The sequence below is a fragment of the Carex rostrata genome, chromosome 26 (genome assembly GCF_964058835.1).
Source record: "Carex rostrata chromosome 26, lpCarRost1.2, whole genome shotgun sequence".
Lineage (NCBI taxonomy): Eukaryota > Viridiplantae > Streptophyta > Magnoliopsida > Poales > Cyperaceae > Carex > Carex rostrata.
The window spans coordinates 5,096,284-5,330,858 of NC_135943.1; the positions used below are offsets into that span (position 1 = coordinate 5,096,284).

General features: G+C 33.8%; 15 protein-coding genes, 2 long non-coding RNA genes and 3 pseudogenes across 25 annotated transcripts; 10 read left to right on the plus strand and 10 right to left on the minus strand.

The window, feature by feature from the left end:
• The first annotated feature begins 36,580 nt into the window (after positions 1-36,580).
• On the plus strand, positions 36,581-40,736 carry LOC144544623 (soluble inorganic pyrophosphatase 1-like). Of its 2 annotated transcripts, XM_078293167.1 has the most exons (9): positions 36,581-36,628; positions 36,956-37,071; positions 37,433-37,461; positions 37,662-37,727; positions 37,910-38,017; positions 38,937-39,002; positions 39,105-39,225; positions 39,792-39,873; positions 40,014-40,736. In XM_078293167.1, exons 2-9 carry the CDS (start codon positions 36,960-36,962, stop codon positions 40,054-40,056), a joined length of 627 nt encoding a protein of 208 aa, XP_078149293.1. In that variant the 5' UTR covers positions 36,581-36,628; positions 36,956-36,959; the 3' UTR covers positions 40,057-40,736. The 2 variants fall into 2 exon arrangements, with proteins under 2 accessions (XP_078149293.1, XP_078149292.1); XM_078293166.1 differs by lacking the exon at positions 36,581-36,628 and having other exon boundaries at positions 36,936-37,071.
• LOC144544624 (uncharacterized) lies at positions 37,866-41,179 on the minus strand. The gene is made up of 3 exons (XR_013508270.1): positions 41,151-41,179; positions 40,730-40,814; positions 37,866-38,002 (listed from the first exon to the last, which is right to left on the minus strand). It is a non-coding gene; the product is annotated as an uncharacterized LOC144544624 (long non-coding RNA).
• A 2,916-nt stretch (positions 41,180-44,095) lies between these two features.
• On the plus strand, positions 44,096-49,274 carry LOC144544303 (ELKS/Rab6-interacting/CAST family protein). Of its 2 annotated transcripts, none has more exons than XM_078292763.1 (9): positions 44,096-44,239; positions 44,327-44,375; positions 44,712-44,874; positions 45,494-45,897; positions 46,686-46,859; positions 47,470-47,586; positions 47,885-48,064; positions 48,359-48,405; positions 48,764-49,274. In XM_078292763.1, exons 2-9 carry the CDS (start codon positions 44,328-44,330, stop codon positions 49,041-49,043), a joined length of 1,413 nt encoding a protein of 470 aa, XP_078148889.1. In that variant the 5' UTR covers positions 44,096-44,239; position 44,327; the 3' UTR covers positions 49,044-49,274. The 2 variants fall into 2 exon arrangements, with proteins under 2 accessions (XP_078148889.1, XP_078148890.1); XM_078292764.1 differs by having other exon boundaries at positions 44,181-44,375; positions 45,494-45,730; positions 45,770-45,897.
• Positions 49,275-68,947: 19,673 nt separating this feature from the next.
• Positions 68,948-70,719, plus strand: EDL3 (EID1-like 3). Its single transcript, XM_078293168.1, has 2 exons — positions 68,948-69,663; positions 69,945-70,719. The coding sequence occupies exons 1-2, from the start codon at positions 69,059-69,061 to the stop codon at positions 70,261-70,263; spliced, it is 924 nt and encodes a 307-aa protein (XP_078149294.1). The 5' UTR covers positions 68,948-69,058; the 3' UTR covers positions 70,264-70,719.
• An 11,926-nt stretch (positions 70,720-82,645) lies between these two features.
• Positions 82,646-85,664, minus strand: ROS3 (RNA-binding (RRM/RBD/RNP motifs) family protein). The gene is made up of 4 exons (XM_078293095.1): positions 85,347-85,664; positions 84,752-84,961; positions 83,767-84,204; positions 82,646-83,604 (listed from the first exon to the last, which is right to left on the minus strand). Exons 1-4 carry the CDS (start codon positions 85,572-85,574, stop codon positions 82,933-82,935), a joined length of 1,548 nt encoding a protein of 515 aa, XP_078149221.1. The 5' UTR covers positions 85,575-85,664; the 3' UTR covers positions 82,646-82,932.
• A 1,450-nt stretch (positions 85,665-87,114) lies between these two features.
• On the minus strand, positions 87,115-134,019 carry LOC144544599 (fe(2+) transport protein 1-like). The gene is made up of 3 exons (XM_078293132.1): positions 133,402-134,019; positions 120,117-120,266; positions 87,115-87,420 (listed from the first exon to the last, which is right to left on the minus strand). The coding sequence occupies exons 1-3, from the start codon at positions 134,017-134,019 to the stop codon at positions 87,115-87,117; spliced, it is 1,074 nt and encodes a 357-aa protein (XP_078149258.1).
• LOC144544407 (alanine aminotransferase 2-like) lies at positions 93,558-97,244 on the plus strand. 2 transcript variants are annotated; one of them, XM_078292918.1, is made up of 15 exons: positions 93,558-93,674; positions 93,777-93,827; positions 94,115-94,165; positions 94,277-94,342; positions 94,453-94,514; positions 94,821-94,899; positions 94,981-95,085; positions 95,165-95,275; positions 95,390-95,527; positions 95,634-95,708; positions 95,797-95,914; positions 96,000-96,154; positions 96,255-96,329; positions 96,556-96,759; positions 96,979-97,244. In XM_078292918.1, exons 1-15 carry the CDS (start codon positions 93,624-93,626, stop codon positions 97,093-97,095), a joined length of 1,458 nt encoding a protein of 485 aa, XP_078149044.1. In that variant the 5' UTR covers positions 93,558-93,623; the 3' UTR covers positions 97,096-97,244. The 2 variants fall into 2 exon arrangements, with proteins under 2 accessions (XP_078149044.1, XP_078149043.1); XM_078292917.1 differs by having other exon boundaries at positions 94,115-94,342.
• LOC144544643 (pentatricopeptide repeat-containing protein At5g48910 pseudogene) lies at positions 97,692-105,645 on the minus strand (annotated as a pseudogene). The gene is made up of 9 exons (XR_013508283.1): positions 105,436-105,645; positions 105,241-105,305; positions 104,747-104,812; positions 104,346-104,408; positions 103,504-103,572; positions 102,601-102,660; positions 102,187-102,247; positions 101,138-101,978; positions 97,692-100,584 (listed from the first exon to the last, which is right to left on the minus strand). The product of XR_013508283.1 is annotated as a pentatricopeptide repeat-containing protein At5g48910 pseudogene (transcript).
• On the plus strand, positions 113,840-117,849 carry LOC144544408 (cysteine-rich receptor-like protein kinase 10; annotated as a pseudogene). Its single transcript, XR_013508219.1, has 7 exons — positions 113,840-114,283; positions 115,469-115,573; positions 115,666-115,844; positions 116,020-116,230; positions 116,671-116,908; positions 117,116-117,266; positions 117,443-117,849. The product of XR_013508219.1 is annotated as a cysteine-rich receptor-like protein kinase 10 (transcript).
• A 5,537-nt stretch (positions 134,020-139,556) lies between the features above and the next one.
• Positions 139,557-143,239, plus strand: LOC144544435 (uncharacterized). Its single transcript, XM_078292945.1, has 6 exons — positions 139,557-139,806; positions 140,594-140,833; positions 141,303-141,414; positions 141,501-141,675; positions 142,103-142,343; positions 142,748-143,239. Exons 1-6 carry the CDS (start codon positions 139,623-139,625, stop codon positions 143,038-143,040), a joined length of 1,245 nt encoding a protein of 414 aa, XP_078149071.1. The 5' UTR covers positions 139,557-139,622; the 3' UTR covers positions 143,041-143,239.
• Positions 143,240-146,161: 2,922 nt separating this feature from the next.
• Positions 146,162-149,044, plus strand: LOC144544338 (putative 12-oxophytodienoate reductase 4). Its single transcript, XM_078292826.1, has 4 exons — positions 146,162-146,315; positions 146,900-147,171; positions 147,853-148,026; positions 148,366-149,044. Exons 1-4 carry the CDS (start codon positions 146,257-146,259, stop codon positions 148,956-148,958), a joined length of 1,098 nt encoding a protein of 365 aa, XP_078148952.1. The 5' UTR covers positions 146,162-146,256; the 3' UTR covers positions 148,959-149,044.
• A 6,147-nt stretch (positions 149,045-155,191) lies between these two features.
• Positions 155,192-157,621, plus strand: LOC144544339 (putative 12-oxophytodienoate reductase 11). The gene is made up of 4 exons (XM_078292827.1): positions 155,192-155,480; positions 155,609-155,880; positions 156,159-156,323; positions 156,872-157,621. Exons 1-4 carry the CDS (start codon positions 155,422-155,424, stop codon positions 157,462-157,464), a joined length of 1,089 nt encoding a protein of 362 aa, XP_078148953.1. The 5' UTR covers positions 155,192-155,421; the 3' UTR covers positions 157,465-157,621.
• A 1,503-nt stretch (positions 157,622-159,124) lies between these two features.
• Positions 159,125-161,598, minus strand: LOC144544563 (uncharacterized). The gene is made up of 3 exons (XR_013508259.1): positions 161,572-161,598; positions 161,111-161,328; positions 159,125-159,243 (listed from the first exon to the last, which is right to left on the minus strand). It is a non-coding gene; the product is annotated as an uncharacterized LOC144544563 (long non-coding RNA).
• A 768-nt stretch (positions 161,599-162,366) lies between these two features.
• On the minus strand, positions 162,367-167,275 carry LOC144544319 (endo-1,3;1,4-beta-D-glucanase-like). The gene is made up of 7 exons (XM_078292788.1): positions 167,078-167,275; positions 164,500-164,521; positions 164,149-164,275; positions 163,485-163,575; positions 163,185-163,274; positions 162,908-163,008; positions 162,367-162,717 (listed from the first exon to the last, which is right to left on the minus strand). The coding sequence occupies exons 1-7, from the start codon at positions 167,232-167,234 to the stop codon at positions 162,577-162,579; spliced, it is 729 nt and encodes a 242-aa protein (XP_078148914.1). The 5' UTR covers positions 167,235-167,275; the 3' UTR covers positions 162,367-162,576.
• A 7,182-nt stretch (positions 167,276-174,457) lies between these two features.
• LOC144544128 (endo-1,3;1,4-beta-D-glucanase-like) lies at positions 174,458-177,913 on the minus strand. Its single transcript, XM_078292533.1, has 7 exons — positions 177,908-177,913; positions 177,667-177,820; positions 176,784-176,805; positions 176,415-176,547; positions 175,798-175,887; positions 174,934-175,035; positions 174,458-174,757 (listed from the first exon to the last, which is right to left on the minus strand). The coding sequence occupies exons 1-7, from the start codon at positions 177,911-177,913 to the stop codon at positions 174,617-174,619; spliced, it is 648 nt and encodes a 215-aa protein (XP_078148659.1). The 3' UTR covers positions 174,458-174,616.
• A 9,933-nt stretch (positions 177,914-187,846) lies between these two features.
• LOC144544381 (endo-1,3;1,4-beta-D-glucanase-like) lies at positions 187,847-196,166 on the plus strand. Of its 3 annotated transcripts, none has more exons than XR_013508213.1 (8): positions 187,847-188,093; positions 189,066-189,087; positions 189,311-189,443; positions 190,163-190,253; positions 190,480-190,569; positions 190,744-190,844; positions 191,020-191,271; positions 196,133-196,166. XR_013508213.1 is itself a non-coding variant. In XM_078292885.1 (7 exons), exons 1-7 carry the CDS (start codon positions 187,937-187,939, stop codon positions 191,158-191,160), a joined length of 735 nt encoding a protein of 244 aa, XP_078149011.1. In that variant the 5' UTR covers positions 187,850-187,936; the 3' UTR covers positions 191,161-191,354. The 3 variants fall into 3 exon arrangements, 1 of the variants encoding a protein (XP_078149011.1); XR_013508212.1 differs by having other exon boundaries at positions 191,020-191,251; positions 196,115-196,166; XM_078292885.1 differs by lacking the exon at positions 196,133-196,166 and having other exon boundaries at positions 187,850-188,093; positions 191,020-191,354.
• Positions 193,439-196,166, plus strand: LOC144544383 (endo-1,3;1,4-beta-D-glucanase-like). Of its 2 annotated transcripts, XM_078292887.1 has the most exons (7): positions 193,440-193,668; positions 194,237-194,258; positions 194,502-194,634; positions 195,133-195,223; positions 195,414-195,503; positions 195,617-195,717; positions 195,878-196,166. In XM_078292887.1, the coding sequence occupies exons 1-7, from the start codon at positions 193,518-193,520 to the stop codon at positions 196,016-196,018; spliced, it is 729 nt and encodes a 242-aa protein (XP_078149013.1). In that variant the 5' UTR covers positions 193,440-193,517; the 3' UTR covers positions 196,019-196,166. The 2 variants fall into 2 exon arrangements, with proteins under 2 accessions (XP_078149014.1, XP_078149013.1); XM_078292888.1 differs by lacking the exon at positions 195,414-195,503 and having other exon boundaries at positions 193,439-193,668.
• A 4,570-nt stretch (positions 196,167-200,736) lies between these two features.
• Positions 200,737-204,466, minus strand: LOC144544604 (receptor kinase-like protein Xa21). The gene is made up of 2 exons (XM_078293145.1): positions 201,754-204,466; positions 200,737-201,407 (listed from the first exon to the last, which is right to left on the minus strand). Exons 1-2 carry the CDS (start codon positions 204,419-204,421, stop codon positions 201,052-201,054), a joined length of 3,024 nt encoding a protein of 1,007 aa, XP_078149271.1. The 5' UTR covers positions 204,422-204,466; the 3' UTR covers positions 200,737-201,051.
• An 8,927-nt stretch (positions 204,467-213,393) lies between these two features.
• LOC144544340 (polyprenal reductase 1-like) lies at positions 213,394-221,672 on the minus strand. The gene is made up of 9 exons (XM_078292828.1): positions 221,199-221,672; positions 220,767-220,828; positions 219,012-219,062; positions 218,347-218,589; positions 217,051-217,403; positions 216,032-216,266; positions 215,430-215,525; positions 213,785-213,856; positions 213,394-213,681 (listed from the first exon to the last, which is right to left on the minus strand). Exons 4-9 carry the CDS (start codon positions 218,497-218,499, stop codon positions 213,577-213,579), a joined length of 1,014 nt encoding a protein of 337 aa, XP_078148954.1. The 5' UTR covers positions 218,500-218,589; positions 219,012-219,062; positions 220,767-220,828; positions 221,199-221,672; the 3' UTR covers positions 213,394-213,576.
• A 1,550-nt stretch (positions 221,673-223,222) lies between these two features.
• Positions 223,223-227,704, minus strand: LOC144544129 (NAC domain-containing protein 37-like; annotated as a pseudogene).
• Between the last annotated feature and the right edge of the window lie 6,871 nt (positions 227,705-234,575).

The window sequence follows — 234,575 nt, forward strand, 5'->3', positions numbered from 1 at the left end:
CATTGCACTATAAATCACATATTTAAAGTCTAAACGACCGATCCGAACCGTTAGATATTTAATCCATATTGAAATGTGGTTGGAAACCAAATTTTACATTTTTTGGAATTTTTTTACTATTTATTAAGTATTTTTGAAAATTGCTGTTTTGCTGTGAACAGTAAAAAACAGTAAAATTTTCTGGACCATCAGATCAGCGACTTTAAAAATTGCTTAATAAATAGTAAAAAAATTCCAAAAAATGTAAAATTTGGTCCCCAAGCACATATTAATATGAAAAACAAGATGAACGGTTCGGATCGGTCATTTGGACTTTAAATCCATGATTTATAGTGCAATGCATGAGGGGGTTCATGCATTGCAATGCACCATAGCCCATCTATATATATATATATATATAGGCTGTGGCTAATTTGTTGCCGGTAGCATTTCTGCCGGCAGTGCTGCCGCTGTTTTTTTTATTTTGTGATATCAAAACAATAAATCCAAACCGTTAGATGTTTAATCTATATTAAAATCTACTTGGAGACCAAATTTTACATTTTTTGGAATTTTTTTACTATATATTAAGCTGGTTTGAAAACCGCTGATTTAAATGTTGCAGAAATTTACTGAAATCAGCGGTTTTCAAACCAGCTTAATATATAGTAAAAAAATTCCAAAAAATGTAAAATTTGGTCTCCAAGTAGATTATAATATAGATTAAACATCTAACGGTTTGGATTTGTTGTTTGGACATCACACGACTAAATATAGCCCCGGCAGCACCTCTGCTGAAATGCTGCCAGCAGCAATTTAGACAGACCCTATATATATATATATATATATATATATATATAAAGAGAGAGAGAGAGAGAGTAGGGTTAAAATGCACCATTGGTTTTGTGCCTCAACCAGACCCTATCTCCGTTTACAAAGTTCAAACAGTCGATCTAAACCGCTCAACATCATATACATATTAAAATGTGCTTAGAGACCAAATTTTATATTTTTTGGAATTTATTTACTATTTTTTTAGATAGGTACAAAATCACTGCATCTGGACCATCCAAAAACAGTGATTTTGTCCCTATCTAAAAAATATAAAATTTGGTCTCTAAGCACATTTTAATATGTATATCATGTTGAGAGGTTCAGATCGACTGTTTGAACTTTGTAAACGGAGATAGAGACATGGAGTATGGTTGGGGCACAAAACCAATAGTGCATTTTAACTCTACTCATATATATATATATATAGGCTGTGGCTAATTTGCTGCCGGCAGCATTTCTGCCGGCGGTGCTGCCACTGTTTTTTCTATTTTTTGTTGTTCAAACGACAAATCTAAACCGTTAGATGTTTAATCTATATTATAATCTACTTGGAGACCAAATTTTACATTTTTTTGAATTTTTTTACTATATATTAAGCTGGTTTGAAAACCGCTGATTTCAATGCTGCAGAAATTTACTGAAATCAGCGGTTTTCAAACCAGCTTAATATATAGTAAAAAAAATTCAAAAAAATGTAAAATTTGGTCTCCAAGTAGATTATAATATAGATTAAACATCTAACGGTTTGGATTTGTTTTTTGGACATCACACGGCTAACTATAGGCCCGGCAGCACCTCTGCCGAAATGCTGCCAGCAGCAATTTAGACAGACCCTATATATATATATATATAGGGCCCGGCTAAATTGCTGCCGGCAGTGCTGCCGGGCTTTTTTATATTTTCTGATATCCAAACAACAAATCTAAACCATCAGATGTTTAATCTATATTATAATCTACTTGGAGACCAAATTTTACATTTTTTGGAATTTTTTTACTATATATTAAGCTGGTTTGAAAACCGCTGATTTCAATGCTGCAGAAATTTACTGAAATCAGCGGGTTTCAAACCAGCTTAATATATAGTAAAAAAATTCCAAAAAATGTAAAATTTGGTCTCCAAGTAGATTATAATATAGGTTAAACATCTGACGGTTTAGATTTTTTGTTTGGATATCAGAAAATATAAAAAGCCCGGCAGCACTGCCGGCAGAAATGCTGCCGACAGCAATTTAGCCGGGCCCTATATATATATATATATATATATATATATATACAGAGAGAGAGTGTGTGACTAATGTGCATTCGTATGCATATGGCCCGATATGCATACGGTCCAAATTTGAAATTTCAAAATCCAAAACGTCGATTCTAACTGTTCATCTTGTTCTCCATATTAATATGTGCTTGGAGACCAAATTTTACATTTTTCTGAATTCTTTGTTACTATTTATTAAGCCACTTTGAAAATTGTTGATCCAACGGTGGCTTAACAAAACAGTAAAATCAGCAGCCACCGTTGGATCAACAATTTTCAAAGTGGCTTAATAAATAGTAACAAAAAATTCAGAAAAATGTAAAATTTGGTCTCCAAGCACATATTAATATGGAGAACAAGATGAACAGTTAGAATCGACGTTTTGGATTTTGAAATTTCAAATTTGGACCGTATGCATATCGGGCCATATGCATACGAATGCACATTAGTCAACTCTCTCTCTCTCTCTCTCTCTATATATATATATATATATATATATATAGGTTTTGGCTAATATGCTACGGGTAGCTAAGAGGCCTCCGTGCTACGGCTCGGATTTCGAGTTTTCAAAATCCTAACGGTCGATCCGAACCGTTCATCTTGTTCTCCATATTAATATGTGCTTGGAGACCAAATTTTACATTTTTCTGAATTTTTTTACTATTTATTAAGCCACTTTGAAAACCGCTGATCCAACGGTAGTTTCTGGTTTTACTGTTGGGTTAAGCCACCGTTGGATCAGGGGTTTTCAAAGTGGCTTAATAAATAGTAAAAAAATTCAGAAAAATGTAAAATTTGGTCTCCAAGCACATATTAATATGGAGAACAAGATGAACGGTTCGGATCGACCGTTAGAATTTTGAAAACTCGAAATCCGAGCCGTAACACGGAGGCCTCTTAGCTACCCATAACACCGTAGCCACGTCCTATATATATATATATATATATATTTTTTTTTTTGAACTAGAACCATAGTCTCACTCAAGAAAATTATACCACAAAAAGACAAACTGTCTAGAGATCGTAGGACTAGGATATTTTTAAATTAATCAAGTTCCTTCATTTGTGAACGTAATTTAAAAATCTATCAAATTAACTACTTTAAACGATTCATCTAAACTGTTATAACCAATATTCTACTTCACGAGCAATGCTTTTACTTGTCAACTTTATAAATGTTCGAACTAATTTAGTACAATTTATAAAGTGAAGCAATTAAAAAATTATGAAAAATGAACGCATTAAAATTTCACTTATAAACCATCTTTTTTTTACTACTGACTTTGAACTAAATTAGTTGAAATTTTTATAAAATTAACATATAAACGCATCATTCATGAAGTGGAATGATTGCAATAATTTGAATAAATCATTTAAAACCAATCCCATAGATTCTTGAGTTAAGTCCACAAAAATACTGTATAAACTTAAGAACACCTTAGTTCTACTCAACTGTCTGCTACAACATTATTGTGGTATATTTGTTTCCTTTTTTTTCTTTGAGGGTTACAACAAAAAAAATATCTTGTGTTTGAATCATCATCTTATCTTTTATTTTATTTTTTTTGGGCTTGTTCGACAAGGATGATATAGAGAAATAAAGTGGAAAAGATGTTTTATTTCCGTCGAACAAGAAAAAAAGCGAGTGGAATTGGAAACTTGACAAAAAAAGAAATTGGGTTTAAATTTTTGCAATAAAATCCTTATTTTTTATATTTTGATCCCTCCTATATTCACATATGAGTCAATTTTCTATTCTAATTTCTATGAGAAATTAATATAGAATAGAGGAATTAGTTTTTTTTTCAAGAGATGAATTTGACTCGTTTACTAATATTCCTCCACTTTCACTACTTCACTCTTTCAACATTAATCGAACACGATCAAAATAGTGAAGAATTGAAACATATTTCAAATTTCATTTCTTTATTTTTTTTATTCCAATAATTTACCGAACAAACTCAATTTATGAATAAGTGCGAAAGCTGTAATTGTAAACCACAATCTAATCTACAGAAGCATTAATTAAATTAGATGACTTGAGGAATAATTAGTCGTCAAGTTGCATTCATAACTTGGAATAATAACTAGGTCGAAAATGAGTCTAATTCTTAACCAAACCGTGTGGCATTTGGACAACTCTAGACCACGTAAAATTCAAAATAAAAGTGTGACCATAGAATTACTAATGAAAACTGACTAAAATTATTAAATACTAATTAAAACAAGCAGAATTTCCGCAGTTCTATTTTTTATTCAAAAAAAAAAAAAAAAGCAGACTTGGTGCATTCAATCTAAACCAACGTTCTAAATAGCACACTAAGACACTATAGTGTTTTTAGATCATAAAAACTATAGAACAATAGCAACACAATATGAACATAAAGCCATGCATTATTTTAGCCATTCTACTATGACGCAATAAACACTATTTAAACCTCTGATCTAAACACATACTAAAACATGCAAACTTTACCATTGGTTCAAATAATTTAATTTAAATTAGATATTAATATTTTATAGGAAATCAAATTTTAATAACTATTTTCATGATTTTTAAGATGGTTAAAGAAGTCATTTTAGAAAATCTAAACAATAGCAAACAGTAAACTAAAAAGAGTAAAATTTCGTTTTCCATAAATATGTGTGTTTGTGATAAAATAAAATTAAAAAAAAAACATATAGCATACCAGATCATTTAGTCATATAATTGCAAACAAGATTGGGGTAAAAAATAATATATAATTTTAGGGTAAAATTCGTTAGAGGTCACTAAACTTTGTCATTTATCATGAATTGGTTACTCAAATTTGATTTGTATGTCTATAGTCACTGAACTTTGAATTTATCTCAATTAAGATATCCTCTAACATTTTCATCCAAAATATTAACGGAATATGCTCATTCCATCAAAAATACTAACCAAATATGCTCATTCTATCCAAAATATTAACAGAATAAACTCATTTCATCCAAAATACTAATAGAAAAGTATATTTTATTAATCTTTTGGATGAAGAAGTTATAGGGTGACTTGATTGGAATAAATTCAAAGTTCAGTGGCTATAGAGGGACAAATCAAACTTGAGTGATCAATTTGTGACAAAGGACAAATTTACCGATAATTTTAAGATCAGAGATTTAAAACGTGATTAATGCTATATTTATATGAAGCATATAAAATTGATAGGATTTTGATGCAAATTTTACTGTTTATTAAATGACTTGATGCTTGCAATGGTTTATATTTAACAATATATGATTGATCATGAAATCAATATTACACCACACATGTGATACTACTATTGTCACACCCCAAATCCACCGGGTCTGACAGCCTGCCGCGTGTATAAATCAATCGTCACATATACACGCAAGGCAGTGGATCTTTTATATGCATTACGAATATCCTCATTTGCTGCGTCTGCGTAACGTACCTGAAAATAATCGGGGAGAGGGGGTGAGAATAAATTCTCAGTGCGAAATTTGCCACAGTTTAGATTATTGGACTTGCAATCAGACTCTATATTCAACAATGAAACCCAACAATAACAATGCAAACAGATATATATATAATCATAAAAACATAATACCAATGCTCGACAACAGTTAATCAACCTGAAACACAGTTCACGGAATTTTCAAGATGGGTTTCAAAACACAACATATATTTGGCTTAACTCGATTCATAACTCAGTTCATTTGGGCTTGTAGCAACTACAGATGTTCTTTCGAGCTGGACCGTTATCAAACCCACATCTGTAGGGTTACAGACGGCCAACCAAGCTGGACCCTTTATCTGACACCCATCTGTAGCTGTTTGGCTTAACCATTTCCTAAGGTCCGGTTACAAGTTACCAATACAGGTCAACTTGACAAATGCAATCACATGGAATCAAAGTTACCTATACAGGTCAACTTTGTTAAATCTCAAGCAAATATATCAAAGCCACACATACAGGTCAGTCTCGCAAAATCATAATAGGTCAACGCATAAGTCAGCAGCGTCACCTTATCCAGCCACCTAAACAGGTCGGTCTGGCAAATTCTAACAGGTCAACGCATAAGTCAGCAGCGTCACCTTAATCCAGCCACCTAAACAGGTCGGTCTGGCAAATTCTAACAGGTCAACGCATAAGTCAGCAGCGTCACCTTAATCCAGCCACCTAAACAGGTCGGTCTGGCAAATTCATAAACACAGGTCAACGGATAGGTCACCGTCACCTTATCCAGCCACCTAAACAGGTCGGCCTAGCAGATTCATTCACATCAAGAACAATTTATAGAACTAATCAAATAATAACCATACCAACATGCCAAGTAATCTTAACCAAACAATTCAAATCATTCTCAGTTATGCAATAATCAATCTACAGCATGAATTCCAAAATATGCAACAATTAATCATTCAACATGACAAACGAATAAACAGTTTAATTCCTGAAAATAAAGTATCAAACAAGTCCAAGAATCCCGCACCTTATTATGACGAGCGTACCGCTTAATTTAAAGATCAGGCGTCTCGAATTGCCTCGCGAAATCTGGCTCGACTGAGCCTACACCTATATTATACGATTACTTGGTTTAGTTCGGTTACATTCTCAAAACTTAAATTCCAAAAGCCGTCTTTCAATTCGTCAATTCTTTTATACCTTTCGACACATTTATAATCATTTTAATTCAAGTCCAATTCCAAATTTACATATATATATGGTCGGCCCTTTTGACGTATCAATTATTTTATTCCAATTCAATTTAATTAAAGGCCCATAATTTAGCAAGGGTTTATGTAGGGTTTTCGGATACCACTTTTGGGGTTTCGCGGTAACCAAAACCCTTTTAGGCTTAAGCTGCGGAAAGAACGTAAAACAAAAATTTTTACTTCTAACTCAAGCCGTGAATTAAAAGGGATATGCCGGAAAGACCAAAGCAGAGTTCCTTCTGAAGTCTTTCATTGCAAGGACCCTTTTAATCCTTTTTACAGATCTACTCCATGATTGATTTCTAAAACTTTAATCTACTTACAAATTAAATAGATTAATATAACATATTTATACCTTGTTTCCAAATCACAGTTGGAATGCAGACCGAGCGAGTAGAGCCTCACCAGGGAAGGAATCGACTCGGAGTATCACACGTGTGATACCTCTATCGGTTATCCACCAGGACTAACCGGAGAGCGGTTTATTTCTTCTGCCAGAAATACCGTAAACCGCGGAATTATGCAAAAACACTATTCATGGGAATAAGACGAAAACCCGTAATCACGAATTTTCGGTTGCTCAGTTTCATCAATATGCAAAACTGACATACCGCGAAATTCGGTAAAACACTATTCATCAATCCCGTAAATATTCTCCACAACAACCCGCAAGATTATACATCAACTACGTATAACTTTCTTTTCTCAACCGAAACACTATTTGGGAGAAAAACCGGGAAAGAGAGAAAATACCGATTCGTTTCTGCACGAAAAGATACATGTGAATGTGCATATGTATATATGTGAATATATCTTTCTCTCTCTACCCCTCCACCCCTATTTATAGTGTTTAGATTTGGTTGCAAAAGACCAAAATGCCCTCCAAGTTCGGCCTATTTACAAGACATGCCATTGACACCTCATCCTTTTTATATGTGAAATGACCAAAATACCCCTTCCACACTCTTCCACATCCTTCTCCATGCTTCTACACATGCAAGGTGGCATAGGTGTGAAATGACCATTTTGCCCTTGTGGATAGGATTGATGACATGTCATCTGGATAGGATCAATGACGTGTCATGCGGATAAGCTCGAATCTGAAAAGACCCGAATGCCCTCGGCCCGAACACAAATAATATTCGTATAATTATTCTAAACAATTATATATATATTTTTCTTTCGGTTATTTGTTTCGGTATCGATGACATGTCATCTGGATAGGATCGATGACGTGTCATGCGGATAAGGTCGAATCTGAAAAGACTCGAATGCCCTCGGCCCGAACACAAATAATATTCGTATAATTATTCTGAATAATTATATATATTTTTCTTGCGGTTGTTGTTTCGATAATTTATACAATGTGTCCTGCACATTTATAAATTAACCGGTCAACTTTTATATAACGTGTCACACACGTTTATAAATTAACCAATGTTTTTGCTTGTTATTTTTACATAACATTTATAATTTAATTATAACACGTATAATTAATTATAACCATCTTATCATTGATCATAACCAATTTATAATCAATCAAAATAAGATTCTCCGATTAACTCCTATATGGTGTGACCCAATAGGATCTGTGTTATGTTGGTAAATAGAGTTAAAACCGTTTTAACTTCTATAATCATGGGTGGCGTCTGGCAACACATCATGACCATCCAATTACACAGATGATGCTGTACTGTACAATATCACGATCCAGTAAACAATTTACTTGTGTCTGTTCCTCTGTCTCATAGCTATCAGATCAGTTTCAAGGTAGATGTGTGTCATCCTTGCTAACTGAATCTTTTCTTGATCTTGAGCATATTATCAAATATGATTACTCTTGTAATCATACCGCGCGCTGATAATCTTACTCTATCAATGGGCCCAGTGATGCTATAACTCGTATAGAGATACGAGGGACAAGTAGTATTCTTGGCAGACTATCACTTCCTCAGCTAAGCTATATATATCGAAATGCTACCGTTATGACTGCTTTTTACGGACAGTGTTAGATAACACTCACACATATATATTTCTTAGTGGGAACGATAAATACCTCATACTTTAGAACGTGACACTGAATGAGAAACATTAATGACACGAACACAATTCTATTTAATGTCTCATTCGGGGTCTGTCAAATACCATGTTCCTAGAACATGTATCTATGTGATTAAAATGACATCTCGTGTCAAATGGTTTGTAAAACTTAACCATCTTTTAATCCACATACTAACCTTATAGCGGTAATTAGTGTTCCTGCTAATTACCTTGGTTAGTGACCTTTTAAGATTAAGAGTATATATCATCTATATTATGGAGTTTCACAATTTCAGTCATGAACTCGAAATGATCCATAAATTCAATAATACTCAAGGCAACAAAATGATATTAATCATCCAATTCATGAACAAAGCTTTATGATAAATTATCGTATTATTGACTTCTAGATTATTACAAACTAACAATCTCCCACTTAAGCTAGGAGTCAATCATCATAGACCCTACTTATATACAAAACTCTATATTCTCTAAGATCTCGTAGATCCTGAGAAAATTTCACAGCCAATCTTTTATGTGTTCCAAACTCATAGAAGCATTAAGCATCTAATGCTTGGCTCGAGGAAGAGATTTTGTTAGTGGATCAGCTGTGTTGCTGACTGTGTCAACTCTACTTATCTTTACATCACCTTTATATTAATTATATCTTTTATAATTAATTATAGACATCTTATGATGTTTACGATCTTTCGTATTAGGTGATAACGTTGTAGACAAGAAACATATCCTTAGTTCTCCTCAAGAACTTAATGATATTCTTTACAGCATTCCAGTGCTTTATGCCTGGACTAGCCTGATATCTACTCGTCACGCTCAAAGCGTACGAGTCATCAGGGCGAGTGCACAACATGGCGTTTATGATAGAGCCAATAGCCGAAGCGTATGGTACTCTACTCATAGTGCTTTGCTCATCAGTTGTCGAAAGACACTGAGTCTTGCTAAGCAGTGCACCATGATTCATTGGCAGGAATTCTCTCTTAGAATCCTGCATGCTGAACCGATTCAGCACTTTGTCAATGTACGTGCTTTGACTTAATCCTATAAGTCTCTTTGATCTACCTCGGTAGATCTTTATGCCTAGTATATAGACATCATCGCCCAAGTCCTTCATAGAGAAAACTTTTCTTTAATGAAGACTTGGCTAATTGCAATAGAGGAATATCGTTTCCTATTAAGAGTATGTTATCTACATATAAGATTAAGAAAGGCGATGACACTCCCACTAGCTTTTCTGTACACATAAGATTCTTCTTCGCATCTGACGAAGTCAAGCTTTTGACTTCTTCGCCAAATCGAAGATTCCAACTCCATGATGCATGCTTCAATCCATAAATGGATTCAAGAAGCTTGCATACCTTCCCAGCATTCTCTAGATCTTCAAAACCCGTAGGCTGTGTCATGTACACATCCTCTTCTTAAATTTTCATTTAAGAATGCGGTTTTGACATTCATTTGCCATATTTCATCATCATGAAATGCGGCAATTGCTAGGAGTATCCGAATTGACTTAAACATAGCCACGGGTGGAAAAAGTTTCATCAATTCCCAGAATTTGTTTGAAACCTTTTCGCTACTAGACGTGCTTTGTAAATAGTCATATTGTCATCCATGTCTGTTTTCCTTTGAAAACCCACTTGTTAGCTATGGGCTTCACCCCATCAAGTGGTAGAACTAGGTTCCAAACCGTGTTGTCATACATGGACTGTATTTCGGATCTCATGGCCTCCAGCCATTTATCAGAGTTAGGCCTATCCATTGCTTCCGCATAGGTCAGAGGATCTTCAGTGTCAAAAACTGAGACCTCGTGCAGTCCTAAGTACCTCTCGGGTGCATGGACTGTTCTCATTGACCTACGTAGCACTTGTTCTTCAGGCTGTCGAACTTGATCCACAATTGTCTGCGGATCCAGTTCTTCTTCAACTTGCGTTGAAGCACTTGAGCTCAGGACTAGAACCTTATCCACAACTACTTGTGGACTTGGTACTTCCAGATGCTCATCAGCCAAAAAATCAAGAGGTGGGTTAATCTGATCTAGTTCAGATATTGTATTGTGTGATGTATCTTGAATTTCTTCAAGTATTACATTACTCCCACTACTTCCTTTTGCAAGAAACTTGTTCTCCAAAAGTATACCATGACGAGCAACAACTAATTTGTTCTCGGACTGGTAATAGAAGTAATATCCTTTCGTTTCCTTAGGATACTCTACGAAAAAACACTTGTCAGATTTGGGACCAAGTTTGTCAGACATCAGGTGTTTGACAAATACTTCGCAACCCCATTTTTAAGATAAGACATATTTGGGATTTCCCAAACCATAACTCGTATGGAGTCTTTTCAACTGACTTGGATGGAACCATATTTATCGTTAGTGCGGCAGTATCTAGTGCGTGTCTCCAAAATGATTTTGGAAGGGTGGCGTCACTCATCATGGAACGAATCATGTCCAGCATGGTTTGTTTCATTTTCTTGGCAACACCGTAACATTGCGGTGTCCCTAGAGGTGTGAGTTGTGAGACTATCTCACATTCCTTTAAGTACGTTTTGAAAACCATAACTCAAGTATTCGCCTCCACGGTCCTACCGTAATGCCTTAATACTTTTGTTCAGTTGATTTTCTACTTTAGTCTTAAATTCCTTGAACTCGTCAAAGGATTCAGACTTATGTCTCATGTAAGTCAATACTTTCATGAAACGTTTTGAGTCTTTTGTTATTGATGTTAAACACGTGGTTTTCCATTTCTAGCATATAAAGATCATTTAACAAGTAAGATGATCCATAATATGTCTCATTTTTATAAATAGAACATCTATTGTCCTTTATAACAAATGAGAAACCATTCATCTCTAAACACGAGATTGATATGATATTTCTAGAAATGGTAGGAACAAAATAAACATTTTCTAGTTCCAGAATAAACCCGCTAGGCAAGTACAATTTTATCCTACCGACTGTAGCGGCCGCAACTTGTGCTCCGTTACCAACTCGGAGTTGTACTTCCTTATTGCGTAACTTCCTCTTAGTGCGTGCATATTCGTGCAAATATGAGCACATGATCCAGTAGCCAGTACCCAATCATTAACAGAGGTCGCAACATTAATTTCAATAACATAAATACTTGAGACTGAGACTTTTGAGACATTCTCAAAATTCATATCTCCAAGATACTCCGGGCAGTTTCTCTTCCAGTGACATTTGCTATTGCTAAAATAGCAGTCAGAGTTAGCAGAAACATTTATCTTGGGAGAGTTCGTTCCTGGAACTAACTTCCCTTTGCCTTTGTACTTTAATCGCCGTTTTTCCCTTTTGCTTTCTTGATCTTCCTCCCACCTTCTTGGATCATGAGGACATGAGAGCTATTCTCAATGTCTTTATCAGTGATCCTCAGCATCCCTTGGAGCTCCTGCAAGCTCTTATCCAACTCTTGCTTATGGGAGTTCACAATGAACTCCGAATAGCTGGGAGGAAATGAGTTCAGGATAACTTCCGTGGCCAACTCGTGGCTCCACGGACAATTAAGCTTCTCCAGTTTCTCATCATCGCTTGTCATACGAAGCGTGTGAGTACTGACAGAGCTGCTCTCTACTATCTCCGCAGGGACCGGTGTATTTAGGATATTTTCATTTTTCTCACGCATGTCTACCTTTTTCGAGTAAGGAGCGTAAAGAGAAAGACGTTTCTTTAGCCATATTTCTACAACGTTTAAAGTAAAGATTTTAGCTTTGTTCATGTAATGTTTTATTCAATGAATAAAACTCCCACTGCAAATTTGTTCTATTCCCGTTTGCAGTAGGACCAAGATCCATGTTTTCACCAATAACCAAGGCAGTGTATGCATATCATGGCTATCAGTTATCTTAGGTAAGCAAACATGCTAATCACAACTCTTTGTGATTCTTAGTTTCGTTAAAACATCACGTGTATTTAACGAAGACTTTACCCCGAGCCTAAAACTCTTTTAGAAATCATCGGTAAGTAACCTCACTCTACTTTGTTTTGTTATGTCTCACATAACCCTCGACCACCAAAGGTAAAAGGCGATGCCTACTGAGTAGGTTTCAATCATCAACCAATGAACATTAGTGTGAGGAGGATAGAGTAGGAAGGGCATACTACTTAATAATTAATGGGTTGGTGTTTATGCTTAACAGTGCCAGCAATCTTCAAAGGGGTATGTCAGAAAGAACAACTAATGTGATTATATTCGTATCTTTATAGCGACCTCTTTCATATGCTTCATTAAGCAGTCGTGGAAAGGAAGTCTTGAATACGAAATGTGATCTCCATTTCCTTTCTTATCTTATGTTAGAAAGAACGATTAATGTGGTTCTATTCGTATCTTTATAGCGACCTCTTTCATATGCTTCATTAAGCAGTCGTGGAAAGGAAGTCTAAAATATCGAATATGATCCCCATTACTTTCTTCTCTCAGCATATGTAAGAATGACTAAATGTGATTCTATTCGTATCTTTATAACGACCTCTTTCATATGCTTCATTAAGCAGTCGTGGAAAGGAAGTCTTGAATACGAAATGTGATCTCCATTAGTTTATGTTCTTATTAGTACCTCTTTGATACGCTTAGCTTTGTTAAGCAGTCAGTTCTTGTAACTGACTTTGGACACGTGAAAGTCGTCTGCCAGAAAGACAACGGTGAGTTCCTTCACAAATCTTTCTTTGACATCACGTTCTTTCACTGTTCCTTTTAAAGGAATAAATCTAATTTATTCAATTCATATCAAAGCAGTAAATCTAATTTACTTATATACGGGAGCAAGTCAGGTATATTTCTTTCAGTTTTAAAGCAGTAAATCTAATTTACTCTAAGCTGTAAATCTAATTTACTTATATACGGGACCAAGTCGGGTATATAATCTATCAGTTACCAATTCTTTATTTTGCAGCTATGCTCAGTTCTTATTTATACCATTTAAAGCACATAAACAATTTATATGTTTTAAAATCAGATATTCTTTTCGGTCCATAAAGCAATTTGGTAACGTGACAAAGTTCCTTTTGGGCCAGCCATTAGGACACGTGAAAGGGGCTCCCAGGAAAGATCGGGGTCACAAGGACCGCTAAGACTCAATCTTTCCTAGACAGAACCATCTCTTTCTTGTGTGGAAATGACAGCTCTTACTCAGGTACTTTATTGCTTCATCACATTCTTCGATGAACTTTACTTATCCGAAGGTTTTCGAAAAGGCAAAAACTTACACTAAATTTTGCCATTTCAAAAGCATAGAGTAATTTGGTAACGTGACAAAGTCCCCTTTGGGCCAACTATCAGGACACGTAAACGAGGGTTAGACGAAAAGTCGAGACTTTTCTTGTCATTAACCTTGTCGTTTACGAGTGGAGATTAGCAGTTCTTACTTGGGTACTTTATTGCTTCATCACATTCTTAGATATACTCAAACGCAGTTGAAAGTTTTGAAAACGAAAACATAAAGAAAGCATAAAATCCTATTTTATCTTTCTTGGTCGGAAAACCGATCCAAGAAATGTAAAAGTTTACATTTCATAAGAAAGCATAAAGAAAGCTTAAATCTAATTTAACTTTCTTAGTCGGTAGAACCGATCCAAGAAAATCTCATTTCTAATCGGTTTTGGACTTAAGCTGCAAATGTAAGAATTAAACTGATATGCGGTATATGCACCTAATTTGCATAAGTTATAACTTTTAGAAAATCAATCAGCGGGAGAGCCTTGTGCTCTGATACCACTGTAGGGTTTTCGGATACCACTTTTGGGGTTTCGCGGTAACCAAAACCCTTTTAGGCTTAAGCTGCGGAAAGAACGTAAAACAAAAATTTTTACTTCTAACTCAAGCCGTGAATTAAAAGGGATATGCCGGAAAGACCAAAGCAGAGTTCCTTCTGAAGTCTTTCATTGCAAGGACCCTTTTAATCCTTTTTACAGATCTACTCCATGATTGATTTCTAAAACTTTAATCTACTTACAAATTAAATAGATTAATATAACATATTTATACCTTGTTTCCAAATCACAGTTGGAATGCAGACCGAGCGAGTAGAGCCTCACCAGGGAAGGAATCGACTCGGAGTATCACACGTGTGATACCTCTATCGGTTATCCACCAGGACTAACCGGAGAGCGGTTTATTTCTTCTGCCAGAAATACCGTAAACCGCGGAATTATGCAAAAACACTATTCACGGGAATAAGACGAAAACCCGTAATCACGAATTTTCGGTTGCTCAGTTTCATCAATATGCAAAACTGACATACCGCGAAATTCGGTAAAACACTATTCATCAATCCCGTAAATATTCTCCACAACAACCCGCAAGATTATACGTCAACTACGTATAACTTTCTTTTCTCAACCGAAACACTATTTGGGAGAAAAACCGGGAAAGAGAGAAAATACCGATTCGTTTCTGCACGAAAAGATACATGTGAATGTGCATATGTATATATGTGAATATATCTTTCTCTCTCTACCCCTCCACCCCTATTTATAGTGTTTAGATTTGGTTGCAAAAGACCAAAATGCCCTCCAAGTTCGGCCTATTTACAAGACATGCCATTGACACCTCATCCTTTTTATATGTGAAATGACCAAAATACCCCTTCCACACTCTTCCACATCCTTCTCCATGCTTCTACACATGCAAGGTGGCATAGGTGTGAAATGACCATTTTGCCCTTGTGGATAGGATTGATGACATGTCATCTGGATAGGATCAATGACGTGTCATGCGGATAAGCTCGAATCTGAAAAGACCCGAATGCCCTCGGCCCGAACACAAATAATATTCGTATAATTATTCTAAACAATTATATATATATTTTTCTTTCGGTTATTTGTTTCGGTATCGATGACATGTCATCTGGATAGGATCGATGACGTGTCATGCGGATAAGGTCGAATCTGAAAAGACTCGAATGCCCTCGGCCCGAACACAAATAATATTCGTATAATTATTCTGAATAATTATATATATTTTTCTTGCGGTTGTTGTTTCGATAATTTATACAATGTGTCCTGCACATTTATAAATTAACCGGTCAACTTTTATATAACGTGTCACACACGTTTATAAATTAACCAATGTTTTTGCTTGTTATTTTTACATAACATTTATAATTTAATTATAACACGTATAATTAATTATAACCATCTTATCATTGATCATAACCAATTTATAATCAATCAAAATAAGATTCTCCGATTAACTCCTATATGGTGTGACCCAATAGGATCTGTGTTATGTTGGTAAATAGAGTTAAAACCGTTTTAACTTCTATAATCATGGGTGGCGTCTGGCAACACATCATGACCATCCAATTACACAGATGATGCTGTACTGTACAATATCACGATCCAGTAAACAATTTACTTGTGTCTGTTCCTCTGTCTCATAGCTATCAGATCAGTTTCAAGGTAGATGTGTGTCATCCTTGCTAACTGAATCTTTTCTTGATCTTGAGCATATTATCAAATATGATTACTCTTGTAATCATACCGCGCGCTGATAATCTTACTCTATCAATGGGCCCAGTGATGCTATAACTCGTATAGAGATACGAGGGACAAGTAGTATTCTTGGCAGACTATCACTTCCTCAGCTAAGCTATATATATCGAAATGCTACCGTTATGACTGCTTTTTACGGACAGTGTTAGATAACACTCACACATATATATTTCTTAGTGGGAACGATAAATACCTCATACTTTAGAACGTGACACTGAATGAGAAACATTAATGACACGAACACAATTCTATTTAATGTCTCATTCGGGGTCTGTCAAATACCATGTTCCTAGAACATGTATCTATGTGATTAAAATGACATCTCGTGTCAAATGGTTTGTAAAACTTAACCATCTTTTAATCCACATACTAACCTTATAGCGGTAATTAGTGTTCCTGCTAATTACCTTGGTTAGTGACCTTTTAAGATTAAGAGTATATATCATCTATATTATGGAGTTTCACAATTTCAGTCATGAACTCGAAATGATCCATAAATTCAATAATACTCAAGGCAACAAAATGATATTAATCATCCAATTCATGAACAAAGCTTTATGATAAATTATCGTATTATTGACTTCTAGATTATTACAAACTAACAGTTTAAGCCGCTAATTAACAATTCATTTCAATTCGATTCAAGCATATCCCAACCGCAAAGTCATGGCTATCATTCATATAAATTCACATCTTTTTCATATTGGTCCTCAATTAATATAGTTTCACACAATGGTGTCTACTTTGAAATTCAACCCCTTTTTATTCCGCTTTATTACTTAGCATCTATCCAATTTCACATAAATACATATTTGGTCTTAATTTACACAATTTCACAAGTTTACTCCAAGTCCATTATTTTAATTCTCAAAGCCGAAATCCAATTCTATTTACACATACACCTCATGTCATATTCATTTTAATATTTTAGCCCCTTTAATTCATACAAATCACAATGGCTATACATTTTACAACTCCGACCATTAATAAAATCATTTTACAATATAACCCCTTATACTTAATTTATTCGAGCAATTCGTTCGAGTCGGGAAAATCAACAACCCGTACTCGAAAACTAACAATTTCACATCCTACGACATTAATCAATTCATCAATACACACAATTCACGAATTTTAGAAATTAACCGCAAGAGGAATGTCGAAAGAAAGTGGCATGTTCCGAGGGTTTCGCCGTGCCTTGTGGCCACCACAATCGAGCACTATCAAGCATCATAATAGCACCAATCACGCACCGAGACAGCACCAATCAAGCACCAGTGCAGCCCCAAACCACACCATCACGGCACCAAGCAAAAATCCACATTTCTAGGGTTTCCGAACTCGAAACTCAACGGCAATCGAACCCACGAGAGAGAGAGGTCAGTCGGGAGAGGGGTCCACGGTTTAGGGAGAGGAAGGGTTTTCTGGTGGGGCCGCGGGTCAGGGAGCATGGGCACGGGTTAGGGTTTTGACGGGTGGGGGAGAGAGGCGGGAAAAGAGAGAGAGAGGGGGCGGGTGGTGGTGGCGGGCTCGCCGGCGACGGGAGGGGAAGAGGGGGCGGAGCCCCTCTTGGTTTGGCGTAGAAGAGAAACAGAGGGGGGGCGCTGATTTGGGGGGCTGTTTCTGTCACGTAGAGGGAGAGGAGAGAAAGAGAGAAGGGAGGGTTAAATGGCTGCATCAAGATCCGTGCTGGTTCAGATGAATGGTTGTTAAAATTCCACAATTTAAGTTACAACATTTAAGATCCGTGTTAGATTAAATCCAAAGGTCCCAAAAAAATTCTGAATTTCAATAGGGTCATTTAATTGGTTTAAAAATCTGTTTCTACTATAATTCGAATCGAAAGTTCATAATATTTTTGTAACTATATTTGTACATAAAATTCGTATATTTATTTCTCAATTTAATATTCGAATAATTTGATTTCCTTTTATATAATTATGTATATTCAATTAATTATCTAAAAGTTCTAAATGAACGAGCTTTATAAATTCTATATTTTATTTGTACGAATATTTTCGTATAATTATAATTTTATTCCTAGTGCTATATTTTATTTTATTTCTAAATCTCTAAATTTTATTATACATTATTTTATACATTATTTATATTACGAAATTTTAGTTTCGTTTTAGTTAATTAAACTTTTTATTTAAGCCAAATGATTGATTTATCAATTTAAATCATGTTTTAAATTTCGGAATGTAACAACTATCATCGTCCTTTGCCGTTTAGTTAATTTGTATGTATGATATCAATTGTCTGTACTAAAATTGGATGATATTTGATACATAAATAGTTCATCAGTCCAACAACAAATGTATATATTTATTATTATTTTTATCTTTTTATAAAATTATTTCAAAATATATTGTCAAAATTATCAAAATATATATCTCTTTTTTATTGAATTCCAACTTAATTATATATTAAAGACCTAATCATTTTAGGGATCACTCAACAATTACTTATAAATTATAGTGTTATATATAGTTATTTCCTCTCTCTTTTTTCATGGTATACCCAAAAAAAAAAATTGAGAAACATATACCCTCAGAAATTTCTATACAATTTGTTTTCAAGGAAATTGAGAAACTTTCTGTAAGGAAATGTTTTAATTTAAAATATATGAATACAAGTTAAAGAGAGTAGGGACACATACACATTTATCCAAAATATGTAAAAATTCAAATTTATTGTGTCGATAATAAAATTTTTGGTTGTAATATCAGCACCCAAAATGAATAGGTGGTGCGGAAAGTTGTAATTGTAAACCACAATCGATCGTACATATATATGGAAGCATTAGATGACTTGAGGAATATATAGTGAAGTTGCCAATAATAGCTAGGTCAAAAATGACTTGAAATTACTCCCAAATCTTGGCCATTAACCCATGTGGCATTCAACGCGATTCTAGACAGTGTAGAATTCAAGGCGAAAATGTAACCAAAGAATTAGTAATTAAAGTTCAAACTAATAATTGATAGAGACGGATCGGGATTGGAATTTTTTTTATATACCATAATTAAGAAAATTGTTTTTATCAAACCAATATGATTACTTTTTTTTATAAAAACAACAAAGACCGAATTCCCTATTCGGTCCAGCATTTTTTTTGAGACCGAATTGGCTGTTCAGTCCCCAGCTGGGACCGAATTGACATTTCAGTCTCATGTATTTTTTTAAAATACTCTTTTTTTCCCTCCAAAAAAATATTAACATGCAAATCCAATTAATACTATATGCAAAGAGTTAAATTACTTACAAATTAAATAATTCTACAATTAATAGTTACACTACATAAACTTAAATTACACTAAAAAAACAAATCATTCAACAATTGATTTATACTATATGCAAAAAGCTAAATTACTCTACATGCAAACTAAAAAAATTCTACAATTAATAATTACACTACATAAACTTAAATTATACTAAAAAAATAAATTATTCAACAATTAATTTATACTACATGCAAAAAGCTAAATTAATCTATATTCAAACTAACAAATTCTACAATAAATAATTACACTACAAAAACCTAAATTACACTAAACAAAATACCGGTCGTTGTATGGCTATGATGACTCTAAATGAGACTACTAACTTTTAGTATATATAAAGTATATTCTTAGTTACCCTAATGCTACTCTGCCGATTTTTTTAAAAATACCCCAAAAAATAATTATTTTATTAATAATAACCAGGTTTTGGATGAAATTTTAAAAATAGCCAGGCCGCAGATTTTTTCTGCGCTCCGGAATTTTTATTCCGGGCCGCAGAAAAAATTTGCGTCCCGAAATTTTTTTTTTTTTTTTTCGAATTTTTTATTCCGAGCGCAGATTTTTTTTGCGGCCCGGATTTTTTTTTTTTTTTTTTTATTTAGAGTTCGGAGAAAAAAAAAATCCATTATGTATATGTATATGTATATGTATGTATGTGTATGTGTGTGTGTGTGTGTGTGTGTGTGTGTGTGTGTGTGTGTGTGTGTGTGTGTGTGTGTGTGTGTGTGTGTGTGTGTGTGTGTGTGTGTGTGTGTGTGTGTGTGTGTGTGTGTGTGTGTGTGTGTGTGTGTGTGTGTGTGTGTGTGTGTGTGTGTGTGTGTGTGTGTGTGTGTGTGTGTGTGTGTGTCTGTCTATGTGTATGTATATGTATATGTATATGTATATGTATATGTATATGTATATGTATATGTATATGTATATGTATATGTATATGTATATGTATATGTATATGTATATGTAGAGTAAAGCTAGCGTGTGACATGCTCACCAAGAAAGTTTGGTGAGCATAACTCCAAAAGTATATCGGATCGACGTTAAATGTCAAATCCAAACCGTTGAAATCCATGTACTTCATGAGTGATGCATATACATGCAAAATTTTGAAAGTTTCAAGTTTATTTGCTACACGGTCAAGTGGTCAAAGAAATGAACATTTTATTATAAGTTATTTTATATATTCAATTTTTATTATTTCTTTGACCACTTGACCGTGTAGCAAATAAACTTGAAACTTTCAAAATTTTGCATGTATATGCATCACTCATGAAGTACATGGATTTCAACGGTTTGGATTTGGCATTTGACGTCGATCCGATATACTTTTGGAGTTATGCTCACCAAATTTTCTTGGTGAGCATGTCACACGCTAGCTTTACTCGTATATGTATATGTATATGTATATGTATATGTATATGTATATGTATATGTATATGTATATGTATATGTATATGTATATGTATATGTATATGTATATGTATATGTATATGTATATGTATATGTATATGTATATGTATATGTATATGTATATGTATATGTATATGTATATGTATATGTATATGTATATGTATATGTATATGTATATGTATATGTATATGTATATGTATATGTATATGTATATGTATATGTATATGTATATGTATATGTATATGTATATGTATATGTATATGTATATGTATATGTATATGTATATACAAATATATAAATATACATATATATGTATATAATATTTATGTATATGTATATAATATTTATGTTTATGTATATGTATATGTATATGTATATGTATATGTATATGTATATGTATATGTATATGTATATGTATATGTATATGTATATGTATATGTATATGTATATGTATATGTATATGTATATGTATATGTATATAATATTTATGTGTATGTATATGTATACACATATATACACATATATACATATATTATATACACATATATACATATACATATATTATACACATATTATATTATATATACATACACATATATTATTAAAAAAAATCAGATCATGGATATTTTCTTTCTCCAAACTCTCAAAAAAAAAAAAAAAAATATACATATACATCTACATATACATAAACATAAATATTATATACATATACATAAACATAAATATTATATACATATACATATATATACATATACAAATACATATACATATACATATACATATACATATACATATACAGATACATATACATACATATACATATACATATACATACATATACATATACATATACATATACATATACATACATATACATATACATACACATACACATACATATACATACATATACATACACATACATATATATACATGATGGATTTTTTTTCTCCAAACTGTAAAAAAAAAAAAAAAAAAAAAAAAAAAAATCCGGGCCGCGGAAAAAATCTGCGCTCGGAATAAAAAATTCAAAAAAAAAAAAAAAAAAAAATTTCGGGGCGCAAATTTTTTCTGCGGCCTGGGTGTTTTTAAAATTTCATCCAAAACCTGGTTATTATTAATAAAATAATTATTTTTTGGGGTATTTTTAAAAAAATCGGCTACTCTGTCAGATTACAAGCGCATAATCCTACCGTGTAGTAGTGTCGGGTGTCGATCCACAGGGATAGATCTCAAGTAGTTTAATAATTTAGCACTAGTCTATGTTCTTCCGGTTTGTTTGGGTAGCATGTGTACTTATAAAATAAAATAAATAATAAAGGTACATTGTGATTTTATAGTTTTCTCTGGCAAGGGTATAGGTGGAGATGCTAATTGTTGTAAACCAAGTTTAGGGAACCTCTAGGGTTTTAGATGAAATCCTTCTAATTATCCCATAACAATACATATTTATGGTACTCATGTCTACCCGCATACGACCTTCTGTCACTGCCGCATATGGACCCGTATACGCTACTGTCACTACCACATACGGTATAGACCACCCCGCAGAGTAGAGCCACATTCCAATACTATTATTCCCTACGGATGCTTGGGTTCGGTTCTATGTGCATTTGAAAGGTTCTCCGACTCTAAGGTCGGCTTGTGGGGGGACAATTAAGATTATCATATAATATAATGTAATTAAACTACTCACACCAATCTAATTAATTGTATTCCTTAATCACTCGCTAAGTAATAACCCTAAACCCTATTCATTACAAGTAATAAATAAATTCCTAATTAAACTTTGAGATGATATCTAATCTATATCCTACCAAGGGAGCTCACTGGGTTCTGACCCTAGTCTTTGAACCGCTACCAAGTCTCGTTAGCCGAAGTGTTTATAGTACTTACTTGTATCTCCTCTCACACCGAGGTACAATGACTTAACACTTATTGGTATATGGAGGACATTGGCATATAGTAGACAGAACTATGTATGCAAGGACATATTTCAATGAGATTCAAAGTATAATAAAATCTCAAATAGACATAAAAGAAAAATAAATATTATAGTAAAGAGATAATATAGAATTCATTATATCCAAACCCTAGAGAGGAGGAGCTTAGCTATTCAAAACCATGACAAAATAAAAGAAGTAATAAAAGAAAGACATAACATAAAACCTAGAACACCTCTTCTTTAGATGACGTCTTCTTCTTCCGCCTTGGACTTCGAGCACCTCTTTTTCTCCAACTCCAGAAATTACATGCAATATTCTACTCTAAACTATAGAGTTACACAACTAAAACATGCACACTAATTCCTACTATATGAGGGGTTTATATAGTCTTCCTAAAGGCATGTAGTCATGGAGAACATGGGTGCCAAATATAGCCTCCCATGCCATATTTTGGAGCGCTAAATATAGACTTCCAATCATAGCAAGGCCTGCTACATCTAGAGATTTGTCCTTCTAAAAGGTTGCTGCTCAACGGCCGAGATTTCATCCAAACTAGACAGTCCACGGATTGGATCTGTGTGCCAATGCAGTACTGGGTTTATACCGCATGCGATATAGTTTATACCGTACGGCACTGTACTTAGCCGAATTTCAGTGAATTTCACCATGTTGCATGTTGTGCACTTCGTGTGAATTGTTTGCATACTCCATGTGATACCCTATTTTGACGCTTCCTTCATAATTGACCTAAATATGGCATTTTTGCTACGTTTTTGGCATAAATTCGCAACTTTCTCTAAAACCTGCCAAAATAGCCTAAAAACACGTTTGCGGTGAATAATTCGGTAAAATTGATACTTTGCATATATTTTTCTGCCATTTTCTGTACTAAAAAATAGTGATTTTCGCTATATAAATTGGCGTTATTAGTCTACCATTGATAGAAAACTTGAATTGAATTTTTGAGACACTAAACTGAATGAACTCATGATTTCTCACATAAAGACCATGTGCCTTTACCAATAAACTAAATATTGGTTTTTATAATGAATGATATTGTCGAAGAAAGTACAATTGTTGTGTCGATAATAAAAAAAAAATTGGTGGTAATATCAGGCACCCCAAAATAATAGGTGCGAAATTACGCTGTAATTGTAAACCACAGTCAGACTAAGAAAACATTAGATGACTTGAGGAATAAATAGTGAAGTTGCATAAGCATATCTTCCAATAATAGCTAGGTCAAAAATGACTTGAAATCACTCCCAATTAAATCTTGGCCATTAATCCGTGTGGCATTCAGCTATATTCTAGACAATGTAGAATATTCAGGCTGAAAATGTAACCAAAGAATTACTAATTAAAGTTCAAAACTAATAATTGATAGAGACAGATAGGGATTGATGGTTGATTTTGAAATTAAAGTCATTAGAGTGATTTTGAAAGCTTAACGGGCCTATAGCCCATAGGCCTTGCATGTATGGGTAGGTTTTCTAGTTCCTAGTTCCTACAAGCCCATTACGAATTTCTCTTCGAAAGGATCTTCCCAGGCGGACGTTTCAAAACAAAGTCCTATCCAAAACCCGATCAAAACCATCCAATTCGTGCCAAACTATGCACAGATGATTTAGATTTATCAGGGTTCTAAATAGCGCGCTATAGCGTTTTTGAACCATAAAAGCTATGGCGCTATTGGCGCTATAGCGCGCTATTCTGCGCTATAGCAGCGTTATTTGAAAATAGCGCTGTTTTTTCAGCCAGCACGCTATGACGCAATAAACGCTATTTAAACTTTTGAGATTTATGGAATCTTGGTCGATAATAAAAAGTTTGGTTGTAATATCAGCACCCAATTGAATAGGTGTGAAATTACGTTGTAATTGTAATCCACAATCAGACCTAAGGAAGCATTAGATGACTTGAGGAATAAATAGTGAAGTTACATATGCATATCTTCCAATAAATAGCTAGGTCAAAAATGACTTCAAATTACTCCCAAATCTTGGCCATTAACCCGTGTGGCATTCAACGATTCTAGACAATGTAGAATTCAAGCCGAAAATGTGACCAAAGAATTACTATAATAAGTTTAAACTAATAATAATTGATAATTTTGAAACCCATTAGTGCCTCATATTTTTTTGTTTTTACTATAATAGAACAAACGTTTTGATATTAGCCAACCTCTACACACACAGAGATAGATAGATAGATAGATAGATAGATAGATAGATAGATAGATAGATAGATAGATAGATAGATATAGAAGATGTGGTTCAACCAATTGGTTTTCCGATTTTCAAAGTCCCAGTTAAATGTGATCTCTATATTAAAATGTGCTTGGAGACCAAATTTTACTTTTTAAAAAAAAATTTACTATTTATTAAATCAATTTTAAAATTATTGATTTTAATAAACAGTAAACAATATATTTATGAATGATTAAAAATAGCGATTTTAAATCTGGCTTAATAAATAGTAAAAAAAATTCAAAAAAATATAAAAGTTAGTCTCCAAGCATATTTTATTATAGATTGAATGTTGCACGATTTAGATCGACTGTTTGGACTTTAAAAATATAAAAGATTAAAGTGTTTGTTTCACAACCTAGGAACAAACATTTTAATATTAGCAATGGTAATACCAAATGCATGAAAATATATTGTATTAAAAAAATGCACGAAAATATCTTGTATTAAAAAAAATGCACGGAAACATTATTGAAAATTAATCTATTCTATCGGGCCTAACCATTTTAGGGATCACTAAAAAAATTATTCTAACAAAAACAACCTGTCCGATACAATATTGTTGTGGCATATTTATTTCCTCCTTTTTATTTTCATGGGATATGAGAAAAAAATGATCTCAATTTATTGAATAAATGAGTTGAAGGTCAAGCTATCTATCACTTTTTTTTAACTTTTGTAATTATAACAAAATATTTCTTTCATTCAGATTTTGAACTTATAATCTTCAACGTCAAAAAACATGTGCCTTATCTTTTTTTTACAACAGAGGACATTGCCTTTGTCTTTGCCTTATCTTTTTTTAACTTTTGTAATTATAACAAAATATTTCTTTCATTCAAATTCTAAACTCTAATTACATTGTCTTAGAATTTACTATTTACAGTAACAAACTGAAATTAACTTCTAGTAACAAACTATTTATTACAAATCATTTGGAGATGTGGCTCCTCCTCTCCAGTAGCGCTAACAGCTCTGCAGTAATGCCAGTAGTTTCAGTGATGTTCTTTGGTCTAATATGATCATTTAAACAAAATTACAATTCACAACAGAATTAATTACGACTGGTACTGGTACTTAAGGTTTCAAAGAGAAGCCCATTTCAAACAAAATTAAATTCACAAAAAATGTCATGAAGCTTCTGACTAGGGACTATATAATCCGAAATTTTTAAATATACCATACTTTCAAAAAAAATAAACCAAACAACCACAATTTCTGAAAAATTCAATTTTTGACATGGTCGCATCCCCTAGGTGCAGCCACCTTTTTTTTGCATCTTTTTTGCATCTTTTTTATGTTTTCCGAAATTTTACTTCTTTTTTGCATCTGGAAAATTTTACTTTTGTTCGATTAATAAAGTTCATTATCATACGAACACTATAATGCATATTGACTTCGCAACAACCAAAATATAATCATAACAAAAGTAACTAACAAACTAGTGAACCAAAACTATCTAGACTAATGGGAGTAGGATTAATATATTAATGGGAGTAGGATTAATTAGGCCCCTTTTTACAAGAAGATTAAAAGGCGATCTAATTATTGTATTAATACTTACAAAACTATCTAGACTAAAAAATGAGAGAGGAAATTAATAGTAATTAAATATTTATAGTGACGATTTCAACTTCAAATATTCCTTTGCTAATATGTTGATTAAGTATCAATTGCCCGATCTGAAGTTCTAAATGTGATAATTATTACTTTTATGATCTTAACATAAGAATTAAAAATAAAATTAGTTTGTATATATGTCTATTTAAGCAATCAATTAAACAGTCCTCACACTCGCAGTATTTTTTTTTCCTCCAACCAATGGCATTATATAATACACACATAGTACATACGAGTAACGGGACAAATCAACGATTTGGCAGATAATCTAGCAAAAAAAAAATGAGAGAATGAATTGTTGGGACCATCTGGGACACACATTTCCCTGTTTCGACTTTTTTTTTTTTTTGTATTTGAAGCCCGTAGGCGTGCATTCCTTCAATTACTGTAACATTACATTTACTGGTACCATAGTACTCAGTACCAGTAACCTAAAAAACAATAATAAAACATTTGGGAAGAAATTAAACTAAGTACTTTAATGTAAATATAACCTAAGCCTGAGTTACAGTCTCTATTTCTGTCTCAAACTGAAAGAAACTCCTATTTAAATTCTGCTCAATTTCCAAATGGGATATGATGCATTGGATCGGTGTTCCTCTCTCAGCTCTTCCAGTTTTTGTTGCCCAGTTAGCCAAATTATGTGGTGTTTGCAGCGCTCTTCTCGTGACATATTGCAGGCTCATCAAATGGTGCCTCTGTCTGATTTTTCTAGCAGCACACATAATTGTTTCACCGAGGTCTTGGAACGATTCGTTAACACCCGATAGAAATATGCTTTATGTCTTCTTCAACGCTGTCGACCTTTCATAAGCCTCAGAAAGTTACCATACACTGGGTGGGGTACACTGTGGGGGCTGTTGGCCTCTCGGCGTGCTCGGTTTGGCTGCTGAAGCACAGCCAATGTTTGGAAAATTCAGATATCGACAACTGGATCAAAGATGCCAAGAAATCCATGTCCGGGTTTTGGAAAGAGCATGTGGAGATGCCCGGTTGGCGATTAAGGCGCGACCGTCTTCAGTCAGCAGCGTTGTTTTGTGCGGCCGAGCGTCTAGATAAAAATGTCTACCGTCTGGCCTTTTTTACTGATATCTCCTTCCTTGATTGCCTGCACCATAGTTTTGTTGTCTGAAAAGATAGTGAAATTTCCTGTGTTGCCATCTTCCTCCACATACCTTATTGCCATCATCACTGCATGAGCCTCTGCATGCAAGGGGTCTAGTGCCTGGATTTTTTTTAAACTGTGTGTACACAAGATCTCCACGCCTGTTGTAAATTACCATCCGTACCCCTGCCCTTCCTTGCACGTCCCATGACCCAACTCCCTATTTCAATAATTGCCGGTTTCACTGGTTCTGCAAATTGCACAGTAGGTGTAATCAAGCCATCTATTTCCAATTTCTTTACCTGTGCCAGCACCATCTGAGGAGTTGATTTTTTACCAGCGAATAATTCTTCATTTCGTGCCTTCCATAAACACACATTACAAAAATAGGGTATTTGGTCAGGTTGCAAGCATTATATAATAGCTATCAGAGCTTCAGGGAATGATAATGGGAGTGCTTGTACTCGTATTGCAAGTGACGAGATATACCAAGTTACCTGTGACAATGTGCAAAAGAAAAGTAGATGCATTGTAAACTCATTCTCTTGATCACATCGGATACACCTTGGGTTTACGGTTTGGATTCTTCTTGCCATTTCCATGGAAGTTGTCAGACCATCATGCAGTGCATGCCACACAAACATTCTTACCCTAGGGATAACATTTTTCCACTTACAGACCCGTTTGAGGGCCTTAAGTTTTTGTTCACTGTATACAGGGCGTACCTGGCTTACTGTTTCGACTTAAAAGTCTGATATATAACTGGTGCTGTAATGGGGTAGGCTGGGTGATACTTTGGTTTTGTCTCTGGAACTCACTCCCTGTTTGAGGATTGTAATTGATCTACAGGTTTTTTATAACAAAAAAAAAGGCAAGTTGTTAAATTGGGGAAGGTGTGTTGTTATATTGGAAGAAGACTAATAACAAAATAGAAAAGATATTCCAAATTGTATATAGTGCTAATTCATCCCTTACATATGTAAGTCCTGCTTCAACATTTGATTTCTCAAAGAAATAGACCATACATTACTTAGCCTGAAATACAGCCACTCGCATATTATGTCATGGCCTTTCTCAAATGCCTAATGTGCTTTTAAAGTCAGTAGCTTGAATTCGAGCACTGGTACACCTGATACATAAATATGACAAAAGCATAATCATTAAATTATAATGAAATCAGAAGTCTTGAATTTTCAAAGAAAAATGGCTACCACTAACTGGTATGGCTACAAAAATCATAGCGCTTTCTCAAATGGGTATTCATTGCTGTCTTTTACTGATTACCCCCACTTTTACATTCTTACCAGGAAAAAAAAAACAGAAACGCACTAAGACATGAAGCTATTATTACCAGAGAAAAGAAAAGGATAGCAATACTTCTATTAACACTAAAGATAACCTAAACAAAAAAAAAAGGAAAAACCTGTCAAGAAACCAGACCAGTATAAATAATCTAAACCAGACTATAAATGAACTCAAGATCCCAACAGAAACAACAGACTCCGAACACCAAGATTCCAATTCTTTATTGTTTACACTGATTTTTACATTAATACCAGAAAAAAAGATAAGCTCATTACGTTAACACTTAAGATAACCTAAACACACAAAAAACCTTATCTGAACCAGACTAAGAATGACTCCCAACACAAGATCGATTCTTTATTAATATTACTGATTTTTACATTATTACCAGAAAAGAAGACAAAAACCTTTACATTAACACCATCAGATAACCTAAACACACAATAAACCAAATCAAGAAACCAGATCCCAATAACTAATCCAACCAAACTATGAACATATCAGATCCTAGATCTGACGAGGTTAGAACTACGTGAATTGAACACGAACAGAGAACAATCAAACAATTTTATTGAAATTCAAAGGAAAATGGAGATAAACGGCACAAGGCCAAAGCATAGCTAGAACACTCAAAAATACTTGATAATTGTCTAATCTAACTGGTTATGCTTACTGCCTATTTATAGGCGAAACTTCTAAAAGAAGAACATATAAAATCTAATGAATGGATCTTGTTATTCACTGTCAGATTGACACATCAGCTCAGACCCGACCCGTTTATTCTCAACAGACTAAACTAAGTCCTAACTAACTCAATGCTGTCTACGTGTCCTTCCAAAGAGGCCCCACGCATCAGCGTCATATCCCTTTTAATATTGTTGCCCGAGATGCTGCCCCTCTTGCCCGCTCTTCCCTTCTTTTCGTAACATCCTCCTGGGTCAAAGACGACCCGTTTCGCCCTAATTCCACGCCAGGGATCTGACAATCCCTCCCCCTTCAGACCAATCTCGTCCTCGAGATTCAATTCCATTTGGTTTCGCATAATTTGCGGGCTCCTCTTTTCACTGGAATGTTCAATTTGAGGCGTAGACGTATGCAGCACATGATTCGACCTCTCATTCTTGACTGATGCTGCCATTCTTTGAATTCCTTTTTCTAGTTGACTTAATTCTCCAATTGCCCCCTCTGGCTTTGTTCTGGCCTTGTATACTTCACACCTTTGGTACAATTTGAAGCAATTTCTGCTGTCTTGCACCCACTCGAGGTAGGAGCCATGAATCTGCAAGTTGATTTCCTTTACGGCCTTAATCCCGAGCCTTTCTTTCCTCTTGCTATTCACAGGCTTCTTCCTTGTACCAGTCTTCATACCAGTACGAGCCTTGCTCCTTTTCTTATTGGATTTGCTCTTCAAACGAGGGGTCATCTTCTTTCTCCCATTCTTGATGCGCTTCAGTCTCGAATTGCCCTTCGGTTGAGATGGAGTTTTCTTCCTTCTTCTATTGGATTTGCGCTTCTCACGCTTGTGCACCACCTCCTCCAGCAGCTCTTGAGTATCTTCCCTCACTTCTTCCTCCTCTCGGTTGTGAATCATTTGTTGATCATTGTGCTTTAGGTTCAGCTTGACCGGCACCACTTCTTCATTGTTTCTGGAATTGGAGATGCTGCTCTCGTCGAATTCGATTCCCTTTGCAATCAAGAGGGCCCTGAGCATGTCCATGATCTTGTCCATTTTGCTATCTGATTGATCGAGTCTAGAGTCAATTTGATCGAATGTATCGACTTCAGTTGCCATCCTTCTCATTTTGCTGCACGGCTTCCTGGTATGCGGCACGGCTTGAGTTGGTTGGGCTGACTTGATCTGCAATTGAGCCAATTGATACTTGATGAAGCTCTCTGAAATCGCAATTGAATCGTAACCACGATTACTTGAACGAATTTCAAAGAAAATCACAAGAATTTCAAAGAACCGATAATGGTGATGGAGATGAACTCAAAAAATTGAAAAATTGCTTTCCCAGTGTTACTTCGAACGAGGCTCTGATACCAATTATCAGATCCTAGATCTGACGAGGTTAGAACTACGTGAATTGAACACGAACAGAGAACAATCAAACAATTTTATTGAAATTCAAAGGAAAATGGAGATAAACGGCACAAGGCCAAAGCATAGCTAGAACACTCAAAAATACTTGATAATTGTCTAATCTAACTGGTTATGCTTACTGCCTATTTATAGGCGAAACTTCTAAAAGAAGAACATATAAAATCTAATGAATGGATCTTGTTATTCACTGTCAGATTGACACATCAGCTCAGACCCGACCCGTTTATTCTCAACAGACTAAACTAAGTCCTAACTAACTCAATGCTGTCTACGTGTCCTTCCAAAGAGGCCCCACGCATCAGCGTCATATCCCTTTTAATATTGTTGCCCGAGATGCTACCCCTCTTGCCCGCTCTTCCCTTCTTTTCGTAACATCCTCCTGGGTCAAAGACGACCCGTTTCGCCCTAATTCCACGCCAGGGATCTGACAGAACACAAGATAATAACTAAAACAAGAGACTCTAAACCCCTAACCTGAACAATGAATACAAGAAACCAAGAAACAGACACGGACAACACAATTACCTACCCAGACGACATACTCTGCACCTAAATAAAATACATGACGCTAAACCTACATGAATCACTCAGGACCAAACCTAACATCCTACAGGTAGTAGTCCGTGTACCAGACTATGACCCAAACGCCATAATAATAGCTAAACCTCCACACCGGCACCCAGACAGGACAGTAAGGAGGTATGACTGGGCACCCCTTTTGGCCGGTGGTACTCTCGCAAGAGCTTACCGACTCTCGTATAGCCGGCTCAGCATTTTCCCTCCGGGAAACCTCAATTGGTAGCTCCCTCCGGCGAACCACCCTGCGGATCTCTGATCTCTCGGGGGTGCTTACCGACCGTCGATTGGTCGGCTCAGCATCTTCCCTCCTGGGAACCTCAATTCGTACCTCCCTCCGGTGGACCACCCCTCGGACCTCGGATTTCTCCCTGTGTCCCCTGCGTAGGCGGGCCATTCTTGATTAGCTTTTGGTTTCTTGGTTGGTGTTGGGAGAAAATTGGTGAGGCGGGAAGACGGAGAATTGACAAGTTTACATTTAAACCGAAGGGAATATTGGAGTCGATCCATGAACGGTGCAGATTGCATCCATCAAATGGGAGGGGCGCATCATGACGTGGCAATTTATTCATATTACGGATTTTCACGAATCCTGCTTCGTCAGATCCTTACAGATCCCAATCGCACGGATCTTTAGACGACACGGCACTCTCCTTTTTCCACATCATAATCCCAATTTCCAACTCGAAGTAGCAACGTCTCGATTTCGCCACAGGAGATCTGAAAGAAATTGCTCACCAGGGGCAGGGGGTGCGGATCCTCTGAGATAGCGCAGCGGTCAGAACGTATTTGAACGGTTGGGATTTTCCGAAAAGTCACGCAAAATATGTGATATCTCAGAGAATTCGAATTCGGGATTCATTCATACGTCATACGTGCGACGGAAATAAAGGAAAAGTCGTTTATTTTGCGAATATTTGCAGCTAATAAGAGAGGAAGATACCGACTGGTGGACCCCTTTGGTGAAGAAATAAACAGGGAAAGGTTCTTAGCGGGCTTCTAAGCTATCACTTATATTTTAATTCAATTATCTATTCCTTTCTGGGCTTGTGAGTTGGGCCCAAATAGTTTGTTCGAAAAGAAAAAAAAAAACGAACCCCACCTCTCTGTGGAGCTGTGTTCTTCTGTTACCTACTGGCTACTGTTCCATTGCGATTTCGGCTACATTTGTGTTATGAAATTTTATTTATTTTCTGTTGAAAAACTAAGATAGAATATAAAGAACTTGTAACTATATAAAATATTTACTTTTATAAAGCGATAACGCAAAGGACAAGAATAGGAGTAATGAAAGGAACTTTACATCGAAACACATCTTCTTTATTTAAAAATATGAATAACTCAACTACGTAAAATATATTTGTGTTGATTCGTCAATATAAAATTACGGATATTACTAAACTTTGATTTGTGTCACGAATTGGTCACTCAAGTTTAATTTGTCTCAATCAAATTACTAAACTTTTCATGTGTCACAATGAAGTCACTCTATAACTTTTTCATTTAAAATGTTAACAGAATATCCTCATTATGTTAGTAGTTTGGACAGAATATGCTCGTTTTGTTAGTATTTTGAATGAAATATGCACATTCTGATAGTATTTTGGACAAAATATGCTCATTCTGTTAGCATTTTTGATGAAATTAGCATATTCCGTTAGCATTTTCAAAACCCGTGCGGCACGCACAAACATCTGAATAGCGATTCTTCTTACTTGCAAATCTCAAAATCAGTCTATTAACAATTTGATCTTAATTTGCCTAAATTGTTGTACATATTTATGGATCACACTCTATTAAATATATAGATTGTCAAATATCTTAACATGTTAGATCACTTAATTAGAACAATCATATATGACAATATACAATTTATAATTATATTACATATATGTTCAACGTTTGATTATAATCTAATAAGATATATCGGTATAATGAAAAAAAAAAAGTTGAGCAATAAAATGTCATAACCAGGGGCAGTCATTCCTCCTGGATTTCGAGTTTTAGTGGTGATCTATTAGTACCGATCGACTTTGCTTCTTCCTGAAAAAAAATTTGCCCCACTCTGGATATTTGATTTGTAATTCGGGTTAAATTTATTGGTAAAATCAAAATAATTTTTTTGAATTATGATTGATAATTAGAATTATAAGTTAATGCATGAGAAATTATAAGACAGAACATTGGAAAATATAAGTTAAAACATTGATTTTTTATCGAGTACCCAATTAGTTAATGGGTTTAAATCCAATAAGCTATTTAAATCTAATTCGATATTTTTTTATCTCCCGACGAAAATTCTGAATCCGCCTCTGATCATAACTCATAAAGCGTAGTAGGTACGATGTACATTGCACCACTCCATTCTACATACCTCATGGTGTAATTAAAAATCCGCCGTTGTAGTTCACTATGGAAAAGTAATTGAAGTTAAGACAACCTAAACTTTATCAACAGAGAGATAAAGTTGATTTCATGGTTCTTATCAAGGGTCCCTATATTTGATATTTCATTTCATTGTGATATGGTTCAACATGGGAATGAATTAAAATTGTAGTCTACATGAGACTAGAGATCGCAACATACAACCAATTTGTGTGAAGCAAAATGCTACGAGTCTACGACCGAAGCAAGACAAACTAGGAAAATCCCAACCGTTCAAATACGATGACAATGGAAATAAATCTGCTACGATCCTAAAAGGGATTGTAGGGTCCTACGATTCCAAATCCAACCTTTTATTTATTTTGAGATTCGTGGATCAAAAACAACTTTTATGGAGATTCGTAATACATAAAAAATGAAAGGTTGGATTTGAAATCGTAGGACCCTACAATCCCTTAGGATCGTAGCAGATTTATTTCCAGTCACAAAAACCAACTGATACATCTGCGTAAGTGTGGATTACGTGATATGTCACAATTTAAATGAGCGTTTTATGTAAACTGTTTGAAAGAAAAATCATATTTATTTTCATAATTATTTTTTTTTGCATTGTTCATTAAATTATTCTCATAATTTTCATGTGAATTGTACAACCGATATGTGCACCCAAGTTATGAATACAAATGAATTGCATGTGAAAACTATTGTTTATATTAATTGCTAAAAAATGTTAAAATGTTGTTATATAATTTTTCATATAAGATATCAGAGTAAATTAAATATAAAATGATTTTTCAAATAAGATATCATATAATTTTATATAAAATGATTGTTGATTTTATTAAGAACGAAATCAAACAGATACGCAAACAACCGAAACTTTATATTAAAATTTAAGACAACCTAAGACATGAACACTGTATTCAAGAAAATCAAGAAACAGAATGGACAAAATAAGCAAAGACTCTGCATGGAAACATTATAATGCTAAACTTTTATGACTCCAGGCCATATCAGGCAACATGCTACACATAGTCGACACACCATACTATAAGCCAAATATCGTACTTGTAACTAAATCGCCACACTGGTACCTAGACAGGATAACCTCCAGTATGGTAGTATAGCATTACTACTAACACTAAGGCGGGTGTTAATCCCGACATTGGTTGTCGACGTTGCCGGCCAACAGATGTAGATGTTAGTTTATTACTTAATTAAGGTATTAGATTTAGGTATTATTACAATGCCGATAATTGTTGTTCAATGTTTCCAATATTTCTAAGTTATATCTATTAGAAAAATTCATGTCATGATCTAATTGTTGTTCAATGTTTTAATATTTCTGAGTTATATCTATTGATAATGTCATGACCTCAAAAATTTACTCTATTAGAAGATTCATGTCATGACCTCAGAAATTTACTGACCAAAATAACAACAAGCAAGACAATGAACTACCACCAGTGGGTGAAACATTTTGAGGATTATGTTGACATTCGCCCAGTGAAAAGTTTCCAAAACAAGTTTGCTAAATTTACTTTGGAAGCAATTAAAAGACCATAGTCATTTTATCATATGCCACTTTAAGGTAAAGTGACGCAAAGCGGTTCCGATACGATCTTGCCCGTTAAGCTCACGTACCGGTTTAGTAGTAAAGAGAAGAGTATAAACAGTAAAAACTCAAGTAACACACACAAACTAAACTTTTCATTCAAAACAACGCTGCCTCGTGAGAGGGATACATATTTAAAGTAAAGAAAAAATAAAAGCTCTCCTTGAAATTTGAAATGCTATTAATTGTAAATTTTAGTTGATCAACGGAAGTTCTAATATTGCTTTAACTCTCTAATAAAAATCATAGTCTCCCGTGCAGTCAACAAAAGTTATCACTCTTAATAAAATCCATTAACTCCTTGATGGGTCTGGATTTATTGTGGTCATCATGTGTATCCGAATCAAAGTCAGACATGTCTTCAATATGTACCGCGTCATAAAGGATACATGACAATGAAAACAAATCAATTTTGATATGTATTTGTAGAAACCAGTATGATCAGGTTCGAACTTTCTGATACCGGTAATTTGTATCCAGAAGAATATGCGAGCCGAATGAAGCATAAGCAAGGAAATCCAGCCTGTTCATTTTCTCTTTCTCAGTATTAGCTATTTTTGAAGAATTAGGTTGGTGTTCTCTCTCCAAATCTCTCTCTATATATAAGAATAGAAAAGTTCAGAATTGGATAACAAAAAACTAGATCCATCCAATTTTCTGCTACTCGTTGCTCCTCTTCTCGTGATATCAACAAGGTGGTTAGATCTAAATAGCCTTCTCTTTTCTTTTCTTTTTTCAATATACACTTCTTTGATGGAATTATACTTGCATGATTTAGAATAATTTGGTGAGATAGATTAAAATTCTTGTTGAATGTAGCGTTAATCTCATGGCCAATGCTCAGTCTTGTTTCCGGTTTCATATCTCGAAACGCACTTTCTATTAACAAGTCAATGACTGTAAGCTCAAAAATGTAATAACAGAGAAACCAGAACCTATCATCATGTAACTAAATCTATAATAATATAATTACATGAATATTCCACAAACTTGTTAGATAAAATGATCCTCTCGCTTTTCAGAAATATGTCAGAAGAAAATTCACCCCAAAGGAAGGTCCCACAGCTGAACCAAAGGATTCTCTCATCTCTTTCGCGCAGATCTGTTGCTGCTCATCCCTGGCATGACCTTGAGATTGGTACTGATGAAATTAAAATAGCTTTCTGTGAATTTTGCACTCTATGGTATTAGTATATGTTTTCACATCCTTTGATGCCCTTGCTAATCAATGGTAGAGAAAATTAAGTTTGAATAAATTACAGAACCAGGTCATCCTCACTGCAAATAGTTATAATAATAAAAAACACTACAATAAAAACATATTTCACCTATATTTCTTTTTCTTATTGTACAAGCTCTATAGGGATATATATGAGATTTAAAAAGAGTATATGGGTTCCATTCGCCTTTTGGTACTTGATGGATATCTTGAGATTATATGAGGATAATTTTCATACAATTGGAATTGGAAATAATCGTATATGCTATTTTACATGCAGGACCTGGAGCTCCAGCTATTTTCAATGTGGTAAGAACTAATTACCTCCCCATCAGTATCTCCATGAAAACTAAATAAAAAAGATCAAAATACTTTTATAACTGTAAAGACAAAATATTTTTATAATCAAAGTTGGCTAATATATTTACACTTGAGGTCATTGAGATTTATTTTCTCAAAAAAAAATACTCATTCCAATTTTGCCCATCCTACCATCCTATTCATCTCAGGTTGTGGAAATCACCAAAGGAAGCAAGGTCAAGTATGAGCTTGACAAGAAAACTGGCCTAATAATGGTTTGTCTTTTTTTCTTTTCTTTTTTAAAAAAAGGCAAAAAATGCCCATTTCATTGCTGAAATATAATAATTACAAAGACCATAATGGTTTGTCTCTTAATGATCTCTCTCAGCCAAAATTAGAGAAACTTACCTTCTGTAAGAATACTAACTGCACTCTGAAATGTAATTGGGAAAAATAGGTGGATAGAGTGCTTTACTCATCTGTAGTGTATCCTCACAACTATGGCTTCGTCCCACGCACGCTTTGCGAAGATGGTGATCCCATGGATGTTCTAGTTCTCATGCAGGTAAAAATAATGTTTAGAATCAAGTAACAATCAGCACATTTCTTTATAAGCATTTTATTCACGTAAGTACGTAATACAAATAATTCATATATTTTGAGAATTCGAGGAACAACGATAAAATCTGGCAATCTAATTTTTAGGTTTTATCTCCTTGCAATTTCACTGTTATATATATATATATATATATATAGAGAGAGAGAGAGAGAGAGATAGGCTAATATCAAAACGTTTGCACCAACCCCTCCCGTGCAACCGAGTCATTTTCCGATTTTTAAAGTCCAAACGACCGATCCGAACCGTTAGATGTTTAATCCATATTGAAATGTGCTTGGAGACCAAATTTTACATTTTTTGGAATTTTTTTGCTATTTATTAAGATGGTTTGAAAATCGCTGTTTTTATTAAAATTCTGCACCACTGAAAAACAGCGATTTCAAACCATCTTAATAAATAGCAAAAAAATTCCAAAAAATGTAAAATTTGGTCTCCAAGCACATTTCAATATGGATTAAACATCTAACGGTTCGGATCGGTCGTTTGGACTTTGCAAATTGGAGAACCGAACCGTTTGTTCCTGAGTCCAGGAATAAACGTTTTGATATTAGCCACTCTCTCTCTCTCTCTCTCTATATATATATATATATATATATATATATATATATTTGATAAAAAGGGACTAGTGCCCAGTTTCATTAGATCAAGGAAACCATTACACACAAAAGGGAAGTTGTTTGTAGGCTAATCCTTAGAAAGAAGGTATCACTTGACCTTCTCTCTCTGCTACGATGAAAACATTAATCACTGTTATATATTAGAAAAGATATTATTTGTTAGTAGTAATAGATTTAAATAAAAAGATAAGCATGAACTTATCAAATCTTCAATAAATCTTAGCTGAATTGTCAGTTTCTTTGGACAGGAACCTGTGATCCCTGGCTGCTTCCTTCGTGCAAAACCAATTGGCCTCATGCCTATGATTGATCAGGTTAAAGTCGCATTTCAAACCCTCAAGTTGTTGCTAATTATGTACTACTACACAACGTTAGTTTAACAAGTAAAAGTAACTCTCCTTGATATATGTTAACAGGGGGAGAAGGATGACAAGATCATCGCTGTCTGTGCTGACGATCCAGAATTCCGCCACATCAGCACCCTCAGCGAGCTCTCCCCACATCGTCTACAAGAGATCCGCCGCTTCTTTGAAGACTGTAAGTTACTTAAATTGAAATCAAATCCATGCATATCTTTTTAAAAAATTTCAAGTATCAACCCTAATTCAGAATAATGTCGGCTTTATTTCTCAAATGGCATTAGCAATGCCCAGAAGCAAGGGCGGACCCAGAGTAGAACAAGGGGTACCCCCCTGGATTTCGAGTTTTAGTGGTGATCTATCAGTACCGATCGACTTTGTCCCTCCCTGAAAATTGTTTTGCCCCCATATGGATGTTTGATTTGTAATTCGGGTTAAATTTAGTGTTAAAATCAAAATAAATTTCTTCAATTATGATTGTTAATTAGAATTATAAGTTAAAGCATAAGAAATTATAAGTCAGAGCATCGAAAAATATAAGTCAAAGCATAGTTTTTTTATCGAGTACCCAATTAGTTAATTGGTTTAAATCTGATAAGCTGTTTAAACCCGATTCGATATTTTTTGCCCTCCCCTGACGAAAATCCTGGGTTCGCCCCTACCAGAAGGGTGATGAATCATCATAGAAGGGTACTTGTCGCAATATTTCTAACATATTAATTCTACATTTTCCCACTTTCTTAGATAAGAAGAATGAAAACAAAGAGGTTGCAGTCAATGAGTTTTTGCCGGCTTCTGATGCTCAAGAGGCTATCCAAAAATCCATGTAAGAAATTTGCTAGATCACCAAAAACATTTTTCATACTTCATAACCATAGTTACTTCCATCTAATGTATATGTTATTCACTTCTATATAAATTTAATGCACCACTTAAAATGGTTGCTTTTTATGGTTTTCATTTTAGGGACATCTATGCTGAACATATTATGTACAACCTTAGGCGCTAGATAGAGACGCCTACGTGAAGCAAAAATATCTCGGTTTCCAGATAAGAAACTGCAGATTTACGAATATGTTATGTCAACGTGATATTTAAATCAAGGAGCTTATATCCTACAATTTTTCCTCTTTCCTGATTATTTATTTATTTATTTATTTAACTGCTAGGTATTTGTGCAGAGTTGCCAAATCCAGCAATTTTTTTGTTTTTACTTATCATTGAACAAATATATTGGAAACTAATTATCAGTAAGTTCTGTAAATTTTGTGTATTTGCAATTATGTGGAATTCTCTTTTCTACCAGTGCTATCCATTGTTTCCCATTTGGTACCGCAAGATATATAAATTTGTTGATTTAATATTTGTTTCCTGACAACTGTACCCATGCTAGAATTTAACCACATAAATCTAAGAGTAAGCATTTCTCTAAGCATATAACAGAATCCTTTGGACAACACTTGTACTGCAGGGACCAGTAACCTTTCTTCCCGAGTAAGGTTCATTTTTTTAATTTAGTCAGAATTTGAATCTCTGGTTTATGACCAAAAGGACAGGTTGTATTACTAAAAAGAAAATGCACAGAAGAAAACATAAAGAAATAGATAATTTCAGCCTCTTCAATTTTGATATTTCTAAGCACCTGCAGACTAAAGGAATAAAACAGGCTCATATATGCACACCTTAGAATTTGTATGGCTTTCATTTCACTTGTGTTGAAGCAGATTCAGGCATTGCCACCATAACAGTAATACTTCCATAGAAGAACTACAAACAAAAATTCAAAACAACAAAAAATTGAATTAAGTTAGACAGAAGCAATGAAAGGGCACTAGGGAAGAAGTCAGGTTTGGTTAGGATACAATTGAATAGTTTATCAGCATAATAAAATTAACCGTACCAAAGAACTTAGCAGTACAGTTTGGTATTGACAGTAAAAGTTTAAATTGCACTCCCGGCCTCATCTAGAGGACTTCCTAATCTGAACCAACGAAGTTAGTCGATTAGTTGAACGCACCCTTTACGTAACCTAACCAAAGCATAATGTATAAAATCTAAATTATTAGTTATAACATCAAAAGACTACACCTTTTGAAAAAGTACCTTTCTATTCATTTGCTCTCATGTTGGCATGAAAACCAGATGTATACAAAAATATTACATTGAAAGTAAACCAGCAAAGAGAATTATGACCTTTGATGAAAATTCATCACTGTCTTCTCTCCGAGTCCGCATCGTCTGCATTAACTCGAAAGAGCATCTTTGAGTTAATACATCTCAACCTCAACCGTCTGATTTAAAACGGAGCCAATCCGGTTCTCCGTCTATAACACAGGATCCCTTTAATATTAGTGCGGATCCAACTCACACGAATATTAAAGCGAATCGAACGGTTTAGATGTATTAACTCAAAAGATCCACTTTTGAGATGATGCAGATGGTACGAATTCCTTCTCTCCGGTTCCTAAATAAATTAAAGTTTTCGTTTGGATCCGTACCGTCCAATCAGAATCTGCACGAATATTAAAGAGTCCGTCAACTCTACCCGTCCAGATTAGATCCGGATTCTAATCCAACGGTCGATATCCAAATTTAACTTTTAAGTTACTTTTGGGATTCAATTGGGCTTGTCAGTTGCAAATTGTTTTCTTTATGGGCCTACTAGTTTAGAAATTTTGGGCCAGTAATAAATCTGGAAATGCCCACGGTTTCGGATCCTGTTGCGAGAGCCCGTTAATGCCGGGTCTACTTCGGTCAAAATATTGCTAATTCATACGGATTAGAATTATTCTGATGTAAAATAAATATATTTTTGTTGGACAGTAAAATCGGTGATTTTATTAATTTAAAGAGTTGTAAATCAGTTGTTACATATAATTAGATAAAAAATGTCTGAGAAAGTACACAGTTATAAACAAACTAAAAGCGCACAGTGGTATGTGCATCATGTAGACACAATTTTCATCATCTTGCTTGATGAAAATAATAGAAGTCTATTGATGATTTTTTCAGTGCGCATAGTTACCCTGCTGGCAGATTTCATTATAGAAGATACTGAATCAAACTAGACTGGAAACTAAAATCAACCGGATCAGAACAGCCACCACTCAGAAGTTCTAATGAAGACACTTAATAAAATCGAATCAGAAACTTAATCAACCAGACCGGAACAGTCACCGGTTAGAGGTTATAAAATATTGGTAAATTGCGTTGATAAAATATTATGCATTCTAATTCTAATTGCGGCTTTCACACTTGATGTTCTCCTACAAGAACCCTTTTCAGACTTTTTAATTAGGACTGTTTCTACTTTATAAACAACAATCCATATTGGTCAAAGAATTAACAAGTCTTCATTAGTTTTAAAATCTACTATTTTATCATTTTTAATATTAGACTCGTTTGGTTTGTAAAAAGATGAGACGAATATTTTGAAAACAAATTTCAATAAACCTAAAATGTGATACCGAGCATTTATTCATTAAAAATTTCATAATCATGATATATTGATAGTTTTTCATAATAAATGCAAAGTATTGGATAAATTATATTGGTTGTGAGCCTATGTGTCTTACTTTGTATGATATGATAATTTATAACTATTCATTGATTGTTGATGATTTTAATTGCTACCAAGAGGATGTCATTGGATTTATTGCAGTAAATTTTTTTTTAATTCGTAGAAGTTAGAAAGTCGTGAGAGAAATCGAATTATTCATTTTTAGATAACCAACAGTGTTAAGATTTTTTTTTTAATAAACTGTGTTATCTCTCTTTTCTCATAAATTCTACCATGTGAATGAAAAAATTTTACAAATAAATTAGGAATCAATGAATGAAACAACGCGAGACCTGAATTTTACTTTAAAAAAACATGTTCAGATTTTCCAAAAAGAAATTATAAATAAAATGCAACTGGCTCGAGGGTTTCATTGTTAGGGTCGGATTCATAATTTTTGTTAGGGAGTAAAAAAAGTATCAAATCAGGTTTAAATAGCTAATCGGAATTAAACCTATTAACTAACTGGGTACTCGATAAAAAAATAATATTTTGATTTATATTTTTCAATATTCTGACTTGTAATTTATGATGTTTTAACTTATAATTTTAATTATCAATCATAATTCAAAAAATTTATTTTAATTTTAACACTAAATTTAATCTAAAATACAAATCAAACATAATTAAAAAAAAAATTCAAAGAGCATAAAATCCATCAATACCGACGTATCACAACTAAAAATCAAAATCCAGTGTGAGGGTCCCCCGTAGTGCTGGGTCCCACCCTGTGACCATCGTTAAAATGGTTCCTTCGCGACTAAGAGTCTTCGTAAAATCCAACGGCTTGAATCCAGATCCAGTGCAATACCAGACCGCGTAATCTGAGATCTACGTCGTCCGTTTTACTCTGACACGTTTCTCAAAGCGAACCCCTCACCGACTTAATTTTGGGCCGACTGTGAGTATTTTACACGGTGAAGTACCTCAGAGACAAATAATTTTGATCCGTTGCCGATCACGTCTTCAAAGAAAGGTTCTTGCTATCGTGTTTCTGACCGTCTGATTTTGAGATAGGCGAAACTAATCTGCATCACAATTTACTTTGGTAAGGGGTTTTAATCAGGACCGTTCAAAGAATCTTTCATCCACACCGTTAGATCTAAATCGGACGGTTTGACGCTCTCTTGGTTGAAAAGCAGCGGAAGCGAACCAGTGGCAGTCGGCGATTCAGTCCGTCAGACCGACTATTTATTATGATACAAGTTAATGGACATCTCCAGTTACACCAAACTTGAGAGTATTTTATATGGATAAATTAATTATATCCTCCGAGGAACCTCCCAGGTACCTGACTCAACACAAATGAAATGGACGGTTCAGATTTAATTTCAGCCGGTGGGTGTTCGGATGGCGTTAGGGGACAATATAATTTGTGCTTTGAGATTCGTGCCGAGTTAAAAAATCCAATTTCAGACTGTCTGATTCAATTGTACTCAATCAGGTAACCTGAGGGGATGTGAATTCCCTCAGACCTCGGCTCCTCGCTCTTTTCCCACTTTGGAAACTGAGCAAAGAAATAATCGGGACTCGATGCGCGCCCCTTAAATTTTCACTGCCTCTCTATCGCGCGATCGGCCATCGATTTCGTATCTCCATCTTCCCTTCTATTCTATATTAACACTTCCATTAGGTTAGACACTTAAATTCCAATATTCCGAAACTAGGTCTTGAATTTCTATTTGCTTCTTGACTCAGTAAAAGCTTGTTGTTTCTCTAGGATGAGTTATACGGTGGTTTTCGAGTCTCTTCGGGAGCTTTTTCCTCAGGTAAGGTGACCCTTTTGGGTTATTTTCCCCTTAAATTTCCTTATATATGTGTTTTATTCATCAGTATTTACCAATCAGTGCTCAATTTGGGGAATAGAGGGAAGAAATTTTCTTTCTTGATGTAAAGTAAATTTCTTATTTTCTTTTATTAGGCGAATAGCCTTTTCTTTATGTAGATTTAAGCATGCGCCGCGCCCTTTTGTAAAGCTTGCGATACTGTGCCATGTAACAAACACCTAGTTTTCTTTATGTAGATTTAAGCATGCGCCATTTTGTACATCTTTTATTTACAAACTGAATAGTACCTATATCAATTTATTTTTGGGTTTATTGCAGATAGATAATCGTATACTGAAGGCAGCTTCAATTGAGCATGCCAGTAATCTTGAAGCAGCAGTTGACTTTATTCTCCAAGAAGTCATACCCTCTATTCCTGAGCCCATAAAAAGTTCTGAAAATGGTCGAGGTAAATCTAACTGGTATGGAGCCCCACCAGAAGGTAATTTTCATCTCTGTATTAGATTTTTTTTTTTTTTTTGGACTGGTATAATTCCAATTTAATAATTGTCACACCATTAGATCCAACTATAATCTGTATAGTTCTTGGGCATAACTTGTATGCAGAAATCTATTAACAATGTATACTATCTTGATGGAATAGAAATAGTTAAAAAATTGCTTAACTACACAGAAACATTTGAACATTTTACATGCCAAATATTTAAAAGTCATCCAAATTTGTAGTTAATAGAAGAAATGAAGAAAATATTAATTTTTATGAGCAGCCCATTGAAAGCTCAAATCTCATTTTTTTTTTCTGTATCAATATTGCTATTTGCAGTATTGAAAATGCTCATGGAAAACAGACTTCACTGTTAAATTGTTAAACTGTGGTATTAGAATCGGAGACCTCTTTGTTTTTATCTGTTGACATCTTTACCAAATCCATAATAAGGGTATTTTTAATTCTTTTTTTGTACCTTAATATCACCCTGAAGGAGTTGTTTATTTATGTATCTAGTTCTTATAAAAGAACTGAAAGGCAGGTGCCAGTAGCATTTCATCAATTTTCATTGCATTTTCCTTTTAGTTCTTACCAAAATGTCCAAATGTATCAGATGATGACAGCCAGAACCTCTACTACTCCATTGTCAACACTACCCCTCCCAAGAGAAATGTTTCTAACGAAGTGCCTGTCAATGAAGAAATGTCTCCGTCGTCTTCTTCAGAAAGGAGGAACTGGGATTTGTCAGTGCTGATAGCTAACAACAGAGCGTCAAGTCAAGCTCAGGATTTTGGTAATTTGTCAAATCAGACTAGAAAGAATGGTGGCCACGAAATTGGATTGAAAGAAGGTGAGGCGAATGGTGGCGACAAAATTAGATTCAAGGAAGGTGAGGCAGAGGGGTCAAACGGGTTGAGCAATCAACCTTTGTCTGAACCAGAGGTGATTACTCGATCTACCCATTCAGTTAATCCTGAGGTCCTTGAAGACATTGTATCTGATGCCAAGAGCAGTAAGGTATTGATATACTATTCTTCTTTATGTTCTTTTCTATATCGGTTCTGAAACTGTATATCTTGATCATGAATTGAAGTTTCAGTTAATCATGCTTACATTACTAATAATATATAGAATCCATTGATATACTATTCTTATTTATTTTTTTATTTTTTTCATCAATGTATTCTGGCATTATTTTGCTTATGGTTTCAATTTATTGTTAAATTATGGGGGAATTTCATGTGTACCCCTCAAAAACTTTGAAATTACCTATTTCCTCCTTTAAAATTCATAATATCATATTTACTCTTCTAAATTTAAAAAAATGACAAATTTATCCATTTTATTGTCTTTTCTATTAAAACTCATTTTAAATTTACAAAGTGCCCATTTTACCCTTTATAAAGAAAAATAAAAATATATATGCACATTTCAGAAAAATGTAACTGTGTATGCATCATAAGTAAATGAATGACCCACTTGCCATCTGACATTAAATGTTTTTGAGGGGCATATATGAAATTATCATTAAATGTAAATCTGACATGGTTAAGGCAACCAAAACACAAGGACTTTAAGAAATCCCGACCCATGGTAGACTCACCAACTTTGGAGGCTATCTGAAAGGTTTGGTCAGATCAGACCTGATAACTTGACATTTGATTGCCCTTGGTTTTTTGCCTTGACTAAAATTATGAAATGTCGAAACTAGTTAGTTGAGTAACTTCTTGAGCTGGTAACGTTATTCTGAGCTACTGATTTTTTTATTATTGCTGCTTTACCTATTAATTGATTGAACATTTCAGATGAACCTGTTAGCTTCAGTTGATAAGCTGACTACCATGATGAAAAACGTGGTCCACCTTGAGGAAAAGGCTAAAATCACAAAGGAAGAGGCCTCCACTGCTGGCCAGAATACTCTCAGCAAGGTTGAGGATCTCAGGGAGATGCTCTTACGTGCTAAAGAGACCAACAGCATGGTTTTTTTCAATTTCCCTTTACTTCTTTTTTAAATAAGTTGTCCTTTATTTGGCCAATTTCATCTGTTTCCCGTGCAAAATGGAAAGTGTTGCACATAGCTGCCCAACTCCCCCCTAATTCTCTCTTTTACATGAGAAATGTGGACCTTTTCTTCTTCACTTCTTAAAAAATTGCAAATATTGGGCTAGAAAATTGTAACTGGTCTATGTGATGTATGTGATGTATTAGACATGTCATGTGGCTCTTTGTTCTCTGTTTTAACTCAAAAACAGCTACTGTATTAGAGAAACCCTAGAAGATCCCTTTTTGTTTTTAAGGGACTAAATTACCTTTGTATATATGAAATTTGAGACATTAACATCGATGTTATTTCCTTTCTGTTTAAGGGTCCCAGTATAATCCCATTTCTCTCACACTTTGTCTATTAGAATGTGGATGTACTTGCTTTTTTGTTGAATATAATGGTGAGTGATGCTATGGGGGTTCTTTTACTCTCCTGTATTGCAATCAGGAGGCTTATTATTGCTATATGATCTACAATCTGTGATTTGTTTTTTTTCTTTTAATATGGTCTAATGTTCTAATGATAATTTTTATACTTTACAATAGCATGCTGGTGAGGTTTATGGCGAGAGATCAATTTTATCAACTGAGGCCCGAGAACTACAATCCCGCCTCCTCAGCTTAACAGATGAAAAGAATAAATCTCTAGAAATTATGGAGGAGGTATAGTTTTTTGCTCAAAATTGAACTAATGCTAACCAAATTTGATGACACAAAGGTTCTTTAGGCCAAAATGGTTCTTTAAACAAGAAAATTAGTCTCAATTGCTTAGTACTATACGATAAAGGTTCTGGCTAGATATTTTTTCCTGTATCATGGTTAGAGATGGCTTGATACTTCACCTTCTAGATGTGCTAACAATGTATCTTAAACACCATTTCCTAAGGCCTAGAGCACCTAGATAGTATCCTATACCGAGTAGTGGCAGTTTACTTGGTCTGAAACTTTTTTGTGCTTCTAGATACACCAAAGCCTTGAGACAAGGCTAGCAGCAGCTACAGATGAGATAGCAAGGGCTGAGAAGGTAAGGATTGAGAGGGAGGAATCGGCTCAGAGGGCCCTCAAAGAGCAAGAGGAGATGATGATTGCCATAGTAGAGGAGTCAAAGAAGTTGCAACAGGAAGCTGAAGAGAACACTAAGGTACTCTTGTTTTTTACCGTGTACTAACTGTAGAATCTATCTCTCTTCTTTTGATTTGAGGGACAAACAATGAATTTTTTGCAAGTGTTCAAAAATAAGTTTCAGCTTTTTGTAAGGGTAGAAGTGTGTTTTAATTGAAGTTGCTGGCCGAGTTACAGTTAAAGTGTGGTACATCATACATCTTGTTTCTGATCTTTCTATTGACTTGAGCATTAGTAAAATATGTTGAATGTTGTTTCTGATGAAGCAAGCTAGTGAAATGATATTTCTGATGTTGTTTTACTATTAATACAGCTGAGGGACTTCTTGGTGGAGCGTGGTCGTGCAGTTGATTCCTTGCAGTAAGTTTCCATCCCACTTCTATTTCATAGAGAGTTCTGGATAAGAAGAGTGTTAGTTGGAATTATGTTAGAGGGCCTGATAACTACCAAATTTGGGAATTTATTCAAAGGGGCTTATAACACCAAGTCTTATTTTTTTTTTTCCAGAAGGTATGTTATATTTTACAAAACCCTATGTCAAAATTAAAAAACATAAAGTCAAGAAAAAAGATATACTTTAATTGTTGGACATGCTTTGGTGATGCTCTTGTTGATTTATTCCTAAGCCCAGGTTAGTGTACGGTTGGTGAGCTCAAGAACACCCTACTTCTATTTAATTATTTTAAATGTTATTCTTTCTTCCTACCTCTCTTTACAGAGGTGAGATTGCAGTCTTATGTGAGGATATAACTCAGCTGAAAGAAATAGTAGAAGGGCGCCTACCAATGACGAAATCATTTGCATCTACAATCTCGAGCCTTTCTTCTACCTCTAGCGCATCACTCAACCAGAACCCAGCCTCCTTACTGAGTAATGCCACAATTGTCAATTCAGACGAGAAACTTATTATGACTGAGGGAGAGACCCGTGATGGAGATGGATCGAGTGCAACCGATGGGAGTGGTGCCTGGGTATTGTTTGAATCATTGAACCCATAATTTCATCTAGCTCCTTACATTTTGTTGTCATTCAAAGATGGCTTGTGTTTTTGAATGATTTGAAAGGATTGATGTCCTGTAGAAACGAGTTTTGGTGCATGATATATAGATTGGAATACTGATAGTAGCTATGGTTGGAAGTATTCGTAGTGTCTTATGCTATTTTCTTTTTGTAAATATGTTTACTGTGCGGATGACTACCGAGTTCACCGATTGAGATGGTTTTGTGCTTATTACTTGGAAAGAAAGTTCTCTTGTTTGGAGTTACAATCAAATATGTATTTTGGAATATTTCAATAATAGAGCAAATGCGCCATCTGATAAAAAGAGGCATTTTCTATTAAAAATAAATAGTAGAAGACCAAGAACATGCTGCTTTTTTGTGTGACTACTGTTTTGAACAATATGCATAATTTCTAAAATAAAGGATGTTACTTTAGAAAAGGAAATTTGAAATTCATGGAAAAAGTACAAAATAATGAGAGAGAGGGATCATTTCAAAAATGTTAAACGCTATGCTATGGCATTAAAATACGCTAATCGAGCTACGGCCGCTATAGTGCAAATAGCGCGTGCTATGCAACATGGATTTTTTTTTTTTTTGATAATTTATATGAACCTTAAATGAAGACCCAAACTGGGCTTTAACCATAATATATATTTTTTTTTTTGCAACTAATGTACTATGCTTTATATTAAACTATTAATTGTTAAATGATGAGAGATTTTCATTATATTAAACTATTAATTGTTAAATGATGAGAGATTTTCATTGGTAAATTAAAAAAGTTAAATAAAAGCCCAAACCGAATCAATTGAAAGCTTGTTGCTACAGATCTTTTGTTGTCGAAAAGGAAACCCTTATTGCTGAAATTGGGAAAATTTTATATTGGCGACCTTCCCACATGTATTAGTTATGTACTTATGTCATGATAATCATATTCATGATCCTTAAGATATTTTGAATAGAAAATAAATAAATTATGTCATGAATCATGATACTTAAGATATATTGAATAGAAAAAGATTGATAGTTTATGATATTACTATGGATATTTGAATCGCACTTTGAACTCTGTATTGGTTCAATATAAATATTATAACTTCTTAATCAGTTTGGTGTTATGTATTATTCTATGAGACTATAGATAATGTTGATATTTAGTACAAATATATAATATATTTTTTGTAAAAAGAAAAAAACGCTATGTAGCATAGCTTCCGCTATAGCTTTTTTTGTAGCCTTCCCGCGATGACGCTATGAACACTATTTAGAACCTTGAATATAACTAATGATTACCGAATTTAAAATTTAAATTCGATTTGACTGTATATTAATATACTCGCATGAAAAATAATAAAATTAAATGCAAATTTACCATTATATGAACATGTTAAATTTTTAAAGAGTTATATTGAATGAATTTTGATGAAATATTTTTTCATGACATTTAATAAATTAGCAATTCACAAGGTAAATATTATGTTTGTATGTTTTTCACATTTTAGTTTTTATAAGCAGACAGAAAATTCAGAATAAATAACAAATTAATAATCGTTATTTTTTAAAATTACTAAGAAACCCTTACAAATTTGCAATAACTTTTTAGTTTGAGCTGGGTGAGTTTTTTTTTTTTTTTTTGAAAAAAAATGTATTATTTTTAATGTAAAATTACACAAATATACTTGTATTCTGAAAATATGCCTGATGGATCCAAAGTAATAATGAGTCTACATTTTACAAAGGAAGGAATGTCATGCGTTACATCTTTACTTGAACTAATTTGATATTTCTGCCAAGATTTCAAAAAAACTAATTTGATATTTTAAACTATGTTTGCCTCATTTTGTGGACCATTGATCTTATGTAACCTGTAAACCTTTTCTCCTTCTCTTATATAATCATTATTTATTATTTTTTTTTTCTGATATCAGAGGAAAATAAAGTCGGTGCATTGAATGGTTCAATTTAAATTGAACAGTTCATTGGTTTATTTAAAAAAAAAAAATAGACTTATTCAGAACGTCCGATTAAAAAGGGTCAAAATTTTAGATAACAGAATCCTATGATCCTTTGAATAACAACATATTTATATCCCTGACAGGATAGAGTGTGAAGTTGCAATAAATTAGATCTTATTTTATTTTTTTAGGAAATAAATTATATTTTTCTAAGCTTTATTATTGATTCATGTCAGATTGATTTATCTTTTTTTTTAAAAAAAATCTTGACAGCGGCTGTCAAGTATAATTTTTCATTAAATAAAAATAAAATTATATCCATCACCGTAACATCGCAACATCATCACAATATCATCCAAATAACACAATACATATAAAACACACAACAACATCTAAAAAATTATAAACCCTAAACCACTAACAACATAACAATAACATCTAACGAATCAACTTCAAGCGATCGTCAATCTCCTCTCTCACCTTCTTGCTCTCCGCTGCACCAGTCGGCTAACAATACCAAAATAGAGGCATCTAGAAATTTGTTTTTAAAAGAAAAAGGAAAAAGGGGTGGTGGCAGGTCGAGGAGGCCGGCACTGGCTGCGACCTCCTCCGTCTCTAACTAGGATTCCGGTGTAGAGGTTTTAGATATCGAGAACAAGGTTAGAGTAACGGTTAGAAAAAGTGGTGGTTGGAGGAAGCGGAGTGAAGAGGCGGAGGAGCTACGCCTCCTCTCTCTCGCTTTCTCTTTGAGATCTAGACTTTAGTGGTGGAAAAGAATGAAGACTGGTAGCAGTCGGAGAAGACACTAACGGAGTAAAAAGATCGGAATCGACACTGAAGAGAAAGAAGAGAGAAATGGCAGCCAAACAAAATCCATACAAGTTGAAAAATAGTAGCGAGGACGGAGGGAAGAGGAAAGAGAGGAGGGGGGAGGGGGCTGGACAGCGGCTTCTAGGTTTTCGTATAAATTTATCTCATCGCTTGAATTGTCATATTCTTTGATTTCTCAGTAAAAATATGTCAGACTGATTTGTCAGAAATAGAATAAGAGATTAGGAGCTATATTATCATATTCCCAAATTAGAATAAATATCTTGGAAGACTCAAAATTTTGACAGTCAAAATTCATGATTGAAATAAAAAATTACTGATTGTATGAAAAACGGACATTAAAATATTTATGTATTTAGGTACTAGAGAGTAGGAGCTAGGGCCAGAGAGAATTCATAAATATGTTGAGTGCGTATCCTTTGAGATATCTCATATTTTGCGTGAATATTTTGAGTTAATGAATCTTGATTATCTAATTTATTTTAAGATTCATGCAGACTAAACCTACACTAATATTAAAGACCCTCATATATCATAAGCAGAAGTCAGATTATCTCCGTTTAAAATCAGACGGTTGAGATTCATTAACATTCCTTTTCAAATTAATGCAGAGGATGCGCATCCCCTGCATTGGTAATAGTTATTCCTTTACTGTTAAGGAAAGCCCATCTTCTATATTATTGTATTTTTTTTTCATAGAATTAAATAATAAATTAACTCTTTCATAAAATATTCAAAATTATTAAGATACTAATGTTATGGATTTTTTTTTAATATAACCAAACTTAATATTTTTAACAAAACAAATACTATTGATTTAAAATTTCAGATTCTACAAAACACAGTTGCACCTATCCGGATCGGTGAAGACACAAATACATTTACTCTACCAATCCGTTGGATCAATGGAACCATTTCATGATCCATACGCTGTATTAAATAATTGCTAGCTCTTTTAAAACTTTAACCCACAGAATCTCTTATTCCCCACAGAATTAAAAGGAGACAAAATCTCTTATTCCCCACAGAATAAGTCAGGTCCACAATATCCATCCATCATCCAGTAGCCTCCTTGTTTTGATGTCACTGTCTTTTCCCTTTCATGTTTTGACCTACTCCATGTTCACAGAGATGTCAGCAGATACGACAGGAGCAAGTGGAAATATATTTATACTCTTACTTAATGCAGTAATATTCGGTCTATTTCGCCGAATATTCTTATTCGGTTGCAATCAGAATAGGAAATTTATATTTGATCCGAATATGCAGTTTAGAGTATATTAACAGTGGTAAAAATATCGGTTTAGAGTATATTAACAGTAGTTTATACTATATATTACCAGTTTAGAGTTATATTAACGGTTTAGAGTATATTAACAGTTGTTTATAACAGATATTACCGTATACTTGTTTATATATACATGAATTCTCATTTAAAATCCGCATATATAAGTCCGCATATGCAGCCGCATACCGCATATAAACCGAATATTAAAACACTGCTCTTACTCAACTGTTGTAAGTAACGGTATGCGGTCGTCGGACGGATAGAGTACCACAAAGCGATTAATCAGAAATAACCGGGAATAATTTGTTATAATCGAAAATAATCGGTCGATTAATCGTATAAATTCATGACGGTTTGATTACCGTCAATGACTAATCGACCGATTAATCAGTCTAAACGAACATTTTTTACATCACTGCTCTTACCAGTCATATTAATAAAAATAATTCTATCTTTATTCGCACTTAACAAGTTATTAAAAATGAATCTTATCTGTAATCTTCTTATGGAATACAGTAAGAGTCAGATAAATAAGTAAAAAATGTTATTAAATAAATATGTATGAGGCATGAATAAAACAATACATATCATTCATTATCTGTATATAAGTATATATATTTATAGATATAGTTTAATTATTTTTTATAAATTAAATGTATTACCTAGAAGTGACTAGAAGGATGACAATATTTTTCTGTATTACCTAGAAGTGACTTTTGAACCGGGATCAATAACTCAGAATCCAAACATTTTTATTTTTATACAATAACACATAATGAAATATATTAATTTTTCTTACAGCCGTGAAAAGTCCGGCCTGAAAAATGTTGATCCAGGTTATTTGTTACAGTCTTTCTAATAAATCAAATTATATTTATTTCATCTATTTTCAAAGAAATATATTCAACATTTCTAATATTTCAATACAATAAATAAAAATTCTGTTTTGTAAAAAAAAAAAAAGCTTGGAATCGTGAAATTTTTTTCACGGTTTGGAATTAAAATTTCACAGTTTGAGTATTGAAAAAACTTTTCCTAAATCATGATTATTATTATTAAAATATTTTGTTAATTGGTTAAAAATAAAAATATCGGATGAATAGGTGTGTTTGTCTTTTTCTTTTTCTTTTTCTTTTTCTTTTTTAGTGGAAATGCCCTTAGGCTTTGGTGGGTTTGTCATTCATGAAATCTATTTGAAGCTCACTGACAGCTTTTAAGACTATTTTTTTTAATCTTATTTCCAAAAATAAACTATAATTGCTGATAATTATAATTTAAGTTGTGAACTTGAAGAACTATTATTAATTTAGCAATTTTATTATATTTGTATTTTTTTTAATTAAAGTATCCAATACACTTCAGTATCTTTAATATGCTATATTATCTAATTGAACTCGTGTCTCTTTGTAGAAAGACACAGGCTCGTGCTGGTACACTAAGTCCGCAATATTTTATATTATTAATTTTTGTAAAAGTGCGAAATCATTATTTGCAATATTTACAATGATCTTGATTAAAATTTTAAGAATTCAAAAGAATATATTGTAAAACATGTCAAGAAATATATTAAAATACTTAACATGGTTCACATATTAAAAGTATAATGCATTTTAAGGTTGAATGAACAACCTAACTTTTTTAATGTTGACAAGAAATTTGTCATTCGGATTTCGAACATGCGACCTCTTACACAGAAAGTATTTGCCTTTGTCACTAAATTAAATGCTAATTTACAATTACAAAATTGAAGATATTATAAAAATAAAAAAAATGAATCGAGTGGGTCGTTGACATTGAGATCTAAAAATAAAAAAACTTATTCGGTTGCGAAAATTTACTTAAAATTTTGCTGGTCGGGTTTGGATATAACTAAATTTTTTAGTTTGACATTTGCACGATCCGATCAGAATTCGAATCAATTATTCGCATAACTCATTAATTTTTGTGTCAATTCGAAACCCAAAATTCAAATTTAAATTCAAATTTTGAGTTAGTTTAAAGAATCTGAACTCGGCTTAGTAGAGACTAAAAAAATTAGAATAATTATAACAAACCCCCCACTCTCATCCCCCATTTTTCCCGCACTCTCTCTCTTCCTTAACTGCCATATATCCCCCACTAATTTCTCTAAAAGTTTCCTTTTATCCCCCCACTAATTATAAGAAACCCCCCACTCCCATCCCCGCATTAATTATGCATTCCTCTAATAACAATTCCCGCGTTAATTATTGCTTTAAAAAGAATCTGCGCATTAATTATATTGTTATCTAATAACAATCACCGTTAATAAATGCTTATCTGTTAATTGATGTTCAAAAAAGTATTTATCATTATTTCTGAGAAGTATTTACCCTTGTAACATAGAATATTTATCCATGTAACATAGAGTATTTATCATTATGTCTGAAAGTATTTATCATTGATGTTTTACTGTAAGTTGCAATTATGTCTGAGAAGTATTTATCTATGTAATACAAAGTATTTATCCATGTAACATAAAGTATTTATCATTATGCATGAGAGTATTTATCATTGATGTTTTACTGAAAGTTGCAAGTATGCCTGAGAAGTATTTATCCATGTAACATAAAGTATTTATCCATATAATGTACAGTATTTACCCATGTAACATAAAATATTTATCATTATGTCTCAGAGTATTTATTATCATTGGGTGAGTGGATTGTTTATTTAATGGTCTCCAGTTGTGCGTAGGGGTGTCAATGGGTACGGTACAGGTCGGGTGGAGACATTTTCATACCCATACCCATTAAAATTGACCTTACCCATACCCTACCCATACCCATTAAAAATTGATCTTACCCTACCCTACCCTTACCCGTTAATATTATCGGGTAACGAAACGGTAGCGGGTGAATAACGGATAATACTAGTATAATAATTAGTTTTATTATATTTTACAAATTAAACATTAAAAACTCATTCATTTTAACACATATATAATTGCATTTCTAATAAAAAAATAAAATAAATGTGCAATCAATTCTAACTAAATTATTTTTTTTATAAAGAATAAAAATTCAAAAACACGAATATACATTTAAGTGGGTTAGAAATTGAATTAAATATACATTTAAGTGGGTTGAAAATTGAATTGAATATATATTTGAATTTTATAATTACCCTATAGGGTAACGGGTACGAAATAGTCATTACCCATACCCTTACCCATTTATTTAATGAAAAAAAATTCTTACCCATACCCATACCCAATAAGCTAACGAAAAAAAAAACTTACCCATACCCGCCTTTGTTAGTTTGTAATAATCTAGAAGTCAATAATACGATAATTTATCATAAAGCTTTGTTCATGAATTGAATGTTTATTTATATAGCATTTTGTTGCCTTGAGTATTATTGAATTTATGGATCATTTCGAGTTCATGACTGAAATTGTGAAACTCCATAATATAGATGATATATATACTCTTAAAAGGTCACTGACCAAGGTAATTAGCAGGAACACTAATTACCGCGATAAGGTTAGTATGTGGATTAAAAGATGGTTAAGTTTTACAAACCACCTGACACGAGATGTCATTTTAATCACATAGATACATGTTTTAGAAACATGGTATTTGACAGACCCCGAATGAAACATTAAATAGAATTGTGTTCGTGTCATTTATGTTTTCATTCAGTGTCACGTTCTACAGTATGAGGTATTTATCGTTCCCACTGAGAAATATGTATGTGTGATTGTTATCCACCGCTGTCCGTAAAAAGCAGTCATAACGGTAGCTTTTCCATATGTATAGCTTAGCTGAGGAAGTGATAGTTTACCAAGAATACTATTTGTCCCTCGTATCTCTATACGAGCTATAGCATCACTGGGCCCCTTGATAGAGTAAGATTATCTGCTAGCAGTATAATTACAAGAGTAATTATATTTGATAATCTGCTCAAGATCAAGAAAAGATTAAGTTAGCAAGGATGACACACATCTACCTTGAAACTAATCTGATAGCTATGAGACAGAAGAACAGACACAAGTAAATTGTTTACTGGATCGTGATATTGTACAGTACAGCATCATCTGTGTAATTGGATGGTCATGATGTGTTGCCAGATGCCACCCATGACTAACAGAAGTTAAAACAGTTTTAACTCTGTTTACCAACATAACACAGATCCTATTGGGTCACACCATATAGGAGCTACTCGGAGAATCTTACTGATTAATTATAAATTAATTATAATTAATATTAAGATGGTTATAATTAATTATACGTGTTATAATTAAATTATAAATGTTATGTAAAAATAACAAGCAAAAACATTGGTTAATTTATAAACGTGTATGACACGTTGTATAAAAGTTAACCGGTTAATTTATAAATGTGCAGGACACATTGTATAAATTATCGAAACAACAAATAACCGCAAGAAAAATATATATAATTATTCAGAATAATTATACGAATATTATTTGTGTTCGGGCCGAGGGCATTCGAGTCTTTTCAGATTCGTCCTTATCCGCATGACACGTCATCGATCCTATCCAGATGACACGTCATCGATACCGAAACAAATAACCGAAAGAAAAATATATATATAATTGTTCAGAATAATTATACGAATATTATTTGTGTTCGGGCCGAGGGCATTCGGGTCTTTTCAGATTCGTGCTTATCCGCATGACACGTCATTGATCCTATCCAGATGACATGTCATCAATCCTATCCACAAGGGCAAAATGGTCATTTCACACCTATGCCACCTTGCATGTGTAGAAGCATGGAGAAGAATGTGGAAGGGTGTGGAAGGGGTATTTTGGTCATTTCACATATAAAAGGATGAGGTGTCAATGGCATATCTTGTAAATAGGCCGAACTTGGAGGGCATTTTGGTCTTTTGCAACCGAATCTAAACACTATAAATAGGGGTGGAGGGGTAGAGAGAGAAAGATATATTCACATATATACATATGCACATTCACATGTATCTTTTCGTGCAGAAACGAATCGGTATTTTCTCTCTTTCTCGGTTTCTCTCCTAAATAGTGTTTCGGTTGAGAAAATAAAGTTATACGTACTTGACGTATAATCTTGCGGGTTGTTGTGGAGTATATTTACGGGATCGATGAATAGTGTTTTACCGAATTTAGCGGTATGTCAGTTTTGCATATTGATGAAACTGAGCAACCGAAAATTCGTGTTTACGGGTTTTCGTCTTTTCCCCGTGAATAGTGTTTTTGCAGAATTCCGCGGTTTACGGTATTTCTGGCAGAAGAAATAAACCGCTCTCCGGTTAGTCCTGGTGGATAACCGATAGAGGTATCACACGTGTGATACTCCGAGTCGATTCCTTCCCTGGTGAGGCTCTACTCGCTCGGTCTGCATTCCAACTGTGATTTGGAAACAAGGTATAAATATGTTATATTAATCTATTTAATTTGTAAGTAGATTAAAGTTTTAGAAATCAATCATGGAGTAGATCTGTAAAAAGATTAAATTGGGTTTTGATGCCAAAGGAATACTGAAGGTGGACCGCCTTGGAAAGTTTCCTGACATACCCCGTTTAATCCTGAGCTTAAGTTGGCCGTAGAAATTTTTGTTCTACGGTCATTCCGCAACTTAAGCCTAAACGGGTTTCCGGTTAGCACACCGCGCAAAACCCCAACAGCCTTATCGAATACGATACGGGTCGGGTAAACGACTAAAAAGGTACCATTGACACCCCTAGTTGTGCGGGGACGATTCAAAAAAAAAAAGAAATTTTGTGCGGGAACAATTAATGGATTGATTTATTCTTTCATAAATAGATATCATTGCATAGGGTTTAATACCTGATAAATTCAAGTTAAATACTAACAGTTTTTTAAACGCTCATTAATGATTGAGCGGTCCCCCCATGTTTAATGGTCCCCAGTTGTGCTGGGACGATTCAAAAAAAAAGGAAATTTTGTGCGGGGACAATTAATGGATTGATTTATTCTTTCATAAATAGAGATCATTGCATAGGGTTTAATACCTGACAAATTCAAGGTAAATACTTTAATGTTTCAAGTTAAATACCCGCAGTTTTTTAAACGCTCATTAATGATTGAGCGGTCCCCCCATATTTTTTTTGACAGTATCTGCGGGGATAAACCTGCGGGGATTGTTATGACTGTCCAAAAAATTAATAGGCATGTCATGGAATCCATACCGGTATTTTTGTTCGATTCTTTTCCCACTAAAGAACTTAACAAGTAACAGGGTGCTGTTTGAGATCCCCCATCTGACACCTCTTTCATTGTTTTTTTTTATTTTTTTATTTCTGTTCAATTGAGAATTTGAGATGATATTATTAGAAACTAAAAAGATATTGTTACGTTATGAAATTTTTACAATTAAATTCGAATGATTTAAAAGAAAGAATCGATAAATCATGTTAATAAAATGGAAGTTTAAACCTTAATTAAGGTTCCCCTAAATAAGTAAGTTAATTGTGAATTGAAACCGCGTCGAAATTTCGAGATTTCGGAATTTTATAGCCCCAGTGCGGATTAGGTTGACCGCAGTGCGGGTGGAAGCCATCCGCAGTGGCTCAGGCTTTTTCTGGAATTTTGCCAAAAAAAATGACTAAGTAGTGAGTGCGGGTGAGGGATCCGCAGTGCGGATGAGTTTAGCCGCACTCATGAATTTCTGTATTGCACTAAATTTTCCTGAAATCGGCTAAGTAGTGAGTGCGGATGAGGGTGAACCGCAGTGCGGATCAGGTTCATCCGCAGTAGGCTCGGACTTTTCCTGGATTCGGCTGACAACCGACTAAGTCTCGAGTGCGGATTAGGTAACCCGCAGTGCGGATTGGCTAATCCGCATTCAGGGTAATTTTAACCCTAAAACCCAAATTAAACCTTCTCTCTCTCTCTCACTTCACCATTTCCCCATTTCTAAGTTATTTTCGTCCAAGAGAGAAGGAAAAGAGCCCGTGAGTTTCCGTTTCTTTCAGACTCCCGATTGTTGCGAGAAATCGAGTTTGGAACCGAGAAAGCAGCCGAGGATCTCTCCGAACCCTTCTATTTGGTATTTCTTTCTCTCCTTATTTCTTTCGAAAACTCGAATTTTCTCGATTTCTCAGATTCTCGTTTTAAACCCGAGATTTGTGTTCGAATTGCTCGAGGACTAGTTCCTCTACACTCCTTACTAGTTTGTTTGCCAATCTTTTTCCCGATTTCTTCCGATTTATGAAATCTGATTTCTAGGGTTTCGTTCCAAAATTGAAAGTTGGCATAATCGTGATTTGATTTGCTTAACCCGACCAATTAGACTTGTAATCGGTAGGGTTGCCTCCTGATCGTGAATTTTTAGAACATTTAACGGCTGATTTGAGGTTTTGACCAAATTAGGGTTAACCAAATGGTAAATTGAAATGAACCGAGAACCAAAGTAGTGAAACGGTGATTGATGGTCACCAAATGGAGAGTTGTATGGTCCAGAGGACCTAGATGAGATTTTGTGTAGTTTTAGAGGATTTTGGTAAGAAAGAAGGAACCGAAAAGAATTGATTTGGGACTGTACCAACCCTAAGTAAACGTATGGACCACTGAACCCGAATTAAACCAAGTAAACGTATAATATAGGTGTAGGCTCGGTCGAGCAAGAACTTGCTAGACAATACGAGACGTCCGATCCTTAAGCTAAGCGGTACGCTCGTCATAATAAGGTGCGGGATTCTTGGACTTGTTTGATACTTTATTTTCAGGAATTAAACTGTGTTTTCGTTTGTCATGTTGAATATCATTGATTGCATCACTGAATTGCGTAGAGCATTTGCATAGCCCAATTAAATTAAACTCGAATTGATCTGAATTGAATGATTTGCATGCTGGTATGGTTATAGGTTATGTTGATCTATTGTGATCTGATTTTGATTGAAAGTCACCACGAGCTGTGTATGTGAATGGATGTGAATGGATTTACGAAGTTAAGCACTTGGATTCAATGAATTTGCCAAGTCGGGCTGTATGCTGACTTGGATTCCCAGGATCCTAAATGGCCTTAGGTTAACGGCCCTCGATATTCCCAGTACCGATTGGGACGAGGGAGGGTGATTATGTTATGAGATGTGTGATTGGAAATCGTGGTTGACTTGTGTAACGTCTATGGCTCGGTAGCATTTTCCTACGTGTTAATGCATTTGAACGGTCGATTGAATATGACGAATATTGGAAACGATTCTAAAGTGGATTTTCTTTACATGATTTGAACCAGACCTTAATAAACTGTTAAGCCAAGCGGTTGCAGATGGGTGTCAGATAAAGGGTCCAGCGGTTGGCCATCTGTAGGTGTCAGTAACCCTACAGATGTGGGTTTGATAAAGGTTCAGCTCGAAAGAACATCTATAATTGCTACAAGCCCTACTGAACTGAGTTAGGAATCGAGTTAAGCCAAAATATATGTTGTGTTTGAGATTCATCTTGGAAATTCCGTAAACTGTGTTGCAGGTTGATTTAACTGTTGTCGTGCATTGGCATTCTGTTATTTATGTTTTCTTATATAACTGTTTGCATTGTTGTTGTTTGGGTTTCATTATTGAATATAGAGTTTGATTGCAAGTCCAATAATTCAAATGTGGCAAATTCGCACTGAGAATTTATTCTCACCCCCACCTTCCCCGTTATTTTACAGGTATTGGTGCGACTGATTCCGGAGAGGCACGAGAGTAGTAGGCCTTAGTAGCTTACCAGTATATGACCCTAGATATCTTTTGTTGTATAGATTTAGGGTAGGCCTCGTGGTTGGTATCCGGATGAGATACTTTTGTTGTATTATATGCTGACCAGACTGTGTACTCTGATATATATATATTAGAAACTTGTTTGAATTGCTTGTTGTTTGGTTTGAAATGTGAGTAGCCTTGTAAGCATACACGGCGTTGTATGCTTACGGCGGGGGACTGTTACGACCCGTGGCCGCGGGGTGTGACAGTTCTCTTCGCTTTCAACAATAGTAACAAATGAATTATTCGAGTTCGGTTCAGCGAGGTCAAAAATTCATGATTCGAGAATAATTCGGGTATAATTCGGGAATGATTCGGAATTATCCGAACCAAAAATCTGTCATATAAAAGAGCAAAAAATATATATATTATGGGAAAAATTCGCGAATAATTGATAAAATTCGTAAAATTCACGAATTATTCGGATTTAATTCGGTCAAAGTTCGATCAACTGAATAATTCAGCATACGGTTCGGGATCACCAAAAAAACGAATTATTCGGATTTAATTCGCGAATCTTGTAACTATATATACTTTCAACAACACATTGCGCAGGAGAGCAAATAAATCTTGTTTTAAATCTATAAAAAGATTCACAATCTCGGTTTTTATTTATTTATTGTTATTTTTAATAGAGATGACACGGTGATCTTTGCTTACTCACATGCTAGCGTGGTTGTCATGTGTCACACTTCAAATGGTCCAATATATATTTTACATAAATAATTATACAAAAATGGTGGATGCCAGATGGCATCACTAGAGATCCAACATGTGGTTAAAATATAAGGCGGGTAAATATTTTTATAAAAAATTTCAATTATTTTTAGTGAGTTGGCAAGCTTATGATAAAAAGTTCACTATATAAAATAAAAAATTATGTTCTTTTGCCCCTTGGAGATATTTTGAGATGCCACTTGGACATGGAAGTGGGTCCCCACAAATCTACTACAAAAGGGATTTTACTAATTAAAGAAAGCTCCATTGCAGTTGCTCCTCTTCATATATCATTTTCTATTCTTCCATCTTTATTTTTGGGAAGTTCTCCATGCAAAAATATCTATCAAGACACGTGTCCACTTGCTAATTATGAATATTTAATATTTTTAAATTATTTTTTTTTTCTTTGTTGAAACGAAGTTGCTGACTTGTACTTGTTGATAATTAATAATATTAGGATCATATTGTTATGATTGAGGTGGGGTAAGATGGTTTTAATTACAAAAGGGAGTTTTTATTTTATATTCATATTTATATTTTTTTTAAGTTTAAATAGACAGTTTGAACCGTTCAATGTGATGTTTATATTAAAATATACTTGTATACCAATTGTTATGTTTTATTTATTTATTTTATTATCTTTTAGATAGATAAAAAATTATTATTTCCGAATAGTCCAGAATTTTCAATGAATTTTCTAACTATCCAATTAAATAGTAAGAGAATTTTAAAAATATTAAACGTTGAGTTTAAATATATTTTTGTGGAGATCATATAGAACAGTTGAAAATGATAATATTATATCTAAATTGTCCGAGCAAATGCTAGTACTATTTTTTACCGATCCTATAAAAATTCTAACTACTTTCTGAATTTAAACAAATCTAGCTAGCAAATTTTTGTCATTTTACAACAAACTTGGCAAGTGAATTTTTTTTCATTCAAATATATATCTGTTTCTGTTTTTTTCTTTTCCAAAAGGAGGGGGGATATATAAACAAAAAACAAACAAACCAACAAAATTGTTAGGCAAGCTATCTGTAAAAGCGATTTATGGCCGCTTGTGTAAGGATTAGATAACCAAATTTCATTGTCGTACCGCACGACTTCATCAAATCATCTTAGGCCGACACGTGTCCTCTGCTCAATTGGAAAGCGACACGTAACTGGTGAGATATTTTCATGCAGAAAATCAGATATTTTCCTTTCTCGGAGGCTTTATGGACACGTGTCTTAGGTCCCATCTTACGCCCCCGACCCACGACGACCGTTTTTTATTGAAGTTGATTTAGTTTGCATCTCCAACGTTGTACCTCTAAATGATTTTACTCGTAATTATTATTTTTTATGCACTTCAATTTACCTCACAGGCTCACAATATGAAAATAAAATCACAACATTTAAAAACTGTACAATTTTATTATTCGTAAGTAAAATATAAAGGCCGATCAAATAGCAAGCATATAATTTACAAAGATAATATTTTATCATAAATTTCACATTTTATTTTTATTTTTTCCAAACTGAAGGGAATCATGTGATATTTTTATTTCCTGCTATCCTAATATAGGGAAAACATCCGATATATTTCTAATATTATGGCATACCTATTTAAAAAATAAAAGCGAACTAGATTTTGATATAGGAACTCAGATGATGTTTTTCTTGTAGGAGATCGCGCGCTGAAAATCCAACTAAAATATTTATATTGGATATTTAATGTATGGAGACCTGATCCCGTAAATATTTATCCAAAAATAGAAATAGAAATAAAAACACTAACTAATTCAGCAAGTTTCAAAATATTAATATTTCACTTTAATATAATAAAGTTTCGATCCAAATTAAGTCATCAAAATGCAATGATTACATTTAGAAAAAGCTAAGCTACAAACTGAATAATTTTGATAAACTGATAAATTATCAATTTGCCCCCTACAGTAAATGCTTTGATAAATAACATCTTCATAAAAAATGATTCTGACCTGCAGGGGCGGACCCAGGATTTTTGTCAGGGAGGGGCAAAAAAATATCGAATCGGATTTAAACCCATTAACTAATTGAGTACTCGATAAAAAAATAATGTTTTGACTTATTTTTTCAACATCTTGACTTATAATTTCTGATTCTATAACTTATAATTAATATTACCAATCATAATTCAAAAAAATTATTATGATTTTAACACTAAATTTAACCCGAATTACAACTCAAACACTCAAAGGGGGGCAAAAAAATTTCCAGGGAGGGGCAGAGTCGACCGGTACCAATAAATCACCACTAAAACTCGAAATCCAGGGAGGGGTGGCTGACCCCCCCCCCCCCCCCCCCCCCCCCCCCCCCCCCCTGTGCTACAGTAGATCCGCCCTGCTGACCTGGATAACAGTCAACAGACGGATTTTTGGGGTACAAACAGAGGCTCTCTAGTAATGAAAAATTCAAATTAGGAAACACGAAATCAGATGCTTACACGCGTCCTCCACTTTGGGAAATCCGCCACGCGTCAGATCAAAGCGCAATCCGAGGTACTCTCTACCAGTGTGGTTTGGATGGGGACACGTGGCTCAACGTTCCTTCTGAAAACTGACAGATGCCCGGTCTGGAATTTATTCTGTTGTCGTATTAAATTAATTAACCAAAACGGCGAACCGGGTTGGTTCATTTGGGAACCGGTCCTGTCTCAGACCGAATTTTATAGATACTGTTAACGAGGTTAGGACGGGGCAAATATATTAACAGCGTAGTTTTTGCTTCTTGCAGTAGACGGACAATGGAACGAAACCAGCGTTATGACTCCTGCGCTGCATGAAGTACAAACTGTTTTGTCAATATCTTTATCCGGATTTGGGTGGTCCATTTTCATCTGTTTCAATAATTTTATTTAAGTTTAAATTCGAATGACAACTTATTGATGTGAGTTTTGTTATAAGTAATAGCCTTTAATTTTTACAATCCAAGAAAAAGAAAAAAAATCTAAATGCATCCAATGACAATTTTATTTTGTTTTTCAAACCATTGTGTACCAATATTGTGGAATTAGTATCCTCTGCATTAACTCAAAAGAGAATCTTTTGAGTTAATGAATTTCAATCATTCTATTTGTCTTAAGATTTATGCGGACTAAATCTGCACTAATATTAAAAGGCCCGTATGTTATAAGCAGATACCGGATTGGCTCCGTTTAAAATCAGACAGTTCAGATTTATTAATTCAAAAGATTCCCTTTTGAGTTAATGCAAGCTTCTTCTTTTTTCTTAAAAAACAATTTTGTTAATGTCTGTATATGCCATCAAGTTTGTCAAGTAATTTCGTCACAAAATAAACCCACTGATTTTTCTTATATGTTTTCAAATAGTTTACATTTCTTGACTTCAACGCATGTAATGAGATATTTTTATCACCAATTCACCAACTTCTCACGTAATTCATAGCGTAAAGATTGGCAACGTTGATCTATATTTTAGCGTACACGACTCATTTGTGGTTAGAATAATAATTTGTTTTCAACTTATTAAAAGCAATAAAGTAATAAAAACAACAATATTAATTTGAAGAGAGGGTTCAAATGCCCCTATTTTTTGTGCCTCCATCATGCCTCCATTTTTAAAAACTTAAATAACTCAAAGTTTAAAACTTAAACGTCAAAATAAAACTGTTAGATGTAATCTATGTTATTTTCTCTATGTGCCCATAAAAAATTATCATATTTTGATTTTGCTTTTATATGAATCAATAAGTTGAAAAATCAACGTCTAGAAATTATCCACATTTGTATACATTTTTATTTTGACATTATTGGTATAGTTAGATTTAAAATCCAGCATTGTTGGTATAGTCACATTGAGCATATTACGCATATATAAAGATGAATTTTTTTTATAGTTAATCAAAATTTGTTGATTGTTTTGTAATTAATCAAATGATTTAAACGTTTCAATGATTTTGGTGTATCATCAAAACGACACTCAAATTGTATGAACCGTAATTGATATTTTTTATATATAATCAATAGCATACATATTAATTATAATTTTAAATTTTATTTCAATTGATTTGATATTATATATATATATATATATATATATATATATATATATATATATATATATAGAGGTAGTCTACGGTGAGTTGCGAAGTAAAACGCGTTTCTACTTCACGCTGTATTTTTATTTTGAAAGTCCAAATTACCGATCCGAACCGTTAGATATTTAATCCATATTGAAATGTGCTTGGAGACCAAATTTTACATTTTTTGGAATTTTTTTACTATTTATTAAGCACTTTTTAAAATTGTTGTTTTGCTGTGAACAGGAAAAAACAGTAAAATTTTCTGGACCATCAGATCAGCGACTTTCAAAATTGCTTAATAAATAGTAAAAGAATTCCAAAAAATGTAAAATTTGGTCTCCTAGCACATTTCAATATGAAGAACAAGATGAACGGTTCAGATCAACCTTTTGAACTTTAAAATCACAAAATATGAGCGTGAAGTAAAATAGTCGCTTTACTTCGCAACTCACCGTAGCCTAGCTCTCTCTCTCTCTCTATATATATATATATATATATATATATATATATATATATATATAATCAATAATAATTAAGCCATTGTTCATGTGATTTATCTAACTGAATTTGTATATTTTTAGCTCACACTTAAAATATCAATGGTTGAATGAGAACAAGCATACAAAAAGAATATGTCATTCCTCTAAAGTAACCTAAATTTTGAGTTTGGATCGGACCATGCGATCAAAATTCAGGCTATTTCTTTTCGAGATGGAATGCACGAGTCCTTTTAGCATTTGCATCAAAACATATCGCACAGTCCGAATCCAAATGCAAAATTTGAGTTACTTTAGGGAATCTATATTCCACAATCAAGAGATGTTGCCTTTTCAAATAAGGCTAGCTTGAACTATTCAAATAAGTAAGATAGCGTAATTAATTTATTCTCATAAAAAATAATTAACCTTAATGAGAAATCAGTTTTAACCTCCGTAAATTATACTATTAATTTTATTATGATCTCATATTCCAAATGAAATTCAATTTAAACCTTTGTTTTAAACTTAATTAATGTTCTTAATTAGATTTACACCTTGGCCAATTATGATCAAGTAAATACTTTCACATTCCAACCAAGATATGAAGATTATAAATAAAGCTAAACAGAATCATATAAAGGTCCTTCCAATTTTAGGAAAACAATAATTTAAAAAGAATAATTTTTAGCAAAGTGGCATCAAGGACAGTTCAATAAAACAGGGATTTTGGCGAGCTGTCAAAAGAGGGGTGTTAGAATTTAAAGACACACACATGATATGATACACCGGGATTTTGCATTTCTGGAAAGCAGCTGCAGGCGGCGGTTTGTCTGTTATAGGTTTTAATGATCTTCTGTTGCTATCTCTTTTGTTAAATTGGTGTTGTGTGTAACTGTCAAGATCATATGGCGCATATATTGATTTGTTCAATGATGGTGCTGATGTGTGTGTATCGTCTGCATTAACTCTTAATGCATCTAGACTATCCGATCCGCTTTAAAATTTGTGATGACTAGATATGTACTAATATTAAACGGCCCCAGTGTTAAAATTAGACGGTCAGATTAGTTATGTTTAAAATCAGACGAAATTCATTAACTCAAAAGATTTCTTTTTGAGTTAATACAGAGGATATGTGTTGGGGGGTTTTAAAATGTGTCCTTGATTTTCAAATATTTTGTGGGAGGTTGCAAATTCGATATATGAATCAGATATATGAATAAGAGATTCTTTATAGATATTAAACTATTGGATGGCTTGATCTCTGATTTTACTAAAAAAAAATAAAAACAATAAATTTATATAACAATTATTTGTAAAAGATAAAATAATATAAAGGGATAAATTTTATAACGCAATCCTAAAAAAAAAAAATGAAGGATAAAGTATGGTACTTTAATCATTAAATATCATCAAAGTTAAAAATGTAATAGAATCCATTTGCCTTCATAAATTTAAGGAACTTTAGTCAATTAATACCATCATAATTAAAGATAATTTAATTGGAAGGCACATGTTGTTTAGCCGGTGTTTGGTCCACTGCAACCAACCGCCCATCCAGATGTCTAACCGCCGTTAAAAGCTTCCTGGTCCCGGTGTATCTAATCATTATGTAGGAAAAAACCCACCCATATGTCAACGCCGCCTGAATTGCCTTTTGACCTCTGCTGTCGGATTTCTCACTGTCAAACCGACATACACACGACTTTAATCTGAACCAGACCAAACCGGATTTAACCAAAACCGAACCGGACATATCCACTTAAAAAGGACGAAAACGCTGGATTCAGAGCCCCAAACTGCTTTGAAGGTTGTACTTTTGTCCCTTCTTCCTTAATCCTTCCCATACTCCGACAGGCGACAACAATTCATCTCTCAATTCTCGCCACCAGTTCAAACTCTCTCCTAAACCTCTGCTTTGATTCACCAATCCTCTTCCAATGGCGGATCCAAATCAAGATCACTTCCCTTCTGCACTTCCATCCCCAATGATCATTTCCCCCAAACCCAAGCTCAGTCTTGGCCTCAACAACTGCCATACCGGAGAACGCCAGAAACTCTACGGCCACACAAACCCTAACGTCGGCATTTTCGATGAGCAAGTGCTCTCTCTAGTCTTCCGTCGTCTCAATTGGGACCCACAGACAGTCTGTTCTGCCGCATGTACCAGTCGCCGTATGAGAGCTGTGGCAGGTCGCATCCTCTTCTTCGAGCTCTGTCTTTCGCGAGCTCCACGGCTTGTCTCGTCCCTCCTGATCACACCCAATGGCTCACAGCCGGGTGGCGTTGCCGGTTCCTCGCCTCACGTACCCGGCGGATGGCGGGCTCTGGCGAAATTGTTGCTATTCTGCTGTGGGTGTGAACCATCGAGGTTCTTTGAGTCATTGGATAAGACACCGGGACATTTTGCTCCAGTGTCGAGGTTTTCGAAAACTTCTGGGAAGAGTTTTCTGGTACGCCGATGCTGGGGGGATGTGCTTTTTATCAGTGATCCTTGTGAGCATGCGAATACTGCCGGAGAAGAGGAGGATTTGGGGGTTTATAGGTACTTATTTTCTATTTCTTGCTTTTTGATCCAATTATTGTTTGAAATGGTATATTGTTGCTTAAATTGGTTTGACTTTTGTCTTTGGATGACAATTTCTTGTAATGGTGAAATTGAGAAGTTGCATTTTAAAAGTAAGGTTTCTGTTACAAAATTGTTTTTATCTTAGAATGATTGACATTGAATAGTTACACATTTTACTTGTTAAACAGGTTAATGCTATCAATTAATGCAATACTTAACCTGTACTGTTCCCTTTCTCAAGAGATTTCTCAATGCAGGGGAGTATTTCGAGGATTTATGCGGTCGCGCACTAGGGCATGCTTGATCGGGAAGAATATTCAACTGGAAGCACACAGCCGGTGCCCGTACTGTGGCGCACGTGTTTGGAGCATGACGGCAGCCGGGCTTGTCCCGAAAAGCGCTTCTAGAAGGCTAGGCACTCACGAGGATAGCCTGGAGTATTTCGTTTGCGTAAATGGGCATTTACACGGCAGCTGCTGGCTCGCTCGTCTCTCATCGAGTGATGCCGACGATGACGATGACGACGACAATAACCGTGAAGAAGATGGTGCTGCTGATGAAACAGTGGCATGGTGAAATTGACTGTTCTCAAAATTAGCTTCTAGATTTGGTTCCTTTTCAATCCTGGTGCACGGGTACCGGATTCAGTGCCTTGTTCCTAGAAAAGGCTGAGAGGGATTCTCTGCGGCGAAAGGTGTAGCAAGTTTCTGCAGCTGTACAGTCTCCCTATGATGATATATATCATCATAGACCTAGCATTTTAATTAGGATGGAGCCTTTATGCTTGTGCAACTCGCTATACAAAGCACTTTAGGGAGGTAAACACAGGGATTGGATTAGTTTGCTCTCGGTCTATGCTCACAGAATCTAATTCCGAGTGTTCGGGTATTTCTGTTTTTCTGTTATTTGTTTTTGTAATTTTCTTGTTTTGGGTGTGTTATGAGGTTTTCTGTAGACAGTTTTGGTACTGTTAGTTATAGGCAATCTGCAGGTTGTTTTTGGAGTTAATAAAAGAGCATTGGTTCTCTTGGTATAAGTGCACATTTTCTTTTGAGACCGTGCGGAGATGAATATTATTTTTTTATACGTCGATAAAATTGTCAGTATATAATTTTCAACATCGAAATTTTGAAAACATAAAACAAATAAATTTTGAAATCTTCGTAATGCATTAAAAAATAAATTATTACTTCGGAGAGTACTTCTAGAAATATTGTTATTAACAAGTTTCTGAGTGCAGTACAGATCTGTCATGAACTGAAAAGAATATTCATGAATAAATAATAAACCTGAGATTTTCGAGAAAAAAAAAACCAGGCCCAATATGTGTTGGGCTTGTTGGCCTGGCATTTTTTACGGGCCTTGGGCCTTGTGGGAGTATATTTTAGCTAGTTAGAATTTTATAATTAAATAATTTTCAACAGGAGGAACCCTGTCAGTCCTATCTAATTTGATTTTCATAATCCATGATTCTCAACAGACTTTTTTTATTTTTGGGCATTTATGTAAAATTTGACAATCACATTCATGATCAATGAAAAAATTAAATAGAAAGCAGTGTTGTAAAATGCGGTTTCTATGCGGTATGCGGAAGGCCACCGCATACCGCATATACGGTATGCGGCCGCATATGCGGTTTTTAATGCGGACGTATATATGCGTATTTTAAAATAAAAACATACAACAGTAACAGTTCACTTAACAAATTATGCAGCCTTATATAAATATTTAATATAGAAGCATGCATATTAAAAAAATTTAGTATAAAAGTCCAACGGCAAATCCATATTAAACGTCATGCCTTCTAAAATAAAACCTTATTTTTGTACATATGAGTCATATGCGGTCATATGCGGTCTTATGCGGCCATGTATGCGGTTATATGCCGCTATATATGAGGCAGCATATGTGGAACCGCATATTAAACCGCATATTGATTTTCTATGCGGTTCGGAACCGCATACGCATATGCGCCGCATATTACCTAATATTACTACACTGATAGAAAGGCAGAAATCATTTTTCATAATGCTAACACAGCATATTTTCAACAGGAAACCATGGCACCTTTGTAACAACTATTCTGTCTTAATTTAAAATATGCTCTAATATCTTTTACAATTTGTTATTATTATTTTTTAATAATATCGGGTTTATGAAACGTGCGGTAAAAAAATACTTGAAGGGAAAAGGCGGCGGTTTGGAGCTGAGTGAACCAGTTTATTATCCGGTTTGAGCTGATGAGACAGAAAAACATGTAAACTGTGGAATATAAATTAATCAGACCGGACTTGTCTGTTTGACTCGGCGGAGGTCAGAGACACGTGGACACGCGTCCATATCTAAAGCGATCTGTGCTCCCTAAAACCATAGATTGCGCTTTGATCTGACACGTGTATACTTCCTCTACTAGTGGACGCAGTCAAGTGGGGGAGCATCTAGAGTTGCTTTTCTTTCTGAGCTCACCATTGCTAACTTATTTGTAAAATTCGTAAAATTTACAAATAATTCGTAAAATTTTTGAAAAATTTATAAAATTTGCAAATTATTTGAATTTAATTCGATCAAAATTCGGTCAACCAAATAATTCAACGTTCGGTTCGACATCACAAAAAAAAAAAAAAACGAATTATTCAGATTTAATTCACGAATCTTGTAACTATGTTGCTAAGAGCACGTCTCATTGTATGAATTCGTATCCTCTGCATTATCAGAAAATGCATTAATAGACCTGAATCGTCCGATTGAAATCTGCACTTATATTAAAGGGCCCCGTAAGCCTTAGACATGAGCCAGATTGGCTCCGATCCATTAAGGTCAATTCATCTCTTTTCATGTCAATGTTTTAAGGTCAAATTAATTAGATTGCATAATATTTAATTTTTCTGATATAACGTCATTGTTGCCGAACTACATAATTAAGTTTTATAAATTGCGAAACTCGTAAAAAAATTTAGTCATTAGTTATAAGTTAAAAAGTTCCAAATCATTTACAATGTCATGAATGTTGAACATACAATCTTTCACTTAAAATATAATGTCTTAACGTTTTATATTCATTGTCTAGAAGAGTATCTTACATTATTTTTGTAAACAAAAAGCAAAAAATAAATATGAAAATCTATCATACTTTAAAATTTGATGTTTTAATGATGTTATCAACTTGTACATTACAATACTTATTGCTAATGCTTATTGTGAAGAGGTTCACTTGACATTTGAAAATTACAACATCTTACAATAATTTGATTTTGTGATTTTTAAAGTCCAAATAGTCGATCCAAACTGGTCAACATGATCTCTATATTAAAATGTGTTTGAAAATCAAATTTTACATTTTTTAATTTGTTTTACTATTTATTAAGAAATTTTCAAAAATGTTGTTTTTAGGCTATTCTGGACCACTGTAAAACATCAGTTTTGTAAAATACTTAATAAATAGCAAAAAAAAAATAGCAAAAAAATGTAAAATTTGATCTTCAAGCATATTTTAATACAAAGAACATGTTGAACGGTTTTGATTGACTGTTTGAACTTTGAAAATCACAAAACCAAATTGTTATAAGATGTTGTAACTTATAACAATTGGATCCCTTCTCATTTGTGAATGATGTTCCAAAAAGTATATATTTGTTACCAGTGTTGTAATAACGGTATGCGGTTATCGGACGGACAAAATACTGCCAAGCGACTAATCGAAAAAATCGGTGACGATTTAATTACCGCAAACAACTAATCAGACGATTAATCGACCTAAATATGCATTTTTTACAACATTGTTTGTTACCAGTGTTGTAAAAAACGTCTGTTTAGGTCGATTAATCGGTCGATTAGCCGTTGACGGTGATCGAACTGTCAAGAATTTTTTTAATTAACCGATCAATTATTTTCGATTATTCTCAATTAATCACTTACCAGTACTCTATCCGTCCGATGACAATGTACCGTTATTTACAACACTGTTTGTCACCACGAAAAACATTATTAATAAAGTACAGTGTTATTCCGATACACGTTGGTACTTCTTTTTTTTTTTCTAATACAGACATGTTGGAACTTGGTACGCAAAACAATTTGGGGTATCGACACGTTGGTACTGTTTTTTATGTTTTTTGTTTTTCTAATACAGACATGTTGGTACTTGGAACACAAACCAATTTGTGCTTCCTAAAAACAAACGGCTTTTATTTTAATTAGGCGTCAGGTGCCAAGGAAGGCGGACCGGTGACAGAAACGTGGCTTTTATTTTCATATGCCACAATATTACGCTTTTGAGGCTAAAAATATCCTATGGTGTTACGTGGCACTTTTCAAATGGATGAAATGACACGTGTCGAGTGGTGTTCAACAATTTTTTTTTTTTTTTAATAAAGCCCGTAGGCATGTGTTCAACAAAATTGGGTTTATTTGGTCATGAACCTAACTACAGCAATAATAAAGCAATAATATATTAATAAAGAAAAAAAAATTTAGTCCCCTTGTGTCAATTATGATAGCTATTAATTTTGTTTGTCATTTTTACGTTAGAATAGAGGAGGAATTCACTTTCAATTTAGAGAAAAGGTTCTTGTCCACTGTCATTTGTCCACCATTTGTCCACTGCCCCTTATCCAACTCCCGTTAACTGTCTTCCGGTCCCACTTCGTAACCGTCTCTCGTCTTCGTATTTAAAAAGGTTGGCGGACGAGCGTATCCTTCCTTTTTCGAATTTCCATATTTTCAAAACCGATCAGATTAGCTCCGCATTTGGCGATTTCTTTCTTCTTTTTTTGCGACGCAATATTCAGCCGATTAGTCACGGCTCTCTCCAGATAGCGATCTCTCTCTCTCCAGATAGCGATCTCTTTTTTTTTCAAATAGCGATTTCTTTCTTCTTTCAAATATTCAGGCGATTTCTTTCTTCTTTCAAATAGCGATCTCTCTCTTATCTTCTCCGATTAGTCACGGCTCTCTCCAGAATTCAGATTCATCGTTTCTTTGCTCGATCCTCCTTCGAGCGACACACAGTGACGGCAGCAACGGTCGCAACAGCTTCGATTAACCTGGTTCGATTTGCTTCAATCAAGCCCTTCGCTCTTCATTTGTCTCTGTCCTTCATTTGCTTCAATCAAGTACTGGTTCGATTTTGGCTCGCTACTCCGAACAGTGAATGCATTGTTTCAAGCTTTGGTAAGAAATATTGTAAATTTCTGATTCATTTTTCCTTTGCAATGTCGATTTTAATTGAGATTACTGACTCGATCTCGTTTTTTATACATAATCGCAATGGAACCTTCAATCATGGAGCGCGATCGAATAGAAGTTGTTTTTGTTGAAGAGCACGGCAAAATTCAAATCTAGTAAGTTATTTCTGTTGAATTTGTTGTTTTCGTTGTATGCAGTAACAGATCTAGCATTTCAAATGAAATCTGGAGGAAAAAGATGATAGAGATGCGATATGGAGTATTGATCTGTTAATTTTACTGTATTGTCTCGTTAATTTTACAGTATTCATCATGTCATTTTACAGTATTCATCTTGTGGAAATCTGAAGGAAATAGATGATAGAGAGGCGATATGGAGTATTAATTTATTAATTTTACAGTATTGCCTTGTTAATTTTACAATATTCATCTTGTCATTTTACAGTATTCATCTTGTGGAAATCTGAAAAAAAGAAATGATTTGTTAATTTTACAGTATTTATCTTGTAATTTTACAGTATTCATCTTGTAATTTTACAGTATTCATCTTGTGAAAATCTGAAGGAAAGTTATATCTTAAATCTTTCTGAAAGTCAGTAAGTTATATCTGAAAAAGGATTGGACCGATTGATCGTGGAGCGCGATCGAATAGAAGTTGTTTTTGTTGAAGAGCACGGCAAAATTCAAATCTAGTAAGTTATTTCTGTTGAATTTGTTGTTTTCGTTGTATGCAGTAACAGATCTAGCATTTCAAATGAAATCTAGAGGAAAGAGATGATTTTTTTTTTTTTTTTGAAATTTGTTGACAGTGGCTGTCAAACTGAATTACATCCTACTAAAGTAAACGAATTTAAACAGCAAACTTTAGCACAGCTTTTCCCATAACCTACTCTCTTGACATATTTTATCTCCTAGCACTTCGGGGGGGAACCAGTTCTCCTCTGAAGATTCTGACAGTGGGAGGAAAGAGATGATAGAGATGAGATATGGAGTATTGATCTGTTAATTTTACTGTATTGCCCCGTTAATTTTACAGTATTCATCTGTCATTTTACAGTATTCATCTTGTGGAAATCTGGAGGAAATAGATGATAGAGAGGCGATATGGAGTATTAATCTGTTAATTTTACAGTATTTCCTTGTTAATTTTACAGTATTCATCTTGTCATTTTACAGTATTCATCTTGTGGAAATCTGGAAGAAAGAGATGATAGAGAGGCGATATGGAGTATTGATCTGTTAATTTTATAGTATTGCCCCGTTAATTTTACAGTATTCATTTTGTCATTTTATAGTATTCATCTTGTGAAAATCTGGAGGAAAGAGATGATAGAAAGGCGATATGGAGTATTGATTTGTTAATTTTACAGTATTTATCTTGTAATTTTACAGTATTCATCTTGTAATTTTACAGTATTTCATCTTGTGAAAATCTGGAAGAAAAAGATGATATAAAGACTTCTTACTCATCCGAACAATATTCAATTGAAAATTCTACTGTATACAAGATTCAATTTTACAGTTCTGCTGATTCAATTTTACAGTATACAAGATTCAATTGTAAATTTTACTGTGTAGAAGATCCAATTTTACATTATACAAGATTCAATTTTACAGTATACAATATTCAATTTTACAGTATACAATATTCAATTTTACAGTATACAATTTTCTAATTTTACAGTATACAATATTCAATTTTACAGTATACAAGATTCAACCCAGTGTTAATAACCGCTAATAACTAACTCTAACTGTCAATAACTTCCTATAACTGTAATTTTCGAAAGTACAGTTTGAAAGTACATTTATTTTGTCATGTTGTGCAAGTTGCAATCTTTTTCTAACTATCATGGGACCACTTCAAATAGTTGTTGGATGTTTTGTGATTAAGTGATATATTTTATGTGATATATTGTATAATTATATAGCATGTAGAAGTAATTTTACAGTATTCGCGCAAGTCAAAGCTGTGGACAAATGGTGGACAAAAGGCTGTGGACAATTAGACGCTTCCTTCAATTTATTAAAAGCAGCATCTTCATAAGAGGAACTTTTTTTTTTCTAAGTATTTTATTATTTCTTTTCTTTTCTGCTTTTATGATGAATTGATTGTTAAGACAATTTTGATATTTTCTCGTTAAATATAAAAACTTACATACTATTTGAAAAAAAAAAAGAATGCTGGTATTTTGAATCATCACAATTATCGAGATTAAACTACAAAGTAGAGAGAAACTTTTATCTTGTAGCATTATTAATTTACATTCTATGTTTTTTTTTGTAATTTTCATAGGTTGTGAGTTCTTTTAGTTCAATTTTTATAAGTTGTTTTATTGAACATTTTTATTCTAATTTCTTCACTTTAGCAAACTTATTTATTTCTCATGCGAATTCACTTTAACCGAATAAGGTGATTAAAATTTCAGTTGTTTTGGTTCGGTCTATTGTTGGTTGGCACTTCTAATTAGTTTGTACGATTGTGATTTTAAAAAATCAAAGAAACTTTTAATTATTAATCATAAATTTAATTTGGACTGAACTGATTGGACACTCCTTTACGTGTGAATATCTAAGTTCGTCAGTGCGAATGAAGGAGTGGATGTAGTTAATATTTAATTCGATTTGAATCGAATCTTCATACACGTGTCAACATCTAACCTTCGAGTGTAATTTTACAACTAAACATGACTTTAATTGTTAATATTTAATTCACTTGAAACTGAATCGATGGATTAAACACTTCTACAGGTTGAGGGCCTGTTCGGCCTCCAATTGAGAATCGGCACAGGAATTGAACTGAAAAGTACTGTTTTCGTGGAAAAAGAAAAATTCAGTTCAACTGAATTTTATTTTTTTCACGAAAACAATAACACGACCGAACATGGCCTGAAAGTAAAAGTTTAGGTAAGAATGTAAGATATTCAAACTTAAGAGCTCTCGTAATAATTAATTATATGCATCTTTTCCACCACGTGCCTAGAAAGTATTAAAACATAAGAAGAGGTACCGACATCTCGGTACGCAAACCAATTTGTGTTTCCTAAAATCAAGCGGCTTTTATTTTAGGCGTCAGGTGCCTTTGAGAATCAAAATATCAATCTCATGGGACACGTGGCACTTTGCAGTTGGATCAAAGGACACGTGTCTAGAGGTGTTAAATTGTATTTGATTTATTATCTGATCTTCAATCTAATTATCTAATCAATGATAGATTAATAACTCTTTGAATGTTCGAGTGCCTCGTGAACATGTCCCAATTGAAAGATAAAAAAAAAATGTTTATTCCCCCTTTGTCATTTGTGATTATTTTTCTTATTTTGTTCGTCATTTTCACATTAAAATAACTAGAGGATAATTTTTATTTTCACAATTTACTAAAGGTAGCATTTTTATAAGAGTTTTTTTTTTCCTTTACTTATGCAACTTTTTTTTTTATTAAATACCCATAGGTAGGCACACCTTTTTTTTATTTTCTAAGTATTTCATTATGTTTTTCTCTCGTTGTTGTTCTGAAACAAAAAAAAAAATATATATTTGTAATGATTGATTGTAAAATAAAAACTTCAAATCTTTGATATTCGACTACAAAGTAGAGAGGAACCTTGATGTTGTGGCCTTATTAATTTACATTTTATGTTTTTGTAATATTTTTTTGTAATAAGGTTCATTGGTTGTGCGTTTTTTTGGTTAATATTTTTGTACGTTATTTTATTGAAATTTTTTATTCTTTCTTCACCTTAGCATTTTAATCTATTTTTTTGTCCTAAAAACTTGTCTTAAATCAAATAAAGTGGTTAAAATTCTAGTTTTTTAGGTTTGGTTTATTGTCTGGTTGGCACTTTTGATCAGTTGGTACGGTTATGGCTTTATAAAATTGAATAAAATTTAATTACTAATCTTCAATTTGATATGGCCCGAATTAATTGGACACTTCTATACGTGTGAACAACTAACACGTTGATACAATTTGATAGAGTGGATGTGATTAATATTTAATTCGATTTAAACCAAATCTTTCTATACGTGTCGACACCTAAACTTCAATATACATTTACAAAATTAAACAAAACTTTAGTTATTAATATCTAATTCAGTTTGAACCAAATCTTTCTACACGTGTCGACACCTGAACTTCAATATACATTTACAAAATTAAACAAAACTTTAGGTGTTATTATTTAATTCGGTTTGAATCAAATCTTTTTATATGTGTCGACACCTAAACTTCAATATATTACAAAATTAAACAAAACTTTAGTTGTTAGTATTTAATTCAATTTGAATTGAATCAATCGGTTAAACACTTCTACACATGTCGACATCTAACCTTTCTCCGCATTTTGATCGATAGACAATGTTGTCTAGAGAGGATTTATATTTATAACTCATCACAGCCTTACAAGTTACAAGTGTTTCCTATAAATTACCTACTAATTATTTTACATCGGACTATGTATAACAACTTTAAGGCACGCTTTTAAAAGTTGAAATTATTTATTGTCTTTTTTTTTTTTTTTTTTTTTTTGTGGTGAGTGCCACGCATTGGAGTTTGATTGGATGATTGGGAATCTCGTGGGGAAAATGATATCCGTATCAATTCAAAAATTTGACCGTCAAGGCTCTTAGACACGTGTCCATCTCTAAGATTGCGCTTTGATCTGCCACGTGTACACTTTGATCTCCAATTTGTGCTCCCTAAAAACAAACTGCTTTTTAGGCGTCAGGTGCCTTGGAAGTTGGAGGTTGACCGATAACAGAAACGTGGCAATTCGGAATATAGAAAATTTGACCTTTTAGGCTCGTCAAAATATTTTCATGGGGGTACGTGGCACTTTGCTTTTGGATTAAATGACACGTGTCTAGAGGGTTCAACTTTATTTTTTGAATCTTTGAGTTAATACTTAATCGTGAACAGGTCCCAAATAGAAAGGATAAAAAAAGAGAAAATTTCCAGTGTACTCATATAAATATTCAAAATAATCAATTTTTTTTTTATCAAAATATAATAATATTTAATATCTCCGTATAAACAAAACATTCTTTCTTCTATCTCTAATTATCTATTTAACATTTTATTTAACTATTTAAAATAAAATTGACAATTATACCCTCCTCTTTCTCTCTTCGTCATCGAAAAGGCTGAACTTAACTTCGCCTTTCTTTTGTCTCTTTCACATGATGCTGCCCTTCTACGATTGTTTGTTAGATTTAATTGGACAAAATTTTAATCAGATGAGCGCATTAAGCTTTTTGTTACTTTCAAACCCCTTTTATTTGTTTCTTTTTTGTTTTTCTTTTCTAACGACTGAGGTTGTTCGATCTCAGCAGATAAAAATAAAATTAAAAAGTAATCATCTATCTACAATAGCTGGTTTTTTTCATTTTCCTTATTTTGAGATTGTGATCTTAAAAGCTGCTGAGGCCTATATGTATCATTAATTACATATAACAGAAAAGTCCCTATATATGCTGGAGGCACAATAACAGTGAAGGATTATCTCATTAATTAATTGAGGTGGAGTTAGGAAATATGTACGCAATATGTGCTGTGCTCAAGGCACATTGACATTCTTCTGTTTAAAATTACAGTTTTTTATTTTTATAGGGACTTTTCTGCTTATTTTATGTACTTTCTTCTTCTTAGTTTCAGCTCAAATGTATTGGGCAGTTGAATTTTAATGCAGATACAAACTTTGTAACTACAAATTCATCAATCAAATGTGGGCAACATCCATAATTTGTTCTCAAAACAATTTCCCTTCTCTGTGTACTTTGTATTAGCATATATATTTACTAAGAGTCATTCTAGAAAATTTGAATAGACGTTTCGTTTTATTTGGGACTGAATTATATATCTTATTGGAGAAGGAGAGAGATGAGGGATCAAAATAGATTTCTTTTCATGTGGGAAGTTATTTTTTTTATTAATTATTTCTTTTGTTAACTTTGAATTAATTGAGATTGATAATGAAAAAAGAGAGAATAGAAGGGTACAATAGGTATTTGGTGAGAAAAAAATTCACTCATCGCTCAATATTATAAAAGCTTAGCTCAAAATAGCACTCTCCAATTATATAGGACTGGTTGCTTTGATAGCTTTCTAACTTGATAATTCTGATAACATTTTTTTTATAAATCAAATAATAAAGGTTTAGACAATAGAAAAAATTATAAACATGTAGTTTTTTCTTATAAATTTGTTGTGTTGTATATGATTTTAATTATTGAATGATATATCAAATGTTGTTAACGTTTTGTTACAATGTCAAGATTCTCGAACTAATTTGTTGTCAATGAATTACCATAGCAATTATATAAAGAATCTATTAGGGTATGTTATGTTATTTATTGTGTGCGTGAGGAAAAAACATTCACTCAGACTTCACGAAAATCAGTCCACATGCACAATATTTTGGCCATTCAAAAATTTCCATTTCCGTTCCCTTTAGACGGCCGAACATACCCTTATTGTAGGTATTTAATGGAGGAATATTCGGTGTGCATGTACAAAAGCATCTCCTTTGTATATTATTGAAAAACAAAATTAAAGAATAAACTTATAATCATTTAACAATAATGAGTTTTTAAAAAAGTGTATGAAACTAATTTCTAAAAATACTTTTAGATATTTTCTTGTCTTTGAATACTATTAAGTGAACCAATAGTAATTAATGTACACAATATTATAATATTTTCAGAGTTGTGGAAAATTAATTACAAATAATCTTTACATAATTTGATCATTGGTCGTGGTTTTGCACTAAACGGAAAGCTTCAAATCTTTGAGATTCAACTACAAAATAGAGAGGAAATTTGATCTTGTGGCTTTGTTAATTAATTTTACATTCTATGTTTTGGTAATAAGTATAATTGGTTGTGCATTCTTTTAGGAGTAAGGCTTGGGTGCTATAGATAGCATAGAGGGCTACGGTGCTATGACTCAATATTTGAGTTTTTAAAATTCTAATAGTCGATCCGAACCGTTCATCTTGTTCTTCATATTAATATGTGTTTGGAGACCAAATTTTATATTTTTTGAAAATTATTTACTATTTTTTAAATAGGTAGAAAATCACTTGATCTAAAAAATTATGCACCATTCAGATATTTGATTTTCTACCTATCTAAAAAAATTGTAAAAAATTTCAAAAAAATGTAAAATTTGGTCTCCAAACACATATTAATATAGAGAACAAGATGAACGGTTTGAATCGACCATTAGAATTTTAAAAACTCAAATATTGAGCCGTAGCACCGTAGCTCTCAGGTATTACGGATTCATCTAGAACTGGTCTCTTCCAGTCTTAGAGGTGAAAGAAGTGTATTCAGTTTAATCTGTTTCTCCAGCAGGAGAGATCTACACTTGTAGAGCTGGGACGAAGGGAATCCTTTGAAGTATAACATTTCTACGTGAATAAAACGCGAATTTTTTTTTTTGACTTCCGTGTGGTATCAAATCATTATCGAATTATTCCCGAATCACGAAAATTTAATCCCAACGAACTGAACGTGAACCCAAACTATTCATTTGTTATTCTGCATACAACCAAGGATTGGATTGGTAGTTTGGGATGGGTCCCAGATTTCAGCTTAGGATCTTCTATGTTGTCATTCACTAACTTGTCTGTGTATGTAACTTTTCATTGCTTTATATTTATATTTTCCTTTTTTTGAATTGAGTGGCAACATAGAATAAACATCCTTTGCTAGTGAAAGGAGAGGACAGCTCCGGACAAACAAAAAAGAAAAAAACCAAAAAAAAAAGAAAAAAAGAAAAAGAAAAACTGAAATACTGAAATACTGAAATACTGAATACAAAATGGTGATGCTCTGGCCCTTTGCATGTAACGGGTAATAATAGTATAATACAAATATTTAGAATAGAGAAGACTCTCCTTTCATCCAAATTCCATCTCTAAATTCACAAATAAGGATTTTTCCAAAATTGGACCAATACAGACCTAACCAGAGAACTCATGACTAAAACAAAATTTCAAAAAGACTTATGACTAACTCATGACATTAAGCCGAAAAATACAATTATCATACAAATAGGAGGTCATTTGATAGATCTTTGACCATGAAATCGAGCCCCCTTTCTCACGCCAGAACCGTTGCGATTCTCATCACTTTTCTTCTTCATGTAACCGGACAAAGCTGCCTTTGTATTGTTCCATTCCTTCTCTGACTCTGCACTTTTCATGAAGGAGCACACTTCACCCACTGTCACTTTTTGCACAACCCTTCTAACTTCTTGCTTAGCTTGTTTATTTTTCCCTTCTTCACCAATCTTAGCCTCAGGAGATTCTTTATTGGATGCCACTTTTCTCTTTCTTGATGTAATGGTAGAATCAATAATTTTATTTTCTGAATTAGGTTGGTTTGATAAAATTGAGCTGACACTTGGTTGTGTTGAGCTTGAGACACTGAAAAGGTTTTTGGCTGAATCTCCTACAAGGTCTCTCCAAGCTGATTTCTGAAACCATGTGTCGCTCTTCTTTCCTGATTTTTCGGTGTTTTTCTGATCACTAGGTTGGTTCTGGTTTTCTACAGATGAGTTGTCATTTCTGGGTAAAACCGAGGAGAATTCATCTACAGTAGTTTTTTCGGTGGTAACAGTGGAAGGTTTTTCTTCATCTTGTGTGGGTTCAAGAGCTATTGAAGGGGGCTTTTCTGCATTTCTCTTGGAAATATTTTCCGCTGACTGTTGATGCTTTCTCTCTTTCAATTCCTGCGAATCAGCAAAGGGTATTTATCATTAACATTCATATAAAATGTTTATACCGAAACAAAATGAATGCACCTGATATTTCAAATTAAACATTGACTTACCTTTGCAAGCAACAACAATTAACATGACACATATACAAGTTATCAGAAAAGTTAGCAGTACCTGATTAGGAGGCACGACCTCTGAAACCTTGAAATCAAATAGAGATTCATCAGATATATGACTAGAAATATTTATGAGAAGATCCTCATCTTCATCTGATTCTTCCTCTGCTATTTCTTCTAGCACTTCCTCTACTTTCTCATCTTCCCTCTCTTCAACAATATTTTCAACCAGTTCAACAACATCTGGATTTGCACCCAATTCTTCCACCTTCTCACCACTTTCTTTCAGAAGCTTATTCATGACAGAGTGCATTATACTGAGCTCTTTTTCATGTGCAGCCGAGTCAAGAGCAGAGAGGTAGGTTTGGTTGGCTGACTCGCTGGGGCCACAGTGCTCCTCACAGTCACAGAAATGGAGGGGAAGAGTCGAAGGCACTTCTACCCTCTGAAAGCTGTACTTGTGCTTTCCACTTCCCTTATAAGGCAACATCTTTACCTGTGTAAAAACCGATACTAGTAAGGTTGTATCAAATTAAAACAGTCAAGTACGGCTAAAATGGGATCTCAATTAATAATTCCTTTTTAAGTTATTCTTAGCTTTTATTTTTTAATTTTGAACAAGTACCGTTGCTGCCTGTTTCTTAGATTGGTTATGACCAACAAACTAACTTAATAAAGAAAAACAGAAAGGGCTGTCGAAATAAACTGATCAGTGAGACAGTAGCATATTCTATCAGTAAAGAGATTTTCATGTGCATTTCAAGATTTTCAACCAAGAGCTTTTGAAGGTTGGAACCACAATTGGCCAGTATGGTTCTGGTCAGGTTCTAGTACACTAATAAAGATAAGTAATCGTAACAGCTGAAGTGCAAAATTTATAACACAAGAGATTTAAAAGCTAACCTTTTTCAACCAAGAGCTTGTGAAGGTTGGAACCACAATTGGCCAGTATGGTTCTGGTCAGGTTCTAGTACACTAATAAAGAGAAGAAATCGTAACAGCTGAAGTACAAAATTTATAACACAAGAGATTTGGAGGCTAACCTTGTTCAACTTGGGGACAAAAATGCTAATTTTCATGGAAGCCAAGTCCAAATTCCTGGGCCTAATCTCTTCATTTTTTGTCTCAGTATCTTGGGTGACTGGTACAGAAGGTACAGCATCTGCTTCCCATTCGCGCCTCAATCGACTGAGATAGTGTTCCTTGGCCTTCTCCAACCGTAGCTTCCCTCCTTTCCACTTGCATCCATTGTACTGACAAAACAAAAAAAATTAGAGATTCTCTTAGCAATAGAGAAAAATCAAAGCTGTTTTGAAAAAATAATTTTCTATACTCCACTTTGTATGTCCCTAGAAACTAACCAACTACTGCTTTTATCTGACAAACTCATGCAGAGAAAAGTGGGATAGCCAGAAAATCTGACGATTGTGCCTAAATTATACCCTATTTGTGCAAATTTGCATTTTATCTCACTTATTCAAGCCTATTATTATGTGACATAAAACCCAAAAGCAAAAATATGTAAAAACCATCCAAAATATGAAGTTCGGTTTGATCCCAACTTCTACTAGGTCTGGTGTTGCCATACTTGAATCATCCAGGAAAAAGAAGTAAATAGGAAGGGCAAAGAATACTAACAGTGGAGAAGAGCTTGGCCAGAGACTTATCGGATTGGGGCTCAAAATCCATGTAACCAAAACTGCGCCCGTTAGTGCGAACAAGCTCCACACTGTGAATTCGACCGAGAGAGTGAAATATGTTCTCTACATCATCAGCCGTCACATTTGCACCTAAACCCCCGATATAAATCCTAATTGCAGATGTAGTGCCACTTGCAGCCGTTCCATCTTCCACTGTTTCTACCATTTCCAAATGTTCCTGCCGATATTTAGCGCGCTCTATTATCTGAGGTTATTCAGTAACCCGTCGGCTAGGGTTCCAGAAAGAAAGGAAGAAATCTCAAGCTGGGAAAGAGACGAGGGAAGAAGCAGCAGAGAGACTGAGAGAGGCTGGAGAAGTGCCCCTAAGTTGGGCTTGAGAATTTGCTATGAGATCCATTTTGGGCCGGGCCTTTATATGGATCGATAAGTTGAATTTTAGGAAAACGGGTTTTGTGGCTTTTGTGGCTTCGAACGTTGATTTAGAGTTGGGTCGGGTCAAGGCGGCGGATCACGTAATAGTCATTTTTCAGGTTCGGAAAATTCCTATACAATTGATATATGACGAGACATTTTGCTAAGTATATTATATATGAGGAGGGATTTAATTATATATATATTTTTTAATAACATCGTATTACATTCTATATTTTTAAAATTTAAATACTCTAGATTTTAAAATTGATATATAATCAGGCATTTTGCTAGTATAATATCTCAAGTTTGAAACCTTGTACATAAATTAATGGTTATAATTATAATATGACAACACGTAGTGTATAATATATTATAAGTGATCCAATTAATTTGTCAAAAGAATAGGGTCGTAGTAATGCCCGAAACTTTTATTCGTACTATCGCTTCTCCTCAGAATTCTAAAAATATCACCAACGTTAAATTATTCAGCGGTACGGTAAGACCCGCAAACTTATCCAGCGGACCAATTTTCAAACTTACCTAAAATAATTTATTAAACTGCAAATACATATTAATAATTTATTAGTAGTATTTATTTTTTTATATACCAATAATTTATTACTTGTATTTTTAGTCACATAGTATTGATATATGATCTTGAATTGATATATTCCGATGAACATATAACACTATGACTTAGTGATGACTATCGTTTTTATAAATGATATATGTTTGTAATCAAAAAATTTATTATAAAAAATATTAGTTCTAATTTATGAATGAAACAAATTATATTATATGTTATTCTTTGTTAAAATGCACATTAGTAATTTATTTTTAATTATCCGAATTATAATCGTATCTGTTTAATATTCAATCTGCATTCGTATCTGATACTATCTGTACGTATACGTATCTGTATCTGAAAAATTATCATAAATAAAGATAGTGATTGTTCACTATCCGATATGCATCGGACCGTTTACACCCCTACTCTAAATTATTTCAGCAGTTTAAATTTTCTACTGATTTGTGGGAGAGAGCAATCTGTCCTATAAAAACACAGAGAACTATATAAAAGGAAAAGATCACAAGAACACAGAACACCTTGGGATATTTAAGTTGGGCACAAGAACACATATAGTTGTATAAATAAATAAATAAACAAACAAAACCTCTGACCCTACCTACCAGTGACATCTTCAACCAATAAAAAAAAAAAAAAAACTTTTATCCACACTGAATACTGAATCATTCAACGGATCAACGGTCATGACATTTTTCGAATTATGACGAAAAAGATGGTATATAGATTATACGCATGGCACTTCTTAGGCCCATTTGGCCATGAGAGACATGCCGCCGGCACCTAAGAGCACAGCCGCGAATGCGACCATCTGAAGCCTAACGTTGCCCTGCAGCCTGGGCCCCAGGAAGTCAGCCGCCAACAAATCAACCAAGGCCGTGTAATTCAGAAGCCCAGCGGATGCGGCATTGAGAACTCCGACCACTATGAGTGCCATCGGGCTACCATCTCGGTAGATGTTGGAGAGTGCAATGCCAAGCGCTATGCTGAATGGTGTAGTGACTGAGAAGAAGAAGGCTAGGATTGACTTCATCTTCAGGTGGTACTCCGCCTAAGAAAAGAAAATTACATGGTATCTAATTATCTAGTACGTTTGGATGAAACAAGAAATAGAGCAAGAATAATACTAATATCAAATTTGAGAATAGTAGCTAACTCAACTTTTGATTGGATTAGTAAAATAGTGAACTAATCCATATAAGACACAAAAAATAGTGAATTAGTGCTATTCTTGTTTCATTCAAACATCGAATTAATAGCTCAAAAGAGTAATGCTATCGGAAAAACTTTATGAGCTATTTTAAAAGTTCTAATTCTTAATTGATATAGGCACTTGTACTTCTTTTGGTACTTTAAATATAGCTCATGAAGTTTTTTTTTTTTGCAAGTTAAACTTAGGTGCTTTTTTATACTGCAAAAAAAAAAAAAAAAATTAGTACTTCATAATTTAGTGCGGAAAGTTCCCTGTTTCTTAAATTTTCATTCACCTTTATTGACTCAAAACTTTAACTTGGGCTTAAAATTATTAAATTAACTCAAGAGTAAGTTGTTATATATTTGCATGAAAAAGAAAGAGTTCTTTGTCAATTGTTTTATTGTCTTGCTGACCTGGTCAAATTTAAGAATGACCAAATTGAGATGTTGGTAATGAATTAACATTCTTAGTTATTTTTCATAAACTCATTGATGGAGATGTTGATTACTGATACTTTGATTTAATGAGAAGTAACTATTTTTCTTGGTATATAGAACTATATATGAATATAATTTATTGTGTACATGTCCAACTATTTGTGAGATTGACAGGAAATATTCAAATTGTTGTCACTGGAGCTTCTTATCCTTTGAGAACTGAATATTCGTTTGTCAGTTTTAACTTAATTTTACTTGAAAATCCAAAGACAAACTTTCGACACATTCCTATTAATTTCTAAGGACTAAACTAGCGGAACACCCTGAGCTCCGTCTAGATGCAGCAAAACCGCCAAGGCAATTGCGAGCGATTGTCAAGCAAATTTTATATGAAAAGAGGGAGGATATATATACTATCATGCTTTTTTAAGTGCTGAGGCACAAACGATTTGAGGTGCTTTCTAATGCAAACTTGCAATTATATGAATCGAGGTGCTTTCTAATGCACTACTAAACATTGACAAAATCAACAAAATTTGTGCAAGTTTTACATAGTTGAATAACAGATATAACATGTAATCGAGAAATTAAGAGGCAAAGTTTAATCATACATTTTTTTTGACACATAATAGATCAGAGTATATTGTTTTGACGCACTAGTTTATATTGAAATACAACTTTCCAACATATTTGCTCCAATTGTGATCTAACTGATTTATTGGTGGTGCACCTCTACAACTTGTAACTGTGACCTTGTTAATTAGTACGTACGTAGATCTAGAGCCATAAGCACGGATCAATCTCTATTATATGTATTTTTCCATGACCAGGCGATTGCAGCCATTGAATATGTAGAGACATTAGCACAAATATGAATATACTGGGAAGAAATAATGTAATCTTTTTCATTTTGTATCTGTCAAAAAGAAACAAAATAAAGTTCTACTATTTGTCAAATTCAAGAAAAAAAAAATTCAAGGTAAATTTTTTTTATCTTCAAAGAGAACTCTGCTGCTTAGGAAAAAAACGGAGCTCGCGATCTGAGCTAATTTATTTCTTCTCCATGAAAATTGAAGTGGAAAAAATATCAGACCATGAAACACGTGCAAACGAAAAATACTTACAAATTAAGTCTTTTTACCCAGAAAAACTCATAAAAAATAGGATTGCCGAACAGGCCCTTCCTTAATGGAGTGCGAGAGAAGTATTGAGCTGAAAATATTTTAATGGCTCATCTCGTATTATTTTTCAAAAGAATTTGATTGCACGGATTTAGGTTCAAGTCGTCCGTATACCATGCTCATTCCTAGCTAAGTTATGTATATATCCGGAAAATTGCACATATTTGTCTTCAAACTTTTTTAAAATTAAATTAGTTTAATTTTTTTCCTTTTTACTATTAAATAAATTTTGGAACTTCTTTCAAAAATGAAGTTGAATTCTAAAATTTTATCGCACCCAATGAATTCTTTAACTTAGTTATTTCTTGGATATTTTTGAAACTAACCGAGTAGGTTATTTCATTTGTCATTTTAACTTATATTGGATAACAATTTAAGTACTAAATATAAATTAGCTTTTAAGGACTAACTCTATTGGTTTCTAAGCTCTAGCAAAATTAATGTGGTCCACATTAAATCCAAGGATTAAATTAAAACAGAAATTACTTCTTTTTTTTTTCAAATTAATTTTTATCTTTACTAAACAAACTTTGTCAACATTAGACGGATGAAAGGCAATGTATAGTTAGCTCAGCTTATACTCTCCTATGTAATGTAAAGACTAATTTGTTGAACTAGATACTGTATTCTTGAAGCAAAGATTTATTTACATCTTTTCGCTACGGTGACCCGCCGGTTCGCCACCCATGTGGCTATGTCCGGGGAAGACAGGGAACTCCTTCCTACCTAGCTTATTCTTGATTATTTTGTTCTTAATACTTGTACTAGAGATGGATAAAGATTGATTTCTACATACGGCTTTATATCTATTTTCCATTATTTTTTTATTTTCTTTTAGTAAAGATTAAAAGTCAAGCGACCCAACTATTTAATATTACAAAAAATATTCTACATCCATGTTTAATTCGAACCTGCAATTTTCCACATGGAGGACAATATTTTTGCTACTAGACCAAAAACTTATTCTATTTGTAAAGATTATCATCATTAAGAAAAATGTATCTTAATCTACTTTTTTTAAAGGATAATGTTGAATTTGCAGTCGGAGGGGATGGCTTCAAATTTGCATAAATCCTATTTCAATTATTTTCTTTCAATAAAAAAATTATTGGGACTTTTTGTGTGATTGTACCTATGTTCATAACCAGCACTCCAGCAGTATATGTCAAATAAAAATGAACTTCTATTAATTAATACAATCAAATTAAAAAAACACAAAGTATTTAATGAATTACCCAAAAGAACAAGTCTCACATACTTTTTCAAAAGATCATAAAAGCGCATTCATTTATCCACAATTAATATTTGTTGAGATGATTGTTGAAAACACTTCTATAACGGAGCTGAAACAGTATGCAGCTATCTAACAAGCGAAGGGAATGTGGTAGAGGCGAGTTTGAGAAGTAATAGCAATGCATTTGATGTCAAATTATAGTACAGAAGCATTTATTAGAATGATTGGTCTATAAGATTATAGTTGCTTATACTTGCAAAAATTTTGTGAGCTAATTTTAATAGTTCTGATTCTTAATATATGCACTGTGCTCTTTTGGTGTTTTTTCTTTAATCTGGTACCAGTGTTTGTACAGATTTTTGAAAATGTACTGTTCTCAAAACTGGAATAAAGGATGACCGGATGGCATGTACCTTCTGATACCAAGCTTTAAAATAAGTTGTTCAGTAGAATCATACAAACTCATTAAATATTTTTACTTGTAGCAAACGACTCAAACGTTACTAAATGAGAGACCACAGAAAAACACCATATGGACAATTTTGCAATGGAATTGCTTGTAAAGCACAGACCATTACCAGTAATGTGTCAATGGAACTTCATCCTCACAGCACAAACATCAATGTGTCAATGTATCCAATGTCCAATGTGCGATGTAATTGTATATGATCATGGATTCATAAATTCTATAATTTAAACAAGAAAATCTATAATTCATAGAAGCACAGATTTATAAAATGTACAAATAATTAATTATCACCTTTACCATAATGCCCCATAAATTATTATACTAAAATTAAATCTGTATTACTATACCAAAAGTAACCCTGCCCTTATCGACAATATCACACCTATGACCAAACTACCACCGCCAAATGGGGATATTTATATCTAAAGTAGAAAACAAATAGTTAACAGTACCAAGTTCTTTCCTCAGAATCATCCTTCTTTGGTAAATACCACAAATCATCTTTCTTCCATTTCATCTACCGTCAAATTGTCCATTTAATCAAACCATCAAATTATCAATTTATCTTCCATCTGCATGATATAAAAATGAAAGACTTTATTGATTCCTTAAGAGTAAAAACATGTAATACACAATTTACAACTATATTAGATATGGACTAGATATTAACATGACTCGAGTTATATATGGTATCATACTCACATCAACCTTTATAGTAGTGTCAGTTTCACTTCAAGAAGATCATTCAAGGCCTACAGGACTCTCCACAGTAAAGTTTCCTATGGGCCTTAACTCTATTTTTTGGTTTTTTATTTTTTTGGTCAGAAAAGTCGGTGGACAGCACTGGTGCAAAATTAGGAAAATGAAAAATTAATTGACAACACAATTTAAGGCTTTAATTATGCTCATCAAAAGAAATTAGAAATACCCAACTCTCCAATTACAGGGGATATCCCAATGATGGACAGCTAGCACTAATGATAAAACATGCCTTTGTTGCCAGAAACATACTAGTTGGAAATTCGTCTTAGGAGAGACCCGATTTGGAATTCCAGCAGAGCTGCTGGTGTTGACCGTGGATTTGGCAACACTGGTGCTGTGGGTACCTAATGCGGCTACTAGTGAAGTAGCGGGACTCAGATCCTCTGTGGCATACGCTGTACAGCGATGTTGTTGCTGACCTGACATATGTCTCATCAGGGTGGATCTGAACTTTTAATATCCTATTAGACAAATCAGAACTTGTTGGAATTATTAACCGACTAATTACTATGACCAACAAAAAGTTCGGGTTCGGTTTGGCGAGTTCAAAAATTCGTGATTCGAGTATAATTCGGAATTGATTTGGTACAATAAGGAAGCAAAAAAAAAAAAAATTCCAAAAAAAAAAAAAATTCACAAAAAAAAAAAAAAAATATTTTTTTATTTTTTTTCGCATTTTCTCTCGAATGATACCTGACTCACGTTTTATACGCCTTTTATTCACGAATAAAACATATTATATGTTTTTTTGCATTTTATTCTGAGTTCGGTTCGAAAACGTCAAAAAAATGTTTAATACACAAATTAAATGCGAATTATACCCGAATCTTGTCACTATTTGTATCTAACAAAAAGCATAAATATACAAGAGCGCCGTAGAGGATCAAGCTAGGCTGAATGAAGGGTTGACTCCTTTTTCATTTTTTTAAGAGAACTCACGGACACGGAATCGACATATGATGTGCTCATCAATTCAAAAAATGAAAAAGGAGTCAACTCTTCATTCAGCCTAACTTGATCCTCTACGGCGCTCTTGTATATTTATGCTTTTTGTTAGATACAAATAGTGACAAGATTCGGGTATAATTCGCATTTAATTTGTGTATTAAACATTTTTTTGACGTTTTCGAACCGAACTCAGAATAAAATGCAAAAAAACATATAATACGTTTTATTCGTGAATAAAAGGCGTATAAAACGTGAGTCAGGTATCATTCGAGAGAAAATGCGAAAAAAAATAAAAAAATATATTTTTTTTTTTTTTGTGAATTTTTTTTTTTTTGGAATTTTTTTTTTTTTTTGCTTCCTTATTGTACCAAATCAATTCCGAATTATACTCGAATCACGAATTTTTGAACTCGCCAAACCGAACCCGAACTTTTTGTTGGTCATAGTAATTAGTCGGTTAATAATTCCAACAAGTTCTGATTTGTCTAATAGGATATTAAAAGTTCAGATCCACCCTGATGAGACATATGTCAGGTCAGCAAGAACATCGCTGTACAGCGTATGCCACAGAGGATCTGAGTCCCGCTAATTCACTAGTAGCCGCATTAGGTACCCACAGCACCAGTGTTGCCAAATCCACAGTCAACACCAGCAGCTCTGCTGGAATTCCAAATCGGGTCTCTCCTAAGACGAATTCGTATCCCCTCAGGTTACCTGACTGAGTAGAATTGAATCGGACGGTCCGAAAATGAATTGGCACGCATCTCCAAGCACAATTAATCTTGCCCCTGTCATCCCGAATCCTGACCGGTTGAGAGTAAATCTGAGCCGTTCGTTTCAACTGTGTTGAGTCAGGTACCTGGGTGGATACGGATCCCTCCTAAGACTGATAACCCGTTATCTAGTTGTTGATCGTCCGATAAGGAAAAGGAAAAAGAAAAACAGAGGAAATAACACTTCTCTCTCGCTTCTTTATAAGCATTCAGTCACAACTCAATCTTCATTTTCATTTCTCTTTCTCTTTCTCCATGGGATCCGAGATGACTGATGCCGTTGCTATTCATTCCATTAACCCCAAGGTTTGAGCTTCATATTTCCTTTTTCTTTTTGCTCATAAATTAAATTTGCCCTAAAGACTGAACGCATGAGCAAAATTTCTTTCTTGTTGATATCATATCTAGGTTTTAAAATGCGAGTATGCTGTGCGTGGAGAGATTGATACTTACACTGAGGTAATTAACTTACTGTTCTTGTATTGTACCATGTCAAAGCACAACCATGTAATCCATTTTGAAATGGAGTGGTCCATTTCATTTCTTTAAATGGACAGATCCATTTCATTTTATGGGGGAGATTTCCATTTTTATCCATTTTGAAGAAATAATAAAAATGTAAAATTCTACATGTTGTAAGATTTTATGTTAATTTGAGGAATATTGAATTTTTTACAAGTTTTAATTAAAAACACTAAAATTAATTATATTTATTTGAAATTTGCAATTTGAAATATGTTATCCAGAACTTGGAACAAGAGCTGCAAAAGAACCCAGGCTCGCTCCCTTTCGATGAGGTTTACAGTTTTACAATATATATTTTTTTTTATTTTGGATTCTTTCTGATTGTTTATTTGCATTTTCAAATTTTTCTCTTTGTTGGTGAAAATTCAAATTGTTTGTTTCAGATAATTTATTGCAGTATTGGGAATCCTCAAGCACTTGGTCAACAGCCTATTACATTTTTTCGTGAGGTGAGTGTTCATCTTAGTTCCTTCTCAAAATATATACAACATACAAATGAATTATAATTGCATTTTTCTAAATTTAATTAAGTATTATTGCATGTTTGTGTAACTTTCAGGTACTTGCCTTGTGTGACCACCCTTCTCTTTTAGAAAAATCCGAGACTAACACTTCTTTTAGGTATCTTTTTTTTAATTATATAATTTGAATTAAAAAAATATTATAAAATATTATATAATCCGAGACAAAATAATTTTTTTATTGTCCACTTTTATTAAGATTATATGATAAAAACCTATTGTAAAAGTATAAACATCTGATTCAAAAGTATAAGACCTATGTTAGAAGTGTAATAATTGATAAAGGGTAAATTACAGTGGTATAATTATTAATTTCCATGATAAGCGATAAGCGCCTCCATTTATGAACTTTTACAGTGGTGATATTATTTTCTCATTGGTCCTTTCATTTTTAATTTTCTGGCAGCTCGGATTCTATTGTAAGAGCACACCAAATCCTGAGCTCATTCCCTGGCAAGGCTACAGGTGCCTACAGTAACAGCCAGGTAAAATCAAATCCTATTCAAATATTAATTATTTTCTGTTGATTTAGTTTTGACAATTTTTCTTTTCAAATTCAATTTCAGGGTGTTAAGGGATTGCGAGACTCAATTGCTGTAGGAATTGCAGCTCGTGACGGTTTCCCTGCCAGTTCTGATGACATTTTCCTCACTGATGGTGCTACCCCTGCGGTAAATATAATTTGCTTTAATTCCTCTACTTAATGTTCCTAAATTGTTTTAAAATTTGATTTTGCAATTTTTTTCTCAGGTGCACTACATTATGCAACTCTTGCTGAGATCAGAAGCAGATGGAATTCTCTGCCCCGCCCCTCAGTACCCTCTCTACACGGCCTCAATTACTCTCCATGGTGGCACTCATGTATGCTTCTCAAACCGAGAACTGTTTTTTTTTTTTGTTAAAAAGAAAAGATAACCTGTGTTTGCCGGTTTTAATTGTGCGTTGAAATATTTTATTGTAAATTATTGTCTTTAGGTGCCATATTACCTTGATGAAGCCAATGGATGGGCACTGGAGATCTCTGAGCTTAAGAAGCAACTGGAGAATGCCAGAACAAAGGGTATTATTGTCAGAGCTCTGGTTGTGATTAACCCTAATAATCCCACTGGCCAGGTAAAATTCAAAAAAGTTCTTCACTTTTCACCATTTCTCTCTTCTTTTTTTTCTTATATTCCTCTTTTTTCAAATTAATTCCTGATTGTTTTGACTACTGATTTAGGTTCTTACAGAGGAAAATCAAAAGCAAATTGCCGAGTTTTGCAAGAAGGAAGACCTTGTTCTTATTGCTGACGAGGTAACATCAATGTAACTGTCTGAATCTTAGCAAGCACAATTTAAAATCTACAATCTGACATTTGTCATTTTTTTTTAATATTTTACAGGTTTACCAAGATAATATTTTTGCAGAGGGCAAGATATTTAACTCCTTCAAAAAGATTTTTAGGTCAATGGGTTATGGCGAGGACATCCCCTTGGTCTCGTACCATTCCATCTCGAAAGGTATGCGTAATAAAAAAAAAAAATCGATCGACTATACTTTAAGGTTGCATCGGTAAATCTTTTTTGTTGTTTCAATATGCACCAGGGTATTATGGTGAATGTGGCAAGAGAGGTGGTTACATGGAGGTGACTGGTTTTAGTAAAAGTGTAAGAGAGCAAATTCACAAGGTTGTATCAGTAAATCTCTGCGCGAATATCTCTGGCCAGATTCTTACTAGCCTTGTCATGAACCCACCAAAGGTGTCAAAACTCAGAAACAATCTATCTGCTTTGAAATTTAGAAAAAGAAAAAAGCATGTTTATTTAAAAAAAATATAATTATTCTGAGTAACTGTTGCAGCCAGGGGATGCATCATACGAGTCATACGCGTCAGAGCGGGATGGCATTCTCAAGTCTCTTGCTCGCCGTGCAAAAGTAAGATCGGTATCAGGAGCTATATTTTTATCCCTTTTGGTTTCTCTAAAGAAATTAATGGTAAAAGAAAAACCGATCGATGACCATGTATATACTCTTTGATCAAATTTCATAACAAATGAACCTGTTATATGCACTTGGATTCAAACCCTGTTAGAAACACTATCAAAACTTAGAACAACAAAATTGAAAAAAATTAAAAAAAGAATGAACATTACTCATTTAGGCACTGGAGGATGCATTGAACAATTTGGAGGGAGTGACATGCAACAAGGCCGAGGGTTCTATGTTCCTCTTCCCACAAATTCACCTCTCAGAAAAGGCGATTAAAGCCGCCAAAGCATCCAAAATGGCACCTGATGCATTCTACGCACTTCGCCTCGTCGAATCTACTGGAATTGTCGTGTTGCCAGGATCCGGCTTTGGCCAGGTTTGTAATGACATTTAGATATCTCTAGTTCTGTGCAAATACATGTCAGATTTCCGAAGACAGGTTCCAAATTAGTTCCTCTGTCATGTAGAGATTTTCAGTAATTTGAAAAAAAAAAAAAAAAAAAATGATTGAACAGCAGTAGAGGTTCTACTCTCTTAATTAGTGTCTATGGTAATTACACTAATATTTGCTTTGTTTTCATTTTGTTAAATAAAGGTACCTGGAACATATCATTTTAGGTGCTCAATTCTGCCACAGGAGAATAAAATTCCGGCCATCGTCTCCCGTCTTGCGGCTTTTCACGAGTCGTTCATGAACCAGTACCGGGATTGAATGGCTGTTCCATGTACAACATCTCATTGATAAAGAGTGATCCATCTGTATTTCTGTTAGAATATAGAGAGAACATATGCTTTTCTGGTTAAATATATAAAAAGAATTATTAGTAAAATGAATTTTTTTATTCTAGATTTTGGTCTGTATATATTTTTTTTAATCGGGTTGAATTTGACTTCTAAAGTTTTTATTTACCGGATATTTTCTGATTTTGGTTAGAGATAGTGCAAGTGTCATACCAGTCTATGGAAAATAACCTGATGCAATACACCATCTTTTCATTTTTTTTATTTTCTTCCTTTTGTTTTTGCTTTTAGTAGCGTTTATTAGGTAGTTTATCTATTCAGGTTTCTATTAAGCTTATTGTTACAGACTTTCATTTGTTTTAATCAAGCATGCTTACGGTCATCCAGTGTAAAATATACTAGTTCTTTTTTTTATTTAAAAAAAAAAAAGAATGGAACAGCTGTTTTCTTAATTTCTTAACTTTTTTTTTTTTTTTTGATTAATTCATGCCCTTGGGCCTCCAATTACATTTCATTCCTATGACTCAAAATCAAGCTATACTGACTACGACTCTATATCAGATAGGATTAACAACATCCTTTTTCTTTCTTTGAAAACAAAAAACTAAGCAACATAATCAAACTATATATCAGATCGGATTAACAGCATCCTTTTTCTTTCTTTGAAAACAAAAACTAAGCATTGTAATAAAAGAGCCTATTTCAGAAATGTTGGATAAGTGAATCCCATATATGATTCTCCAGTCTTGGTACCTCTCCTTGCCAATTGGTCAGCAAGGCTATTGTCACTTCTTCCCACATGGTAGCAGTTGAAACCTGAATTTACCTTAAATTTCTTTCAGACTTCAAATATTTCCTTGTGAGCTCTCCAATCTACCTCCATAGGTGGTCCTTGTGCTGTGCAAGCCTCCGCCAAAGTCAAGTTGTCAGTGAGGAAAGTGCACTGTAGCAGGCCTTGAGAAATAACAAAATCCACTCCTTGCAACAAAGACATTGCTTCTGCCTGCAAAGGGCAGCATACCAGCACCCTTTCTGTTTTGTATGCTATTAGAGAGCCCTCTTGCTGCAATACAAATCCAATTCCTCCCATCCAGCCAACAATCCAAGACCCATCAACATTACATATAGTGGATTGATAGTTCAGTTGGGGTGAAGAAGTACCTGATTGTACCGTTTTGAGAGAAGCGTGAGAAGTAGCCAGTGTAATCTCGGATTGAATTAGAGAGGTGTAGGTATTGAAAGTTTTGAAGATCGGTGTTTTTGCTTGGAATACTAGGTCATTTCTGCAGCGCCAAATAGCCCATAAGGCCATTGCCACTTCCTGCCATAACTCAGTTGGTACCAATTCCATCATTGCTAACATTGTCTCCTTGATTGATGATTGGAATGCTCCTGTTCGGATTGCAAGAGAACCCGCTATGAACAATGTACAAGCTCTGATTTAGCAAAACCAGATTAATCACCAATAATCTTTGCAAGAGCACTCCCCGTTCCTGAAATGATGAAATCGGTTTCGATCCCTGACAATGATCTCGCGGTTAAAGACCCTCGATACAAACTTGCTCACCTCGTGACAGTCTCTACAGACCCTCAAGTTTTTTGCTATCCGTATTGTCTGCCCGGCCTCTGTGTGAATCAAACCAAAAGCTATGGCAAGCTTCTCGCTATGGTAGTACAATGCTTCTTCCTTTTCCTCCTCAGCTATGTCATGCGGGACCACACCCGCGTCGGCTACATAACCCTCTGCTTTTATCCTCTCCAGCATTTCACCGAGCATGGAGTAAATATCCTTAGCTTGAGGATGGGACCCACTTCCGCATATGAATTCGTTTACAACTCCGTTCATCTCGATTAACGAATGACCCGCTTCTTTATGTACCCCATTGTCACTCATCATTTTACGTACTTGTGCCACATCATCCCATTTGCCGGCGCCGGCAAACAAATTAGCCAACAGCACATACCGGCCACTATTCAAAGGATCTAGTTCTATGACCCTCTTACCAATCTCCCGACCCAAATTGACCACACCATGTATCTTACACGCACCGAGCAGCGCACCTAATATGTCGGCATCTGGTTCCATTGGCATCTGCTCTATGAGCTGTTTAGCCTCCTTTAAAAACCCGGCTCGACCAAGCATATCGACCATGCAACCATAGTGCTCCATTTTGGGCTCTATATTGTATTTTTGCACCATATAGTCAAAATAGTGCTTCCCCTCAGTGACCAAACCAGAGTGTGCACATGCACTTAGCAAATTTAAAAATGTGATGTCATCAGGAACCCCTCCCTCCCATTTCCATCTGTTTGAAAACTTGAATTGCATCCGTGCCTCGTCCATGAATCGCAAATCCACTGACCATGCAATTCCAAGTTGAGAGCCCCTTTCTTTTCAAACTGTTAAATACCTCAAATGCCTTCTCCAAGCAACCGCATTTGCAATACATGTCGATAATCGCTGTAGCCAGTTTTGAATCTACTTCAATTCCACTTGACTCAATTTGTCTATGAATCAACTTACCTTTTTCCAACAAACCTAAGCCAGTGCAAGCTGCTAATATACTAGCCCCAACATATTTATTCATCTCAATCCCCTCGGCTTGATCTGATCAAACAGCTCTAACGCCTCCCTAAATAGCCCACTTTTCACATACCCTGTAATCATCGCATTCCAAGAGACCAAATTCCTCTCAGGCATGTCATCGAACAATGCACGTGCATCATCTATCAGCCCTGCTTTTGACAAACCACTTACCATAGTAGTCCACGTGACAATAGTACGATTATTCGATACATCAAACACCTTCCATGCATCATAGGGGTAACCACATTCAAGATACATACACAACAAGTTATTTCTGGCAAAGGGATCAGAACTGAACCCGAACTTGTACATGAGAGTGTGCAGCTGTAGGCCGAAGGAGGGAGAACTTGGGTGAGATACAAATCGCAAGAGTGGAGGAAAAGTGAATTGATTGGGTAATACATACTGCTCTAGCATGTGCGAGAGGAGAAGACAAGGAGAGACAGGGGGGTTGTGATGGGAAGAGAGTGCGAGAAAGAGAGTGTTGTAAATGAAGGCGTCGGGGTGTGGGAGGTGGTGGAAGAGGCGGAGGGCGTAGGAGATGTCTCCGGAGGTGGAGAGTCCAGCGAACTTGATAAGGCGGCCCATAGCGTGGTTGTCAGAGGAGAGGCCGAGACAGACGAGCTGCGAGTGATGCTACCGGAGCTCCGACATGGTTGAGATGGTGGGGACATAATATGAGGTGGCGCGGCGATGGTCGGAGGAGGAGGGAGGGAGTGAGACGGGTGAGAGGAGAGTCATGGAGGCTCCGCAGTTCGGATATTTTCCAGAGCTGGTAAAGTTTAGGGGTAGGGTAGGAGACCTTAGAAATTGGGAAATGAAGTCGAGGGACAAGCTCCTATGCAGCAGCTGAGTTATGAGTCTTCTCATCAACTAATTGGTAAAAAATAGAATTTGCACTTAATTGGATGATTAGGTATATCAAATAAAAAAGAAAAAGAATAAAAGTTCTAACAAAGAAAGGAAAAATCGACTGATCTCCTTTAGTCATGCACCTCAATCAAACATGTAATAGAATGTATGATCAAATTAGTCTAGTGGTTCTGTGTGACCGTGTTACATGCAAAGTGCTTGATCGATCGACATTGCAAAGTGCTTGATCTAATTTGCAGTGTGAAAAACCATTACAATAAAATCGGGTAACCCTGTATTGTATGCATTTGTTTCCACTGTTATTATGGACTTGGATTGTACGACCGTGCTTTTCTACTGCCGACATCCAGCCTAAAACAGAAACATAAGTGCAATTTTCTGACATCATAAAAAACCCACTCTAACTGATGCCAACTTGTTGAACAGGGCTATTGGTTTTAGAACTAAAAGTGCAAACTGGAAAAGCAAGGACTTGATCCAGAATAACAACAGATGCAGACTTAGTACTTAGTGCATACATATTAAGATCAGTAAGATAAATCTATAATAATACCAGCATGCAGAAATAAGGCTTTTCTTCAGCGAGCTGACATGGCACCAAGCATTTGAATTGCTTCCGCATGTTCTCAAAAAGCATTTGTATATCTTTGGTGAGCTCCTTTATTACATCAAGTGTATCATAAAAGAAAATGATAGAAGACAAAATAAGAGAGGACCTGTAATGCCAATAGAAGGTAAAAACGATTCAAATTCTTCCATTTGAGAACATACATATTGGTAATTCTTGCCTGAAAGCATATAAGATCTGGTATATATAAGTGAATCAGTTCACTAAGGTTTGCATTTTCCCTGCTAATTCCAAATGTTCACGAAACCAACATTATAGCTGCAGACAACGATTTTGTTTTTATTTGAAGGATAACCGCTGTTTTCATCTGAATAAAGAAGAGAACAAATAATTGCAGTAAAAAATAGAGATTATTGCGATACTAATAGTTACCACAGTGAAGATTCTTGAAGTTTTAAATATCTCCTGAACAGTCTAACAATCCCATACTTGGATTATTAGACAGCCACAAAATATTATAAAAATAAGAGAAACCCTTCTCCTCTCCCACAAACCACAATAGGAACAAAAAGATTATTTATTTTGGTAAAAAGAAGATATTTCTTGGATAGTTTTTTGATAAAACAAATTCAAGATAACACATTAACACATGAAACTGAATACCTGAGTTTATCTGGTGATTGTGATGGCGTCTGACGCTTGTAAGCGGTACACTGCTGAAGTGGCAAAAACACTTTATTAATTGATGGGCCAGAGAGTTCATCTTGGTCGAGCTCGAAATCAAAAAACGAAGAATGTGGATTGATTGGTTTGGATTCTTTTATGGCTTCACAAATTTTGCAAGAGAGAGAAGAGAGTTTGTTGGAGAAGGTACACGCATGGCACACAAAATTACAAATAAAAAACTTCAGGAAGAGCAAAGATCTAATTTCAAATTTCCAATGAAAACACTGTTTCTCTACAAAAATTATTGGTAAGAATGCATGTATGTCATAATACGGTGGAAATTTTGAGAATTTGTTTAGTTTAGTTACCTCGAACAGCAGAAGTTGCAACTAAGGTGATAGCTTCCAATCAATGTCCTGGAGTCCAAATCTATGAAGTAATGCTCGTTAAAGAAAAAAAAGAAAGAAATTGGTATAAAATTCTGCCAAAATAAATTAAATTACCAGTAAACTTAGCTACTAAGATGTAAAGTGAGCTTAGGAATCTTTCAATTTTTCTAACTTAACAGAACAACCAAAAGAGGTTAGCAAACACAGGAAATTTTTTGTATTTTATATATAGAAGAGTTTGATTTCCAGCAAACAGAGTGTCGTAGCAACAAAACTGTTGAGAGAAACATGAGAAAAATGAATCATTTTGAACTTTGCCTTATCAAGTATATTCTTTGTATTTTTTACCTAGAACTATTGTCTAAATGTTTAATTAATAAATTAAAAAAATACCTTAAAAGGATGTACAACCAACATGATAGAAGTGTGTAACCTGTCGCATCAACTGAACTGCTGAAACCAAAATGAGAAAATATTAATTAAATTTAACTGTTACCTTTTATTTACTAAAAAATAGTGATGTAACATATTTGTAGAGGGCATTGTTGTGAGGTGTGCTTTTTGTATTGCAACTATTTTGATACTACACCTGTGCTTTCTGTATAAATATAAAATTTATATAAAAAGGAAGAAATATCAACATGTGTTACAAAGGGCAGCAACTATAAATGAGTATATTCTATTTTTTTTCATATTTATGTTGAAATTGATGTTTTAAAAGAAAGCTTAAAAAAAAGGAAAAGCAACACTCTCAGATTAGGTTTACAATCAGATTTATCCAACACGATTCTGACAAAATGAATCGTGCAAACTTACAAACACATGGTTGTTCTTTTTTATTTTTATTTTTACTTACCTTTTCATAAATTACTTGTTCATTTTATTCTTCATAAAAAGTGCAACTTGAAATGAAAGGTATATAAAATGTTATAATGCATTATTGTGATGAAAGTTATAGAAGGCAAATTAAAAAATGTCAATGCGACATGAGAAATGCAGCAGAAAACATAAAAATATGTCAAGTTTTTTTTTATTATTATAACAGAAAGTGTTAAATTTCCAAGTCTCATAAGTTTTTTTGTAAGAAGAAGTATTTTTTAGATGTAAAAATTCAGCATCAGATCAGATCCAGAGAAGAAGATGATGACAGAAAGAAGTGAAAAAATGTGAACTCCCCATGCTTATTTCTTTTGGAAAAGTTACCAAAATTATTTGTTCATCGAAGCAGCAAACACTTTTTATTTATTTAGACGTGATGCCTAAATGTCAAATTAATAAAACCAAAAAAGAAAATACCTCAAAGGATTGTACAAACCAATAGAAGTGTCTCTAATTCCCAGCAAGCAGATTATTGAAGCAAATAAACTGATGAAACAAATGTAAGAAAAAAAAAATGGCATCATGTTATGATTGTAGTTGTATATACAGAGTAGAGAAGTCAACATACTGATAGTTAGGAGTAGATGCTGATTTTGTTATGAATTCATATAAAAGGAAAATCAGGACTGTTTACCAATGCAACAATTCATATTTTTTTCAGCCAGGTGCATTATATAAATTTTTTTATCGATGAGGTGCATTATATAAATTTAAGAGAATGCTATAAAGAATTAGGCTTAACAAATAGATATAAAAGTGTTTTTGTCATTATTTAGTAACTAAATGTTGCTGGCACAACACCTTTGTTTTTCGAGAACGGAAAATCAAATTTACCAGTAAGCTTAAGATATGTTAGTAACACCTAAACCTAAACCTTAAAACAACTAATGACGGAACAATTATGTCAAAATCCTGCTTGATAAAATTGAAAGAGAATCATAAATCTCAAAAATCAGCCATATCTTCCTAACTATAAAGAAATTAAAGGTCAAACCACAATTGTGTACAAAAGGCTAACATATAAAAATAGAATATGCACACAGGTTTTACAAAGTGATGTAAGAATAAAGACTAATACTTCTGTGACTCTGTAAGATGTAAAGTGAGCTTAGGAATCTTTTAATTTTTCCAACTTAAAAAATCTAAAACAATGATTTCATATTTCCAATGGAAACACTGTTTCTCTACAAAAAATGTTGGTAAGAATACATGTGAGTCATAATACGGTAGAAAATTTGAGAATTTGTTTAGTTTATTACCTCAAACAGCAAAAGTTGCGGATAAAGTGACAGCTTCCCATCAATGTCCTGGAGTCCGAATCTCTGAAGTGGTCGTTAAAATTTAAAAACAAAAAAGAAAGAAATTAGTATAAAATTCTGCCAAAAGAATTACCAGTATACTTAACTACTAAGATGTAAAGTGAGCTTAGGAATCTTTTAATTTTTCCAACTTAACAGAACAACCAAAAGAGGTCAGCAAATATAGGAAATTCACTGGTACCAATTATCAGTTGACAGAACAACACCACCAACAACAGAGATCGGACAAGTAATCAAGGTCATACCAGTAAATAGAACCAAGACAGGTCAGACTGGTACCGGTTTATATATAAAAAAAATAACAGAATTACAACTACAAAATAGAAATAGATAGCTCACACCTTCTAGTTCTACTTGAGCTGTACCCCAAACTAATTCGCTGATAAGCAATTTCGTGAGTTCTGAATCTGTGAGAGGTCAAAGTTAGAAAATTTGAAGGTACTCCATATCCTAAAAAAGCAAGCTTACACCTTCTCCAGTTCCGAAGAGATCCATATATTAATCAATATATGTATACTGGCACTCCTATCTTTGATTTTCTAATCTATCTCTAAAAAGTTCAATTTAAGTAAGCAGTACAGTTTAACACTAACCAATGTCCTCATTTTCACAGTTTACCACAAAAAACATGGAAAAAATATTCTGCTGACCTAACAAACGAAAAGTTGTAACAAAGAACCAGTCAATTGTATTAGTTTGGAGAATTGCAATTTACAACCCAAATGCAAATATTTAGTCCTTATATCTATTGTTTTAATTACATTCTAGAAACCCAAAAACCCGACTCTATTAGCTGATTTTAGAGGACGGCAAGAATAGGTTTTAGAAACGATACCAACAGAGGAGAGGAAGGATTTTTTTTCAGTCACTGCCCTGTAGTCCCGATCCTGAAATAATGCTCTTCGAAGATCGGAAAAATTATATTAGCACAAAGTTACGGTGGAAGAATTACCATTACAAATCTACAAATGACAACTTTCAATCCTAAATTGGCAAAATCAGAATTAGAACTATAAAATAGAGAGCTCACATATTCTACGGTTCCGAAGAAATCCAGCGCCTGCTATCGACTCCTTCCAAAACCGTGTTGTCGGAGTCCAACTCGTTAGCAAAAACAGTGAAAGGCAGCGAAAATAGCGAGAGGAGAGAAGAAATCGGCAGAGAAAATACGAATGTGGGTGGGCGGAAGCTGAGAACGGAGAGGCGGTGGAGAGGTTTAGACAGAAACAAAGCGATAAAGGTTTCGTATAGGGTTGTCAATGGGTACGGTCCGGGAGAATACTAATTTTAAAATTGATCTTACCCATATCCTATTCATACTCATTAAAAATTGATTTTATTTTATTCTATCCTTACCCGTTAATATTATCGGGTAACGAAACGGTAGCGGATGAATAACGGATAATACTAGTATAATAATTAATTTTATTATATTTTACAAATTAAACATCAAAAACTCATTCATTTTAACACATACATAATTGCAGTTCTAATAAAAAATAAAATAAATGTGCAATCAATTCCAACTAAATTATTTTTTATAAATAATAAAAATTTAAAAACACGAATATACATTTAAGTGAGTTGAAAATTAAATTGAGTATACATTTAAGTGGGTTGAAAATTGAATTGAATATATATTTGGATTTTATAATTACCCTATAGGGTAACGGTACGAAATAGTCATTACACATACCCTTACCCATTTATTTAACGAAAAAAAATTCTTACCCATACCCAATAAGCTAACGAAAAAAAAAATTACCCATACCCGCCTTATCGAATACGATACGGGTCAGGTAAACGGCTAAAAAGATACCATTGACACCCCTAGTTTCGTACCGCACAGACAGGAGAGAGAAATTTAGATAGGTTTGGGACACACGTCAATAGAAATTTAGATAGGTTTTGGGCACGCGTCAATAAAAGGAGACAAAAGCAATTAGTCATTAGATCTCTATCTAACGGATGAAAATCGGAAATTTACTGTAGGTGAACAGTAACGGACATCCCAGATTATAACTATAAGATAGATGAGGACGGTTCAAATGCCTCCATCATGCCTCCATCTCTCTCCATCATTTTCAAAGTTCAAACAGTCGATCCGAACCGCTCAACCTAACCTCCATACTAAAATATGTTTGGAGACCAAATTTTATATTTTTAAGAATTTTTTTACTATTTTTTTAGATAGGTACAAAATCAGTAAATCTGAACCATCTAAAAACAGTATTTTTGTATCTATCTAAAAAAATAGTAAAAAAATTCCTAAAAATATAAAATTTGGTCTCCAAACATATTTTAGTACGGAGATTAGGTTTAGCGGTTCGGATCGACTGTTTGAACTTTGAAAATAATGGAGAGAGATGGAGGCATGATGGAGGCACAAAAATATGGAGGCATTTGAACCCTCCTCAAGATAGATATGCCGACCGAAGCTGCTAATTGAATGAAACACTGTATAGCGGGACCCATATGCGCATCTCCTGAAGTGGAGACGGAGGAGGCGAGTTGGTTGAATTGTTCGTTAGGAGATGGCAGCGCGAGATGGATTGGATTCGTGAGATTCGTTCCATAGACTTTTTCTTCTTTACCAACTTCGCCTTTATAAACAAAATGAATTATTTTAAAGGAATGCGAGAGAGAAATTGGGCCCAAAAGATTTTATTATTTTTCGAGAGAAATTGAGTGTGTAGATTTAGATTCAAGTCTCTATACGACTATACTTTATTATTACTAACTAAGGTTCCGTATCCGGAAGATTGCACAAATTGGTCTGCAATTTTTTTTTTCAAAAATTAAATTAGTTATGAATTTTGCTTTTTTACTATCAAATTATTTTGGAACTTTTTTTCAAAACTGAAGTTGAACTCTATAATTTTATTGCACACAATGAATTCTTGAACTTGGTTATTTCTTGGATATTTTTGAAATTAACCAAGTTAGTTATTTTCTTTGTCATTTAACTTATTTTACATAAAAATTTAAGTACTTAATATAATAAGCTTTTAAGGACTAACTCTATTATTTTCTTCAAGGTCTAGTATATTTATTTTTCAGTGGTTGCAAAATTAGTGTGGTCCAAATTAAATCCAAGGATTAAATTCATTTTTCTAAAGAAATTTACGAAACAAAAATTATTATTTTTCCAAATTAAATTTTATCTTTACTAAACAAATTTTGTCGACATTAGACGGATGAAAAGAAATGTATAGTTACCTCAGCTTATACTTTCCTGTGTAATGTAAAGATTAATTTGTTGAACCTTAAATTGTATTCTTGATTTGTGCTAAATACTTGTACTAGAGACTACTAAAGATTGATTTCTATATACGGCTTTATATCTATTCTCCTTTATTATTACACACACACACACACACACACACATATATATATATAGAGGTGGGCTACGGTGAGTTGCGAAGTAAAGCGACTATTTTACTTCACGCTCATATTTTGTGATTTTTAAGTTCAAAACGTCGATCCGAACCGTTCATCTTGTTCTCCATATTGAAATGTGCTTGGAGACCAAATTTTACATTTTTTGGAATTTTTTTACTATTTATTAAGCAATTTTGAAAGTCGCTGATCTGATGGTCCAGAAAATTTTACTGTTTTTTACTGTTCACAGCAAAACAGCAATTTTCAAAAATGCTTAATAAATAGTAAAAAAATTCCAAAAAATGTAAAATTTGGTCTCCAAGCACATTTCAATATGGATTAAACATTTAACGGTTCGGATCGGTCGTTTGGACTTTCAAAATAAAAATACGGCGTGAAGTAGAAACGCGTTTTACTTCGCAACTCACCGTAGCCCACCTCATATATATATATATATATATATATATATATATATATATATATATATATATATATATATATATATATATATATATTTTAGTAAAGGTTAGAAGTTAAGTGATCCAATTGTTTAATATATATAAAAAAATCTTACATCCATGTTTAATTTAAACGTGCAATTTTTCACATGGAGGACAATATATTTGTCACTAGACCAACACTTGAACCTATTCTCCTACTTTTTATTGTAGGGATTATATATATCATCATTAAGAAAAATGAATCTTAAATAAATATATATTTTTTTAACTAAAGGGTTCTGGTACACTCAGGCATCTTTTAAATGCTATTCTCGAGAATTGAATGTGCGGCCTCTCTGTAGAGAGACGAGATTCGTACCACTGCACTAAGTCCAAGTCCGCGGTTCTTGTTTCTTAAATTCTTAATTAATCTATTTTTTTTTTGTCAAAGAAGGTCGGAGCTAGCTAGGGGATGGCTTAAAATTTTGCATAAATCCTATTTCAATTATTTTCTTTCAGTAATAAATTATTGGGACATTTTTTGTGATTGTACCTATATATGTTCATAACCATACATGTAAAAATGCATGTGACGGCGAAATATATATAGCTAGAAATGAACTTCTGTCAATATAATAGCTAGAAATGCATGTGATGTCGAAATGGAAGCTTCTAATTGTCCACAGCCTTTTGTCCACCATTTATCTACAGCTTTGACTTGTGTGAATACTGTAAAATTACTTCTACATGCTGTATAATTATACAATATATCACATAAAATATATCAGTTAATCACAAAACATCCAGCAACTATTTGAAGTGGTCCCATGATAGTTAGAAAAAGATTGCAACTTGCACAACAGGACAAAATAAATGTACTTTCAAACTTCAGGATGGTGTGAGCTCTGCACCGGCTTGTTCCTATTCCTCTCTCGCCTTAACCATGGTCTCCCATCGGCCCCTGTGTGTGACCTCTATATTATATTTCACCAAAGCCGGTTCAGAACGCCGTAGAACAGGGACATGACCATAAGAGATGGTCCATTATTTTGACAAATAAAATGCCAGACGAATAAAAAGATTCCCAAACAAAGCGGTGGATTCCAACGCATGCATATATATATAAAAGCCAGACGAATAATAAAGCAATAACACTCACATCACATATTCAATTTCTAACCCCTGCATGCCTCAAAACACAAGGATGTAAAATATTTTTCCAATTTTTTTTTTGTTTTTTTGAAGGTCAGTGAGCGGACTCACGTGACAATTTCATTGATAAATAAAAAGAAATATTTACAAGGTCTTATTGACTATTTACATAAACAAGAAACTAAGCCACCATCACAAAACTGTGAAGTTAGCACTCAGCGAACACTCAATTTTTTTTGTTACCATCTTTTAAAAAATAATAACCACAATTCACATGATTTTTTTGAAAATTTTCATTTTTCTTCGATACGCAGCTAACAATGCAGGGACAGCTAATAAATGTGCACCTATTGGCTGTAGAAGGTATTGCGAGACAACAAGAAACATAGTTATTATTTGCAATTGTCAATACGAGATATTTTATTGATTAGTCTGACTTTTATACTTTAATAATTTATACACTAGTTGTAGCATTAGCATTTTTATTTGCAAATCCTTCTGTTTAATTTTAGCAATATATAGTTCAAAAAAATAAGTTACTTAGATCGTCTTATCATTTCGGATATATGCGCAAATTAGGTGTACGTGTCCCTCTTTGAGAATTTTTTTTCCGTTCATAAAATTAAACTTGAACCCATTGGATTCATGTGGATTCCACATGTGCACGCATTCGGATCCTCTCAGGGACCTGACGGGTACTGTTCAGTAAAATTAGTGAATTTGGACCGTTTTTTTAAACCATGCCTGAATATTAAACAGAATCCCTACATCTTTATAAGCATTGCATTGAGTTTAATCCGACTGAGAATAGATTAATATTGACTGGAAAAGTTGTGGGCCCCACTTTATGGTACCTGAGAAAGATTCTCATTAAATATTTGACTGCAGAAGTTGTGGGCCCCACTTACCTGAGAAAGATTCTCATTCCCTTCGCACATATATAGTCCAAAATATAAGAAGTATGGACCATTTGGTTCATGTGGTCCCACACAAGGGCGGATCACATTGAACCTCTGAAATTTTTTTTGTACTCTTCTGAAATTATTATTTGTAATTTAAGTTAAATTTAGAGTTTAAATTAAAATAAATTTATTAAATTATGATTAATAATTAAAATTATAATTCAGAGAATTATAAATTACGAATAAAAACATTAAAGTTATAAATTAAAACATTATTTTATATTTAGTATCTGATTAGTTAATAAATTTATATCCAATTAGTTATTTAATTAAATCTGATTCGCTATTATTTTAATTCTAGAAAAAGCTTGAATCCTCGCATTGTGATGGTGCACATGCGCACATAACATGAATTATTGTAAGGAGTATGGTCCCACTAGTGGGGTTAATTAAATAAATAAAATAAGTAAAACGTGCGCACATAACAAGTATGGGTCCCAGTTAAACGAAAATTCTCATCCACTTTTAAACGGAAAAAAAAAAAAAAAATCAAACACGTATCTAGTTAATGGACGTTCTACTGTTATTTCTCAAAGATAGGTACACAATTCTATCTGAGTGAGTCTATGGTTATATGCATATCACGGGTTGTTACCGTGCTATGGCTCTATATTTAAGTTTTTAAATCCTAACGGTCGATCCGAACCGTTCATCTTGTTCTCCATATTAATATGTGTTTGGAGACCAAATTTTATATTTTTTGAAATTTTTTTACTATTTTTTTAGATATTTAGAAAATCACTTGATCTGAAAATTCTGGACCATCCAAAAACAGTGATTTTCAATAAATCTAAAAAAATAGTAAAAAAATTTCAAAAAATGTAAAATTTGGTCTCCAAACACATATTAATATGGAAAACAAGATGAACGGTTCGGATCGACCGTTAGGATTTGAAAACTCGAATATAGAGCCGTAGCACGGTGCCAAATCGTGATATGCATATTACCATAGACTCACTCATTCTATCTCTAGGGTGCAAATGGATCGGATACGGATTGAACAGTGGTAAAACTATATCGGTATTCGTTTTTATTTTTGAGATACATATATGAATCAAATATTAGATAAATATATATATATACAGATCAAATATTAAACAGATACAGATATGAATATCCGTTTTTTATAACACTAAATTATATATTTTTCATAATATATATTCAACTATATTATATATATCTACTATTCAAATATGAATAATTAATATTTAAAATCATATTTGTATTCGTATCTGCACGGATATTCAGATATTGAATATCCACTATCTACAATTTTGTGTTGGATCCATGCGAAGCTAATATATAGCTACACACCGAATAAAAATAAAAAATTTCAAGAATCCATATTAATTATGTTTATCATTTTTTTAAAAGATGATAACTAAAGGAAGTCGGAAAATTTTGAGCTCTTTTTTAATTTGTTTGTGGTTGTTTCAGTCATTTTTAAAATCATATCCGTATTTATATTCGCATAGATATTCGGATATATCGGATATTCTTATATCAATTTAAAATAATTTAAAATAGATTTTGATGTTTAATTTTATTGACACCAATTTACACCAAAACCGTTGGCATATTTCCCTCATCTAGAAAAATGGTCATCCAATATCACAATCTCTCTCTTTTTATTTATATTAAAAATTTTGAAATTTATATATCAAATCCAAAATGTTGATTTTTGTTCATTTTTAATGAGAGATGCATCCACATAGAATTTCATGATTTTTTTAGTTAATTTTATACTAGATTCAAGTGATTATAAAAATGAACAAATCCAATAAAATATGATAGATTAATTTGAATTAGTCCATTTTTCAACCACTTGATCTAGTAAAAAATATATTTTAAAAATTACAAAATTTTACTTAAGACGCATCTCTCACGTGTAATGTCAAAATATGAAAATAATTCGGCAAGGTCTAGAATTCGTGATTTGAATATAATACAGATGTAATTTGAGAATGGTTCATTGTTTTATAATTCAAATAATACATCATAATATTGATATTTGTATAAATAATTATTTGGATTTTATCTCATGTTGTTCATCAAATTAAAGAATAATTCGGAGAGATTTAAAAAAAATAGCTTGGGAATAATACCAACATTATTATTCGGAAAAATTAATATTACTATGTTTTCATGAAAGTTAACAAGATCAACAGTTTGGATTCAATTTAAAATTTAAATAAAAATATCAAAGTTGTGGTATTTTGTGGCATGCATTGTATTAAAACCCTCCAAACGTACATATAGAAAAAACATTAAAACAAAAATCTAACTAATAACACCCTCCAATTTACACCATTTTATCCGTTTACCCGATCTGTACCGTATCCGAAAAGACGGATAATAGTAAGATTTTTTTTCCCGTTTGTTTATCAGATATGGGTAACAATTTTTTTCGTTATCTTTACCCATTATCCTATAAGATAATTTTTAAAAGTAAAATTATATATATAAAGTTATGTATTTTACTAAACTTTTATAGTACAAATTAGTTGTATTCATTATTATTTTTTTTTTCTTATTTTGAAAAATATTTTATCGAAATCACAAATCGAGATGTTAATGACACTATTTTATCTGTTTATCCGATCTGTACCGTATTCGAAAAGACGAGTAAGGTTAAAGTTTTTTTTAATATTATAATGGGTACGGATATGAAATGCCTTCACCCGACCCGTATCGTACCCGTTGACACCTCTAGCTGCGCATGTCTGGCAATGCTAATCATCGAGCAAGTTAGTCTGTATACACCTCAAGGCTCCTCTCACTATCGTCTAGCTGTATCATATTATCCAGATGCATTTAGCATAGTTTTGATCCTTCGCGTGTAGTTGCTGTCAATGTTTTGTCAGTAAAAGAAAAATTATAATTCCTCTAGCGCATCATCATTTTGTTCCTTGCCCAACAGAGCAATGCAGAACATTACTCCCTGCCTTTTTGCTCTCTTCCTCACAAATCTCTGCTTACATCTAGCATCTGCTTACAAAGTATGCCTCCCATTACGCGGCAACACCGGCAACTACACCGTAAATAGTGCATATAGTACCAACCTCGAGACACTCTCCTCCTCCTTTTTCACAGAAGCAGTTGCAAAACAGGGTTTTTATGAAAATACAATTGGTACAGCACCGAACCAGATCTCTGGTCTTGTCCTCTGTTGTGGCGACGTCAATTCTTCTATTTGCAGTGACTGCCTTAACCAATCCTTCCAAGATGTAATGAATCTATGCCCATACTCAAAAGAAGCAACTATATACTATGATTTGTGCACCTTCTCGTACTCCAATCAGCAGTTCCTCAACTCAACTAAAAATTGGCAACTATCACTACAATAAAGTAGACACTTTTTGCGAGGGAAAAAATGCATTTATGATGGTAGTCCGTCGCAAAAAGAAAAAACTGAACAATGAAAGTAATTCATCGCAAAAAGTCACTTTTTTATCCCCACGAAAAGTGTCTATATACTCTATCTGGAACATTATGACAGATGGTAGATTTAGTGGATGGGATCCATCGAATAATACTATAAAATATTACTTCCTCAATGTGATGAACACATTGCTAAGCAATGTCTCAGATCAGGCAGCTTATAACTCGAGAAAGCGTTTTGGGACTGGAGTGATAAACATAACAGCATCATCCTTGCCGGTGATCTATGGCTTGTCACAGTGCACGCCTGATTTTTCAAATTATACATGTCGTGCTTGTTTACAAGACCTTATTGATCAGACGCTAAACTATTTTGATGGGCGGAAAGGTGGAAGGATTTCAGGAGTGAGATGCAATCTGAGGTATGAAATATACAACTTCTTTTCCAGAAAACCAGATCAACAAATAGGTTCAATCTCAAGGACAATACAGACTCCTCCAGCATCTGTTAACCTTCCAATTCAGCCTCCTACAATGAATTATATATCAAGCACCAGTAAAGGTGAGAGTATTCAACACCTGACATGGACTCTTTTATGTATATTTCAATTTTCAAAAAAGAAAAGCTGGAATGTCTTTAATTCTTATATGTATGTTTATTTTACAAAATAGCAACAAACATACACAGCTCTACTAAATCCTTCAGCGTTAAGATTGAACTTGGGTACTATTATTTGTCAGCAGCTGATTTAAAATCCTCAATATAAAATATTTTAATATCTAGTATACAAGATTTCTCATAGGAACTATGGATCTTGTTAATTTCTAGTAGCTCTGAAATCTTTTTTTTTTTTTAATATATTTGCTTGCCTCAATAGGAAGCACAGGAAGTGGGCCAGGGTAAAAGGTTTGAAGGTTAGGTATAGGAAGAGACCAAATTTGTGATTCATGGAGAAATAAATGTATGTACAAATGGGACATGATAATATATATAAATGGAAAAGAACAGAGTGCTTTAGAAGTCCAATCTGGACTAATTATAGTAGATTGTGGTAAAAAGCATAGTAGGAATTATCGGTATCGGGATCGGGATCGGGATCGGTCCCGGCTGATATCGATATGGGATCGGGGTATCGGATCGGTATCGGCTTAGGATCGGGGTTTTTTTTTCTTTTTCTTTATGATTTGCTATGTGAGGATTGGCTCAGGATCGGATCGGGGTAGGCTGATACCGATACGTACCGGCCGATCCGTATCGGTATTGGCCGATATTTCCTACTATGGTAAAAAGAGTATTTGACAGAAACGTCGTTTCTTTGAAGTCCACATCTTTTCTTTCCCATAATTTCCTCTTTTCTTTCGTTTTGTTCATTCCTTATTTTGGTTGTGTTTCATTTGCTGTTGCAAGTGAAAGCTCATGCCCGTCTCTGATCTGGTCCTGACCTGTTGTTTTCGGGGAACACTACCCGCATCTCTCTTGAGATATTTGAACAAATCATTTGAAGACCATACAGCAAAACTTGGTAGAATTTAGAACAGGTGCCATAATGCAGAACCAATACCCGAATTACATCACCACCTGAATCCAACCTGATATTCATTTGCCAATTAATTTCCACTCTTTCGCTGTGTTTATCCATCAGTTCCTTATGAATGCTGAATTTTTTTAATTTAGTTCTCATCTATGTATAACTGTTACGAATTTATTGATATGTGTTGATAATTTCAATCTCAAATATACCTTCAGGAGGAAAGAGCTTGCACCTCATTATCATTGTCAGTGTATCTGTGACATTGCTTATTATTGGCTGCTTCATCAGCTTTTTCAAAATCAGAAAACTGAGATATGCAGGTTTACATTTTTATACCATTGAACTATACTTCTCAACATGTTCATTTGCATGAAAACATAGTTAACACACTATATTTTCATTAATGATTTAGAAAACGAGATTATTCAAAATGAAAGAATGCTTGCAACTTACAACGAAACACTGGATCTATGGAGCAGAGAAGGAAATTCAGATATTTCACTCATTAATTTCAATCAAATAGTCAATGCCACAGGTAACTTCTCATTTGACAATAAACTCAGCCAAGGTGGATTTGGACCCGTCTATAAGGTGCTTCTTATTTTCTTATTTATTTTAATTATTATTTTTTAGACCAAGAAGAACCATAAGTTAACTGGGCCATTATAGTAAAAGAAATCATTAAAAAACTGGCAAACAAAAACACTTTCTGATGAAATTAAAAGAAGAATTGGGTTTTATTCTGATTTCAAGTTCTTTCTTTTAGGGGGTGCTGCCAGATGGACTTGAGGTTGCTGTCAAGAGGCTTTCTACAAATTCATGTCAAGGTCTAGTTGAATTTGAAAATGAAATCCAACTTATCGCAAAGTTACAACATAAAAACTTAGTCCGGCTGGTCGGGTGGTGCATGCAAGGAGAGGAGAAAATATTGATTTACGAGTTTATGCCAAACAAGAGCTTAGACTATTTCATTTTCAGTATGTCTCTAGAAACCTATTTTGCAAGGATTAGTAGTAATCTTTTATCTGCTTTTGCCTTATGTTAATTTCCATTAATTGGAGTACTAGTTCAATTTACAAAGCTCATTTCTTTTTAGAAATCTTTTTCATTTTTCTTAGTACTTGTTGAGTCATCTGTAATAAATCACTGGGTTGTTAGTTATAAAGCAACTAATTTTTAATCATATAGTTTTCCGAATTTGGAGGCATATCAGATCACAACTTTCTTTATCTTCCATTCTAAGAACCTATTCAGCCATAAGTAAACATTTCAAAATTTGACTCCTCCTATTTTAAAGTTTTAATTGAAAAAGGTAATAATTCCAGACCACGGAAATGTCGAGTTGTTGGAATGTAATAGCAAAGATTATGCAACTTGTTTTTTTTTTTTCTTTATTATTTTAAGTGTTGCATTGCAGATAAAACTAGAGGAGCACTTCTAAATTGGGAAAGGCGATTTGAGATAATTGAAGGCATTGCTCAAGGACTCCTATATCTCCACAAACACTCGAGGCTAAGAATTATTCATAGGGATTTGAAAGCGAGCAACATTCTTTTAGACACTGAAATGAACCCAAAGATATCTGATTTTGGATTAGCAAGAATATTTGGTCCGAAGGAGCTCCAAGCAATTACTAATAGGGTGGTAGGAACATAGTGCGTATATATATGTGTTAAAGAAAATATGTCTAATATTAATTACTTTGTAAACAAAGAGCATAATTTAAATCACACACACTAATTAATTTATCATAAATCAGTCTACGAATAAGATTAACTTGCTAGCTACAAGAAATATTAATTATATATATTCAGAAGATTTACATCATCATATTAATTATGATTTTTCTTCTTGTTTACCAGCGGTTACATGGCTCCTGAGTATGCATCCGAGGGTCTTTTCTCCGTCAAATCAGATGTATTTAGCTTCGGTGTATTGCTTCTTGAGATTGTTAGTAGCAAAAAGAATATGAGTTTCCACCAATATGGTGACTTTCTCAACCTCCTTGGATTTGTAAGGACCTCATATATTGACATATACTAACACTTTTTTACTTAATTTAATATCCGGACCATAAAAGAATTCCTGTTAAAATCTCGGTTTATTTTTTGGTATTAAGGTACACTATATTTGATTTTGAGTACCTACAAGACTAGATAGTTCATAGCATAAATTTTTCTCTTTTGCAGGCATGGGATAGATGGAAAGATGGGAGATATTCTGAACTAATTTAATTTGTTCAACATTAACCCAAGTGTCCCAAAGACAGATAGAGAGATGTATTCATGTGGCTTTATTGTGTGTACAAGAAAATCCAGTTGATCGACCCATCATGTCAGATGCGATCGTGTATCTTACCACAGAAGCTATAGTTTTGCCAGAGCCGAAGCAGCCGGCGTACTTCAATATAAGAGTTACAGAGGAAGCAGTGAATCACCCGTCTATTAATTATGTGACCTTGACCAACCTAGAAGTGAGATAATTTTACTCGAGGTGATTAGTTACTTACTGCTGTAAAAATGACATCAATTACAATGGAAGTACTATTGATTATTATTTTGATCTAAATCTCAAATTATTTTTCATATGTACAGTAGATGTATCGCATAGGACGCATGCATGAAGTGCTGTGTTTGAAATTTAAATTTCCATTTTCTTGATTGTTAGGAATTAAATGTTAATGACTTGCAAACCCATGGCAATAATTTGCATTTATCAAAAGATGGAAAAGTCATTTTACATTAAATTTGCATTAATTCTGTCCTCATTGAGTTAATTTCTACCGGGTCAAGCACGTTCCCTCTGTTCAAACCATGCATGGTCAATCTCTTTCTTAGGTTTTTTTTTTTGTTATGGTGTATATACTAATATCCTAAAAAAAAGTACTATATATTTTAATTATACAGTAATCAATTTTTTTTAGGATATTAAAGAAAAGTACTATAGCTTTTATACAGTAATCAATTTCTATTACATACAATAGTACTATAGAAAGTCATTCGCAAAGAATCTAATATTTAAACTTGCACATCTTTAAAAATGGCAAAAATATAATTGAAAGATACACAGGTAATACTCAATTAATGCGGATGGTCCATAGTATATTTTTCCTAATTTTCTACACTGCTTTATTTGTTTCTGTTAAAATATAAACCTCATTATTCAGTTAATATAGAAGTAGGAATTTATTTATTTACAAATATAGGTAGATAACGGTAACGTGTACCGTCATTACTAAAATAGAAAATAGTACTAACAGCTAGTTTTGAGCCTTGGAGTTATAAATAGGAAATTTTGTAATAAGAAATACACACTTTTTTTCAATGGGGGGGGTGCTATACTGAGAGCAACGATTATAATTTTGAGAGCTGAGAGAATTTTTTGTTTCTAAATATCCAATTTACCCTTGCTTGTTAAATAGATTGATTGATTAACGGACCCACTTCCTCTCTCTCACTTAATTAATAATAGGACTAATTAAAGGAAAGTTTTTTCCATTAGAAAAATAAAAATCCTTCCTTCCATAAAATATATATCCCCAAAAATATTGAATGATTAGAACTGTAATCCACTGTGAATTTACAGTCAACGACCTTTCCATTGGGTGAGTTGTCAAAAAGTTTTAAATTTTAGTACATTTTTAAATTCATATGGTAGTAAAGTTTTAGTAAATATTTGTTTTTTAGTTCATTTAATTACCTGCTATCGATATATATTTCATAAATAGTTACAACCAGTACCTTCCTAAAAGCTAAAAACGAATTCCTCCAACTGAGAAAAACACGATTTGACATTGCTTTTCTGGACCCTCAATAATGACATTGCTTTTTCTGGACGCAAATATGATATGTGAAACATATATAACCCATTACAACAAAACTGCCATGAAGTACTTGGTTGATGCCTTGCTAAAGTATAAGGAAAAGAAACTTATATTTGCACCATACCGCCAAGGATAAGATGTTAATTAATTATACTCATGTAATTTATTGTATGTTTTTAACAAGTTTGTATTGATATTTTTTTTTATTACTTCAATTGTAGTAACCATTGGGTGCTTCTCGTTATCATGCCACAAATCTCTGCTGTCTATAAGCTGGACTCGTTGCCAGATCCAGACAGAGAATTGTTATTCATTACACACCTTAGAAAGTAATTCAAATACATATATACAATTTAAAACACGAAACACCAATACTTCTAAGTACTGCATAGTGACCTTTAGTATTATTTTCAAGGCTCATCAGCAATACTTACAAATGAGTAAAAATAGGCAGCGGGCCACGAGGAGCAGCATGGATGTTAGAGACTATGTGGTAAGAAAATATTCCAATATGAGTTTATCATTCTAATTTATTGCAATTTCCAATTGCACTACTAATTATATTTTATTTAAAATAATAAACATTTCAATGCCCTAGACAAGGGGGAGCCTGGGAATGCGACTATTTTGTGATGAATAACATAGATCATCATAAATTATTTTAGATCTTTTCCAAAGGTTTGCCAATTAATCACCTGTTTTTATCTATCATATATGTATGTTTTCATATTCATTTGTTATATATATGTATATGTTGTTAATATGTTTGGAGTTTGTTCATGCAGAGCAAATTGAGCAGTACACCGTACAAAAAGAATAACTTTGTTGAAAGAAAATACTAATTTAATTTTCAATTATTTTGACACAAAAAGGGGGGAATTTTTTTTCTTTTCTTTTCTAACTTAAGTAAGCATAGCTTGTTATTTTACAAACCACTTCAATTATTGAATTAAAGTTTAGTGCATGGCATCATTTTATCCTTTGCAATGACAAAATGGCAAAATAAGTCTCATAAAAATTAGCTGGGATAATTGAAGTACCTGAAGAATACAACCACCGAGCCCCATGCCTTCAAAGAGCTGATGGAAGCAAAGAGCAGCTACAAGAGGCCTTATCATGCACACATTTTGTGAGGCACCCACCCCTAGACCTATTACCCCCGAGTGCACTACTATTCCCAGTTCCAGCACCTGTCAAAGAAATACAAATTTTAAGTTCAAAATGCTTCGCTGCATGTGGTTAAGATAGTGAAGTTTTCTTTAATTAATTTCCACTACAACAAAGTAGATACTTTTTGCGAGAAAAAAAGTGCATTTATGACAGTCGTCCGTCGCAAAAAGAAAAAACTGAACAATAAGAGTAGTCCGTCGCAAAAAGTCACTTTTTTATCCTCGCAAAAAATGTCTCATTCTTGTAGTGTTCTTGACAGTACTATTTTACTTTTTATTTGAGGGAAAAAGAAATGAACGTCATAGCTATAGTATCTTAAATTAGATAATTAACAATCTAAGTAATAACAAGTTCATCTTTATGAAGAAAATGTTTGTACTTCTAGGAGTCCAATTGCTTTGATACAAATTAACGCTAATCATTAGAAGTCATATATATATGTGTGTGTATATATATATATATATGCAGCAGCTTTTGTATTAAACATTTTAAAAAATTTGAAGAAGACTGCTAAGTGCTAATCATATATAGGAAGCATAGGCATATTCTTTGATATTTAATTAATTAGTAGGAATACCGGAAGTATATGCGCTTAATTATTAATTAGTATCGTGTCCGTGCGTTGCAACAGAAACATATATATTATAAGATTGAATAGATTATAAAGAGACCTTTTTATTTAACATTCACACAAAATTAAGAAAAAATATATTTAATTGAAAATAAAAGACAAATAAAAAAAAAACGGAAATTCAAATAGTAAATAACAATAAAAGAAACAAACACCCATAGCTTAATTGCTCTGGTGCCTAAAGGAAAAAAATAAATGAAAACTTAAAACCCTAATATCCAGAAAACACTCCTAGATTTAATTAGAAGGCAGCTTCTGTTGCTTGGCCCCATGTTAAAAAAATAAAGAAAGAAAAACGAGCTTCATGATCCTTTCAAAAGAGTTCAAGAGTAGTAGATCGCTGTAATAACTAAATTTTATTACAATATTGTTTGACCCAAAGAATGCGATCGATGTCAAATATTTTTAGTCCATTCAATAACTTATTAGATTGAGATATACTGAGGTTTATTAAATCTAACTAACTAGTGCACAGGTTTTGCTTGCATTAATTCCTAACTTCCACCATTGGAAAAAATAGAATCAGCATCGGTTATATACAGATATCAGTATCGGTTCACTACCGATTCTGATGAGGGCGATACAAATACTAAACAAATCTGTATCGGTTGTTACAACCGATACTACTAGTTACTATCTGCATCGGTTGTAATTAACAACCGACACAGATCTATATTGTAAATTAGATTTTTTAAAATTCAGTAAAATATTATCAGCATCGGTTGTACAGTACAACCGATGCAGATATATATTTGAAAAAATATTTTTTAAATTCAGAAATTCACTATCAGCATCGGTTGTACAGTACAACCGATGCAGATATATATTTGAAATTATATTTTTTAAATTCAGAAATTACTATCAGCATCGGTTGTACAGTACAACCGATACTGATACTCTGTTGAATTTTTAAAAAATATTTTTTATAAATGGCCAGCTTCCATATTTATTTAGCTGGCCGAAATTTCAAATTATCACAAATCCTAAATTCTCAATAAAACACATCCTAAATTAATTTTCAATAAAACACATCCTAAATTAATTATCAATAAAACACATCCTAAATTAATTATATATCATACACATCCTAACTTATTACAAAAAATTCTTGTTCCTAACTTCCTCTCGTCTTAATTTCTTTCAGCAAGACTTGGGCCCACATATGGCGAAACTCGGCCAAGCGTTGTACCGTATATTTAGCGGGAATATCCTGCATTTTTAGAATTTGTGAAGAGCATATATATACAATTAAATTGATTATATTTGAAGCAACAATTCTTATTTTTGAAAAATTTATAAATGCATATATACCTTCAATTGCGGAAAAACATGGAGACAGTGCTTTATTATGTCTTGCATGAGCAACATGGTATAATATGCACATTCCCAGCCGGCTGGTTGTTGTGGGCACTATATAACAAGTTTCAAAAAAATAAAATGTTTGTATTACGAGCATACAAATGACTTATATGTATATTCATTATAATTATATCGCAATAGGAACTATTACCTTGCAATCGTTACGAACCGTTAAAGAAGCACCCATTTCCTTTATGAAGACACTGTTGAAATATGAAAACATTGCACAATCAGTACTTGCGAGACATTTTTTAAATGATAATATAATAATGAAATCATTAGTATTCTAAACAAAACGTAAAATTTAGGAAAGGCACTTACTCCTCGATAGCAGCACTGATCATCAGCATTCTTTTAGACTTCTTATCGGAATCGTACACGTACAATGAACGTTCTGTTGGCATAAGTACGACCAATATCCAATGATTTCTGCATGTTAGGTTTGTAGCATGTCATATTATTCAATTTATATGAATTGAAAGAAATATAATAAAATTAGAATATATATATATGTAACACTAACATCTGATGGTATGGTATGAAGATTAATCTCTTGTCCCGATTTTCTCGGAGTGCTTTCCCTATGTATTGAAGAACACGTCCTCGGTCATCATTCAACAGGGTGGCATTCGTTTGACTGGGGTTCATGAAACCAACCTGCTCACCGGGATATTCCTCCTTGAGGTATTTGTGCCAATACCTACAAAATAAAGACACAAAGGTGATCTCAATTTTGTGAAACTTGAATTACAAGTACTAAAATTCTGCAATTATTACAAATATTAACTCACAGCATCCAGATCTGAACAACTGGTGCAGTGAGCCACTCCTGTGGAGTAAGCAAGGCCGCATAATCATCTGCATAGACGCGTATGGAGTCATCTGAACATAAAAGATCAGCTGGGGAATCGATTTCGATTGGGCTGCCATCTAGCTCCAAAAACCAATCACGAATATGCTTGAATGTCTGTCCCAGCTTGTCAAAATTGATACCATCAAATGCCTTGCAGTGACTCGTTGCTATCGGACCTCCGGGAATAATCATTTCTTTGCCTGGTTCCTGCAAAATTTCATAATAAATTGAAGTAAAATCCAAAATCATCTATAACTCTATCACACATATACTAATTCGGAAGTATAACAACTTGTAATAATAATATACCTCAGCTGAACCTATCACTATCATGGACATCGGCCATGCAGTGAAACTGCCGAGGACATCCTTTAGGGTTTCCTGCTCGCCATTTGGTACCGGTAATGGGTGATCTATGAAGTCCGCATCGAAAATACCATCAACCATTACTCTTGCATGGTCGAACGGCATCGGCCTGTTGTGAATTGTTCCACCGGGTGCAACTGGAACGTGAATTGTCCCCATGGCTACTTGAATAGTGTTCCCATTGACAACTGCCTGGAGTTTGCAGCTTAGTTCTGCCTCCTGTTCAGATATATGTATTTACTCGAATAAACTAAAACGTATGAACAGCACAACATGTAATGGAAAATAAATGGTGAAATTTGAATATTATTGAATTTGAATTTGCATTACCTCAGTATACTCGGAAAGATCTGTAATTGGTTTGACTGACTGGCTGCTGCTCTGAAGGACTGTTGGGGTAAACGCCTGAACTTGTTGGCCCATTGACTGCTGAACCAAAAGTGCAAGTTGAACCTTCATTTCTTCCCTCATTTTTGCTTCTAGTCTCACCTCTATTTCTCTTACTTTCTCCTTCATTTCTTCCCTCAGTTCTTCCCTCATTTTTTCTTCAGAACTCGAGGGAGCGCGTCTCCTCCTTATTGAGCTCTTCTCATATGTTTTTCTCATAGGGACCAAACCTCCCACTCCTCTCACCCTCCCAGGATGTTCCGGATTTGGCAGAGATTTTCCGAGAACATCGTCGTATCGTTCGACGGCCAACAAGCCTTGTTTCATAGCCGCCTCTTGTTCTTCCTGGAATGACAACATGTTATAAACTAATAAATTAAAGTAGAGATTTCAATGAATGACAATATCTAAAATTCTTAAACTAATAAATTAAAGTAGAGGTTTCAATGAATGACAATATCTAAAATTCTTACAATTTTCTCGATGACCGGTGTGTATGTTTCTGGATAAAAGCGTTCCTTGGTCTCCTTATCGAGCTTTTGTCTTCCTAGTCTCCAGGTGACATGCCTATGCTCAATCGACATATCAAGGACCTCTTCTGGTTTCAATGCACTTGTTGAGCCTTGGGAAGACGGATCACTAGATGCTTTCTGGTCTGCAATCGTCTGCATAGCATCTGTAAGCCTACTCCGAAAACCCTCGCCCATGTAACCTCTAGATCCTAAGAAATGCGGATACTCATTTTTGTTCTGATTCTCCTTTCCAATCTTGCTAGCAGCCTACAATTAATATGTCAAGTCAATCATTGTAGGCCTTAATTATAAGAGAATTTGAATTCTTACTTAGAGATTAGGTAGGTGATCCGCATAAATAAACATACCTGAAACTCCTCCGTCTCTCGATACTTGACAAATACCTCCCAGTCTTTTTCTTCCATATTTTGCTTGGTAAAATCAGGCCTCTCACCCGCGCGCCACAATTTAGTCATCTCGGATCGCCACCTCCGGTGATAAGTAGCCATCTTCTGATAATAATAGTTCCTCACTTTTACGTCCTCTTTTATACCCCATCTCAGCTGCCAAACAAATAGAAATCAAAATTTAGAGTTAGATAATATCAAATGAAAGCTTGTGAACTTAGTACTACGTTATTTACCTTCACTGTTTCCCATATTTTCAGCTTGTTCTCTTCTGGAACATCTTTCCACAATACGAAACTTATAGGAATATTCCTTCTCACCATTATACCGAATTCCGTTGGAAAAGACGTTGTATCCCTAGTAACAACCGGCCTGTGAAACTTGTCAAGTTCCACCTCTTTCCCTTTCTCGTTAAACTTCTCCTTGATTGCATTAGGCCCTCTTCCTCGTTTCTTAGCCGAGGCTGTCTCACTATTGCTTTCCATATCTGAATTTGCAAGTCCAAATAAATCCAAGTCCAAATAAATTCAAAGTCCAAATAAATCCAAACTAACTTCAAACCAATTCAAATTAAATCAACAAATAAATCCAAACCAATTATTTTTGTTTGGTAACTAAACCAATTATTAACCCAAATTAGTAACAAGAATTTTCTAATGTATCTCTCGACAAAAATTAGTAACTAAACCAATTCTAATGTATCTCTCGACAAAAATTAGTAACAAGAATTTTCTAAATTCAATTGGTACCCGAATTAAATTGGTACCCGAATTATTTCTCAAATTGGTACCCTAATCTATCAAATTTGTAACAAATTTCTAACAAGTATATTCTTAAAATAGTTGGTACCCGAATTAATCAAATTATTTCTAACAAATTTCTAACAAATTTCTCTCAAATGTCAAACAAATCTCAAAAACAATTTCTAAATTCGGTTTGGTACCCGAATTGTAAACAATTTATAAATTCGGTTTGGTTGATTTGAAACCGAATTGATTTGATTTGAACTAATTTGAAACTACTTAAAATAGCAAAACTAAGATAGCAAAATTACCTAAAATGAGAGGGGAGTGGACTGAGAGGAGAGGGCCGAGAAAGGGAGCCGGCGGAGGAGAAAATAGGCCCGGGCCAACGGAGCGGCGGAGGAGAAGAGCAATGGAAACGGCTAGGTCACGGCTAGGTCACGGCGGAGAAGAGAACACAGAAACGGGTTTTGAGGTTTGAAATCAGGGCTAGGTCACGGCGGAGGAGAGGGTTTTGAGGTTTGCGGTTTTGGGTGTTTTGAAAAATTTGTAAGTTTTAAAGAATATAGAGGCGCTGGTTGGAGAGGGAAGCACTATCAGCATCGGTTCCTAGCTTAAGAACCGATGCTGATAACTATCAGCATCGGTTCTTAGCTTAGGAACCGATGCTGATAGTGATATTTATTTAAAATAATGCGGATTACAATCAGCATCGGTTCTTAAGCTAGGAACCGATGCTGATAGTGCTTCCCTCTCCAACCAGCGCCTCTATATTCTTTAAAACTTACAAATTTTTTATAAGAAATTTTAAATATAAAAAAAATGATGTTTATGTGTTATTTTATATTTTTGTATTTTAAATTTTAAAAAAAGAATTTTGGACCTGTTATTTTTTAATTTTGAATATAGAGGGGTAGCCTATCAGCATCGGTTCATAGATAGAAACCGATGCTGATAGTATTATATATATAAAATTATGCGGATTACTATCAGCATCGGTTCTGAAGTTAGGAACCGATGCTGATAGTGCTATTTATTGAAAATTGTGCTTTTTTTATTTTTGAATATGTATGTTATTTTAAAATATTAAAAAAAGGATGTTTATGTGTTATTTTATATTTTTGCATGTGTATGTCATTTTAAATATTAAAAAAACATGTTTATATTTTGATAAATGTGTGGAGGTTTTATATTTTGTATGTTATTTTAAAAAATAAAAAAGGGATGTTTATGTGTTATTTTATATTTTATAAATAAACTTGAAAATTATTTTGAAAAATTATTTAGTATAATTATTAGTTTATAAATTACTTTAGTACATAAGCTATTTTAAAAATTACTTATAAAATAAAATAAAATAAGCTACTAAAATAATAAACTTTAAAATTTAAAAATAAGCTAATAAATTACATATAACGTGAAAAAAAATAAGCTACAACACGTGCTGAAGAATAACTTGCATGCTTCTCATCGTCGGGTGTTTCAATGCATTCTGGAAAAAAAAACCGTACCTTTTTTTGTCAGCAATATTAAAGATTATTAACTCACATTTTTTTTATTTTTTGACATACCAATATTAAATGTATGACATACCAATATTATGACTTGCCAATGGAAACTTCTTCAACCCATTCTCCTTCATCATGATCGATGCGCATGTGACCTGTTTCATTATCCTCAGCGCCCGGTAGAGATGACATGCCAGTAGAAAACGGTGGTATCTCATCAAAATGATCGTACGCTTCTTCGTCTTCCATATTATCAATCCCGATTATACGTCTTTTACCAGAGAGGACAACATGTCTTGAACGATCGGCGGGATCAGTTACGTAGAACACTTGCGTGGCTTGTCTTGCAAGTATAAATGGATCATCCTTATATCCAGCTTTACTGAAATCCACCAGAATAAAACCATCTTCATCGACTTTAACCCCCCTACGGTTATCGACCCATTTACACATAAATAACGGGATATTAAATCTTCTGTAATCGAGCTCCCAAATTTCTTCAATAAACCCGTAATATGACATCGATGCATGCGATGGTCCGGCACCTTTAGGATCTGACAAATCACTCGAAACAGCTACTAACGTCACTCCACTGTTTTGCACGGTACTCTTTGCATCTTGATTCCTTGTGTAAAATGTGTACCCGTTGATGTCATATCCTTGGAAGGTCCTCACGACATGAACTGGACCAAGAGCCAACAATTTGACAATTTCTTTAATGTTTTCTCCCTCCGGAGCTTGCATGACTCTACGTGTAAACCATCTTTCAAAAGTTTTATTGTGTTCGCCGATTAACCACTTATTAGATTTCTTAGGATTCTGTTGCCGCAAAAGAGTCATATGCTCGTCCCAAAAAGGTTGAACGTCAGTGAGGTGTTGCAAAACATGAAAATGTGCTAGTGACATTGTTGTACTATCAGGCACGAATAATTTCGCACCGATTGTCCCTACCCCGTGAAGTCTACCCTCGTGCCGAGATTTAGGAATGCCGATGGCTTTGACATCATCCATATAATTAGTACAAAACTCAATAACCTCTTCGGCAGTGTAAGCTCTTACGATGCTGCCCTCAGGCCGATATCGGTTCCTGACATATCCATTTAACAATCCCATGTATCTCTCGAACGGATACATGTACCGCAAGAAAACAGGTCCACACATCTTAATTTCTCTAATTAGGTGAACGATTAAATGAACCATGATGTCAAAAAAAGACGGCGGAAAATACATTTCAAGATGACAAAGAGTGACAACAACCTCCTTCTGCAGAGCATCTAGCGTATCAGGATCATTTACTTTGCAACAGATGGCGTTAAAGAAAAAGCAAAGCTTCGTAATGGTCTGCCTAACACACTTTGGCAATATGCCCCGAATTGCAACAGGAAGAAGCTGTGTCATTAAAACATGACAGTCGTGAGACTTCATTCCTGTCAATTTTAAATCATCCAGTGAAACTAGGTTTTTAAAATTCGAAGAATATCCAGATGGAACTTTGACACCATGAAGGCATTCCAGTAAGCTTTTTTTCTCTGCTTTCGATAGCGTATGCATTGCGGGTTTTAGATATGTACAAGTTTTTCCTTTTTCTCTTTCCTTCTCTGCTGGTTGTAGATCTGGCCTTATGTTCAAGAATTGCATGTCTTTCCGAGCATTGATACCGTCCTTAGTTTTACCCGGAATATTCAATAATGTTCCAACTATGCTATCACACACGTTTTTAACCACATGCATCACATCGAGACAGTGTCGAACCTCTAAGTGCTCCCAGTATGGTAAATCCCAGAATATTGACCTCTTCTTCCAACATATTTTCGGAGCCCCTTTCTTTCTCACCACCTTCTTTTTAAATTTACCCAATTGAACTTTCAAATCTTTCACTCGCGAATAAACTTGCTTACCGGTCAACGGATAATTTGCTTTGGTATTCTCGGTTTTTCCATTGAATTCTTTTTTTCTCTTTCGGTGTGCGTGGTTGGCAGGAAGAAATCTACGATGACCCATGTACACATTTTTAGAGGAGTTGGGTAGCCACACATCGACTGTATCATCCAGGCAAACAGGGCACGCTTTCTCTCCTTTGACACTATAACCCGACAAATTTCCATAAGCCGGAAAATCATTAATGGTGCAGAAAAGCATGGCCCGTAAAGTGAATTTCTCTTTGCTGTATGCATCATACATTTGCACTACGGGTTGCCATAATTCTTTTAAATCCTCAATCAATGGAGCTAGATACACATCTATGTCATTCCCGGGCTGTTTGGGTCCTGATATGAGCAAGGTCAACATGATGTATTTGCGCTTCATATATAATCAAGGCGGAAGATTATAAATGCACAGTAGAACCGGCCAACTGCTATGCTTGCTGCTCATGGTACTGTGCGGATTTATTCCATCTGCACTAAGCCCAAGCTTTAGATTTCTAGGGTCACGTCCGAATTCAGAAAACTCTCTGTCAATATTCCTCCACTGAGGAGAATCAGCGGGGTGCCGCAATTTCCCATCTTTCTTCCGGTTTTCGGCATGCCAACGCAGTAATTTCGCATCTTTAGCATTTGAGAACAAACGTTTGAATCTCGATTTTACGGGGAGGTACCACAATGCTTTTGCAGGAGGTCCTTTATTCGGTTTACGATCATCACTTTTATCACTGGCAATCTGCTTTGGTTTGTAACGTGATGCACCACATTTTGGACACTCGTGAAGGTCTTCATACTCATTTCGATATAATATACAATCATTTGGGCACGCGTGTATTCTCTGAACTTCCAAATCAACTGGGCACAATATTTTCTTTGCTTCGTAAACATTGGGTGGTATCTCGTTTCCTTCCGGAAGCATTTCTTTTAAAGTTTGTAATAGCTCAGTAAAACTTCTATCACTCCAACCGTTAGATGCTTTAAGGTTATACAATTTTAATACACCTTTCAATTTTGAAAATTTAAAACAACCAGGATACAATTCCTTATTAGAATTTTCGTACAAATTCTCAAACAAACAGTACTGCTTATCATTATCAAAATCCTCTTCGATATCACGTAACATTTGATCAAAATTATCACATTTATCTACCACTATATCATCATTTTCTTCGGTATGATACTCCTGTTGCTCAGTACGAGTACCTGCGTCGGTTTCCAATCCCCGTAAGTCATTCCCCTCATCTCGAACGGTATGGTATTGCTGATGCTCAGTACTAGTGCCTATGTCGGTTGGAAAACTCTCACCGTGCCATATCCAACACTTATATCCTTGCTTGAATCCACGTCGGATTAAATGGCTCCTCACTTGGTTCGGGTTGGATAATTTTTGACCATTGTTACAATCACGACAAGGACAAGACATCATTGTACTCCCCTTATTCGCCATATCTTCCATAGCAACTCTGATAAATTCCTCGACACCTGTCGTATATTCATCCGATAGACGTGATGTTTCGTACATCCAACTGCGGTCCATCTGCAATTATAGTAGAACACAATTAATTTAGAACAAGCTTGGGGTACTAAATTCTATTCACAATAGGGCTTACATGGGGCCTGGTTACCATCCTATCCCACTCTTTGAATACTTCGTCTCAATTAGGATGTGACCACATGTTAGTCGTGTTTTAGTATTTAAGAAAATTTCGGCAGCATTTCCCCTCAGTTCCCCGAGTATTCGGGGAACTAATAAGGAGAAATGCTGCAGAAATTTTCTTAAATACTAAAACACGACTAACACGTGGTCACATCCTAATTGAGACGAAGTATTCAAAGAGCAGTCCCAAAACGGGGACTATTCAAAATTAATCCCTAATGGATTAATTTTGAACGGGTATCATGACCTAAAGGCATTAATCATTCGGTTGTGGCTCATAAGACAGTACTCTAGCTACATACATAATACAAATCTATTTAGTCCAGCTATCGAAATACACATTCATGCACAAAACTAATTAAACATGAGTTTTATGTTATACTTACAACTTTTTTAGATGCCGTACCGAGTGAGATGAAAATCGCTGCACCAAATCTCTCAATAATAGCCAAACTACAAAATTAAATCATCAAAACCTAATTAAGGGATGTATATATATATATATAACATGGACTTGGCTACGGTGCTATGGGTTACATAGATGCCTCTCGTGCTACGGCTCAATATTTGAGTTTTCAAAACCCTAACGGTCGATCCGAACCATTCATCTTATTCTCCATATTAATATGTGTCTAGAGACCAAATTTTACATTTTTTGGAAATTTTTTACTATTTTTTTAGATTTATTGAAAATCGCTGATTTTCTGACAAATCTGGACCATAAAAAACAGCAATATTCAATAATTCTAAAAAAATAGTAAGCAATTTCCAAAAAATGTAAAATTTGGTCTCCAAACACATTTTAATATGGAGAATAAGATGAATGGTTCGGATCGACCGTTAGGGTTTTGAAAACTCAAATATTGAGCCGTAGCATGGGAGGCCTCTATGCAACCCATATATAGCATATTAGCCAAATCCTATATAACATATATATGATGCATGCTAGGGTATATATATATCAAAAGCTCATATATAGCATGCATGTGCAAATATAGTTATATCAAAATTTCATATATTTCATGAATTTCCTCATCTTCACAATAAAGAAAAGCTTCAAATATAAAAATGTATTAAAACCTAAAAGATAGATTAGGGTTTATAAAATGAGCCGAATTAGAGCTTAAATGGTGCTAGATCTAACATTAAACTTGAGAAAAGAAATGATCAATCAATTAATGAACCTGAGAAAAGAAGAGTGAGTTAGCTGATCAATGCCCACTAAATTAGCTGCTGCGCCAACCAACGGAGGAAGAAAGAAGACTGATTCTGTGAAGAATCAGACTTAGGAAAAAGCTAAATAGCGACTATCAGTATCGGTTCTATCACTAAAACCGATACTGATAGTATCAGCATCGGTTTTAAGCTAAGAACCGATTCAGATAAGCCGATCTTGATTTCAGTTTTTCCACTAATGCTATCAGCATCGGTTCTGAGCTTAGGAACCGATGCTGAAAGTACTATTTATTTAAATTATTACTATCAGCATCGGTTCCTAAGCTAAGAACCGATGCTGATAGTGCTATTTTTTTTAATTCCATAGAAAGATATATATTTTTTTGATTCCATAGAAGAAACAAGTATATTTTTTTTTATTCCATAGAAGAACCAAGAGTCGATATCACAAACTTCACTTGCTCTCTCTCTAGACTCCAAAAAGTCGGTATGGATTGAAACAAATTGCTCTCTCTCTCTTGCTTTTTTTTTTTTTAATAACTGGAGAGTACATGAGATTGAAACAAATTGAGCACTCCAGAAAGTCAGTATGGATTGTGGCTATCTCATTTTTTTCTCCAGTCTTCTTTTGAGGAGATGTAGGATTCAAAGTCTTTCTCCCCTTGATTTTACTCTAAGTTGGAGGATTCAAAGTCTTTACTTCTTTGATTTTATTTTGAGAAGACGGAATATTCAAAGTCTGATCTTCAATTCGTTAGTCTTTCTCCGCTTCGCCATTTCGCTTTCGCCTTCTATGTCGTCCGAAGATAATTTCGCCATTGCCGACTTTTTGGAGTGTGGAGGGAGAGCAAGTGAAGTATATGATATCGATCCTTGGTTCTTCTATGGGATCAAAAAAAAATATACTTGTTTCTTCTATGGAATCAAAAAAAAAAAAATCTTTCTATGGAATTACAAAAAATAGGACTGTCAGCATCGGTTCTTAGCTTAGGAACCGATGCTGCTAGTAATCCGCATTATTTTAAATAAATAGCACTATCAGCATCGGTTCCTAAGCTAAGAACCGATGCTGATACTTGATAATTAGCATCGGTTTTTAGTTTAGAACCGATGCCGATACTATCAGCATCGGTTGTAATATTAGAACCGATGCAATTAGCTCAGGTTCTGTGGTTTCAGTGGATATTAGTATCGGTTTTAGTTATAGAACCGATACTGATAGTTATGAGTATCGGTTGGTTCTTACAGCCGATTCAGATAAGCCGATTTTGATTTCTGTTTTTCCACTAGTGTTCTGATCTCTTTATAACAAAACTTTCTTAGTTAAAAATAGATTTGTGAATAAAAGAAAGAAAAACGGCATGAAAATGAAAGTAAATAAAAGAAAATTTCAACTACTTTTGTATAATTATTATGCATACTGGACCTAAGTTATCTTTCAAAAGCAAATTTGGCTTTGTCTTGTAGAAAATAGATAAACTGTTAATTTTAACTATATGCTGACTGTTTGAAGTTTGAACTAAAAATCATGACACTATTTATTATAATCATTATAATTAAGTAGAGAAATTTGTGGTATTCAGAAAGATATGAGAGCTAAAATTATGAATTATATCCATCACCACTGCTCTGACCTGTGCAATAACACGGTTTCGTTGCAAGGAGACCTTTTTGTTATCTTCTAGGTCATGGCTCACAACTTCCATTGCACCACCATGGCAATGGCCATGTCCATGAATATCTATTGCAGGACTCTCACTGCTTACAACCGCCACATCACTACTACCTTTTCTATTCCTGTTGTAGAATGTCAGCATCAAAGAGTCGACCATCAGCGTGAGAAGTGCAGCTAGCATGGCTATGAAAGTCGTGAACGGGAACTGGTGCCATGGTTTGTCTGCTAGGCAAGGAGACTGCAAGTCGTCGAATGAATCCGGCAGCACGTGCATGTATCCAGTGGCGAGAATGACACTGGAAGCGAATGCCTTGACCACGACAAATAGGTTTCTATCAGGGTGGAGTGCCGGGATAGATTTTGTGACGAGAGGGAGACAGACGCCAATCATACTGGCTATCAGTATCGCCACGATGGCGATTACTTTCAAGCGGAGAGCCTTTGGCTTGTTGTGACATGTTCCTTCGGTCTCTACACCGCAGTCAGTGGGTGAAGTGGCGAGAGAGAAAGAAGGGAGGAGAAGTAAGAGGAGGGACAAAGTTAGGGTTAGGGTTTGGATGGCTTTGTTAGGCGCCATTGTGTTATATTATATCAGATATATATTCTTTTATAAAAAAGAATAATTAGGAGATGTGGTTTGACTTTCTGTTTCAGGGATTCGATGCACATGGATTTATAGCCTGGTATTCAGCTTGAAACGGCATGAATTCATGCAAGGCCTTTGGAAAAATAATTTCGAACTCGATTGACAAAAATGGGCAGGTTGAATATATATATATATTTGGACCAATGAGAGGGCTCAAATGGAAGGTATAACAGGAAACATGAGCGGTCCCGTGGCATTGAATTCGTATATATCCTCTAGCTGCAGTAACTCCAAAATCGAATCTTTTAAGTTTATGAATCTTTTAGGTTGACCTTTTTCTTATGTGGGTACTTATCTTCATGTCTCCTTGATAGTGAGAGTTATTTGTTTGACACACAAGGATGCTGTCAGTATATCGTCGTGGATACCATCGTAGCTAATAGGAAAATCACCTTTATGTTAGCACACTCTTGCGAATAGTCACTTTTTACTCTCACGGATACTGTTTTATTCTTGTAATATATACGTCTACTATAGAAATCTAGAAAATAGTAAGGATTTTATTTTTTTCAATTCAAATCTGTAGTTCAGTAAGAATGGCATCATTATTGTCAATTAAAATAATCATTTTTTTGTTTTATAAAATCTGACTACATGCATTTAGATTACAATAATATTTAGTTTTCTCAATTTTATTCTTTTGAGATTTACCACCTAAACAAATCTCATTGAGATATAATTTTAAATGCATGATTGAATTTCAGATGTAATTTGACAATATTGTCCATATATAAATAGTTGTCGCCATTTTCTTTTGGTAAATTCCGTGCTATGTAAACAAGAAAACACATTCTCTAGAACGATGGTAGCAAGGAAGTAATATCACCTTAAAAAAATGCAGATAAGTCCCAGCCCCTGATCTGCATCAATATCCGCTCAATTAAGGTCCTTCAGAGGGATCAACTTTTCCCCGAATAACAGATAAGTCTTCCAATTTTGTCATGTAGGATTCTACTTGTAATGGCTTTTTTTTTTTTTTTCTTTTTTCTTTTTTCTTACAATACCCGTAGGCTGGATCCAGAATCAATCCTCTTACATCCAATGTCTACTGTAATTTCAGAACTAGATAAAACAATATCTTCAAATTGCTTCCTATAATGAGAGAAAACATCCTATTACATAGCAGTTCTAGAAAATTGGGTAAGTATACCCTATGTATGACATGTCTTCCAGTCTTCCCTTCTTAGCTAAAAGATCAGCCAGCTCATTGTGGCTTCTCTCGATATGAACGCACTTGAGATCACCATTCCAATCTTCCAGATGTGGTAAACCTCATAAAAAGCCTGCCATTCAGTATTTATGGGTGGGTCTGCCTCTTTAACAGAATCAGCTAGGTGTTTGTTATCTGTCTGAAATAGGCAACTCTGTATCCCTTCCTTTGCCACCATATCCAAAGCTTCCTTCAAAGCAATTGCCTCAGCATGCAGGGGACTAATGGCAGTTTTGCTTATAGTTTTGAACATCACCAACATGTCCCCTTTCATAAGCACAATTCCCATTCTCCCCCTCCAATCTCTATTCCAGGAGCCATCCAGAGAACAGGTATACTCCCACTGCTGATTTGATGACCCCGTTTCAGGCATCTACCTTCTCCTTCCGAAATTTGAGCCATTTGCCACCATTATTGTTTCAGATGTGATTGCATGCAGGTATTTTTGGAATTTCCCCAACTGTACTTCTTTTGCTCCATACACCTTGTCGTTCTTACACCTCCACACAGCCCATGCAATATTCCCAAACATAGTCCACTGTTCTGGTGTGACATTTTCTAGAAAGGAATTCATCACAGTAAAAAGATTTTTAGGCAGATTTTCAGACCTGATTTGCATTGGAGATGTGAACCAGCATGCCCTAGAGAAACCGTATTTAAACAGCATATGTGCAACATCTTCATCCTGCAAACCGCATACTCTACACAGGCTATCTACTATGATTCCCCTTCTTGCCAGAATCTGTCCCACTGGTACTGCGTTGTGCAATAGCTTCTAAAGGAAAATTCTAACTCTTGCAACCAGGTCTCCTCTTTTCAATATCACCTCCCACACCTTCTTGTTAGTCAGAATTTGGGTCTCTCCTATTGCTCTAATGCCCTGGTAAGCTTTCTTAACAGAGAAATTGCCACTTGGTGCAGGAGAAAAAAACTAGGGTGTCCTGTTTATCACTCGGTACTGGAGGTAAATCGCGAATTCCCAAACCACCTTGCTGAATAGGCCTTGTTATTTTGTCTCATGCAACATATGCCAAATACCTTCCCCTATCATCCCTTTCCTAGAAAAATCTCCTAATGAGGTTTGTCAATTGATTTAGAACACTTACTGGTATCTTACAAGTCAACATATGAGAAACCGAAATTGATTGTAGAGTCGATTTGATCAGGACAATGCGACCTGCATGAGATAGTATTCTTCCCTTCCAAGTTTGTAGTCGAGAGGAAAACTTTTCAATCCAAAAATCGTATGCACCCCTACTCACTTCAACAGGTGCTCATGGGTATTTAATTTCCCTGTTCCCCTCCTCAACTCCAAAAATGTGTGATACCCTTTGTCTCTCCTCTGCCTGTGTTGCGTTGCTAAACCAAATTGAACTAATTGTAATGTCTCAAGCTAAAAAAATATTTTGTACAAGGATTCTACTTCAAACATCATTGACTGTATACAAGTAACCTTCTGAGTACTTGATCTAAATGATAAAGGCTCAATCCATGTATCCAAGATGGACATTTCAAGGACCCAGATATAAATGTTATTATTATGTTGAAATTTACCTATGATCTAGAGAGATTTTTTAATTTTGAAAGCACTTTAAATAGCTTTTTAAATTTAGAAATTTAATTATAAATCTGTATATTTTGTTTTAGGAAACTTATTAGAAATAAATTTCAGCAAAACCCTAATTTTTATAACTGCCCAAAAAACAGCCAAGTTAATTAATGGCTGTGGAATTTTGTGCGGCTCACTCAAAATTTTGTGCAGACCTCACAAAATTTCCAGAATTGAATTTTGATTAGAATTTCACAATTTCAAATGAAAATCTTCTAGCAAATCCTAACCAACTTAATAACTGAAACATGGGCAATCAAAACTTTAGCCGATAACATATTTTGTGCTCTTCAAACCTAATTTTCAGATCAAAATAATCAAGAAAAAATCCAACAAAAAATCATCAATGAATTCCTAATTCTTTCTAGATCCTTAAGATCTAATCTTTCGATATATGAAAGCTCTGATACCATTCGTTGGGAAATTATAAAGGCCAAACAATTACTCATTATCTAGAGATTAAACAATTACATCTTATCTAGGGATCAAATACTTACACCCTTGGAAAGAAAAAAACAATCTCCACCTTAACCTAAGGACTGTCCTATGCCAAAAGCCGACTCATAGAAAATATAATCATAAGTGTGGAATATAATGCCTGATTCACAGTAGGCCATGGAATCCTCAATTGCGATTAGCCGTTTCCGTGTGCACGAGACAAGTCTTCAATGGCAGGAAGCCCTCTTCTGGCCTATGCATCGTATGGTTGTGGATTAAATCTTCCAAGACAACAAGACATGCCTTTGAGAAATACCTTTCAAGTTTTCTAATGAATTTCTCCTCTCTAATATTTGATGGTGAAAGAAGAAGAGAAGACACTAAGATTATCGAAAATAAATGCTTTTAAGAAAACTTTGTGTAGTGTCTTGTGCCTTGGATACCCATTCTTATATAGGGTAACATATCTTGTAGTATGGCCCACACAAAATTCGTGTGGCCGCACAAACGGCCAAACGTGTCTACAGAATCGCCTTTTCGCTTGAGTAATCGACTTTCCTGATTTAACAGTGTTTTGTGTGGCCCGCACAAACTTCTGGTTGTATGCTAACTTGAAAAAGGTATTTTGTGTGTCCGCATCAATAACTGGCGGTCACATCAAAATTCATGCGGTCGCAAAACTCTCTGGTTATCAACACACTTAATCGAGATAGTTTTGTGAGGCCCGCACAACCCTCTAGACAACGGTTCTAATAATTTAATCTTTGCCCAAATTATTCTATATATTTATAGATCACACTCTATTGAATACATAGATTGTCAAATACCTTAATTTCATATTAGATCACTTAATTAGAACAATCATACATGACAATATACAATTCATAATTATATTACATACATGCTCAACTGTTTGATGCAAACGTTTTTAGCAGCATAATTTTGGTTGGATGCAATTATCTGTTTAAATTTAAAAAAATACAGGAAAAACAAAAATAGAAGGAAGCAATTTACTTTGTTGAAGTAATAAAACATATTAAGATAAATTTCGTCGTAATAAGCAAAGTGTCAGATTGTAATAACTAATAACTATATGGATTTGATGAGCTTAAAAACATTCTAATTCTACTCTTAAAACAATATAAGAAAATAATAATTTAGAAAACGTGAGAGCAGTACCAGTTAAGTACTATTCAGATAATACAAATAAAATAGTCTGATGAGAAAGAAAATAATATTCTAATTTAATTTAAATCACATAAAATACATATGCTTTATTTATATTTATACATATTCTCTGAATTGAATATTTACAAAAACAAATCCTTAACATACACAACGTGCTATACAAATAAGGGGGGATTTCACGTATACCCCTCAAAAACTTTAAAATTACGTATTGTCTCATCTAAATTTTACAATTACATATTTCCCCTCTAAACTTCAAAAATTTATAAATTTACCCATTTTATTGTCTTTTATATTAAAACTCATTCTATAATTTTAAAATACTCATTTTACCCTTTATTAAAAGCATATAAAGCACATCAAACTCAAATTTAAATTTAAAGAGTTCCCCACCATTCGATCCGCATGCATTGCATTAAGATCTGTGTGTAGCGCTTCAATATTCATGCTATAGCTGCACAGATCTTAAAGCAATCTCGGTCTGCGCTCAACGCATTAAGATATGTGCACGTCGCTTCAATATAAGTGCGTGTTCGCATCAAGATTCGTGCTAATCTTGCGTGCACATATCTAAAAGCAGTTTGGATGGTAGAGGAATTGTTTAAATTCAAATTTGAGTTTGATGAGCTTTATATGCTTTTAATAAAGGGTAAAATTAGTATTTTATAAATTTAGAATGATTTTTAATATAAAAGACAATAAAATGGATAAATTTGTCCGTATTTGAAATTTAGAGGAGAAATATGTAATTCAAACTTTAGAGGGGATATACGTAATTTTGAAGTTTTTAAGGGGTATACATGAAATCCCCCCTACAAATAAAGGAATCACTTTTTTAATTGAAGCTGCTAAGTTTTAAGTCTGCTCCTTAATTCAAATCAGGATGGTGAAATAATAAGATGCACACGTCACATTTTTATTTTATCAATTCTTTTTGGTAATTTCGATTTACACAAATTTAGTGAAAAAAGTCAGTCAACATTTCTCATAATTCCTAAATTCTCAACGGAAAGTCTTTAGACTTCTCGCGAACTAACACGAAATCAAAGAACGAAACGAAGAAGAAGAAGCAGCAGCAGAAAAGAGGAGATGTGGTGTGTGTCGTGCCTAACGTCGTGCTGCGCCAGCTGCGCGTGCGGCGCATGCATGTCGGCGGCGTCGGCGATCTCTCGCCGCTCCGCCCGCCTCGCCTATTGCGGCCTCTTCGCGCTCTCTCTCATCCTCTCCTGGATCCTTCGCGAAGTGGCAGCTCCTCTCCTTGAAAAAGTCCCCTGTAAGTTTTAATTCATCTAACCTCGTTTGTTGCTTTATCCCAAATCAGTAGATAATGAGCTGATTTATGGTATGGTGCTTCAGTTTAAGGTCTTTTTAGCTCTAGAGTTGCCAATTTTAAGATGATTTGTCAATTTGGAGCTATAAAGATCAATGCCTCTGTTGCTTGAACTGCTAACGTTGTTTTTTTTCAACTCAAAGTTTTAGATCCTTAAGATTTGGAGATCATTTTTACTGGTCCATTTTGATGGAATTTATAGTATTAGGTTCGTATCACAATCAAAATCAAGGTGACATATATAGTGAAAAATGGTAGCTTATGTGTTGGTTCCTTTTGGTGTTTATTCATGCTTGAAATTTCAGCCAGTGTTCCCTGTAAAAACCAGTTATTTGTTTTGTTTTCTACTTTTCTTTAATTGGTTGATTGAGGCTAATATTGTAGAAGTTTGAGGCTTAAATGGTATTTAAACTGAAGTACACTGAAAGAAACCCAATTCTAGATTGACAAGAGATTGTATATGGAGCTCTTCCATTATTGAGGATCATGTTTAATTTTCTTCCTGCTGGTACCAGCATAAATTTTGGTCAGCAGCTATCAGTTCGATATGTAGTTTCATGTTGATTTTATTGAGACTATTAAAATCCATTTGATATATAAGTCAACACCTTACTTCAAAAAATACAAAAAAAAGGATATGTCAACACCTGAGTAGTCAGATGTCAGCAGCTAACATACTGAAATGAAAAAAATGTATTAGTTTTGAAAGAGTTGTCTTTGCTTATTGCAGGGATTAATACCTTTGAACAAACCCCATCAAAGGAATGGTTCCAGACCAATGCGGTCCTACGTGTCAGTCTGGGAAACTTCTTGTTTTTTGCGACATTTGCTGCCATGATGATTGGTGTGAAAGACCAGAACGATAGAAGAGATGCATGGCACCACGATGGCTGGATCTTAAAGATTGTTGTTTGGGTTGTGCTTGTTGCTCTTATGTTTTTCTTGCCTAATATTGTGATTTCTATTTATGGTAAGAGGTTATTTTTCATTTGGGTATTTTTTTCTTAGCCTGTTTAGTCAATAGAAACATTGCATTAATGAAGACCTAAAGTTGATGAATACCAAGAAAATGAAATTTGGTATGAAAGGAATAGCGAGATATGAGTAAAGTAACATTTTTTGGAGTAGTAAATAACAACTACACATCTATTGATATGATTTCTCTCCTTCTAAAAGGATCACGATGTCCTGTCAATTTTATGATTAACTAGTTATTTTTTATATTTTCATTTGGTGAGCTGCAATTTTGAATGTAAGCAATTTGCCAGACATTGAAGATATAGATTCAATACAAAGAAGCCCAGTTAAGGTTGCCTACTTGACACATGTAACGCATATAAAATGGACATACATCATCAAGACAGACCTTCGTATTTTCTTTATTCCAGCAAGTTCCTGCTGAGTTTTCATTCTCTTTCCCTTATTTTATATTTTTGCAGAGACATTGTCGAAATTTGGCTCGGGTTTCTTTCTTTTGGTACAAGTGGTTATTCTTCTGGACTTCTTAACAAACTGGAATGATTCCTGGGTGGAGAAAGATGAGCAAAAATGGTATATTCTTTTTCTTCTGTAACTAGATGTCATTTAATTCCAGTGTTTTCGTCAATTACTCTGTAACTGTATATATAACTTGTCAGGTACATTGCACTGTTGGTTATTTCGGTAGTTTGTTATCTAGCTACTTTTGCCTTCTCCGGGGTGTTGTTTGTTTGGTTCAATCCCTCAGGACATGACTGTGGTCTCAATGTTTTCTTCATTGTCATGACTTTGATCCTTGCTTTAGCTTTTGCTATTGTTTCCTTGCATCCCCAGGTAAGCCATAACACAATCAATTGTGCATTTTTCTACAATTTTAATCAATGGAAGTTTAAATGAAGAACCCGCACCCTTAAGCTTATCTGATATTGTGAAAAATACTGTGGTTTGTGATGTTACAATTTTGCTCCTGTAATTTTTTTTTCTTCATCACCACTGGTGATATGCCAAAAAGTTTTCATATCATGTTACTCATTAAAGCTTCAGATTTTATATTCTGGAGTATGGGTTTATTGACTGGTTTGCAGAATTTTAGAGTATGTAATTAGATTTTGCAATAGCCAAAGAGATAATTAGGAGTTTGTGTCATGCACCATTATTTCTGTTGTGACATTAAAATAGCAGGAGCTTTCTCAGACAAAATATCTTTATTTGTAATCATAGTTGACTGAATAGCCCAGATTAAATAATTCAAAACTATTAGGTGAATGGAAGCTTGATGCCGGCATCCGTGATCTCTATTTATTGCGCATACCTCTGCTATAGTGGGCTCTCGAGTGAGCCAACAGACTATGAGTGCAATGGCCTCCATTTGCACTCTAAGCAGGTCTCCACTGGGACTCTTGTTCTCGGTATGCTCACAACTGTGCTCTCAACTGTGTATTCGGCCGTCAGAGCTGGATCTTCCACCACCTTTCTCTCACCTCCCTCCTCTCCGAGAGCAGGTGATAATAATCTCTCTGCCATATGTCTAATGTGTGTGACGTGTTGACTGGGCTTGCCTCTGCTTTTTCCTTCTTTTTTCTTTTTTGGGTTCATTGGTTGCCTTGCTACTGGTGCAGCATTAGTCTGGCAAGGTACTTATTGTATCGGTAATGTTGCATATTTCTGGCTACAACTAATTGTTTAATCCTCCATTAAGCCATCATGCTGCTTCAGATCTACATTCAGTGCTAAGAGTATCTTGAAATCTGAAAAGGTTAAAATGGAGATCTGCTGACAAATGCTGAGATGGTGATGCAATGAAAAAACAGTAACCAGTTTTGCCAGAAATTTTGGTCCTCAATAAATGATGAATAATAAATTATTATCAGATTGCTAAATTACAGAAACCCTACTTTTTCTTTAGGGGCTACATCTCCATTGCTGGAGGGAGACACAGAATCAGGCAAATCAAGCAAAGATGCCGAACCAAACCCTGTAAGTTACTCATACACATTCTTCCATCTGATATTTGCACTGGCAAGCATGTACTCGGCCATGCTTCTCACCGGCTGGACAAGCTCAACTTCTGATAGCACTGAGCTGATTGATGTGGGATGGACCACAGTTTGGGTGAGAATTTGCACTGAGTGGACCACTGCGGGTCTCTACATTTGGACCCTCGTGGCCCCTTTGATCTTCCCAGACCGTGAATTCTAATAGAATATGGTTTTGGTTCCTCTCTAGTGTCATATGGAGCAGGGATGTTTTCCGGTGCCATAGACACTCGAGTAGATCTGAAATTTGTATGTAATATTGTAAATAAGCTGTTTGCTCGGTGTTAGTGATCTGTATCTGTAATTGCATGTAAATTGTTGTCACAAACAAGTGGGTATTGTAAATGGTTTTTTTAGTGCCTCGTGTCCTCTTTGAGTTTAATTGGCCTCGTGCAAATATTTGATTATGTTGTCATGTTCGACCTAACAAGCTGGCAGGGGCGGATTTAGGATTTTTGTCGGATCGGGCGAGGATGTAAATTGAATTTAAATAATTAATCGGGTTTAAACTCGTTAACTAATTAAATATTTGATAAAAAAAAATGCTTTAACTTGTATTTTTCAATATTCTAATTATCAATTATAATTCAAAAAAAAAAAATTTTAATTTTAACTCTAAATTTTGATCCGAATTATAAATTATAATTCTGATTATCCCAAACAAGTCTCACTGCCGGCTACCCGTTAACGGTTCAACTTGTACTTCTAATTGCTAAAATAAATACTTTTTGAGGGTTTTACAAGTACAGCTAGCACCTGTTTATGAAGAAGAATCAATTTTTGCCTCAACTGGGAGCCACTCGCTTAAAAGAAAGAATCATAATTAATTACTTCGTTGAAAGAGAAAATAATATGAATGATATCTAACGGTTTTATATAAAAATTTTATGCAGAGATTGTAAATTTTAAGTTAATTGTAGTTTTAAAAATATAAATATGATAGAGGTATAAAAAATAAAGGTATTTGAACCGTCCTCTAAAATATAACTATTATTGTAGCAATAACCAATCTTTTCCTAATTGGTATAGTTGACCATTTTATTACAACACATAGGGGTGTCATTGGGTACGATACGGGTAGGGTGGAACCATTTTCATATCCATACCCACTAAGAATTGACCTTACCCATATCCTACTCATACCCGTTAAAAATTTTCCTTACTCTACCCTACCCATACCCGTTAAGATTAGCGGGTAACGAAACGGTAGTGGGCGAATAACAAATAATATAAATATAATAGTTTTATTATTTTTACAAATAAATTATCAAAACTTATCATGTCATACATATGCAATCACAATTAGTAATATAAAATTAAATATAAATATACAATTAATTCTAAGTAATAGTTTTTTATTAAGCAAAAAAAATAAAATCACAAATATCTCTTCTAACAAATTCAACTCCTTAACTAAATAATAAATTAACATTCAAATAAAAAAGTAAAATGTTTAGCATAATATTCTTCTTATGATATAATTTATTTTATATAATTACTTGTTACCCAACGGATATGAAATAACATTTACCTGTACCCATACCTGTTTATCTAACGAAAAAAAAATCCTATCTATATCCATCTTATCAAATACGATACAGATAGAATAAACGGGTGTCATTGACACCCCTAACAACACGCTTCGGGTATTACGAGCTTTGAGGAGCATTTATAAGAAAAGCACCGATTGCTTTCATGTAGGAAAGACGTGTTTACTTAGGGTTATGTGTCCAGTTTCTTGAGCTCTCAAATGCAAGGATTTTAGAATTGATAAAGACTAAAGGATGTATCTAGAATCCAATTCTGGGCAGGTTCATTGACAGAGATTGTTGCTTTGCAAACATAACAGATGGATTGGAGAATACACATTGATTTGAATAGAATGTGTATAATTTACTATGTTTCCTAAATTTTTCATTGTTAATACAGTTCTCGCAGCTTCCGTCATAACAATGTATTGGATGCTTTTGAGTTTTGTGAGTACTAAAACTTCTTATATTTTACAGCCTATGAAATACTGCTTCAAGTCATACACGTACCGACTTCAGTTCAACTTTTAAGAATGGGGCTCGAGTTATTCAGCGGTTGTGTTATGAAATCAGGTATTAGAAAAACAGTGGCACATGTTTAATTTTTCTTTTTATGGTATGGATAAAAAATCGGACTGAGACACCTCTTATTATAAAAGAAAAAAAAAAGGAAAAAAGAAGAAAAGAACTAAAAAAAAAAGATTAAAAAGGTATGGCGATCATGAAGAAGCTAAAATTATAAAAGCAGATATTGAGTTGTAAATATTTTAAAACGAAAAAAGATAAAAATTTGAGTCTAGCCTTTATCTGCCAAAAAACAAAAAAGATTCTCAAATCCATTAGTTGATAATAGACATGGAAAATTAAGTAAAATTCGGACTCTGAAAATATCTTGTTTTATAATTTTTTTTACATCAGTTTTCCGATTTTTCAATTTTATATATTTCCGATAAAAAAATCCAATTAAATCATTAGTGGACCGTCATCAGAATCCAAATTGTTCCGGCTCCTGAACTTTTTTAGTTAGCACTCTAATAAATTCAAATTAAACAATTATAACTCAATCAACCATTTCTCTATTCCTACTATCTACCCACGCGTATTCAGTCCGCGTATCAAATTAGATTAGTGCATAGACTGAGAATGCGCACTTACTATAGATTCAGATATAATGAGATAAACTTTGCTTTTAATATCTGCTTTGTTTGTTAGCTATTATTTCAATTTGCTTTTTTTTTTAGGAGGTGAATGGGGTCCCGGACGAAAAGGAAATATGTACAAGTCAAAGCACCAATTGGAATTGTCTGCTCTGTTGGTTAGCTTTGTTTGTTAGAAATTACAAAACAATAAAAGTATATATTATATAAGTCAAAGCATCAATTTAGTGTACTAAATTCAGTTTAGTATGTGCATCAAATTAGTGCGCTGAGGATGCATATTAATTTAATTTGATGTGCGGACTGAATAAGTGTAGAATGATTGATTAGAGAGTGATTGTTTAATTCAAATTTATTAGGATTTCGGATCCGAATCAGTTCTGTAATATACGGGCTTCTTTAAAATTCGTGTTAACATAAACGAACGGACCAGAATCAAACTAAAAAATTGAGGTACCTTGGTCAATGAGTTCGGATCCAGTGAAGTAACCTAATTTTTGGGTTTTGAATCGATCCCGTCCGATTGGAATCCGTTGTTCCAGATCCGAAGTGCAAGGCACAAATCTCGAGCAGCGAAACTAAATCCCGAGACAATATCACTTTCGATTTCTTCCCCGTAAAACCCAAAATTAAAGAAACCGATAGGAAAAAAGAAGAAGCGAAGAGACACATTCTTCATCGTAATCGTCGAAAATGGAGCCAATTCCTCTTATGACCCCTTACAAAATGGGCAAATTTGACCTATCTCACAGGTAATTTATTCACAGGTAACAAGTAATACAGGTTTTAATTTCTTTTTCCTGTGTTTTCTGTGGTAATTTTGAATGATTGTGGATATATATTTTTCATATACACTTGTTCTACACTAGTCTTATATATGTTCTCTGTCTATGGTTTTGGATTGTCATAGGTGCTTGTATTAGGTTGTCTGTTAAGTGAGCTACTTTAGCTTACTCTCTTTTATGTAATATGGTACCAGTTTCATACCTAAATTTCACTAATGAAATAAATGAGTTTCCCTCACCTTTTTAAAAAAAAAAAAAAAAAAAACTTTATTTTTCCTATTATTCAAGGAAAAAATCGCTCAAAACACCCAAAATCATCCGAAAGTGTATATATAATTTACAAAGTATTTCCAACCAAATCGCTCAGAAGATATGTATTTCAGACCAATCTCGGTTGTAGTCTTTTAGAAGAACCTTAAAAAAAATCCAAATTTATTGGCTACTTTTTTTGCCTGTTCACCATTTGTTAATTGTACATTTCATTTTTAATTCCTTTCTGTTTTTCCAATGTTTCCTTGTGTATTTCTTGTCATTGGCTGTGCTTGTTGTAGGGTTGTTCTTGCTCCTTTGACGAGGCAAAGATCATACGGCAACGTGCCTCAGCCGCACGCTATACTATACCACTCGCAACGAGCGACCAAAGGAGGTCTCCTAATATCGGAGGCCACTGGAGTGTCTGACACAGCGCAAGGCTACAGAGACCAACCCGGTATATGGACTAAAGAGCAAATCGAGGCATGGAAGCCAATCGTTAATGCGGTGCACGAGAAAGGTGGGATCTTCTTTTGCCAGATATGGCATAGTGGAAGGGTCTCCCATTATAGTATGTCTCCGGCACTCTTTCGTTTCAATTTGTAATTTGTAATATGGTCGATAGTTTTTCAGTTTAATACTATAATGACTAATGAACTCACAGTTTTCAAATCTACTTTCGAATTTCGATCATTTAATTAAGCTCTTAACTTCCAATGAATTATTTTGTTCACACTTGATTTCAGAGATGTAACTATCTTGGCCTCTGTACTAGGTGACTGTTGAGTCCGGCTAGTATGACATCGGTGTCATATGACACTAATTTCAAAATTGATTAAATAGACTTTAAACGGCTAATTCAAACCATTCAAACTGATTTACTTTATGAGTGATACGTTTACATGTAAATTTTTTATATTTTTGAATTATTTTATTATCAAATCAAGCAGTAAAAATGTTGAAAAATGAATATATTAAAATTAACTTAAAAACTCACAGATTTGACTGCTTGATTTGATACTAAATAAATTCGAAAAATTATAAATTTTGCATATAAATGCCAACTAATGAAGTAGATCGGGTTGAATGGTTTGGATTTACCGTTTGAAGTCGATTCGATAAGTTTTGAAGTTGGTGTTATATAGGCTGAAATGACACTGATGTTATACTAGCCAGCATCGTAACTGTTGTTGTTCTCATTTTTTATTTATTAGCCAAATGGTAGCCCTGCTTACCCTTTTCTTTGTTTTAGAGTATCAACCAAATGGGCAAGCTCCGATCTCAAGCATTGACAAGCAAATACCATCTCAGAAGCAGCACGATGATACGGTTGAGGACTACTCGCCGCCTCGTGCATTAAAGACAGAAGAAATACCAGATGTTGTAAATGACTTTAGGCTTGCAGCAAGGAATGCCATAGAAGCTGGTAAAATACCAAGTCACAAAACTATTGTGCAACACAAATTTTGAATGTACTTATCGCCTGTTGTAAAAGTTGATTAGAAAATCAGTACAAATTACCAAAACATGCGCAGCATTTTATTTGAACATACAGAAAAAGAACTCTTATTGAATTGAAGAAATTAATACAATAGTAGATATGGTGTAGTGTGATGTTCTCATTTTATATTTATATATTTTTTCTGTCAACTGTGATAGATGCTTACGAATTAGAAAGTAATTAACCATTTCAAGCAATTCACTTCCTTAATTCTAATACTTGTTCAAATAATATTCTGAACTTTGACATATTTCTTGATTATAGGATTTGATGGAGTGGAGATCCATGGGGCACATGGTTACTTAATTGAACAATTCATGAAAGACAGCTCAAACAACCGAACTGACAAATATGGCGGCAGTCTTGAAAACCGATGCCGATTTGCTCTAGAAATTGTGGAAGCCATCTCTAACGAAATTGGACCCGACCGGCTTGGAATCAGGCTCTCTCCCTTCACAGACTACATGGAATGCTTCGACTCTGATCCAGAAACCCTTGGCCTATACATGGTGCAATCATTAAACAAGCTTAACATCCTATATTGCCACATGGTTGAGCCTAGGATGGCAATTGTGGAGGGTCGGTACCAAATCCTGCATAGGCTTCTTCCAATGAGAAAAGCCTTCAATGGTACATTTTTAGCCGCGGGAGGCTATGACAGAGAAGAAGGAAACAAAGTAGTGGCTGAAGGGTATACTGATCTCGTAGTGTATGGCCGACTCTTCCTGGCAAACCCTGATTTGCCTCGACGATTCGAGCTCAATGCCCCTCTTAATAAGTATAACAGATTGACATTTTATACGCCCGATCCGGTGGTGGGCTACACCGACTACCCTTTTCTCGAGGAGTCCCCCTGATTTGTTGTGCCAGTGATATTCTTTTGCCAGGCTTGTTTGATAAAATTTCTTTTCAATTTTCAAATAAATTGAGAGAAATGGTGCTGGAAAGACCCATTTTTTTAAAATAGGTAATTTTTCTGGGTGTACAAATGGATCTGGATTATCCAATTTGATCCCGCCTATAATCCAAATTTGGAGAATAAACAGATTAGATAATTTTGCAGATACGGATTCTCATATATTTTAAATGGGAAATTTTACGTAGTATTTTTATTTTCAAAACAAGAACAACATATGCCCTTCTCAAATTTTTTAACAAAATGTCTACGTAGGCTCTGCTTTTTCTCTCCTTTTCTTCTATCCCACTTCTTTTTTTAATCTTTTTATTTTTTTTATTATGTAAAATATACAAATGTGATCTAAAAAAATAATATTCCATTTATTGTTGATGATGTGTATAAATGTAAATAGTTTCAAAAATAAAAATTAGTGTACTGTTGGATATTCTTTCAGAAAAAAAAAGATGTATTGTTGGATATAGATACAAATTTTTAAAATCATACATGGTAATTGTTTATCATTTGATATTGCGTCGATAATAGTTTAATTCATATTTTAAGAAAATCAAAATTTTCGATTATCAGAAACATATATAATTATTAATTTTGCTGCGGGCAATGTTATCTACTCCCAGGATAACATTCTACAATATAATGACTTTGATAATTTTTTTTGGAAATGTGAAATATCAGGACAGTTTTCTACTCAATCAATTTATAAATTTTGAATTTTAGAGGAATCTTGTCTTCTAACCCTTTTATTTGGTGGACCTTAGCAGATAGAGGTGTCAATGGGTACGATATGAGTAGAGTGGAACTAATTTCACATCCATACCCACTAAGAATTGACCTTATCCATACTCTATCCATATTCGTTAACAATTTGCTTTACCCTACCCTACCCATATCCATTAAGATTAGCGGATAACAAAACGGTAGTGGGCGAATAACGAATAATACAAATATAATAATTTTATTAATTTTTCAAATAAAGCATCAAAACTTATCATGTCACATATGCAATCACAATTACTAATATAAAATTAAAATATAAATGCAATTAATTCTAAATAATAGTTTTTTATCAAGCAAAAAAAATCAAAATCATAAATATCTCTTCTAACAAATTCAATTCCTTAACTAAATAATAAACATTCAAATAAAAAAGTAAAATGTTTAGCATAATATTCTTCTTATGATATTACCCGTTATCCAACGGGTACGAAATAACCTTTACCCGTACCCATACCCGTTTATCTAACGAAAAAAAAAATTCTTACCCATACCCAATAAGTTAACGAAAAAAAAAATCTTATCCATACCCATCTTATCGAATACGATACAAGTAGGATAAACCAGAAGTCGGGTGTCATTGACATCCCTATTACTAGAGTCTCCAAAAATCAGAATTTTCATATGGTTAACATTACACAAAAAAAAAAAAAAAATACTTACCAAAGATACCCTCACTGCTAAAGATAGGGAACCAACAATGTTAATTATGTATAGCATTAGAATCTAGAGACCGTCTTTTTCTACAATGCCCCCTGGCCCAACAGGTCTAGTTATGGTTAGGTAGGAGCCAACTTATCGTGAAACATTGGTCTAACTGGGATGATATATTTCAGTATTATCTTATCTTGCCTTCATTTTAGAGAACTTATATATTTCAGTATGCTGGATTTTATGGAAACATAGAAATGATATGTGGTTTAATTAATAATTGTGCTCTTAAATATGCTAGATCTATTATCCTACTGATAAAAACTATTCTTGGTTATTGGATATCTAATGTGAAGAAGAAGGCTAAGGAAGCAGCAACATAATGGATGCCACTTATTGAAAATGTTATACCACTAAATTGTATTCCCTCTGGTTTGGAAGTGGTGTTGTACCAGCCTCCACCTAGTGTTGATACCAATGATGAATGAAAGAACAAGATCCATCTGACTTGTTTGTCCTTAGAATCATCCTCAGCCCTTTACTTAGCATTATCCTCCACTTAACAACTTTAGTTTACTTTTGGAGTTTAGCTATCTAGATGATGGATGATTTGTAGTTTACTTGACTGTTTTGTTAATGTTTTCCATGCTTTTGTGAGACAACACACCAGGAAGTTGTTCCCCTGGTTGCCAATTGGTACTTGTATTTAATTGTTTTATAAATAAAGTGAGCTTTCATTCTCTTTTTTTTATTTAAAAAAATAGACAAAAAACTTTTGTATGTTCTTTATATTTATTAAAATTTGGCTAGTAAATTTCTCCGAAAAAAAATTTAGTTCCCACCCTTAAATTTTAAAATTTCGACATTACCACTGACTTAAAAAAAAAAAAATCAAATCTTACCACAAATGATATGTGCTTTAATTAATGATTGTGCTCTTATTAATAATGACTCAATTTTTCGGAATATTACAATAGATAAGTTTAGTTACCTGATAGCGAAACATTCATAATTTCAAATAAAATTGCAATCAACAATTCAGAAATTATCTGCGATGTAGTCAGAATTTCAATTGGCATAATCGAAGATAAAAAATCTTTATAAAAAATATCTTTCCATTTTCTACGTTTCTATTCTTTTATTTCGTTTCTTTTCTGTTTTTCTTTTTTCGGAATCAGCAAAGAGAGACAATGCGCCTTTTAAGAGAATTTAGAAGAATTTTTTTTTATAAACCATAATTAATTAATTCAAATTTAGCGAACCAGCGTGATTGCTTTTTTTTTTTTAAAAACCACAAAGACCGAATGGTCATTTCGGTCTCCAGAATTGTATTTTTCTAGACCGAAATGGCCATTCGGTCAAACTAATTTTTTCTTTTTTCTCCACTTTTCCTTGGTGGCTGCCTTAGAAGATCTGAAAAAAAAAAAATTTGGTCCAGATTGAATACTCTATCCAATCTTGCATCAAATTTTCACTTTTCATGGTGGATGCCATAGAAGATCAGAAAAAAAAAATTAATATGAAAACCGAATACTCTATACAATCTTGAGATCAAACAAAAACAAAAAATATACTCAAATCCACCTGCTGGTTTCTTTCATTATTTTATTGCCCTTTCTAATATTAATAGAGTATCTTGGAAAGTTTAAACCATGAAAGTTTCTTTACAATATTCACACTTTGTAGAACTTTAATTTGTGCCTTTTTTATATATATTGTAAAAAAATTACAAGTAAAAATTTGATAATTATTTACAAATAATTGATACATAGTGAGTTTATGTTAATGATTGATACTTCCTCAAATATAGGTTGCACTCAATTTTTATGTTGACTCTTTAATTTGGTGCAATGATCATGTTGCCCTTTCCTGCCACATGGTGTTCTCTCATTGATTCAACCTATTTATTGGATGCTCAAAGCGTTTCAAATCTCCCTCACAGTTACACAGATTTGAGAAAAAAAAAAAAAAAAAAAAAAAAGACCGAATGGATGATTCGGTCTGGGAAAAAAAAGAAAAAAAAAAGAATTACACAATTCGCCACACAGTTTGCTAAAAAAATTGAAAAATTGGTGAGACTGAATGACCATTTCGATCTGGGGAAAAGGCAATTTTGGAGACCGAAATGGCCATTCGGTTTTTGTGGTTTTTGAAAAAAAGAAAAGCAATCATGCTGGTTCGCTAAATTTGAATTAATTAATTATGGTTTATAAAAAAAAAATCAATTTAGAAGGTCACTTATTTATGAGCGATATTATTTTGATTTGATGTGTCAGAGATTTTATGTTGTTAGGCTTGCTTGATGAGATTTTCTTTTCCGTTTTTAAATTTTTGTATGTTGATCTTTTCGTTTTACTTATATAATATCTGTGATAACTCGCTTGTATGAAATTGAATGGAAAGGTGCTGAAAATAGCCATTTAAAGTCGAAGTAAATGCTATTAATAAATTAGAAACCAAGGACTACGAGAAGCTGGGTACTTAACATTAATTCGTATCCTCTGGTCTGATTGGCTCCGTTTATAAATCAAACGGCCGAGATGTGAAACCAAGCTTTGCTATTGTCGGTGAAACCAAGCTTCACTATAAATTATATTCAGTCAAAAACGGTCAATTTTTAGTGAAGTTGATAAGTACACTTATTTTAGGTAGACTGGTTGTGGTGATCAATTTTAGCTCTCATATATAGCTCTCTAAATATCACAAATCTCTCTACTTATAATGATATAAATAGTGTCTTACAAAACTATAAACGGAATTAAATTAAGAAATTAAGAATAATCCGGATGGGAGCTAAAATTTTAGTCCCACAACTAGAAGGCTAAATAAAGTTGTGACATTTATATACTAATTCAACTTTGTTTGGTAATATATAGGGAGTCAGGAGCAACGCGTATGGGTTACGTGTTGCGTCTGACTCCCTAGTTTTATATGTAAGCATATGAGGATATATACTTATAAGTTATTTTTGTGTTTTTAAATCTCAAATAGTCAATTTAAAGCGCTCAACATATTCTTCATATTAAAATGTGCTTTGAGATCAAATTTTACATTTTTTGAAAATGTTTTAATATTTTTTTTTTAGAATTTTTCAAAATAGTATTTCAATATAGTAAAATAATAATAAAATAAATTGACAAAAAGTGATTTTCAAAAATTAAAAAATAGTAAAATATTTCAGAAAGAATGTAAAATTGGTATCCAAACACATTTTAATTTTGAGAACATGTTCAGCACTTTTGATCGACTATTTTGATTTTGAAAATACAAAAATAACTTGTAAGCATATGTTCTCATATGCTTATATTTATATAAGTAGAGTAGCCAATATATATATAATATTTTCTTCAGATACTCAACAAGTAACAAGTACGAAGATAATTATTACCTATTTTCTTAATGCACAAGTTCAAAAAATTCTTTGAAAATAAATTTAATCCATACTTACTGAATACAATACAAATCATATAATTAAACAAATAAATTTCATTTACACTCCTTAATTTTATTAACATTTCTATTTATCAGAAAAATAATTACCTTTAACAAAAAGAAATATAGATAGGCTTCAATACCTAAATAATTCAGACCATCTTAATCAGAGGAGGATCCACTCTGGAAGTTAATTGATCCCCATTCATTTTCAAAATTGATATACTTTAATATGATTTTGTTATATGATATATAATAAATATTATGATACGAAACTTCTAAAATTTGACTCCCATAACTTAGAAGTCTATCCCGGCCCTGATGTTAATTATAGGTCCTATTTATGAAAAATAAAAAATAAACAAAACAGGATACTAAATTGTAAAGCTTTGAAGAAAAGGTAGATTCTCAAAGCCATTATCATTTTTAATTAACGGATAATGGATGTGAAAAATTATAGCAAAGCCGCACTCTGAAAATCCGAACTTCCCTTTTGTTTGGATTAAATATTAGAAAATGTCCATTTGGAGATATTTAATAAAAAATAAAAGGGCAGAAAGTACAACCTTCCCCTTTAATTTAGGGGGAATTTCACATATACCCATCAAAACTTCAAAAATACGTATTCCCCTCTCTAAATTTTAAAATTACGTATTTCTCCCTCTAAACTTCAAAACTCACATATTTATCTATTTTATTGTCTTTTATATTAAAACTCATTCTAAATTTATAAAATACATATTTTACTCTTCATTAAAAGTTAAAACACTCCATCAAAATAAAATTTGAATCTAGAGGGCTCCTCTACTGTTCGATCTGCACATTGCAATAAAATTATTACGTGTTCGCTTTAAGATTGGTGCTAATCTAGTGTGCACAGATCTTAAAGTAATTTTAGAATGTGTTTTTGATATAAAAACAATGAAATGGGATCTGTGCACGCTAGATTAGCACGAATCTTAAAGCAAACACATAATAATTTTATTGCAATGTGCACAGATCGAACAGTAGAGGAGCCCTCCAGATTTAAATTTGATTTCGATGGAGTGTTTTAACTTTTAATGAAGAGTAAAATAGGTATTTTATAAATTTAGAATGAGTTTTGATATAAAAACAATGAAATGGGTAAATATGTGAATTTTTAAAGTTTAGAGGGGTAAATATATAATTTTAAAATTTAGAGAGAAAAATATGTAATTTTGAAGTTTTTGAGGGGTATACGTCAAATTCTCCCTTTAATTTATGTACCCGTCATCGTCAACCTCATTCAAATAAAGTCTCATATTATAATTTTGGAAGAATCTCATGTATTAGATCAGCAGCTCCATGACCTAAGCAGCTATGTCACAATAAAAGGCAGCGGGAACGAATCCCGTCACTTGGGAGTGCCTAAGCGGTGGTGACCTGACCCATGGTCTAGCAATGGCGACTCTTATAAATAACGCCATTTTCGATCTCTTCCTCACAAACATTTACCACTCAAAATTAAAGAAACCGAGAAGAAGTAGAGAAGCAAAGGGACATATTCTTGATCGTAATCGTCGAAGATGGAACCAATTCCCCTGATTACCCCTTACAAAATGGGCAAACTTGACCTTTCTCACAGGTAATTAGTTGCCAGTACTTTCTCTCCTGTTGATTAATTTTTGGCTTTTCCTTGCTGTGGTCTTTTAGAAGAACCAGTTCAGTTCAAAAAATCAATAGCCTATTACTCATTGGCCATGCTTGTTCTAGGGTTGTTCTTGCTCCTTTGACAAGGCAAAGATCGTACGGCAATCTTCCACAGCCGCACGCTATACTATACTACTCGCAGCGAGCAACCAACGGAGGCCTATTAATAACAGAGGCCACTGGAATATCTGACTTGGCACAGGGCAACAGAGACACACCCGGCATTTGGACTAAGGAGCAAGTTGAGGCATGGAAGCCAATCGTCAATGCGGTGCATGAGAAAGGCGGGATCTTCTTTTGCCAGTTATGGCATGTCGGAAGGGTCTCCCATTACAGTATGTCTCTTCTCTAGCACTCTTTCGTTTCAATTTGTAATTTGTAATATAGTTAATAATTTGGCAGTTCAGTATACTAATGAACTCACAGTTTTTGAATCTACTTCCGAATTTTCGATCATTTAAGCTATTAACTACAATGAATTTATATTTTCTTGTGCCCTTTTTATTTCATAGACTGAAAACTATATTGGCCTCTGTACTTGGTGACTATTGTTGTTCTTTATTTTTATTTATTAGCCAATTGGTTGCCCTGCTTATCCTTTTCTTTCTTTCAGAGTATGGACCAGCTCCAATCTCAAGCACTGACAAGCAAATACCATCACGGAAGCAGAACGACAATACGGTCGAGGAATACTTGCCACCTCGTGCATTAAGAACAGAAGAAATACCAAATATTGTGAATGACTTCAGGCTTGCAGCAAGGAATGCTATGGAAGCTGGTAATTAAATTACTAAATTCTAAAACTATTGCGCAACACGAATTTTGAATGCACTTATAGCCGGTTGTAAAAATTGTTTAGAAAATCAGTACTAATTACCACAACATGCTCAGCATTTTGCAATATGTTATAAATTATTGTTAAAGATTCAGAAAAAGAACTCTTATTGATTGTCAATTGAAGAAATAAAAAAGTTGATATGGTCTAGTGTAATGGTGTTGTCATTTGCTGCACATATTTTTTTAAATCTATTAGCAATAATTAAGAATTGACTATATAGTATTATATCAATCCTTTCTTTATCAAAAGGACTACTGGACTGCTCAGTTTCTAAACTACTAGAATGACCTAATTTTGAACTAACTGATATAATAAACATCACTGTAAAGAAGATCCAGTTGACAGATTTTATATTATTTGTAGTTATATATTTTATCTGTGATAGATACTTACAAATTAGCAAGCAAAGCATTTCAAGCAATTCACTTGCTCAATTCTAATTCATGTCCAAATAATATTACTAACTTTGAAATATTTCTTAATTGTAGGATTTGATGGAGTGGAGATGCATGGGGCCCATGGTTACTTAATTGAACAATTCATGAAAGACAGCATAAACAACCGAACTGACAAGTACGGTGGCAGTGTCGAAAACCGATGCCGATTTGCCCTAGAAATTGTGGAAGCCATCTCTAATGAAATTGGACCTGACCGGCTTGGAATCAGGCTCTCGCCCTTCACAGACTACATGGAATGCTTCGACTCTGATCCAGAAACCCTGGGCCTATACATGGTGCAATCATTAAACAAGTTCAACATCCTATACTGCCACATGGTTGAACCTAGGATGACACGCATGGAGGGTCGGTACCAAATCCCACACAGGCTTCTTCCAATGAGAAAAGCCTTCAATGGTACATTTTTAGCCGCGGGAGGCTATGACAGAGAAGAAGGAAACAAAGTCGTGGCTGAGGGGTACACTGATCTTGTAGTGTATGGTCGACTCTTCCTGTCGAACCCTGATTTGCCTCGACGATTCGAACTAAATGCACCTCTCAATAAGTATAACAGATCGACATTTTATACGTCCGATCCGGTCGAGGGCTACACCGACTACCCTTTTCTTGAGGATTTCTCTTGATTTGATGTACCAGTGATATTATTTTGTTAGGCTTGCTCGATGAGATTTTCTTTTCCGTTTTAAATTTTGTATATTGTTTTTCTGTTTTATTTAATGATGTTTAGAGTAGCACGCTTGTATGATATAAACAAAATTGGAAGGGAAGGCGCTGAAAATACGTATTTGAATTTTTAATAGAAATTGTTAATAAATTATAAACTATGACTACGAGAGAGCTGGGAGCTGGGTACTTAATTCTGAAAGAAGTATATATATGCAAAAAGTTCAAACTATATATTTTAGGTTCCTAGAAAATAACTGTAATTTAATCAATTTGAATGTAGTAAAAAAGAACCTCCATTGATAGCATAACACATTCAATTTGTATAACTAACTAATTTTGTTTTAGTTACCGTTTTTTTAAAAGCTCGGTCCAAGACAGTATTTATCTAGAAATGGCACACAATCCGCTTAACATGCATATTTAGGAGGCTCTGGTTCATATTTGGAGTTTGAAATTGAAGTGATAGGAAAACAAGGTTTCTTTTTTCCTTTTGATAATTTGATTCCAGTAACATCACAAAAAAGAAATAGAGAACTGACAAATTTATATTGGTGGGCCATGTCTTGTATTTGAAGCGGGCAACAAAAAAAAGTTAGACCATCTTGAAACATAACACTAAGCCAACAGCATCAGCCTAAAGGCATGCACCATCCGCTCCAATGTAGTAATGTATCACTTGCCCATAGTCTTTTGTTGTTCAATTGCTTTTGCGTTTTATGTTTGATCTTTCTTGATTTTGTTTATGGCCACAGATGGAAGTTAGTCATTAATTATTAGGGTTCGGAATAAGGGAGAATAAAAATACTAGATTATTAGTGGAGATCTTAACAGGAGATGTAATTAATTGGAACAATAAAAGTATAAATAGGAGTTCCGACATTCGCAAATGAATGTCACATTGTCGTGTCTTACTATGGGGACACCTTATAAGATCAATCGAGAGATCTAGTAAAGTAAAGGTTGTGACTTTAGATTAATCACATATCTCTTTGCACTATTCGAGTCAAGCCTTAATGGGAAGTCTTGATTAATAGTGTGGTTGTAACAGAGAAAGTGACAATCACTGTATTTGGATTAGAAACTCTTATACAACAACTAAAAAACAACATCAAACAAAGTAAGAGTCAAAGCGGATTGAAGTAATAACGGTGTGCCAAAATCCTAGGAATTTACATCTCCTATTTGCTATTTTATTTACTTTTAATTTTCACCAAATACAAATTTGGATCTTTTATCACGACAACAACTCTCAAGTTCTGATTTTGTCTAAGCCTTTCAAAGGATCGTGATTTAATTGTTCACGACCTTAAATCTTATTCTATGCGGTTCGACACTCATTTATACTGCTCGGTAAGATTATGCGCTTTTTTTTTTGAGAAACGGTAAGATTATTCGCTTGTAATATGATATAGTACAACCCAGTTATATATTTAAAAGCACTAACGCTAATTCGTCCATAACATAGTTCTTAGGATTGACAGTAAACCTTGTTACTCATGATGCTTTGATATATATTTTATTGATAATTGTTTAGTCTTTTGTTGTTTGATTGCTTTTACGTTTTATATTCGATCTTGCTTGATAAACATTTGCGCTGCTGTGCTGGTATGTATTATACAACATATGGTAATCCCTCTTTGTGTCATTTTTACGAAAATTTGCTAATAAAGATGTCTATTAATTGAAGATACTTTACAAAAAATGATTAATATACCTCAAAAGAGGGGCTTCAAATCCTGCAAAAAAGACAGATAATTTCAATTAGAATTGCAGTTAGTTCTATTATGAGAACAAGACGGAATATCTACTGAAAATTTCATTTATTCCTGCAATAGTAATTTGTCCGAGCAGTTCAAACTAATGCTGGAAAGCTGAGTAGAAATTGGGTGTTCTTAAGTTCACTATTTTTTTAGTGAGCTTAACTCTAAAACCTATCGGAATGACTTCAAATGACGAATATATACAATTGAAACCGATATATCTACTTCACGAGTGATGTGTTTACATGTCAAATTTAAAAAATATTGAATTACTTTAATACAAAGTCAAGCAGCAAAAAAAATGTTTATAAGTTAATTTCAATACGTTCATTTTTCATTAGTTTTTGACCACTTGAATTTATACTTAATTAATTCAATTTTTTTTTTTAAATTTGACATGTAAATACATCACTCGTGAAGTAGATTGGGTTTGACAGTTTGAATTCATAGTTTGAAGTCAATCTGATAGATTTAAGAACACCCTAGTTCTACTCCAGGAAAGCTAATTCTTATTTTTGAGTTGTGAAATTTATGGTTCCCATCAAAGTTGCTCTGTATCAAACTTGAAACTGTGATTCTTTTTTTTTTTTAGCTCAAAATAACCTTATTCTTGCATGATTGCGCTTTCCATACTCCTTTCTAGTCTACTTCAAAAGTATTAAGCAACCTTCCTAATACAGACTTGAAAACAACTTAGCATGCGCACCTCCAATTAATCAAGGTTATGACCAAAGCAAATTCAATTTGTTGGAAGTGTCTACCAAGTATTATATAGCACGAGAGGTTTATAATAATTTGGAGAATCATAAATTAGACTCCAAGAAATTTGACTAATGTCATAAAGGCTTAGTAGCTGTTTATGTACACTTTCACTAGGACTATTTCCCATAATAAAATCCTGATGTTGTCCTAGATGGTTTAGAGTATTACTAGCTAATCCAATGTAGTAATTTGTTGTATCTTTTAGTGATGATAGAACATATACACTAGAATCAGTAGGTACTCCTACTGGAGGACTAATTAGAGGTTTTAGGCACTAGGTTTCCCTCAGGATCCACTGTAGCTAGAACATTCACGCTTTATTTCACATAGTTCTCTAGGAAATCTAGGGAAGGTCCTTGTGGTAGAGATTCAATCATTAGAATAAGAGTATCTTTAGCCTTTAGTGCTTGACTACTGAGTTCTGCTACTGGTGTTAGTAGGCTTTTATCTGTCTGCATAGCAGTAATTAGATCGTGAATTAGGTGCATTGTATATATATCTAAATCGTAGAAAAGGTATTGAAAATAGACATACAGGACAGGTCATATTGTATAGTTTACTATGGGTCTGTTTATTTTCTGTTGTTGGTGGGGCACATACATCAGGAGAGGAGGTGGAATTTCACTTATGTTCATTTGCTTGTTCTCGCCCTCGGTGTACAATAATCGTCTTTCCGTTCCGTACTGGCCAATCGTTTGATTATGATTATGCTATTCCTTAATTAAGGCCTAATTCATCTTCCACCAACTCCTCAGTTTCAAAAGTCAACCCTTTTGAAGTAGAAGTCATTCCGGGGTATTCCTCCCCAGCCTTTCCTGGATTTTCTTACTCCTATTTATTGGCTAAGATTAGAAAACTTATTTAGGAAAGCTAGAAGTTTGAGGCCCCCCTAGTTCTTTATATGCCCCTTTTATCCTTTTACCCTCTTCTAAAGGCTAAAGCGTAAGACACGCTTATTGAGGATTTGAGGTTATATATGCCAACATAGAGAGTTGTAAACAGAAAGTAAAAAAAAAATTATAACAAAAAAGCAAGAGGAATAAGAATAAAAAAAAATAAAAACAAAAATAATAGAATATACCAAATACATCGGAGATCAAAAGGATGGCGAGCTTGGACTCCGGTGAACCGGTGATATAAGTCTTCAGACCTCCAAAATCATCTACCACATGTCCCTTCCCGTAGACCGGGTCCAGGGTGGGATGGTTCTCACAGCACTGGGAGTGCAAGGTCGCCATAACTTTGGGGGGGAACAAGGATCAATAAAAGTGCTTTTTATGTAGGAGATGGAGATATGGACTTGCTCCAACATTTTTTTTTCTTCTTTTGAGGAAAGCCCGGAGGCAGTCGGAGCTCGGATCCAGTGTAGCGGGCCCAAAAGTTGGGTTTTAGATCTGGACCGTCCGATTCGAATCCGTGATAATCCGAAGTGCAGTGCACACATGTCGAGCAATGAACCGAATTTTGATGTGATCTCGAACGACAGATTCAAATCGGACAGGCTCAATCCAAAACCCAAAAGTTGTTCGGACGCAGGTAGACTTGCTGCAACTACTGTCCCGTCAAAGTGCTTACTGATGAGTGATCAGAAAGGTGGAAATTGTTGTTGAACCCGGTGTATACAGGACAAATGGGGACCATGTGAGCTTATTTTAGGTTAAAGTTATTTTGATAATTTTAATAATATATTTTTTTACAAAATTCAAATAAAATTGAAAATTGGAAAGTAAATTTATATTTTAGGTGTGCTATTAGAAATAAAAATAGGCTAACAGTTAAATTTTATACAAATTAAGTATTATTTGATGATGCATCTAGCTAGAATAATTAATTTCATACCGTTGAAATTTTAGACACACTTGATGTATGATCTTGCCCATACTTTTACCCGATAAACTAATGAATTTTGTTTTACCAATATGTTTACACAAAAATATTCTTACTTGTATTCACCTTATTGAATACGATACATGTCACCAAATTGGTTAAAAGAATTTCGTTGACACCACTAGACTATCTTTACCAACAATATCTTTATTTTAAAAAAAATGACAACACTATGCACACTGTCTATATACATGCCTTTAGACAACTAAAATGCTGAAAATTCTTCTCTATGCACCGAAACAATGGAATGAAGATAAACATTATGAACGTTTTCAACCGGAAAGCATACTTTCAGATTGAAGTATGAACGCATGTGTTCTACATTTGATCTGTTTGAATTGGTATCTAGAAAAAAAAAAAAATCAGCGTTTTTTCAGCTATGTAAATGCAAGGAGATAGTTCCTTTTTCTTTTTCTTTTTTTTGAGAGAGAGTAACTCTACTTATCCGACTGTAAGCAAACATCATGTCTAGAATTTATCGACTGTTTTACAAAGCATTATCACACCATCAGTAAAGCTCCCATAATAAAGCTCTACCATTTTTATTACTTGAAAACCAATACAACGACATTAATAAAAAGAAAATATAGTTCAACAACTCTACTAAATATGAGCAGTCCCCCATTTTAGTTAAAATGTGTCCAGTAAATACTGAACTTTTCACTTGACATATTTGACAAGCCAATCCAACATGTCTTTTTGTGCTTCTTCGGCCTTCTCTACCGCTGTTTTGTCATTGACATCATAACGTACTGCCCAACCATGTACAACGCCCGGAAATATCTTTACATGGCTATCAACCTGTCATAATTCAAATAGATAACTTGATTATACTAATGCATCGATTTATCTTGTAACAAATATTTTCGTCAATGATTCAATGGTTAAATATTTAGAGTGAGTAATAGATAAACCCAGCAAGCTATTACTCGGGATCGTAAAGTAGCAAAACTCATAAAATAATAGAAAATAACAAAATTACATAATTTACCTCAGGTTTTAATGAAAGAATTTCAGCAAACTCTTTAACCACCTCAGGAGGGCTGTAGTGGTCTATCTCTGCTCCAAGTATGGCAATGGGTTGTTTTACATCTGAAATAAAACTTGAAATAAGCTCGGTCAAGAGAACTTTATCAAGATCATCCTCTTGAAGAAGATACTAAAAATCTGAAGGGCAGATTGAACAAACTGTACACGTTATAAGAGCCAATTTATAGTTGTCCTCAGGAATTAAATAAATCATGACAAAAGATGAGAATTAAAGCTACCTCTAATATCATCATGAGTAAGTGGTCCAGGATGGAGCGACACTGCTGCATTAATGTAGTCATACTTTGCTAACATCACCACTACCTTGCCTGTTATTATAAAAAGATAAAAATTCGAACTTCTAATTTAGGGATATGGGTTACTGTACTAACAAATCAATCGACAAGCTCGTACCCATGCTAGTACACACCAAGCTATTGAAATTTGAAATGGCAGTACTGGCTAGATCCTTCACCAATTGCAATTAAACTCTTTTGTTCTTTCGTAAACATGTCTAATGGTACAGTTTGAAAACGTACCACCCCAACAAAAACCAGCTGCTCCTATTGCAGAAAAGCCCTTCTTTTTCAGCGTTTCAATTACCAGCTTCGCTTCTTCAACTCCTTGTTCCTTTATTACGTAATTATTAAAAGATATATATTTAGACATAAGCATATTAAGTTACTCGATGATAATTCTCTATAATTCAAAGAAAAGTTTGCAGCTTCTGATTCTGGTAATTCGTAGTGACAGGTTGAACAAAAAGACATCTCCAAAAATGTTACTGTACAGGAAACTCAGATACATATTTCATAATTGCAGAAAGATAGTAAAAATGGGCCAATCCAAACCTGAAAAATCATGTTTATCCTACGAGTAAGAAATAACTTGCATACGAGCCCACAAATTTCAGAGATGGTCATGTACTGCCTTATTCCACATTTTATTCAACTAAAGTACCATAGGTACCACCTCATTCCACATTTTATTCAACTAGATAAAAAATATACAACCCTACATCACTTCTCCTCTCTACATAAAAGAGAAACTGGGGCTAATTGCTGTGTTTCTTGATAAAACAGTAGAAGAGTGGTATATTGATATTTGTGGTGTTTTACAAGATACGAGACACTTTTTTTAATTTGCAGGAACATACCGTAGGGCATTTTTTGTACTTTCCCAAAGAAATAGTATAATACTTACCGTTTTATGCTTGCTTATCCATTCATTTAATGAAGTTTGAACAATTTCAGGTGTAGCAGGATCTCCATGAAAAAAGTCAGGGACTACAACATAAAATCCAGATGCGGCTACTTTATCTGCTAGGTTCCTAGTTATATATAAAATATATGTAAATCATTGAACCTCCAATAAGCTACTTAAGAATATTTACATGAAATTCATTCACAAGCATGGCACTGATAAACATTTGCGCTGCTGTGCTGGTATGTATTATACAACATATGGTAATCCCTTTTTGTGTCATTTTTACGAAAATTTGCTAAATAAAGATGTCTATTAATTGAAGAAACTTTACAAAAACGATAAATATACCTCAAAAGAGGTGCTTCATATCCTGCAAAAAAGACAGATAAATTCAATTAGAATTGCAGTTAGTTCTATTCTTTGAACAAGAGGGAATATCAACTGAAAATTTCATTTATTCCTGCAATAGTAATTTGTCCGAGCAGTTCAAACTAATACTGGAAAGCTGAGTAGAACTTGGGTGTTCTTACATTCACTAATTTTTTAGTGAGCTGAACTCTAAAACCTATCGGAATGACTTCAAATGACGAATATATACCATTGAAACCGATCTACTTCACGAGTGATGTGTTTACATGTCAAATTTAAAAAATTTTGAATTACTTTACTACAAAGTCAAGCAATAAAAAAAAAGAATGTTTATAAGTTAATTTGAATACATTCATTTTTCATTAGTTTTTGACCACTTGACTTTATACTTAATTAATTCAATTTTTTTTTAATTTGACATATAAATACATCACTCATGAAGTAGATTGGTTTTGACGGTTTGGATTCATCGTTTGAAGTCAATCCTATAGGTTTAAGAACACCCTAGTTCTACTCCAGGAAAGCTAATTCTTATGTTTGAGCTATGAAATTTATGGTTTCCATCAAAGTTGCTCTGTATCAAACTTGAAACTGTGATTCTTTTTTTTATTTTTTGCTCAAAATAACCTTATTCTTGCATGATTGCGCCTTCCATGCTCCTTTCTATTCTACTTCAAAAGTATTAAGCAACCTTCCTAATACAGACTTGAAAACAACTTAGCATGCGCACCTCCAATTAATCAAGGTTATGGCCGATGCAAATTCAATTTGTTGGAAGTGTCTACCAAGTATTATATAGCATGAGAGATAGCAAATATGCCCCTTTTATCCTTTTACCCTCTTCTAAAGGCTAAAGCGTAAGACAAGCTTATTGAGGATTTGAGGTAATATATGCCAAAATAGAAAGTTGTAAACAGAAAGTGAAAAAAATAGAGAAATTTAGATATATACCCATCATAACTTCATCAATTAGATATTTACCCATCAAAACTTTAAAATTAGTTATTTCCCCATCTTTACTCACTAAATTTATAAATATCCCCATTTTTTAATTCAATCAATTAAAAACACAAATCAATATTAATAAGAAAATAAAATGACAATTCTACCCCTTTCCTTCTTCCTCTTCTCTTGCACCTCCCTTTTGTGTCCAATTTTCTTCCTCTACCCCACATATCGTACAGCTTGAAGAAGAACCAAAGAAAAAAAACGGAACATAAATCAGAACTAAGAAGTTGAACTGCAAGAGATAAGCATGGAATTGCCTAGTGGAATAAGTGACGCCGCCAGATCTCATTTTTTAAATCTTTGGTTAAGTTTTGGTGCATGTAAACATTATGTATTTCATTTTGACCCTCACAAATTATAGTGTACAGATGATCTTAAATAGAAAGTAATGTTTGGAGAAGAAACAATTACTATCAGAATTTTGAAGATTCAAATAATCAAGCAAGCAAAATAACTTATAACACATATGAATCAATATCAATTTTCTCCCCAATTAGCATTTTCCTAATGCCTGCTTCTCAATATATTATCTGATTTCTAAACAAAAAATTCCCAAATTTCATGCCCGATGAAACTGTATGATATGATGGGCATGTATCTAAGCTTGAACTAGTTATCAATTAAACACTAATTCGAGATAATTAGAACAATTGAGATGGAATTGATGAGAGTAACAATGGGAGAGATGAGAAAAAATATCAATCTGTAAGTCTGTGTCTCATTCTCTGAATTTTCAATATATTTGAGAATAAGAACTGCATGACTTTAGTCAATAGTATATATCTCCTGAACTACAACTTTTAGTTCTGATTTATGTCTATTTTATTTTCTTCAATTCTTATTCAAGCAGTACAATATGTGGTGCAGGGAAAGAAAATTGGATACGGAAGGGAGGTGCAGGGGAAGAGGGAGAAGGAAAGGGGTAGAATTGTTATTTTACTTTTTAATTAATATTGATTTGTGTTTTTAATTGATTGAATTAAGAAATGGGGATATTTATAAATGAGTGAGTCTATGGTACTATGCATATTACGATTTGGCACCGTGCTACAGCTCTATATTTGAGTTTTCAAATCCTAACGGTCGATCCGAACCGTTCATCTTGTTCTCCATATTAATATGTGTTTGGAGACCAAATTTTACATTTTTTGAAATTTTTTACTATTTTTTAAATTTATTGAAAATCACTGTTTTTGGATGGTCCAGAATTTTCAGATCAAGTGATTTTCTAACTATCTAAAAAAATAGTAAAAAAATTTTAAAAAATGTAAAATTTGGTCTCCAAACACATATTAATATTGAGAACAAGATGAACGGTTCGGATCGACCGTTAGGATTTGAAAACTCGAATATAGAGCCGTAGCACGGTGCCAAATCGTAATATGCATAGTACCGTAGACTCACTCTATATAAATTAAGTGAGTTAAGATGGGTAAATAACTAATTTGAAGTTTTGATGGGTAAATATCTAATTGATGAAGTTATGATGGGACAAAAAAGCAAGAGGAATAAGAATAAAAAAATAAAAAACAAAAATACAGGAATATACCAAATACATCGGAGATCAAAAGGATGGCGAGCTTGGACTCCGGTGAACCGGTGATATAAGTCTTCAGACCTCCCAAATCATCTACCACATGTCCCTTCCCGTAGACCGGGTCCAGGGTGGGAGGGTTCTCACAGCACTGGGAGTGCAAGGTCGCCATAACTTTGGGGGGGAACAAGCATCAATAAAAGTGCTTATGCTTTTTATGTAGGAGATGGAGAACATTGTTTATTAGTCGTTCAATTCGATAGGGACTTGCTCCAACATTTTTTTTTCTTTTGAGGAAAGCCCGGAGGCCGACTTGCTCCAGCTACTGTACCGTCAAAGTGCTTACGGATGAGAAATTAAAGGTGGAAATTGTTGTTGAACCCGGAGTATACAAGACAAGATGTGGACCATGTGAGCTTATTTTAGGTTAACATTATTTTGATAATTTTAACAATATTTTTTTTTTATAAAATTCAAATAAAATTGAAAATTGAAAAATAAATTTATATCAGGTGTGCTATTAGAAATGAAAGTAGGCTAACATTTAAATTTTATACTAATTAAGTATTATTTGTTGATGCATCTAGAATAATTAATTTCATACCGTTGAAATTTTAGTCACACTTGATGTATGGTAAAGATTTACTAAATTTCATTAAAACAAAGTATAATATATGGATAATATATATCATGTCTATTTGAATTTAAATTTAAGCTTTATTTTTAAAGATTATTGTTGTTGTCAAAATAAAAAAATTATCAACCAATCTCTCTTGTATAATATTTAGGAAGTTGATAACAATACCTGCGCTACTGTACCCGCAGGGGGACCACCAAAAATTAATTGTGAAAAAATAATTTTTTGTGAAGATCGCAAAAATTCCACAATTCTAATTTTTTTTCCTAAAGTATTAATATCTATGCATGGAAGTATTTATACCTATATATGGAAGTATTTATAGCTATGAGGTGAACAATTATTTATTGTGCGGGTACTGTAGCGCAAAGATAATAGTACCCGCAACATGTACCCGCGGGGGGACCACCAAAAATTAAATGCAGAAAGATAACTTCCTGCATGAACTACAAAATCTCCACAATTTTAATTTTTTTTTCCATATTTTTAATATCTACGCAATTTTTTCTTTCAAATGAAATCCATGATGGCGTACTTTCAGACTCGTCGTCGTGCAAGTATTTATACCTATACTTGCAAGTATTTTTTACATATGACACTGAAAGTATTTATACTTGTACACTTAAGTATTTATACGTATGAGGTCAACTATTTTTGTTAGACGAAGGCTGACGTTGAGATGATTGGAGAACTCGAAAAGAGATAATTATAACAAGTCACACATCAAAGTGTTAATATTTTTTTTAAGTGTTAATATCTTATATTCTAAGTATTTATAACTACAAATATATACATATCTAAGTATTTTTTTACATATGACACTGAAAGTATTAATATCTAAATACTGAAAGTATTTATCTCTATGCATTGAAGTATTTATTCCTATAAAGTCAACTATTTTTGTTAGAAAAGGGTTGACGCGAAAACGAGTGCGGAGATTGTAAAAGGGAAACTATATAATTAGTTGAGGATCATAGAGAAATGATACTGCTGAGATTTTAGAATAATAATTAATTGAGACTATATAATTAGTGGGGACCATAATACATTATTTCTCTAAGTGCGGTACTGTAGCACGAGTACTATAGCGCGGGTACTGAACGGGTACTAAAATAATTATTCTAATATTTATTCTATTTTTAGAGCAGAAGATATGTTTCTTTGTTACTAAATAAAAACTGATTCGTAAAAACTAATTATTATTAAGAATGAAATTGATATAATCGAATAAAAATAAAAGTCATCATCATCTGCATTTACTAAAAGGAGCAAATATGTAGAAAATAATTTAAATAATTCCTACCATGACTAGTGACATCTAAAAAATAAAGGTTTTCATATTTAGAAAAAAAAATGTTCAAATAGGGGTGTCAACGGGTATGATGTGGGTCGGGTGGAGGCATTTTCATATCTGTATCCGTTATGATAACAAAAAAAAAATTATTTACCCTTACTCATCTTTTCGAATACAGCACGGATCGGGTAAACGGATAAAAAAGTGTCATTGATATTTCGATTTGTGTTTTCGATAAAATATTTTTCAAAACAAGAAAAAAAAGAAAAAATAATAATGAATACAACTAATTTGTATTATGAAAATTTAATAAAATATAGAACTTTATTATATCATGTAACATCTTCATACAAATATAGATCTATATATATAATTTTATTTTTAAAAATTATCTTATACAAAAACAGATAAACGGAAAAAAAATTGTTACCCTTATCCATACCTAATAAGTTAACAAAAACAAAATCTTATCCTTATCTGTGTTTTCGAATACGATACGAATCAAATAAACGAGTAAAATGGTGCCATTGACACTCCTATGTTGAAATAAAAGAACCACTGTGTGGTTTGAATTTTGAAAATCAAGTCCACTATACTATCCACACTAGTGGAAAAATTGAAATTAGGATCGTTTATTTACGCACATTAGGATCGGAATTTAACCGTTCTTGATCTGGGAGATACTAATACGAAACTAATATGGATCGGTTAAACAACCGATCCTAAAAGTTTGAATTAGGATCAGTTATTTCAATTAACCGATCCTAATAGTACCATTAGAATCGGTTGTTACAAATAACCGATCCTAATAGTACCATTAGGATCGATTGTTTAAAATAACCGATCCTAATAGTACTAATTAGGATCGGTTATTTGAAACAACTGATACTAATTTTTTTTTTTTTTTTTTTGCAGAACCAATATTTTGTGAATCCAAATATAATGCATTACATATTATAATAAGAAATTTAAATCCAAAAAATTTAATATTACATATCAGGATAAAAAGATATTACTCAGGATCATTATCAAAGAAACCACCAATATTTCATAGCACAACCATAAAAAATCGCTTAGCAACGGAATCTCTATACAAATTGGATTTGGACAAACTTTATGTCTATTCTCATTAGAAAAGAGTGTAAATTATGAATATATTTTTTATTTTTCATTTCAGTGTTATTACATGCCTGAAAAGAGCAATACATGTCAGGGGTATTTTTGTTCTTTAGACAGCACATGTATATTTATTTTCATAAAATCTGAATTTTGGAAAATCATATAAAATCGAAATAAATTCAGAAAAATATAAAATTTGTGGGGATTCTGTGTATTTTTTAGTTGTCCATTTGATTGTGAAATCCATTTTTCATTTCAGTCCCTGTACTTGTCAGAATTGTCAGATTTATCAGAACAGTGCATTTCACTATTTTTAGCACATTGTACTGTACCAGTTAGGCTATTCATGTGATTAACTGCTGAGTCCATGCTTGGTATGATATCAGGAACTGGTACAAAAGTGTTTTGGTCATAACATGAGTTCTGGTTTAAGTCCATAACAAATTTCAAGGGTCTAATGCCACTGTATTGATATCAATTAAAGGAGAAGATCAAAATCAAAAGCTCCAAGTTGTGAGAAACATCATTTTAACATGAATATAGGCTGTCAGAGCCTGAAATTTTGCAGATAGGTCCTTGCATTTTAGAAAATCACTCTTTAGTGTTCTTTTCACTAATATTTGGACATGATCATTAGGATATCATGGTGTTTTGATTATGAGTGGCTCAACACAGTGTACACTGATGCCTACTCATATCTTTACACTTCATCCTTCACTATATGCATATTAGTTCACTTTTTACCCTTTTGCTTCATGCAATCTGGTGCATATGGCTTGTCCTTAGTCTTGCATTAGAGTTTAAGCTCATCAATACACATTATAGGTCCATTTAATCAAAGTATCAGTAAAGAAGCCAGCTGGCTTAACCTTACTGTTTCTATTTTATTATTTTCCATTTTTATTTTGTTCTCCAATCTTTTGATTAAATGATTTTGACCGATCAAATATGAAGGGAAGTCAGCTGACTTAACCCTTGTATTATTATGATCTCCATCACTTAATTAAAGATTAGAGAACTTAATTCAAAAGAAGATCAAAGGAAAGAAAATCAGAGGAAGAAAAAAAGAAAATTAAGAAAATATGTGTGTAATAACTTATTATATTCTTATTTATTGGCTAAAAGACAGATTTAAACCAAAGATTATCATATTTTTATATGTTTATATATTTGTGTATGAAAGAAATAAAGAAGAAGAAGAAACAAAAAAGAGATTAGGATTTGGTCATCAAGCTCTGTGTCATGGCACATAGCTCTCTCTTATATACCTCAAGATGACAAGATCGAAAGATTAAATCACAAAAAAAGGAAATCAAAGTAATACACAGAGAAAACAGTAAGGAAGATATAAGAAAAAGGAAGATTTTCAAGTGAATTTCATTCACCAAGAGAATTGATACATCTGTTCGCACAAAAGTGTATCACAAAGTTTTAGTACATCAAGCTGTACTTTTTAAACTTTGAGTTAACTTTTGATTAAGACTGCAAGTGCACAATCCTATCGTATAGTAAAATCAGGTATCGATCCACAAGACAGTTCAAATATAAACTGGACTCTACTTAAATTAATTAGGTACTAGAAGTGAGAAAATGTTGGTTTGGTTTGTTTAAGTTCCTAAATTTGAATGCAATAATTAAATGACAGTAATTAAAAGTTTGGTTTTTATCAATTGTAAAAAGGCGTTTTCAGGGGTTATGATTTCACCTTCCACTCAGCCTCTCAGCACCATTCACGCGACCCGCTTCCTTTCAGAAGCGACCCGTGTGATGCGGCCCGCGTGGGCATCGAGTGAATACAACATGCTCTGTTTCTGTGTCGGTTGCTTGTGTAAGGCTCTACTGACCGTACCTAATGTTCCTAAACCTCAACTCTCGTATGTTGACTCAATAAACTTGGTAATGGAAATGCAATTTTACCTTCTTAAGTTTCTAACCCTAAACTTTTGTTTATTGGTATTCAACCTAAGTTATTTGTCAGGTTTACTAAATGCACCCATTATCTCACGATAAATGGAAAGGTTCACCTCACAGTTACTATTTGGCTTTTGAAAACCTACCTCAAATACTTGGTCTGGTTGAAAGAAACATCAAGGCCAAATTACTAGAAGAGATGCTATAGACATCTAACAGTAAACAATCAAGAATCATTCAATCAATTTCAACCAAGCAATATAAATAATACTCAAACAAATAAACACAAATATTCAACATAGATTCAAACATGCATAATAAAACAGAGTTTTGGTCTACATCATGACCCTAGAAACTAAGAAATCTACTCAGACATGATCAAAAAACAAATAAAACAATTGATAAGAAGATTGTTTATGGCAAAACCCGAAGAACAAAGAAAATCCGTGAAGAAACTTTCGTCTTTTCGCGTCTCGACTTCGTCTCCAAGCTAGCTATCAGGTCCAAAATCCTAGGAATTTCTCTCTGGCTCTCTGGAATGCAGAATCCCTTGGTCTCCAGCAAGGAATCTCGTATTATAGCCTTTCCTAACCGACTTTCCTTTAATTGGCCTCTGTATCCCGTTCCGATTTGTTTCTGGAAAAGTCTGACGCGACCCGCGTGTCTATGTTTCTCAAGCGATTGATGAGCGTCGCGTATGTGGTCGCGTCAGGATACGATGCAGCCCGCTTTAGATGTGACGCAACCCGCGTGAAGACCTTCAGACTTCACAATTTTTCTGATTTCGCCTGTTTTATGCAAAATAAGAATAAAAGCACAGCAGTACCACATTCTATAGATATTCAATGTGAAAGACGCGATTTGGTGGCTTGGAACACAGATTTTGGTACAGAAATTGGTCGAAATAATAGGTCAGATAACGAGACATCACATTCCCCCAAGCTTAAATCTTGCTTGTCCTCAAGCAAAGACCCATACTTAGGTACCGGGTTGGACTCTAAACTTTCCTAAATGCAAATTAAATTCCGAAATGTGAAAATTTACATGAATTGCTTTAATCAAAAGCCTTGAGAATCATTTTGGTACAATTTGGGCTTTCCTTGATCAATTTTGATTCACCCCACAGATTGACTATTCGAACTTCAAATTCTGAAATGTTTCAATATTTGCAAAGCTAATTACCTGAATTGATCAATTTATCACTCTTTCACTGTAACTATGCCCTCGTTTGTGGAGATTTTTCCTTTTTGCCTCTCCCCCCCAAGCTTGGAACAAGCTTAGGTAAGAAAGTCGCAGACTTCGTGTGTTGATGTATGCAAATTTTTTTTTCTAAATTGGGAGACGAGCTCAAAGGCGCCAAATAGGACTTATTTCCAGTACTCTTATTTTCTCCATCTTTTCATTTATTTCATCTCGTTTTATATATATATATATATATTTTTTTATTTGCCTACACCATGAATACACACATCCAATGGTATTCATTCATACCAATAGATATCCCAACCTTTCTTTAATTAAAATCCTCATTTTCTTATTTAAAAGACAGTTCAATTTCAAAATGGTTCTTTCGATACGAGTCAAGTTTTCGTCTTTGCAAGTTCTCAAAACGTCATTTCCTAATTAGTTCTTTAATCAATCATGAGGTTAGTTCTAATTTCTCAAGTTTATCCCAATCACAACCAAAATTATTCGCTAAAGTCCCTAATTCAAGCAATTTTCGCAAATTTTTCACCTACTCATGCAATAAAAGTAAACATAAACTAAGCAACTAAATCCTAAAATGCAAAAGTCTCCCCCCTAAGCTTAGTCTGAGCATTGTTCTCAATGCTTCAAGACTGAAAGATAGAGAAAAATAAAGCTGGGGGAAAAGAAAAACATACCAGATCAATCGTCGGAGGGATCAAACCTCCAATCACGCATCTCATCCTCTATTGCGGCTACCCGGCTCTGGATATCATAAAGAATGGCACCGTGCTCACGCCTCATGTCATACACTAGACTGTAGACATCCTGGATAGTGGGCTCGGCTATAGGAGGTGGATAAGAAGGAGCTGCAGCAGAGGTGGATGCATGAAAGCGGGGCGCATCTAATGGGAGGCGGGCCGTGTCGTATCTGATGCGGGTAGCGTCTGGCATATCCACATTAGGGTCCCGGAGAAGAAGGGTGTAGCTGAACAGGAGGAGGTGATGGTGGTGCCTGTGCAGCTGGTGGCGGCCCAGTGTATAGACAAGTGCGCGGAGGGGCATCTGATGCTGAGTGCCATCCGGCATGCGCCAATAGTACCGGTTGCGGTGGTTGGCAGCGCCTCGTTCGATCCTGAGGAAAGTCGCCTGTTGGTAGGCCTTGGCATCCATGATGATTGGACCTCTGGAGAGAGTGATAATAATAATAATTGTTATAAAACAAAGATAAATAATACTAATAATAATAATAATAATTGTTATAAAACAAAGATAAATAACGCATAGTAAATACCGAACGGAGATAGCAGCTCATTATTATTGTAAAAAAGAAAATAGTTCAACAACTCTACTAAACAGACACCAGTCCTCTGTTCAGTGAACATTTGCTTAGTAAATACCGAACTTTTCACTTGACATATTTGACAAACCAATCCAGCATGTCCTTTTGTGCTTCTTCGGCCTTCTCTACCGCTGTTTTGTCATTGACATCATAACGGACCGACCAACCATGTGCAACGTCCGGAAATATCTTTACTTGGCTATCAACCTGTCATAATTCAAATGCATATAACTTGATATACTAATGCATCGATTATCTTTCAACAGATGTTTTCGTCAATGACTCGATGGTTAACTATTTAGTGGTACTGGTTAAAATATAAAATAGCAAAAAAATAAAAAATAAAATAGAATATAAGACAACTTCCAAATTACAGAATTCACCTCAGGTTTGGATGAAAGAATTTCAGCAAACTCCTTAACCACCTCAAGAGGGCTGAAGTGGTCTATCTCTGCTCCAAGTATGGCAATGGGTTGTTTTACATCTGAAATAAAAATTTCAAAATCTTGGTCAAGTGAACTTTACCAAGATCTTTCTTTCAGGGTGCATTTGAATGAATCAAGGAATGGCTCGGAATAGCAGTTATTCCTGAGTTCGGAATAGCTGCTAACCCAACATTTCATAGGAATAGCAGAATAGCAGCTAACCCAAGCTATTCCTTTGTTGAGAATAGCGTTTTTTTTCATCCAAATGTGCTATGTTGAAAATAGCTCGCCAGAAATAGCAGCTATTCCTGGGTTAGCATTATTCTTATGTCATGCAAACGTACCACTGAAAGTAGTAAAATGTCAAACTTAATGACCTGGCCAAACAAAGTAAAAGTACTTCCAGGAAGATTGAACAAAATATACACGCTATAAGAGAATTTATAATTGTCATCAGGAATTAAATCGATCACGACAAAAGATTTGAATTAAAGCTACCTCTAATATATATCATCATGTGTAAGTGGCGCAGCATGGAGCAACACTGCTGCATTAATGTAGTCATACTTTGCTAACATCACCACTACCTTGCCTGTTGTTATGAAAAGATAAAAATTCCAACTTTCACCTTAAGTAGGGAAATGGTTTACTGTAGTAACAAATTAATTGACAATTACACTTAGGTATCCCCCAATGCTGGTACACACCAAACCATTGAAATTTGAAATGGGCAGTACTGACGAGATCCTTCGGCAATTGCAATTGAACTCTGTTGTTCTTTAGAAAACATGTGTAATGGGTGCAGTTTGAAGACGTACCAGTACCCCAACAAAAACCAGCTGCTCCTATTGCAGAAAACCCCTTCTTTTTCAGTGCTTCAATTACTGGCTTTGCTTCTTCAAATCCTTGTTCCTTTATTACATAATTAATACAACATACATTTATACATAAGCATATTAAGATACTTGATGATAATTCTTGTATAATTTAAAGAAAAGCTTGCAGTTTCTGATTCTGATTCTGGTAATTTATAGAGACAGGTCATACTGGAAAATGTCCCTGAAGATGTTACTGAATGAAATCCTCGGATAAATATTTCATAATTGTAGAAAGATAGTAACAACGGGCCAATCCACATGTACCGGGAGAACCTGGAAATATCATGTTTATCATACTAATGAGAAATAATTTGCATAGCCCACAAATTTTCTGGAAATGTCATGTATATGCTAGGGATAACACAAAAGTATTCTAGGTACCTCCGTATTCCACATTATATTCAACAAGGTAAAAAATATCCAACCCTACATCACTTTTCCTCTCTACATAAAAGATAAAAAATGGGGCTAATTGCTGTGTTTCTTGATAAAACAGTAGAAGGGTAGTATATTAATAATTGTAGTATTTATTCTTTCCCAAACAAATAGTATAAGACTTACCATTTTATGCTTGTTTAGCCATTCATCTAATGAAGTTTGTGTTTCCATAGTTTCAGGTGTAGCAGGATCTCCATGGAGAAAGTCAGGGACTACCACATAAAATCCAGATGTGGCCACTTTATCTGCTATGTTCCTAATTACATATATAATATAATATAATATATGTAAAGCATTGAATCTACAATAAGCTACTTAACGAATATTTATAAGAAATTTATCCGCTAGCATGACGCTGGTTAGCCTTTGCGCTGCTGTGCTGGTATGTATTATACAACTTATGGTAATCCCTTTTTGTTTCATTTTTATGCAAATTTGCTAAATAAAGATGCCTTTTAATTGAAAATACTTTACAAAAACAATTAATTATACCTGAAAATAGGTGCTTCATATCCTGCAGAGAAGACAGATAATTTCCATTAGAATTGCCCTTAGTTTTACTATGACAATAAAAAGGGAAAATTAACTGAAAATTTCATTGATTCCTGAATTAGCGAATTATCCGAGTAGTTCAAAGTTCAAACTAATACGGGAAATCTAATTCTTATGCTTGAGCTATAAATTAATGGTTCTATTAAAGTTGTTCTATTTGAAATTTGAAACTATGGTTCTACTTTTTTGTGCTGGAAATAACCTTATTCTTGCATGACTGCACATTCCATATATACTTGCTCCTTCATATTCTACTTCAAAAGCAATCAAACAACCTTCCTAATACAGACTCGAAAACAACTCAGCATGGAGATTTAAATTAATCAAGGTTGTGAACGAAAGTTGCAAATTCAATTTGGAAGTGTCTACTGAGTATTATATAGCATGAGGGTGCCGTTCGGCAAGGGTCTCCTTAAGCCTCCTTAAGACTAAAGGAGTCTCTTTTAGCTTCTTTAGCCGCTTAATCTTGCTGAACACCAGTTCTTTAGCTCGGATTAAGATAACCTCCTTTAGCCTCATTTTGCCCGGATCTTAATCCCGTGCCCCTTCCTTAAGGCATCTCCCCCCTTCCTTTAGCTATCTTAATCATTTGTCCATTCCTTTAGTTTACCGAACAACCTCTCCTTAGCGCGGATTATTATTTAATCCACCATGTGTTGCTTAACAGTCCCGAGATGATGAGAGACAGCAAATAACAAGTATGCCAATTTTACCCTTTTACACTCTTCTAAGGGTTAAAGCATTAAGGTGATATATACCAAAATAGAAAATTGTTAACCGAAAGTAAAAAAAAAAAAAACACACAAAATCAAGAGGAATATACCAAATATATCGGAGATGAGAAGGATGGCGAGCTTAGACTCCGGTAAACCGGTTATATAAGTCTTCAGACCTCCCAAATCATCTACCACGTGTCCCTTCCCCCTTCCCGTAGACCGGGTCCAGGGTGGGAGGGTTTTGACAGCACTGGGAGGTCGCTAGTGGACATTGGTAAATGCCTCCGGGGGCTCAACCCGGACCGGACCGTGGCTGTGCCACGAATATGCACAGGTACACAGGTATACGGGCATGGGTATTAAACGGGCCGGATCCGGTTTTTCAAAAAGAAAACCTGTGCATACCCGGACCGCTGTACTCGTTTTTTTCAAATTTAAATTTTTTTGAAAATTCCATCCAAACCAATACATTCTCACATAAAAAATAATATTTTAAACTAATTATATTAGACATGCATAAATTTATTTTATATAAAGTGACTAAAATATATAATTTAAATGACAATTTCATTTGCAATTTAATAGATATATGATAATTTCATATATTTTAACGAAATTACTTTCAAAACGTCATATTGACAAGAATATTAATTTTTATTTGATCCATCTCATAAATTAATTTTATATATATATATATATATTTTATTTTTAAACACTAAAAGCAATAAAAAAAAAATTAATTGCATGAGTACATTGCTTTGTTTTTTTTTTTTTTTTATAATTTACATATGTTTCAATGAATTTGGATTTACAGTTTATTTATATTTCAATAAAAAAAGAAATTTTTTATTTATATTTAATTATAACAAAAATTATTGAGTTCAAGTATACAACCATGTCAAATAAATTTTAATTGGTATGAATTTGGATTTACAATTTATTGGTTTTCAAAGAAAAAAAAACAGAAAAAATAGGAAAACAAAACAAAAAATAGGAGAAAAAAAAAATCGGACCGGACCGCCTGGCCCCCCTACCCGGACCGTCCTGCCTCCGAACCCGTGACGGACACGGATATTAAAAGAGCAGGGCAGAATTTAAAAAAAAAAAACCGTGATGCCCAATCCGTTATACCCGTGTACCCGTGATGTCCATAACCGTGCCCGGGTTTTGCCCGGACCGTTTACCAAAGGTCACCATAAGTTTGCAGTGAACAAGTGTCAACAAAAGTGCTTTTTACGGAGGAGATGGAGAGCATTATTAATTAGTCGTTTAATTCGATATTGACTTAGTCCAACTACTGTCCCATCTAGGAGTGCGTATACTCTGAGATATGTCTGTCTACTTTTGCGTGATCCACGTGTCCGGTGCCTATTCGGGGTGATGTAGGGGTCAGTATTATGTGTGCTTTGAGATTCGTGTAGAACGTATTTAAACGGTTGGAATTTTTCATAAAAGTCACGCAAATTTTAGATATCTCAGAGGATACGAATTCCCCATCTAGTGCCGACTGCCGAGAAAGGGATTCAACAACTGTCCGCCTGTACGGAAATGCATTGGAGCGTGACTTTTCTGAGAAAAAAATGGAAAATTTTGCCACATGAATTGAAATTTTTTTTTTTTTTTTGGGTAGAAATTAACAGAAAAAAAGTACATCCGTTCTTATATTAGTAGTAAGATTGGTAGAAATTTTCTACCGATCCTAAAACTCTCAAATTTTTTGATAGGTAATATTAATACCGATCCTAACTCAAAACATCTTTATATAAAATTTAAGTTTCACAAAGACGCCACCTGGTACGAGATGTTTGATTTAGAGTATGGCCCATGCTGTCAAATTTAAAATTTGTAGTTTTGTATGAATAGTAAATTTAGAGGTGGAGCTCATGCTAGGTAGTGTATTGACAAAACCGGCCTAGGGCAGCCCGTGCCCTATGCCCGGGGTATCCGTACCTGAGCCCGGGTATAGGTCGGGTAAACGGGTACACAGGTAAGGGTAAAAAATGGGCCAGTCACAGTTTTTGGAGCAAAAACCTGACCATATCCGGACCGAATTGTATCCGTACCTGTCCATACCCGTGGCCGTGTATCCGTGTACCCGTGCCCGTGCCCGTACCCATATACCCGTGTACCCTACCCGTATACCCGTTTAAAATTTGAATTTCAAAATTTTTAGTTTACAAATACGCAAACGAAAATACTTTATTTTATTTTCTTTCATTTTGCTCTTTTCACTTAGTATTTGATATGAACAGTTATGATTAAAGTATAATGGTAATTAATCTTGAGAACACACAACTCATACTTTAATTATGATTGTGCATATCATGAATAGATAAACATGTAGAGAAAAACAAGGGTTTCAAAGAGAGAAAATCAAAGAGGAGATAGATCAAGTTTTTGTCGGGAAAAAAAACACTTCCCATTTTCTGTTTTCTGAGATTTATTAGAGTCTTTACAAATTTTACAAATAAGACCCTGCAAACTTTAGTAATTACAAATAACAGAAAATAAAAAAAGAAAACAAGAGGAATGAGTAAGGGACCCAACAAACTCCTCCTCCCGACTCATGGAGCGTGTCCTCCAACCAATCCCGCCTTCTCACAACAAACTTCAAGCTTCAATGACAGTATCGACTTTGTCAACATATCCGAACCATTCTCACTCGTGTGGATTTTCTCCAACACCAATTCCTTGCTCTCAAGCACATCACGTATCCAATGATACCTCAACTCAATGTGTTTGGAGCGAGAGTGAAACATCGGATTCTTGCTCAAGTGAATCGCACTTTGACTATCACAAAATAATACATATCTCTCTTGCCGAACACCCAACTCATGCAAGAACTTTTTCATCCAAATTAACTCTTTGCATGCTTCCGTAATGGCTATGTACTCGGCTTCGGTAGTAGAGAGTGCAACACACTTTTGCAACTTAGATTGCCATGACACGGCTCCGTTTCCAAAACAAATCAAATAACCGGATGTAGACTTCCTCGAGTTTATGTCACCGGCCCAATCGGCATCCGTATATGCCTCCAATACCGGATTGTTTGTGCCACCAAAACAAATGCAATAATTGGTTGTGCCCCTTAAATACCGGAGAATCCACTTAACGGCATTCCAATGCACCTTACCCGGATTAGAAAGAAAACGACTTACCATACCAACGGCATGAGCAATGTCCGGTCTCGTGCACACCATTGCATACATCAAAGAGCCTACAACCGAGGCATATGGCACATTTCTCATCTCATTCTTCTCATTTTCATCTTTAGGACAGCCATCATGAGATAATTTAAAGTGACTAGCAAGAGGAGATGTTACCGGTTTACACTTGTTCATGTTGAATCTTTGAAGTACCTTCTCGATGTACTTCTCTTGTGACAACCAAAGCTTCCGATCCTTACGGTCTCTAGTGATTCTCATCCCAACAATTTGCCTTGCCGCACCCAAGTCTTTCATGGCAAATTCATTCCCAAGCCTCTCTTTCAATGCTTTGATTTTTGTCAAATCACTTCCAACGACCAACATGTCGTCAACATAGAGCAAGAGGATAATAAAATCACCACTATAATACTTTTTCACAAAAACACAATTATCGGAATTAGTTTTCTCAAATTTGTTGTCACACATAAAAGATTCAAACCTCTTGTACCAATTTCGAGGCGCTTGTTTCAAGCCATAAAGGCTCCTCCTCAACTTGCATACCAAGTGATCTTGCCCCTTCTTCTCAAAACCCTCGGGTTGCTCCATGTAGAGCTCCTCCTCCAAATCACCATGGAGGAATGCGGTCTTGACATCTAGTTGTTCCACCTCTAAATTCAAGCTAGCGGCCAAGCCAAACACCACCCGAATTGAGGACATTTTGACCACGGGCGAAAAAATTTCTTCAAAATCAATTCCCTTCTTTTGGTCGAATCCCTTCACAACTAACCGAGCTTTGTACCTCGGTTTTGCCTCTTGACCCTCGGATTTAATCCGAAACACCCATTTGTTCTTGAGCACTTTCTTGCCTTTTGGCAACTCCACCAACTCAAAAGTGTTGTTCTCATGCAAAGATTTCATCTCATCTTGCATGGCTTCCAACCACTCACTTTTGTGCTCCGGCAATATGGCTTCTTCAAAGCATTCGGGCTCACCACTATCTACAAGCAAAACAAATTCATTAGAAGAATACCTTGTAGTAGCCCGCCTATCTCGAGTTGATCTTCTTACTTCTTGCACTTGTGGAACCTCATTTGAAGAGGTTTCGGTTTGAGAGTCATTCTTCTCATCTTGTGGAACATTTGTTTCAATTGATTGGCTTAGGTTTGGCTGATTGGTTTCAATATTTAGGTTGTTATTTGAAATAGGAGTTAGATCAACAAAATTATTTGAAGAGGTTTTCGCCTTGTCGAGGTTCCGCACATTTTCAATGGTTTCTTGTTCAAAGAACACCACATCTCGACTTCTTACTAACTTCTTTTCAATTGGATCCCACAATCTATACCCAAATTCACCATTTCCATATCCCAAAAAAATACATTCTTTGGTCTTGCTATCAAGTTTTGACCTTTCATCTTTGGGTATGTGCACAAATGCTCTACAACCAAACACCTTAAGATAATCATAAGAAATTTCTTTGCCTTTCCAAACCCTTTCCGGTATATCACCGTCCAATGCATGTGAAGGAGAACGGTTGATCAAGTGAACCGCGGTGTTCAAAGCTTCACCCCAAAAACCTTTTGAAAGTTTAGAATGAGAGAGCATGCATCGGATTCTCTCACAAATTGTGCGGTTCATCCGTTCGGCTATACCATTTTGTTGTGGAGTTTTAGGTACGGTTTTCTCAAGTTTAATACCATTGGTCTTACAAAATATCTCAAAAGGACCACGGTATTGTCCTCCATTATTCGACCGAACACACTTTAACTTCCGACCGATTTCTCTTTCAACCTCCACAACCCATTGCTTGAACACATCCAATACTTGATCCTTCGATTTTAGGGAATATGCCCACAATTTTCTAGAATGATCATCCACAAATGTCACAAAATAAAGAGCACCACCAATGGTTCTATCTCCCATTGAACAAAGATCGGTATGCACCAAATCTAGCAAACCCGATTTCTTACTTGTGAGATTTCTTTTGAAGGCTACACGATGTTGTTTGCCCGCTAAACAATGTGTGCATGAAGTGAGAGAAGTACCATCACTAGGCACATAATTTCTTTTTGAAAGAATTTCAATACCCTTTTCACTCATGTGACCCAACCGCAAGTGCCACAAATCGGTTGAGTTACACTCTATAACATTTACTACACCACACACCTTAACTTGAGTCACATAAAGCGAACCGGATTTGGATCCGCGAGCAACAACTAAATGCCCTTTCAATAATTTCCATTTTCCTCCAAAGAAGCAACTTTGGTACCCGTCAATATCAAGGGCACCAACCGAAATCAAGTGAAGCCTCATATCCGGCACATGCCGAACATCCTTGAGAACAAGCTTGCATCCCAAACTAGTCTCCACACATACATCTCCAATTCCGGAGATTTTACAAACTCCGTTATTCCCCATTCTTACAACACCATAATTACCCTCCTTGTAGGAAGTAAACAAGTCACATCTAGATGTGACATGAAATGAGGCCGCGGAGTCCACTACCCAAGTGGAGTCTTGACTAGTGAAATTTACAAAACCTTCATCACAAGCAATGAATACTTCTCCATCGGAAGCAATGGCGGTGGTATGCACCTTCTCATCATCACCGCCTTTACCCCTAGATTGATCTCTCTTAAGACCATCATTCTTGGTTTTCAATTTCCGACACTCATTCTTCATATGACCGGGCTTCTTGCAATAATAACAAATAATTCCCTTTCTAGACTTTGACCTCTTCTTTGACTTATCCCGCTTGTCATCATAATGAGAGTTTCTATGAGTACTTCTACCTCGATTTTCGGTAACAAGAGCCGAAGACTCACTAGTGATCCCTAACTCCTTACGCCTCAACTCCTCATTGAGCATGCTATCTTTTACCATGGCTAGGGTCACAACACCATCCGGTGCCGAGTTACTCAAAGACACCACCAAAGTTTCCCAACTATCGGGTAGAGAACTCAACAAAATTAAGGCTTGTAACTCTTCATCCAAAACCATTTTCATGGTAGACAAACGGTTTACACAATCTTGAAACCGACTCAAATGATCCGACACCGAAGACCCTTCTTGATATTTCATATTAACCAACTTTCTAATATAAAAGGCCTTATTTTGAGCTGTCTTGCGCTCATACAAACCCTCAAGTTTCTCCCACAAAATTTTAGCCTCGGTTTCGGTTGAAATATGGTGATACACGGAATCATCAACCCATTGTCTAATTATGGCAATTGTCTTTCGATTAGAAATTTTCCAAGTCGCATCGGAGGTACTATCGGGTTTTGTACCCGTAAGGGGTTCATAAGCATCCTTACAATACAACAAATCCTCCATACGAGACTTCCAAATAGAATAGTTGGACGAAATAAGCTTGATCATAGTACCACTATTACTCTCCTCCATTTAAAAAAAATTTAGATCACCACTAAACCGAGACTTTGATGCACCAAATACTAAAAAATTCTGATTAAATAATTCTTACAGCAATCAATGCATAATTAACCAAAGGGATCTTGGTTCACCCATGCGGTCTACAGAGAAGACACCCAAAATCGCAGCTCACCGTGGAACAAAGGAGAGCAGCGAACCAGAAACGAAATCACTGTTCACTGTAGCTCGCGGATCACTGTAGCACGCTGAAAGCAAAACGAAATCAGAAAACAGAAGCACCAGGATTCTCTATGCTCTGATACCAGTTGTAGAGAAAAACAAGGGTTTCAAAGAGAGAAAATCAAAGAGGAGATAGATCAAGTTTTTGTCGGAAAAAAAAAAACACTTTCCATTTTCTGTTTTCTGAAATTTATTAGAGTCTTTACAAATTTTACAAATAAGACCCTACAAACTTTAGTAATTACAAATAACAGAAAATAAAAAAGAAAACAAGAGGAATGAGTAAGGGACCCAACAAAACATATGGATCTTATTGGCGGAAATTTTGATTCAGTTCCTATTTTTTAATGCTAACAAAAAAAAATTCGGGATTTTGCGGTAAATCAAGTATTTTTTCATACTTTAATCATAATCGTTCAGATCATGAATAGATAGACGGATGGACCTTGTTGGTAGGATTTTGATTCGGTTCTTTTTTTTTTAAATGCTAACTAAAAAAAATGGGGATTTTGCTAGAGTATGAGCAGTACATGTTTCATCGCTCTGATTTTCTTAAATTATATTTTTTTGACAGGAATGAGCAGTATTTAAAAGCACACCCATCCTGCAGCTTATGATTCAAATATATGATATATAGCTGACTCCATTAATGGCAACTTTGGAGCTAATGGAAACGATGTGGTGTTGCTGACTTGAGAGCAATTTTATGATACTTGTAAAGCAATTGCGAAAATTAATAGAAAAATTATAATAAATTATAACCTTGAAAGTATATATATATTTGTTTTTTACTTTTTTTATGCAGACCTAACTACTTAATTAGCCTATAATTATTTCATTTTATAATTACAAGGGTACAAGTTCATATTAAATTATTTAATAGTCTATAATTATTTCATTTTATAATCCACACATGAAATTTTAAAATGTCTTAAAAAATCAACGAAGTATATACACTGTTTGTCAGAGTTTTAATTCAAAAACAGAAATTTTAACAACTATTATAAACTTGTAATACTTCATCAAACAAAATAACAAAACATGATAAATCAAGTAAATGAAAATAAAATAAAATGACTCGTGTAAATAAATAAATTGTCACACCCCGCGACCACGGGTCGTGACAGTGCCCCGCCGTAAGCATACAATCACCGCGTATGCTTACAAGGCAATTAACATTTCACTCAGACAATCAAGACAATAACTAATATAAAACGAGTTTATAGATATAAATCAGAGTACACAGTCTGGTCAGAGTATAATACGTTAAAAGTATCTCATTCGGATACCAACCATAAGGCCTAACCTAGAACTATACAACAAAATATATATATCTAGGGTCATATAAGGGTGAGCTATCCAAGGCCTACTATTCATGTGCCTCCCTGGAATCAGTCGTGCTGATGAGTTCGGATTAATTATTTTGACTTTAAAAACGAAATTTAAGAATGTGAGGCAAGATGATGCATATATATAAGAACTAGTCATTTTAGCCCTCCTCTTTTATTATATTGACAGTAATAAAAATTAATAGGGATCTATATGTAACTTGAAAAATATAGTCAATTGTGAGCTGCTATTCATGTATACAATAAGAATGCCCAAGGTATAGTAGAGGAAGTCATACTTGTAACATAAATATTAAAACATTAAAATATAACTACTAATATAATAATAAACAAAATATTAAATAATGAACGCTAGCTTGCAACTTTTGTTAACAATATCATAATAAAGTGTTCATTGGACCTACTTTAGTTCGATGGGTGTAGTGACCATCCGATTGCATCAAGAATTGTGCACTCTGTATTAAAATTCGTGCAAGTCTATATCAATTCACGTGCACACAGATCTTGATGTTAGTCGTAAGGTGTTATAGCTAATTAAACCTAAAATAGGTCCAATAAAACTCGCTCCCAACTTTTGTTAAACAATGTTCTCAAGTCCGTCCTCAATTTTCAACTTAAATTCTTTGTTCTTTTTGACTCAGTATTTTTGTGCTTTGACCTCAGCCATGACGACATAATGCTTCTCCTAAAAACTTCCGTGAACACGTTTCACCTCACAGTTCAACGGCTGAAAATTATAAATTTATAACTCGGGTGGGAAACAATAGTGAATCCGTATCCTATGTAGTATTGTAGAGGATGATTCTCACTTTACGGTTTGAGATTCGGGTCGTAATAGGGGCAGTATTTTTGAGCTTTGAGATTTGTGCCAAGTTAAAATAACGGTCCGGATCCACCAATTAAAGAATCATTCCAAAAGATTCCCTTGTGCGGTACCCTACTGGATCCGAATTCAACAATAGTGAGGCTATGGTATATTGTAAAGTGCTGATCGAATCCGTACTATAAATTTGTATTTATATTTTTAAAATTCAAATAGTTTTTTGAACCGTTTAATATAATATTTATATTAAAATGTAGTTAAAGATCATATTTTACTTCTTCTTTCTTAAGATTTTCTTACTATTTTTAGATGGGTTAAAAATCACTACTTTTCAGTGGTCTAGATTTTTTAAATCAGGTCATATTTTATATTTTTTTACTGCATAGTAAAAAAGTTCTAAATAATTTTAAATTTAATCTCTAAGTACATTTTCATATGAAAATCATATTGAATAGTTTAGATCTACTAGTTGAACTTTGAAAATGAAGAAATGAATCCATAGTACGGATTGATGGTGGATAGTACGGTGGAGTTGATTTTCGAAATTCAAACTACACAGTGCTTCTTTTATTTCAATATTTTTTTTTTCTAAATAAAATGAACCTTTAATTTTTAGATGTCACTAGTCATATGTGGTAGGAATTATTTAAATTATTTCTACATATTTGCTCTTTTTAGTAAATGCAGATGATGGCTTTTATTTTTATTTGATTATATCAATTTTCATTCTTAATAAAAATATTTTTTTACAAATTAGTTTTTAATCTAGTGACAAATAGAATAAATATGTATTATGCTCTAAAAATAGAATAAATATTAGTTTTTAATCTAGTGACAAATTAGTTTTTAATCTAGTTTTTAATCTAGTGACAAGTGTCTTATGCTCTAAAAATAGAATAAATATTGTACATGAGAGATTGGTTGATAATTTTTTATTTTGACGAGATTAATAATCTTTAACAAATGCTTAAATTTAAATTCAAATAGACATGATATGTATTATCCATATATTATACTTTTTTTTAATAATGAAATTTAGCAAATCTTTACCATACATCAAGTATGTCTAAAATTTCAACGGTATGAAATTAATTATTCTAAATGCATCATCAAATTATACTTAATTTGTATAAAAATTAACTGTTAGCCCATTTTTATTTCTAATAGCACACCTAAAATATATACTTTCCCATTTTCAATTTTATTTGAATTTTGTAAAAAAATTATTGTTAAAATTATCAAAATAACGTTAACCTATAATAAACTCACATGGTCCACATCTTGTTTTGTATACTCCGGGTTCAACAACAATTTTCACCTTTCTCTTACTATTCCATAGCTTGTCGAACAAGCCTATCAGAAAGCACTTCGACGGGACAGTAGTTGGGGCAAGTCTGCCTCCGGGATCTCCATAAAAAGCACGTTTATTTGGCACTTGTTCCCCCACAAAGTTATGGCGACCTTACACTCCCAGTGCTGTGAGAACCCTCCCACCCTGGACCCGGTCTACGGGAAGGGACACGTGGTAGATGATTTGGGAGGTCTGAAGACTTATATTACCGGTTCACCGGAATCCAAGCTCGCCATCCTTTTGATCTCCGATGCATTTGGTATATTCCTGTATTTTGTTTTTGTTTTTTTATTCTTATTCCTCTTGCTTTTTTGTTATAATTTTATTGTTTTTTACTTTCTGTTTACAACTTTCTATTTTGGCATATATAACCTCAAATCCTCAATAAGCGTGTCTTACGCTTTAGCCTTTAGAAGAGGATAAAAGGATAAAAGGGGCATATTTGATATCTCTCATGCTATATTATACTTGGTAGACACTTCCAAAAAATTGAATTTGCATCGGTCATAACCTTGATTAATTGGAGGTGCGCATGCTAAGTTGTTTTCAAGTCTGTATTAGGAAGGTTGCTTAATACTTCTGAAGTAGAAAAGAAGGTTATTTTGAGCAAAAGAATCACAGTTTCAAGTTTAATACAGAGCAACTTTGATGGGAACCATAAATTTCATTTTATTTCAATCCCGTAGGCATAGATTTCATAACTCAACCATAAGAATTAGCTTTCCTGGAGTAGAACTAGGGTGTCCTTAAACCTATCGGATTGACTTCAAACGATAAATCCAAACCGTCAAAACCAATATACTAAATGAGTGACATGTCAAATTTAAAAAAAAAAATGAATTAATTAAGTATAAAGTCAATCGGTCAAAAACTAATGAAAAAAGAACTAGGGTGTCCTTATAAACCTTCTTTTTTTTACCGCTTGACTTTGTAGTAAAGTAATTTGAATTTTTTTAAATTTGACATGTAAACACATCACTCGTGAAGTAGATCGGTTTCAACTGTATATATTCGTCATTTGAAGTCATTCCGATAGGTTTTAGAGTTAAGCTCACTAAAAAATTAGTGAACTTAAGAACACCCAAGTTCTACTCAGCTTTCCAGTATTAGTTTGAACTGCTTGGACAAATTACTATTGCAGGAATAAATGAAATTTTCAGTTGATATTCCCTCTTGTTCTCATAATAGAATTAACTGCAATTCTAATTGAAATTATCTGTCATTTTTGCAGGATTTGAAGCACCTCTTTTGAGGTATATTAATTGTTTTTGTAAAGTATCTTCAATTAATAGACATCTTTATTTAGCAAATTTTCGTAAAAATGACACAAAAAGGGATTGCCATATGTTTTATAATACATACCAGCACAGCAGCGCAAATATTTATCAGCGTCATGCTTGTGAATGAATTTCATGTAAATATTCTTAAGTGCTTATTGGAGGTTTGATGATTTACATATATTTTATATATAACTAGGAACCTAGCTGATAAAGTAGCTGCATCTGGATTTTATGTTGTAGTCCCTGACTTTTTCCATGGAGATCCTCTTACCCCTGAAATTCTTGAAATAGAAACTTCACGGGATCAATGGATAAGCAAGCATAAAATGGTAAGTATTATACTATTTCTTTGGGAAAGAATAAAAAATTCCCTACGGTATGTGACTGCAAATTATATTAAATGTCTCATATCTTGTAAAACACCACAAATATCTTGTAAAACTCTTCTATTATTTTATCAAGAAAAACAACAATTAGCCCCATTTCTCTTATATGTAGAGAGAAAAAGTGTAGGGTTGGATATTTTTTATCTAGTTGAGTAAAATGTGGAATAAGGCAGTACATGACCATATTTGCAATTTGTGGGCTATGCAAGTTATTTCTTATTCCTAGGATAAACATGATATTTCAAAGTTTTTCTGGTACATGTGGATTGGCCCATTTTTAATATCTTTCTGCTATTATAAAATATTTATCTGAATTTCTCGTACAGTAACTTTTTTGGAGACGTCTTTTTGTACAACCTGTCTCTACAAATTACCAGCATCAGAAGCTGCAAACTTTTCGTAGGATAAACATGATATATCCAGGTTTTTCTGGTACATGTGGAATGGCCCATTTTTACTATCTTTCTGCAATTATGAAATATTTATCTCAGTTTCTCATAAAGTAACATTTTTGGAGACGTCTTTTTGTACAAGTACAACCTGTCTCTACAAATTACCAGCATCTGAACTGCAAACTTTTCTTTGAATTTTAGAGAATTATCATCGAGCATCTTAATATGCTTATGTCTAAATGTATATATTGTATTAATTATGTTATAAAGGAACAAGGATTTGAAGAAGCGAAGCCAGTAATTGAAACGCTGAAAAAGAAGGGGGTTTCTGCAATAGGAGCAGCTGGTTTTTGTTGGGGCGGTACGTTTTCAAACTGTACCCATTAGACATGTTTACAATAAGAACAAATGAGTTCAATTGCAATTGGTGAAGGATCTAGCCAGTACTACCATTTCAAATTTTAATAGCTTGGTGTTTGCCAGCGTTGGTAGCTATCTAAGTGTAATTGTTGATTAATTTGTTAGTACAGTAACCAATATCCCTACTTTGATTGAAAGTTCGAATTGTTATCTTTTCATAATAACAGGCAAGGTAGTGGTGATGTTAGCAAAGTATGACTACATTAATGCAGCAGTTTCGCTCCATCCTGGACCACTTACTCATGATGATATTAGAGGTAGCTTTCATTCTCATCTTTTGTCGTGATTTATTTAATTCCTGAGGACAACTATAAATTGGCTCTTATAACGTGTACATTTTGTTCAATCTGCACTTCAGATTTTTAGTATCTTCTTGAAAAGCATGATCTTGATAAAGTTCTCTTGACCCTTATTTCAAACTTTTATTTCAGATGTAAAACAACCGATTGCCATACTTGGAGCAGAGATTGACCAGTGGAGCCCTCCTGAGGTGGTTAAAGAGTTTGCTGAAATTCTTTCATTAAAACCTGAGGTAAATTATGTAATTTTGTTATGAGTTCTGCTACTTTATGATCCTGACTAATAGCATGCTGGATTTAACTATTACTCACTCTAAATAGTTCACCATTGAAGCATTGACGAAAACATTTGTTACAAGATAAATCGATGCATTAGTATAATCAAATTATCTATTTGAATTATGACAGGTTGATAGCCAAGTAAAGATATTTCCGGGCGTTGTACATGGTTGGGCAGTACGTTATGATGTCAATGATAAAACAGCGGTAGAGAAGGCCGAAGAAGCACAAAAAGACATGCTGGATTGGCTTGTCAAATATGTCAAGTGAAAAGTTCAGTATTTACTGGACACATTTTAACTAAAATGGGGGACTGCTCATATTTAGTAGAGTTGTTGAACTATATTTTCTTTTTATGAATGTCGTTGTATTAGTTTTGAAGTAATAAAAAAGGTTGAGCTTTACTGATGGTGTGATAATGCTTTGTAAAACAGTCGATAAATTCTAGACATGATGTTTGCTTATTTGCTTACAGTTGGATAAGTAGAGTTTCTCTCTCTAAAAAAAAAAGTGTAAAAAATGAACCATCTCCTTGCATTTACATAGCTAAAAAAACGCTGATTTTTTTTTTCTAGATGCCAAATCAAACAGATAAAATGTAGAACACATCAATCTGAAAGTATGCTTTCCGGTTGAACTGTGAACGTTCATAATGTTTATGTTCATTCCATTGTAAATAACTTTTTATAAATGTATTGTCGGTTGGTTTCTTGCCATCTGGCCTTCAAAAAATGACAATATGAACATTTATTTTAAAATACAGCTTAAATTTAAATCCAACGTTGTATAATTGTGCCTCATGATTCTCTTTTTTCTATCAAATTAGCTCTATCTATATTTATTAGCAATGCGATTACATGTGTAAATAAATAAGTTTTGATGTTCTATTTGTAAATTATAATCAAATTAATTATTATATTAGTGTTATTCGTTATTCATCGATTGTCATTTCGTTACTTGATAATTTTATCGAGGTAAGAATATGGCAGAATAAGATCAATTCTTAATTAATAAGGATATGATATGGATAAGATTATTTTTTTAGTACTTCTATCCTATCCTATCCATATCCATTGACAGATCTACTTCAGCCTATTCAATCTGCGACTTCATCAAATCATGTGAAACATAAATCTAAAAAACGAATCAAATAGTTGACATGACTAAGATTTTGATCATACCATACCACTGTGACCTTAAGTCACTCTATATGAATTAAAAAAATTAACAGTTTAAAATTAATTAATTAATTGCCACTGATTCAACATTAAAAATACTTAATTGCATAAGATTTTGATTGTTAAAATTTTATGTTTATAATATAATATCTATAATATAAATAAGATGGAATCAAATACTTAATTGCATTAATTGCCACTGATTCGACCTTAAGTATCTCGGATCCGTATCCTCTTAGATACCTGACTCTACATAATTGAAACGGACGGCTCAGATTTACTCTCAGCCGGTCCTTGTTCAAAATGACAAAGGAGGCAGTATTATTTGTGCCAAATTAAATAGAACAATTTTGGAATGGGATGAGAGTCTCATTCAATTGTACTCATGTGAATTCAAGTATCTCCGCCTCCTAGTTATAAAATCGAATTCGGACACCATTTCAGCTCACCCACACGTGGCAAAAAAATTCCATCTTTTTTCTCTGAAAACTCCACTCCCCGTGATTTTTATATATAAGAAAATTGAAAAACAAAATATTAAAAACGAGAATGGATCTGTGAAAATTTTAAAAACAGGAAGGGGTACACGACTCATGGCGTCCCTGAGGGACGCCATACCAAATTCAAGTCCGATGAAAAAAAAAAAATTGAAAAACCAGGGACGCCATGGCATACAGCCCAAGAATTTCAGCAAAAAAAAAAAAATTAATTAAATTCCAGGGACGCTATGGCATATCTAGTCCCATATACAAATCTCACGAAAGCTCTTTTTTCAGATGAAAAACGCTAAGTAAAGTTTTATTTTCAGCTTTTGTATATGAGACTGAATATGCCATGGCGTCCCTGGAATTTAATTTTTTTTTTTTTTTTTTTTTGCTGAAATTTTTGGACTGGGGTATGCCATGGCGTCCTTGGTTTTTCAAAATTTTTTTTTTTTTTTTTCGTCGGACTTGAATTTGGTATGGCGTCCCTCAGGGACGCCATGAGTCGTGTACCCCTTCCTGTTTTTAAAATTTTCACAGATCCATTCTCGTTTTTAATATTTTGTTTTTCAATTTTCTTATATATAAAAATTGCGGCTCTACCCCAATGCAATGGACCCCTTTATCTAATTAAACTAATAAACAATGCTCTCTTCTTCTTCTTCTAGGCAGCCACACTGTCAAGCTTTTAATAAAAATTAAATAAACAACTCCATCTCTATTCTATTTCTCTACACGTGTCTGATGCCTATTCGGGACAAGTATTATTTGTGCTTTGAGTTCGCGCAGAACGCATTTGGTTGATATTTTCAAAAAAAAAACACTCAAACTTTGAGATATCTCATAGATGGGACAGTAGTTTAACTAAGTCAATATCGAATTAAACGACTAATTAATTAATAATGCTCTCCATCTCCTCCATAAAAAGTAAAAAGCACTTTTGTTGACACTTGTTCACTACAAACTTATGGCGACCTCCCAGTGCTGTCAGAACCCTCCCACCCTTGATCCGGTATGCGGGAAGGGACACATGGTACATGATTTGGGAGGTCTGAAGACTTATATCACCGGTTCACCGGACTCTAAGCTCGCCATCCTTCTCATCTCCGATATATTTGGTATATTCCTCTTGGTTTTGTGTATTTTTTTTCTTTTTACTTTCTGTTAACAATTTTCCTTAATGAGCGCGTCTTCACGCTTTAGCCCTTAGAAGAGTGTAAAAGGGTAAAATTGGCATACTTGCTATTTGCTGTTTCTCATCATCTCATGCTATATAATACTCAGTAGACACTTCCAAATTGAATTGGCAATTTTCGTTCATAACCTTGATAAATTTAAATCTCCATGCTGAGTTGTTTTGGAGTCTGTATTAGGAAGGTTGTTTGAGTGCTTTTGAAGTAGAATATGAAGGAGCAAGTATGGAATGTGCAGTCATGCAAGAATAAGGTTATTTCCAGCACAAAAAAGTAGAACCATAGTTTCAAATTTCAAATAGAACAACTTTAATGGAACCATTAATTTATAGCTCAAGCATAAGAATTAGATTTCCAGTATTAGTTTGAACTTTGAACTGCTCGGATAATTCGCTATTTTAGGAATCAATGAAATTTTCAGTTAATTTTCCCTTTTTATTGTCATAGTAAAACTAAGGGCAATTCTAATCGAAATTATCTGTCTTCTTTGCAGGATATGAAGCACCTATTTTCAGGTAATTAATTGTTTTTGTAAAGTATTTTCAATTAAAAGGCATCTTTATTTAGCAAATTTGCATAAAAATGAAACAAAAAGGGATTACCATAAGTTGTATAGTACATACCAGCACAGCAGCGCAAAGGCTAATCAGCGTCATGCTAGCGGATGATCAAATTTCTTATAAATATTCTTTAAGTAGCTTATTGGAGATTCAATGCTTTACATATATTATATTATATTATATTATATATGTAATTAGGAACATAGCAGATAAAGTGGCCACATCTGGATTTTATGTGGTAGTCCCTGACTTTCTCCATGGAGATCCTGCTACACCTGAAACTATGGAAACACAAACTTCAATAGATGAATGGATAAACAAGCATAAAATGGTAAGTCTTATACTATTTGTTTGGGAAAGAATAAATACTACAATTATTAATATACTACCCTTCTACTGTTTTATCAAGAAACACAGCAATTAGAGAGGAAAAGTGATGTAGGGCTGGATATTTTTTACCTTATTGAATATAATGTGGAATAAGGAGGTACCTAGAATACTTTTGTGTTATCCCTAGCATATACATGACATTTCCAGAAAATTTGTGGGCTATGCAGGTTATTTCTCAATAGTATGATAAACATGATATTTCCAGGTTCTCCCGGTACATGTGGAGTGGCCCGTTGTTACTATCTTTCTACAATTATGAAATATTTATCCAAGGATTTCATTCAGTAACATCTTCAGGGACATTTTCCAGTATGACCTATCTCTATAAATTACCAGAATCAGAAACTGCAAGCTTTTCTTTAAATTATACAAGAATTATCATCAAGTATCTTAATATTCTTATGTATAAAATATATGTTGTATTAATTATGTAATAAAGGAACAAGGATTTGAAGAAGCAAAGCCGGTAATTGAAGCGCTGAAAAAGAAGGGGTTTTCTGCAATAGGAGCAGCTGGTTATTGTTGGGGTGGTATGTTTTCAAACTGTACCCATTACACATGTTTTTGAAAGAACAAAAGAGGTCAATTGCAATTGGTGAAGGATTTAGTCAGTACTACCATTTGAAATGTCAATAGTTTTGTGTACCAGCAATTATAAGTACAGTAACCCATTTCCCTGCTTAATTGAAGGTTTGGATTTTTACCTTTTCATAATAACAGCCAAGGTAGTGGTGATGTTAGCAAAATATGACTATATTAATGCAGCAGTGTTGATCCATCCTGCATGTGTTATTAATGATGATATTAGAGGTACCTTTAATTCTCATATTTTATCATGATTTATTTAATTCATGAGGACAATTATGAAGTGTACATTTTGTTCAATCTTCCCTTACTTTGTTTGGCCGGGTCATTAATTTCAGATGTAAAACAACCCATTTCCATACTTGGAGCAGAGATAGACCGTGCCTGCCCTCCTGAGATGGCTAAAGAGTTTGCTGAAATTCTTTCATCGAAACCTGAGGTGAATTGTGTAATTTTGTTGTTTTCTATTTTATGATCCTGACTAATAGCTTGCTGGTGTAAACATTACTGACTCTAAATAGTTTACCATCGAAGAAAAAAATTATTATAAGATAATCGATGCATTAGTATAATCTAGTTATCTATTTGAATTATGACAGGTTGATAGCCATGTAAAAATATTTCCGGGCACTGAACATGGTTGGACGATACGTTATGATGTTGATGACAAAACAGCGGTGGAGAAGGCCGATGAAGCAGAAAAGGACATGTTAGATTGGTTTATCAAATATGTCAAGTGAATAGTGCGGCATTTACTCAGCAATTTTTTTACTAAACTGGAGGACTGCTGATGTTTAGTAGAGTTGTTGAATTGTATGTATCTTCTTATTTTGAAGTTTGTATTGGATTTGAAGTAATAAGAAAGGGTAGAGCTTTATTATAGAAAAAGTTTGAGCTTCTCTGATGTCTAATGGTCCCTCTAAGGGTGTGCTCCAATTGGGGGGAATGGAGGGGAAGGAAAGGGAGCGCGGGTGAAAACTACGGAACTTGCTCCACAAAATAAAGTCGGGAGGAAGGAAAAGTCTGCCAGAGTGAACTGCTTACTCTACACGGACAAAATTCGTTCCATCCAAATTGGGGTGTAGCAGAAGGAAAAACAGGCCCACGAAAATAATTCACTAATTTGCCCTCTTCCTGCCTCTCTTTTGATCGGCACTCCACACATTGATTTAAAAATGAGAATGGTAAATTAAATGGTTCCCCAAACTTCGATTGGTTTCTAAATACTGATCCAATAAAAGAATTGATTTTTAGTCAATATTTGAAAAGTACAAAACAGGAGTTCGTATATATCACAACCTTCCTGTATCTCAAATTCAATCTTTCTTTTTCCTACATATTTATATATAATTTTTCTTCTCTTCAATGAAAATAAGTAGTAGTTAACTGAGAGATATCAAGAAATGATAAAGACATTATCAGTCCAGAATCTCAACTAAATTGATTAAATAACCACAAATAAGGTTACATTTTTCAAGTTTTGGTACAGTGTTTGAATTAGTTATTTTCCTTTCTCCATCCCTATATAATTTACCCTAGCATAAATCAGCCCAGATATGGTAGTTAAAAGCTACTAATTGCTTTTTAATGCAACAACTTTGACTATGACAGTGCTCTTTGGTTTGGGTATTGGGTACTTGATGCCCTGGTTCTATAGTTCTGATACTTTTGTGGGACATATGAGCTACTATTTTTCTTTGAATTTTTCATTTCATTTTCATGTAATTATGTTGTCTCACCCAAACATTACAATCAAAGGGTTGGAAAATTAAACAGCTCATGAACCATTTAGGTTAAAGCACTACTACATAATTCATAATTAAGCTTTCTTTTTTAGGTTAAAGCATTGTTGCATACTCATAATCAAGTAACAAACATGCGCTATACATATCGTAGCCTCACTCGTTGAATAAAATATACATTATTGATTGATAAAATGTTTCTATAAACAGGGTATCAGTATGACTATGCTTTTGATTGGACTGTACTCAAGTATCCTCAGATTGGCAGCAGCTCTAGACCTAAAGTAAGTGTAATTTTGCTTCCTCCCAATTCTATATGTTATGTCACAGACTGGAAACCATAACCATTCAAGTTGTAGTTGAACATTAAGTCTCAACTGGAGACTGATCCCAATCGGGCCCATCTGCTGATAGCAAAATGAAAGAATCTGGTATGACTGACCTTAGGCAAATCTGACTCGACTCTGATCAATTTGTTTTCTTAGGTTTTGGCCTTTACCAGAATCATATAATGCCCTAATTTCAGAGTGTATGAATCTCCTAAAAATAATAGTGTTGAGAATATACGGGTATTTATGGAATACTGGCCAAAATTGAGAAGGGAAGAAACCTATGAAGATGGTTTAAAAAAGGAGAAATCTAACTGGTAATAAAATCTGATACCTGTATCTAGTACGGCCCATACCAGACCATGGCAATATGGCATCAAATGCAAAATGGAATTATGCCTGATATCTAATATTGTCATTTAAAAGATAAATAAATATAAAAGAAATCTCTATCTGACTGACCTGTCTGATACTTTTGGTCTTAGGTTTTACAAAAATGGTTGGTTCTAATTTGGCCAAAACTCATGATGTAATTCAGTAAGTGTTTTATAACACACTGATTTATTGTTTGATTAGTTCACATTTAACAAAATATTAAGTAATGAGATCTACTAATTTGCGGATAACTTCATGTTAATTTAGGTGCATATTCTTCGAGCCTTTTTTTAATTTAATTTATTGGAATTCCTTAAAATTAGCAGCTAAAAATTGTCAACTTACTGTTTTTATGTAATTTATTGTGATTTAATCCATTGAACAACTCTACATGATGACTTGTGTTCTGATAATTGACATATAGGCATGCTTGCAACAATTTGGAGTATCATTTTTTCGTGTCGAGGAGGACTCTGATGAAAACCTTAAATTTTACCAAGAGGAAAGAACGGATAATCCGGTATTGGAACCAAATGAAAAGGGTTTTAATTGGGACAATGTGGTAATTAGAGAAAACGAGTTCGAACTAGTAGACGATACGATGGAGATTTCACCAACAGTGGCGGATAACGAGAACCTATAGAGGAAGGTGATGAAGGTGATGAAGGTTATAACACGGAGTAAGAGTATGACATACAAGAAATTGAGGAAGGACTTGGTTTTAGCCTAAACCTTGAAGATGGTTATTAATTGGTAATTTTTTTGTGTAATGTGTTGCATGGCAATTTGGTGAAGGCTTTTGTATTTTTATTATTACTTTATGAGGTTTATTCTTAAGACCAAAATTTTAAGATTCTACAATTTAAGTTTCCTAATTATTTGTTTATCTCATTTACTTTTTAACTAGGATGTGAACAATATTTAGGATGTGAACAAATAATTATACTGCTGTAATATTTATTGCTATGATTTACAAGAATTGATTCAATTTGAAGGGAGATGTCAAATATATATAGAAAATGCACTGTCCAGAAATTCAGTACTTGTTGCATGGGTAGTCTCATGCAATGAGTTACTAATGTAACTGTTTAATCTAAATTCTGGAGACTTATTGCATGGGTAGTCCCGTACATGCAACTAATAGTTCTCAAATCATCACCGAAACTTGTTGCATACCCATGCAACTGTTTAGTCTAAATTATGGAGACTTATTGTATGGGTATGAGATGAGTTGTTCCATGGACATTCATTAAAATATACTTTCTAGCCTTGTTGGCGGGTCACGGGTCATCAAATATTCGTTGCATGGGTAAATATAAGGGGTAAACACCAAACTTGTTGCATGGAAATACCCATGCAACAAGTTTCACTGTGTCAAAAATGTTAATTTTGCTGTATGGACACTTCATATCCATGCAATTACTTTTTTTATCCATACTATAAGTCCAGATTCTAGTGGTGCAATACCTCATAAACCCGTAATATAATTTCATATTTTTTTTCTTGCAAGATTAAAACTAAATATGAGATGTTGAAGAAAACTGAACTCATCATTAAATTCAATAATTGTTTGCGTGTAAAATTAAAGTTCGGAGGTATCGAAATTGATTCATGCTGAAACTATAGTTCTTGGGTAATTTATAGAAAGCAAAACTGATAATAAAAAAAAAAAAAAAAAAAGGCAAAGGCATGTATGGTGTGATTTCTCTTGTTCTGGTTCCATGTCATGGATATGGCATGAGGTTTTACCAAGTGAACCAGTGATAATTTTTCTTTTTTCTTTTTACTTTTCAAAGACAGCCTATTACTTGTGTTGTAACGTCCCTTTTTTATTGCAAAATCACAACAGAATATTGTGTATGTGTGTGTGTATGAGAGAGAGAAACTTTGGGAAATTCTTCTATGGTCCTGATCACTAAGTGTGTGTTTATTGACGAGTTTGGATCCTCTAAAGTAATACACAATTTGAATTTGGATCCAAATCATCTGATTAATTTTGGCATGAACACTAATAGGGCACCGTAAATTTCAACTTAGACCAAATTGGCACACTGTTACTTACAGGAGATCCAACGGTCTGAATTCAACTTCAAATTCAAAATTTAGTTTATGATCAAACGGTCTGAATTCATATTCAAAATTTGAGTTACTTACATGAGATCCACACCCTCTGTTGACATGATGAGAAATAATAAATTGGCACACTGTTAGTTTTAAAAGCTAGCTCATGAGATAATGTATATGTATAAATTGTATATTTTCTCAAAACATATGGAGGAGATGTTAGTTTTTTATTTTATTATGTGGCCTATGTTATTATTGTGCACCAATTTCATTTAAAGAATTTATAAAAAGGTATCTGAATTTTTGATGAAAAAAATTCAAATTGCTATTAATAAAATATATTGGTCTCAAAAGTTGCCTCAGAGTTATTAAAAAAACCTCTTCTCTTATTTGAACACATCCCAATTCTGAATAAATTTTGTCCGCTTATTTTACTGAAAGAGAGAAGTAAAAGAAAACGTCTAAGGTCTTCATCATAAGGTATGAGGAAAACCATTGATGATCAGTATTTACGCTTTCGTCTAACGATGTCATCACTTCAGAACTGTAAGATTTAAATTTGTTTGCTATTTTATTTTGGATTTTGGATTGATTGTGTTCTAATGTGTTCTAATTGCAAAACACGTTGTGATTTTATTATTTCTATCTGGAGAATCCAAGCTTTGGAGTGGGTTTGGGGGGGGGGGGGGGGGGGGGGGGGGGGGGGGGGAGGGGGTGTTTCTTTTTTATATAAATAAAAAAAAAAAAAAAAAAAAAAAAAAAAAAAAAAAGGGAGGATCCAAATGTAGCAGGCTCAGATTGGAGGAGTTTATCTGTTCATAGAATAAGCGTCCAATTGATAAAATCAAGACTAGTGGGGATGGCTTTGGATATCTCTATCAAAACCATACCCATGCATCATGAAAGTAGATATATATCAAGATTTTTCCCTTCTCTGACTAAATTGAAGACATCCAGAAGTAATTTTTATTTAAAAAGAAAAAGAGTAAGAATATTATTCATAAGAAGCATGCACTTTGGTGTCAACAAGATAAACATATTAATTGCGCATGCGCACCCACAATCACACACACATATCACTATTGGGTTTACCAGTGGCCGTCTGCTATCCAATTAATGTATCTAAATTTCCATCAACGGATTTGTATACAAATATAGACATCATATGTACTTAACAGTGATCAGGTAATGTTAATAACAATACTCAATATGAATTCCATAGCTCATGAACTTCAATTTATGACTTTTGATATCTCTCAATTCTCAACTCAGCAGCTTCACTCGAGCCCAATTCAACTCCTTGACAACTAGTCCGATCCCAATGCGCTCTTTTGGAGACAACTTGGAGCACAAGAGACCACATCGAATCACCGAAACCAAGCAATCATGAACATTCTCTGTTACATTTGCATTATATTCTCCATCATTGACTGCGAACAATTTTTGGTCGATAATCTCAGTAACACGATCAGAGAAAGCCATCTCAACATGCATGTGGAGGCTCAATCCATCTCTGAATCTTTCGTCGGTGGGACTTACGCCAGTAAACATCTCAAGCACTAGAATGCCATAGCTGTATGAATCTCCTTCAACTGATGCCTGACCTCCCATGCCATATTCTTAAAAAAATAACAAATTACAATCATACCCTTCTACAAATTATTCACCAAGATCAGTAACTTAGTGTTGTTGTTTCTTCTCAATCCAATGTTAATTAGATGGACTGATTTTAATTTGACCTTCTGAAAGCTTGTGCTAACTTCCTATTCACATATCAATTAAAAGACCATATGAGACAATACAGATTATGTGGAAGCTATTATTTCTGTACCGTGATAGGGTAAAACAAAGTTAAAATAAATAATAAACACACCCACTATAATGTAAGCTGGTCCATAACCATAACTACTTATACCTATAAATATTAAAACACAAAATTAATTTATCATAAGAATAAGCTTGTACCTGGGGGAATATAACCAATGGAACCTCTAAGTCCAGCCGTACTTCCTGTCGATAGAGAAGACATAGAATCAGGTTGAACCAGAAATCTGGCAAGCCCGAAATCACCCACATGTGCTGTCATGTCTTCATCCAAAAGCACATTGCTTGGTTTAAGATCAGAATGTACGATTGGAGTGGGCCCATGGTTATGAAGATAATCCAAAGCTGTTGCAACATCGATTGCTATATTCAGCATCTGGATGAGGCTGAGACTCCTAAATGGCCTGACTTTACACATGTCGGGATGCAACCATGTTTCTAAGCTGCCATTAGGCATGAACTCAAAAATCAAAGCTTTAAATTCATTACCATGGTGGTCTGTGGTAGAGCAGGAACTTAAAACTTTGATAAGGTTTCTGTGTCTGACTTTTCTTAATACCTCACATTCAGAGAAGAAACTTCTAGAAGCACCATGTTGATTGAGATTTAGTACCTTGACAGCAACAGTTGTCACGTTCTCAAAATTCATCGGAGCTTTGTAAACAGCTCCAAAGGTACCTCTTCCAATTAGATTCTCTGATGAAAAATGATCTGTGGCCTTGAGAATATCATGGTATGACACTTTTTGATACTCATAATTTTTGGCAACAAATGGTAGGGGGTTATTCTGAGATCCCGTTTTCCAACAAAAATGGGATATCAAAAACATGGTTATACACAAGCATATAATGCCACCAATGCAACAAGTTAGTACAATGATAATTTTGGAGTAGTGCTTCTCCTTTTGGCTATCTAAAACACATTTGGGTAGATGCATTTCTGGTACTCCGCCACAAAGTTTTGAATTTCCTCTTATGTCTACTGCACTAGAATTCTTGAAAACCCCTTCTTTCGGCAATTCCCCCTCAAAATTGTTGAAAGAAATATTCAAATGCTGAAATTTCATCTTACCAACAAATTCAGGTATAGGGCCAGACAAAGAATTGTTGGAGAGATCAAGATCTTGCAACCCTTTCATGTTGCTCAAAGAGAAGGGAATAGGCCCATTCAACTGGTTTCCTTCAAGATGTAATACTTGAAGTAGCTGGCACTTGTCGATTGTGCTAGGAATTTGACCAGATAATTTGTTATTTGATAGGTCAATTTTTGCTACATTGTTTAAATGACCAATTTCTGGTGGTAGTGATCCATTCAAATAGTTATTTGACAAGTCGAGGCTGATAGAAAGTGAATAAAGATTGAAGAGTTCCTTTGGGATTAAGCCTATCAATTTATTATTTGAAAGATTCAAGGTAGTTAGTACTTGCATATTGTTTAATTCTTCCGGTATACTACCAGTGAATGCATTGTTCTCGAGATAGAGCGAATTCATCTGGGTCAGATTACCTAAAGTTGATGGGATTTCACCTGATAACATGTTTCCCTCTAGGTATAACAATCCCAAATTCTTGAGATTACCGATTTCTTTTGGGATAATGCCATCAATAAATGTTAGACCTAGTAATAAGTATTGAAGGTTGGTTAGTTTTCCTATCTCTGCAGGAATATTTCCTAATATTGGATTTCTGTGAAGTGCTAAATAGATAAGACTAGTAGAGAGATTTGTTATAGAACGAGGGAGCATGCCTTGAAGTTGGTTTTCTCCAAGATCCAATCTTTGTAGAAATGTGCAATTGGCTAAAGAATCAAGGAATCTCCAATCATTACCAGTGGCCTTAATTTGATTTAAACCCAAGTGAAGACAATAAAGGTTTTGTAAAAATCCTATATTATCTGGTATTGTGCCTCTGAAATTGTTGGAGGTTAACTGCATCACAGTCAAGGCTGAACAATTGGATATGGATATTGGAATCTGACCATTAAGTTGATTTTCATTCAACTGTAGACGTTGTAGGCTCTTAAATGCATCACAAAAGTTTGACGGAAGATTTCCATCAAGCTGATTTCTACTCAATCTCAAGTCAACCATTGCTGAGAGGTTGTAAATGGTATGTGGTATCTTGCCTGACAAATAGTTTTGAATGAGGTAAAGGTACTTGAGAGCCTTTAGTTGGCCGAGTGAAGGAGGGATGAAACCATCTAATTTATTTTCAGTAAGATCAAGAGTTGATAGAAGCGTAAGGTTGCCTAAGGAGCTTGGGATAGATTCTGTAAAATTATTTGTACGTAGACTCAATATTTGGAGTAGTTTTAGGAAACCAATCTGTGGAGGGATGGTTCCTTGGAGATTATTGTTTCTCAGAGAAAGAAATTTTAAATTGGAACAATTACCAATAGTTGATGGAATGTTTCCGACAAGGTTATTCAAACTCAAATTGAGATTTTGCAATCTACTCAAATGACAAAGCTCTGCTGGAATGTTACCAGTAAGCTGGTTATCTGAAAGATTCAAACTTTTGAGAAATGTGAGATTTCCCAAAGAGGGTGATATATGGCCTGACAAATTGAATGAACCCAGAGAGAGAGCAGTTACTCTGTTGGGATGGCGGTTGCCGCACCTTACGCCTTGCCATTGACAATAGTGGAGAGAACCATTCCATGATGATAATGCCTCGAACGAGCCATTAGACATGAGAGACTTGAAGGAGAGAAGTGCAAACTTGTCAGTTTCATTTATGTTGAAGCTGTTTGATGGAAGATGAAAGGAGAATAAGCATATGAGCTGAAGTAAGAGGTGTAAACCTTGCATTTTGTTGGGTTTCAAGTGTTGTAATAGGATATCTATAATTAATGGCTTTCTTCTATGATCCTATTTATAATTCAAATAAGATGGGGGAAGAAGACTATCCGAGTTGACCACACTTGGAATTTTCCAATTGTGAGTCATTTTCTTATTAAGTAGACACAAATATTTGTGGCAAAGCTGTTTGATGGAAGATGGAAGGATGAGAAGCATATGAGAAGTAAGAGATGTAAACCTACCATTCTTCTGGCCATCATCTTTACCCTACTTGAGAGGCAGAATTTAATGGCTGTTTGCCGGGTCGTCAAGTGTAATTTAATGGCCATCATTTTTATCCTACTTGAGAGGGCAGAATTTTAGAGTATTTCATGTATACCCCTAAAGAATTACGCAATTACATATTTTTTTCCTCTAAAATTAATGATATCACATTTATTGAATTTATTGACATAACTATTAAAGAATTTGGCTAATATAACATCAGTGTCATTTCAGCTTATATAATACCAACTCTAAAACCTATCAAATCAACTTCGAACGACTAATTCAAACCGTTCAAACCAATTTACATTATGAGTGATGCGTTTACACACAAATTTTTTATATTTTCGAGTTATTTTAGTATCAAATCAAGTAGCAAAAATATTGAAAAATTAATGTATTAAAATTAATTTAAAAACTTACACATTTGACCGCTTGACTTAATACAAAATAAATTCGAAAAGTTATAAATTTTGCATATGATTTTTTTTAATTGCTTGGTGGCTGGGGAAGGTTGAATAACCAAATCCAAACCTCCTATTTATATCAACGGAAACAAAATCAGGGTTTTGGTGACAACCGTTGTAACTATTGTTAACCGTTACAACAGTTGAGGGAAAAATGTTGTTGCCGGTTGTCAACAGTTACACAACGGTTGTCAACAATTACACAACAGTTGTCACGGCAATTTATGTGTCAACAATAACACAAAGTCCGGATCCTTCCCTTGTAAGGAATCAGTTGTCCTTTCCTGCTCCCCTCTTTCTTTCTGCGAGGCCAGATCCTCTGAAGTAACTCAAATTTTGAGTTAGATCATGGGCCGTCTGATCAGAATTGGGACCAATCCGATCTAAGATAGAATGAATTCTCTCCTTTAATATTCGTGTTAAAATAGATCGGGCGGTCCGGATCAAAACTCAAAATTTGTGTTAACTCTTGAGGTGATATGAATTCTCTTTTTGACCTTTTGCTCCTCTGTTGAACTATTGAAATTTGTAATCTCAGTCTTCCAACAAATTCCCGGAATACCTCTCTTTTTCTTCTCATAAATATCCTTAAACAAATCTCCTCTGATCCTCTCTCTTTCTCTCTCGAGCGCGCTTACGGTGATAGGTTGGTTCAAGAAGCTTAACGCAAGGACAGTGTTCCAATGGCAATGGAGCTGGAGCATTGTGATTAGGATATCAAAAGGAGAAAAGTGATTTTTTTTTTTAATGTGAATTTATGTATTTAATTATTAAGACTTAGATATGTTCAAGCACAGTGATAATAAAATGTAACTCGGAGCATCTCTCAGTTCTCTGTACCGGTTCATACCAGTTAGAAGTACATCAGTTTTTCTTTCCTCTATGTAAGGGGGAAATAGTCCTAGTTAAATAAAATATATGTTAAAATCTAAATTTACATCTCAGATTTTCTTTCCTCTCTATGCACTTGTGGAGCAAGTAACTCTATTAAAATTCTTCCCTTCCTCAACCTCCCTTTCCCTTCCACCTCCTTCCCTTCTCTTTTTATTTGAGTTTGTGGAGCACACCCTAAATTTAATAAGAGGAATCAAATTACATTATTTTATGGTGACATATCTTGTCACTGTATGTTTATAAGTTAATTTTGTAATTTTAAAGTCCAAACAGTCGATCCGACCGTTCAATATGATATCTATATTAAAATGTGCTTGGAGACCAAATTTGATATTTTTTAGAAATATTTTGGTATTTATTAAAATGTGTACAAAATTATTGTTTTCAGACAATTCTGGACCATTGAAAATAACGATTTTCAAAAGGTCTAAATAAATAGTAAAAAAATTCAAAAAATATAAAATTTGGTCTCCAAGCACATTAATATGGATATCATGTTGAATGGTTCAGAACGATTGTTTGGATTTTGAAATTGCAATAAGAACCAGGGGCAGAACTAGAAAATAGATATTGGGGGGTTGAAAAATCAAATATAGTGCAATTTTATTTTATAAGGAGAGCTAAAAGGTATTAATACATATGAGTATTACAAAATTTAATGGACTAAAGTATAAATTTTCAATTTATAGGAAAAGACTTAGACCCCTTTGCTCACTACTGTATTCCGCCTCTAAAAATAACTTATAAACATATGATGTAAAGATGTATCACCATAAAATAATGTAATTGAATCGCTTCTCATTTGATAATATCATATTTGTTTTTCTAAATTTTAAAACTTACAAATTTATTCAATCAATGTCTTTTTTTTATTACAACTCATTTTAAATTTATAAAATACTAATTTTACTCTTTATTAAATAATTAAAAATATGTAGTTGTTTAACAGAAATGTTCAGTTTTCTATATGGTAGTAGTAAGGACAAATGATTTATTTGTTTTCTATCTGTAATGCACACACAAAAATATACATAAATATCATTATATTCTTGTCACAAGTAGATAAATAAATCATATCTTAAAACACAGACTAATTAGAAGATTGGATTTTTTTTTATAAGTGAGATCATTAATATAACCGAACTAATCAAATCAATTCGATTTGAAATTTAGAGAACCTTTCTATATGAATTTGGTCCGTTTAATTTTCACCGTGCAGTCCGATTTAGAATAGAAGGATAAGAAAAATAGGTGATATAGTAGTACAGCAAAATGGTACTGAGTAACTGAGACATTGGAATTTCGATCTTCTGTGGCAAATAGGAGAATGGTATATATGGGAAGTTATCGACATGCGAGACGTACCCATGCACAGTGGCCCTCTTGCATGGTTCTCTGATCTCTTTTATTTATCTATGTAGGGACCACAGGGCCTTCAAGGCCATTTTGCTGTGCTTATCTCAATTTTTTAAATATATGACAACAATATTTTTTTTATTTTGAATTATATTAACTCTATTTATTTTCTAAACATTAAACATGTACGTCCATAACATATTACTAGTATCGTGTTCGTGCATTGCGACGGAGACATATTATAAAATTAAATAAAATATGAAAAAAAGTTGTTATTGATATTCATATAGAATTAAGGGGAAAAGAAAGCAAAAGATAAGACAAATAATAAATAACACAAAGAAACAATGATAAATGAAAAAAAAAAAAAAGATTAAATATAATATGAAAAAAATTCTTGAAGTATCATTGCCATTGATCATTGATCCTCTTCAATGTATGACATAGAATTTGACACAGCACAAGACTATTTCTTAATGCAATAATTTTATTTAAGAGAATGAAATAACAAATCACTTTTTTATTTTACCGCCGGTGATTGAATAAACTACTAAATTCTACTGGTACCGCATGACAAAAAACACTGGTACCAAAGGTGAAAAACCATAAAAAGAACTCCCTTGTCCTTAGACATCCGCAATTCCTAATCAATATTAATAATTTTTCAATCAGACAAACTAAAATTCAAGCAAACTCGAGCACGCGAAGATATTCAAATCTCTCTTCTAAGAACAATACATAGCACCTAACCCTTCTGACTAATCACAAGCTGAATTAAAATAAAGAAAGAATCAAAATTATCCCAATATAAAAGAATAACATTTAAATGCATGGATTTCATCAAAAAATATAATAAGGCCATATGGTTTCATACCTGGATCTAGCGCAAAAATATGGTCATATGATTTCTGATATTCATCTAGTGCGATCCATCTGACTCCTGATTCAGCCACTATATCCATGTCTTCAATATTAAACGATTTCACTTTCTATGACATTAAATTATAATTAATCATAGCCAAGCACTATAGAGGGAAAATAGAAACAGCAATAAGTCACATCATGAACCACTTGATCAATTGCATCAGTTGTAATTCCAGGACGAATTATACGAGCTGTTGCATTTAGCACCTCCTTGAAATCTATTCATTTATTAGAGGAGAAAATAACATATTATTGTTTTTTCTTATTATTTTTAAAAATATTCAATAATATGTTATTTCTCCTCTAATAATATTCAAGAATGAGAGAAATATGTCGGTCGAGTTTGATAAGCCAAAATTGTATCTATTGAAACCTAGGGTTTGTTATGTAAATTAAGCCAAGTTCTGATTAAATTAGGTTTAATTAGGTTAGAAATGTCCAAAAGTTCAAGTTACTGCCCTAGTTATATTTATTTTGCAGGTAATCAAGTGCTTGGAGCTTAACGGAGCAAAACGGCTGATCTGTAGCAAGTCAACACGAAATTTGGAGCAGCTTTCACATTTATTGCGGACCGAAATGAAGTTATTGCGGGGCGCAACATTATCAGACAGAGCCAGCTTCCAGACAGCATTTCCCGAACTTTTATTGCGGCCCGCAAGGACTTTTATTGCGGCCCGCAATGACCTCCAGATTTCTTCTGCGCAGTCTGTTAACTGCCTCCATATATTGCGGCACGCAATGAATTCATTGCGGCCCGCAATAAGGCGGTTCAGAGCCCGAATTTGCTATTTTTAGCGATTTATTTCTAGGTTTCGCAAGGGGGTATAAAAGGGGACCTGTAGAACAGATTAGACACGTTTTTAAGGAGAGAATTTCTGATTTTGAACAAGGAAGATCAAGGAAAAGCTAGAAGAGAGAAGAAGGGAGAAGAGATCATTGATCAACCGATTTTATTATTTTTTTTCTTTGGAACTCTTTTATTCTTTTGATTTCATTTGTGCTTTAGCCATGACTGGCTAAAGGCTTTTCTAGGGTTGATTAGGGCTGTACTTGAAACTTTTGTTATGATTTAGTTGGTTTTATTCTATATGTTCTTGTTCTTGTTCTTTGTTATGATCTATTCTTTATTTTAATTGATTGTGAAGACTTAATCGAAATCACATGAAATCTTAGGATTTGGTATTTGCAATTAAGAGATTGAATATTAAGTCCCGACCATAAGGAATAGGGTATTTGATAGGCTAAGTACTAAGAGGTGATGCTTGTCTTATACGGGCTTTACCCAATAGGTTAGAAAATTGTACCAAGTACCGAGAGGTGAAGTTTAGCTTTCTAGATCAATTGGGACAGTAAGAACTTAATGACTTTAGATTAGAGTAGCCAAGTACCGAGAGGTGACGTTTATTCTAATTTAAAGATGATATTAATATAGAAATATCACTTTGTACCTACAACACCAAACTGTGCCTTCATAAATATAAGAACAGAAATTTAATAAACCAATTAGTCATGACATTAGTGGATAGGAACCCTAAGAAACCCTAATTTCTCATACTTGATAAAAATCATATTTTGCTTTAACGACTTTAGTTTAATTCAGTTTAATCACAATCAAACCAACCTTTGAACAAACAAAAAACTTTTTTGCTTTCTTTTACTAAATTAAATTATTAGGTTAGACTTTGATATTCCAACTTGTCCCTGTGGAGACGATCCCTAAGTACTACTTGACAAAATTGTATACTTGCAACCGAATTGAGTATCAACTAGAATTTATTACTTGTATTGTAATAATCACATCAGAGTTCTTAGTTACTTGAAGCCATAGCACGGATGACCTTATGCTATTCATAGCACCCAAACCTTACTCTTTTATAAAATCATGAGATTAGAAAACATTCTACTTTAGTTGAATTAATTGACCATACAAAAGTTATGGTAACTTCCAGGAGAAATCTTAACTAATGTCATTTTCTTTGTAAGTGCATTGACTTCATTTTTCCTATAAAATGGACATGTTCATACATGAACATATGCCTATTAATTACCATGACGAATATGATGAACAGTCCACAGAAAACATCATTGAGCAATCAACAATTTATCAAAACAAGTTGGGTTATTATAACTCAAATGCTAGAGAAACGCCAAGAAAAAGTTTGAGTTCACATGACTCACCTCAGAACTCTGAATTTATGGTTCCGTGTCAGATTTCTGTTCAGAGTACGCTTTTGTTGCCTGAAAATGTTCAAATAGACCGAAAATTTTATTAATATCCAAAAAGAATTCAAATTTTACAAAATACATATGTTTTCTGGAGATTTCCAGAAATAATCAATCCGTTGAATTATTCAACGGAAATCTAGTCCAAATTCGTTGAATAATTCAGCATAAATGGATTTCCTATTTCCGTTGGATTATTCAAAGGAAATTGGATTTTTTTTTTATTTTAATTAAATAGAAGATGTTCTTTTTATTGACTTATTATAATTTTTTTATATTTTTTGAAAAATAAATGGAGTACTATAGAATTGAATTTATTAGAAATACTGTGACAAATAATCCGGAATAATATTTTTCAGACATGATGTTTTGTGGCTGTAAAAAAAAATTAAAATATTTCTTGGAATGTTACTGGAAAAAATAAAGTAAAAATGTCTTGTATATGGGTTATTGATCCCACTTCAAAAATCATTTTTGGGTAAATAAAAAAACATCGTGGTCCTTCTAATACATTCAAATTCTAAAGTACTCCATTTATTTGTCTAAAAATGATTTTAGTAAAATATAAAATAATTCATAGGAAAATAGATGATGTACTTTAAAATTTGAATTTACTAGAAAAGACCAAGATAATTTTTTTATTTACTCATAAGTAATTCTGAACCGGAATCAATAACTTAGATCCAAAATATTTTTTTTCTAGTAACACACCAAGAAATATTTTATATTTTTTACGCAGCAAAAAATTCTGACTGAAAAATGTTGATCCGAATTATTTGTCAGTCTTTCTAGAAAATTCAATTTTATAGTACTTCATCTATTTTTCAATAAATAAAAAATAAAAAAATTAGAACATCTTCTATTTAATTAAAATAAAAAAATCAGAACATCCTATTTCCGTGGACTAATCCAACGGATATAGGAAATCCGCCCGATTATTCAGCGGAAAGTTTTCTTCCATTTCCGTTAGTTATTTTTTTAAATAAAATAAACGTGCATTTTGTGAAATTTGAATTTTTTTTTTTATATTAATGTAAATTTCGAGTATCTTTAGATACTAAAATTACTTTACTAACGTTGTACTTCAGAAGCAGTGCACAAAGAGGAAGGGGAAGGAAGGTGATCAGCGCGACAAATCTCAGCAAGATACAATATTTCATACATCTCCGCACAGTATTTCGTACACCTCAATTTGGGAGTGACAAATATCAACAAAATACACAGCGTTGTCACCTCCGAATAGTGCCAGTTAGGGGCAAAACATAGGGGTATCTGGGGGGGTGCTAAGCCACCCCAACTTTAATTTTTTTTTTATTACCAAGTATATAGAAATTGTATTATATTGTTCATTTCACATGTATAAGCCCCCCTATAAAAATATTCAAAATTAGAGGACTTCAATGTAAATTTAAAAAAATATAATTAGATTCATTTCTATTTAGGGCAGTGGGCCTTCCATCTTTGTGCAATGGAAGATGACAAAATTAAAACCCTTTCCAAATTAAAAATGCAATAAACAAATGGTATTTTATTATAGCACCGACTAATTAGATAATTCTCAAATTGAAAACGACAATTCTAGATTATAAATTATAGCATTGATTCAATAAAATTGAAGCGTCTCTGTCTCCATCTTCACCAAATTTTACTTTTCTAGTTTTCAGAGACAGTATAGTAACAGCAAAAATAGTGAAGAATTTCTTATCTTGTGTTATATTGTGTTATGGATTTTTTTATTAAAAAAATAATAATGATATTATTTAGCACCCCTTATACTCAAATTCTGGTTCCACCCCTGGTGTCAGTTCCCTTCCGCTCCCTCTTCGATTTTCTCTTTCTGAAACTTGTGAAAAAGCCTGAACACTTTGCGATCTAGTCGTTCTTGATCTCCTCTCCCTTTCCTTTTCTTTAATAAAGACCTCTTTCCCTCTTGAGCATGACCTAAAAGAAACTAAAAAAAGGAAGCTATTAACTTCGCAGCAGACCACTAAAACACTATCTGCTACAGTGAACTAGTGATCTGCTATATATATTGCATAGGTAATTTTGTCAATTTATTTTTTAAACTCCAATGCATGATCTATGTTCCTTTACATCATTCAATGTTTAATATATTTTTATAATTTTGTTTAGAATGAAACCGTGGCAAACGTGGTAATATGCATATTACGAATCAATTTACTGTTTCTTAAACATAAATAATTTATTTTTAAAAAAATAAATAATTTAGACGAAGTAATTTTCTACTATCTATTTTAAAAACTAGTACAATATTCTAAAAAGTTCATTCTCCCAAAAATATTTCTTGTGACCACTTGGGCATAAGCAGATTAATTTACAAGTTACAACAACATAAGTAGCCTATGTTGATGGTGTTATTTCATATTTAATTTGGTCTTTATGGCCTTTCTTCAGTCTAAACAGGCTATTTTTCAAGCTCTATTGGAATTTGGAACGGATGGGGATGGCAGGCATCTACCAACTGTGAGAAACAATACAAACTAGCTAGCGCATCTACAAAAGAAAACACATCCCTGTTAACTTACCATAAAGTAAAACTAAGCAATTTCGCTTTTTAGCAAATGCAAAGCATCATCCCAATTAGAAGAATTACCTTTGTGGCAAACTGGCAATCCATTATTTACTATCTCACTAACGAAAAGAGTAAAAGTAACTGATCATGTAGCTTTCTCAAACCCATTATCCGATTCAATTGGAACTTAGAACCATTCAATCTGCATCAAAATTTGTACAGAACTTAAAAATTTATTCAAATCAAGTGTGCCTAAATATTAACGCATTGGATGAAGAAAATTATAAACTTCCTCCAATTTTCTACTCTAGCTCCAGTTACCATAAGATTTTTAATATGCAAGTTATATTTAGCCACACAAATTGTCACAACATGTATATAATTTAAGCGATGGCTCGACCGCATCCAGCACACAAAAATTTGTAGGACTCGGTCCATCCAAAATGGAATGCCTTTTCCTATCGATCAACAATACACAAGTAAATATAGATGATGACAGGACTCTAATATATGAATGGAATTATGGCACGACGATTGTGAGGGTAGTCTTCAAACTTATGCTTATACCATCTATGGGTTTCTGAAGCAGCAAAGCTTAGGTTTGCAACCTGCATGAGAATAACAAAAAAATGAGGATGAAATTGCAAACAAGAAGTTGTGTTTGATTAATGCTGAGAATTTAGGTTTCAGATATGTAGCATTGAAATATACCACAAATATGAAAAGAAGCCACACGGTAACATCATTTCCTCCACTAGCAACTAGAACGCCGGCATATATGACCTTGAAAGTAAACATATGAAGCAAGGATATTGTCAAAATCAACTGGAATATATTCTGCATTAACTACAGCTATGTAATGGTTCTTTGCCGCAATCAAGGCCATCATTTAAAATATGATGGTGAAAAAATAGTTTCAAACTGAATATGCAGTCTTCCATAGGTTGAACATAGCACTGGTTACTGGTTAAAGATATAACCATAATTGCAATAAAACCAAGCCTTTACTATATTTTACAGGTACCATATCCCCACCTGATGTTTCTAATTTTGTTGCTAGAAACCGGACAAATAGCAGACTTAAAGACAATTATAGGTGCAAATTACAAAAAAAAGAACCTTAAAACGAAACCCAAGTACAAGAAATCACTTGAAACAAAGTAAAATATGGATAAACAATTGATCCTTAAAGCATCGCATTCCTTCCATTTCGGTTCCAAAAGTATCAAAGCTCCCATTATGGCATTTTAATTGTCAAATTTGTACCAAAATTTCCTACCATTAACATCCCTTTAAAAATTGATGGAAGCTCAACTCATCACGAGACCAGCATGCGGACTTTTGAAGATGGGAATGCTGCAATTAAAAAGAAATGTGTTGGCTCCACATTTTCTGATGATTTCAGATCCAGTGCAATACCTGACCGCGTAGAATGAGATCCAAGTCATCAGTCTTAATCTGGCATGCATCTCAAAACGGACCCCCTTATTATTTCAAATAGGCACATAATTTATTTCGACCCGGCTGTGAGTATTCTACTCGACCGGTACCTGAGGGGATACTCACACTTTCCAGCATCGCTTTTGTTATACAATTTTATTTCCCATGCAATTTCATGAATATTTTTTATTTCATTTTTAGACCCCGAAAGTTCAAAGCAACTCCTTTTGGTTGCTTATGGGCTTTCCATCTTGGTTCCTAAAATTTCAGGTTGCTTCTAGTAGTGATCCTTGAACACTTGGATATGCTTCATTTTGTTTCTGAAGTTTAGGCAATTCCATGGACTTGAATAACATAAATGAACTAATTTACTCGAGGGATCCAAATATGAATCAATCAAAAGTAACAGGACCAAAATGTAAAATAAACAAGTACTCAGTGGGCTAATGGGAAAGGAATACAAGTCCAAGGATCAACATGGGAGGGATGACAAAAAAAATTGGTACTCAAATAGAAAGATCCTAAGACTCTCTAAACCAAAATAGGACACACCTAAACTTTTTAGGCAATTAAGTTGAAGGACCACCTTTTCAACTAAAGGGAAAAATTCACAGGGACAATTCGTTCCAAAATGTATAATCTTGTGTAATCAGATCTAGTCATCGGTCATTGCAACAAGTCACGTACTCGCACTACTGATATTATGATGACGTGGATGCAAACAAGTCTTCCTTGTTCACCTTTAAAGATATGTTAACAGTTTGAGCATTTTGGTACAAAGAGGAAATTTTAGCCGGAATGGATAAAGATGGCGCTTTAAGGATCTATTTGTTCAATTTGATTTAATTTGTATGCGAATAATTTAAACAGAAGCTAAATTGACACATTACAGAAAGAGGAAATACATAACACTTACTATTTCAGCAAAGTAATGTGGGCATGAGACATAGCTAAACCAATCACCATAAGGGATAATGTATTCCTCTGCTCCTTTGTTTTCACGCAAAGAACCCTGCCACAAAAAGGAAGACAACCGAGTCTAATGATAACACCATAGTATCGGACCAAGATAAAAGGAATACAGCTTCAAAAAGAGAATAACAAGAAAATTGCAAAATGTGTTCTCCTTTTTAATTAAATGTTATTGTCAGGTAAATAATCTAGGGCCCTACCATCATAGATCCCATTAGAACTGGGAACCAGCTTTTAACACAGTCTAGCAAAATAAAGTGTATAACTAGGCTTATAATATTGTCATGTAGAAAATAAGTTCAAATTTAAGTGGGCTTGTTTTGAAAATATATTAGCATTAGTTAAGGGCTTGTTTGAAAATTTAAGTGGGGTTGTTTGAAACTATATTAACTTTAGTTAAGGGCTTGTACGAAAAATTAATTGGGCTCCGGTAACCATAATACAAAAAATATTTTTTCAAATAATGAAAAGGAGGGACTTTTTTGTAATTATAAACGACTTAAAACCTTCATGATTTGTTTCCAAGTTCCAAGAAAAAGAGCATACCAGAATGGAATGGCATCGAAGTTGATGAAACCAGCCCCAAAAAAATACCGCTGCCCCGACCCACTGGCACCATCCTAAGCTAAAAAGAGGGCCCACCAGCCCTGGTGGGTCAATTCTAAGGTCCGGCATCCTATCCCGCCCTTTCACAATGAACTCTGCTATTTGACCGCGAAGAAAATTTATGACATCTATTATACATGGGCTTGCCAGAGAGATAGGTACCATCACATAAAAGCTAGAAAAAAAAGTAGCTAACTTTAGTTTATATAAATGGCAAAAAAGACAAATCTGATAAGGATATATTCCATATAGTTTCATGTATATTGTACTAGAAGTATATGAACATTTAGCATAAACATTAATTCTCAAAAATATATCTAAATACAATCCACAGTATTATATTTTGCTTATTTAAATGTTCTTAGATGACCATGTAATTATTGTCATACTGGTATCTTGCATGGAGAATATTATAACATACTATATTATTACAGTACAGATATAGGTACACGAGAAGAATATTTACTAATTAATACTATTTTATTACTTTTTCCTTAATGTTTGTAATAAGTGATAGTATTATCATCAGATATTAATAAATGGAAGACAAACAGCTTCACAAGATAGAAGACATGTTCTAACATCACCACAATAGTTTTAACCATTACCATATATTGTGAACTAATCCAAATATTTTCTCCATTTGCAATCTAAACCAAAATCTTTTAACTTATTGACAAATCATAGACAATTATTAAAAGGATAACTCATTTAACTTAGTTGAAATAATTCAAATAAAATTGGAACTTAAGCTAAACACATATTGCTTTGATTTTATTTTAATTTGTCTTTAGGAAACAACCAAAGAGCTCGCCTGAGATAGGGCTAAGTTGTAATATTTACACAAAATACATCTTTTTCATCAAATTATCCAATAATATATTGGTTGTCATTTGCTTAATCCCAACAGAATGCGCTACATGCTAATTTTAAAAATAATAAAGAAAGAAAAAGCTTACAACAATCCGGTAAAATAGCCTAAAATATGCATCCGAGCTGAAGGGCTGTAATGGAACACATTCAAAGTCTCATGCACCCGTCTCACTGCCTGAATTTCCATGAGTAACAAAAGAAATATTGTCTGCCAGACCTTGTATTTCTGGCCCAGAGTAGGCGAATGGGCCTTGTCGAATGAGAAAATGTGCGAACCTCCTACCAAGTGGCTGGCAACAGTGGAATAACTCCACGGCCCAGAGGATAAAGGCGTCATTTCAACATACGCATAGAACCATGTAGGAATTAGTAAACATGTTGTTAGGATTACTGCCAACACGTAGAAATGCAAGTAGAATCTCTGTGGAACAGTGAATCTCTGCAATGGCCATGAGTGATAGATTAGAAAATGAGAACTGTGGACTTAAATTAGGAAATAACATAAACAGGGTACCAAGTAACACGACCCTGGAAATTTACGGCACAACCAGTTGGCAGCTTATCCAACCTGCTAAAGCTGAATCCACGTCCCCTAAGATATCTCAAAATTTGAGTTGATCCGTACAAAATCTGAACTGTTTGGCACGAATCCTAGAGCAACCCATTTTGTGTTAATACTGCCCATGCATCTAAATAGGCACCGAGAATACTTTCTGACCCAATTTTGACATCAACTCAAAAGTTGAGATAACTCAGAGGATACGTACCCGCTAACACTAACATGATGTATATCTTCAATTCTGCATTAGGTATGGGTTGGTATTTTTTTTATCCATTGGCCATTGGGTCATATCAGAATCTTTGTCGCAATTAACTATAGTATAAGCTTCTTAAAGAGACCCTTAGATTTAAGTTATCCCAATATTCTCAAACTCAATAAAAAAAAAAAAATCATTTTACTTAAAACTAAAGCTGTGAACCCAATAAAACTAAAGCTGTGAACCCAATAATTTCATAAATAAAACTACTTGTAAATTCATTTTTTTAATATTTGTCTTGATTTGAAGAAAAAAATAGTATCAATATACAATAACTTAAACAAAATACTTAATGTGGGTTGTCCCCCAAAATTTTCTAATGCCTAAAAATTACTCAGTTACATATAAGTTAGTTGTATTTAAATACTAAGGTAACAGAAGCTAACTGGCCGTATTACTAAAATAAACGCAACAATAACAACCGTAGAAAGCAGCAACAGTAAGCTCCTAACGATTTGTTGTATTGGAATTTGTTTCCGATTTTGGCAATAAATTTAGGAGCATTAGCCGACAACCGTGCTCTGTGCAGTGCATGCATGAGAGAGAGAGAGAGAAACGACTCACGGTATTGCCCTTGATAGTCTTTCCCCTGGAAGCGAACCCCATCACAAGCCGATGCAAAAACCTGACAAAAGGCAGAGGAAGCAACGCGACTACAATTGGCACAATCGCTCCCGTCCAACCTAGCCGGAGCAGCAAAGCCAGATCCAGCTCCATTGGGCACACAAGTCGAGAGGAAACAAACTCAAACTGTTCGGTGCGGATTGGGTGAAACTAGCCAGAGGCCTCGCTTTCCGTCAGCAATTGCTTTTGAAAGCATGGATAATTGTACATACAAAGTTTATATATAAGTTATGTACATTTTAGAGAATTTTGTAAGTTATGTACTTAGAAAGTTAATAAAGTTATGTACAAGAACTGCATAAGCTGGATTAGAAAGTTTATAGTTCGGCATGACAAAACCCTTACAATCGACATTTTACAGAAGCTGAAAGTAGAAAGTTTATACATGGCCATAACAAAATTGTACAATCGAGAGCTTTTAATATGGCCTATTATGTATGTTTGAAAGAGGAATAACTGCTTTTATGGAAGCATGCTACCTCTTTGTGACAAATCCTCCAAACAGAGTTTTTTGTGTATCAAAATGGGTGCAAGTGTTTTTGTTGATGGATTTGCCAACACAAAATAATATTTATGACTAACAAAATATGTGAAACTTTTTGTACATCTATGATTATGTCATTCCTTTCTTCTCCTTTTCTTTGCTGATCTGTCCACTGCACAAAAAGAGACTTGTTATTTTGCTTTTTTTTTTGTGAATCCTCTTTAATTTGTTATTGAGGTGAATCATAAAGGGACACATGTGAAACATATGCACTATTTAGATTATGAAAAGTATACTATTACTGTACCACAAAGGTGTTCTTCTTAGTACTGGTAACTGATATGAGATGCTCAAGCTTGAATTTTTCAATCCAAAATCAATCACCTTTGACGACAAACCAGTTTGAACTGACAAGTACCAATAGATTCTCACATATCAGAAATCGAAAAAAGGCACAAACCCAATTGTTAGTTGAAAAAAAAAAGGACAAGGCACTAACCAATTGGGAATCACCAATTAACTTTGGCAGTTCATGTAAAAGTTCGTACCAGTACCCATAAAAGGCACTGGTACCAGTGTCAAAACTGATCCAAATAGGATTAAGTTCCTACCAGTGTCAAGGTAGGAGCTTTCATAGTGGATTAATTGAGTAAGCAACTTGTGATTTGTATTTGGTGTGGCAAGAAAATGAGAAATTTAATGAGGGCATAATAGGAACTTGAGATTTGGCATGGCCTTACCTTTATGTTTTGATTATGTTTATTTTATGTTGGTGTGGATGGTTTGTGAAAATTGTGTTTTTTGTATAATGATGTTAGTGGCATATGCTAACTTTTTTTTAGAAAACAAGGAAAGAAGAGAAGGGTGTTGGTTTGTCAAAAGCTCAGCTTACAACAAATGCTGTCCTGAACAGAAAAAACAGCACGAATGTTGAGAAATATACAAATATTATCATTTGATAACCAATAGATGAGAAACAATGTGAGGCAATAATTCATTGAAAAAAGAAGAGTATACATGACAACTGGATGCGCGGTGTGACAAGTAAATGAGAGATTTTCATTTTTCATTTTTTGGGTACAATTTAGGATTAAATAAAAAATTTGAAGCTATAAGGAATGAAGTAGAACATATTTGCTAAATGTACCCTCTCGTCCTTGCATGCTAAATTTGTTGGTTTTATTTTCTCTTTTGCAATTGTAGATTGCCTTATCATTTATATGATATTTTCAGACAATAGGCTTGATGTTAGTGCAACAGATAAGTAAAACACTCATTTCACTTATGTTTATAGAACAAAAAAAGACAGTACATTATCTCTGTGCAGGCAGAGACAGACAGAGAGAACAGTATAAACTTTGATCTTGAACCTTGCATTGAACAGAGAAAAAAATATATATCTCGTGTCAAAATTTACTGAGACAAAGTTAAACAAAACCATAGACTAAGATGATAGGTAAAACCGTAAAACCCTAAAATTAGTTACATATAAAATGGAACAATTTTGAAAATGAAGCAAGTATTTCAGTTTCCTGAGAATACTCAGTAGCAGCAGAGAGAAGTTAGTGTATTGTAAACTCTCTTACACTGAATAACACTATTTACTTTTACATTTCAAATTCATTTATGTTGCATATCCAAAAAAAATCTACAGTTGTTAAAGTGCTTATTACTGAATTAGGAAAGGATTAGATCCTAATCAGCATGACACAAAAATGATAAGAAAGTGTAAAAGATACATGGAAAATCAAACTTAAAACGGTCTTGTATGAATATTGATGAAGTGTTTTTTTGCTTAGTAACACTCAAATTTTTCTGTTGTAACTAATGCGAGATTGAAAGCTAATAAGTATACAAAGGGGCGTAGATTACAAACCTGAAACTTTGCAATTAAGGAAAGAAATAGTTCAAGCGAGCACAACAACACCAGCTGCAAATCTGAAATTGAAGAAAACAAAAAAACCACACTAATTCGTAAAATCTTACATAATAGGATTGAATCATAATCATAAAGCATAAATCTGAAAGTTGGTCATATCATCCTAATGAAAGAGAAAAGAATGAACCGCAATTTTGAACTCTAAACCCTAAAACAATTATAAATAGAATCATAAACCCTAAAATTGTTCGTTTTTTTCAGAATCAGATTCTTGAAAATCCTAAACGATAAAACTGAAACACAATTATAAACCATGAACCCTAAAATAGAACAAAGGCTGAAATCAAGTATTATTCAGTGGTATTAGGAGGAAAATATTAAATATGTAAAGAAGAGACAAAAGAAAATGAAAGCAGTTGGAAATATTACCTTAAGAGACAAATGCAACTAAAAACGTTGAAGAGAGGGGAAATCACGCCAAAGAAATGAATTTTCTGTCGCGCGAGGTGTAGAGAGCAGAGACGGACAGAGGCAAATCAAATTTGTGAGAGCGGAGGTGGAGAGTAGAAATTGTGGGAGAGAGAAGGAGAACGATTTTTGGGAGAGTAGAGAAAGAAACTTGGAGAGGGCGCCAAAAGAAAGAGAGGGGAAAGGAAAGGAAATTTCAATGCTTGCACAGTCGGCGGAGTGGAGGATATCGGAGAGAACAGTGAAAGATACGAAAAGGAGAGTGTTGAAAGGGTCGCTGGAGAAGAGGCTAGAGATTTGTAACAAAACTCGTCAAGATTAAATACTATCTGTAGATCTGTAGATTAGAGAAGCAAAGACAGAAGTATTAATGGCGAGAGAATCACGCATTTACGCTGATAGTGAGGGGACTTCACATTGAAGTGATGCTTTCCTATCCGTGGCGGGTTTGAGAGTTGAGAGAGCAAGAGGGAGAGAGAGAGAGATGCTCATCAGCAGGTAACACGCAAGAGATTGCGCGAATCACGATGCAAAATGGATGGTTACGAGGGAGGCAACGTGGGGCCGCAGTGTAATATAGGCGTGTAGTATTGGGTAAGAATCCGGTTTGACGATTCGGTAGAGCAGTACTCAAATGACCAATTCTTCGAAAAAATTTTAATAAATTATAAATAGAAAAATAATTTTTAGGAAACTAGCATGATTTTTTTTTTTTTTTGAAAAACCATAAAGACCGAGTGGAGCATTCGGTCTCCACTTTTTTTTTCTCCAGACCGAATGCTCCACTCGGTCTCACCATTTTTTTTCAATTTTTCACAGATTCGGCCACATAAGATCCGAATAATCCTTTTATGTATATGTATAGAGAGTGACTTGAAATTTTAAAATCCAAAAAGTCGATCCGAACCGTTCATCTTGTTTTCCATATTAATATGTGCTTGGAGACCAAATTTTACATTTTTCTAAATTTTTTTACTATTTATTAAGTCACTTTGAAAATTGTTGATCCAACGGTGGCTTAACAAAACAGTAAAATTAGCAGCCACCGTTGGATCAACAATTTTCAAAGTGGCTTAATAAATAGTAAAAAAATTCAGAAAAATGTAAAATTTGATCTCCAAGCAAATATTAATATGGAAAACAAGATGAACGGTTCGGATTGACTTTTTGAATTTTGAAATTTCAAGTCACTCTCTATACATATACATAAAACATATGCCACACCGTTTGCCGCACGGAAAAGTTGAAAAAAGAGTGAGACCGAGTGAAGCATTCGGTCTGGAGAAAAAAAAATGTGGAGACCGAATGCTCCACTCGGTCTTTGTGGTTTTTCAAAAAAAAAAAAAACAATCATGCTGGTTCCCTCAATATTATTTTTCTATTTATGGTTTATAAAAAAATTTCAGCTATATGCCTATATGCAGCTCACGATCAAAAGAGAGAATTAAAAAAAATATGACTAAAATGCGCAGTATGAAGTCAAATCAATTCTTCTAATATCTTTTTTTTTTTTTTTAGAAAAATCTTCTAATATCTTTACCCCTGAACTTTTGATGCTCTGCCACGTCACTACCCTGTCTAGGATCAGATCGGCTATAATCTGAACGGTCACGATCAGAACGAAAGTTCCAGCTGTATAGGTCGGCTCATAATTAAAAAATCTTTCATTTTAGAAGTTAAAATAAAAGGCCCAAGCCCATAATTAGCACATCATGTCTGTTTGGTTGGGCTCTCCTCTCCCTTTATTATGGACTTTGTTTCAACTTAAAAACTAAATTAAAAAAAAAATGACGGAGGAGAATGCCAGAAAAACAGGATAGATAAAGACATTAACACAGTTATTTTGACTTCATGCAGCCCACATCAATCGGGAAAATATATGACTGATGCGCTGCATGAAGCCAAACTAAATTTGTCAATATATTATCCCGAAAAACAGAAAGTACAAATTACATATTGACGAGTAACATCTATTAGTAACGATATTCATTAACAGGGCAATAATATATATTAGGCACATTGTAAAAGAGGAGCTCAGTGCACATACCAGAGCTCACAAAAGCTACAATTCCCATTTAATAGGAAATTGACATGCCAAACATTCATACCATAAAGAAAAAATAGAACAAAAAAAATATATAAAGAGTCAATTAGACCAAACAATGTGATGCATCAGTGCTCAACAACTCACTGAATGAACAAAACTCATCTTGTTCACCTTCAAGCAACAGAATCGCAACCTCCTCTGATTCATGACATGCTCCGCTGATTGATGCAACTTGATCAGCACTGAATTTCTCTTCCGGGCTCAGTTGTGCGGCAACGAATTTGTCGAGTGCTCTCCAATCTGTCACACTATGCATCGATCTTGGTACTTCTGATTGTTCTCCAACCTGGTTGTTTACTGAGATTCCTCGTAATGAGAGCAATTGTGCATTGACATTAGGTGTAGGGCTTTGTAACTCTGGGAGTTGCACAAAGTTAATTATTTGAGTGTGCTAAGAAGGTTAGGTTGTCGAGTTCGTTCTCTTTCTTGCAAAGCAGAGAGGATTTAGTTTGGTTTTGTAGATAATCAAGACGATCCGGAATGATCGGGTAGCTGGATGCCCACATGTTACTAATACTTCTCGAAGGATATGTTGTTCGCTTCTTGAATGCTCGGCAAACGACCCAACCTTATTCCTGTGAAATGTTTTCATATAAGTAATAGTTCTCTTTTACAAAAAAAGAAAGAGAAATATTCAATATATTATTATATTCTACTATCAATGAAGGCAGAATAAGTAAACCAACATCTTTGCATAAAATGGTTTAATAAACGATTCTGTCAACAATGTGTATATTTTTAGAGAAACATGTACATAAGTCACCATAATTTTCAAAACTATTAAAGGCTTCTTTCATTTAAAAATTCTTTGTACACATGCATTAGTGTCTTTTTTTATTTTATTTTTATATGTAGGAGATAAACATAGACAGAAAGATTTCCTTTTCTTTTTCTCATAATGGACATTGCATAGCAATTAAATGAATCCCTTGCTAGGACATATACAGCTTTGATGAAAGAAGTGCATTTTCTTAATTATTATGATATATCTTGTGCAAAGGAGTGGAAAATCTGATCTATATATATATTTTGGATCATTAGCACAACTTGCCATTTAAATACATTAGCAATATTTGTTTCCTTACTACCTTTTTTTCATAATATATCAGCATTAAATTAATTTACCTGTAGCTCTTCCTTTGTAGAAGACAAGGGCCTTTCTCATGCCAATCAACCTACTTTTCTCATCATGAACTGCCTTGTCTCGTCCGGTTGCTTTCCAAAACCTTGCCGGGGTCGCCCGGTTTGTCCTCGTTCCCGTCGGATACTAACTATCTTTGTGACTAAAGAAGTACCATTTGTTTTGTTCTTCATACCCAATTCTACACACCTCTGCAAGCAGAAAGCAATAGATTATTTTAATTCTTTGTTTTTAGGAACTTTTTTATCATATTAAAACAGCGATTTTAAAAAATTCTAAAAAATAGCAAAACATTTCCAAAAAACATATAATTTGGTCTCGGATCACATTTTAATATGGAGAATATATTGAACTTTCGGATCAAATGTTTAAACTTTAAAAATGAAGATATGAGCGGAAGTAAAACGGACACTTTACTTAGCAAAGCATGATATCTTAACTTTGTGTGTGTATGTGTGTGTGTCTGGAAGAAAAGGTAAAGAAAGCTCCGAATTTTTTATTAATAGAAAATAAATTAATAAAATATCGAAATAGGAGATAGATTTTGAGTTTTGTCGAGAAATAAGTAGAACGGATTTTTTTAACCCATCCAGCGGACGGAACTAATTATTCCGTCCAGCTTAATTCCTAATTAACAACTCATTTAATCAAACTCAGCGGAGAGGGACGGTATAATTCAACCTGCCCGGGATAAATAAATAAAAAAAAAGAAGACGGTCCGTATGGTTAAACCCGTCCGGGCTATTTTATTTTTAGAAGTTTGACAAAATTGTATGTAGAAGGAAGGCCCAAGATGTGAGAAATATTAACAGGGCATTATTACCACGTTGAGTGGTGTGCTTTCTAGCTTTGCTTAGGCAATTTCAACATTTTACACTAGGGGATTTTAATAACCAAATTAGTTAGAGCTGGTACTAATAGTGGCGAATTTTCTGTTGCGGGGTAAAAAAATTGTTTATAAATCATTTGTTTTTGTTTTGAAAAAGACAAGTCCTGTGGTGAGACGGTTACACCATATGAATTGCATTAAAATTATCATTTTAATTTTATAATTAAATTATTACTTATCAGAAGCTTAATTTTATTTCACCCCTAGAAAAAAGCATCAATGAAAACACATGTTCAACTAATCATTAACAGCTAGGGGTGTCAATGGGTACGATACGGGTCGGGTAGAAATATTTTCATACCCATACCCGTTATGATAACGAAAAAAAAACTTTATCCTTACCCATCTTTTCGAATGCGGTACGGATCGGGTAATTAAGATTTTCTTCGGAAAAATTTGATTTGAAATCAAGTACTATTTATGTTTCCGTATAAATTTAATAATTTTTAGAGATAAAAAATTTTCTTCCGAAAGATTCGAATTTACAAAGTGGAGGCCAGTATTTCTCGCTCATAAAAGGTAAAGTAGGGATTTTAGTGGGGCGTGGTAGGTGAAACTGAAAGATGTGTCGTTGTTATCTTGAGAAACTTTTTGAGGCAATCCGGCTTCGAATTTTAATGTGTAGGATAAATTTCAAAAGGTACAGCACTACGCACTAAATTATCGGAGATTTTTCATCATTCGCATAATTCTGCACGATGAATTTAATGAAAAAAAATTAATGTTTCATTTGATGACGTCTTGTTTAAATACTAGTTTTTATTTAAGTTTCTAAAGCTTCTAGAAATAACTTAATCACCCGGTAAAAAAAAACCATCACATTTATTATTTTTATATTCACTAAGATTGAGAGAATCTAAATAGCAGCTAAAGTGGGAAAAATTACACCGCATAGCCAGCTCAGTCACGGAATGACATGGCATGCGTATAAGATACGTGCCGTGATTCGTGTATTTCGTACTGTGATCATTCACGTGTTGTGACCATCTTTTGAAACTTTTGCACGTCACGTGAGTTAAGATCTAGTCACGGCACGGTACGTAGTCATACGAATCACGTGTAATTATGACCATTAGATATTTATTAAATAATGAATCTTGAATAAATTAACTTAAATTATGATTAAATGGTCACGCGAGGAACGTTTGGTCACGGCACGTTTAGGCACGGTGTGACTCATGTGACGTGACCATTCGCATGCCGTGACCATCCCTTGATATTTTAGTCACGGCACGGCATGACACAACACAATTTTTTTCCACTCTAATAGCAGCTCAAGTTTTTTTTTTTTTTTTTTCAAAAAGGCAAAATGTCCATTCCATTGATCGGAATATGGATAATTACACCATCACAGTCATGAGTTGTTCAGTTCTAGAGTCAACCAAAAACGCAACAACAAAACAGTCAGCAATATATACATCATCCAAAGCTTAACACTTGCAATATTCCAAAAATAGACTAATGTTGCTAAAACTAAGCCGCTAAGTACTGGACTGAAGCTAATAATATCTAAATGACAAAATTGGGGTTTAGTCTTCATAAGCATCTCGGTCATCGCAGGAGGAACCCCATCAGAGCCAGCTGCTGGTTGGTAAACGACCATCTCTATGGGCATGTACTGAGCTAATGGAATTGCATCTTCAATCACAAGAAGCCACTCTCCAACCGCATCTTTCACTTTCTTCTTCAAGGTACCTGACCAATAGCCACACAAGATTTTAATGACCAAAATTAATGTTCTAGCATTTTTAACATTACAATTAGTAAAACATACTCCATTTCTATGTTTTCAAATACTCCAACTAACTGCACTTAGAACAATCATGAACCCAATTATGTTTTCAAAATCCAACGACTGTGCAAAATGTAATATATCATCACATATATGTTAATTTTGCATTATCCATTGACTATTTAGATTGACTTCTAACTTCTAAGAAATTATGCATATATATAAGAGACTTGCAAGCATTCTCTATCACTAAAGCAAACAAAAAAAAAAAAAGTACGATATCAAACAGTTGAATTAATATATTATAGAGAACAAAGTATCCTCGTAAATATTGGTAGAAAGCAAACGTGTTCGTTGTTCCTTCGATTATGGAAAGTATACAAGTAATACGTCTAAGATAAGACGAAATAGTTTTTACCAATGTCAATGCAATTTTGTTGCCTTCGATTTGAGGATTTTTTTTTTTTAAATAGTATTTCTTTAAATTATTTCAACAGAACAAGTTTTTTTTGGAAAATTAGCCTCCACCGATCCCTAGGATCGGTGTAGAAAAAAAAATCTCACCTACACCGGTTCTAAGAACCGGTGGAGCCAACATTTACCCCGCCACATATATGCTGCATTAAAGACCACACCAAACATCTCCACCGTTGCTGTGGACCGGTGTAGGTTTGAATTTGTGTGATTTTTTGGATTTGCGTGACTTTTTGTTATTTGCGTGACCTTTTGGAGTCTCTCAACTGTTTAAATAGTTTTGCACGAATCTCAAAGAAAAAATAATACTGGCCCCTGCGCTATCCCCGAAGCTATTTGAATTACAATGTATGTAGCGAGTCATTGTTTGATGAAAACTGTATACCATTGCCTGGTTTCCATACCTTTTTGAACGCATAAGATCAAAGATAATTCATCGGTACTTGTGAATACGGCACCATTTGCAAAACTTGGAAATCAAGCCTCCACCGATCCTAGGGATCGGTGGAGGTGTAGTATGGGATCTTCCATGGCCAGGTTCTCTTCAGGTGTGAAAATTGCTCCACCAATCCGTAGGATTGGTGGAGGCTAGTTTTCGAAAATCCGATCAAATTAGGCTTGTTCCGTTAAAATAATTTAAAGGAATTCTATTTAAAAAAAAATAATCCGATTTGAGTGAGATAAATGAGTTCAAGCCTAATACCATCAAATAGAGAAATAAAGTGAGGAAAGTGAAATGAAACAATAGTTTTTTAATCTTTTTGTAAAGGATATATTGACAACTAATTTATTTTGATAAATATGACAACAAACATCAAAGTTTATTATATCTTTAGAATAATATTTTCGAACTTTTTTATTATTTACATAAAAAAAAATTACATCAAAACTCGATGCCATTACAAAATTACTTAGTCACGGAGTATAAGCTGACATAACTAATGTGTTTTCTTAATTAATAAAAAAAAAATTCAAATATGATACCTATTTTAGAAGAAATATATTGATAATTTCACACATTTAATTTTGAAAAGTAATTTGCCGTGTATCATAACGATAGAATAAATTTATTGTTGATAACATAATATCTTTCTAAATTTATTGTTGATTAGACTTAAAGTAAACATTTGTTCCATATAATATATCACAATCTTTTCAATTGACTTTGTAAGTGAAGAGATGTAAAGTAACAAAATTCTTTCAATTGATTAGACCTTTCACCAGAGGCCTTGGTGGACTAAGTTTAGAAATTTTTTTATAAACCACAAATAGAAAAACAATTTTTAGGGAACCAGTATAATTGTTTTTTTTTTTTTGAAAAACCACAAAGACCGAGTGGAGGATTCGGTCTCCACTTTTTTTTTTCTCCGGACCGAATGCTCCACTCGGTCTCACTCTTTTTTCAACTTTTCCATGCAGCAAACGGTGTGGCATATGTTTTATGTATATGTAATTATGTATAGAGAGTGACTTGAAATTTCAAAATTAAAAAAGTCGATCCGAACCGTTCATCTTGTTTTCCATATTAATATGTGCTTGGAGATCAAATTTTACATTTTTCTGAATTTTTTTACTATTTATTAAGCCACTTTGAAAATTATTGATCCAACAGTGGCTGCTAATTTTACTGTTTTGTTAAGCCACCGTTGGATCAACAATTTTCAAAGTGACTTAATAAATAGTAAAAAAATTCACAAAAATGTAAAATTTGGTCTCCAAGCACATATTAATATGGAAAACAAGATGAACGGTTCGGATCGACTTTTTGGATTTTAAAATTTTAAGTCACTCTCTATACATATACATAAAAGGATTATTCGGATCTTATGTGGCCGAATCTGTGAAAAAATGAAAAAAATGGTGAGACCGAGTGGAGCATTCGGTCTGGAGAAAAAAAAAAGTGGAGACCGAATGCTCCACTCGGTCTTTGTGGTTTTTCAAAAAAAAAATAATCATGCTGGTTCCCTAAAAATTGTTTTTCTATTTATGGTTTATAAAAAAATTTCCTAAGTTTACCATAATTCCGGAAATTAAATAATTTTAAAATATAAGTTTGATCTAGTAATAGGCTTGCTTATAAAACTACTATAATCTACTTTAGTTAGGTTTGGTGAGTGTTATAAAAAAGACAACCTCAAGTCCACAAAAAAAAAAAAATCTTATAGCAATGAATTTTAAAATATATCACAAGTTGACTATTTTTAAGAAGAGTTTAATACATTTCAACTTCAATTATTTTTAGTAGAATTATAGTTTATCTCAACTTGATTATATTTAAATATGCAAACAATAAATTTAGATAAGACAATCATCTGATAATAATCTCACCGGACTCACCAACCTTGTAGCCAATTCGTATCCTCTGCGTTATTCAAAGGAGAATCTTTTGAGTTAATGAATCTTAACCATTCAATTTGTTTTAAGATTCGTGCAGACTAAATCTGTACTAATATTAAAGGACTCCTTATATCATAAGAAGAAGTCAAATTAGCTCTGTTTAAAATCAGACGATTGAGATTCATTAACTCGAAAGATTCCTTTTTGAGTTAATGCTGAGGATACGCATTCACCTTGTAGCTTTATAAAATTCAGTGCTAAGTTAGGTACTGCTTTGGTTTGGGTGAAAGGTTGTGAGAAGCGAGGACAGCCCTTTTAGGAACATTTTGATAAACCATAATTAAGAAAATGTTTTTTACTGATCCAGCATGATTGCTTTTTTTTTTCAAAAACCAGAAGGACCGGAGGAGCCCTCCGGTCTCACTTTTTTTCTTTCCTCAAGACCGGAGAAGCCCTCCGGTCTCCCTATTTTTATTTCAAAATTTTCTATTTTTATTTCAAAATTTAACGAAAGCCACAGAAGATCTCACTAATATCCCAACAAAATTTATTTTCAAGACCGGAGCCTTGGTCCGGTCCCATTTTTTTTTTTTTTTTTTTTTTACTTTTTTCACTTTTTTTTATAAAACAGAAATTTGTTTTTATTTTTTATTTTTTGTATTGAAATATTAGAAATGTTGAATATATTTCTTTGAAAATAGATGGAATACAATATAATTTGATTTATTAGAAAGACTGTAACAAATAACCCGGATCAATATTTTTCAGGCCGGATTTTTCGCGGCTGTAAGAAAAATTAATATATTTCTTTATGTGTTATTGGAAAAAAATAAAAATGTTTAGATTCTGAGTTATTGATCCCGGTTCAAAAGTCACTTGTATGTAATCTAGAAAATATTGTGATCCTTCTAGGACATTTAATTTATGAAAAGTTCTATCTATTTTTGAAAAAAAACAAAAACTTTAAGTTATTTAATAATTATTATTCAAAAAGAATTCTCAAAATAGATATAACTTTTTATAAATTAAATGTCCTAGAAGGATCACAATATTTTCTAGATTACATAGAAGTGACTTTTGAACCGGGATCAATAACTCAGAATCTAAGCATTTTTATTTTTTTCCAATAACACATAAAGAAATATATTAATTTTTCTTACAGCCGCGAAAAATCCGGCCTGAAAAATATTGATCCGGGTTATTTGTTACAGTCTTTCTAATAAATCAAATTATATTGTATTCCATCTATTTTCAAAGAAATATATCCAACATTTCTAATATTTCAATACAAAAAATAAAAACAAATTTCTGTTTTATAAAAAAAAAAGTGAAAAAGTAAAAAAAAAAAAAAAAAAAATGGGACCGGACCAAGGCTCCGGTCTTGAAAATAAATTTTGTTGGGATAAAAAATAGAGATGCTACACAGATCGCCGCACGGAAAAAGTGGAAAAAATAAAAAAAATATATATATATATTGAGACCGGATGGCTCCTCCGGTCTTGAGAAAAGAAAAAAAGTGAGACCGGAGGAGCCCTCCGGTCCTTCTGGTTTTTGAAAAAAAAAAGCAATCATGCTGGATCAGTAAAAAACATTTTCCTAATTATGGTTTATCAAAAAAATCCGCCCTTTTAGGTAGTGAGCTCTGATTTCATGTGTTGACTTCTGTGTTACTTCTTATAACCAGTGTTGTAAAAAACGCCTATTTAGACTGATTAATCGGCCAATTAGTCGTTGGCGATGATCAAACTATTCTGAATTTTTCTGATTAATTAGATGATTATTTTTTAGTACGATCGATTATTCTTGATTAATCACTTGGCAGTATCATGTCCGTCCGATGATCGCATACCGTTATTTACAACACTGCTTATAATTTTTCATCCATCAATAAAAAAAAGAGGCTAAAAATGTTTAAGCACAGTTGTTAATGTTGTAAATTATATGTCATAGCACGTTATAATTTTTCAATTCTAATGTAGCTGAAGAATTAGGATTACCATCTCAATGATATGTATTATTTGAACTTATATGTGATTTTGAAAATGTAAGATACATATTTGACAAGGTGCCTTACTGTAATTAATTAATGTTGGATTATTTGGTGGTACAACTTTATAATAAAAAATGACCTTTTGATAATATAGAATCTAAATTGATAAACTTTTTAATATGAGATAAATCTGATACAATAAGTATGTTTTATTGTATTTCTACTGTGTAACCGATTATTTAAGAGTGCTGATAAGTTTGATTTAGTAAAAGGCTTGCTTATAAAACTACTATAATCTACTTTAGTTAGGTTTGGTGAGTCTTCTAAAAAAGAAACCCTCAAGTTCACAAAAAAAAAAAAAAAAATCATATAGCAATGAATTTCAAAATATATCACAGCTTGACTATGTTTAAGAAGAATTTAATACATTTCAACTTCACTATTTTTAGTAGAATTATAGTTCTATCTCAACTTGATTATATTTAAATATGCAAACAATAAATTTAGATAAGACTATCATCTGATAATAATCTCACCGGACTCACCAACCATGTAGCCTTATAAAATTCAGTGCTAAGTTAGGTCCATCAATGGTATTGCCTTTGGTTTGGGTGGAAGGTTGTGGAATTCGTATCCTCTGAGATATCTCAAATTTTGCGTGACTTTATGGAAAATCGCAACCGTTTAAATTCGTTCTGCACGAATCTCGAAGCACACATAATACTGAACTCCTACATCACCCCGAATAGGCACCGGACACGTCGGTCACGCAAAAGTTGAGATATCTCAGAGGATACGCACTCGAAGGTTGTGAGGAGTGAGGACAACCCTTTAGGTTGTGAGCTCTGATTTTATGTGTTGACGGCTGTGTTGCTTCTTATAATTTTTCGTCCATCAATAAAAAAAAAGAGGTTAAAAAATTTTAAGCACAGTTGTTAATGCTGTAAATTATATGTTGTAGAACATTGTAATGTTTCAATTCTAATGTAGCTTGAGAATTAGGGATTCAAATCTGTACCCTCCTATTCTTCAATCCGAACTATTTAAAATCGATCACACGGCTTCAATTACCTTTTATATATAGAGAGATTGACTAATATGCTTTCGGTAGCACTTCGGCCGAAGTGCTACCGGTCCAAATTTGAAATTTTAAAATTCAAAAAGTCGATTTGAATCGTTCTTCTTGTTCTCCATATTAATATGTGCTTGGCGACCAAATTTTATATTTTTGTGATTTTTTTTACTATATATTAAGTCACTTTGAAATCGCTGATCCAACGGTGGCTTAACAAAAAGTGCTACCGTTGGATCAGCGATTTTCAAAGTGGCTTAATAAATAGTAAAAAAATTCAGAAAAATGTAAAATTTGGTCTCCAAGCACATATTAATATGGAGAACAAGATGAACGGTTCAGATCGACTTTTTGAATTTTGAAATTTCAAATTTGGACCGGTAGCACTTCGGCCCATATGCTACCGAAAGCATATTAGTCAATCTCTCTCTCTCTCTCTCTCTCTCTCTATATATATATATATATATATATATATATATATATATATATATCAATATAGTTTATTAAAACAAATCAGATGTGATCGATTTTAAACGGTTTGGATTGAAGAATAGGAGGGTGCTCATTTTCTTAAGAAAATGAACATATTTGAATCCGAGAATTAGAATTAGCAACTCAATGATATATATTATTTGAACTTGTGTGACTTTTAAAATGTGAGATATATGTTTGATAAGATGCATAACTGTAATTATAAGGTACAACCTTTTTAATAAAAAAATGATATCTTTTGATAATGTAGAATCTTAAATGATAATTTTTTAATACGAGATAAATATGATACAATAAGTATATCTTATTTTGTTATATTTCTACTGTGTAATTAATTATTTAAGAGTGCTGATAATTACATAGACATTTTAGTCCATAACTCGTAAATTAGTTAGAGCACAACAAATTATTTGTGCATCAATTCAATTTGATACAATGAAATATATATTTTAATATTTCATTGTATTCTACACATGTAATTGATTATTTAAGAGTGTTGATAATTATAAGACATTTCGTTCTTAATTAGCGAACCAATTATATTGCAATATATTATTCTTCATGAGTAGAACTAGGGTGTTCTTAAGTTCACCAAGTCTCTTGGTGAACTTAAATCTAAAACCCGTCAAATCAGCTTTAAACGACGAATCTGAACCGCTGAAACCCAGTGTACATGTAAAAAAAAATAATTTTGCTCAGAGTCAAGTGATCAAAAAACGTTCAGAAAATTAATGCATTAAAATTAATTTATTAACTATCTAATTTTGACCGCTTGACTTTATACTAAATTAATTCGAATATTTACAATTTTCATATGTAGACTCATCACTTGTAAGATAGACAGATTTCAATGGTTCAGATTCATCATTTAAAATCGATTTGATGAGTTTTAGACTTGAGTTCACCAAAAATCTTGGTGAACTTAAGAACACTCTAGCTCTACTCTCATTTTTTATATGTCAATGTAAACCCTACATAAATTTAATTTTGTACTTGATATGATATAATTTCACACTCATTGTGTTCCTGACAGTAATTATTACTCATTCTTTATGAAGAGATTATCTATAATACTACTATTATGAAGTCATCATTATTAAAAAA

Bases quoted from the DNA above. Each gene is read 5' to 3' on its own strand.
- LOC144544623 (XM_078293166.1), top strand. From the start codon at position 36,936: ATGATCCTCTCGCTTTTCAGAAATATGTCAGAAGAAAATTCACCCCAA. The intron at 38,018-38,936 runs GTAAAAATAATG...TTCTTTGGACAG, and splicing joins ATGTTCTAGTTCTCATGCAG to GAACCTGTGATCCCTGGCTG. The intron at 39,003-39,104 runs GTTAAAGTCGCA...ATATGTTAACAG, and splicing joins TCATGCCTATGATTGATCAG to GGGGAGAAGGATGACAAGAT.
- LOC144544303 (XM_078292763.1), top strand. From the start codon at position 44,328: ATGAGTTATACGGTGGTTTTCGAGTCTCTTCGGGAGCTTTTTCCTCAG. The intron at 44,376-44,711 runs GTAAGGTGACCC...GGTTTATTGCAG, and splicing joins TTCGGGAGCTTTTTCCTCAG to ATAGATAATCGTATACTGAA. The intron at 47,587-47,884 runs GTATAGTTTTTT...TTGTGCTTCTAG, and splicing joins CTCTAGAAATTATGGAGGAG to ATACACCAAAGCCTTGAGAC.
- EDL3 (XM_078293168.1), top strand. From the start codon at position 69,059: ATGGCGGATCCAAATCAAGATCACTTCCCTTCTGCACTTCCATCCCCA. The intron at 69,664-69,944 runs GTACTTATTTTC...TTCTCAATGCAG, and splicing joins GAGGATTTGGGGGTTTATAG to GGGAGTATTTCGAGGATTTA.
- ROS3 (XM_078293095.1), bottom strand. From the start codon at position 85,574: ATGGTAGAAACAGTGGAAGATGGAACGGCTGCAAGTGGCACTACATCT. The intron at 84,962-85,346 runs GTTAGTATTCTT...TTGTTTTGTCAG, and splicing joins TGGCCAAGCTCTTCTCCACT to TACAATGGATGCAAGTGGAA. The intron at 83,605-83,766 runs GTACTGCTAACT...GCTGATTCGCAG, and splicing joins AGGTCGTGCCTCCTAATCAG to GAATTGAAAGAGAGAAAGCA.
- LOC144544407 (XM_078292917.1), top strand. From the start codon at position 93,624: ATGGGATCCGAGATGACTGATGCCGTTGCTATTCATTCCATTAACCCC. The intron at 94,343-94,452 runs GTGAGTGTTCAT...TGTAACTTTCAG, and splicing joins CTATTACATTTTTTCGTGAG to GTACTTGCCTTGTGTGACCA. The intron at 95,528-95,633 runs GTAAAATTCAAA...CTACTGATTTAG, and splicing joins CTAATAATCCCACTGGCCAG to GTTCTTACAGAGGAAAATCA.
- LOC144544599 (XM_078293132.1), bottom strand. From the start codon at position 134,019: ATGGCGCCTAACAAAGCCATCCAAACCCTAACCCTAACTTTGTCCCTC. The intron at 120,267-133,401 runs GTCAGAGCAGTG...TTTCTTTGACAG, and splicing joins GAAACCGTGTTATTGCACAG to GTGCTGGAACTGGGAATAGT. The intron at 87,421-120,116 runs GTACTTCAATTA...TTCTTTTCTTAG, and splicing joins TCGGTGGTTGTATTCTTCAG to GCGGAGTACCACCTGAAGAT.
- LOC144544435 (XM_078292945.1), top strand. From the start codon at position 139,623: ATGTGGTGTGTGTCGTGCCTAACGTCGTGCTGCGCCAGCTGCGCGTGC. The intron at 139,807-140,593 runs GTAAGTTTTAAT...TGCTTATTGCAG, and splicing joins TCTCCTTGAAAAAGTCCCCT to GGATTAATACCTTTGAACAA. The intron at 141,415-141,500 runs GTATATTCTTTT...ATAACTTGTCAG, and splicing joins GAGAAAGATGAGCAAAAATG to GTACATTGCACTGTTGGTTA.
- LOC144544338 (XM_078292826.1), top strand. From the start codon at position 146,257: ATGGAGCCAATTCCTCTTATGACCCCTTACAAAATGGGCAAATTTGAC. The intron at 147,172-147,852 runs GTATGTCTCCGG...TCTTTGTTTTAG, and splicing joins TGGAAGGGTCTCCCATTATA to AGTATCAACCAAATGGGCAA. The intron at 148,027-148,365 runs GTAAAATACCAA...TCTTGATTATAG, and splicing joins AAGGAATGCCATAGAAGCTG to GATTTGATGGAGTGGAGATC.
- LOC144544339 (XM_078292827.1), top strand. From the start codon at position 155,422: ATGGAACCAATTCCCCTGATTACCCCTTACAAAATGGGCAAACTTGAC. The intron at 155,481-155,608 runs GTAATTAGTTGC...TGCTTGTTCTAG, and splicing joins AAACTTGACCTTTCTCACAG to GGTTGTTCTTGCTCCTTTGA. The intron at 155,881-156,158 runs GTATGTCTCTTC...TCTTTCTTTCAG, and splicing joins CGGAAGGGTCTCCCATTACA to AGTATGGACCAGCTCCAATC.
- LOC144544319 (XM_078292788.1), bottom strand. From the start codon at position 167,234: ATGGCGACCTTGCACTCCCAGTGCTGTGAGAACCCTCCCACCCTGGAC. The intron at 164,276-164,499 runs GTATATTTATCG...ATATATAACTAG, and splicing joins TATGAAGCACCTCTTTTGAG to GAACCTAGCAGATAAAGTAG. The intron at 163,275-163,484 runs GTACGTTTTCAA...TTATAATAACAG, and splicing joins AGCTGGTTTTTGTTGGGGTG to GCAAGGTAGTGGTGATGTTA.
- LOC144544128 (XM_078292533.1), bottom strand. The intron at 176,548-176,783 runs GTATAATTAATT...ATATGTAATTAG, and splicing joins TATGAAGCACCTATTTTCAG to GAACATAGCAGATAAAGTGG. The intron at 174,758-174,933 runs GTGAATTCTGTA...GAATTATGACAG, and splicing joins TTCTTTCATCCAAACCTGAG to GTTGATAGCCAAGTAAAGAT.
- LOC144544381 (XM_078292885.1), top strand. From the start codon at position 187,937: ATGGCGACCTTACACTCCCAGTGCTGTGAGAACCCTCCCACCCTGGAC. The intron at 188,094-189,065 runs GTATATTCCTGT...TCATTTTTGCAG, and splicing joins TTTGATCTCCGATGCATTTG to GATTTGAAGCACCTCTTTTG. The intron at 189,088-189,310 runs GTATATTAATTG...ATATATAACTAG, and splicing joins TTTGAAGCACCTCTTTTGAG to GAACCTAGCTGATAAAGTAG.
- LOC144544383 (XM_078292887.1), top strand. From the start codon at position 193,518: ATGGCGACCTCCCAGTGCTGTCAGAACCCTCCCACCCTTGATCCGGTA. The intron at 194,259-194,501 runs GTAATTAATTGT...ATATGTAATTAG, and splicing joins TATGAAGCACCTATTTTCAG to GAACATAGCAGATAAAGTGG. The intron at 194,635-195,132 runs GTAAGTCTTATA...TATGTAATAAAG, and splicing joins GGATAAACAAGCATAAAATG to GAACAAGGATTTGAAGAAGC.
- LOC144544604 (XM_078293145.1), bottom strand. From the start codon at position 204,421: ATGCAAGGTTTACACCTCTTACTTCAGCTCATATGCTTATTCTCCTTT. The intron at 201,408-201,753 runs GTACAAGCTTAT...TATTTTTTTAAG, and splicing joins CATTGGTTATATTCCCCCAG to AATATGGCATGGGAGGTCAG.
- LOC144544340 (XM_078292828.1), bottom strand. From the start codon at position 218,499: ATGGAGCTGGATCTGGCTTTGCTGCTCCGGCTAGGTTGGACGGGAGCG. The intron at 216,267-217,050 runs GTAAGCTTTTTC...TTTTTTTTCTAG, and splicing joins GGCTATTTTACCGGATTGTT to CTTTTATGTGATGGTACCTA. The intron at 215,526-216,031 runs GTATGCTCTTTT...TTTTTGTGGCAG, and splicing joins TTCGATGCCATTCCATTCTG to GGTTCTTTGCGTGAAAACAA.